General features: G+C 39.2%; 8 protein-coding genes and 1 long non-coding RNA gene across 23 annotated transcripts; 4 read left to right on the top strand and 5 right to left on the bottom strand.

Annotated features, from left to right (window-relative positions):
* Window positions 1-96,451: 96,451 nt before the first annotated feature.
* Window positions 96,452-113,482, top strand: aco1 (aconitase 1, soluble). The gene is made up of 21 exons (XM_067580750.1): window positions 96,452-96,568; window positions 98,127-98,259; window positions 98,375-98,543; window positions 100,669-100,806; window positions 100,935-101,004; window positions 101,103-101,286; window positions 101,733-101,872; window positions 101,968-102,139; window positions 102,481-102,581; window positions 102,666-102,782; window positions 104,060-104,219; window positions 104,318-104,453; window positions 105,090-105,174; window positions 105,462-105,618; window positions 106,151-106,275; window positions 106,417-106,521; window positions 107,292-107,434; window positions 107,917-108,064; window positions 108,951-109,073; window positions 110,732-110,917; window positions 111,023-113,482. The coding sequence occupies exons 2-21, from the start codon at window positions 98,151-98,153 to the stop codon at window positions 111,137-111,139; spliced, it is 2,685 nt and encodes an 894-aa protein (XP_067436851.1). The 5' UTR covers window positions 96,452-96,568; window positions 98,127-98,150; the 3' UTR covers window positions 111,140-113,482.
* On the bottom strand, window positions 102,062-141,072 carry LOC137175087 (zinc finger MYND domain-containing protein 15-like). Of its 9 annotated transcripts, XM_067580761.1 has the most exons (13): window positions 140,956-141,072; window positions 139,452-139,701; window positions 138,212-138,397; window positions 133,714-133,837; window positions 132,448-132,924; window positions 132,185-132,301; window positions 130,893-131,839; window positions 128,000-128,110; window positions 127,752-127,810; window positions 126,675-126,833; window positions 125,486-125,546; window positions 106,113-106,216; window positions 104,436-104,521 (listed from the first exon to the last, which is right to left on the bottom strand). In XM_067580761.1, the coding sequence occupies exons 8-11, from the start codon at window positions 128,031-128,033 to the stop codon at window positions 125,493-125,495; spliced, it is 306 nt and encodes a 101-aa protein (XP_067436862.1). In that variant the 5' UTR covers window positions 128,034-128,110; window positions 130,893-131,839; window positions 132,185-132,301; window positions 132,448-132,924; window positions 133,714-133,837; window positions 138,212-138,397; window positions 139,452-139,701; window positions 140,956-141,072; the 3' UTR covers window positions 104,436-104,521; window positions 106,113-106,216; window positions 125,486-125,492. The 9 variants fall into 9 exon arrangements, with proteins under 9 accessions (XP_067436861.1, XP_067436862.1, XP_067436855.1 ...); XM_067580760.1 differs by lacking the exons at window positions 104,436-104,521; window positions 106,113-106,216; window positions 132,185-132,301 and adding exons at window positions 102,062-102,151; window positions 134,162-134,224 and having other exon boundaries at window positions 126,675-128,110; window positions 130,893-130,994; window positions 132,781-132,924; window positions 140,956-141,062; XM_067580754.1 differs by lacking the exons at window positions 104,436-104,521; window positions 106,113-106,216; window positions 125,486-125,546; ... (1 more) ...; window positions 127,752-127,810; window positions 128,000-128,110 and adding an exon at window positions 134,162-134,224 and having other exon boundaries at window positions 131,603-131,839; window positions 132,448-132,548; window positions 132,781-132,924; window positions 140,956-141,063.
* On the bottom strand, window positions 116,351-122,082 carry paqr9 (progestin and adipoQ receptor family member 9). Of its 2 annotated transcripts, none has more exons than XM_067580751.1 (2): window positions 121,989-122,082; window positions 116,351-121,871 (listed from the first exon to the last, which is right to left on the bottom strand). In XM_067580751.1, exon 2 carries the CDS (start codon window positions 121,093-121,095, stop codon window positions 119,935-119,937), a length of 1,161 nt encoding a protein of 386 aa, XP_067436852.1. In that variant the 5' UTR covers window positions 121,096-121,871; window positions 121,989-122,082; the 3' UTR covers window positions 116,351-119,934. The 2 variants fall into 2 exon arrangements, with proteins under 2 accessions (XP_067436852.1, XP_067436853.1); XM_067580752.1 differs by having other exon boundaries at window positions 121,993-122,082.
* Window positions 122,155-126,012, top strand: LOC137175089 (uncharacterized). Its single transcript, XR_010925564.1, has 3 exons — window positions 122,155-122,587; window positions 125,116-125,269; window positions 125,489-126,012. It is a non-coding gene; the product is annotated as an uncharacterized lncRNA (long non-coding RNA).
* A 1,692-nt stretch (window positions 141,073-142,764) lies between the features above and the next one.
* Window positions 142,765-150,003, bottom strand: LOC137174432 (leucine-rich melanocyte differentiation-associated protein). 2 transcript variants are annotated; one of them, XM_067579693.1, is made up of 5 exons: window positions 149,258-150,003; window positions 147,153-147,401; window positions 145,557-145,748; window positions 145,369-145,446; window positions 142,765-143,143 (listed from the first exon to the last, which is right to left on the bottom strand). In XM_067579693.1, the coding sequence occupies exons 2-5, from the start codon at window positions 147,305-147,307 to the stop codon at window positions 142,951-142,953; spliced, it is 618 nt and encodes a 205-aa protein (XP_067435794.1). In that variant the 5' UTR covers window positions 147,308-147,401; window positions 149,258-150,003; the 3' UTR covers window positions 142,765-142,950. The 2 variants fall into 2 exon arrangements, with proteins under 2 accessions (XP_067435794.1, XP_067435793.1); XM_067579692.1 differs by lacking the exons at window positions 147,153-147,401; window positions 149,258-150,003 and adding an exon at window positions 144,943-144,972 and having other exon boundaries at window positions 145,557-146,823.
* Window positions 150,004-150,109: 106 nt separating this feature from the next.
* frem1a (Fras1 related extracellular matrix 1a) lies at window positions 150,110-183,342 on the bottom strand. Of its 2 annotated transcripts, none has more exons than XM_067579690.1 (37): window positions 183,223-183,342; window positions 176,745-177,196; window positions 174,118-174,212; window positions 173,706-174,016; window positions 172,976-173,172; window positions 172,466-172,789; window positions 172,264-172,372; window positions 171,428-171,559; window positions 170,216-170,560; window positions 166,963-167,105; window positions 165,967-166,163; window positions 165,781-165,871; window positions 163,685-163,852; window positions 163,376-163,584; window positions 162,370-162,463; window positions 161,955-162,207; window positions 161,637-161,840; window positions 160,249-160,434; window positions 159,966-160,162; window positions 159,664-159,874; window positions 159,378-159,522; window positions 159,145-159,286; window positions 158,174-158,369; window positions 157,734-157,998; window positions 156,876-157,293; window positions 156,293-156,494; window positions 156,068-156,212; window positions 155,853-155,982; window positions 155,569-155,641; window positions 154,430-154,579; window positions 153,826-154,034; window positions 153,638-153,685; window positions 153,372-153,557; window positions 153,074-153,205; window positions 152,584-152,699; window positions 152,264-152,349; window positions 150,110-151,226 (listed from the first exon to the last, which is right to left on the bottom strand). In XM_067579690.1, the coding sequence occupies exons 2-37, from the start codon at window positions 176,985-176,987 to the stop codon at window positions 151,024-151,026; spliced, it is 6,555 nt and encodes a 2,184-aa protein (XP_067435791.1). In that variant the 5' UTR covers window positions 176,988-177,196; window positions 183,223-183,342; the 3' UTR covers window positions 150,110-151,023. The 2 variants fall into 2 exon arrangements, with proteins under 2 accessions (XP_067435791.1, XP_067435792.1); XM_067579691.1 differs by having other exon boundaries at window positions 150,110-150,760.
* A 2,568-nt stretch (window positions 183,343-185,910) lies between these two features.
* Window positions 185,911-190,610, top strand: LOC137175138 (uncharacterized). Its single transcript, XM_067580850.1, has 2 exons — window positions 185,911-186,196; window positions 190,195-190,610. The coding sequence occupies exons 1-2, from the start codon at window positions 185,911-185,913 to the stop codon at window positions 190,608-190,610; spliced, it is 702 nt and encodes a 233-aa protein (XP_067436951.1).
* Window positions 190,611-193,328: 2,718 nt separating this feature from the next.
* tspan5a (tetraspanin 5a) lies at window positions 193,329-207,590 on the top strand. Of its 3 annotated transcripts, XM_067579275.1 has the most exons (11): window positions 193,329-193,697; window positions 195,458-195,508; window positions 196,274-196,420; window positions 196,550-196,720; window positions 198,771-198,896; window positions 200,421-200,468; window positions 200,960-201,076; window positions 201,206-201,267; window positions 202,271-202,378; window positions 204,847-204,887; window positions 204,997-207,590. In XM_067579275.1, exons 1-9 carry the CDS (start codon window positions 193,617-193,619, stop codon window positions 202,341-202,343), a joined length of 876 nt encoding a protein of 291 aa, XP_067435376.1. In that variant the 5' UTR covers window positions 193,329-193,616; the 3' UTR covers window positions 202,344-202,378; window positions 204,847-204,887; window positions 204,997-207,590. The 3 variants fall into 3 exon arrangements, with proteins under 3 accessions (XP_067435376.1, XP_067435377.1, XP_067435375.1); XM_067579276.1 differs by lacking the exon at window positions 202,271-202,378; XM_067579274.1 differs by lacking the exons at window positions 202,271-202,378; window positions 204,847-204,887; window positions 204,997-207,590 and having other exon boundaries at window positions 200,960-201,271.
* A 1,336-nt stretch (window positions 207,591-208,926) lies between these two features.
* On the bottom strand, window positions 208,927-233,919 carry rap1gds1 (RAP1, GTP-GDP dissociation stimulator 1). 2 transcript variants are annotated; one of them, XM_067578934.1, is made up of 15 exons: window positions 233,549-233,919; window positions 229,205-229,312; window positions 227,388-227,510; window positions 225,745-225,870; window positions 221,997-222,143; window positions 219,001-219,129; window positions 218,458-218,583; window positions 217,045-217,188; window positions 214,680-214,811; window positions 214,204-214,338; window positions 213,593-213,718; window positions 213,301-213,440; window positions 212,832-212,958; window positions 212,154-212,282; window positions 208,927-211,639 (listed from the first exon to the last, which is right to left on the bottom strand). In XM_067578934.1, exons 1-15 carry the CDS (start codon window positions 233,550-233,552, stop codon window positions 211,512-211,514), a joined length of 1,824 nt encoding a protein of 607 aa, XP_067435035.1. In that variant the 5' UTR covers window positions 233,553-233,919; the 3' UTR covers window positions 208,927-211,511. The 2 variants fall into 2 exon arrangements, with proteins under 2 accessions (XP_067435035.1, XP_067435036.1); XM_067578935.1 differs by lacking the exon at window positions 221,997-222,143.
* Between the last annotated feature and the right edge of the window lie 554 nt (window positions 233,920-234,473).

The following is a 234,473-nucleotide window of genomic DNA, read 5'->3' as shown; positions in this document are numbered from 1 at the left end:
GCTCCGTGAGCTCATACAACCTGACGAATTTTACAGTGAGACACAATTGCCAATCGCAGAACTGCAAAAGGTCATTTCTGATTGGCTGTTTTGTCTCCACTCTGATTGCTTGTAGGTTTATGTATCTTTTACAAGGAAACTACAAATGGGGAGTTCACCTCTGTAAAAGAAATCTGATTTAAAAACAGTCAATTGGAATGGAGGTTGTAAGTCCCACTAGTGTAATATACACTAATGAAACAGCCTTGAAGAGGCTAGTTTAGAATATAAATCAGGTAGTATATGTGGAAAATAAGCTGTGCCTCCAATTGACCGTCTCAGTCTGACCAATTAGACTGTCTGTGACCTCCGGCTGTGGACGAGACTCTACACCAGAGCTCTTACCCCTCTGACCCCACTATTGTATTTGATTAAATTCTAATCCTATTCCTTCAGTTGAACACTGACACTGACCAAAACATCAACAAAGATCTCCAAGATACCGATGACAGCATTGCCTTGTCTTTCTTTCCTGTGTCACTTCTGAGAAACAAGGGATGGAAGAACACGAGGTGCAGTAGAAGGTCTTGCATAACAAGGCGATCTTTCTGTGCCGATGAATAGGCTGAACTTTTTGCCTTTCGCTCTTGCTGCTCAGTGAGCTGTCATGTTTCCAGTGCTGCTTTCACATGTATGACTGCCCTTGTCATTTGGAAATGACATTTAATCCATCCTAGGCCAGGCACTTCCCATGAATTTAACCCTGTGACACGCACAAAGTCAGGAACATGAACCAAACGCTCAAAAATGTGTTTCTTGTACACACTACTGTTGCTAAGATGTTGACGTAGCAGAGGAGTATAATACTAAGTTGAAACTGAATGAACCAGGGTTAAGCTGCATGTTTAGGGCCAGATAACCATTTTATGTTTGATATTTTGCATTTTTACCTCAATAAAATGTCAATATGATGCACCTAAAAGATGTCAGAGGCACTATATATCACATAACTTCAGGAAAGTTGGCATTTCCCTGACTTTTTATTATTACTGTATCATTGGCAGTGAAAGAAAAATGTATTTCACAAGAAGTTCATCCCACTGTCTATAAATCTTGGTTGCTCTTGATGGGGCTCTACAGGAAACAAGTAATATATTACAGTACATGCTTAAAATTAAGGTGCTTTAAAATACCTCCTCTGGCGAGATTTCCCATCCCAGACATCTGACTTTCATCTGAGCAACTATGTTGAATGTACAGCATCTTGATTAAACAAACTGGACATTTGTTCTTCAACCATTGTCTGGTAGAATTTTCTACTAACACATGCTCAGAGGAAACCGTTTATTACAACTTGGGTTTTATTTTCGTATTGGTTCTATAGGTTTTAATAACATGATATGAACAGCAATTTAACTTAAAATAAGTCCAATGGGTCAAGAAACAGGAGTCTATGTCAGGAATTATGTTGGTGAGCACAGTTTTATCATAACCAACAGCACCAATGGCTGGAGCTACAAATGCTAAACCAAATTTGTGATAAACTGTAATTTTCCTTTAGGCATGTGCATGTTAATATTTACCAGCCATTCTTCTGCTGATCTTTTTTTAACCCTATGTGTCTATCTTTAGGCCAGTTCCTGTATACTGAGGTATAGACACACTGGGACATTACATTTAACTACATGCTGATCACAAGACAGGCAGTGTGGTGTTACCCAGGGCTCTAATCGAGGTCCCAGTCCCTTTCAGTAAGTGGAAAAGCATGTTCTGCCATAAAGCCCTCAGGGACACCTTAGCTCTTAGCTTCAACCGCCTGTATGGTTAACATGTTTAGAGCCAGGTAGGCCCAGAGGACCGAGAGGGATAGTTGATCACAAATGTGGAAAAAACACATTTTCAACCACATTTAAAAACAATTTCCATAAATGATTAAATTGGAAAAATGCTTGCAAATTTTACCTGTCTTAAGTTTTTTGGCAAAAAATATAATTCAATAAATAACACTGCAATGAGCCTTCAACAACCTAACCCTAACCCTTCATCATTTACCTCAAGAAACACAATTCCTTGAAAATACCTGACTAAAAAACTACTTCTGCGACAGATGTAACCATTTCAAGTCTCGGCAAACCATTTCTGACTTTTTATCTGAACTTAACCATTTGATTCCTCAGATACCTTGTGTCGGGATCACACTACACAATATTTTTACATTTCCAGACGGGTCACTGCGTCACATTAGTTGTTCTAAGAGTCAAATTCAGGGATGCTGAGGTTTATGGTTGGCGTCTTAACCCCTAAGCCATGGAGTCACCCTGTCGAGTCATACATTTATGCAGTGACTTGGCAGAGAGATAAGGCCAACTGCATGTTGGACCCAGACTAATCGTAGCTTGCCGCCTTTCATGACTTGCTTAATGTACATAAGTGATTAGAAAGATGGTACCAGGGACCACCAACAACCTCATTCCTCTTTTGCTTTGCTATGTTAGTAGTTGTATTTGTGCCCTGTGTTCCTAGGATGTTGCAGTTGTCTTCCACTATGACACGCTACATTGGATAAAACCAACAATTGTTATCCCAACCGCTCATTTTTCTTTCCAAACATCCATGTTTATTGGATCGAGGTCATGGTCAAGGTCTGGCTGATATCATGTGGGCTGTTCTTGGTTTTAAACTAACCATCCAACATACAGACACATGGCCTGGTCCAACATACAGTCACATGGCCTGGCAGTAAGCACTGATGACAAGCTTAATTCATAGCAAAAAATTGATCATATAGTCAGTTCTATGTGGGATTTGGTAATCATATTAACTGCAGAATCAGATTTGACAAAGTGCTAATGTTTATGATTGTTTTAAGTAGTGTGTCCATGTGTGTATGATGATTGCTTTGTGATTGTGATGTGAATGAACCGTCTTATTCTTGATTGATCCTGTCTATATGTAACCTGTTCTCAGGTCTCTTTTGTAAAGGGAGATTTCATGAATAAATAAAGTTTAACTAACTTAATCTCAACCCTAGAACCAAAGGCATCACATATAGTGCATGAAGTAAAATGTGCCACGGTGTAAAATCTCTGAGTGACCAAGGCATAGAAGTCAGCACAGATTTGCTCTTCACTTATTTTCGTGCAAACGTGTCACGGTTTCAGGCCTGATAATGGGAAGCCTTGACTCAACATCAGCGTGACGACTGACAAGACAAGAGTAAATCTGCCACAGAAAAATGCAAAGGACACCACCAGTCATCACTGATGGCTGACTGACAGAGTGTGTTGAAAAAAGATAAGCAAATCAGATAGGAGCTTTGTTTTTAGAAGTAACTCACCCCCTGTCCCACAACTCCTTTATCATGTTACGCAGCAATACGCGTCACTCAAGCATTCATAATCCACAGGGGGAAGAATTCAGGTTTTCCTAAAAAGCAGCAGATTTAGCATGTCTCTCTCTGTGTGTGACTGTTCATCTGTATGTGAAGGGTGAGAATAATATTGAGCTGCATCTGTAAAGACGCCTGTGTGTGTGTGTGTGTGTGTGTGTGTGTGTGTGTGTGTGTGTGTGCAGCGTGTGGCGAGGCTGTGCCAATGGGATTAGCAGAAACAAAAGGTGATATTGGTGGTGAGCACAGTGAATGGGCCCCCGCTACAGAGCTGAGCTAACTGGATTAGCCCAACCACTGTGGGCTAGACTGTCATTAAGGCTTCATGGCTTCATGCCTCCAAACACACAGATGGACTGTGGGGGGGGAGGAGGGAAGGGAAAAAGGGAAAGTGTAGAGAGGGATGTTGAAAAAGCAGTAAGATGGAGAGAAGGAGCTGGAGCTGCTGAGAGTGAGGCTGACGGATTAATCAAAAGATTAAGGGGAAACAAGACTAGGCCAAACAGAGATAGTAAACATGTTGCGCCCACAAATGCTGCAAAACATGTAGGCCAATCATTAACAAATACCTCACCTGGTGTTCTTTTTTTTTAGCCGTATTCATCAGGCTCATAAAAAATTTGCATATGAGTACTATCATAAATGCTCTTGGGGGCTTTTTTAGGGAGGAAAAAACACTAAAAATTGGACAGGTATAATATTTGTAAGAGAAGTGTATTTTCAAAGGCAATTGGGGAAAAAAAAAATCGAGAAACCAAAACCTGTACAGGTAAAGAGATCAATCGAGACTTTGGAATGAAAGACAGCTTCAATATCCTACTACAGTCAAAAGTCAAGGCATGGCAGGCAGACACTCTACCTTCCATTTATATCAAAACGCTGGCGGAAAACACACTTATATACCCCTCTGCTGTTTATCTCGATACCTGAGCTCTCAGCCCCAGGCAACCAAGATGAGGAACATAGCAGCTCAAGCTTTGGTGGGTAAAAAGACACACTTGGGCACACCCCTGCAAACACACACACCCAACAACCAACAAAAGCAGAAGAGCTTTCGACAGAAGCCTGGGGTTTCCGATTCAGCTCCCAACGCTGGAAATAACAGAAGGAAGTACAAAGGTACACCACTGGGACCAGAATACTATCGAACCCTGCTTTAAACAAAGCAGAATACCACAGAACGACCCTTTAAAGGCCTCCAACTGTATCCACCCAGTCCTCTAGTCCAATAAAAAAAACAAAAAAAACCAAATCTCACACCACAGCAAATCTCAACAAATCCCCAGTGAAACCCCTCAGCCTCCGCCGAAAGGTCAATCTTCAATCAGGAAGTTGGGGGGAGGGGGGGCAAGCTGCTGCGGAGGTCAGAGCCACAAAATGAAAGTCTTTTGATTCAGGGTGGGGTGGGGGGTGGTCTCCATGCCTGCAGTCTGTAGCAAGGCTGAGGTCAAACACCAACATCCACAAGCACAGTCAGAGGCTGATTTGGCTTGAGCGGTTACATCATGTAGCCCTACAGCACAAAGGGCTGCTGGGTAACAACCTCTTTACTCTTTTCTATTCTCTGCTCCTGAGTGTCTTTATTCATGGATTTGTATGGCTTGAAACATAGAGCTTGTATCCAAAGAGTCTAGAGCCACTGGACTTAAAAGACCATACCAATGTTTTTGCAGGTTTTAGCTCTGTAACTACAAATCATATAGACTTTACGGTTTTTGCTGAGCATTGTCAAATGGATTCTGTACAGTTTTATGTTCTCAGATGTATTTTTTCTACTGTTTGAGGCAGCCATTTTCAATTCATTTCCATATAACGGAATCAGAAGAAAGAAAACTCAAGTTGTCTAATCCATCAACTTTTTAAATCAATCAATCTTTGACAAAAATTAGTGCAGACTTATTGTTCATTGTGTTGGATTACCCTATTGCCAGACAGAATGCTGATACAGGATAATTCTGCAAAGCACACTTATGTGTGAATGAAAAAAAGCATGACTTTGATAGAGATGATGCTACCAATGTTACCTATATCTGAAGAGGGCTATTGACAAGGTTAAATCTCAATGTGCTACATCCACCACCTCAACCTCCACACACCTACTCTCATTTTGCTGCATAAAGCATCAGCACTATTGTGCACTGCAGAATCATCCAATATGACCGCAATTTCTAGGGTCCTCAGCTGTGGATTACACACCTCAAACATGTTTCAACACTGCTAATAGGTTTTCGTATCCAATTGTTGCCTGGGATGTACAAAATACATCCAAAAATCTTAAACACACCAGCATGGCAAAATAGGTCCCTGTGATGTTAAGTACACATGATTTGAAGTAAATATATGCAAAATCAACTGTGTGTTTCAATAGACTACTTCATGAAAATAATTGGAATTACTTGAAATAATACTTTTTCAGGGGAAGACAGTGGGGGGTATGTGCCTTAGACCATGGGACAACTGGGATGACCATACATTACATAATTATCAAATGTCTTGCCTTTCATTTGCCAATTAGAAGAGTTTAGAGTAATGTATGGAAGCCTGTAGAGTCAAAACTTTCAGTGAAGGAAAGAATAATGAGTATGTCCTTGATGTGACATGCAATCAAAAACTGCCTCCAAACCTCACTTGACTAATTTGAGAAGTAGTAGCATTTAGCCTTTTTAGCCTCTCTACCGAGAGGACAGATGGTAGGTTAGCAGCCTACCATATGTATAGACTGAGGCATTCTGGGAAATTATTCTGATTGGCTGCATTGAATCTGACAGCCTTTGTTAACGTCAAAGCTTTTGACCTCACTTGGTTAAGAAAGTAGAAGAAGCAGTCTGCACTTCACAACCTTTTCTCCTGTTGGTGGTCAGGTGTATTCACAGAGACGGAAGTGAAATGACTGCAGGGTTGTCTCCACAGCAGTGAGAGTTATGTGTCAGATGTGTTCCTTGAAACTGCACTAAACCGCTACGTCAACAGTCACAATCATCAAGATCATCTATGTGTCAAGGTAAACTGAGACAGTCTCTTTTGTTTCTATGGTGTGATGTCAGAAAAATAAAATGACCTCAGAAACGATGGACATTTAAGCCTGCACTGCTGTTTTTGAAAAAGAGCATCGGGTCTGAAACATCTCTGTGGAAAATGTATAGTTCCGTAGTTCAGTAGTTCTGTCCAGTTGAAGCCAGACAAAAACTAGCTTCCATTAAAAAGACAAAAAAACAACAACACAGATTTACACATATTGACAACCCATACTCAAGAACTGATCTGTGCCCAGATGCCCAAGACCAGCAGGAGCCCCACCCTAAGGTCAGACAATGCTGAGGCCCTGAGGTCAAAGGCCACTGGACACCAGCCCTGTGGCCTGGTCAGTATTCCATCTTTGCTCAGACAAGAATTGGCAGGAAGTACGAAAATATTGTCACTTCAAAGACTTAAATTTTCATCTATGACTTAAGTGATGGCAGTCTTGCCAGAGACAATGGGGTAAAACGGAGTAACTATGAGATTATTCTATTTAATCAATTCACTGCCCTCTAGCAGACCTGTTTTTAAGTTATTTAAAGCAAATGTCAAGTCAAGTCTCAAGTCTGTCAGCTGAAGTCTCAAGTCAATAGAGACAAGTCCAAGACAAGTCTTTCAAAGCAAGTCTCAAGTCATACAAGGTAAGTGTCAAGTGCTGATGGGAAGTCAAAAATCAAGTTATCAAGACAAATTCAAAAGTTCAAGTCAAAGGATTTCAGCACTAACATTTTTGATTTGTGTTTGATTTTGGAGTGATACACTGCTGGATGTCCAAAGCCACTTTTCATTTGTCAAGAAATGACATCAAGCTATTTATCTGACGAATATGACAAATGGCTGCGAAAGCACTACATATTTTAGGTGTAAAAACAATCTATGTTTAAGTCTAACACATGATAAATTCTCTCCACCTTTCAGTGTGTTGCTTTTTTTCCCTCATGTGCCACCCAGGCAGCATGTATGAACTCCTCAGGGGTGTGGTGTGTCTAATACCACCATCATCTATCTGTGTCCTCCTCCTCTTTCCTCTGCCTGTTCCTTCACACTAGGCTGATCTGGAAGCCTCCCCCAATCTCCAACCCCAGTCAATCCATACCCCTACCCCCATTTTTCTATTGTTCCAGATGCTGTATCACACCGAAATCACCTACAGTACTGTCAGCCAAGTTAACCAACCACACCCATATTCAGCTGATGTATGCTTCAAACCAGGTTATTCTATACACTGGCTTTTTTCCCCTGCTGTTATTTCATTTACAGTCAATTACCATCCAAACCTAATGGAAAACAGCTTCTATATTCAACACACATTCTCCAGAGCAGTCACCAAAAGTTGGCATTGTTTGAGCTTGGACACTTCCATCTGACACACAGACAGTCAGCAAAAACCCAATAAAGTATAATGCCAAAGTAGTGTAATGGAAAATTAAGTGAACGCTAACAATAGAATGCAAGTGTAAAGGAATGTCTATATAATTTAAGGCTAATTACATGCAGCAGTTCCAATGTCTTTCAGAGCGTTGCCTCTATAATTGATGGCTGTGAGATGTTCCTTGAAAACATGCACCTTTTCATACCTCATCTAATGTCTTGATCAGAGAAGTTTTGGCAAAAACGTTAACTGCTGCCTGGATTATGTTCACTGGCAACACTTTTCCTATTCCAGGAAACATTATGTTCTTCTAATGCACACAGGTCATATGGAGGAGGTCAGGGTGGACAATAGACTTCTGTATCAATGTAGAACAAAGTTCAGTGACTGTAAGCAACCCTAACCTGTGCTCAGCAAAACAACTGCACCTTCCAAATCCTCGTAGCGATTTCAATCTTTTAAAAGGAATGTTGGACGTTACCCAGTAATTGTTTCCATCATGTAGTAAATAACAGATTAGAGGGAAGGTTTAAAGAGAGAGAAAGGGATTTTGTGACTTTATTTTCTTCCTTTTAATGCTTTCAAGTCATCTTGTGTTGATTGTTTTGATCCTTATAATCTCTATGATGTTTTGTCCTGTTTCTTAATATCAAGCACATTAGAATGAATATGTTGGGTGAGAGCATTTAGAAACAGAGCGATAAATGTATTCCCTCCTAGGACTCACAGGGAATCATGGCCTTGAGATTTCATTGGATGGATACGAGTTAATGCAGTAAATCTAATAAGATCTGCTGTATTTCTGCAGTATGAACTGTATATTAAGATGGCATGTGGGCAGGCCTGGGAGATTAATAAACACCAAACCAACACACATGCACATACTTGTCTTTGAAAGGCAAAGGTTACACAGTATGTTCTTTAATCAAGCTGGATCAAGGCCATCTCTGGCATGGTGTTCTGTGAAATCTTTCCTCTGGGTGAAGACCCAGCCCATCGTGCACACACTTTGTTGTAACCTGGTAACCTTTCCTTTCCAATTACTTTAGGTGTCTCTCTTTATACCTCCCCACTGTGTTACCCACAGGGCCCAGTATGGTTCCTCAGGAGATACAGCCTGGAGATTAAAACATGGAACTACCAATACCAAAACAAAATTTAGCTTTTATAAAATCAACTTGTTAATGTTCTTTCTTCTTCTATTTAATTCTGCACAGAATTTCTACTGAGGGTGACGGATAGTGGAAAAACCAGGAGAACACACACCAATAACAGAGATTGGTCTTGGGTCAATAGTTCCCCAGCTCCATCTTATACTGGAGGCTGGATGGGAAGCTAAATCATCTTCCGCTCTGCATTAAAATCCCACATGCAGCATAAACTCTGTCCATAAATGTGTACAGTCAGAAAATCGAAAGTAGGGCAATTAGACGCCCACACAATTCATATGAGCCAGAGAAAACTGATTTTGAGCCATAATTCATATCCGATCCATGTTTTCTCTCGAGATTAAAGCTTGAACTTTATCTTTAAGTGAAACTATGTAATTTAAAATAATACATTCTTCCTCATAGAAATGCAAAATTGACACCTTTCCACAATTCTACACACGAGGTTTTGCAGCAACAACCTTTATTGGTCTGGAATGACCAGTAGCTTATGGACACTAATATTAGCTAATGTTATCAAATTTTAGATGGAATTGCTGTAGTTTTATGGGATTATGACTTTTATGACATGTAGAGAGCCAAAGTCCTGATGTCACCTCCTGTCAAGCCACTAGCCTCTGGAACTCAGTGCTACCCTATCTCTCACTGAGCTTTTCTTTAATGGGTCTTCTGAAAAAGTTAAATGAGTTCCTGGTGTTTACTATCCATATTCTAATGGGTATCTACTTCTAACACTTAATACTATAAGTTACTTAACAAAATTAAACACTTAGCTTGTTAGGATACAAAAACCAAATATACCAAATATCTACCATATATCTACTCGCCTAAATCTGGAAATGGTGTTCGTTGATGGCAGCTAGAAACAGAAACATGTAATAAACAATATTTCATCATTTGAAAGAAAATACCATCCATGTCTCGGCCAGTTGAATAAACTGCACAAAATACTGTGAGTAAGGTACCAAGAAAGGTTATGTTCCAAGACTGGATTTTAGTAATTAGCGTTTTTTCAAGTGCTAATTTGAATGAGGTTTTATTACTTCTGGAACAGAAGCTGGAAGTTCAGGTTTCATTTTGGCTTTCTATTTGTCACTTCTGGCTGATATTTAATAAAACATGTATATATAATCTTTAATATACAGAATACTGTGTAGACATACTGTGCACTCCATTCTCATTCTGTTCCAGCTTACTCTCCCCTCTCCTTCACTGTTTGGGGTTTGTGAAATAAAAGTGCTGTAATGACTTATGCACTTTCCCATCAGGCTGGAATTTCACCCACACACTCTTAGATCAACCCCCAACTTAAAAGAAGCTGATATTTGGCTTAATCTTGATTCCGTGACAGAAGAAAGGCAAAGAAAACGAACCTGCGTGCAGAGTTAGAATGTCATTTTATGTGCTTGAATGCACAGTGATCACAGCTAATCATTGTCTCCAACCTCACCAGGTTATATTTCACTCCAGTTTAAGGATGATGGAGAACAAAGCACAGGGGAGCAATATCACATTCCAGCAGGCATTTGTTTTCTGTGGCTGATTGCTGGGCTTCCTGAATGTGTCGCTCCCACCACCGCAGCTATGGCTAAAAGTTTTATTAAATGTCAGATTACATCCGGTCAATAATTACCCCCTTTCATGGGCTGCTATGGAAAGCTTTAGTGTGCAATTACTGCAAAAGAGTTCCCTTCCAAAACGTCAGTAAATAATATCAGTTACACACACACACTTTTAAAGATGGAGCTTTTGCTCTGCAAAGATACATGTACAGGTTTTATGGGTTACAGGAGGTTGCAGTGACTTGCAGAGGAACCGATAAACAGACCTCCCAAATCTCAACGTTCTGTGGCCCTGTGTATCAACCAAGCAGATTGGATGATGTGTCTTCAGAATAAAAAGTGAAAAAAACATGTTAACCATATACCCAAAGTCCATACAAGTACAAAAGAAAACAGCCACGCTAATCTCTGCTAACTAAGCACGTATTTAACAACTGACATACATATATAGATATACAGAGGACAACACACTGGACAGGTAGACTACGATTAGAGTCACTTGTGCAAAATTATGCAAGAACATCAGAATTTTTGCATGTTCCCGTACCAAAACTAAGACATCAAATCAAATCCTTGCTAATTTATGCTGCAATTTGCACAGAAAAAGCAACGAAAGCTCCAAATTTATATGAGATATTTATATAAGATGTGGATGGAGAGATGTGGGCAGCTAGGACAGCAGAGAGAGAAGATTTAGGTCATATTCAACTGAGCTGTGGCTCTGATCTGATCAGCTGGATTATTAAATAATTATCACTTATGGCAAACTGCAGAATGATACTGTTTACTTGCGATTGTTGTACAGGTTTAAAAAAAATTTCCCTCTATGTCATTGGTCCCCATTCCAGTCGTAGAAACCAAACATTTAAAAACCTTAATGAGAATCACTGGCAGCAACTTGTTTAGAAGGCAAATGATAATGTTTCAGCACCACACACTGTATAATACATCTCCAGACTGTCAACATTTACTGACTCAGACGCACTCTGTCCAACTTGCTATCAGCTGTGTGAAAACCAGAATCATTGGTGGCATCAATTGGCCCAATATTGCCTTAATTTGTCCCCTCACAATGCAAGCATTGGTAGTAGTAAGTAAATATATCCCACTGGCCAGTAAGGGAGTAGTGCCTTTTACATTTTCCTCTTTTGATACATTCAGGAAAGTGTGTGTATGTGTGTATCAGTGTGTGAAGACAGGATATAGGCCACAGGTGCCATGGAAACAAGCCAGAGGGAATAGAAATTGAAACAAGCTGGAGAAGACAAGGAAACCTGAAAGAGAGAAGAAGGGAAATGTGGATATGTGGCTGACAGCAGGAGTAATATGAAAGAAATTCAAACTGTCAGGGCAGAGACGAGCAAGGAAAATGTACGCCTATGTACACAAATATAAGTAGCAAACACCTACATGCTCTAAATTTAGCGGTATTCCACTTTGGGAAGGCCTGAAATGATTATTTCCAAATATTCATGACATTGGAGTGTTTTGGAGTGATTTTGCCAACTGGGATGCTCTATGTCTCTGAATTACACCCTAATAGACGATCAAGTTCATGATTAACTCAGGGATCAAAGAAGAATTTCTTCTCCTGGGAATTGTCTGGAAAATGAAACCACACAAAACGCCATCATGCTCCTCAGCTCTGTGACCTCTCGCTGAGGCCAAAACCTTTTGGCAAGCTCAAACACCTTGCACCTGAACCAGAGAAGTTCCATTGATCCACGCGCCATCTCCAAAGTCCCCAGGCATTACTAATGGATAGATCCTCTCATCAATAAATAATCCCTGGCCATCTATAAGTGAGATGGGAGACGCCTGCTTATTGTCAGACTGAGCACTCCCACTTCAGCCTAGAGCTGGCTTTCAAACCTGTCACTACACATCAATATAGTGCTAAAGCAGGCCTGACGCTCAGTGAATAACTGTGTTTGGCAGTTCATCAGAGAAATGGTCACTTTGGTTGAATCTATCAGAGAGGAGTTCCATTGTGCAATTGAGCTACATTACAATTATCACATCACACAGCATCACTTTAACTATGTTATTTTGTGGGGTAACTCTATAGTATCATCTGGGAAACTACTATATTAGAGTCTCTGAGCTGCGCTTTTCTGAATTTGGGAAACACTCCAGCAACCACAGCCAAACTCATTACCCTAGATAGTGTTACGTTATCATATGGCCAAAAAATGTATATTTGAGAACATTTTAAAACTAGTCAGCTATAGACTGATAGTTTTCAACCAACTCAAAAAGTTCACACTAATTAGCTTGCTAGCTAGAGCCTATGAAATCTGCCAGTGACAGTTGTCGTTTCAGCAGGCAAAGTCAATGTTTGCCAGTTAAGAATGAGAAACCTTCTTCTGTTTGAAATCAAGGACCCATTATTTCAAAAATTACTACCATTCTTGAGTAGTAAATCTGGCCCCAAGCTGCATACTTGACTTGATATACATTAAAATAAAATAATGTATTGTGATCATATGTTTTCTATATCACCCAACTCAAACACATAATGATTCCAGCATCTAACTGCCATCTATTTTCAGACAGAACCCGGTTCAGTGATCTCAGCTCATGCAGCTCTCATGACTGACTAACAGTGGGGCAGTGAGGCACTAAATGAGGTAGCCCTATAAAAACATAATGCCTCCACTCAGTTATCATCTTTTATGGCAGCGGGAGGGAGATTGATGGAAGTTATTTCTTGATACAAGCTCTCATGTACCACCTCAGCCACCACACAATATTGAGATTTAATGCTCATTAAACCCATTTTTTTCTTTTGATATGTAGTCCCACCCTTCTCATCCTGTATCTTTATCCGCATCTTAATTTTTTACTTTTACCCATTATGGTGTTTTCATCTTGGAGTGAGAAAGACGAATAACAAGAAAGTCCTTTAAACAGAACTATGGTTGTCCTAGGTATAGCCACACCCTCACCTTATAAAGCTGTGCCTCAGTCAGGGATTGGTTCAATAGAAACAGTTAATGTGATTGATATGACTGCAATTACATTTAGTGTTAGATAGTGTTCTATCTTTTAGAAATTAGAATATCTGTCCAAAATGTCCATCGATTATACCAATTTCCTGTGCAAAATCACTATATTCTAAAAACAAAAGCCACATGAAGTCATGGTCAAACTTTATAAACAATAAATTGAATTATCACACTGCAGCTAAACATTTTAAAAGGAAGTGGAAAATTTAGAATATGCTGCCAGAGCCTGAGATATCACCTCAGATGTTTTCAGCAAAAGGTTTTCTTTTTGGCGGCAAGGCTCTTGGTTGCCATGGTGATGTCTGGGTGTCATCCGCACAGACCATCTGTGTTGCTGTTTGCTGTCCAAAAAAAGAGGCAGCATGGTAGGGTCAAACACACACACACACACACACACACACACACACACACACACACACACACACACACACACACACACACACACACACACACACACACACACACACACACACACACACACTGAAGCATGCTTGTGAACACCAATAAAAAAATACTCTTAAGTATAAGAGCATGATAAAGAATATTCATACTGTGCATACACCCATTCATATCCATAATAATATGAATACACAGATGTTTGCTGGCACAAACACACACAAACATTTAAGCACATACACACACACACACACACACACACATACATTTCGTTCCTTTACCCACAGAAAAAAACAGCTGATGATCATAAATCTGAATAAATCAGCCTCCACTTGAATTGATGGCCTGCAGCCTTCTTACAGTGCACACACACACACACACACACACACACACACATTCCCTCACCCTAACACTTGATATACTGAGCGCTTAATGTCAGTGCTGACTATAACATAAACCTAATCTTCACACTCTCCGTAACCCTTGTCTCAGCATTAAAATTGCTCAAGATTTGGACGAATTCTACAAACGATTTTAAGCTTGATTCTTTTGCCTCCTGTTGAGCTGAGTCACAACATGAACAGTCACTGGAGCAGCTAGACACACTGAGTACTTCCTCTCTGTCTTTAGAGTTATTTCCAGACAAATCAAACCAGATAGCAGGGAAGTAACCCAGTAACACTGTCACCACGGTCGATAGCAGTTCTTCTGTTAGAATCGACTTTCTCCATCTCCGCCTCTACTAACTAAGATCTCCTCATTTATAAACATTTATCTCTGAAAGTAGCAACCATTGTCTGGCCCTGAGAAGTGTTGAATGGAAAAAGAAAAAAGAAAATAGAAATCCTGGGAAAAAATTCACCGATTCATGGAAACTATGCTATATATGCTCCTAGTTTGTTAAGAATAAAAGAGGGATCCAAGGTTCAAGGTTCAACTTTGGGATTTTTGCATCAAAATAAGAGATTATTTCAGGGACATTTGTGATAACAGCCTGTTAAAATCTGAGCCATCTCTCAAAATGTGTGCTGTGAAAGGGTTGGGGGTCTGAAAATTTGCCAATTCTGGTGGGTGGATGGTCTGCTGTGTAGACAGCAGAATAAATTGGCTTTAATCAGCTAACTGATCTGCTATGAGTCATGGATGCCATTTATATCCCTGCATCTGAGAACAGATCCAATCTGAAGGGATTCCAAGAGAAAAATTGAGTATATTAGATTAGATTAGAGATTAGAATATCATTAGATTTTTATCAGAGTATTTTAGATGAAAGCGTTTTGCCATCATATTTGACAAATCAAGATGAATGAATAAATGTAGATCAAGGTTCTCTAAAGACTAATAGTTCTGACTATATCTGTTATCAGAAAATGATCCCACCAGAATGTTACTCCTGGCAGGGGGATAAAGCCTTCAGATTAGGGCTGGGTATCAAACCACACTACTTTTTTGGTAATCGAAATTTGTCCATAGCTATTCTTTGACCAAATTGTTCCTGCTTTAAATCGAAATTTGGCCTATTTGTTCTTGTATGGATATTTGCGGATAGACAACTTTTAATATTAAGTTTGGGGAAAGAAGAGGGTTTTATTGAAAAACTTGTGTTTATTTCTATAATGTAAACACATGTAAACACTACCGTAAAGTAGTGGAAACAACTCTGGTCTCTTGCCTTACATGCTCATCCATCCACCACCCTGACTTTGACACTCTACTTTCCACCTCACACCACAAAGGGCACTCTAGTTCTTGCATTGGCACTGAATTGTAGGATTGGACATCAATCATGTGGTGCAAAACCGTCCAATATGAAGGTAATGTCCAGGAATACTGGGCTGTGAAAAAAGTACCTTTTTTGGATCATCACAGAACCTCAGGTATCTGATTGGCATTAGTGTTCATTATAGAATAATTTCAGGTTAAATGCTTCTCATAAAAACATCATACATAAGTAATACATACTATGTAAGTGCTTTATGATATTAATTAGACTAGATCAGGCAAAGCAAATCTAATGTAGATTTTTCATTCTCAGATAGCTGCCAATAGCCAATAAAAGACACAAGTGTGAGTCAACAAATCCAGATGATTTGCTGTTATTTGGCTGAATCTGACTGTGCGTTTTTTTCCAGTAGAGAAACAGCTGAGTCACAAAACCACTGTCGGTCCACTGAAACAAAACACCAATGTGACTTTTCCAAACTGTCCTCACTCTGTAGGACAGTAAGCCACAAACCTGAAACCGTCCTGCGCTCATCAGAAAATGAAACCTGCATCTTCGTCATCACCATACTCTTCCTCACCTTGAAAGAATCTATACAATGATAATTGGGCACAGGCTGTATGGGGTACAGTAGGGCTGTGTTTCAAACCCCCTTTGGATCAGTGCGGAGGGGAGGGGTAGTTAATTGAGGCAGTGGAAGATTAAAGTGCTTAGGACTTTAATGAAAGAGCCAAGAACACACTGTACTAAACTGAGGCTTTTTACCAGCTGAAAACATCAACTCAACTGTTTTTTGTCTAAAAAATGAATAATTGCAACAGCAGACATAAGCAGAACACCTTACTTTGAGTCAATTGCCCTGCACACAGCAAAGATCAACTCCCATAGGTCACCATGGGGGTGTGTGTATGTGTGTAGTCCAATGTGCCTATCTAAGCATGGGGGAGGGAGCATATCAATAATTCATCCTTAGATTCTGATGGCCCCCCTGCTGCCAAATGCTTTGCCTCTGCTTCCAACAATAATTCACTTTAGTAGATTCAGCATTGCTGTCTTTCTTCTTCTTAGCCTTTTGTTTCTCTCTAGCACTGTTGCTCCGATAAAGTGTAGAAGCATAGGTACAGCACAACAGCAATGACATCTCTCTTGTCTTGCAGTACTCTTGCTTTCAATACAGTTTGGTTTGTCACAATGGGTACAACCACTACAACTACTTTGTAAAGGTTAGAGACCATTCTTGGTCATGGTTAAGAGAAAGAAATGGGAAACAAATAGCAATGAAATATGGAGGCTTTGTTGGGTCGGGTTAAGGGTAGGGTTAAGGGTAGGGTTAGGGGTAGGGTTAGGGGGTTAGGGGGTTAGGGTCATGCTACTTCTGCCTCTGTTCCTGACATATAAGAGTCAAATCATAAAGGCAATGGAAGTCCTTGTCAGTTAAATGTGAAGATCATATTCAAGCATTTGAACAGTCTCGCATTACCCCATGGCTGAAAATTTGATCCAGAAAACAAGACAAATTGAATCCAAAGTCGAATCATAGAATATACTGAACACGTTCTACAATTCTAAGCCTTCAATTTCACACATTTATTGGTATGCCTAGAGACTTGGTTCAAACCCACAATCTTGTACCATCTTGTATGTTGACTCCCTTCAACACTATTCACTTACAGTTTTTTGTATGGGTTTATCCTGGTTCCATGCCCATCCAAGAACTGGAAATGCTTGAACTACCAGTAACATAAAACTGTCTAGAGAAAGAAATACCATTTTGAGCATGGTTTAGATACTACGTACTAGTTGGATTAATAATAATCTAATAAAATAAATCTAATAAAATTATATAATACTTAAAAATTGGATAATTTTGTTACACAAGACATAAGTCCTTTATTGCACCTGATCTATCCTTTCTGCCCCAAAAAAGAAATGTGCCAATGTATATTTTCTGTTTTTTATATCGGTAGAAGCTGAGTAAAAATTCAAAGATAGTTTAAAGGGACATTGACTGGACACTGAATCTACCCAGTAATCTTTTTGGTTTATGGTTTTCCTATGTGCATATTTCCCTGTGTTGGTGCTGTACTGGCTGATAAAGCAGCAAGCTAACATTAGTATATTTTACCAAGCGTCTTTGAGTTCCTCAATGTTTTCATAGGTGCTTGTTCCCAGCCCATTAAAGAAGCCTAGCTGACACACCTCTAGGCAGCAGGCTTTCTTGAATGGAGGCGTGGCTGAGCTCTAATTTTGGTGGGGACTAAGTGGTCATTACTTCTGCTTTTGTACATGAAAAAGCCTAACACACTTCCCGTGTTTATCGGAGTGAACTAATTACAGTTTGTAGTGGTGAAATGGTACAAATAATCATGGAAGATCCCCTGCTGTCATTCAAAGAAAAACTCTCTACAGTCCCTGGTCAGTGTGGGCGAAGTTCAGGAAAAAAAAGTGTAATTTGGCTGAGTCCGACGCAGCTTCAAGACAGGCATAGCATTGAATTTGAAATGTCAACCATGAAAAAACAGATTGATGCACATCCCTACATTCCTATGTTTGCTTAAAAAGAAGATTGCAAAGGAATCAGTCGACCCCAGAATCCTTTTGTAAGCCTCAATTCCCTTGAACCACCACACACAAAGTACACTGAAATGTAATAAGACTGGATTCTGTCTTTCTGTGTAGTTCTCGCATCAAGAAAAAAGACTGGACCGTGATATATAGAGAAAGAAAAGATGGAGAGAAATGGAGGGAGAAATTTAGAATCAGACAGCAGCACAGACAGAACGTTTGACACAGACTGAGGTCATGTCTACCCTAATGTGGATATATTCGAAAACAGAGCTTTTCAACAATGTTGACCTATACAGACTTGACACAAGCACTTCTATGTAGCAGCAATGTTAACTTTCTGTCACCACTAGATCTGCTGTTTCTTGCAATTTAGGTTTTCATTTTTTTCAGTTATGATAACATTGTAAAACAATGGCTATAAATCTAGGAACGCAGCGATATCACTAAAAGCAGGGGGGAAAAACACAAGCAGTCAGATGATCATACAGGTTGTAAGCAAACCAATGATTTTTCCAGATTATCACTTTTGGATAAAGTAAATCCAAAAGTGAACATATGTGTAATTTATTGGTCAGGCTGTATAATGTATTATATTATAATGTATAACATTAAATATAATAAAATATATAATACTAATATCAATAACAATGAATTAATTCTTATAGTAAATCTGCATTGAAAATGAAAGCTCATAATATTTCTGTGCCCTGGTTAAAAGCTGACACCGTGGCTGATTGATAGATGTGTGTGTGTGTGTGTGTGTGTGTGTGTGCATGCTCATGGTGGTGGTTGAACATATGAGTCTGATAGGATAAGAAAAATCTCCTGATATCTGATATGAGTGTGTAGCGCCGTCCACAACAACAGGCACACAAAGAGCGAGCAGAGCAGGGACCCACCCTGTGAGAGGAGCCTCCTCCTACTACTCACTACCAGAGGTGTTCACAATAACAACAACACACTGACATACAGAGAATGAGAAGAGGGGAAGAAACAGAGAGCAGAATGGAAATGAGGAACCAGTGGAGGAGTAACTAAAAGGTGGAATCAGCAGAGATGGAGAGCTCCCACTGGAAAATGGTTTTACTCTGGGGGTGAAGATGGAGATGGAGATGGAGGTTGGAGGTGGAGGTGGGGAGCAAAACCAAGGCAAGCTGAACACCACTCCCTGACACAAGAAAAACATCACTGATCAAAAGAGGTGAAAAATATATACTACTCCACTGTTCTCCACCTGCTCCACCTCTACTACCCCCAGCTCCATCTCTCTTGCTGGGGGGTAATCAGGTGGCGTCCCCCCCCCCCCCCCCCCCCCCCCCCCCCCCCACAGCTCCAGCTCCCTCACACTCTCTATACCATGTGGCTCTTCATCTATTCATTTACCTTCTTGGGTCTCTTTCTCCTCTGTCCCAGCCCATTGAGGCGATCGCTGGGGTCCAGCCTGTAGTGGGAGTGGTTGTCCTCACTCATTCTTTCCTAAAACAACCACTTTTTCCCTTCCCGTTTATTCCTCTTTTCTTTTTCTTCTCTTCTCTCTATCCACTCGTCTTGTCTCGTTCCACCTCCTCAGTGAACTGAAGCGAGTCGACCTCTCTCCTCTCTGGTCCTCACTCTCTGTGAGGCTGTGTGAAGCGCTGAGCCAGGCGGAGGGGGGAGTGTTCGAGGAGGGGGAGGAGAGAAGAGGAGGGGAGAAGAGGGAGGAGGGAAGAAGGGGGGGGAGTACAATGGTGTTGCTATGGCAGCAGCTGCCACCAGTGTTTATCTGGAAACCTCGCTGGAGAACCAAAATAGTCGCTGCACGCGCATATAAACACACACACACACACACACACACACACACACACACACAACACATATGAGCAGCTTCTAATTTTCTTGCACGTTTTTTTATTGTTATTCCTGTCATAACAACAATTAGAACCCTGATCAGTGAGGTGAAACACTAATTTTCGATTGCAGAATACTGTAAAATAACACACCTGCCTGCTCCAACGAGTCAATAACATATTGAGAGATGAGATATTAATTGAAAAAAGCCACAAAAAACATAACAAATTATTTGCAAATGAAAATATGAAGGAAAACTGTAGGTAAGTGGATAATAAAAAAAGCTACACTCAGTCTATATATGATATTTAGATATAGACACAATATGAACTAAATCTGAGTAGATCTGACATGTGTAGTTGATTGAATTGTTGACTGACAGATTTAATTGAAAACAATTTTGAAATACATCATTTGGTATCAAGCATCAATACTAAGAGTCTACAGCCATAACGCTCATTGTAAGGAAACCAACTGTTGGACAATTTTACATTTTGACCTGTCAGACCAAAGTCATCAGGATTTATTCTCTGGGCATCATGGATATGTGCACCAAATTTCATGGCACTACATCCAATAGATGTTGAGATATTTCAGCGTGGGCCATAGTGGTGGACCAACCAACAGAGCTACGCTGCTAGCCAGCACGGCTACAAATACCTGCTTCATACATGTGAGGATTTGCTGCTCCAAAAAATAATGTACAATCAGGGCTGTAGCAAAGATTTCAGATATAATGAGGTTATGCCTCAAATCCATTTCCCATTTCCTGATGATTAGTACAAGACAGAGCTACAGGGTTCTTTCTAGCAAACAATGAGGAAATGATACTCTTTGTATGTATCATTTATAAACACCCTCCTAGTTGCCAGAACCCTGTTTCCCACAAAAAATACAAAAAACACGGCAGTATTGTCCTCAGTGATATATTCAGACCTGTGTACACTGATATAAAACAGAAATAATATAAATTAACATATTTTTGATCAATCAATTAATTCTTTAGTCAATGAAATGTCAGAACATAATAAAAATGCACTGCAATTATGTTATCATCTCCCAGTCTTTAAATTGCTTGGTTTTTATGACCATCTTGGTTTGTCTGCTGATCAACTGGTTGATTGATTAACTGATGAATTGTTTCAGCACTAAAGATGACATAAACCTAATTCTAATATCACATAAAATGAGACCAATGGTCAATCTAAAATCATTAAAAGAGATGAGAATGTGAATGGAAAGAGAGAGGTTAATGCTTTCACAGGAAATAAGTTGGGCGTTTACCCTGCGTATCTGGTAACATGCTGACTGGATTTAGAAAACTGTAGAGACGTGAGGTGACAAAGTAGAGCATCATAATAATTAATGTTTCTGTTCTCAAATGTGAAATAGAAGCCAGCGTGTTCATATTCATCATCCTCTGTAGATTCAGTCAATAAACTTCCACCCAGCGAGGATTACACACCCAGACACACACAGCAAATCCACAGCGCCTTGTCAGTCTTTGTTGTCTGAAGGCAGCCAGGTCTTAAATCCATGTGTACCCACACACCCCTCCCTCACACACATACACACAGGGGCAGCTTTATGAGTTCCTTTGAAAAAGCATTGATTGCCAGTATCTTAATGATGGCCTCTGGCTATGGGCTCTCAGTCACAGCAGGTTGAAGCGGCATCACATTAATGCTGATGAAAAATTAGTGTTTTCATATTTTCATCATCGCCATCTCATTCTTTGCTCATATCTACATCAAAATAAGAAGTATTAAAAAAACCCTTTGCATTTAAATATTATGGTTAATATACTTATGTCTCTCATTTATGGAGCCTACATTCCATCTCTCCGTCTCTTAAGATGGTGCTTTACTCATCAGTTACACACACACACACACGTTAACACCTGCTCTGTCAGCTGCTCTGACAGCTCCTGGTGTGTGTGAGTGTGTGAGGTGAGTTAAGGTGGCTTTAAGGGACATACAGACACACTGTCCTCTTGGATAACAGTTAGTCTATCAGCTGTGTATGGAGCAGGGTTGTAGGCAGGATTTTAGATGTACTGAGTTCATGAGCCCAAGCCCCTCCCCAATGCACCCCCCACCAAAAATACCAGACACCAAAAATAGCCTTTAGTCTTTAATAACCAAAAAAATGCCTTCCCCACACGACCAGGAATAAAGTTCCAGTTGGAATTTTTTAGTGGCCTTAAATGTAGTCCCATTTAAAAAATATTGAGTTTTAAAATATCAGTATCCACACATAAAATTGCTAAAAATTGCTACAATTACCAAATTCCAGAAAAAAGGGGGTAAAGGGGGTAAAACAGCAAATTGCTGATGGCATCAGATAAAATGAAAAGAAATTTACTGAGCGCATTCATGCTCCCCAGAGGATGGACACTTGATGAGATTTACACTGGCCACTTAGGACAAAATGTCACCTCTATACACCAGTTATAGCTCTACATCCATGATATTTGTTGTGTATATTTATGATCTCCAGAGGATCATCCTGAATGTTTTGGTGACCTTTAATGCTGGGATTCAAACTGGCCACATGGCTTTGACGTTGTTAAGGTATAGATAAATGGAAAAAAAAAATCGGTATGTTTTGGTTTTTTGTATTCTGTCATGAATTTTACTGATTCATGCTCCCCAGAAGATGACCCCTTCTATTTTAGAAACTCAAAGTTTTTCTCTAACGTCACCTTCATGCCAATATGTCATCTCTGCACACTCATCAATGAAAGTTATTGTGGATATTCATGATCCCCAGAGAATGAATACTTTTGGTGATCACCTCAGTTATTGCTGATTTGATTGCTGATTGAAGTAGCTGATCAGCAGAACCAATTATTATGAAAGCATTGAATCGCACAGAATTGTTTTATTGTAATTTATGAAGGAAAAATGTCAAACATTTGCTGATTACAGCTTCTCAAATGTGAAGATTTGCCACTTTTCTCTGTTTTATATAATTGGCCACCGAATATCTTTGAGGTTAGGATTGATGATGAACTAAACAAGCTCTTTGATCACCACTTTAGAGATCTGATGCACATTTTCATTATTTTCTGATATTTTAAAGACTAGACAATTAATCAATTCATTAAAAAAATACATTGACATAAAATAATCATTAGTTGCAGCTCTGTCCCCTACCTTTCATCTAGCAACTTAAACTGGCAACCTTTCAGGTGCAAATGATGACTACTGCTGTGCCCTTTAATATTTGAGTCTTTGTGTATATTTCAACCTGTTACTGGAATCAGTCTTGCCAAATGCCAGAGGGCACACCTGTGTGTTGGCACCTGCCGGTGGTGAGGAGAGAGGGATGATGACAGGAGCAGATGGAAGAGAAGAGGAGGAAAAAGAGGACCAGGAGGACGGTGTGTGTGTCTTGGAGCTTTTCCCCTGTATTTCTGTATCGACGTGCGTCCAATCAACTCTCCTGACTAGACCAGACCAAACCAGACCATACCTGACCTAACACTGATACTGTCATCTTCATCATCATCAAACACAGGCAAATATGTTAATTGTACACCTTATTAGCCTAACACCATCTGTTGCTTATCTGTGCACCAGACTTTACATTTACATCTTCCTGGGGTCTTACAGAGAGAGACTTCCAGTCAGCATGGGACACTTCACTACACTGTGGCGGCGCACTGAAACACTACATCACACTGTAGGAAAGATCATTTTCTATCAAGTTCTTTTTGGAGCAGTCAATTAATGAAAAAGTTACTTTGAAGACCCCATGGCATGGGCACTCGTCCTGGAAAACTGGTACTTTCTGAAAAACAGTGCATCATCAGTCATGACCTCATGCTGTACTCATCTATAAGCAAAAAGCCCAAGCAATAAAGTCATCACAAATCTTTCAACAGCATCACTTTTCCGCCCAATTCACACTGCCTATCAGTTTGCAGGAAGGATTGAACCCTTATTGGAACAATCATGTTGTTTCTACGAGGACATAACAAGAGAGTAAAGATATCATCTCATGGGACATCTAACTAAACATTCACATTAAAGCTACAATTTTTCATGCAGAGCCTATAATGCATTTCTCATATGAAATGTTTAAACCGCAATGCTGGAATGTATCACATACGTTACATAACAAAATCTTTTCTTGCACATTATAATAAAGTGTATGAGCAGAGTTTCTATCTGTGTTTGTGTCTGTTGTTTGTTTACTGCTGTAAATGCAGCCCCATCTGTCTTTATGTCAGATGTATGCCTCTGCTGCAAATCAATCACGCAAATAATTAACTTAATTTGATTACTGTATTTTCCATAGAGAGATGAATAGAGCTGACCAACTAGGAAGCCAGGGAGCTTACATCACATGAATCATAATTAAACAAGAGGAAAAATGTCTTTTAAACAAGTGACAGCTGCTATTCTTAGAGCCTTAGTTTGACCTCTGCGTGGTGCTAGAGGGAAGGTTAAGTTCAGCAAGATTAAAAGGGTTTATCCCCTTTGGAGCATGAACATGCTAGAGAAACGTTCATGGAGTGTCCAAAATTGTGCAGTAAATTTCATGGCAATCTGCCCCTTAGATTCTGAGATTTATTGAGTACTAGTGGAAATTTTGGCCATATTTATGGTGATGACAGAACGGTCAGCAGGGTCAACAAAAAACATTAACATTTATCCCCTGGGGACGAGATCTGTGGAGACTTGCAGCAGCAGTCTCATTTCTTGGTTTGTATTTATGATGATTGACTGCAGTCTGTATACCCAGTTGCCCCTCAGGGACATGTGCTTTACTCTACTCTATCCTATTCCGAGTCAGAGGCCATGGTAGCGTGACCAAATTCGATGGACTAGCTCCTAAGGTTGGAAACAAATTGCAGCCCCAAGTGAAGGAGTTTGGGTTCACAAGTGAGAGTAAGAAGGACCAGGAGATCAACAAATAGATTGGAGCAGAATTTGCAGTGATGCAAGTGTTGTGCCAGACCATCATGGTGAAGAGGGAGCCAAGCCTGAAGGCAGACCTCTAGATTTACCAGTCGATGTACGTTCCAACCCTCATCTATGGTAATGAGCTTTGGGTAATGATTGAAAGAATGAGATCCTGATACAAGTCAGTTGATGTGGTTCGGGCATCTGATTAGGATGCATTCCTCTGGAGGCTTTCTTGGCATGACCAACTGGACCCTGGGGTAGACTCAGAAGACAAGATATTCCATCCTGTCTGAGAATGCCTCAGGATTCTCCAGAAAGGGCTGGATGATGTGGCTGCAGAAGGGGACAGCTGGGCTACCTTGGATGGAAGGATGGATGGATGGATGGATGGAAGGATGGATGCCCACAGTAAATTTTATCTAAGTCTGGCCTCCAGGTTTTAAAATACTTAGCCATGGACCCATGGGTCATAGGTTAAAGGGAAATTTTGAACAGATGGTGATACTAGACTTTAGATGAACTTTGGAAACCATTAGTTAAAGCAATTAGAAACTATCTTCTGGGGACCTTGAATATCCAGATCAAATGTCTGGCCAGAAGATGTTGAGATAATTTGTTAACTTAATTTGTAAAACCAACCAACATCGCTAACCTTTATGTTCGACAAACACAAACTGGCGATTGATCAGTGTATGATACAGCATGTGCTCATAATGTACAGTAAGTTGAAACAACCACAGGACTTAGTTCCTACACAACCTCGTGCAGTTTACTGTATATTTTTATTCATTGGAATTCAGGCATTTTGTTACATCAATTAAGTGCTCTATCTATGAGCTCACTTGATCAGATGATGATGATGATGTAACTAGGAAAATATTGCAACTGCAAGAAGGCATGTGGTTGGTGTAAATGAAGAGCTTCTTCAGAGCTGAACACCCATGAAATCAGAGACTTTTTCAGTCCTTCATGTAGCAGAGGACAGTCTTAGATCATTCCTCATGCCAGTAGAGAAGATACAGTATGTCTTTCATAATACTGCATACTGCATACTGCAAAGCAGAAATCAAGCACTGAAACACAAAATAACAAAACAAAATCCTCATCTTTCCTTGGCCTTGAAGAACTCTTGACACCATGACATATAAAGGAATACAAACAGTATGTATTCACTTCATGGATGTTTATATGCAGTTCCTCTAACATTGCAGAAAAACTTAATAGGTTTTTATTGCAAACACAGCTCAGGAATGGTCATTAAAATTTAACAACAGCAATATGTTTGTGCAAGCAACACAATTATTTTCTAATGAGACACTGTCAGCAATAATACTCCCCTCTGGCTGATGTTTGCCAACAGAAAAAGACATTCCAAGTATCATACCAACAACACACTTATATACACAGTGAAATGACATTTTCAATCAGTTAAAAGAACACTGTCAGCCTCAAAACTTAAGAGTAATCAATTTTTTGCATATTGCCATAAAGGTGTTGTATTGTTTTCCCTTGTGATTGTCCATTCATTGCATCTATAAATGGCTTCCCCACCTTTCACTTTGACAGAGACGAGATCTGATACAGTAAAATAACAATGAGAAGCTGACTGACACTGTCTACCAGCGTTGGCAGAATTGGTGTTTTGCCCTTCACTGTGTCAGTCACAAAAGTAGCTCAAAAACACACGATTAAAAAGAGTATAGTTTAATTTATAACTTAAACTGTAATACAGAATTATCAATTATTCTAGACTGACCCCAACAGAATTGTTTAAATGCTAAAAACCACTTAAGGTTGTTTCAATAACTGTATATTAAGAGTAAGATTTAGCTGAAATCTTCATAAACACCAAGTTAGTGGACCCTGTGTTCAGAAGTGAGTTTGACAATGTCAATGTTAATGTTTTCCTGACAAGCTTGTGATCATGCGAATAATGACTGTCCTCTCTCAGAATGAAAAAGGTCAAAGTAGTGTGAAGTTGTTAAGGTCTCAGTATGCTTCAAATGAACTAGTTGATGACCATGACCAAAGGCCAAATTGTTTATAACTGTTCTCAATGGCCAGACTCAAAGGTGGGACAAAAAGCTCCTTGTTAGTGTCCTCCAAGCTGCATCACACTGTCTCCAAGATTTCTTTCCAAGAATTCTGTCTTTTGTAAGTCTTTGTAGCAACGGTGAGTCATACAAATGGGGATAACAGCGCACACTTTCCGACATTCTCTCCACAAAGGCATTCATGGTTTTGAACGTCTAGTACATGCGAGAAGTGACGGAAGTAGTTGTGTGAAAAATTAAAAACTTTAACCCATCCTCACAGATCTGAACCAGCAACCCTGACCCTACTCCTTTACCTGAGGCTAACTAAAGTTGGGTGTTTCTTCCATGTGAAAAGATCAGCCATATTTGTTGGAGCAGCTCTCCAACAAGTGTTCTCTGCTACCAATAATAATCACAATGGAGTTACATATGTAACACTACGGCCTGAATGCTTAATGAAATAACTGCATGGAGTTTGTGAGGTGTGTGTGTGTGCGTGTGTGTGCTAAAAGAAAAGCCAAAACAAGGGAATTCTTTGTTCCACTCTTATTTAATTAAAACACAAAGAGGAAACCAAGATTCTTCACTTTATGACCCAAAGAATAAAAAGTCTTTTCAGACAGTTTCCCAGACTAACTCTGAGAACACACACACACACGCACACACACACACACACAGGCCTCAGTGACATTGACCTGGACTGACACCACTTCCATTAGGATGCCCGGCTGTGATGGGTTGGGAGTAAAAACCCACGTTACACTCACATACACACCAAGACAAAAGGAACTCCCACATTCCACTGAACGCACCCTCCCACCTCGCACACACACACACACACACACGGAACACACACATAAAGGCTTCCCAGCACAATCAAAGTGATTTAGCAGCAAACGGCTCAGAGTCCTAAGGAGTGACTTTGAGGGATGCTATTGTGGACGCGTCTGTCACACTTTAACAAGAGCTGGAGACAAATCTGCACCGACATGCTGGGAAGAAAGGAGCAGAGAGATAGAGATACAGACGAATAGAAGTATACAAAGCATAAAAAACAGAAAGAGAAAGTTAAAAACCAGAATAACCTTTCACCCTGAATATCCATGTTGCTTGTTTGGAGTTTTCACAGAATAAACACACCAGAAATCATGATCTAGAATATATGTATAGGACATACTAGCTTTTGAAATCTCAAAATTGCAAACGCTAGAAAAATTCAACAAACATGTATTTGGGGGTAATTTCAGTGAATTAGGATTTAGAGATATTTTTAGGCTCTATGCTTTAGGTGTGATCAAATCTATTCTCACAGTATCTCAGCTTCTGTTCGTCTCTTTCAGTAATACTTGGAGTATTCTTAGAGAACAGGGGGATTAGCTTTTCAGGAAAGACCATGATTATGCACAAATGTGGATTACTCAAAGGGCAAGTGGGGCAAATGCCCCAGGGCCTCAAACCATAAAGGGCTCTGGTAATCCAGTGTTTCTCATGGCCCAGTATCGCTAGGAATTACAAGGTAAGATTCTGCAGGATATACAGTAGTTTCAGTCCAATTTTAACATTCTGTTAAACAATTATGTTTACCATGGACACCAACTTAATAACGGTACTATGTCAGAAGGTATACAGCAACGCTAGCAGTTCTGTGAGGCTGTGTGTAGGTGCATCAGTGCTATGAGCTAAATGCTACAGCTGGGGCATGTTAGCCATAACCACTCTACAATGCAATAATATCAGGGCTGTGTGGTTGTTCAGCCCCTAAGTATCAAAAAATTCTTAATGGAGCTTAAACTGATGAATGTTTTACTTATGTCACATTAACTATACTGTGGTTGCCTTGAGGAGACACTGAAACAATAACTACTTTAAAAAACACTAGCACTAAACGTTAAAAATAATTTGCAATTATTTGGTTTGGCAAGACATACGTTGAATCTGAATATTTATACAACAGATTGGGCCTAGGTCAATATGCTGGTGGTGGCATGCAGGATGAAGTAGGAGCACATAGTTGACCCAAAGGATCAATTCAGCATGTAATCAAAAGTATTCAGAAAAAAATAACTTATAACTATATGGAGTTATTCATTTTTGGTTTTCTGATGTAAAGAAGCGGCACTTGAAAAAGGTTCCATGGCTCAATTTTATAATCCACAACCATTAAGTTTAAAGTTAGTGAAGGCTAGGAGGAAACCTCCTTGTTAGATTTTGGGCACTGTGTAGGCCTATTGGTAACCACACTGTAACTGGGTTCATCTTAAGCAGACAAACATCATAAAATTTCCCTGTTCTGCATTTTAAAGCCCAACCTGCTCTTTGTATCCCCACCCTTTGTACCCCTCAGTGGGCCACGTGCCCTGTCAGCTGGCTGCCTGCCTGGTAGAGAGGGTGGGGGGGTGGTGGGGGGGCACCTGGCCAAGCGCCAGGCTCTCTGAATTTTTTATGAGAGGGTAGAGAAGTGGGGAGCTGGATGCGGGTATCAAAGGAGGGGTGAATGAGGGGGGAGGAAATGGAGGGAGAACAGAGAGGCAGAGAGAAAGATATGGGAGATTACTGGACAGTATTGGGGCGGTAAACAGGATAATCTTGAGTCAGATCATGGTGAGAGAATACTATCAGATTCAGATTCCCCGTATATTGTTTGCACTACTCTAATGTGATATATATTAAAAATTTGCTTCATGAAGATTTCTGTACGTACAAAAGTGAGTGAACTGTCTCTGGTGCATTTCCCTCCCACCATATCCTGGATTATGAGACTGTCTAATCCTCCACAGGTTGTAGAGCCCTTTGAGACACTCTACTCAAGACTGAATGGAGCCATTTGAGAACAACAGATCCTCACAGGTCCTGAAGTGAGTGAGCCTGCTTCAGTGCTACAAAAACCATGTCCTCGAATAAAAATCCTCTTCATGCCTCTTGGAACTCCTTCCCCATACGCAAATTATTGTTTCCACTTTAGTCTCGGTTTTTCTCTGTTTATCCATTACAGATGATCTTCAGATATAATGGAGCCTATGAATGCATTAGAATTAGCTGTTCAAGGATCTCCAAGTTATATTTCAATGACAAAACAAGTCTATATGAAGTAAGCAGCAGTAACTTTCAACAAAAATAATGTGTAGGACCAATGGTTCCTTAGTTTTGTTACATACCATAGCACAACCCATTTTGGTGATAAGGAACCCTTTTAGAAAAGTTAACTTTGATTAGCAGCCTTGTGCCAGGGATGGCAATGTTAACTGGTTGCTTGGTCGGTTGATCCACTATTTTGGTCCAGACTGAAATATACTGACAAATATTGGAAGGGTTGGCATTTGGTACAGACATTTATGGCCCCCAAAGGTTGAATACAAATGTCTTTGGACTGCCCCAAATGACTGGTTTAATGGTTTATAACCAAATACCTGCAAAACTAATCACATTCCCATCAGCCTTAGCTGTACTTTGTGTTTACTTTGTGTCATGCTAGCCTGCTAAAATGGTAAGCAGATCTGCTAAACATGAGCATGGTTAACGTTGTCTTGTTCAGAGCTTTGCATGCCTGAGTACAGCCTCGAAGAGCTGCTAATGAGGCTGTAGATACTAATGCTGAAGAACCAAACTTTTGACAATAGCTAATGTTGTCTGTCTGCCATTGGTGCTGAGTAGGTAGTGGACACTAGGTTTGGATAGCATTTTTATATAGCTGTTTTATACAAAGAGCTTTACATTTTGCCTCTTATTCACCCATTCACAAACTTACATACCGATGGCAGTAAGCTACCATGTAAGGCACTGGCGTAACCATTGGGAGGAAGAATTTAGCATCTTGCTCAAGGGTACTTTAACATGAGGAGTTGGGGACTGAACCACCAACCTTGCTTAGTGGACGAACCACTCTACCTGCTAAGCCACAGCCGACCCTTATAAAACAGGTTTGAAAGCTACATAGAAGTTGGTGGTAATTCTCAGTGGACTCGTCACTGCCAGTAACACCTTTAACATCACACATTGGCATTTGATCCGCTGTTAATATAACAATATTGTTGGTGTAGCTTTAAATTTAATTTATAGACCTACAAAGAACAATGATGACAAATGTAATTTACATAATTTCAAATAATTCTACTGGATTTTCCCTTGGATTTGCCAATTTTTACTTTGATTTTACTAAATTATACAATTATTTGGACAGTCTACATACAACCACAACTCAACAAGGTAATCATTTTAACTGTGTGTAGTTGTATACTGTACACTGTACATTTCCAACACACAATCACACTCTAAGTGAATGAGACAGAGAATTACAGCTGCAGGGCCTAATGATGCTATTGGCAGCTGCTGATGACCTGGACAGGACGCTGGCTAAAAAAAGCAATGATGAGGGATTGATTGAGCTAAGAGGCTGATCCATAGCATGACGATGTTACATCTGATCCAGCCTCTGATTCTGCCGACAAGGCAGCTCTGACTGATGATGCAGGGTCAGATCAGCCATCTACTGATCCATGTCAGAGAATATGAAGGAGATGGTGGTAATGATATCTTTCTGTAATTCAGAAAGGTTTTGACTGAGAAGGTTGCAGATAAGGACACTGCACAGACAGCAACTTCAGCAAAGTCATTCTGAGCTGATACAGTATGTGCTTCAAAGTTTGCTCCTATTACTGTTCTTTAAAGACATAGCTGACATAATTAGTCACAAATGTATTCAATTCTTCATATATTTTGGTTTGTTTTTGTAAAACTGTGACATCTTTGTTGGTATCTGAACTAAAGCTATGTCATTGGATATCTTTACTTTAGGAAACTCAAGTTGTTTGGTTCTGCTGACCCAGTGTAGCCTAATTTCTTTGCTAGCATTATCATTTTACAAATTCAACCATCTTCCAGCCCATCTTTTCAGAAAAAGTACAATACTTTGGAAAAATACACATATTCCCTTTCTTTCCAAAGTGAGATGAGAAAATCGATACCAATCTTTCAATTTGAAAATATGCACATCTAGATGAGAGAACTATCATAAGATCTATTTTTTTCACTCGCCATCCATGCCACCAGTTTTCCCCATCTCCAAAATATATGCTCTTCTTGGCCAGAGTATTCATAAAGGTGCGCACATTCTCTCGTCAGGTTTGTTTTATCATTCTCAATTTTTCAGTGAAAAGGTTCTCAACTATTGTTTTGTGTGTATGTAGAGAGAATAAAACTCAAACTAAAATCCTCAAACCTATAGGGCTGTCTCATAGTTTCTCCAAACTCCAATTCTAGAGAAAGCAGTAGTATGAAAGTAGAATATTCCCCAGTAAATTCCACTGTTTCTACTCTCAACAGAGACAGCCTTTTTTATGCTACAAACATTGGATTTGGCTGGCAATATACATTTGGAATATACACTGAATACACATGTCCTCACTGGTACACAAACACCAATTTTCTACTGTATGTGTGTCTCCACCTGAACTCCTGCTGAGCCACTTCCTCCCATGCCCTCGGAAACAGCGTTGCTATAGTAATTGTATCTAAGTGAATAACCATAGCAACCATGAAGAAGCTTTTGATGACACAATGGTAGCTGCTGGTTTTCACTGCTGGTGATCAAACAGGCCTGATGTTGTCAGAGGAGGATGAGGAGAGAACGAAAGAAGAAAATGGAGAGGGAGAACTGGAAGACAAAGGGACAAGAATGAGGAAGAGAGAGAGAAAGAGGAGAACAAAGGAAAGCAGGAAATGGGAAATAATAAGTGAGGAAGGCAGAAGAGGGGGTGGGGGTGGGGGGCAAACGGAAATGAATGAAAAATAAGGTATTCCCTACAGGCACCGCCACCCTTTCCAAATCCCTCTCCTCTAATAATTACCTGTCAGGGGTATACTGTGGAAGTAGAGCAGCATCTGTTTTCTGGCTCAGAAAATGAGGAGGTGGTGATAAGTAGCTGTTTCACCCATGCTGTGTTACATTTAATATGAAGACTAATTAATGCCAATGGCTTCCAAAGGAGGTACTTCTATTTTAAGTAACTGTCAGTATGAGTCCGATGATCACTGGTTTTACTTAAAACCCCAAATAATCCTCATGAATGTCTTCATGTGGTGTTCTGATAAATCACTTCTGCTTTGGATTAATCAGTTTAAAGTGGTAAATCCTTCAATTTTTCATTAGTTTTGGTCTTGATGTTTTATCTTTAAATGGCTGTTGAATTTTTATGTGCTTGTAGCATCTTCATATTTTGCAGGCCATTCAAAGACTGTTTTGTGGATTTCAGGCAACACGATAATATTTCTGCAGAGTGATGTGGCAGAACAGCTCCATGTCGATCTCCAGTCCATGGAAATGGTGGTTGGCTTTGCTAACCTGCAGATTCCACGAAGCTAGCCATGGTTCAACTAGCTTCTGTAACTCAATGCTGAGGATTTCTTTCATAAGTCTTTCTGTAAAATTGAAATGTGTTCCTTGGTTTTACTATCCATTTTCTAAGATTAATGCTAGGGATGCACGATATTGGATTTTTTGCTGATATCCGACATGTCAATATTTTCCATTTTGACCGACTGCTGATGCCAATATTGATATGCGCACATATTTTTTTTCAACTTGGCTAAGGAGACTATTATGCATGCAAACATAGATTGTACTAAGTATGATCAAGAAAGGCAATATATGAAGGAAGAACTTGAGATTGGAGTTCAGGAGCTCAGCATTAAAACTTTAATGAACCTGCCAAGTGGGTGGAGCAGTCGAGTTTTCTTTGAGTTTATTAGACAGACAGGATTAATGTGTATGATTTAATCTCTGGTCCATATTCTGGAGCAGAATGTGGTGGTAATGCACCTTATACGCTGGTTGCCAACCACCGTTATAAACCAAAAAGAAAAAGAAGTTATTTTTTCAATCAGAGTAGTACATCCTCTCAGCCGAGGTGTTTCCTATCTCTGCAGACGAACCCAGCCGCTCCTCCGCAGACTGTTTCACCCTGACGGTCTGGGAGGCTAGCCCCGGTTTGTTATTCAGGTTAAAGTGGGAAGAAGCAGCAGATCTGTCAGGCAGTTGAGTGAAGTGGAGCCTACAGAGGAAGTATCACGACGATCAGGGTGAAACAGTCCACTGAGGGAAGCACAGCCAGGCGGCAGAGGTGAAGGCGACAGCGACTAAATGGCCTGTCTTATCAGCAGAAATCTTCATTTCAGACTAATGCCAATATTTAATTTTAAAGCCTTTATCAGCCGATACCGATAATGTGCCGGTATTATTGTGCATCCCTAATTAATGTATATCACTACAGCATTAGCTTGTAGAATTTAAAGCCCTTGTAATTTCAAAAAAGCGAATAACTTGTTTTTTAAATTTGTGAGCGATCAACAACTAAATAATACATTTTTCCAAAATCATATTTCATCATGACGCCATTAGACCCTCTATGTCCATTCTCATAGCTCATCACTCAACTGGCCTCAGTCTGTCAAGTTGGTGATGTTTAAATATTACATTGTTTTTGAAAAATGTATAAATGTTTTGATACTACCACTGGATGGTGCTAGAGTAAGAAGTTTGGTAGCTTTATGTGTTAATATAATGGTCCTTTTGTAAAGTCAAATGATATGATCACAGATAATTTGTTAGCCACAGGAAATAATGGAGTTATACTGGAAGGCTACTGATGTAGCACTTTTCTCCTTATGAAAGTAACATGGTGATTATTCGACCAATGAGAACTTGGTCGGATGAGAGCATATTGACCAACTAATTGACCAGTCAACCAGGAGACTACAGCCCTAATGATTTATAGTTCAAAAAACGCCTTATTTATCTTAGACTGGACCTTCATGCAGCACCTCAGTTCAGCCTCTGTCTAAAAAAGGCCGTTTTATCTCCTGTCTCTTTAAGCCCACTCTTTTCTGATTGGTTAGCTTCCTGAAGCTGCGTCACTGCTGACTTTGAGCAACTCGGGAGGCTACATCAACAAACCATGAAATATGCTTAAGTTACCTTAGCAACAAAGGCTACAGAATGGATGGCCGTTTATGGGCATGTGTAATGAGCCAATGTCAGCTCTTCAGCAAGGTAGAAAAAACTGTCGCAATTTAAGCATTCAAAACAGGTTAAAGCCCTGGCTTTTGACATGCAGGGAGCATTTCTACATACATTAACCTCAAGTTTTGGAACTTTGATCATGCTTAACATACAGTAGATATTAGACATCATGACAGTATATAAATAACAGAAAACCACAAAAAGCATAATATGGCCCCTTTAAGATTATAAGAGAGAGAACGGAGCAGGACATGATTTTCTTAATCCTCACTGCCCCTTCACCCGCCATGTCCTTAAATCCAAATCAACAATCTGCCATTCAGGCATGTGTTACTGCATTCATGAACATGAGTCATACTGAGAAAACCAAAACATAATACATGAGCATTGCAATTTTCCAGAGCTCTCAGCGTGGACAAAGCGAAAATAGGCTCAGTTTGTCTCAGTGTTGAGGAGAAAATAAAAAAGAAATTATTGTATCTATAATCCTATATCAGATTTTAAATTCTCAGGTAGTACAGCCGTGCTGTCAGACCAGCAAGGCGGGGAACCCTCATTTGTCCCGTCTCCAAGGAAACCCTCACCTAGCTGTCTGTCTGTTGTCAGGGCAACAGGGCAAAGGGGAACGCTGGAGAGGAAAATACCGATGGAGATGAGAGGGCTGGAGGAAGGGCTGGGGGAGACGACAAAGACAGGTGGGGTCACAGACGTTCATGATTCATGATTTCATGTACACACATGGTCAGATTAAATATGAATATGCATAAAGCTGCTTAGCAGTCATATGAATATGATATTGGTTCCAAAATGTATTACATTCTTGATTCAGATTCACAAACGTGAACAGAAATTGCATTATCCACTGGAGATCCAGTTCTTATAAATATTTAATTACTATTTTAATAGAATTCTTGTACTGTACTTGTTTATCTTGTCCCTCACTACCCGCTCCCCTACCCCACCCACTTTTATCCCCAGACATGTGTAGAACAAGTTTAGGAGCAGCAGTTGTAAAAGACTGAGCCTTCATTGGCCTAGTTTTACAGAGCTGTAGGGGAAAAGAGTGAAGACACAAGAAGGAGATTATCGGTGTGTGTATTTTTTCTGTTCTTATAGTGAAATATACCAGGTGAGTATCTGGCAAATACAAAACCATGTATTATGTAACAGCTACTTCATATATAAGCCTATACAGAAGCAAGCATTCTGCCAGTGTGACATTGTTCATATAACCACTGGATGGCGCCAAACTACGACATTTTCAAATTCTACACATATCAGCTTTAAAGCTGTCCTCCATAGATTTTCATCATATAAAACCACATGTTCGATACTAAAATGTTGACTGATATTAAACAAGGGGACCAGAGGGTGTGCGCCAACTATCGAGGGATCACACTATTCAGTTTCCCCGGGAAAGCTTATGCCAGGGCGCTGGAGAGGAGGCTCCGGTTGATTGTTGAATCTCAGATACAGGAGGAAGAATGCAGAATCTGTCCTGGCCGTGGAACAGTGGACCATCTCTTCACCCTAGTAGGGGTACTTGAGGGGTCATGGGATTTTGCACATCTGGTCTATATGTGCTTTGTAGACTTGGAGATGGCTTACAACCGTGTCCCTCAGGGCACCTTGTGGGGGGTGCTGCAGGAATATGGCGTACCAGGGCCGTTGCTACAAGTGGTCTTCATATATCGGCAGTGAGAACTGTGTCTGCATTCTCGGCAGAAAGTCAGACTTGTTCTCAGAGGGTTTTGGGCTCCGCCAGGGATGTCCCTTGTCACCCATTCTGTTTGTGATTTTCATGGACAGAATCTCAAGATGCAACCAGGGAGAGGAGATTGTAGAGTTTGGGGACCTCAGGATTACTTCTGTGCTTTTTGCAGATCATGTGGTCCTGCTGGCTTCATCACACAGTGACTCCCCGCAGGCACTGGGATGGTTTGAAGCCGAATGTGAAGCGGTCAGAATGAGAGTCAGCACCTCCAAGTCTGAGGCCATGGTGCTCTGCCTGAAAAATGGTGGACTGCTCCCTCTGGGTTGGGTGTGAGTTACTGCCCCAAGTGAAGGAGTTCCGGTATCTTGGGACATTGTTCAAGAGTGAAGGTAAGATGGAACGTTAGGTTGACATGTGGATCAGTGCAGCATCAGCAGTAATGTGGGCGTTGTACCGGACCATTGTGATGAAGAAGGAGCTGAGCCAGAGGGCAAAGCTCTCAATTTACCAGTCACTCTACATTCCAGTCCTTACCTATAGTCATGAGCTTTGGGTAATGACTGAAAGAATGAGTTTGCGGATGAAAGTGGCTGAAATGAGCAAAGGGTATCTGGGCTCAGCCTTAAAGAAAGGGTGAGGAGCTGGGAGATCCAGGGGGAGCTCAGAGTAGAGCTGCTGCTCCTTCCCATCGAAAAGAGCCAGCTGAGGTGGTTCGGGCACCTGGTTAGGATGCCTCCTGGACTCTGAGGTGTTTCAGGCACATCCAACTGGTAGGAGTCCTGCTCTATGGGCAGAGCATGCACACCAGACACTTCTGCCCGCCAAGCTGGCCAACTTCCAGTTAGTTCTCTGGTTACTTGAATGGGGATAAAATAATTTAATTGTGCAGCTCTTCTAGACTTTCCAAGTGTTATTGGATCAAATGGATCAAATTCTGATAGTGAAATGAGTCATTTCACAGGGTTTGTGTGACGCTCACAGCCACACCAGTGGCCGTTTCACAGCCACAACAGTAGCGAAGGAGTAGGCTTACTACGACATAAGCACGTGTCAACAATGTTCTTGTAATTACTCTCACTGCCAGAAAGAGGAGACAAAACTCCTGTATTCTATTGTTACAACCAAAGTCTGCCTTTCTTGTGCAAAATTCAACTTGTGTACCCATTCACAACAGGTTCACAGGAAACAATGCATGCACAGTGAAAGTGATGTGGAAATACAGAAGTCTGTTCAACTTTTATCAATCACACCAAATGCGCCTTCTGTCTTCACTGTCACAACCAGTAAATGACCTGAGAACTGCAGGAATGAAACAATGCAATGCATTGAAGATTTCTTGTTCATCTTTGATAAAAAAAAAAAAATTAGAGTGAGTACCGGCACACTGGAACCTCTTTTGTAGTCTTCATAAACAGTAACAATTCAATAAACATAGAACCTCCTCAGGGCAATGTGATACACTGTGTAAAACAAGCAGACTAATAGTACTGGTGTCACGAATGAGAACAGGGCAGACAGGTGGAAGACCCAAATGCAGACTCCACAGACAGACAGGTTGAATGAGGGGGCTTTAGCTCTCAAAAATGAGAAAAACAGGCTTACAGGTCAAAACAAGAATCAGTCCAGGCAGGTCAGACAGGTCAAAATCAGTCCAAATGTCAAAACCGCATGAACAGGTACAGGAGCAGGATCAGAGTCAGGTTGGCTAGGATGTGAGAATCCATGTAAGCAACTATGACAAACTGGCAGAGAACAAAGGAAATGGACCAGTAGTGTGTCTGATGAGTAGGAATGAGGATGGAGGATGGAATGAGTTGCAGGTGAGGAGTGGGCCAGGAAGCTACAGGACTGATGGGAAGTGGGAGAAGGTGTGTAGATGGGGAAAGAAGGTTAAATCCAAGGGCATTTGGTGAACAGCTTGAGGACGGCAGGTCTGGGAAGTAGGAGGAAGGTACATGGCCTGGGAAAAGCGAGCAGGGACTGGAAACAGAGAGTAACGTAGAGGGCTGGGGATGAGAGTGTGGCCGCAGAGAGCGACTGCGGAGCAGATTGTGACAAGGGGGAGACCAATATTGGCAATTTTGGCTGTAGTACACTTCAAGAAAGTAGTTCTCCAATATTTTAACCAAAAATGGACCAAACCCAAATGTCATCTTTGAATGTTACTATGTTAATGCATACAAAAATGTAGAATAAATAGTAAAAACAGTAAATGATGGATGTATGAATGGATAAATGTAAATGGTGTCATGGAACACTGTGGAATTTGGAAAAAATCTTTTTCGCCAAACTCAGAATGGTGGCTGAATAATTTGTGAGGTCTGAAAGTACAGGTATATTTGTTACATTTATTTCAGGTTTGCATGTAGACTCATTTAAATTTAAACTTAAAATATTAGTGTTGCATGGTATTTCTAACATGTCTCTGGTTCAAATGTTTTATTCCCTTTGGAGATACATAACTGTGTGGACACATAGCCTACACACTGGAAATAAAATAAACAGTCTGCAAACACGTGCAAAAAATGATTTTGTTTATTTCTACTTTACATCTTAGTTTTGGCTTTTAATGAGAAGCACGAAAACCTTCAACCTGCACCACAGAGTGAATTGATAAAATTCTGATCAGATTTCAGTTGGTAAAGGACGCCCTCTTGAGGATCATTACTAACACTGCATGAACACAATTACTTTGCATGTAGGCCATTGGAAGATTAAATGGACATTAAGTAGGATCATATTATAAATTAAGCTTCTGTTAAATAAAGTATGGATGATCGATGACCACATGAATCCCAGTTTGAGGTTGATCCACTATGGGGCAGTGTTCTTACTGTGTTCAGTGACGTGACATGTTCCTGTGTGTTGTGTCCTCTTCCTCCCCTGACCTTCTCCACAGCATTGACACCTATTGTCAGTGTATTATTCTTGGCAGCAGCTCACATGACTTACTAATGTGTCAAAGCGTTCTATCAAAGACTCTCTCACACACACACAACAGACAGAGCAGGAGAGACATTTACCGTCCCGGTCAAAAATAAAACAGTTGACAGTTTGCCATAAATAAAAGTGTGCAGCAAGAATCAGATCTGTGTGACTGGCATTAACTGGCACTGAGCTGCTGAACTGGTGTCAGGTTACTGCAGCACGTCTGAAGGTTCAGACAGATAGAGTCAATGTGAAATCACCATTGACTTAGTTGTACAGGAACATTACAGCTACTATAAGCTGTAGTTTCAATTAAAGGGCAATTACTGAATTCACTTATCAAAGTCAGTTTAGCACTACTGGTTGATAAGTATTATACAACTAAAAAAAAAGTTGTATAATGTCTCTTGTGACTCTGGAGCTTTGTCAAGTCTGACAAAAAAAAAAACCCTGATGATATCATCGGGGTACATGTACTTAGTTACATCTCAGGCGGTGCAAATGAGTTGTATATGAATGTCATTCATAGGAGAAAAGCTTTTAAATGACTAAATCTACTCCAAACTTAGTAAATCCTTTTCCACTGCATATCTGCTCTTTGCTGTCTTTGATCCCAATCTGAATAAGTAGTACATGTGAAACAATGTAAAAACACTCAGTTTTAGTATTTTCTTTTGGAAACACTACCATCTAGTCTTGCAGTGGTGTTGCCATGGTGACTTCACAACACAGACTTACAGTATAATGTGTTGTGTTGTACAATGTGTGAAGGAACAAAGCCTGAACCTGAACTGAGTGTACTGAATCATCATTGACTGAATTGTCTCACTAGCTTTTAGCACTGAAGCTTCCTCACTGGTGACTGAATGTGTTATTGTCAGCTCAGCTGTCATATACAATATATTATATATATGTACTTCCTGGTTGAAAGCTCACTGGAAGACAGCAAAAGCTACAAAACAATGCAGTTAATATGTTGCAGATAGGTGGTCAGTTAGCTTTTACTAACATTGATTGGTCAATAATAACTTATGGCAGATATATCAGTAATGGCATACAGACAAATGCGGTGGCACTTGTAAACGAGTACGTAACACTATGGTGTTTGTAATGGATTTCTCTGTTTGGGTGCTTTCGCCAAGAAATCTGTCCAAGAGATCCTGTAGAATTATTTTTATAATTATATACGGTGGCCCTGAGGGTCAAAACACAACAACATTTCACAAAACGGAAAAGGTGAGGACAACAAGTCTTGTTGTGATTGGACAGAACCCAAGTCAATCAAGATTGGTCAGTGGTAGCCTACTATAGGAAGTAAACTCCCATGGATGCACTGACTAGCCACAAACGTATAGTGGGGTGCTGCTGGGCCTTTGTCTTCATTGAAGAAGCAAGAGAACCTGGCTGCAGACAAGTTGATGTAAACCAGGAGTTGCCAGACCAGAACATTTAATACCAGATCACAAGGGAACCATGTGATTCAGTGAAAAAGCTGGATAATAATTATATCAGTTTGCAGGCTGTTACAGTTTATTTTGGGGGTAAATACCTTGAACTTAGTGCAGTCTGTGCTGTATTTGCCTCATCACTCCCTGCCATGCCATTGCCAACCTCTCTCTCCATCTCTCTCTATCTGCATCAAGGCGTATTGGCCCCGGCTGGCAGGATAAATAGAGAGATCCTGCAGGCCTGGGCCAATACGCCTTAATGCAGAGAGATAGCGAGACAACGCACAGAGAGGTTGGCAATGGCATGACAGGGAGTGATGAGGAAAATTCAGCACAGACTGCCTCCTCTGTGCTGTTATCAGCTACTCCAGGTATAAACTTTAACTTAGGAAAGTCTCTACTCCAAGAAATACACAGTATGTTACTTTGGTAAATCTCCATTAAATCCTCATATTTTGATCACATTCTGAGCAGCATGCTGACCAGGGACCACTAAAGACGACCATCACCCCACTAATATCAGTTAGCACAGCACAAGTGTTATGTTTCTTGACCAAAATGCCACTTTTACAGAATCAAGAGTTTCCAGTTTTTACTTAATTATGCATTTCCACTACTCCAGATCATGGAGAAGTAATTCCTGCTGGGTTTACTGAGCGCTTCCACGCAGCACTTTCACGTCCAGTCTGTTGAGGTCAGACAGAAGCTACATTCATGTTATTTCTTCACAAAGCTTGAGTCACAACCAATTTCATATTCGTGTTTTAAAAGTGAAGAACTTCCACATTCACACAGAACACCTTCATCTGCCAACTATGATTAACACAAACATCTCTGCTTTCACTGGCAGTGGGAATGTGCAGTTTGGTTCTGGCGCTGCAGTAATGGTGATAGTGTTTGAACTGATAACAGTTTACAGTGATTTAAAAGAAAATCTTTTATAAATAGATACTATGATTTATTGCTGTTGAAATGGATTGCATCAGATTATACAGGCGTTTCTATATTTGTGCATGCTACCCTGTTGTACATCATCCTCCATTATACCACTCTATTGGATTCTACTGTTCTGCTTTTGTTTAATCTCCCGTTGATTCCGGTGTGCTCTGTGATCCTTTATGTGGTAGAAAGCCTCAGTCCAGACTCTTCAGCATCAGTTGTATGGCTGAATCAGGTTGCTAGTGGCAACATTAAGATGTACGTGAAGCAGCAGACTCTTAAGCATCTGTTTCTTACCAGACTGCCGCCACTGGAGCCTCTGCAGACACACTAACTCAATACAGCAGACAGACAAATAATGTTTCTGACCATGAAAAAAGAAGCTACATCAAGAGAGTGATCACAGCTAAGGACAAACAGCCCCTAAATTCAGACTGCAGCCTGTAAGGACTGATGAGCAAAGGAAGACTCTGACTTGGTTGTAAAGCATTTAAATGTAAACAGAAAAAAGATATTTTTCATTTGGAAGAAAAATGAATGTGTAACATGAAAATATACCCAAATGTTTCAAAAAGTGCCATAAATGAAACATTGTAGTTGAAAATACTGCTGCACCAACTTAAAATAACAAACATCTGATGTTGGACAAACATCATTTTAAGACTGACAAGCCTACTTCCAGAACACCACACATCACTGCTGCAGTATTCAATCATGGTCCACTAAACTGAGGCAGAAACCAACAATGAACTGATCCTACTAACAGGAATTGTCTGTGTATCCACAGACTGATATTTCTTATTCCTCTGTCATCCACTGATAATCAGCACTGCATCCAACAAAAAGAAACAAAACAGTGAGACTAAAGCTAAGACAGAAGGGTCAAGTTACCTACAATGAGGCCTCTGGTCTGTTAGCTCCATGTCAACTTACCTGCAAGAGAAGAGAGAGAAATCAGATGGTTAGCTTAAAAAACAACTAAGGAATAAGCACCACTAGCAAGTGGACAGATGCAAGATGATGCTCTTAATATCTAAGTGTATTTCATGGTTTACTGTCAGATATTTCAGCTTTCAATCTGGACAACAGTAGTTCAGACTGACTTAACAACTCACATGCCACACACATGCCTGAATTACTGACACACTGACCTTAATGTCCATCTTGCAGGTACTAGTAATGTCATGGTGCATTTATACATAGCTGTTCTGAATTTAACTCTTCAGTTAGTCAGATAATTGAAAATTGAGGCACATGTGACACTTTCTGAGTATAATTTCACAACATTACATGAGTTTGCCACTTTTTTTATAGTGTTGCCTTTATTAGATCATGAGTGGATACGTTTTAGAAATTAATAAAATTGTCTGCCTTCATACCTCAGTTTATAGATGCTTTTTTGACAGCTTAAAACCTGTCTCAAACCTTAAGGCTAATGACAGAACAACAGCCTTAATAAGGTCTTATTATGTCAGATGGTGGTTTCTTTTAGCTTGTTTTGCTGCCAGTGACTTAAAAACCTATTAATGCAGCTTTAACAAGCTGGTGTGAAAGTACATGTCTCTGTAATGTGGGCAGGTCACTGCAGCCACAGACAATGTCACCAAGTCCGCAGTGCAGCGTGTCTTTATAGTGACTACCTGCCTCCTAATTATTATCCAACTGTACAAACACACACACAGTTCTGTTTCCATCCCTTCAGAGGACATTACATTGACTTACATTCATTTCCTGGAGATTTATCCTAACCCTAACCATAACCCTAACCTTAACATAACCCTAAACTAACCTTAACTTTATACCAAGTCTTCAACCTAAAATTAATGATTTACATTAAGGGGACTTGCTTTTTGTAGGCGAGTCCCCACAACAAGACTATGTAAACAGATTTACGTCCCCACAATGTGAGGAATACCTGGACCACACACACACACACACACACACACACACACACACACACACACACACACACACACACGTTTGTTGGCTACTAAGGTTTGTGTGTGACTGTATGATTAAACTTTAAGACCCTGTGACACTTTGTCCCTTGTGGCTTTTTCTTCTTTCTCTGTCCTTTTGCTCTTTCTCCTCCAGTTACGAAGTGTGAAGGGCATGCTTGCGTGTGTGTGTGTGTGTGTGTGTGCTGCCCGACAGATCTAGATATAAGACTCTACCATGAGAGTGTAAACAACAGAAGCTTATTTCACTACTGTCACTCTCCTCTTATTGCTGAGTCATGCCATAGTCTGCCAAGAAAGCACATTTTGTGCCAAACAGACATCAAATGTAACTTATTACACTTCAAATCCTTAGATACTCAAAATATATTCTATATTATTTTGAAAAGAAAAAGCTATTTTATATTCAGAAAGTATTCTCACATCCACCTCACTGTGTATGATGCGACTGGATGACTGGATAAAACCTAATTTTGGCCCATTGTATGTAACTGAAGTGCTGTTAATTAATAAATAGAGCAGGGTAAAAAAAAATCTGAAATGTAGTGAAGTAGAATTGTACAGTACACAAAAAGGAAATACTCAAGTAAATTACATCATTATTATTACACTATTTGACCTATCAACTATTTAACTCTGAATTTATCATGACACATATCTAGGAAACACATCTTACACAGTATAAACTAAAGGCGTGACTTGTCACTGGTGTTCCCTGAGGCAGAGAACCTCAAGATGGCAGCCTAGTGCTAAATGTGTATTGCAATAATGCCGTAAGTAGTGTATTTCACTGGAGAGTGTTCTTTAATAGTGTTTGTGATGCAATAATCTGCTTTCAGATAATTCAACTAGTGTAGAGCTGGAGAGACACTGGTACCCAGCTGGTTTATGGACTAAGTGCCTGGAGCTCCACTGCTTTAAAGGAAGTAATGACACTGGAAGATCGAATTATACAGTCAGACATGGAGGTAACATGATAACTGCACAGTAAGAAAAAAAATGCACCTTTGAAGTCATTTACTTGACTATAGAATCTTTAAAATGTGTGCAGGAAGTTATCTATCACATACAACTGAACTGCAACTACTACCAGTCTTTTTAAACTTATTTTAAGCAAACATACAAGACTGAAAATCTTTTTGAGGATGGGGGTAAAGGCAAAATGAGGAATCCTTGCTCTACTTTGTTATCTTTTACCATTAAGCTTCATATCTCAAACTCATCTCTCCTTATTGACCTCTCTAACCAGTGCCATCATGCAATGTGTCAAAAGAATTTAACCGACTGCTTCCACAGAGTATTATTGCAGTTACATAAATACAGCAGCTTCAAATATCAGTGATACAACAGAGGCTGGATGGAAATGTCATAAAATACCAGCTGGCTTTTATCAGTCTATATCACATTTTCAGGTGAAAACGTTCATCACTCATCTGTCCCCCGGCTTCCACTGCCTTTCATGTGAGAATATTTTCTTTTTTTTCTCCAAATGTTTTTCTCTCAGTAAGCTGTTTCCACATCAAGTATTTTGGTTTTGCCAACAATAAAAGATTGCAGTACACAGGGCCATGCATGGACCAATAAGAATAAAAAATCTCCATGTAGCTACATCAAAGACAATATAAGAGGATGCTCAAAGGGAAAAGGCCAGTATCAAAGAGGTGATATAAACCTCTGAGAATTCATCCTACAGGAAATAAGAACCTGATAGTGATGGAAATGTTTAATTAGACTGCTTTCTTCAGAGGTTTGATATGATAGCATTCCATCTTTTTTACATTTCCCCTTTCCTCACACAACCAGCTTCAGTGAAAGCCAGAACCACTGCAGCTCCAAAAGACAATCATACATTTTTAATGGAAACATTTAAAGGTTTATAGCTGCACTAATCAATATTTTTATATAAACAATGGATCAAATGAATATATGTAATGTGAGGTGTTGTCGGATGGGAGAAAAGGAGGAAGCAGAGTGACATTATTATACAAAGTCTGCAGAAGGATGGATGGGTCAATAAAACATAAGAGTTTGACACAGAGGACCGTTGTTCACCACAGTCCACGTCGGTTTCTTTTAACCATGAAATTCCCTAACTTCAAAAGGGACATATCATATATATATTATAGCTTTTTGTGATTTCCTGTTATTTATTTATTATGATGTCAGATGTTAAGCATGGCCAAAGTTCTAAAACTTTAGGTTAACATATGTAGAAATGCTCCCTGCAAGTCAAAAGTCAGGGCTTCAACCTGCTCTCAACACTTTGTTTGCAATGTTACCCCTACTTCTTCCTCATAATGTAGCCTTTGTTGCTAACACAGGTTGTTCATGTTATCCACTTGCATAGTTCCGATCAGAGTCGGGTTCAAACATAAACAGAATAAGTTAGTTTACTGTTTTGGGTAAAGAAGAAGAAGAAGAAGTGAAATCCTACAACTACTGTTTGTTTACGTAGCCTCCAGAGCCACTGGAGGTCAGCCAAGGTGTAGCTTCTGGGAGCTACCCAATCAGGACAGAGTGGACTCATCAGGAGGTGGTCTTAAAGAGACAGGAGCTAAAACAGCCTGTTTCAGCCTGTAAAAGCCTGTAAATCATGCAAAGATATTCCAGGAAAAGCCCCAGAATATAAATATAGACCCGGAAATGTGCATGATACGTCCTCTTTAACCAAATGGTTATTACTGTAAACATGATAATGAAGGTTGTCTTAATGCAGTTAGGGTTAGGGTTCAAACCAAGATGTTCTTCTAAACTTAATTAAATACTTGCTTGAGCCCAAACCCTGATCTTTCCCTTTGCCTAACCAAACCTTAACCGTAGCAAATATGCAGACAAAATCTGTTTCCAGTTGTATCCATTTTATCTCATACCCTTCTCTGTGTCACTTGAATATTTCCAAAGCGCTCAGATATACAGATTACAACACTGAAAGAAGACAGCAGACACATCAACACATAGGTCAAAGGTCACAGGGCTTCTTTGCTGACTGTGTGCCTTTGTCTCTCAAAGCTTTTGCTTCCCTGATGTGATAGATGGACTCCTGCTACAGAGAGCCCACACACTATTGAGAGAGACTGTTTGGGAAGGAGATGCCAAACAAAAAGTTATTTAGTCAAGCTGGGGGGAATCTAGTCCCTTTGAGAGACTTAAATGAAAGAAACAGAAAACATCAATTGATGGAGTTCCCTCACATCCTTTCTGAAGCTTTAACTTTTACATTGGCCACACTGGATTTGGCAGATCATATATTTCCTCTACTGGAAGAAGAAGAGGAGGATCAGACTAACTTTTTAGATTTGGGGCTTTTTATGTCCAGTGTTGGTGACTTGTTTACAACTTGTCTAATCGCCTGACTGCTTGTGTTACCCCATCTGACTTTGTTGCAACAATGTTGATGTGTGCCAGAGAGTATAATGTTATAATAAGCAACAGAAATGATGCCCCAAAACTACAAAACTAAGTCATAAACCAGAATGATCCTTTAAATTCAAGCAGCATTGTCCGCAAATCAACTTTATGGACAATAAGTTTCACATGTTTTACCCCACTGACTAAAAACCACATAAACTTTACTGCTGACCCTGTCATCAATGTTTGGATTGATTTCCTGTCCTCCAGTAAGCCATTAATTCTATTCTCTCTATGATTTGCAGAGACAATTTACAGATGTTAAACTGCCTGAAGTGTGATAAGAAGAGGTTATAAAAATGTGACAAAACATGTGAAAGAAAAGTGGGAAGCCAAGAACTGAGAAGGAAGCAGGGCTAGAGAAACCAAAGAGAATATAAAATACCCTGAAAGGAAAGACAACTCAGGGTAAAAAGAGGACAGCTAAAACAAAAAAGACAAGGACAGTTTCTGTTTTCCCTCCTGGAGGTTCCTGCTCTGAATAGTTGGTGCTATAGCTGCCACCTGCTGAGAGCAGAGAAACACACCAAGGACAGTTTGACATCAGGACAGAAACTTCTCCAGACTTCTTTGCCTAAAACAATGATGTCAGCTGGAAAAAGGAGAGTAATGAAGCAAGAGAAATGGATGTGAAAGTAAAAGTGAGTATCTTAGATTCTCAATTAGTGACTGGGACCTTTATGTATCATAGAGAGAACCAGGTCTTTATTTGGGACAGACATATTATAGACAGGCCTTTAATGCTGGTTAATGCCAGTTAATGCACTAAAATACTTCCTCCATGTTGATCTGTTGTCTTGATAAATTCATTACAGTGTCCACCTCCATAACACTGACTCCATCAGTGCAGAAGGAGTCATGTCAGGCATTGCACTTTCCCTTTTTCCCTGAAAGACCCAAAATTTTCTCATTAAAAAAAAGTGTCAAAAGTGTTGAGTTTTGTTGATGGTAGCACAGCAAAGAAGAAACGACTGGAATTAATTAGAGTATAAAAACATGTTGTAGCGATGGAATCAGTGCCGGGGAAATGTACATTTTACTAAATTTATTGTATCATGTGAACTAGGCTATAGGCTATAGAAAATTCCAAACCTTTCAATGTTTGTTTACCCCTCCTGTATTAGCTACCAGCCTTTATTTGTTTGTGCTGGCCACGCCCTCTGCAATGTAAATAAAAATACAAAAAAACCCAAAAACATTTTTGATAAGGATCCCCTAGATTAGGTAATTAAAGTATAGTGACCAAGATATACACTGAGCAGAACATTAACAGTTGATAAATACACTTGTCAGTGCTCTCTGCTGGTCAAACTGTAGTCTTAAAAAATAAACATATTTTTAATTTCTCTTCTTGTTACTTATCAGCTATCATCATAAATATGCAGATACAGTATATCTGTGATACGTTGATTGTTCTATTATAATCCCTAGTGATCCCCATTGGGGTCATGGAGCATTTGTTCCAAATACGCCCCTCGGCAAAGCATGGCTAACAGTGTCCTGTGTTTGTAAAGCAGAAAGCTATCTATGCAAGATTATTTCAAGGACAAAGGTTGCATAATTACATGATAGACGAGCTGTGGTCAGGAATGAGTCTTCATCTTATCAGAGGAGGATACTGAGATACTAACTGGCTGGTATTTCAGCCTTTTTCACCGAATGTACTATCTGACCACTAATGGCACTAAAAGACTCTCATATCAAAGATGTTGCTGAAAGCTGGAAAAGAGATCAGTTCTTAACCCAGGAGAAAGGCTGGGGTTGATACATACAAGACACAACACGACAGCAGTGGCTGTTCCGAATTGTGTTTTCAGAACCTGCGCTTGATCAGGGTCAATATGGAGTCTTGCTGTGGGAGGGGAGGCATGACACTAAATTAAATTTCCCTTTAGTGCTTCTGTTGTGTCTGGCATCTCCTCCTCTCCTTCCCTTTGTTGACTGTCTGCTAATGTGAGCAGTCAAACAAGCTGCATTGCCACCGTGCACAACATCAAGACATGATCAAAATTACACCATGTCACATATGTTTTCCAATGAAAGAGCATGTAATGCATGTCGGGCCTATGCCTACAAAGATTGGTTAACTGGGTACCCATCATTGATTGATTTGATTGAAAATCAAATTCCTTTTTTGTATTGTTTTTCTCTTTAAAATCTTGAGAAAAGCCAATGAACTGAGATGGTGTTGGGTCTTGGGAAGGCATTTACAGTTTCTTGCATATAATTTTACCCTTAAATGACTGAGATCCTTTAAACCAGAGGTTTTCAAACTGTGAGGTGCAATCTGAAAGCCCTTATTCTAAGCTAAACAGTGTAAATGGTAAATGGTAAATGGACTGTACTTGTATAGTGCCTTTCTAGTCTTCTGACCACTCAAAGTGCTTTTACACAACAAATCACATTCACCCATTCACACACATTCATACGCTGAATGGGTACAGAGGTTACCATGCAAGGTCCCAACCTGCCCAGCAGAGGAAATCTAATCACTCATACACATTCATACACTGATGGCACAGCCATCAGGAGCAATTTGGGGTTCAGTATCTTGCCCAAGGACATATCGACATGCAGACTGGAGGAGCCGGGAATCAAACCGCCAATCTTCTGATTAGTGGACGGCCCGCTCTACCTCCTCTACCTCCTGAGCCGCAGCTCAAAAAAAGTAGCTACATTTCCCAGTGGACAAATGTGAGTGTTACAGGTTTGCCGTTAATAAGCAGATGCAGGCTCTTCCCTCATCAAAATACTCCTATATTTTAAATGATACACATTATAAAGGTCAATCTCCTTAAATCTTTTTAAAAAATGTGATGCAATTACAAGGCAGACTTAGCAGCAGGTTTTATACTTTGGGAATTACAAAAGCTTTGAAGTATTGACTGATACACATAATGTTAGAGTTTATCCTAAATTAGACAGTTATGAGTTGCGTTTATTCCTCAGATCCTCATGATCCCCAAACCCACAGAAGATCCAACAAGATCTACCCGAATTGTTATCAGGAGTTTCCAATTACTGAACTATCTGAAAGCTCACCTGTCAGTGATGCAGAGCCACATCTCAGCTGCTATAAACCACAAAGTGAGGAGAAACAAGGACCTGCTGTCACACACTCTGTATTTTTAGATTTTAGGTTTTTTCACCTTCCTCTAGGGAGAAGATGTCCCCTGCAGATATAAAAAGCAAAAGCTTCTGGAAATCTTACTCTATACAAGAAATGTAGACGTGGATGCAGCAAGAGGGAAAGCAATCTGTGACCCAACTACAGCCACACACGCAAGCCAATCAGCCATATCACTGCAACCATTTCATGACTTAGAAATCATGGTAGATACTGATATATACTGATATTATACTGATATATAATGGCTGGGAATAACAATGAGAAGGTCTGACAGGGCTGATGGATGGCGTTGTGTTCAGAAGGCATTAGGTTAACATCAAACTGATCATTCATATTTTTCTAAGTGGCCAACAGATAATAACCATAAGTGGTGGTTACTGTAAACCACAATGCAGACTGATGGAATTCATAAAAGCTTTTAAAGTGGCAATCTCGAAGATCTCCGTTTCGTTCTCTTTGGCGGCACCATATGGCGTTAGTCAGTAAATGCAGATGTGTTTGTGTCGCTGCTGTGTGACGTCATGCTAGCACAAGCGAATTGAAGAATGAGTCTGTTGTATTAGGTCTGCCTACCCTCTCTGGCGGATCAACCACTGGGTGATGGAAATCGCGTCACTAATTGCGCCGCTTGTGATTTGAATGGATGGCGGGAAAGTCACCACAAACATCTGGTTCGTAATGCTGCAAATGCAAGAGCTTTCATTGGCAGGCCATAGGCTCAATCACCATTGTGTTATCTCATTTGACGAGAAATAGTGACTTAACAGACATTTATTTAAATAAAAATCTTCAATATTATAACTTTAAGGCTCAACAGAAATACCAATATTCTTATTGCATAATAAGATAAATGGTCTTAAAAATTGTCAAAAATGAAGGTGCAGAGGTCATTATGTCCTGACTTTTAGTCCCTAATACAGGTCAAAGTCCAACACTGGTTCCTACTCTTCCTATGATGGAACTTGATATCTCTTCAATAGATCACCCTGCCTGGTAAATAGCCATATCTAACAAACTCCACATCCCCAGTTTGTAACACAAGCTTTATGTAACAAAATTTGAAGTCTCCAAGCACAGTACGAAATTACTTTGTTGAGTTGTTTTTCAGCTTTTTTTAGCGCTACAAAATAAATTATACATACAGTTTTTGAGACCCAATTTAACCAATGGAATTGTATTTCTCAAAAACCTCTTCACAAAAAGGCACAACAGGGGTGTCCACTATCTCTGTTACTTCACAGATTTAGTAAGAGTGTTTAGTAGGTACGCTGTTATTGTAACTGACCTTAGTGTGTAAAAATGGTGGAGAGACCATTTATTGTATATGTACATACAGCATACTGATAGCAGAAAAACATTTAAAAAGTAATACATATTAGCATAAACATTTGTCACTCACTACATAGTTTCAATAAAAACAGTTTTTTGAGTAAAATTATAAAATGTGCTTATTAACTGACTGTTAATGTTTTTAATGATCAAAAATGTTTTAATTAATTAAGCATAACTAAGAATTCAGTAAGACACACATCAAGGAACTGACCATGTGTATTAAATGTTCTCTCAAACAATCTCAGCAGCAACAACGACTCTGCTGAGAGAGTTAAACAAAATGATTGCTCCTTGCTTAATAAGTATTAGCAGGGAGCACATTAAAACCTCCAACACAACAGAGCCACTTCTATTCACCATGCTGAATCTATGAATCAAGCATGTTGCAATTTCTCTTGAATATTAGCAAATATTATTAGCAGCAGGATACTGACAGCTTCTTGATTGAAAGAAAATATTCTAAACTAAACCACAACAACAAGCACATTGCAATTTCCCTCAAATGAAAGAAAAGCCTTTCTGACCTGAGATGAAAGTGAATAATATTGATTACTTTCAGTTGAACATATAGAAAAATACTAGTAGTATCTTGATACAATGGGAATACTAAAATGTACCAAGACTATGTAGATAGACACATGTTGCTCAAGCCCGGCCTCTCATCCTCCCTTGACGCTAACCAAATTAGCAAAACCATAAATCAAAGTTAAGTATTCTCTAGTGATCAGCTAAATAGCATACATGAGCAAACAGAAAAACCACAAAACATCTTCACAACAAACTACCCAAAACAAATCAGCCCATAAAGAAGTATTCAAATGTATCAGTAGGACAGCATGGCAACAAGGCATACACATGCCAGAAAACACCACAAGAAATCAGATAAACATGAACTTTTCATCAAACAATTTGATTAGTACCGATGCAAATGAATAAACATAAACTGCAAATGAATACATAAAGATTTAGCAGCTTAATAGCAAACTGAGCAGCCAGCAGCACATCACTTGCAAGACAGCAAACAGGAAAACTCTTCTTCTGTCCCGGCATCTTAACCAAACAAGTGTAGGTTTTAAAGTGTTTGAGCACCACAAACAAAATTCCCCTCTCCACTGCTGTATTGAGTTGAAGGAAAAAATCTCAGAAACAGATATCTCAAAATAAGTAGATATATTTTTTCTTTGAAAAAATGAATGCGCATTGGAATCTAAGCAAAACATCACATCTTGAGCTTATCATTCTCCAAGATTTATGTCCTGTACAAACAGTGTACAGGTATGACATTTTATATCTTACGCTAAAATCTAGCTCTCACTAGCTTAGACTGTATGTGTATCACAGATTATCAAAACAAGAGAAAAGGGAAAAAGAGGAAGATAGTAGCCTCTCTGTCATCCCACATCTAATCAGATGCAGCTTTGGTCTACACAAATAGACAGACCAGGGCATTATCATTCCTTTAGTCATCACAGAAGTGATGAGAGCATTGCAAACTAAAAATAAAGCTGTGGAGGAGAAAAACAGAATGCACAATTTCTTTGACAGTAGAGAACCAGAGAAAAGGCAGGGAAGAGGTTGCAATAAAGATGAGGAGGATTCATACAGTACAAGCCTTTCTAGAAATGATTCTATTATTTGGCTCCATTCCTGTGGTCACCTTACAATATGTCCAGTGCAACACCATCACAAGTTAGGCCTCAACAGGGAAACTTGAGTAGAACAGATGACATTTGTTAACACATTTAATTAATGTAAACAAGTTTCAAAGATGGACACAGGTCACACTGAGTACCATTTGAAGCTCAGTATGATGTGGTATGATGGGTTGTGTGTCACTAAGCATTCCTTGTTTTTTTAAGCTTGCTGCTGGATGACTTATTCCAATCATTTCAAAAACAGACATTGAAGGGACTTAACACCTACTTTTAATACACACACTTGTAATTCTGGAGTACACGGAAGTTGTCCATATCCACAGGAAAAATGATTAGGGGAAAAAAAGGAAGTGGAATGTGTTTCCCATTGACTGACCTTTCCTCTGTCTGTCTGTCCTCAACAAATCAATGGTATACGTGGTAACATTCTCCTAACTGCCTTCAACATTCCTTGACTGGTTGCGTTGTCTGCCATGTCTGGTGCTTTAATGACCTTACTTCTAACTGTACCACAGTGGCAGCACTTCACCAGCAACTCCATCATCATTATTTCCATCTTAACAGCCCTGGAAAACTTGGATAGCATCCTCCTCCACATGGAAAATACCTTAACAGAAGAGCTCTAAACATTAGCTCTGCATGCTAAACATGACTAGTCACTCATTTATTACAGAATATTCCTGGAGCCTAGAAGGGTCAGTTGATACAACAACAACAGCAACTACGACATGAATCTCATGACCTTCAAGCTGAACTAATCAAAATTGTATATTGGAAAGTTAGCAACTAGCTGAAGTATCTAGCATCTAAAGAGGCAGATATTTTTCTTAGGGAGTTGGTGAGATCTACAAGGAGAGTGCATATTGGACTTACATTCATCAGATGGACACAAACACGACTCCAAATGAATGCTAACGTTGCTCTGTGTCGGCTAGATGTGTGAATAGCAATTGTTTGTTAGCTATTAAAACTTTTTAGCAACATCGCAACAACAAAGTCTCAGAGACACTATCAGTCTGACTGTCGCGGTACTAGCCTGTGCCCTCTGTAGGTTGGAATCTGGCCAAAGATACAGTACATTGTTAAATTCTTTAGTTTATTCCATCAAGCCAGCACTATAGAATTTGCTCTAACTTTGCGCTAACTTACGATTACATCACTCTTATTTGCATTGTAGTCAGGTCTCTATGCTACATTCATTTATGTTTCAGTACACAAATGCTTGTTGTGCTCCATGTGCTCCACTTCATTTCAAAACTGCTGAAGTGGGAGTAGAGGGAACCCAGACTGTACCAGGTGGGTTGGAGTACACAGGGGGATTAGTCTTTTAAAGTACCCCAAACAATGAGTTTGTCAATGTTTCCTACATTAGGACACAGGTAGACATTGTTCATGTTGTTTTTAATTAGAAAGGTTATTTACAATACTTCATTGATCGTAATCTAACTTTGGTTTGTCTGGAGAGGAGGGGCTCACTGTATAAAAGGCAGGGATAGAAGAAGTAGCATAGGCAGAAATTGAATTTTGGGTGGCCCAATACAAAAGTAGTTGAGCCATATTTTTGCAGAAAAACAGACTTATGAAAAGTTAGAAGAGGAAAAAAAAAACAAAAAGAAAAACAACCGACCAGTTTACTTTGCAACGTTCTGCAACACAAAGGCGATAACAGCAAAACACTGCGGATCCAACATGCTCAACCAACAGAGCATCAGTCTGAAAAGACTATACAAAACACTATAGACAATATCCAGCCTAAACACAGAGCATGCAACACTGTTCATTAATTTTATTGCACAAAGTGTTAACTAAACATAAACCCAGACTGCAGAGAAGGTGTTAAATTAGACAGAAATCGCACATGCAACATATCCCTCGTGCACTCATTATAACCTACAGCCATTGTTGCTTCAGTACCACGGTCAGCTCACAAATAACTACGTCTGCACATTTTACAGAAAACCGCGTCCTAACACACTATTCCAACCAAGAATACTATCCATACCACTTTGGTAAGAAGCACCTTGATTTTCCACTCTTGACTGCGCAGGGAAATGCATACAAATTTGGCTGTGAAATTGGTTCATAAATTGCACATAAATTGGCGAGTGAGTCTGAGTCAGACTGAAAGCGCTATCCCACCAGAGAGCGAGCGGCCAGGCGAACGTCGTTGTTGGCTGATGAGTCTGGTGGACCTATTGATGGAGGCAGCGGCTTTTCTTCTTCCTCAACTTTTCAAAAATAACACATTAAAAACTTTGTTCAGCCATTGCTGTAGCATTAATGTTACATCACCTGAAAAGCCAGCTAGCCAGTTGGCTGAAGGCAGCTCAGGAAGGTCTGCGTGTCAGAACCAGAGCAACCAATTACATTCCAGAGACTTCTTACGACTTGTTTCAACAGTTCCATTTTAATCAGAAGATAAATTCAACACACACAAGTCAACAATAAATCAAGTTAACGTTTATTTATTTCCTTACATGTTTTTTCTATATTTATTGTTACAAAATGTATTTTGATCAAACTTGGCTGGGTGGGTCAGTGCCACTCAGGCCTATTACTAGCTTTGTGCCTGGATAAAAGCTCCTAGGGGTGTTTTTTGATGTTTGCTCAGTTCAGGTGCAGACCTGCTGCAAGCAGCATGTGCTAGCTGCCTCTAATCAGTATTATTTATAATGCTAAATAGTTTTTTTCAGCACATAATTTGGAGGTGAAACTGAAAGTAAGCGCACCTGAAATGTTGCTAATAATCCCTCATTGCACAGAAAAACTGTGTGTATACACAGCTACAATGAGTACAGTAGGTCAAAGTTGTATTGAGATGAAAAGGGATAATCTGGGTGATCATTTTAACGTTCTCCTTCGTTTTCTCTTTGAAATGTTTGGCTAATCCGGAGGTTAGTTTAAAAGCAGTCTCATTGTCTGACTCCTCATCTTTCTTGAGGCGTCTGACTTCTTTTTAGCATTGTCAACATGTTCCCAGATCTCAGCAATTCACTTGGTGAGTACAAGGTTATAATTACTGATGGGTAAGGTAATAAGTCTGTCAGTCTAAACAACTAAATCACAAAAATTATTAGTATGACCGCTTCCTCAACTGCCAAAATAATCTACTTCATTTTAGTTTGGGAACCTTCATTGTCAAGGTTAAAAGACACCATTGTTGACAATGTTGGTAACAAAGCTGAAATGAATGCCAGCCTTGCCTTGTTAGTCACTAACTTTGTTGACCCATCCATCGAGAACAACCACCTCCTTATGATATGACCCTTAAAACTGGGGTTTTAAGGGTCATATCAATGTAACGCCACTTCTGCCTTTGATCCCAACAGATAACAATCAAAATGTATAAGTTGTAATAAACCAGAATTATCCTTTAAGGACATCACAAATTCAAGTCCTAGTTGTTTCTTTTGATCAGATCTTTCTAGACTCTAGGAATATATTGTAATAAAGAATGGATGACTAGTGGTCATGTGCTGCTTGCAAAGCCAATTTTCTCCCTTTTGAGTAGATCCAAAGAGCACAAAAGAAAGAATTGATTATAAATCAATCACCTGATTGTGTGATTTCCACTTGGTTTTAATTTAATGGCTTTGGGCGTGGTGGTGGTGGTGGGTTGTGTCCAGATGAAAGCAGACTGGCTCAATCAGGGCAACACCCGATCAGCATCACACCCAAACAGAGCTAATAGCTTGTTTATCCTGAACTCACTAAGGTCACAAAAGGTCAGCCAGACACTCACCTGCAGTCTGCACACTGCCAAGGGTAAAGACACTTTGTTCTTACATCTACATGCACGGCATATAAATTAATACACTCTCATATAAACAAATAGCCACTGTCCACCTGCATTAGAGAGTAACCGTACCCAGGCTAATAATCTCTACAGCCTCTTTTAACTCATTGTTTTTGTTTTAACTGTTATTTTTCTCAGGAGTTGGCAGAGAACCAAGCAGATCTATAGGAGAGTGGTGGTAGTACATTAAGAGATCTGTATTAAAAGGGTTGACAGTAGAGTACACCCACACATTACATCTCTGTCAGAGATATTACAGCTCTAACTTGACACAGATTATTTCACACACACACATCTTGGCACAGTTTCAGTGCTCTGCTGAGTGTAGATGTGATCTTGAACACATTTGCACACACACACACACGCTGGCAGAAATGACGACTGTTAGCAGGGACTGTGTGATGTAAAAGAAGGGAAAAGAGAGAGACGAACCAAGAGCTGATGTAAGAAGCCAGGAATCTTTATGCATGTATGTGTGTGTTTATAAGTATGTGTTCCTAATCATGATTGTGTGGGACATCTTGTGCCCCATTGGCATCCAGGATTGTGAACCCCGGCTCACCAAGGCACAAATAAACACACACATTTTTGTCATTATCTGACTTTTTCCATCCAAGCCATGACCTTTACTTCTTCATGCAAATACCACATCTAACAGAAGGAATCCATTCTGGATCCACATGCTCCGTTGCCGTTGTATACGACAGGCTACTACAACCCATGTCAGGCCGGAACAGAGACACATTCCTGGCAGACGAAGCTCTGCTGCTTCAAATGCTTCAGGATTACTGCAGCTGTATTCATTTAAAGCCGTACAGGATGAAGGTATAAGGTGTTACTACAGCAGGCTAATGCAGGGTATTGCTCTGAGGGAGGATCACATCTCTTTCTGCCTCTCTACCTCGATTACTCTCATCCTCTCTTAGTCCTTTATTCACTTTGCTACATGGGCGTGGCCATGGTAAAACAAGTCACAACCATGCTTGTGCCTCTGTGAGGCTAATTGTAAAAGAAAACCAAATTAGAAATTGTAAAAGCTGAAATGCAACGTTTTTGATCCTAAACAGCCAATGTTTAAATTGACCAGAGAGTGGTGAATAAAAACATTAATATCTGTACAAATTCTAAGCAATTTATCCAATAATTGTGGAGATATTTCAGTCTGGACCAAGTTGGTGGAAGAGACGACTGCTAGCATGGCTCAAAGAACACCATATCATGCTAATTAAGCTAAGATAAAAAAAAAAAATCTTAATGATCTTTTGTGGAAATTTGTTACAGCTCAACAATCATACACAAACACCCCTACCAGTTTTGTTGTGAGTGATGTGGCCAAAAGTTATTTTTAAAAAAAATGCAAACTATTTTGTTCAATAAAAAGCATTATAATGTAAAAAAAAAAAGCTGGTGAGCCGGTGTTCCTTTGACTGACAGCCAAGCCAGCAGTACCAACACACAAACAGCTTACAGTCTAAGAACAGACTGCCCTTTGTCAGCAGTGGTGTTGAAGAATAAGAGGGACATAATTTAGCCTCTAAATTGACCAATGCTGACATTTGCAGTTAAGTTTTTTCGTGTGCTACAACTGACTAAATAGATGTTAGCAGTGTATTTTTCACTCAATGGATGTTCAGCAAGACGGTGCTACACCAGACGTGTTCAAGCTTGCAGACTTTAATTACAAAGTTAATGTCTAATGCTAATGTAAACTAATGTAATGACGTTATTGCTTTACAGTCAATTATTTGATTTGCTACAGCATTCCCAGCAGTGTATAAGCTAAGCTATGGGTGCATTTCATTTGTCTGCCCCTCCCTCTGTCGATGCCAGACCTTAATTCATCTTTGTTGAGACCTCAGATGTGTCGGCCATACTAAAATGTGGAGTTAATGTTCCTGTCAGTGCTAAGCGGAGATGTTGAGATATTACAGAGCTGTGGGTTAACACTAGAGATCAGAGAGCAGCTGACTGGGGCTGAGGATTTCTACTCCAACATCACCTTGACCTTGTAGATAGACCATGACTGGTATTGTCTTTTCAAGGTTAATTCTGTAATTTGTGGATTGAAAATTCACTGTGGGCAAGGTGGAAATGCCACAGAGCAGGCTTATAAACCATATTGTAACACCAAAACAGATTAGCAAACTATATCTATATATAATATATAATAATATATAATATATACTAACACTTCCAAAGGAATTAGGACAGAGTGTTACACTTCAGTGTCCCAAATGAGTAAACTTACATTCTAAACAGGCAAGCTTGATTTAATTACCTAAAATCAACTCGTCCGAGTGCCTCTCAGTAACTGATATCCCCTTTGGCTGATGATATGAATTCAAGAGCTTTAGCTTCAATAGAACCATGAAGGTTTTTATATCTGATCTCTATCCAGAGGAGGATTTTATTCAAGTCTGTAAAGCCTGCAATGAATGCTACCCTGCTCTGCCTTAACCCTTTGAACCCTCTGCTTTTGCAGAGACACTACATGTTAGCCAAGCTGCCATACTATATTGTTATTTTCAGAATAAGTTGGGCTACTCAGAAATGTCATCAACTGGAGGGCACAGAGCTATTGCAGGAGGGAAAGTGAAACTTAAGTGAAACAGACCTTTTTCATATCAAACATATCTACTTGTCCAACACAGGTCTAACTACTGACAGGTTTAATTGCAACATTGCATTGCAATATTTGCCCTAACAGAGCCATCAGTGCTGTGTCAAAAAGAACATTTCAAAAAATCATCAAACATCATTGTGAACAATCTTTTTGTCTTCAAAAGTGGAGAAAAGGTCCCGAGCCAAGTAAAGTCAAGTCCTAAACTTTGTGTTTCAAGTCTTAAACAAGTCATTATTTGTCTGTCTGCTAGTTTGCACCATCAAAGGCACCTTTTCTTCCTTCTTGCAACAAGATTGGTTGCTGTTGGATTGATTCAAAGTATATCCATAATAAGGAAAATGACTATTTGATTTGCTGCATCCTTTCATGTAACATAGGAGTATACAGTATCTATAGTAACCTAGCGTACTACATTATGTCACTCTTTGGACTGGAGCAATCTCTCAGATGGGAGGCAGCATATTTGAAACACAGTGAAAATGTTTTCTCTCAGCATACTGAGGCTCTGCCCCTTCCAACAGTCTGACAGTGAATGGCAACAAAGAGTAAGACCAAAGAAATGTCAGGCATGAGAGAGAGAAAGTAAGAAAAAAAAGGCATATGGTTCTAATTTCCGACTTTATGAGAAGTGAAAACCTGAGACAAAATAAAAACATTTTTGCCCAACAAATGTATTTATTTGTACTGTCAACATTTTCAAACAAATCAAGAGACAAAGTCTCTGCAACCCATTGTCAAAATACCAGAAATGTGGGAAAAGAGGCAAGAAGAGAAATAGAAAGCAAAAGAGAGACAGACAGAGAGGACCAGCAAGGATCAACATTTGGCCAATTTATCTAACAATCTGTCTCTATGGGCAAAGATCCAAACTCAAGACCACGTCCAAAGATCAGCTCTGGAATTATCAGTTATTTGGAAAGCTGTTAATACTTCCATGAGGTCAGTCATAATGACAAATCCTCCACACAACCCTTAAGAGTTCACAAACACACTAATGACATCATATACATAAGAGAATAGACAGCAGGGTGGAGTCAGCAGTGCTCTCACACTGCAAAGCATATAACAGATGAAGCAACCAGCAGTCACACAGGTAAGGTGCCCAGACATGCATACATGTGCACATGTAGTACATGTGAAACACACACACACATACAATCTGTGCTAACTGAGAGAGATGAATGGATTAGAGCCCCCTGCCATAGAAATACAGAGAAAGCCAGCACACCTACGCTTTACTGCTGCCAGGCTATGGAAGTCAAAATGTGTCAAAAATAACTGAAATAATAAGATTCTAAAGGTGTGTCTTAGAGATCATGGAAAGGCATAAAGAGTCAATGGAAAGACATGACGTGCAAACATACTACGTGAAATCACTCTCAAGTTGATGCCAGACATGTCAGCACAAGTAAATGTTTAAACATAAGCGACATACTTAATGAAACTTTGTAAATGTATGGAGGAAAAATAACAGAAGGCACTGGAGTTCCTGGTGAATTATGAGATAAGTAACAGTCGGTGTGTACATTGCTAGCTAGCTATATACAGCGTTAGCTATATTTGTTTTTGTTTTGATCAGAACAAAAAATAATCACATGAATAAATACAGAAAAATACAAACCCATGAATGCAATGAAATACATTTCATTTGTAAAATTGAACATATGGTTATTTCAGTAATATCATTTTCCCTTTTTCAAAAGCTTATTTTATTACATAGCAGCAGTGACAATTTTATTTCAAAACCACACTTTTAATTGACAGCGCTTTTGTCACCAGCCTCCACCCCCTCACACTCCAAACAATCACACCTCCTCAGCCTCTAAGCTGAGGGCATGAGATTAGTTTCAAGATGTTTCTGTATTTTTTCCACATGGAATTCCATACATGATAAGACATTCCCAGAATAACCACACACACACACACAGGTTTACAAATGTAAATAGACATGCATGATTTAACAGGCAAAGAAATCTTTTGTGTTTAACAGGAATAAAGGGAATTGGCAACCTCTCTCTCGCTCTCTTTCTCACACACACACACACAACCACTCATAGTCAAGTGTATTGAGAGCTAATTAGCTTTTAGACAGACGTCCAAACCATTACATCAGTTTGACCAAACTCACACAACAGCTGCAACCACAGAGACTCGACAGCAACATGGAGAAGCAGAGCTGCACAAAGACGAGGGGGATGCCTGAGCTGATTTAACAGGATATGAAGACTGGTAACAAATACAAACATAACAAGGCCTCCAGGAACACCAACAGCTTTACATCAGCATGTGAGCCTGTGAAGAGGGGATGGCAAGAGAGTGAGGGATAGAAACAAAGGTCAGAGACTAATGGGATACAGTAAGACAGGAATTGACATTTTGAAGGAATGTTGTAATAGAGAAAATCACCAATATGATCTTCAAAATGTTATTACTGCATGGTGCTTTCACTGAAAATTGTAACCTCATTGTAATAAATGTTACTGAACCTTTGCTACATTAGGTCAAGACAGATTGAAACAAACATACTGTATGTTTGATTATGAGAGTATGTATAGAACCAGCACTGAGTCAGCATGTCGCCACAGAGGAACATGCTTAATGTTACAGAAATAGAGCATTAATCTATGAAGAGTAAAATGACTTGAGGACATCATGTGATTTGAATCCTGTGAGAAAGAACTGTATATTCTATGTCTGTAATTTGTAAGGCAAATTCTTATTTGCCATATGTATTAAATTATACTAAGTATGTCAAATTTGTATTTGATTAATAGCCATCCAAAGACAGATGTTCCTAATGAGGCATTCCAAATCTGACAAATTTTGAAAATGGTTTAGATCATTTATTTTTTTCTTGCAAATGAATCCTGAGCACATGTGAAAAATGAATTTCATTATCCTGCAAAATGTGTAACCCAAAACAAAAGTTGCAGAATAAAGAGGAGGGACAGCAACATAGCAGACGACAATGGTTTACTGTAAAAATTATTAAATATTATTTTCTTTTAATTTAGAAAAATGATTTACATAACATTCTATTTTGTCAAATTTGCAATATTTCCAATGATCATACAAGAACATTTAGGCCCTAACCCTAAACCTAACCCTAACCCTAAAAACTGGGCCTTAACTCATTATGAGATGTGCTACAACCTTGCAACATTTAACAATTACTACTCTTAATTAATGCTGTAACTAAAATCCTTTTACAACCACTAAGTACTGTAAAAGCACCAACAACTCTTCTGTAATTCAACAAGTAGTATAAACAGATTGGTACAGGGTAGACACATTAAAAACCATGAAGGCAAACAACCAACCCCAGCCTGATAAATTCTCCCAAAATCAATCTGACTCATTTTGTTAGTATTTCAAGTATTTGACCTCCACCCAAGTGTTACTGATTGAGTAACTGAGTGTGAGTCATCTGTATCAGAGCTATACCATACATCCAGCAGTGCAGCAGCACCCTAACTAAGCCTTGAGCTAAAACCCAGATTGGCTTAATGCTACTAAAATGCTAATCTAATTTAGAATATTCCATCATGGGATTAGAGCACCCAGCTGATTTTTTTCTTTTTGGTTAATGCAACCAAGGATAATTGATTTCACTCCGGGCGCAAGCAAAATTTGACACACAACATGTAATGCAGTATAACTGAAAATGATAGTGGACTAAATTAAAGATTCTCAAGGGGAGATTTTAGAAGGTTCGCCCAGTAACACCCAGAAACAGACACTCTCTCCGGGCTAAGATGTGTCACATTTCACCCCTTAGTTGAGATCATGGATACAAATTACAACATATCGTTTCCAAAAACTTGTTGCAAACATTCCAAGTGACCTCTTACTTTAAAAAATGTCTAATCCGGAGAAGAGGAATGAATGAGAATGAGGAATTTGGACTTGGGAACTGTACAACTGAAAGTCATTACATTTAGTTAAGGCTCCAATTCCACCACGGGGAAACATTTTTTCACAAAGCCTTTCAATTTTAAAAAGCATGGAATAAAATTCAACTTAGATGCAAACAGTGTTGTGCCTACCTAACTGTGTTAATGAAGAATAGCATTAAAGGTACACTTAAATTAATTTTACAACCTCAATTGAGTTATTTAGGGACTGTACAAAAATTATTAGGAACAAAGGGAGGTTGAACCTAATATTTCACTTTTTTAAAAACAAAGTAAAGCCCTCCCCAGCCTCCCCCAGTTTGTCTAATTTATTTCTTTATTATTCTATTTATTTAATAATTTCTTTCTTTTCTTGCTCTTTTTTCCTTTCCTTCTTCCTTTATTTTTTGTATCTCCGGGTTCTGTTGATACTGAATTATTGTATATTGATCCTATTGGCTAGAAGTTGACTGTGACAGGAAAAATAAATCTCTAATACAGAGACAGAGCTGTTTTCCTCATGGTATGACACATATCTTTTCCATCAGCCATTTCAGTGTTTTTAATAAACCTCACAAGGAAAGCTTGAATAAAATATAGATCTGGGGTGTGAAAAGTTAAAAAGCCTTCTACTGCTCTCCCCAAAAAAGACACTACCCTCCCTTAAGCAAAAAGAAATATTAAAAAACCTCTTTTCTGACCCCCTAGTAACTTTGATACAGTCCCTTACATTACCAGAATGATACACTACATTTAGCCATTCACATTCTTCAAATACCTTTTACAAGTGAAACAATATTGAGGAGAAATGCATGAAATCCTCAAAGAAATTCCTTTATGGATTCACTGTGTGGAAATTTCCTGCCAAGTAATCTTGCTTGTATACACACAAACACTCACACACACACACACACACACACACACACCTCATCATGCACATTCTATTCCCTTGGCTCATGTCCACGTGCAACTACAAAGCAAAGCAAACAAGCATGTGTGTGATGAACAGTGTGAACCAGTTCATGAGACTACGGAGAAGAGCCTGTGTCTTCAGTGTGCTTATGCAGCATCCTGCAGACAGGCCCCTCATCAGCCATATTGATCCACTGTGTGTTTGAGGGCGTACAGAGTCTCCTTATGTCGTAAATGGAGGTTCAAACCCACTGGCTGCTGGGCCCAAATAACCTTCACCTCAAGGTCTGCTGAACGTCAATTGCCACTGACTGACAGCGCAGAGTGGGAGGGGAGGGAACCTCTCTGATGGATGGGACAGGGATGAATGGGAGGGGACAGTGGGTAGGGGTGATGTGGGTGTGTGCACACAGATTTGATTGTCTTCCCTTTTGCTAGCAACACCAAGAGGCACCAACTGGCCAAAAAACTGCTAACTCAGCTGCCGAAATGCAGTGTGTATACACAAATCAAAATCAGGTTTATTAGAAGTAGCTTTACAGTACTAGTAATTTGAGACATCATTTTAATTATGGTAAAGAAACAACACAATAACAGAGAAGACTAATCTACAGTGCATTTTGCATTGGTGAGATTTGGCAGGAAACTTGCAGGATTGCAGTTGGCAGACAGTAAAATTAAAGAGGGCTCTATTTGTCCAGCACAGAGTTAAACATTTTTTTACAGAAGCAGAGAGTGAAAGAAGTAATAGGAAAAATATTTACAACATTTCTTCCACACAGTAAAGTTAAAGACAGAAGGTAGGGGAGGGAAAGTAGAGCAACTGGGTTTATTGGAAATGATTTGAAAAACATTACCGGATCAGGTCCTGTCAGCCTGTAATATATTTGTCATGGAACCAATTGCATTACGAACTGGGCAAAGCAGGCAACTGCCCTGGGGTGTAGAAGGCCCCCAGGTTCTTTATGTGGCAATTTATTTTAATTTGACTGGTTCTGAATTAGTTTGTGTGTATTCACAACTAAAGCAAAACATCAGCTAAAGTGATCAGGAAATCAAAGCAGTTACTGTATAGTGAAGAGGCCCTAGTCAGCCTTAACAACTGAAAAAAGGCCTCAGTATGCTTTAAAATGTCAACAGAATAACATGACACCACGTACGACAATCTTTGTAACTTTCCAAAATAGACAATCTGATAATCATGCCCACTTCATGCAATGTCACTGTAAGATTTTGTGGTTTCACTATCAGTTAAATTCATCTGTTCACACTTAGTTTCTAGTGCCACAGACATCCCTAGCCTTGTTTAACTTTACAATAAACATGATTCCAATAAATATCATGCAGTGAGGTATACCGACTTTAAATTTGTGAAAAAGAAAGCACTAGTATCAGATTGGTACTAGGTTTCAACAGATACCCTGGTTGAGGCATCTTGGGGTATGGGGAGTAAATGGGGGCAAAAAGATGGATCAGTACATTTCTTAATGTAAGATGTTGAGACATTGGCTGCTACAATGAAATCATAGTTATCAGTGGCTTCAATCCAAAATCTAACAATTTGTCTTGAAAAGTCTACAAACACTACTTCATATTCTCTGTGTGTTCAGACAGAGTGATTTCATACAAACCGCAAACTTAGGCAAGTCCATACGAGTTGAAAATCTTTCAACTTGAGCGAAAAGTTTGCGCTTATCCTGAATCTTTATAAAGTTTCTTCATGAACACTAGTTCCTGGTGAGTTCTGAGAGGCTGTGCTGCCACACAAAAGAACACACACAGGTACACTCCCACACACACAGCCCGTTTCTCGCTAGCTAACGGCTAACATCTGTGCAGTTTGTCCATTGGCTATTTGGGAACCGCAGTCAAATTCCTGCGAATGACCCACAGTGAAAATTCACTTCACTTTCTGTCTGAACACACCTCACAGAACATATTAGAGACTCAACTCTCTCACATGAACTGGAGTGTGGGACTTTGGGTGCCACAGTGACAGTGAAATCTCCAGCGGGGCCTTGAAGGTATTTAAGATGAATCAAATTCCTCCACTCTGAGCCAGCGGCTGCACTATCAGCCAAAACTCAACAGGCTCTTCAAAGTGTGAGATTACAGTTTATGACCTATGGGCTTAAAATTGTCACACTAACATGCACTAACTGTTCATCTAACTCTCTGTAGCTAAATAGTTTTTAAACCTAAACCCAGAAAAAAAGATTTAAAATATGTACTTGGTGTCTACATACATGATAAAATGTCACATGGAAATACAGTAGCAGCATTGTTCTTGTACTGAAGGGTTGAGCTAATCAGTCAGAGAATTACAGTGAAATACAGTGTTATTAAGAAAACTGTAAGATTGGTCTGTTTTTTGTTTTTTTTCACATAATCCATAACAGAACCACAACACAACCCTGTTGAGATGCTTACTAAAAAACATACTTTCAAGCAACACAAAGGTTAGATTTATGCTTCCATATATATATTATTGCTTAGATATTTCAACAGCATATTATGCTTTTACAAGACAAATATCCTGAGATCTGGAACTCCCAAACATAACGTTGTCTCAGGTTACAAGTTTGGATGTTTTTTTTTTCTTTTTCAGACTTATTTTACACATTAAGACATTTCAAACAGCCTTCAGCAAGAATTAAAGAACTGATGGACTTGGAAAAACATTAACTGCTTAATAGGCTACTGCTGTACAAGTACTGTAATGGCGTCTTTATGGGTCTCATAAAAGTCGATCCTCGCTTAAACTGTCCCTAGAGTCAAAACTAAATATAGACAAGATGTGTTCACTTTCTATTCACCATCCTATCAGAGGTAGAGAAAAATGACTGAACCATACTTATAAAACACATACTAGTCTAACTCCTTCTTAAATATAATTGTGTTATTCAAGTCCATGCAAAGTAAACTCTTTCCTGCACTCATATCTCTAGTAAAGGAAGCAGAGATGAATGGCCTGCTTCCTCTGACCTCTCAGATTGCTGCAGGTCATATGATAAACCAGCCTTAATTTAGATACTGTTTTAAATAGCCTTGTTTATCAAGGGAGAGGGTATGTTGAATATGCTTGATGATTGAATCATTCGTCTCTAATCCAACCTAATTAGAATCCTTAATCAGAAGCAAAACCTGAAGGCGTTAATCTACACACACACAAAAAAAAAGGATGTTTCAAAATCATTTGTCTTTGAGTGGTGCTGTTTAAAACTGTTCATTCAGTGTTACCATGAAGAGCTTGTAGCATGCATCTGAGGAATCATGTGCTGCAACTATAACGTGCAGGCTTAATATCTGTTCATAGCAAGAGATAAGAGAAATACTACAGATAAATGAAAACTCAAGAGGCTTACACATTCAGATTAAGCTTCAAGCACATGTCGGAGCATCATGAGATGATCTTTTGAACAAAGGGGCTAAAAGTCACTGAAAATGAGTTTTGATGGCATTTTTTTAAACAAGGGAATTTTGTCTTTAAGTGACTATTTCCTGAAACAAGTGGTATTCTTGATACCCCTTGTGTTATAATTTGTTTCTAGAAAATTCCTGAAACAAGTAAAACAACACTGGATACCAAAAGAATGATCTAAGACAGTAAACACAATCACTGTGGAGAGATTAGCAGAGCTGGAGGAGAATTTATATTTAAAGTAATATCTTGAAGCAGTAGTTATTTTTTGGCCATTTGCAGGCAGCAGAACAAGCTGTAAACATAACATCTGACATATTATCAACTTATAAAGTTATTATTTAGCAGATCCAGCAGATACAGAGCAACATTATCATCCAGTTGGAGTCATGTTTGTTTCCATCTGATGAGTTTAAGTACAATATTCAGAAGTGGAAGTGAGGTTGATGAGAGCTGTGAGAATGAACCAAAATCAGTTCATCCTCACAAGAAAAACAACAGTACAGGTCTAAAATTCAGGCTGGCACAATCTATAGTTATGTTTACGCCATCTAGCAGCCATAGTAACTATGACCTGGGGAAGTGACATCAATATAAAGTGATTTGATAAGATGATTTTGCCTCCTTAGGTGGAGGCGGGTTGGGTGGATGGCTAGATAGCTGGGTGGCAAAAAGTGGACTTTGCTGCAGGAGACCACTGTTCGCTTCCTATTTGCAACTGCGAGTGTCATGTTTCGGGACATTTTTTTGAAAACCGTACCATCATGGTGTTTACTGTTGCCATGACAACAAAGGTTGCGTAACTATTATGAAGTACTAACCACATTTCAAGTGTTCATTTTAACCCAAACCATCTTTCCCTAAACCTAACCAGACCTTAACCACAGAGGTGTCACATCATAAAACATTATTTTTCAACAGTGATTTGTTACAGTTTTGGAAAGTGACATACTTCTGTCCTATGGGTGGTTCTGCAGTGCATTACTATGGCGGCTAGATGGCGTAAATGTAACTATAGGTTGTTTTTGCTGGCTGAATTTTACTGTTGTTTAATTATGAGAATGTGTTGACCTAAACAGTATAAGTTGCAGCCCAAAAAAACAAAACATTGAGCTGAAAAAGGCTAAAACGCTCTATAGGGCTGATGGGAACTGCAAAGATGGTGATAATTCTCTGTGGTTTTGTCACTACAAGCGACACCTTTCATATTATTTTTATTTGTTAATATAAAAATATTGATTGGTGCCGCTTTAACGGTGCATGTTAGTAACTGTATTTTTTACTTCTTATTAAGTTAATCAATTTAACACTCATTCTTACGCAGATTGATATTTTTGCTTTCAACCTGCAGCAAACAAGCATTCTCTAAAGGACATTGGTGGCCAAAGCATGCTGTCAGCCTTCTAGAGGGTCTGATGGATTTCTTTCCAAGGCCAGAGACACAAAAGACCATGAAAGAAGTAGAAAAGAGCTGTCTGATCAAATGGCCAATTGTGTTTTTTTGGGAAACAGACATCTCCCTGAAATCCGCCTCCTTCTGTGACGAACACAAGTGTTGGCTTTGTCCCCTGGAGGCTGCTGACCGCACACAGAACGCTATTCAGACTGACTTCCACGCACACACACACCAGCACATCCACAACAAGGAGAGCCTCCAGTTCGCACTTGATTCTATAGATCACTGTATGCAAGCTGTTGCACCGCTGTGCACTTCATATGTCCTGCTTGTCCTCTTGCAAACAAACAGACACTCAAACACACACATAGAGTGACTTTATATACCATCCCTGAGGGCCCAGCGAAGGCATGCCACCAATGTGACACATGCCCACAGCCCAGTGCCCGGAGGGCTATCTAAATAGTCTCTACGAACCCACACCAGTACAAATATGCTGTCAGCGCCTTCAGATTCACATCAGAGAGCGTACCATTGAGAGGCTGAGGAGAACAGGAGGTAGTCAATGTGCCACAGGGGAAAAAACCAATCCACAACATCAAACTAAACCCCCAAACCCATCACTGTTGCCCAGAAATCTCTGTGAGGTTAGATGAGATGTATGGACAGGATTTAATATAATGTGCTGAACTGTGTGGGGTCCAAGGACAAAGGCGTACATTTTAGGTTCAAGTCCAATTTAAACCTATGGGTGACACTCCCTCTGTTTCGTCACTCTCCACTGTGTACCGTCTATTTGAAGACATTGTCTGTATAAGTCCAAGGCACATGTCTAGAAAAGGAAGCTAAGGATGAAAGTGGAAGCGCGTGTTACAACTCAGGAAAATTGGGGACATGTTACAATTCTTTGTTCTGTCTTCTGATCTACAATTTGCTGTAATTTGACACTGAAAATCAGAAAAACAGCATTGTTGTTACAAGTTTACCTTTTCATGACAAGCAACCTCTTGTGGTCATGTGAAAAATGACTTTTCTGCCTCAGAAGCAAAAGTGGAAGTACTGTGGCATTGTTGACCTCTCATGGAGGTTGGAGTGGGTGGTTTGGTGCATTTACTGGAGACCATGGTTTGCATCTCATCTTCTTCCAGCAGTCAATGTTGGCTGTGTTTGCAATATTTCTTGAACTAAGCAGCTTTATGTCCCATTTAGCTACTTCATTCATCTTCAATGGATCAGACAAGTGTCCAGCATAAAAAAGCCTGCAAACACGAATCATTAGAGATAGATTGAAATCCAGTTGCTAAAACTACCTCTGGAGGTTGTTGAGACACATTATAGCCAGATGTTTAAGTGTAAATGTGTGAATGCATCCGTCTCTCCAAGGCACAAACATATTCTTTAGTCTTTCCAATGTGGTCCGTGGCCTCTACAGAGCTGCTAAGTGACACTGAAATAAAACAGATATTTTCTGTCGTTCTTCCTGTCTAATTAAAGCAACAGGAAGCAGCTCCAGCAATAGTCACACAGAGTACATTACATGTTGTTGTAACATTTATCTGAACCTTGATCATTTCAACCACTGAATGATCTGTGTGAATATCCATGACAAGCAACACCTTTGTCTCATTCATAGTCCATCTAGCAAGTCATCTATGATTATGGTAGTTAAATAACTGTTAGCTACCTAGCAAAACTCTTACTGTTGTTACTGAACTGCTAAAAGTTATATTAATTTTGACAGTTACCAGCAACCTTCAATGTTAAACATTGAAGGTTTTCATTATTAATGCTACACATTTTTCAGAGAACAAGCACAGAGTCTGTTATTATGTAAAAGAATCACAGCTAAGGATGTAGCAACTTTTTCTCTCATATTATACCCAAACTCAGGGTATCTGATGATAAATAAAGCAATATTATACAGCAAGGATTGCTGTTGCAGAGCCTAGTCGGCTGTCTGCCATGACTGAATGAATGTAACTGATAGCATGAAAAACTGTAATGTAGATTAATCACATCTGGCAAATACCCAGTCACCTTTATAAGGTCAGTATTGGCGCTGTTACTGTTGCAGTGAATCAGTCCATCTCTAAATTATGCTTCTAATGTCAACACTAAAATTTGTTTAAATGTTGGCAAACTGCTCAATAGATTATAAGATATTTTGTGAATAACAAAATTGAGATTTTAGCCCAAGTTTGGTGCCAAAGAAAAGCTCAATAACTGCTTAAAATCAAATGGTTTCACCCTCACTGAATTACTATTTTATTTGTACATTACATTTTGATATTTCTCATGTCCAATTGGAAATTCTGGTGGCAATACTTGAAAGATCAGGTAGTCCACCCAACACTTTAGAATACATCCTCTGGGGACCATTTTCAAGTCCTTAGTTATTCATTTTTTTCTGAGAACTTGTCACTAAAAAAATATTAGTCAAATATAAATATTGCATTGATAGTTACGCTAGTGGAAATTTGGGATTAATCCTCTGGGGACCATATATTTATAAAACAAACCGGTCAACCTCACCTTCCTGAGGCCTCACCTAATGGGGCAAAAAATAGCAGTCACTGAAATGTTCCAGAAATCAAATGATCTGTGTTTCCTCTAGTCATGACTCTGAGGTCGTCTGCATCTTTGAATACTGCTCATGTTGTACATAAGTCATAGTTGCAGGTCTATTATTGGTGGTCATTGTACAGAACGGTGTACTATAGAAGGGTATTGTCACACATGGAAACTTGATCTCATCTCCATGTTGAAAAGACAGATGAAACACCAATTTAATGCAATATTGAGATGCTATTTGTCTTTCTGCCTAATTGAGCTGTCCCCAGACATCCATCACAGTTCATGGTTGGCTTGTCATCAGCTGATGTGCCGCAGGACAAGCATGTAAAAGGATTGTGGAGATAAAATGACAAGCAGAAGAGAAAGAGACAGGGCCATAATGTGGGCTAATGAAAGGATTCAGTGAAACAACATATGGTGAGAGATCAAAGGAGAACAACAACAAAGGGAATGTATGAAATGAGGAAGAGGGGAGGAAAGACAGTATGAAACAACAATATAAAGAGATAACCCAGAGGAGAATGAGCTCTGTGTCCTCATTGGACAGATCCATAACTTCGGATTTACCAAACACCGGCATGACACAGCAAACTGAGCTTGGTACATCTGTCTACTGCCAGCTGAGCTACACATCTGGGCAGTATGATACCTGCCAGACTGTCCACCAACCGCCTCTGTCCTATGATTCCTGATTAATTACAGATAGGGCCAGCAGCCAAATGGACAGACAGGAATTTTGTCTCAGATGCAAGTGATGAAATGATTTTCCACAGTGTAAAGTCAAAGGGAACTTATAGCAACTTATAGGCTCAACAAGCTGCAAGTGCAAACAGGCAATACAACAAGTTCATGCAAAATGACAGAATCTCTTTCTACAGTATCATTAAGGTTAAGGAAATGTCATGGTTATGGCAAATAAACTATGGTTGAAGTCCAACTGAAATTAAATTGCATGTGTTTTTCTACTACGGCATACATGTGTAAAACCCTTGTCCTGTTTTCTCCTTGAAAAAAAATTCAGAAACCAAAGGTCAGAAATTCATATTTTAAATTCTTTCTTCCTCTTTGGCTTCATGACGGTGCCCCTTAGTTTTGCATTAATTCATCAGAATACCATTAGTTCTCCGTCATAGAGAACTTGTTTCCTTACAGCTAATCCAAATGCTTCATTTTAAACCATATTTGCATAAAGCAGTAACGTGGCATTCTATCATAGGCAGAGTGGATGGTCACACTGAGCCTGATAGCAGCAGGCTACAGAGCAACAACCCATATTAGTTTTCCCGCTAAAGTCTTTTTCTTATCTAACTTACAAACATGAACACACTTCTTGTCCTGCACCTTGGCTTGTTGAATGAGCCACCAAACAAACATTCACTGAGAAAATGTGCACCGCTAACATCAGATAGCATCTAGGTTGCTAATTAGCTGCTCAGCTGCATGTAAACGTTCTTGAAAATGCCACTTCCATCTATTTAAATGCTAGTGTGATCTTACTCTTCAGTCTGCCCATTACATGTAGCTACACCGGCACTCTGACAGCCTGTCAGCTGCTGTCAATCAAACACAGACACCGACACACCCTCTAGCAAAACAAAAAGGAATATTTCTGATATTTACCCTTTTTTCCTATTAATAACTTAAATAAAACAATTGACAATAAATTCAAAATAACACTGACGTTATCAACTGTAGAAAGGGATGACAGAAAGTCAGCATCTGACTGATGCCTGACTGTAAAGAATCAGCACAGCATAGCTCAAGTCATTGCCAGTGTAAATTCATGGATGTAAACCTAAACATGGATGAAAAGTTAATTTTCACCATCTTGGCATCTTCATAAGAAACTAGTGGACCTTAAAATTGCAGCAGCCCTGTAGATGCCACACATTTGCATGTCTGTATCTGCAGTACTGAACTGCTGCTGCTTTTGCTTTTCTTGTCTCTGCAGGTCTGTAACTACCGCTACTGTGGTTCTGCTATTGGATGAAACAAATGTCCTTGTAACACAATCAATCTTTTTAATGTGAACACTAAACATTAACAACATTCAAAGTGCCTTGAATGGAACAGGCGTTAATAAGAGGAAGGAAGGAAGGAATAAACATTGCAATCATCTGCTAGTGGTTTATTGGAGGTTCCCAGCAACAACTGAAAGAAAATTGGGAATGCAGCCTTTGTCAATTACGCCCCAAAACTATGGAACACACTGCCCATGGATATCAGAGAAGCCAGCTCCCTAGATATTTTTAAAAGAAAGCTAAAAACTTATTTCTTCACCATAGCCTTTACCTAGCTTTTGTCTCAGTCTGCTTCACACTTATGCACTACTGCACTTCTTTTAAAATGTTGACTTTTACTTGATTTTATACATTCTATGTGTTAACTTTGTTTTTATTTTATTTTATCATGTATTTTATTTTCACTTTATTTAATCTTATATCAAAATGTTTTATTTTCCCTCTTATGTGCACTTACATGTTTTTATGTTCATTTTATGTCTTCTTTTGCTGTAAAGCACTTTAAGCTGTATTTTTTGTATATAGGATGCTATACAAAAAAAGTACTAAAAAAGTCCTTACAAGTCCTATCATGTTTACATCAAAATGTTGTCATAATCAAGAAGGTTTTATACTGTGTAGACTAGACATTTTTTAAAACTTTTTATTTTCTCTATAAGATTCCTAAAAACGTTCACGTCTATGTAGCCAACCGTGAGTTTCTCAGCCCTCTTTTCCCTTTCCTCCCCACCCTGTTGCAGCGTATGAGTGGGATATTGACTGAGGTGGGTGGAGGGAGGATGGCTGAATGGCTGGGTTTGTTGGAGCCTGTGGGCAGACTTATGGATGGGATTTTACAGACATCTGCTGATTTTTTCATCAAACGTTCATAGGTGGATGTGCTGGTTGACAAAAATGAATGGGAAATTAGTTATAAATCATAATTTAACGGCACAACTCCTTAGTTTTTGTCCACATGAATTTAAGGTTTATTTAAATACATAACTGTACTTTGTAATTGTACTTTGTAGAGTGTAAGTGGGGTTGGGTTTAAGGTTCAGCTGCATCAGTAAAACATGTAAAAACATAACTGAGTAACAGCGACACAGCAGCTTGAGACACAACATAACAAGATCCACGGACACTGTACAACAAACCAGATTAGTTTTGTAGTTTATGTCTCCTTTTTCTCTACAAACATGGACACATGGTTTATGTTCCTCCTTGGCTTGATGTAGTAGTTTCCAGGCTAGATAGCTAATTAGTTGGATACCTGCAGCTCACTTAACAGCTTAAAAACATACCTGCGAATGTCAACTTGTCAGTTTAGATGCTAGTGTAAGTTTGCTTACAGTCTCAGTCCCCTGCTAGCTAAACTGTCAACCACAACACACCCTCCACTCAGAGGTTTGGAAGTTAAAGGAGCATTAAATTACTTTTAAAATAACTTTGACAGGATTTTTTTTTTACTGCAAAACGGATGACAGTGATTTCTGGGGGACTTTTAGAAACTAGGTGATGTTTTCAGTTTTTACCGTGAATAACATAATATGCATTGTTTTATTGCTTTTATTCTGAGATACTTCATCAAATTTAGAACCCCAGCTTTTAATCAGGGTATCACAATTAATTTGTTTAATAATCAAAAATTACCTTTAAAGATTTGTTACATGCTATAGCTACATGTTCATATATTTTGGGCCATTACCCAGAGTAGAACTCCTCATATATTCTTAAGTATCTGCTCTGCTGTGAAAATGCTAAGTCATGTCCTGCAAGGTGGAGGCAGAGACAGAGACGGATGCTAGGCAGTGTGACTGCAGAGGAGGAAACTATGTTTCCTCGAGCACTTTAACACATCACTGACCAAGCTACTACTCCACAGCCCAACAACACCACCTACCCTTAGTTTGCACTTATGTATCATATTGTTAAAATACACACCAGAGGTACATACACATGCACTAATTGATCCTGTCTGTGTCGGTTCTGCTGGAGATGAGGTTAAACAAAGAACGTAGAGAGGTTTAGTTTGGTCTCTGTTTCATTGTAGCAGTGTGAGATTTCAGTGACATCACTTAGGTGATGAATTAAAGTGTCAGACAGCAGCAGGAAGCACACACACCAGCCTCCGCTACCTCCCTACAATAACACAATCACTCTGATCTACCTCTCGCTTTCTATTTCCTCTCCCTCTCCTTCTCTTTTCAGAAGAAAATTAATTCATATAACATATTCTTGGTGTTTGTGTCAATTTGCGTACATATTTTCTAAAAAAAAGTTTTTTAAAATGTGTTAATTTTTCTGCAATGATAACACCCTCTATTTTTGATGTTTTCCAGAGGGTGTAAATTATTGTTACTATTAGTTGTCGTATAATATCAATTCCAACAGCATGATTTTACAGGACAACCTGTGGCCGTGAGTTAAACAGGTAATTTGCTATCTTCCCATCTTACCCTGAATAAACAGCTAACAGCTAACAGACAGCTAACGCTAGCTAGACTCCCTCCCTTCTATAATGCAGAGAGAACACAGCACTGACTGCACCAGAGCTGTTGATGACTCAGCAGGAGTTGAACCAACATGAACGAAAAGTAACGTCAATTTGAATCAGTCCTTATGCTAGCCTGATAGACTAACTAGCTTCCTCTCTCTCGTCTCTTTTATAATGTTGAGAAAAACACTTTTTGACCCGCGTGGGATTTTTCAGTTGTAGTACTGCTGTTGGCCACTGGGACCAACTGGCAGTAAGGCTCCCAATACGTCCATGAACGTTCTCCAGTCAGTAGTGTACCACAGAGTGACATCATTATAGTATCATTACAGTATCACTATAGTTTATATTTCCTTGCACAGAAAGTGAAATTAATTCGCATTTCAACTTTACTTACTTACTTACTTTACTTTACTTTTTTTTAAAATAAATAAACAAAACATACTCTGGGTTAAAAGACATACATTTACAGTCAATAAAGTAAGTACACCCAAATGTTGGTTAAAAAAAACAAAACAAAAACCCAGAAAGTACAGTGGGTCAAAATTGAATCAGAGTCCATCTGCAAACTGAAGGATGTCTGGGTAATAATTTTACTGGTCGCCTTCTTTTTCGTCTCCAAACATGTCTGACTTACCTGAAAGGTTTTTTACAACCTGTCTGATTGTCTGACTGCTCATATCGGACTCTTTTTAGTGCTTTCTGTGTTCCCAGATCTCAGTAATTAACTTAGTGAGTACAATGTTATTATGCCAACAGCAGTGATGGCCAAAACTACAAAAGTTAGGACTCAGGCTATACATATCCCTCCAGATTTATCTCCCTGTTTCAAATTCAAAACCTTACTCTATCTTCTTCCTCATCGATCCTCGTTTCTCACTGAGCTGTAAAGACAGAAACCGAAGCCTAATGTGCTGCCTTGGTCACTATCACATTGACATCATTGCTCCTTTCCCTTCTGTCTCTCTGTATTTTCATCCATGTCTTTCTCTCACAATACTGGCGTTGCTACAGTCTGATTTTATCTGTCACAATCTGACCTTGCTAGAGACAGAAAAAAAAACAGAGTAGCAGATGTCCTCCTCTACAGGGGCAGACCTGGTGGCAAACTGCACATTCACCCCCCTCCAACTCTTCTGTCCGTCATCACCAGCCACACACTCCTGTTTGCAAGGTTAATCACTTCATTTTACACACCCGGAGATGAATATCCTGAAGGCTGCGATGGCTACCGACAGGAACTTTCTTTTGTTTGAGGACAGAGCTTCTGAGGTGAAACCAACGGAAGAATCTCATTTGTTCTTCATGGCAGTGTAGCCTAGAGGAAGTCATAGGCTTCCTCAGTGGCTGTGAACGAGTGACTCAGTTCATGTTCCCCGATGCAAAGAATTTCTAGGCATATGATTCAGTGACTTGGTACTGTACGTTTTGTTCTATGTGATTTAATTGTTTTCTTGTATGTTATTTGAAACACTGTATTGCTGCTATCTTGGCCAAAAAACATGTAATCTCAACAGAATTCACCTAGTTAAATTAAGGTTCAATAAAAAATAAATGAATAAATAAAATTTCATATGATTATAGCATGTCTCAAATTATTCTGAGGCATAAAAATGAGACCATGCCAGCACATTCCTCTCAGAATCTGGCGTGATCTGTGTCTTTTTTTTAAACTACCACAGAGAAGCACCTTAGTTGATAAATTCTTGAATTCATATACAAATGTGAGTCTGTAATACAAAACTAAAACTGTCAACTGAAGCCCAGAATAATAATAATGATTATACTGATTATAAGAAAAAAAATACAGGTACAGAACAGTCTACTTAGCTGACCAGTGAAGCTTCTACTCATGTTACAAACGTCATTATTCCCTTAAAGAAAGTGAGTCCAATTGAATCTATGAATACATATGTATATGTATGACGATCACACATTTATAGGTTGGGAACAAAACAAAAAAAAACCCCAATAAAACTAAATCCATGAGCTGTAAAATAGGGACTTTGATTTTCAGAGTCTTTTCAGATTTAAAGGTACCGTGTGGAAAAATTACGCCTACACTCAGTGCTTCTCACTAAAATGCCTTGTTTGTATCCTTGACGCATAAAAAAAGTGTTGAATCCATTTCCTTCCTCAAAAAACGTACAAATCAAATTCTTTGAATAATATGGGATCAGCGTTGTTTACATCCATGTTTGCTAGCTAACAGTTATATTCTTCCTCGCCTCTTGCTAGCACATTGCGATACGTTTCTTGACACATTACTGCCACTAACTGTCTGTAAGTGGAACTGCATGAATTGGCCAGCTCATCAAAAGACTGCTCCATTGCACCACTAGTGGTTCAAATCTCCACAGATGTCGCTAAATTAGGACTTGACTTGCAGTTGCTGCTCTGAGAATGGACTGCCTGAAAACTTGAATTGATTAGAGACCTGATGTCAAGTTTTCACGTTTTAGAGTCCCAGAACAACACCAAATAAAACAGCATCAGGCAGGCCTTAAACATTGAATATTTGCATTGACAGGACTTGGTTTCAGTTTTGTAAAAACACTAATAACACAAAACAGTGAATAAATTCTGAAAGTGAAAGGTTGAAACATCCATACTCACAAGATAACAGTTCAGTCCTTTGCAGTGGTAATTTGGAGTGCTTACAGGAAATACTGCAACTGTGGTCGAATGGAAAACACTGGCTAACAGACAACAGACACAACATGACTGACTGTTGTAGCTGTGGAGTTTGACAGTCTTCAGCTATGCCTCTTAGCCTTTTCCATCACAACTATCTGATGTTTTTCACACAAAAACCTGCAAGAAATCTCTGCTCTAGCAATACTTGGCATAAAAAAATGTATGTGTGCTCTTTAAACTTCAACCCGTCTGCCAGCTAGATTGAGACCTATCAATACACAACATTAACTATCAAATATGTGATGATGTGAGTAAGTACACAGCTTGCGCACAGCCAGGTCAAACAGTTTTTTATCATAGAGGCCTGGTTACATCAGAGAGTAGCACAGCACAGTTTATCCATGCACCCTTGCAAAATATGTGATGCTGGAAGCTTTCTGAAGAAATGACTATTCACAGGGCTAGTTGTGAGCACCAACAACTGAGTCTGCAACTCATGAATCTGTGCCACAGTTTCACAACATCAATAATTCATTCACAAGATCAATGAGTTCATTAAGTTAACTTCAATGGTCTCTGACGACAACCCAGTGGCCGAAGGATAGCATATATGGTTGCAAGTTTAGCATTTTTGTACCATAAGCCAAACAAATAATGAGGATAAGTAAACCAAATTAAACAATTTAACACTTAAAATAAACTGAAGTTGCAAAATCACAGTAACAAAGAGTTTATAAAAGGTTGTAAGTGGTGACAGTGGATGTCTCATAAGCCCTCAGCAGGGATGTGATTGGTTCTTTATGACAGATCTAGGGTCAATTTGCTGTCCTTTCAAGAAAAATGAGAGCATCAGTCATTTCAGCAATGCCCAAAAGCAACAGTACACTATATAAGTGACAAAACCCTCTAGTGTCGGTACTAATTATGACTGTTATCATTGTCATATTTACTATGTGAAACTATGGAAACACCAGAGACTGCAGTTTGTTTCCCATTTCCGACTGACAGTAAACATTGGATTCTTTTAACCCATGAATGTGGCCGTTCCCGTACCTTAACTGAGTGGTTATTAATGTAACCATGGTGACAAAGGGTCTCTTATGACAAAGAAGTTATTTCAACCCTCAACCTTAATCAAGTTGTTTTCGTGCTTACACTTAACTAAACCTTAACCATAGCGATGTAAGATCACAAAAACATTTGAATTTGGGGGATTTGTTGCGTAATACATTACTGACACAGTATAGAAGAGCACAACACAGAATATTCAGGCTTATCAGCTCAAATTCTTGATCATACACCACACAAAGGGCTAAATCCTCATACAAATTCAATATTTTTTATACACTGCATGGCAAACTACAGTACTGTAATGCACTATAGCATGATATACTACCGCTAGCCAGCCACAATAGCTCTTCAAGCTAGCTGTTTTTTGACTGCCAGTTAACAAGTGGGCTAGCTTGGTCGCTAACCAGATAATAAATATACATTTTTTTCCACTGCTGTCTAACAAGTGCCTGCAAACGTTGCCTTTTTTGTGAAGCTGTTTACCCCGACCGGCCAGGTTATATTAAAGTGGATGAGCTATGATAGCTCTGTTTTGGAATGTCTGGCTCACGGTCCTCCAAAGGTCAGCACTGTCAAGACAGCTCGCTGTTGGTCAAAGGTCAACTCAAATTCCCATATCAAAACTGACCAGCAATGATCAAGGCAATTCCATTGAAATGAATTGATTTTGCTCCAAATTTTTAGCCATTTAAATACTGGTATGACCATAATTCAATAAGACAGTAACCAAATTACCAAAAGTAGGTACAGTATACAGTGTAGCTTGGTAATCTGATGGATCACTACAACAAGCATGTGATCTGTATTTAAGTTACTGCCAGAACCTATAACCTTCACAAGACACTGGCCTTAACATGGCTGGCCCTAATTCCATATTTCCAAAACATACACCAGGTTTTTACACCCTTTACATTACACACTGTGTGCACTTTACTGTCATCACTGTGCAGGTTTTTGGGTATAGAAATCCTCATAAGTCAAACTGCACCTTCAGATCATTTCTCACAGACTCTATGCCCCCTGTACTCAGGTTTGAGAACAAGCTGTGTGAGCTGTACATTTGACATTCACTTTGCATTCCTGCCACCAGTCATGTGCACACATTAGGACATCAGAGCCACAAGACACTGATACCACCATACACCTGTTGTGAAGGCATCAGTTTGGAGCGGGCCGTAAGCAAATTCACCTCTGCAAAGACAACATGCCATATAGTGGCTATGGGATATGTGTTTATCCCTATCTGACAGAAACACATGTTGGCTCTCCTATGTATGCCTCATTCACAAGCACACCATAACCTGCAGTTTGACAGGTTGGTAAAAAGAAAAGAAATGTCATTAATATTTCAGTGCGCTCAGGACTATGTTTTTTTTTGATGCAAAAAATACACCAAAAGTGCATCTGAAAGCACTGAGTGTGCCACATTCTGTAAACAGGCTACTAGGTGGGTATTGACAGTGCACAGGGTGAAATTGTATAGTATTTACAACATCTCGAGAACAAATCACCATGGCAGTAATAGGATTAGCAGCCCGGAGAAGTTCATGACTTCATTCCTGTAGTGATTTGGACAGCCATGCGAGTGTCACATTCAGGGAAACGCCTGCTGTCTCTGTACCAGACAAACTACTCCACTCCACCACTCCACTGTCAGTGTCAGCGACGTACAAATAAGCGTGTCAGCGGCGACAACACGCCCCACCAAACTCCATTCAAAATCCCTCAATTTAACGTTTCCTTGGGCGTCAGCAAATATACGTCTGTGACAGAGGATGACTCAGGAGTTTGCAAAAGTCTATTAGTGTTTTGTTAAATTCGGCGTGCACTTGGTTCACCAAACGGAACTCGTTTCAGTAAAATGTGAACTTTTATAACGGATCACACAGTTTTGCCATAACTCATCACTGTTTTTGTTGAACGTGGTTACTTTAGAAACTGATTTTATGTTTCGATATCATCTCAAACTAAGCATGGATTAAGTATTGAATACGAGCCGAATTAAAGAGCAGTTTCTGCTGAGTCAGATAACATCTGAAATCGCGCTTGCACTCATGTGTCTTTGCAGATGCCCGAGTAAGTCTTAAACTGATGTATTTTCAAACAGAGTTTGGTATGTTGTTTTCTCCACATCGGCGTGGAAGGCGCGTTATCGGACATGCAAAAGGGGCACAGACGTGTACCTGTCGGGGGCTCGTGGGCTCCTCATTGTCGGTCGGTGAAGGCGTCCCTCCTTCCAGCGATGCTGGGGTGACCGGGGAAGTAGCCATGTTCCCCCGGTCAGTCAGTCACTCACAACTGCTCCTGGTGACACTTTCCGCGGTGTCCTCCAGCATTCAGCCCCGCTCCCCGCTGCTGCTGCGAGAGGACCGGTGACGGTAATGGTTCCCTTTCCAAGCACAGTGACTCTCTGTCCGGGTGCACAGTGGAGCCACTGTCCCTTATCCGGCCGGTGCTCGTATGCTTGTAGTCCGGTAGTCCAGTCCAGTCAGATGACGTTCTCATCGGGTCTCTCACTCACTCTTTTACACACATACACACACACACACACACACACACACACACACACACACACACACACACACACACACTTCCTTATGTCACACTCTCCTCTGTCTTTGACTTCATCTCATTTCACTGCGCTTTGGAACATAACCTAAGTAGCAAGAGGACTCTTATTTTGCATTTTACATCCTTTTCTTTGACTGCATCTGTGTGTTTGTCTGTTTATGTGTGTGTGTGTGTGTGTATCTGGGTTGTTGCACTTCCTCCAGCACCTAATAGCAAGTCCCTTTTATTTTAGCTCCGTGCAACATTTCATTAGCATGAAAGGAATGAATCCCATGTTATCAACAGTAAAGTTTATTGAGTATATAATATGATATGCATATATATATATATGATATATGTATGATATAATAAAACATGGTAAATAATTGCAGCACTTTCTTGCAAGCAGAATCTTTTAGGATGAACAGGAGGGGGTAAATACATTTGGATACTGTTTGATACCGCTGGATACTACAAATTCCTGCCACCCACACACACACTTTGTGTACTCACAATATCAGATTTCACATATTTCTTGTCTTGACATTGCACATCTGCTTTGAAATACATTCTAATATTTGAAAGTCCAGTTGTCATACTATGACATGATCTTCTACACTCAGCCTGCACACTGATGCATGTTAGGTTGTGACTTTTTTGTTGGAAGGCTACAGAGAATCTGAAAACATAGCTGAAAAATGTCCAAACTTGCATAGGAATTGCACTTGAAAGGCTGGTTTTCAGCACTATTTGCCTGCTAAAGTGCAACAACAAAAAAGCAAGGTGCCACTCATCTTATCACATACACCTGCTAATCACCGTGCAGCAGGCTGTGGGGGATGGTGGTCTGTTTTATGGGGGTTGGGGTATCAAGAGAGAGAAGGGACCCTCAGTCGTCCGATTTGTCACAGGAGATGCTGGGGAGGGGTGTGGGGGGGGGGGGGGGGGGGTATCTCAGCTGGTTCTAGCTGATTGGTTAAACTGGTTAAGGGCGTTGACTGCCCCTCTGGGTGACCCCATAACAGAGGCAGAGGAAGGGGAGAAAGGCTTCTTCGCCAAAATCAAGCAAAGGTCTTCCAGAGTGGACAGACATGCAATAGATGTTGTAGAACAGACCGAAACAATTACAATATGGAAAAAAATCAAGTAGATGGGTTGAAAATATATTGTAATATCATGCATATAGATTGATAAGTTTGTTAAAACACAAGGCATCAGATTGATTTTTGGCACTGAACATGTCACTGGTAGGTGACTGAATGGTAGGGCTGGGTATCAGAAATTTTCAATTTTATTGGCAATTTGATATGAGGTTTTGGTATCAATAATAATAAAAAAATTATACTTGTCCTTAATGTTGTCTAAACACAAGCAGTTGTGCTAGAATTATAAATATAAATTGGTAAAAATTTAGATTAAATCAGGAACTGATCAACTAATAAGTCAACAAGACTAAGGATCAGACATTCAAAGACAGCTTTCAGTACTTGACCTTTTTTGTATGTCTGGTGCTACAGACTCATTTTGGTCATTACCAAAAAAGACTTTAGGTTCGATATTGTACTCATTGATATGGAAACCTGAGTCCTCAGATTTTATGAACATAATTGGTGAGGATAATGTATTACAGCTGATTTCAATCTTTGGCATCTGATCTTTCTCCGGCCGCCCACTGACCCCCATTGACCCCCTCCCACTCGATGCTGTGAGCAATTTTGTTCGGGTAATGTCATCTTTTCACCAACCATTGTGCTGTATTACAGAAAAAACCTTACGTGTGTTGTATCATTGTTTCGTTTTTTTGTTTTTCTGAAATATAGTTTGACTTTAACTATCAGAGTATGAAGAGGACCGTCTGTTAGCTAGTCTCAGCATTTAAACACTTTCCAACAACAGTGACCAATTCTTCTTTTCTCATTGAGTTATTATAAGGTTCAGGAATAAGACCACGCAACTCTCTCTCACTAAATTGAGTCACCTGTGTCTCACTAATTCAATCATCCGTGCATACCTATATAAGCGCATCTAACCCCTTTCTCTCCCGTTCCTCTCAGTTCTCACGCGACCTAAGACACGTTTGCATAGCAAACTCTTACCTTCTGCCCGTGCTCCGCGATCCACGTTCCTTGGCAACATACCGCCCATGACTAGATCCAGCAGTACCAATGTGATATCTCCTTTACCACCACATCCACATGGAAGCCTTCTCCTGCAGACGCCGTGCCTCTGATCAGCTGGGATCCGGACGCTCCACACGCATCCACGCAATGGCCCACTCGGACGCGGCTCTTTTACAAGCGATTAACATCTTCAACCGGATGTTTGCTCATCTCAAGCGAGCTGTCGTGGGAGACGGTTGTCCCACTCTTACGAAACGATGATAAAGACAAACTTTCCAACTCTATGCAGATTCTACTTCCATCAACTCTCTCGCCGGCAGCTCAAATCCTCCCGCTCTTCCGGGTTTATTTTCCGCCGCCGGGCCGACGCACACCGATGTCGTCACAACGCACCTACTGTGAGAGCTGGATAGGGCGCCGCCCATGGATGTATAGAGAGAACTGGATACAGCATCGGAGGCGGGGCCCCGTTCATTCCTATGACAGTTGCTCAGTGACGCATGAAGCGAAAAATTTGACTTCCCAGTATGAAAGTACCCGGATCTTCCACATTGTGCGGCCCATAGAGCATGCGCACCAGTGACTTTCGCCAGCCAACTTGAATGGGGATAAAACAATTCAATCATGCGGTTCTTCTATTCTTTTGAAATGTGATCGGACCGAACGGATTTAATTCTGATAGGGAGACAAGCCATTTCGTGGGGGTTGTGACACTCAGAAAAATTTATCCGCTGATTTACAGACGTCTCTTTCACAGTGTAAGTCTATGGGAAAAAGTCTTTTTGGGCCAGTGTGCATCATGTGACATTGTAATTGCACGGTTTGGCCGCTTTGTCAAATTTTCTTCAAAGCCTGGCACTCTTCCTGTATCCAATTCTCTTAATACATCCATGGCACCACCACTCAGCCTTGCAGCCAATTTTTCCCAGGGGCCACTCGCAGTATTGCAGCGAAAAATCCCCCTGCGGCCCAAAAAGGGCCCCATGGACCACTATTGTAAAAGAGACGCCTGTAAAACTATTGACAGGGTGCCTCGAACTGCAAACGTCAATTATGACTCTTTCTATTATGAACTTTTGATTCATGGAGGTGTTATGTTTGTAAAACTTTCCTTGAGCCAAGCGATTTAAAAATCCGTGATGTTATCACAATGTTAAGTCTATGGACCAAGTGGGAGTTGGCAGGCAGGGCCAGAGGGGGAAACACTACTGCGCATATTCAGTGGGCCGCACAATGCGTAAGCAAACCCAGAAGCTAGAAACTTTTTTTGGCGTATGCGCCAGGCGAGCAATTCCTATGGGACTGAATGGGCGCCATTTTTAGTCCGGTATCCAGCTCTTATAATACATCCATGACTACAACAGAGCCCAGGCTTCTTCAGACCCTGCTGAAGGCCAGGCTGAACTCCAGATACAAATCCCGTTTCGCCGAACTGACAACAAAGCCAGGTTCTTCCTGCTCCTCTCTGCCTCCACCTCCACCACCACTCCAGACGGCCGTGGTCTTTGTTAGTGAACTAGCATACAACTTTACAACGGTAAAGCAAGAATATGTTACCTTTCAAAGAGGAAATAACACAATATTCCTCTTACAAATGAAAAGTTCAGATCAAAACATTAAAATACACCTTTCCCTTCTGCTGCTACAGCTTTACTTGGTCTGATACAGTAGCTTATGGTGGCTAATGTTAGCTCATGTTAATCAAAATATCACTGTACAGTGTAACTGACAGTTTTAGCATTTACCACTATCCCGTAATTCGAGCCACAGTGGCCGCTGTACAGTGAAAGCTACATAGTCTTTAAAACAGCTGACATACTGTATTAAATCTAGTATATAGATTTGAACCACTTCTAGCATAAAATGTCCTCAGTCTGCTGATTTTGAAAACAAGACTGGCTGTATCTTGCACTGAATCATTACCCGTGTTGTATTTGTTAAAATCTAAAATCTAAAACCTCATTCACCCTTTAACCCTTTAGATGGGATGACCTTAACTGAGATGAGGATCAGAGCTCAGAAACACATCTGACACTGTAGCAGGTTACAGCAGCCTTTGCTCCTGCACTCACACCCATGGGTGGCGGGTGGGGTTTATGATCCAATTAGTGACTCAGTGGGCTACAGCAGACAAAAGAGAGCTGCCAGTGGTAATTGAAAGAAAGATGGATGATGTAATATTTCTGCGTGGAGGAAGAACTGGGAGCAGAAGGTTGCAAATGTTGTTAACCAGAAAAAGATGGACAGGATCAAGACTTCTCCTGGACAGATCAGAGTATGTAGGTTAAGTTCATCTCAGGATTTCCATTTCTCTGAGCTGTGTGCAGGGTTATTAGTGAGTATGCACGAGGGCAGGGAGGTTATTTTAGCGTTGGGCTGAAATGACTCACTTCACCTATCAAAGAATATTACAGCTGGGTGAAAACACTCTACATTAGTGAACAAGGACTACAGTGGCCTCAAGAGAGAAAAAAGAGTTGGTGGTCTGAGGTCATGTGTATTAGTGCTTTATGGATAGACCGATATGTAGGCTTGGGTTGACACTAGCACAGTATGAAATATACTGGATACATAGACTGATCAAGAGTCTGATCAATAGTGAGACTTTTCTGGCTTGCAAGGTTAGAGTGATGCACATTATTTTTATGTTCTTGTTTTAAGTTGTGTTTAATGACTTAAACTTGAGTTTTTCATAGCTCAGACCATTGGTTGGACTGGTTATGATGACATTGTATTCACCAAAGTAATTTCCGAGATCTCAGAATGTGCTAAAAGTAGGTTTGATGGGGCACGAAACATAATGATGCACATTGGATATAAGCAAACAGATTCATGAGATTAGCTAGCTACTTTGTTTGAAGATAAAACTGAAAGTGAGTGCACCCGTAATGTTGTTTTATAAGTACAGTAAGTAGAGTAGATCAAAGTTGAACCAGGAAGTCTATCTGTGAACTGTGACAGATGTTTAAATGGACAGTTTTGCTGATAATTTTATCATTTGCCTTTGTTTTCTCCTCCAAATAAGTTTGGTTGAACTGGTTAACTTACCTTCAGTATTGTGTTCATTGATGGCTGTTTCAGCTGGTTGGAGAAACAATCGACCAATCAGAGCTTTGTAGGCAGGATTAAGAATAGTCCTCTTCCTACATAGCTGGCAAGCTATCTACATTCATGAAAAACAGTGATAGAAAAAGGCCACAAAAAATGTCAACAAGTGTAGAGGATATCACCATAGCTGCACAGGGAGTTGCAAGACGACTTATAGAAATATCAACTCTTAAATCGACATATTTCTGTGATGGTCATGACAGAACGTTAACTGCTCCTACAGCTGGGGGAATCTTGATGGACCGCTATGACCAGCACTGCTGGAGCCGGCCGAAGGTGTTACTAGGCTTTTTTTCCCATAGCCTGGCTCACTAGTTTTTCTACTTGTACTGTAAGAAGTTAACCAGCAAAGAAGCACATAACACAACTGTAGATGAAAAGTAGTAAGATGCCAAATGCAAAAACGTGACAAAGCTTGTTAATAAAACTGCTGCCTCCATTAAGTTTTCACAAATTGTGGTTCAAATGCAAAAACTGAGTTGTAGTAGCAGTCTATCAAGAGTCTCCCTGCCACAGCTCATGTTTTCACTGAGAATGCCATTGCCGGCACAGATATATCACTTGCTACTGGTTATTTCAAAACAAAACAAAATAACTTTAAAATACAATTGACTAACATGTATGGAAGGTTTTAAGGGCAGACACTAAATATATAATTACATAAATAATTATATAATTAAATGCTTAAAATCTGGGACAGAGTTGTATTCCAGCATAGAAAAACTGTACACGCTGCACAAAGAGTGGGCCCCTTAGCAGGTTTATCCACCCACAACCCACAACCTACAACCCAAGACACAATTTATCATCCAAATGTAAGCAAAAACCCACCACAAAAAATCATACCACAGCACTGGAATCTGCAGTCATCCTGAAATTGATTGAAATTATTTAACAGGACTTATAATACAGGGACTAAACAACAACTATTCTATATGTGAATGTAGCTAAAAATAAAATATATATGCATACATATGTCTAGATGCAGATAATGAGAACAGAAATGTTTGGAGACTCCAGCAGTGCCAGGGGTGGAACAGACATGAATCAGTGACATGTTTATCTCTGCATGGTCAAACATAATGTTCCCTGCTGCTCAACAGTCACCTGTAACCTCTGAGAATGTCAGGACATGTCTGCTGTAGATGAATTAAATGTTAATGTCATTATCAGGCTAATTTCACTGAGTCTAGTCTAGTCGTGTCTCTCAAAGCAAAGTACAAAAAAAACAAAACAATTAGTAGAATAATTTCACTGGGGAATCATGCTTCACGTGGATCTGCTGTGCATGTCTGTAGGGAAAAGGAATAATTGTGGTGCTGGTGTGACGTCATCCTCTATCTGAGTCAGTGTCTGATAAACTGAGGGCTGATTTGTCTAATCTGGCAATGTTTTAAAATGGTTTGAAGTAGGGATGCACAATATTATCGGCATGTGATCGGTATTGGCCGATAAAAACTCTAAAATGAAATATCGACATCGGCCATTTCTGCCGATTATGAGAAGCCGATTTGTTGCCTTCTCCTCCGCGTTAGTTGAGAGGCTAGCGGAGCGTTAGCCGCAGCATGACAGGAGGGAAGCACAGCCAGCTAGCCTCTGCTAGCCTCCCAGCTAACGTTAGCCCCGGCTCTCCATGTGGATCCAACCAGAGCACCAAACCCTGATTTGTTATTCAGGTTAAAGTGGGAAGAAGCAGCGCGTCTGACGGGCAGCTTGAGTGAAGTGGAGCCTGCGGAGGAAGCACCGGGGCTGTCAGGGAGAAACTGTCCGTTAAGGAGCTGCTAAATTCGGCTTCAGACAGGAAACACCTCGGCTGACAGGATGTACCGCTCTGTTTGGGGGGGGGGGGGGGGGGGGATCTTTTTGGTTCTTAGCGGCAGTTGGCAACCAGTGTATTAGGTGCATTACCGCCATCTTCTGCTCCGGAATGTGGACCAGAGATTAAATCCTACACATTAATCCTGTCTCTCTAATGAATTCAATGAAAACTCTACTGCTTCACCCACTTGGCAGGTTCATTAAAGTTTTAAGGCTTCCTAAATTCTTCCTTCATATATTGTCCTTCTTGACCATACTTAGTACAATCTATGCTTGCTTGCTTGCATAATAGTCTCCTCAGCCATCTGGAAAAAAATATGTGCATATATCAGTATCAGCATCGGCAATTGGCCACAATGAGTTGGAAATATTGGCATATATATCGGCAAACAATCCAATATCGTACATCCCTAGTTTGAAGGTAAGTTTTTGTTTCAGTCAGACAGAATGTTCACAATCTTTTTAGATTAGAGGTTATAGTGCATCAAACCCTGAAAAAGGCAGTATCATACATCAGCAACAAAGACATCAAAATCGAGCAGTGTTAGCTTTTACAGCCAATTTAAGCCATAATTACTATGACTTATGTGTTTGTGTGTGTGTGTGTAGTCTGAGTGGTGAGGCTGAACAGTGGATACAGGCTGGCAGTGAAGGCTGCCAGGCTGAATGGAAAAATGTATCTCTGTCACAGGAACAGACTGAGCTGTCAATCACTCTGTCACCTTCCTGTCTGGAGTGGCTCTGACATTGACAAAGGACACCTGGTTTAGTTTAAAACACACACACACATACACACATACATATCCATACATTGGATATTACAATCCAATGAATTCTGCATAAAAATGGACTTTCTCTGCATTCAGATGTACTGCAGGCTGGTTTGAAACACAGTTAATCCATTAGAAACTTTAATGAAGCTTTTTACAGCAACAAGACAATTTACAAGCAAATATGAAGAAGAAATTACATTCAGTTTAACAGTTTATAGCTTTATTAGCTATAAAGTTGATATACAATATGTGATGCCCTACACACTGACCAACATATTTTAAGTCCAGTTGTGTCTCCAAGGAAGGTTTGCATGTAGACTATTTAGAATATTCATTTGTGCGAGCCTGTCCATAAACAAATCAATGATCTACTACAGTGATTCTATAACTAGGGGTACTTCTGCAGCTACCACAAGGTAATGGAAAGATTGTGAAGTAGTTTAGCTAATTTGAAAAATAAATAGAGATTATGATTTAACAAAATATACATCCACATATCTGTTTTTAGGATGATAATAAACACAGATATAATAACACATTAACACCTTATATTGCCATTACATGAGATCTTAGCTTTGGGTCTGAGGAGTCATTTAGAGCTTGATGTTGATGTCATTTTTCTCTCTTTGAGTGAGTCTACGGGGAAAATGATCTTGGTGTTTTCCTAAAAACAGCAGAGACGCACAAACACTGTCAAACTATACAAACCAGTCCTTCACTAGCTCATGCACAGTATTTGGTGAGAAACATGTGTATCTGTCAAATCCACTGAATATCTCAACACAGCCAACACAATGTGTACTGTAGAAATAATGTGTGACATTTTTAAAGGAGTTGCCCCGTTGGAGGTGAAAATTGTTCTGCAAAACTTTCAGGAGAATTTCTGAACACATGCTTTTGAAAGCAAAAACATTTCCTTCAATTGTAAAGTTGAAGGGTAAATTGACATAAGTTCTGCAGCTAACTGATGGACACAATTTGTTTTGTCAGCCATTACATTCACTTAGACTCCAGGCAATTGTGATTTTCAGATGAGCCATCATACAACAGTTTCCTCGTTCTCTCTCGTTCCATATTGCTTTTTACTCAGGCGTGATGTCGGCGTTTTCTTTTTTTTATTTTACATGTGATGTTTTAATATTTGCCTGAAAGACTGTGGCAATAGGGTGCTGAAAATAAAGTTGTTTTTTTAACCTAATGACGCTGTACTTGAAAAAGCAACATTTAACATAAATCAATCAAGTTATCAAGGCAGAAGACACATATTAGAACTTATATGGCAACATAAACTTGCTTGTTAAGTCTACTAATGATGCATTTTGGTGCATACTCAGAAAAGCTGTGTTCATATTTTTGCAGGTGATTGAGAAAAATGTCTTGTGAAGATGAGAACATGTATTACATGTGTACCTCTTCTCCTGACATAGACAGCATGGTCTGGTCAGGGTATCTGCAGCTACTGCTGCTGCAGCACCACCTACTGGGCTTTTTGAGTGAACAGCAACAAAACTTTTCAATATCCAGTCCACAGTGTGTGTAATCTTTTCTATGAGCATTTTCAGGTAAACAAACAATTTACCTACAATGAAACATGGAATAAATATTATTTTGGACCTAAAAGGATGATGAAAGGATCATAATAGTTGGGAAATGTTTTGATCTCAAATTTTAAAAAAGGGGATGGTTGGTCCCTAAATATTTGTAATGACACACAGGGGTCATGCACAGGCTGATAGAGGTTGCAGTCCAGGAGCCCCACGTGTGCAGAGACCCAAGAGTGACCAGACTGTAACAAGTCACTAAGTAATGAATTACTGTTCAATACAGCTGGTAAATGGAAAGAAGGGAAGGCAGCGGGTAGAGAGAGAAGCAGGTAAGAAAGGGAAGAAGGAAAAACAGTTATGCCACTTATAAAATACTGGATGGATGATTTTTTTTTTATTAAATAAAACTTAATCAAACTGTATGAATCAGTCATTGTCAGTTTTTGCAGCCACTGTAGGCAACAATTTCCTGACTGTGGTCTTTTTCTCCTTTTAACAAAATCATTGGGTTAAAAATTGACCCAGTATGGGCTGATGCAATTCTGGGCTAACTTACCCAGCACCAATGGGTTGTTTTGACCCAGTGTTGTTTTTTTATGTTACTGTTAGGTTACTATGGATCATAACATCCCTTGTCTTGGGGTTTTCTACCAATATCCACAGGAAGGAAATGAAGCACATAAATGACCGGAAACATCACAATCATCTAATCACATTAACATGTGTCAATCTGGGAGGGGACAGAGTGTTGAGAGAGTAAATCCAATCATTTTCTCACTTCAAAACCTTCTTATTGTGATCACCCCTCTAGGCGGTTTTTCAACTTTTTCAATGCACAGATATCTAAATTATGACCAGCCAATTTATAGTGAGCTGCTAGAGGACTACGCATATCACCTGTTCTGATATTACTCCTGTGTTCACAGATGTGAGTGTGCAGGGTTTGTGAGGGTCTGTATGTGGATGATGGAAGGAGCGGCTCCTGTTGGTGAACACACACTGCAGCGACCTCATTTGTAGTTCCCTTCTGTTACTGTTAGCAAAGAGGATGGACATACATACAGGATGCACATCAGATTTCATCACCATATCTTGTATATTGTTACAATGTTTGAAAATCTATTTTGGAGGATCTTTAAAAATTAGTTTGAGAGTGTGATCTGTTCCAACGATGTGCCAGTGTTTTTGTATCACTGATCTCTACTCTGAAGCTAAGGGGGAATATTTGGTCAGGTTTATCCACTCACTTTTGTAATCCCAGCTCAGAAACATACTAATTAGGTCCATGGTTTGTTTAAGATATGTTGTGTCATCACTGCCTGCTCTGAAATTGGTTGGTCAGTAAACTCTTGATGAGAGATCACAGGTGGAAACTGTTGACTCTTAAAATAGTATTGCGGTCTGTCGGCTTATGAAAGAGAACAGTGTGTAATTTGCCTTCTTGTTTAATCACAATGACATCAAGGAAAGTGATGGGCTCAATGTCATACTTCATAGTAAAATGTACACTTTCATTACATGAATGGAGATAGTCTAAAAAGGCCAAAAGGTTGCAAATAAAGTAAAGGGATTCAGTTTGAGCATATCTAGATTTTGTGAAATGACAAGAATGTTGTGGTATAGCAAGAAATATTTCTTGTAAAAATAAATATAATATATAAGTTCTAGTTCATGAGCTGAGATTGGTTATTCATACCTCACACTGCAGTTACAACTGTAGTTTGTAACGACTCTATTTGACTTCCATAGCTGCAGTTGAGTGGCTCTAGCTCCACTGATACTATGTGTGTGTGTGTGTGTGTGTGTTTTGTGTGTAGCAGGAAGAGTTATCAAATGAAAACATACAGAAAAGCAGCTTTGATTTATATACTATATCATTAAGGCTAATTTAAACAATCTCAAACATTGGGTATGACACCTATAGTGGCAGCAATATACTTAAGTAGAAAAACAAGAAAACAAGACTAAAATTAGTTCTATAATGAACAAATTATTTTTATTTGACTAATGGTGTTTTGTTGTCAAGTGGCCAGGGTATAAATGGGATAATACCTTTCAAGTTTGTACATCTCATGATTTCTTGGCTTCTTAATCCATCCAATAGTTGTTAAAGGATAGGTTCACACATTTTTAAGTCTGTCTTAAAACAGTCAGGTGTCCATATGAACATTCAAACATGTTTTTCTTGCTGCAATCATTCCTCCTGTTCATACTGGTGTTAAACCCTTTCCTCTTCATAGTGCACGTTAAATCTTAAATGAATCTTGAATGTTAGGTTGTGTTAACCAATAACCAATCAACCAATCTCTTATTTTATGCTTAAGGCTTCTCTGTATTTAGCTTATCCCTTAACAGAAATCACAATCCAACTGTCCCCATAAAGTAACTCAAATTGATAATCAAAAAAAGGGAAATTATATTAAGGCAAATAAAGCTTACAAAAACTAAATAGCAATAACCCAACAAAATAGCAGTCTACTGACAATTCACATAAAATAAACAAGTTATTTTCACACAAGTAAATATTGTTTGTACCTCTTTACCCTTCTTATGTTACTATAGATTTTACCTTTGAGTGTACCCTTTTTTCTTAGCAGTAAACAAAATTAAAACAACCTAAAAAATAAATAAATAAATTTAAAAAAAAAAAGCCAAATCACTACCTTGAACAATTAAAGTCACACATAGTAACTTTGTGGGCCCAAACACTGTTACACAAGATTTTAAATACATTTTTGCACAGAAGGACTGTGGATTTGGCCCCAATCACCTACATTGTAAGTGCATTATGAAGGGATCTTCTAATGGTCAGTATGAACAGGAGGAATGATTACAGTGAGGAAAACATGTTTCAATGTTCATATTTGCACCTGACTGCTCTTTTAAGACAGACTTGAAAAATTGTGAACCCGTCCTTGAAGACTCTTTCATTCTGGACCAAAGTGGTGGACCGACTGAACTTCCAAGCCACTCCTGTCCATATGTCCTCCCATTCGAAAACTGAAGTCTGAATGCTGTATGTCTGTGTATCTATCTGTCTATATGTCCAACTCACTTCTGTTTGTCAGATCTGAAACAGATATTTGAATTGTTTTTCAAACTGTTGAAATGCATTTGCATGTACAAAAACATAGCCTTTGGGCTATAGGCCTATAGCACACACTAAAAATCACTATAACTTTATCCATTAGAATACCACCCAAGACAAGGGGTTGTTTTTACCCAGTGATAATGTTATTTTTTGATGTTACTGCTGGCTTATTTACACAGACATGTTGCCATTGGGCCTATGGTTGCAAACTGTTTAAATGTCACAATTTTTCACTGATGGTTATTTGTATTCTTTTTACTGTGCAGCAGTGTTAAAGTCAAACTAGAGGTTGTTGTGTGTAACCCTGGATCAAATAACATTATTGTAGTCTGGGTAAAAAAACCTAACAGTAACATACGGAAAACAATAAACACTGGTTCAAAACAACCCTATATTGCATCAGTGCTATATTGACCCCAAATGGCTCAATGTTCAACCCAGTGATTTTTATATAGGCTATAATATAACCTAATACAATGTTTCATCATATTCTAGGCTATATTAGCCTATATAAAAAGTATATAGACTATAATATAGCCAAATACAATGTTTCATTATTAATAAAATGAGTTCAGTCTGTCTGTATGTATGCTATAACCACCTTACAGCAACAGCCTTTATAGATAACAAGAGAAAAACAAATTCTCACCCCTTAATGAGAAATTTGGCCTGTTTTCCTCATAACATGCATCCAGCAGTTCCAGTAGTCCTAATAGTTTAAATATTGTACAATATACTAATACCAACTACACCCGTGTCCCAGTTATAATCTCGCATATGACGTCACCGTGAAGCGAAACAGCAAGATCCAGGACTACAATGTGGCGTCGCAGTCATGAGTGTTATGTCAGCTTTTTGGAGCATAGTAAAGTATCAAATTCATATCCCAATCAAATTCTGATGATATCAGTTACATTGTCTACTGGATTCTACCAGTTGTTGCAAATAATAGATGGAATATTCTGCCAATAAAAATAAAATATTGATCAATTCTTTCGCTGGTAGCTTCCAGTGAGGTATTTTATGTGGCAAGATTGTTTTTATTTTTATGTGTTTTTAATTTGGGTGTACTGACCCTTTAAACGTTTTAAACATCAGCGTATGGAAGTGATGCTTTTATTCAGAAAGGATAAGTCGGAAGAGAAATTGTACTGCTACTGGAGGCGGATCAGTGTGGTTTGTATGAGATCAGGCTGCTGACAGTTGCAGGCAACACACGGCCGTGATCTGCGGTGTCTCCTCTGCTGCTCACACAAGTAAGTCACTAAAATCCGACGACATTTAACTAACCGTTTTATTAACTGTTTTCCAGTAGTTTAACGTATCTAACGTAAGTTACAAGGTTCGCCCTCGCGTTGTTATGCAGAATAGTTCAGCTGCAAGCTAGCTAACTTTGCCTGTCAAATTCAAAAGCTTCATGTCTTTATGTTAATACTGTATGTTAAATATCTACCAGTAATGTTCATAAGACTGTTCCTTTCATTTAATGTTTTCATACAACACGTATGCGTTTGTAAATGTTAAAGTTTAACCATGAAGCTAATGCTAACTAACGTCAGAGGGCCAAGTGAAGTTAAAAGGGTAGTGAATGGTGATAACAGTATGAATGCAGCACGAATGAGTGACTCGCTTCGTCTTTTTTCTGCACTGAAGGTAGATTAAACATCATATTGGAGTTTAGATTAGAATAAAAAATATTCACAGAAAATTAATTTTTGCCCAGATATGAGCAGAGTTGAAACGTCATTTGTTGGCTGACAGTTACTTTTTTCAACACTGGTGCCGATAATTTACCCGAGTTTATGTCCCGATACGAAAATTACACTTTTTTGACTCTTTGTTTACCAATGTAAACTTTTTCTTTTTAAAAACAAAAATGAATTTAACTAAATAATGAAAAGTTGTAATCATGTTAAAAGCTACCAGTACAAGAGATTGTCGTAAATAGGCAGAAACTTTCTAGAAATCAGGAACTATAAACGAAATATGACCGGACATCCGATGCTCGCTACCTAGTGATGATTTAGTTGGTACCAAAAAAGTACAATGGCTATATACCTAGTCCTGGTCATCATCAATACGTTTAATTTGATTAATTTCACATAGTTATATCAGATATGTGTCTGTAAAAAGCTCAATAGTGGTGGTGGTGGTGGTTGCTCTGGCCATATTACGTCACAAACTGACGTAAGGATCATCATTTTGACTTTGCACTCTGCAGTATAGTTGTAGCCTGTATTTCAGCGAGCCAGTCAAGTATGTGGCCATTCAGGATATGTAGGCTCAGTAAAGTGCTGTTTTCAATAGCTCACCTTTCACACAGATAAGGCCTCTCTCAAGGAAATCACATGTAGTTGAAGTTTAATTTTTCTTATTCAGTTTATGTGAATTTACCACAAGGTGCAGCTTGTTGAACCTGCACCAGCATTTCACAGTTTTAAGTTTCATCAGATTGCTAAAGAGGTTTAGTTATGTAAGGTGGTTTGTAAAACATGGGCCCAGAGTTCACTGACCCTCAGCCTCGCCGTCCTGCATGGACTGCAACCTAAGCTAAGCTAATACATTTCCAAACTGAACATGGAGGGACCTCAGATTGTAGACTAGGCCGCATAAATAACCCTGTTTCACTCTGTAATAAGACTCTTTACATAATTGTATTCATTTGATCTATATGTGCAGTTAGTATATATGAAAGGTAGAATAAAAAATCATGAAGTTTGTGTGAATAGAATATTTGTTTCCTTTCATCACTGCTTCAGTGTTATTGTACCTTGTTGAAAACAGGCTTACATTGCTTCTATTTCCTCTCTTTAGATTCGTACGGACCCATAGAGGAGGATGTCTGGGACTATGAATAATCCTTTCCAACATATTGTTGAGCCTCTGGACCCCAAGGTCCCAAACCAGCAGTTTTATAATCTTTCCAAACTTGGAGATCCCAGATATGGTAACAGCAAATCTTGATCAAATGTTAATATGAAAGTTCTTGGTCACTGGAATTGTGTAGTTTTAGTAGCATATATTCCAAAGAGGTTCACTGTCTGAACACACCTGTTCCTCAGACCGTCTGCCGTTCTCCATCCGTGTCCTGCTGGAGTCTGCTGTCAGGAACTGTGATGAGTTTCTGGTGAAGCAGTCAGATGTGGAAAGCATCCTCAACTGGAAGCAGACCCAGACACAAACCGTGGAGGTACCATTCAGGCCGGCTCGTGTCATCCTCCAGGACTTCACGTATGTCTGCACCATTCTTTTGTATCAGACTTTCAGTGAGTTGCTACTATAGGTTGATTGAAATGTGTTCAAACCTGTAGAACTTCTATTTGTCAGTCATGGGGAGCACAGTGAAAGCAGTTGTATAATGTCTTTTTCGGCTCTGGAGGAACTTGTCAAGTCTGACAAAATAACCCTTATGATGTCATAGTGATGTCATCAGGGTAATTTCTTGGGCTTGGGCTTGGAAAGTACAGATTTGCTATAGAAAACTTGCGTTACAAGCTGGAAACTTGGAATATGAAAGATGTGGGAAATGTAGGATGTATTGTTTTTGGAGCTTGACCCACAGTAGGGACATAAGTCAGCATATCTCTGCCTCTACTGCACACATTTCTACTATTCCTTCTGTAATCTGTCTCGCGTGAGTATCCAAGCTTTATGGACATGTAATACTACATTGTTAGAGTACTTTTAAACTTTTAGTGGCAGGGGCACCTCTGTGGCTTATGGGTTAAGACACTGGCCATGAACTGCAACATCCTCTGCTCAAATTTGGCTGCCTGGTTCGAGTCGGGTTTGTGATAAGATGATGATGAAGGATAAGATTAAGTATTGCAATATTCTTTATTTTTATTACAGTCAATAAATCTCATGTGCAGACCAAAACCAACAATGAATGTATTCTACTAACAAGTATTGTGTGTGTGTGTGTGTGTGTGTGTGTGTGTGTGTGTGTGTATCCAAAGCCTGAGACATATCTTATTCCTCTGTGCCACAGAGCTCCATTGTTGTCCAAAAAATATTAAAAACACATCATTGAGCCACACTGTTGCACTGGGTAACGTGTTCCTATATGACTATGAAATATTACTAGAGCACCAAATGTGGATTAATCCACAGCTGTTAAAAATATTCCCTGTCAAATGCACTATTTCCTCCTGTTTGTGTTTGTTAAAAATGAGTGCCCAGCTGTTTTAGAAAATTACACAAAATAATTTATCCCATGTGCAAGACCAAAACTAGACAAATATGTTTGTCATTGACAGTGTATTACATAGTGGTTGTCCATACAGGTATCATATATATATATATCTCACAACCGTCTGTGGGGCGTTTGTACATTTGACTGACAACCCCCTTTGCTGTGATATAATCACAATATACCACTGCTAGGAGTGAGATATTGCTTTATAAATTGGTTACCAAATGTTACAGTATAGACACAATTCCAATAAAAACTGTTTTTATGAAATTACAATTACATTTCAAGACTCATTTACAAGAAAGCAGATCCCTGCTGCCTGTGGTTGTTGTGCAATCTTAGTAAACTGCTAAACTGATGTTCAAGCTATTTGGCAATCTAACCGCAGTTTATTTATTCACATTGACTTGAAAGTTTAATTATATGTTGAAAAAATGTCACTGGGGTCACATTGCAAAGTGTTTTCAATAACTTTAGGCCCACTCATTTTGTTAGGAGATGCATTGCTTGATGTTGCAAGTATGCTGCCCCACCCTCTCTGGTCCCTGAGGTTCAGGTGCCAATAGTTCTGGAGAGAGCTCTCACATTAGTGCCCGCTCATAGACTTTATCTCTCCTGCTTCAAGACCCACATCTGAAAGCTTTTGCAGCATGGTGTTGATGAGACAGTGGTTGGTGTAGCTCTGTGTCGTCCCGGCTCGCTAACAGATTGTGGGGAACATTTTATCGGTAGCTGTGGAGTGATAGTTAAAAATAGAAGTGTAAAAGGTCTGTTAAATGTACTAGCTGTAGTATACGCTCATTATGTCACGGCTATCAACCAGTCAGATTGCAAGATTTTAACTACCTGTTTTATAATTTATAATTTAACTGTTTAAATTTATGTTCTTACCACTTTCCATATCAAACATACAGCCTTGTATGTGTTACTCAGAGTTATGATTCATGCTATCTGTGTATTCATTACAAAGAATTAGCGAGGTCCACTGTGAGGACACAGAATCTTGGCTCAGGTGTATGTATTGTTATTGACATAAAGGTGACTTTATTTCAGGTGACATCACCCAGCCTTGATTTCCTAGATAACTTTAGCCCGATTTAAGGGATGATTATCATCTAATGATGATGACATTGACTGGAGTAACTCAGACTTGCATTGCAGTGGTGTACCTGCTGTGGTGGACTTTGCTGCCATGCGTGATGCTGTGATGAAACTAGGCGGCGACCCAGAGAAGATTAATCCTGTTTGCCCAGCTGACCTTGTCATCGATCATTCCATCCAGGTGGACTTTAACAGGAAGTAAGACCAGGTTCATCAGTCTGGTACCATCATGGCACCATCAGCTGATGCATACTGTAGTAATCTGCAATAAAGTTATATGCACGTATTTTACTGCAATTTAATCACACTGGCTCTTTTTCCTCAAGGTCAGATAGCCTTCAGAAAAACCAGGACCTGGAGTTTGACCGCAACAGAGAAAGATTTCAGTTCTTAAAGGTATGAAATGTTAACAATTATTAATTATTCTTTGTCTAATAGATAGTGATTGTGAAGGGATTTCTTTAGCCCGTGAATATGTTTTCTCTCCTTCCCAGTGGGGCTCTAAAGCCTTCAGGAACATGCGCATCATTCCTCCCGGTTCAGGAATCGTTCACCAGGTTAACCTGGAGTATCTGGCCCGGGTGGTGTTTAACCACGATGGGTACTTCTATCCTGACAGCCTGGTGGGCACAGACTCCCACACCACCATGATTGATGGCCTGGGTGTTCTTGGCTGGGGTAAGCTAATCTTTCTTCACCAGACTAGTTTAAGCTCAACACTTACCAGGAGTTAATTTGTGATCAACTATGAGCTTTAGTGTGTGTACTTCTCCTCACCCTGCGCCATCTACCTAATCAGTAATTAATCTGTTCAAAAACAGTAATGTAACAATGACAATTTGTGATTTTAGAGATGTTCGTAGGAGTACTCTTGAATTTCATCCAGAGTGAGGCTAGCTGTTTACCCCATTATCTAACCACATAACCACATTATCTCATGTCTGAATACTTAACACACAGACATGAGATTGATATCTATCTTCTCATCTCACTCCCGGTGATTTTGGTTGTAATACCTATTGCATGCTGCAGTACAGTAAGCTTCTAGTTAATGGTAACATGAACATAATGTGAATTTTGGTGTGATCATGAAGTTCTAAATAAGTTTGTGGTACAACCTTCAGGTGTGGGTGGAATAGAAGCAGAGGCTGTGATGCTGGGTCAGCCAATCAGCATGGTTCTGCCTGAGGTAGTTGGATACAAGCTGTTTGGGAGTCCAGACAAGTTCATTACTTCCACAGACATTGTCCTCACTGTTACGAAGGTAATTAGACTCTGCTTGCTCGTGCAGCTTTTACCCACTTCTGTCATATCCAGCATCGTTGACATTACATTCTTCCTCTCCTCTTGTGCTCTCAGCACCTCCGTCAGGTGGGTGTAGTGGGGAAGTTCGTGGAGTTTTTCGGCCCGGGTGTGGCTCAACTGTCCATCGCTGACAGAGCCACCATCGCCAATATGTGTCCAGAGTACGGAGCCACAGCAGCTTTCTTCCCTGTGGACAACGTCAGCATTCAGTACCTCGAGCAGACTGGTGAGTGCCCAGCTGTGGAGTATGGAAAAAAAATCCTGTCATGTACTGAACTACAAGTTTGATTTGACATAAAATGTGGTCGACTTCAGGACTATCAATATACTACACATTTGGTTTTCCACCATATTTGCTTATTTGAAACCAGCATGCAGTAGTGATGTAGTGCTACATAGTTCATCTACACTGTTCCACAACTTCACGCAACATTTTGACCTTAAACATTTCTTCATGCATGGCACCCTCTTCAAGTTAACAAATGGATACTTCATTTCTTAAAACACCTCTGTGATTTATCTAAAACGGTTATTTTCTTCATTTTTGTCTCCTTTGTCTTGATTCAGGGCGAGAAGTGGAAAAGCTGTCTTACATTACAAAGTACCTGAAGGCAGTGTCCATGTTCAGAGACTACAATGATGTCTCTCAGGATCCAGATTTCACTCAGGTCAGCCTTGACATCATTATGAAGTTTTAGCAGTTTCAGCATTTGAATGCAGTGTAACTGAACTACCATCACTGTCTCTTTCAGGTTGTAGAGCTGGACCTGAGAAAAGTGGTTCCATGCTGCAGCGGCCCCAAACGACCTCAGGACAGAATTCCTGTTTCCACTATGAAAGAAGACTTTGAAACGTGCTTGGGAGCAAAGGTAAGTGTCACATTATGAAGCATCACATGAAACACAGGAAACAAAACTCACTTTCTCCACAACCACCAAATAACTTTTTGTTTTGTTAAACTTAGCCTAGTGGAAACATAAGTGTTCACTGGGTGGAGATGTACACATCACTAAATTAAGAAGTTGCACTACACAAACTAGTTCTTGCACAGAGATTAGTTGTTACTAAATATTTACACCCAGTGACAGCCAGATGTAACTGACTGACCCCAACTAACTACTGACTAAAATACTTTTTGTAGACGCAACACACTTTCTTTAGTAAAGATGTTGGAAGATGTTTGGGCCTTGTTTTCACTTGTCTTGAATTTATTTTCTCTGTCTTAGAAAAACATGTTGCAAGAGCCTTCAGAAACTCCTGAAGATTAAACTTAGAAAACTAAACACAGACTTACTATAAACAGACTTGAAGACACTCCCTAGCCTGACAACATTAATGCTACAAACAACTCATAATGCAAAAACAATCTCTGATATTGTGAACATGTAATAGTCTACTCTTCGAATATAAGACGACCCCCAGTTTTTCAAATGTAGTTCCAGAATAAAATACTGTCATATATTTGGGCCAATACGATAATTTTAATAAATTATTCGGCCTCCTTAAACTGTTATTTTGGGTAGTTATGTTTGTATAGCTTGTGACGTTAATGTGACTTCTTGTTTACATAGTTGTTTGCTTTTGATTGGACGGCGCTAATGATGTTTCGAAGCAGCCAATTACTTAACTAAGATGTTTCTTAAGCTTTAAAGGTGCAACCCAATTTAGTAAATCACTAGTTTAAAACTAGCTAGTAGAAGAACATACTTAGTGATTTTTATAGCTACTTCTCAGATGGGCTGAGTATTGAACTTCAGTACTTTTTGGTACCAAAAAAGCGAGCATCAAATGTCAGATACATAATCTTGTTCAGTGTAATCAGATAGCACTCGATTTAAATCATAATCTTGCCAGTTTTAGATTATTTTATTTAAGTTCTTTTATGGCTGTATGTGTTTAAAAACCTTTTAATATTCTTTCTTGCTTCCTCTGTAAAACAAAATAAGGGTTTATAGGTAAGGGATCAGATAAAGTATTGTTTTGGCGTCGGTGCTGAAACTTTGTATCAACAAGTGATACCCAGCCCCATTTGTCAATAATAGCTTTAATTTGATGTTCAGTGTCTATAACTTAATTGATGTTATTGTCAGTGCACTGGTTAACTCTACAACATAACTCACTTCACTTTATCTTGTGCTGTTTTCAGCAAGGCTTCAAGGGTTTCCAAGTGGCCCCTGAGCGTCACAGCATTGTGGCCCCCTTCCAGTTCAATGGAAAAGAGTATCAGTTGAGCCATGGCTCAGTGGTCATCGCTGCTATCACCAGCTGTACCAACACCAGCAACCCATCTGTCATGCTAGGAGCTGGTGGGTATTCTTCACTTAATAACATTTGTGGAATATCATGGAATCTGTGGGGAGGCAGAGATAGGATAAGATATTGAAGATTAATTGTTTTCTCTCAGGACTCCTTGCTAAAAAGGCAATAGAGTGTGGCTTGAGCGTGAAGCCTTACATAAAGACCAGCCTGTCACCCGGCAGTGGAGTCGTCACCTACTACCTGAAGGAGAGCGGTGTCATGGACTACCTCTCTCAGCTGGGGTAAGCTGCTGAACTTACTTCAATCAGTCACTCGTCTGTAGTAGAACAGATGATCCCAAACTTGTTCACTGATGTGTGGAAGACAGAGACGCGTTATGTGTTGTTTACGTGTGATGACTTAATTTAAAACATTTAATTTGCAGAAGTTCAGAGTTGGGGTGGGCAATATGGATAAAATCCCCTATCACTGTTTATGTAATTTTATTTTGAAATAGAGATTTACATCATGATATAGTATAGAGATATTAAACAAACATCCACCATGGTGGAAAAGCTGTCAGTGATTACACAGTTTGTCCACCAGAGGGCACTGACTGTTTACTTTTTTCAAAACTGCAAAATGTGAAACTCCGTACATATCACAGTTCATGAAAAATGTACATACAAACGTAAAGATTCTTATGAAAAATTGTGTCTATGCTAAATGAATATTGAATAGTGATTTTTTTTTTTTTTTTTTTTTTTTTTAATCTCATTGTTACCCAACATAAAGTGTGTGTCAGTATGTAAGGCCCATACAAAAAGAGCTTGTATCATGTTCTCTGTCCCACATGGCAAAGCCAACCTGAAGTTTATATGAGGCTCTTTAAAGATAATATTCAACCATTGAAACAATCATTTTGTCTCTCCTGTTAGCTTTGAGGTTGTTGGCTATGGTTGCATGACGTGTATAGGCAACAGTGGGCCGCTCCCAGAGCCGGTGGTGGAGGCCATAACTCAGGTACCAAAGGTTTATATTAAGAGGCTCCACTCCTCAGTCTGTATTAAGCTGTTTTTCTTCCTCATCTATCTTTTTCTTTTCCCAGCATTCCTCACGCTTACATGTCCTGCGGTAACAGGAATATTGTTTTGTCCATTGCTTTCTTTAGTTTTGTTTGCATGTGCTTTTACTTGATCTGAAGTATTTCTGCTCTCATTTCACAAGCTAAACAATAACACATTTCAAAACACAAATACATAGTCTTTTCTATGATCTGAGGTCTTCACAGTGATGTGTGTGTGTTTCAGGGAGATCTAGTTGCTGCTGGAGTTCTGTCAGGAAACAGAAACTTTGAAGGGCGTGTCCACCCCAACACCAGAGCCAACTACCTGGCTTCTCCTCCACTCGTCATTGCCTACGCAATAGCCGGCACTGTGAGGATCGACTTTGAGAACGAACCCATTGGTGAGTGGTTTGGAGAGTAACTAGACGCAAAAAATGTTTGGGTTTTTTTGTGCCATTAAGTAACAGTTGAGTACATAGTGTGCTGGTGGAAGCTTCAACCACAAAATCTGGCTAAGTGCTCAACCGACCAGGAAACAGATGTCATTATAAATGTGTGCTGGATGGAGCCAAATGTAGAATCTAAAGGTTACTTTCTTCTCTCAGCAGGATGCTGCTGGATTGGATACAGTTTTTTTTTTAGTCTTTGGATTTAAAAATTACAGTTACACAACCAACAGTTATAATGTGATTTGACAAGCTAGACATTCAACATAGCTTCCAGGGTGAGTCTATGAATGTAAGACTGACTCATGGATGCAGTACATGAAGATTCATTCTGTTTAAGACTAGTCATTTTTAGGCCGGAAAAGAGGCTTTTGTTTGTTGTAAGATTTCGTATTTGTCAGTTTCACAGCCAAGAATATACAAAGGTGGTTGACGTTTCTAATATTCACAATTTAGATATTTTTCTCCTTTTTGTGTCTTTTTGTAGCCATTAATTCTGAAGGCAAAGAGGTTTTCCTGAGGGATATCTGGCCCACACGGGAAGAGATCCAGGCTGTGGAGAGAAAGTTTGTCATTCCATCAATGTTCAAAGAAGTCTACGAGAAGATTGAGGTAGAGTCAACTTTTAATGCGATAGCTGTTAAAGATAAATGTTTGTCATAATGAGTTGTGTGTTAAGAAAAACATTTTTAGTAAGCGTCCTAACAGTCAGATGTAAATGTGTGATTGAATCTTTTGGTTGTGTTGTTGCAGAAAGTGAATGAACGCTGGAACTCTCTGGTCGCTCCATCTGACAAACTGTATACCTGGGACCCCAACTCAACTTACATCAAGTCACCACCGTTCTTTGATGGTTTGGTAAATAAACAAATCAATACATCTTCCCGAAGATGTACAGTGTATATTTGCAAGATGTTTAAAAGAATACAAATTTAAGATTTAAAATCCAATTTTATTTGATTGTTTTATTTTTTATTAAACTCTAAAAAACAATAAGTGTACTCCTGATAGCACTATAGACCACAATTTGAAACTGGATTTTTCAGTGGAATGTTAACAATGTCCAGATGTTTGCTCATTTCCAGAGAAAATAAAAAGGCTTGTTTCATATTCATGTTTACAAAAGCAGGATTCTTGATTTCTTGAGAAATCTGTTATAGTCAAAATCAAAACCACAGGGTGGGATCTCACTTTCAAATAGACTCTACACAGCAGTCAGAGGTCGCTGGTCAGCTGCTCTGGTTTCTGGCAAAGGTTGTGAAAAAATAAGCAAAATTAAAAAAAAAAAGATGCAGTAGTCTGGTTATAGTGTTTTGCTTCGGAGTAAACTGGAAATGATTTTTCAGGTTTTCATTTTCATTTTGGCAGTAAGTAAGTATTTGTCAAACATAAAATGAAAATTGGAATACAACATGTATATGGAAATAGAAAATGAAATTTCTGTTATTGATTAAATGATTTCATCTGGACTTCCATAGTACAGTACTACTGTTACTAATACTACTCATACCTCAACGATTAGTACAACCATTACTATTTAAGGTACAAATACTACTGTTACTTTTGTCAGAGGCTGATCATTATTTTTTGGCCACGACTATAACTTGTATCATCTTGCTTTCATTCAGACCATGCAGCTGCAGCTTCCCAGGTCCATAAATGACGCCTACGTGCTGCTGAACTTTGGTGACTCAGTCACCACAGACCACATTTCTCCTGCTGGGAACATCGCCCGAAACAGCCCTGCAGCACGCTACCTGACAAACAGAAGGTGAGTCCTGACTGCTCTGAACTGTGAGGAAGTATTGGCAGTAGTGTTTTATGTAGAAATAGATGTCCACATTTCAAGATAACCCCAGAAACCATTAAATGTGTTTCCACCAAGGAATAAATGATCCAGGCTCACTGAATGGTTTGATGAGTATGAAAATGATCATATGTTATGGCCTTCACAGTAACCAGATCTCAACCCAATTGAACACCTATGGGAGATTTTGCATTGACTTGTTAGACAGCGCTCTCCACCACCATCATTAAAACACCACATGAGGGAGTATCTTTTGGAAGAATGATGTTCATCCCTCCAGTAGAGTTCAGAGACTGTAGAATCAATTCCAAGGTGCACTGAAACTGTTTTGGCGGCACGTGGTTGTCCAGCACCTTAATAAGACACTTTATGTTGGTTTTTCCTTTAATTTGTCACCCATCTGTACATAAAAGCTTCCTGTTCCACACTGTTATGTGTTCTGACAGTTTGACCCCACGTGAGTTCAACTCTTATGGCTCCCGTCGAGGTAACGATGCTGTAATGGCCAGAGGGACGTTCGCCAACATCCGCCTATTTAATAAATTACTCAACAAGCAGGCACCACAAACCATTCACCTGCCAACTGGAGAAACGGTCAGCATGCTACACCTTTCTACCACTTTGTAACCAAATGTCATTCACATGTTGTGCCGCTCTTTGATCTCAACTGTGTCAACTGTCTTTGTCTCCTTTTCATAATAAGAAGTGACCACCATACAGTAAACGGTGTGACTTTGGGCTGTCCCAGATGAAACTTGACAATGATGAGAGAGTCTGAAAGTCTATAAAATGTCTAAAATTAGTGAAAAATCTCCATCATGTCCAAGCTGTCTCCAAATATCTTGTTTTATTTGACCGATTAGTCCAGTAAGTGATTTAAAATTGATGACAGCAAAAGAAATTTCTGACTGAAGGAGACGACAACACAGTCATGATGTTCTTTGTGTTAACTGATCACTCCTGAGCCATCAGACAGTTCTGCCTCACAGCAGGCCTTTGTTTTGGCCCCAGCAGCCATGAAGGAAGAGCTATATTTAGACCTGTTTCCTCTTTTAATTGAAACACAGGTAAGTTAAGTTCCTGAAATAGTCTCTGGGATCCTGGAAAAGATACTGCTGTGAAAACAGGCTAAATGTGACTGCTGTTATGAATCATGTCTACAAACCAACCAACTGGAACACAGCATTAAATGACACATAATACATAAACAGTGCCAGCGCTGTGGTCAAAACTTTTTGCTGCATTTTCAGGACATAACTGGTAGAGATGGATGATGTGAGTTAATAACATGTCTCTGCTTATGTAATTTTTTTTCCTATTTACGTGATAGTGCTATGATGAAACAAATATTTTTAGACTCATCTCACAAATTCCATCTAACCTGCACAGCGCTGTTTATTCCTCAAGCAAAGAGTTCATCTCGCCTACATGATGTGAAACACTACAACTAACTTTTCTGTATTGTGCCCTTTTTGTCCAGATGGATGTGTTTGATGCTGCGGAGAGATACCAGCAGTCTGGAGTGCCTCTGCTGGTTCTGGCAGGGAAGGAGTACGGCTCGGGCAGCTCCAGAGACTGGGCAGCGAAAGGTCCTTTCTTACTGGTAAGAGTCACATGTCCTCAGACCCTGTTGGATTTTATGAAATCTTGTCCTCGTCCTAAGCTCACAGATGAGCAGCAGGTATTGTGTGAAGGTCCTATTAATGAGAAAGAGTTATATAAAGCTATACAGTCTTTTCAGAATGGCAAGGCTCCCGGTCTAGATGGGATACATGTGGAGGTTTTTAGAGCCTTCTTTGTCAAAATTAAGGATGCTTTATCAGCCTACTATAAATTTTCTTTTGAAGTAATCTAATTGTCAAAAGAGGGGCTAATTTCCCTGTTGCTAAAACATGATGCAGATGGCAAAAGATCCTGTGAAATTAAATAACTTAGACCCCTAACACTCTTGTGTTGTGATGCCCGTATTTTAGCCAGATGTATTGCACTGAGATTAAAGCAAGTCATTCAACAATTAATACATTTTGACCAAACAGGTTTCTTACAAGGCCGATTTATAGGTGATAATATCAGGCGACTCCTTGAAATCATTGAGTGTTATGATGAGAATAATCTGCCTGGTTTGATATTTATAGCTGACTTTGAGAAAGCTTTTGACCCTGTTAGCTGGAAGTTAATATATCAACCTTTGCAGTACTATAACTTTGGTGATTGGAGGGGAAAACATCTGTCTATTTATGGCAAAGTTACAATAATTAATTCTTTGATAATTTCACAATTTACTTATTGTCTTTTGTCTTTGCCTGCCTGATGTTACCTTTTTTTAAAGCGTATGAAAAGAAAATCTTAAGTTTTATTTGGAATGATAAACCTTAAAAAATTAAGCGCAGTTATTTGTATAATACACGTGAAAGCTCTGATTAAAAACTCTCAGGATAATTTAGGTATTTGTCAACCTTGCATTAGAAATTACAAATGGTTGGGCAAGTGTAAAATCAACTCAGATATGTGTCGTTTCTTTATGTCCTTTGAGAATATAACTTCTCATCCATATTATTTTCAAACATATTAGAATGATGTGTTTGATACTACTCTTCCTTGGTTAAACATTTTTAGGGGTATTTACTTGTCATCTTGCTCTACTTATTTATGGACCTTTTCAGTTAAATTTTTTTTATAAGATATTACCAACAAGAAAAATGCTTAAGATATGGAGAATAACTGATTTTGTGGTGATGAGAAAGGGTGGATATTATGCATTTATTTTGGTATATATGTATGTGTGTATAAATGTGGTATGTCTGTTGTTTTTGTTTGTGATGTAAGTTATATTTTTTGTGTGCGAGTATTGAATATGTGTGTTTGTGTAAAATAAAACAAAAAAAAAAGAAAAAACATCTTAATGCATATTTTACTGGATTTTTTTGCTATATTTAGCTAGAATTATTGTTTTTTATTGTTTGATTTAAAAAAAAAAAAAAAAAAAAAAAAAAAAAATCAAGGTCCACTTACTAGCTTTTTCTAGCATTTTCAACTGCATCTCATGGTGTTCATCAGTCAATAATTTGCTCAGTCATCATGTGACTGAAATATGAAACCTGGACAACTGAGCAAACTCCACTGAAGACCATGAGATTTGACTGAAAGCTCTAGAAAAGGCAACGAAGTGGACCTTTATTCTTTTTCTGGTCAAATCTGTGTTTTGAATGTCAAGTATGAACGTCCACACTTAAGTTTTTGTGTGTGCCTTTTTTTAATAAGGGTATAAAGGCAGTTCTAGCTGAGAGCTATGAGCGGATCCACCGCAGTAATCTGGTCGGGATGGGAGTGATCCCTCTGGAGTATCTATCAGGAGACACTGCTGACAGCCTGGGACTGACCGGCAGGGAGCGCTTCACCATCATCATCCCCGAGCAGCTAACACCCCGCATGATAGTCGACGTGAAGGTACGTTAAGAGCATTCAGACTCATTATTTTTACCATTATTATTTACTGTTATTTTACTGATTCAGGTGAGTTTGAATGTGATTTTTCTCTTTGTGTTCTCACAGCTCGACACAGGAAAAACATTCCAAGTGCGGATGAGATTCGACACTGATGTGGAGCTGGCATATTTCCACCACGGAGGCATCCTCAACTACATGATCCGCAAGATGTCCGAAAACTAACATGCCAAGTACAACAAAGAAAGAGAACCATTCTTCTCAGCTACAGTCCAACATGGCAATACCATAGCGAGTTCAAGTAATGGTGTAATGACAAAAGAATGCCGTCCAAGAATTATCCAATTATTGTTCACGTTTGGTGCCATTAACAGAGAGCTGAAAATTACCCTTCCTCATTTTTGAGAATGCTGCTACTTCTTAGAATTACAAAGCAGACTAGCTGGAATACATGAGGTGTGAATATTTAGTTATGGTATTCAAGGTAGGATGATGCTTGATTTTAAAAACACGATAGGTAAAACAGTTTTTTTCGTCTCCACCAGATGTCCTCCAATATTTCATTTTCCTAATATGAACTCATTCCTACCTGCTCTCTGTGGGTGTGTGAGGGTTTCAGAGACACCAGTGCACTACAGCTAAACCAAGGTTTCTTTCAAGGTTTCTACTACCAGGTTTTGATACATGGACTATCATTCAGTACCACTCATTGATACTTGAGTAAATCAGCTTCAGACGGGAGCTTTGCTCTGAACAGAGAATGGCTCTAATTTAGAAAAAACTCAATGGTTGTTTTATCAGTCCTGACGGGGGTGAGATTAGCAGAGTGGAAAACATGGTTTTGGGGAAATTTGTGGTTGTACATGAAGTTTTGTCTCTCACATGCAACATAGCTCCCCGGCCAAAATCCAACCAGGGATGTTGCGGTTATACTGTCTTAACCATTCGGCTACCAAATGCCTCTCATTGATGTAATTTCTGTTCTAATTTTTTTTCTTTTTCTTGCACAGTAATCAAAAGAAACTGATAAGCATTAAAGAAGAAGAATAGTAGTATCAATGAAATCCTAACAATCCCTACAGTGATTGGAGAATAACTGATAGATGATTTAATAATAAGTAGTCCTAGTTTACATCATCCTGCTAAATCTGCTCGTTAGAACTGATGGCCAAAACTACATAAATAAGACCCAAGTTGTAATAAACAAAAATTGTTCTTTAAATATCAAGGATTATGTTGAGAGTAAACATTCATCAACTCCACTTACTTCCTTTGTTCCTGGTGCTTTCAACCACATCTCGTGATTTTTGTGCCTTCCCGCCAGAGACAGACGTGGCCGGAGGCATCATGTTTTTGGGTTGTACATCCGTACATATGTACCGTTCTCATGAACATGATATCTCAAGAATGCCTTGAGGGAATTTCTTCAAATTTGGCACACACATTAAGTGATTAGATTTTGGTCAAGGTCAAGGTTACTGTGACCTCACGTCTGTCCCATTTGCTCTTGAACGTGATACCTCAGGAAAGCCTGGAGGGAATTTCATTACATCTGGCAAAAAACATCCACTTGAACTCAAGGATGAACTGATTAGAATTTGGTGATCAAAGGTCAATATTCACTGCGACCTCACAAAACACATTTTTGGCCATAAATCAAGAACTCATATGCTAATTACGACAAAGTTTCACAAATGTCTAATAAGGATAAAATGATGAGGTGATGACATTTTATATCCAAAAAGTCCCTATGTGAAGACATCATGTTTCTCACTGGAAATTATTCACTGGAATCATATGTGTGAAGTGATAACTTCCATTTTGCCAGAAAATACACTTAATACACTGGATGTAAACTGCAACTTGACTGGTTGGCGGAGGCATACACCCAGAGGTGGTATTTCTACTTTATCTGTGGATGGAGTCTGCTCCAACTGAACTATCTCTGTGACAACTGAGCAAACTTCATTAGCCAATAAAGACCATGAGATCTGGTTGAAAGCTTCTGAAAAATCCAACAAGTTGACCTTGAGTCAGTTTTCTTTTTTAAGGAGCACTGTTTATTGGTGGTGATGGACTAAGAAATCATACGAAGTGTGACCTGACTGAGAGAAGAATATAATTCTGAAATACTGTATTACAATAATGGTTACCTTACATTGCACATGTGCTGCATGACACCATTGTTACCATTTCAACCCACTTCAGGTTGTCAGTTTTATTCACAACCAAACACGTTTTTAAAAATTCATGTTTCTTCTAAACCTCTTTTTGCTCTCTGTCTCTCATTTAATATATAAAAATACGCCTGTTTGTGTGTTTGTTCAGACATTCCATTGTAAAGCTGCTTTTGCCATTGTGTCAAGTTAATGTTATTGACTGCCTTAATAACATATCTGATCATCTTGATTCAAAGATGTTTGTGTCCTCTTGTATCTTAAAAGACTGATTATTTTGATTTTGAAGACAAAATCATGTTTTTGTTTAACAGTTCAATTAAAATCTGTCTGAATGCATTAAGCCATAGAATACTGATAAATAGAATAAAAAGTGATTTCTTTTTTGGAATGGTTTTCTTGTCATTTATAGTTTATGCCTTACTTTAGCATTTATTGATTTCTTTTTCCAAACAGATTTTTTCATTTTAATGTATTTGAATAAGAGAACATGCACAACCTTAAACATAAATGTTGCCAATCTGATGTACTGAGGCTGATCTTGGCAAAGCTCTAAACATCAAATACCAGCATGATTACAAGACTGCTGGAATGCTTTTTTTTATAATACCCTGGAGAATATGAACCTTTAAATAGTCCTCAGAAAAGCTCTATTCATCCCATAGAGAGGCTACGGGCTGGTTATAGAACCATGCTCTCGCTCATCCTAGAGTTCTTTCAACGGTTTGGACAAGAAAGTGTGTTTTTAAGCCACTCTTTACCTACTGTACAACTTTCCAAAAACTCAGGAGGCAAGTAGGGAAATGAGAGTTTTGTGGTTGGCTGAGTGATGTACTTCCTACTGTGTGAGTGGGAGCTTTTTCTATAAAGTCCAATTGCTCATTTTGCCCAGTAGAGGGTGCACTGAGCAGGTTTAGTGTGATAGAGAACAGACTATATAACCGGCATCGATGTGTCTCAGTTGTACTAACAACAAGCTTTTACTTGATTTGATAAACTGGGGCATAAAGTGCAAGAGCTTGGAAGGTCCTAAGGTGGTGAATTTCAAGTGTGGACTTAGTTAGAGCTGTGTATTCATAAATCAGACATGCCTTGAAGCCTGGTTTCTCCATGAAGTTATATGTATAAGTTAGAAAAATAATTTTCAATTCTTTGATAGTGGTACATATCACATACATATTATGTATCTAACACATTGTTAAAGCTACAGTATATGATGCACTCAGTAAAATATTCAAATCCAAGACGTGGTTTATGCAGGGCACTAACAACAATTTTAGGAATACTGAAGCCAGGTCCCTCCATCCCCCTGCCTCTGAGTGTTAAAAAATAAATACAGAGTCTAATGTACACATGGTTGAAGGATATGAACGAAAGTGAAATGATGCAACAAAAAGTATTGAAGTTGCAACATGTTTTATATTTTATGTATTCAGATGTTCAAATATCTATTCGATTATATTTTCTGTAAGTTGTAATTCCCAAAATTAAGGTCTAAATGGGGTTTCAGGAATAAACCTCTGGTTAGGAAATACTGCTATTCGTTGATTTTTGTTGGCCTAAAAGTAGTCCAATTTAAATATACTGAGTCTAAAAACAATGGAATCAAATGTTAAAATGTCACCATGTGTAACTTTGATTTACTGTAGAAAATAACTTGTCCTTGCAAAAATGCCCACATTCCTGCTTTCATGGCTGCACTGTTTGATCAAATGGAAACATTTTAAATGTCTTCTGCATCATTTATACACGTTCCCCCCGAAATTCAGCCTGACATTCTCCAGTATACCAGTCAGACTCTGATAAAAACAACATATTTCAAAATGAGTGCGCACAAGTTTGCTTTTACAATCAAAACTTCCTCTGAACTATTGTTATTCTAACTTCCACAACTGCATGATAAAGAAGAGAAAGTGATACTGCTGAACTGAGTGAGGGTGAACTCTGACTGGCAGCCTACCACCGTGAAAATAGACACCTTCATCACCCTGCTGTCCTCCTTATAAATTCTAAATCACTCTGAACATGTACTCTTGTTACTGGAGTTCATCATTACGTTTTATCAACTGCTTTCATTATGATCAGTATTTCCAAGGCTATTTATTATTCATCAGCCTCTACTCTTTGGTCAGTCTATTGATTTAACATTAACTCCACTCAAGGAGGATCTTCTCTCTGTGGTTCATGTTTCACCAGCCGTTTGTTTGTGGTTCAGGACGTCAGAGTAAAAAGAGACAGAGGGATGGAAAAAGCCGTGGGGGGAGGAGGAGTGTAGTTTGTGAGTGTGTGCTACACGTGCAGCTGGCTCTTTATGTCAAACATGACCCTGCCAAGGTCCAGCACACCTACAGCATGTGCATGTACTCACACAGAAATACATGTGCCAAAAGCTGAGGACTTGCAAATCAGAGCCTGGAGAGAACTCATTTGAAAACATTTGAATTATTCAGATGTTTGAAAACCACAGACTTGAATTCACTTAACCTAATGAGCCTAAGTCTGAAAGTCAATAACCATGCTAGCAGCCCGGTGCTGCTGCACATTAATCATTACTGCATATTACTCCCACTGGAGCACAAAACAATCTTTACTTTAGAACTTTAGTCAATGAAAACTGTACTTATAAGGAATAGTTCAGCATTTTGGGAATTAGTTCTTGCTTCCTCTCTCCAAGTAAGATGAGAAGTTTGATACCAATCTCATGTCTGCATTAAGTATGAGGCTGGAGTCAGGATGTTGTTAGTCTGTTACCATAAAGACAGGGAGCAGAGGGGAACAGCTAGCCTGCCAGCTACCACCTACAGCACCTCTTACAGTCTTTATGCTAAGTTAGGCTAACCACATTCTGACTCCAGCCAAGAGTATTTTTAACGTATTGTATTACATGTTATTGTCAGCCTCAGGTGTATTGACCTGAATGCTAATGTTACCATCAACATAACAGCTATTGGGTGTTATGCTGACACTGAGCTTGAAATGATATATTACCATGCTTATGACGTGCTAATGTTTCATTTGTAATATTTAGTTAGCATATAAATGTTAAACAACCATAAGCATGTAAACTATTAGCAAATATTTTTAGAGGTATTGTGTCAGCTGAAGTTCCGTTTGATTGATTTGATATATTATTCGATTGCTGTCAATGTTGCTATTTTGGCTAAAACATGCTAGAAGATCAAATCTGGACTAATTATGACTCAAATCTAGTGCTACAACCCATTATAGAATTCAATCAATAAATCAATTGGCATAATCATGACAGTTCTCTACATAATTTATTCAATAAAACTCAAATCATCCATATTAGTGCTCTTTGATACATCAGCTAACATAATGGAGGAGGGTTTTCACTTTTTCAGCAATAACAGATACTGTGAACTACAATTATCCTCCACGTCTAGAAAATCATAATTCAAAATGCATGTGTGAATACTGTAATTTATTAGTTTCGTTCTTCAGTCACCCCTGAGTACTTCACTAGATAAGATACAGTAGTCCGTCGGTCTAACATTCACATACTTAACACTGCTTAAACATTAATAGATTCAAGTCTGGCATCCACAGTCTAGACAGGTGGAGGGACAAAAAACTGTTTCAATGATGCTTCTTCTCACTGACAGAGCAACACAAAAGTTCTATTGAGGTAGAAACATCGCTTCTACAATGGATGTGTTGTTATCTGATAAATCTCTCTTTGTTAGTGTTAGAGAGCACTACCTAAACCTGAAATGTGATGAAATAATACAGTACTGTAGGGTTGACCCTTAAAGGAACATTGTGAGGAGCTCTGAAGAAGCTTTAAAGTGCACCATAACAGCATGATTATCACAACCAGTCAAATATGGTCCTTGTTTACTCATTCCAGTGTCGTCCTTCTCTAATTATTTTCTCTTGTGCAACACAATTAAACATTCAGATTCAATTTTCAGATATGAATAGAACTAATACAGTGGTAATCATACAATTTCCGTAATAAGACAGCGACCAACATGAGCTGACTGACTGCACAATAGCATGACAGGACAAAGTCAACAAGAACATGACAGTATAACATGAAAACACACCGAGAAAACACACATTATCTCAAATTAACCCTCTTTAGATGCTGATGGCCATGGTCCATTTTCATTGTGCAAATAAACTCAGAGCAAAGGATTATTTTTTTAGGTTGGTCCAAACACATTGTTTTTTTTGTCAAGGGCAGAAAACGTAGTTCAGATAAAACTGAACCTGCGGCTAAATGTGACAAAGCAGAAAGAAAAATGTCTGGTTGCTAGTAGAACTGTTTTGTCAAACTTAAGGTGTCTATGAATTTTGTAGACCACACAATGCTCATCATTCATGTGCTGATCAATGTAGTTTTTTTGATTTTCGTTTTGAGCTCTGCACAGGCCTATAACTGAGAGCTGACCTGGCTAAACCTAACTGGTACTGACCCAAAACTATATTTTTGATGTATTTTATCCATTACTGACCACTAGCTTGCCAGACTAACAAATGCCTTCTGGCATTGACGTGAAACACACATGGACACAGACCATTGGCACATTAAGAGAGAGAAAAAGAGAATTTCTAAGTAAATTGCATTTAAAGTAACCAAATCCAAACCCACCCCAAGTTTGAATATTGTCCTGTCTGGTTTGGGTTGGTTAGCAGGAATATTGAAAAAACAAGGGAACAACAGAGCAGCAGACGTCTGGACGGATATTTCGGCTAAGAGTTGTTAGCAAACACTCATTTGTGCAGGCAGGATCATAAAGCATGTAAAGTAATTGCTAACAATAAGGCTAAACCTTGCTTCATGCAATTCAAAATTGAATAAAGATATGGTAGTTTCTCCCGTGAGATTAGCATTTAATCTATCAGGTGAACCATAGCCACAGTTTGTGCTAATTATATATTACCATTACAATTGAGTCACAACGCTGAGAATCTGTGCACTCTGATACACCCAGATCATGTAACGACACTTCTGGACCACCACCATCCGAAAATACAGTATATCCACAATACCCCAATCAAAAGATTTTTAATCCTGTTTCCTAAATTGCAACCATATTTAATAATCCATGAAGCCAGAAATGACATACTGTATATCCTTGCCCCTTTTGTACAACACCAGATAAATATGAATGGTTTATTTAATATGAAAATATGAAATAAAAAATAATAGAAAGTAGCATCACTTCAGAAAAACTGAGCAAGGATATTTTGATTATCGTTGTTAGGAAATAAGGGTGCAACTTGGGAAACTGGTTGAGAACCTTTTAAAGGGGCAGCAGACTGAATATATGTATATTTTTTTTTATCTCTGTGGAAAGAAAAGTATAAATCCCCACTAGCACTGCAAGATGATTTTATAAAAAAAACTCTTGTACACAGGATTAAAAAATTATGTGATTACCACTTTTACAGAGGTCATCAAGAATTAACCATCCAGAAAAACAAATGATTAGACTTGAGTATAATGGTAATACATAAAAGGCACAAACTAAAGTTAGGTGAACTTTAGAGCATCTATCTCACAAGTGCAAATCTATCCAGGAAGTTCCTGATGATGTAGTACAACTACATTATTGCCATTATTTCAACTATCACTCTTCCAAGCTATGGCTTTTTTTTCTAAGGATTTACTATACATCACATGACATGAAAAGCCTCAGTGTATGGCAGACTCTGATTTCATCGTCCTCATTTCATCTATGTTCACAATGCGGGCCTTCACACAGGAACTGCTGCTCAGATCAGGTTTTGAAATGATTTCACTTACATGGGCTGTCAGGCAAAAGATGTGTGTACAAAGTGTGTCCCACATCCATGTGCTCAAGATAAATTCCACTATGCTGTCATGTTGATTAGAAAAAGTCAGGACTGCATCACATGTAATCTGAACTAGAGCACTTCAAGCAGTGTGAAAATAACCTAAGAGGAACTAGTCATCAGTGTAATGGAAACCATACATACAGCAGATGTATTCCATGCACCATGAATACATTTCAAATCTAAATAACCCAAGTGGACCTACAAAACATTTCAGCAGGACATCATTATATGCGTCACAAATTATAGCGTCCTTTAAGGTTGGAAAGCAAGCATGGCTTCTTAATGACAGGGTGAGTCAAACCGACCCCCTGAAAGTGCTTTACTGTAACACTGATATGAGCTCTCAGCTATTTCTGTTACGTCTGCAAGGCCACCACACTTCCTGTTACATGGGTCACTTGGAAAGAGAGAGGAAATGAGACTGTGTCCATGTAAGTCAGAGGAAGAGAAGGTAAAGACATGAAACAATGAACTGCACTGGGCGTTCAACTGAAAACACAGCAGAGAATTTTGTAAAGATACCATTTAAGGTCAGAAGGGGAAGTGCAAGAGGAGGACTTGACAGCACACATCAGCAGCTTCTATAAATGGTTATGCTGACATTTAAGCCACATAACCCAAATGTTATATGGAACATGTGTTGTCCTGGGTACAAAACCTTTCCTCTGTCCTCAAGTGTAGAGTCCCTAGAGGTAGTTATTATCCCCACTGCTCAGACATGCTGGAGCAGGTCAGGGGAAAAAACTGGCAAGGTCCTCCAATATCCACTCAACCAGACAGACACCCTGTGGTGAGCTGAGAATATAATCCTCTCATCTCTCGTTGTCCCCAATTTCCCCTCATGAGAGCTTGAAAACTGCTCTCAAACAGGGTAGGGACATGTGAGGAACATGAAATAAGAAGGGAAATATTGTTTCTTGTGCGCTTTTCTTTGTGGCATGGCTCTGTATGCATGTGCAAATCTTCCTTCACAGTAGAGATTGTTAAAAAAAAAAAAAAAATGCATCTTCTTTGCGATTAGTGACATTTCAAGTGTTTCTTGAGGTGTTCCTTTTCTAGTTGGTCTCTCTGGGGTCCGTAAATGCAGTTGGCATGCCAGGAGAACCATACAATGATGGAGATGATAGTGGTCTGGAGGAGGAACATAACCCCGTAGGTGGACGCTATGGTGGGTCCGGGTAGACGCGAGAGAGTGGCAGGGGGCAGCAGTAGATTCGGGCTGAGCAAGATGGCCCTCACTTCTGTCTTGATCATGTGGAGTTCATCGAGGATAGACAAAAACGTGCAGCAGTGGAACCACTGGTGGCTGTGCCCCCAGATGTCAAAGCGACCTGGGGCTAGGCGCTCAGGGAACTTGCTGATGTTGAAGACGGCTGACACCAGCAGCCAGAGACAGTGACGATAGAAGAAGCTGGGCATGGAGGTGGAAGCAGCGAAGGAGGAGGAGGTGGTGGAATAAGGCGATCTAGTGAGGAGGCGGTAGAAAACTGGTGTGGAGGAGACGAGGAATGGGAGGAGGAAAACAAGGGTCCGGATGACGTACCGATACTTTCTCCACCTCTGGCGAGTATTACAGCAAGATAAGACGCAGATGATCGCTACAACACATGCACTCGGAATGTAGAGGGTCTCAAAAAACACGTTGAACTCTGGTATTGCATAACGTGATGTGGGGGAATGGGCAGGTTCATGTTTCAAGTCTTTATGGGAGTCATTTTGGCCTCCTGTCTCCACTATTCCTGCACGAGGGTGGATGTAGTAGTAGTACGCCAATGATGAGCCAACCGTGTAGGAGCTGATAGTGCCATAATCCACAAAGAAGCAGACTTCTCTTACCACAAGAGACATTGAGTTGAGCAGGTGGGCCATGCTGCTAGCCATAAGCAGACAGAACACCCCGATAAAATAATTCCAAAGCGGATAGAAGAACGGGTCGTCACCATGTGGCGCACCTTCCCAACCAAACACCTCCACAAAATAGTATGAAAAAATGAAAACTGGGAGGAAGTGCGTCCAGAAGTTCCCAGTTTCGTTGGTAGGCCTGAATGCTGACAGTAAGCAATCCTTCAGGCTGTAGTTTGGGAAGCGGTAGCCGGTGAGGATGAAGTTTTCTATGACTCGAGGTGGTACGTCTGTATGCCTCAAAAGAGGCAATGGCTGATGACAGTTCAGAAGCATAATGGTGACAGTTTATAAAGATGACTGCAAAATAAACATGTATTTGGATTTATTTTGGAATGCACTTCAGTTTGTATTGCTTAACTGTTGACTTTATTGCTGATCACAGCATGATTAGTGATCACTACAGTACAATGTCTTACTCTTGAGTGCAAAAGGCATCTACAGGCTGCTCTGGCTTGAAAAGACCTTTCACCCCAGCTCTTCTTCAGACCTTTGATCCCAGGCCTTGTGAGCTGTAGGATAATCCAAAGAGCAGAGCTGGTGTATTATTCAACAGTATTGTACTGAGAGAAAATGTCAGGGATAGAGTAGTATCCAGAAGCCTCAGGCCACCTGCTTGGTTAATTTTTCCCTTTGATTTCCACTCTGACCCCAAAGCGTTACAGAAGGTCAGCAAAACATCTAGCACGCCGTACTTATCATGCAGTTGGTCTTGTTCCCTTATTTTGCATAGGACATGGACGGTTCTCTTTGTTCAGTCATATGCACATTCACGTGTCTTGTTATGCATAGTGCTGCAGTAGCAAATAAAAATGAAGGTCACTTATTACTGTGTTACAAGGTTGAACGCCGCGTCATTTACTGTCTAATGTATCCATACAGCAGAGATGTCCTGGAGATGTGTCCATTAAGCTCTGTAGTATGTAGGTCATGTTGGGCCATGAGCTCTATGCCAGGCTACTGCAGGCTTCTATACCTCCTGTTGTTGCCGGTCCTCCATCCTGGATCCACTCTCAGCTCATTCAGTTCTCATTCCGTTGCAATGCAGGGCGCTGCAGAGGAGAATAAATCCCCCCCGGTGAGGAGAAAGCGTTTATACCCGGTGTTCTATCCGTTAAAGCAAAGTCATGTTTAAATACGCCATTTTATAACCGGGAATTACAACATACATACGCTGCCGTGAGTGCAGAACCTCCTGAGTCTTGAAGCCAGCCGGCATTTCGGCGAAACAGAAGAACGGAGACTAGTTGACAGGTACCAGAGTAAAGTTACACACGACATAAAACCAGAATTCCGGCTATGTATTTCAAAATAAAACCAAAGACTTTACATTGATAAGAAGTGAAATCTGATTGGTCGTTCCATTACAACATCAGCGCGCGCAGCAGAGCGACGCTTCCGCCATTTTGGACTGCAGGCGACTACCGAATACCAAATTTTTTAACATAACAACATGACATACCATGACATGGCATGATATAGTGATTTCAATTCAATACGGCGGCAGTGCTATCTAGTGGCAGTTGTCAAAAAAGCATCACAGTTGCATCTCTTTTCTTTTGTACTCTCAAAACTCAAGTTGTAGAGGTTGTGATTTAACACTTTTTATCATATTGCTAGTTTCCAGCTACCTATCACCAGAACTAAATGGACATGATTGATATCTCCTGTCATTTTTCATGAGAACCATTACCATTAAAAGAAAGAGAAAATAAGAATCCAGAAGAGTCGTCAGATTTTGAAGAGGGTCAACACTGGTTTTCATCTGGTAAATATATGGTCCAAATCAGTTTTTCAGCAGTGCATTTGGCACCTTACATGAAGTCGCTTATGCAGACATTTTTGGATAGGTTTTTGATATACATTTGACTGATTTGTTGTTAACATACCATTAACCATCTGGTTTTCATACTTTCTGCGTCACTATCAACATTTTCTTTCATTATACGATATTCTTTAGTATAATACTGTAGTTGTGTGATGCTATAGAATGCATATTGCATAGTGTCAACACGTTTGTTGTCTTTTTTCTGACATTCGGAATTATTACACTTATAATGCTTTGGCAGTGCTGTGCTTAGCTGTTGTCAGGTCAATACAGCAAAAAGTTTTTTTTAAAGGCAATTGAGGGATTTTACTTTGAAATCGAATATAACCGGCGTCCGGTCTCACCGCGTGCTTTCTGGCAGTTAACGAGTTCAACCTAATCCAAAGCTTCAATCATTCAGCGTTTACTTCTTTTTCGTGTATTTCTGTTTGTCGTTGGCACGAGGGAGACAGACAGAACTAGTACAAATGAAAACCAAATAACAACGGGAGTAAAACCGTGCCGTGCCGTGCCAACGAGTCTGTCCGTGTTGAGTAATCCTGTTATAGCACCACTGTGCCCACACCCGTCTCTTCTTATTTAATTCTAGTTTGATTGTAACCAATACGATTTATGGCTTTCTGTTATATTTTGTTTCTCACCTACCACATCTGTTTTGTGATGTAACTGTAACTTTAACACTTCTCATCTATCTATAGCAGTGGTTCTCAAAGTGTGGTCCGGGGACCCCCAGTAGTCCTTGAGATTGTTTCAGGGGGTCTTTTTCAAATGGGGGTCCGTGGTCTAATTTGTGTTAGTTTAGTGGTCCTTAATGTGAAAATGTTTGAGAACCACTGATCTATAGGAACAGTTTCTACCCCCTCACTGTCACACTTATGATCAGTGAACTCACTGTGTCACTGTGCAATAACCCTGGACACTGTAATACTCACTACAAATTACACATACTCATTTTAGTTGAAAACACAAAATGTGCAATACATTTCATTCATTACTGTACATTTGAACAGGCTGTATATACTGTATGTATGTATGTATGTATGTATGTATGTGTGTGTGTATATATATATATATATATATATATATATATATATATATATATATATATATATATATATATATACGCTCTTCACACCTTTGCACTATTTGCATCCTGTTTTAACAGAACAGTTTCACTTATATATAGTCATTCTTTGTGTATATTTCTGAAGACTGTTGTGTTGTTACTCTGTCAGTACATTGAGAGCCACCAAACTGGAGTCAAATTCCTTGTATGCATAAATAAACTTGGCCAAACCTGATTCTATATAAGTATATCAAACTCAGACAGTGCAACTTAAATGGGTGGATCCTGTAGCCCTGATGGTCACAAGCATTGTGTCTTGTACAAATACCATGATTCAGACTGTGAGTCCTAGAGGCATATTCACATTACAACAAGAGTCTGTGCTGCACGTTCTGCATTGGCTGGTGCAGTAATTGACCGCTCTTGAACTCTCAGTCATGCTGTACTAAACGGTGCGACCTTTGTCTCTTCTGATTGCCTGGTGGACTGACTTGTAAAAAAAGTTTCAAGGCTAATGTTGCTAGCAGTAGATCTCAAACAGTGGTTTTGTAACAAATGTGGTAGCTACATTTGCATGCTGATATTTCACCAAACAAATATCTTTTTTTGTCTGCTTCTGGAAATTCAGGAACACAAGTAATTCATTTTTCATCCATCTCTCAGTTCAAGCAGTGGTCAACAGCGAATGGCTGCCCTTATGCCTTTATATGTATTTATACTATCTAAACTTAACTTGCCTTAATGTGCCTTTATATGTATTCATACTATCTATAGAGTAGTTTGTTGTTATGTACAGTATGTTTGCTCTAAAAACACATGCTTATTTTGAAGGCTCAGTATGGTTGCTTTTTCACTTACTGAGGAAACAAAATGTTGTTTTCTATCATGTTCTGCATATCAGTCAACCAGGCCCACAGGCAAGTAACCCTGCCCATCCATCTTCCCATTCACTCTCCAGCAATGACTGTTGTGGCCAGATGTCAGGAAGTCTTTGAACCAGCAATTTTAGCGGGGTGGGGTGAGGAGGGGGGTCAGGCCTCTTTCCAAATCCCCCCGAGGAATAAGAAGCAGGCCACACTTCAGTGCACAGCGCACTGGGAGAGCTACAACATGCCTTTTTAATAAGTGATTGACAAGCACTGTGGATTTAATGGATGTGGAGCCACGCCTGTAGTTAGTTTTTATGACATAATGGACATAAATGGCAGAGTAGATTTACATCATAACTCTCCAGAAAGACTCACATTTAGCATAGAACACACTTGGCAGAACACTGTTAGATGTCTAGAATTACAGTATAGTGTAATTCATGGTAACATGGTCTATTTCTATGTAATTAATTTATGAAGAAAACATATTTTATTCTGCTAGCCACCCATTGAATTCTTCCCAGCAGAAGCAGAGCTAAACATCTCTCAAATAGACTCCTTCAGCACCGTTGGGCTCCCTCTAAAGAACCCTGGGTGTCTCTCTCAGGCTGGATCTCTCCTCAGCACATTATCCTACTGACACAAATGTGAAAAGTCTGGTGTTTCTTCAGAGTGCAGGAGCCATGAGTTAGTGTGCATGTGTTCATGTGTAAACAAGACAAAGACTTATCTCAGCCGCAACAAATATGCAGCGAGTCAGTCACTTGACTGGTCATGTTTTTTAGATGGGGGAAAATACTGCCTTTAAATATTGATATGCCCCTTAGCTAATACTGAACCTCCTCTGATTTATCTACTGTTTTTTAATTTGATGTTAGTAAGACTGCAGTTACTGTCACCTACCAGGTGCTCAACGTTTACTGAAGGCTTGTACACAAGGTGGAAGATGAAGCCGTTGGAATACCTGAGAGAGACAGTAAACAATGGAAATAGAAAGGGTGTTACAGAATTTGATCATTAAATGTAACAGAGAAGAAGATAAAAAGAATGTCAACATCATCATAACAGATGATTCAAGGAATGATAACTCCTATGCTGCAGTGACATGCAGCAGCCAGAACATGCCCAAGCTAACAGGAACTTTTCCAGCTGATGAGTCAGATAGTTTATATCATGGTAGACAGTTCTTCAGTGCTGCAATCATCCAGATGCTAAAACATAGTGTAACAGTAGCACAAGTAGAAAAGTGTCATAAAGTCAGTGGACTGACTATAGTTATAGCAATATTTGTCTAAAGTTTGCTTTCTGCCAGAGACACCAGATGTTGTGTTTGTGGTAGTTATTACCAGAACTTGAACTGGAATAAAAAAAGGTGTGGATACGCTAAACCTGTAGCTGATTTAATGGGTAGATTAATAGCCAATTTCAACTGCAGGAACTTAATGAGAAGTAATGTGTAGTTATTGTCACAGGTTCTGCTTTTATTTTCAATCAGCATATAAACTTCTCATGTTCTCGTAAACGTGAAAGAATATCATGAACAATGTTAATAATGTTTTGGTCCTCAGACCTTTATCTTGATCCAATGCTCCTGACAATAAGACTTTGTAGTAACTGATACCCAATGATCTATGTATATATATATTGTATGTAAAAGGCCCTAGTGTGTAAAATACATTGAAAACACAAGGAAGACACTAATACCAATGCCTCAAAAGGTTCATAAAAGTTAAGCTTGTGAAAAGACACCGGGGTATGGGCTGTTAAGTTAGACACTGTAAGGGTGTTTGCTGGTGATTCACTAACTTTTGCCTTTGAATTTTTCAAAACAAAATGATTATTTATTATTGTGGGCAGCCAGCTGAAGAAAGACACTGATGCTCCTGCTCTATGGAGACCCAGAAAGGAAGTTAAAGAGAGCTTTTAGGGTGAGCAGCTTTCACTGAAATGATTTTTTATCTCTTGTTTAATACATCTATGGAGTTGTGCTTTCTCCACATTGATACTCTGGTGTGAAGACAGACTGTTTCTAACACAGGATTTGAGAGACAGTCTAGTTCCTGTGACTAAAGCTGCAGTTAGAGCTCCTCACCACGGCAGCCTGTTGTCTCCTCCGCTGATGCGCAGGGGGGCAGCGGAAGGGGTTGATGGTTGGTGGGGAGACAGCGCCCCTTGTGGCCATGTTCATCACCTGCCAACTGCTCTCACATCTCAACGCACTGATCTCACAGAAGAAGGGAACCCCCAGAGACTGACATGAACACAAAGGAAGACACTGTCAGCCAGTGTTATTGTGTGTTCAGACAGAATACAAAGTGAATTTTAGATGCTGCACAATTAGCATTATGAATGTGTTTCACACATACAGAGAGGAGAGGAAAAAGGAGAGAGACTGGAGGGAAATAACAGAAAGAATTAGACTTTCTGGCAAGTTCTGAGTTCAGTCTGAACTGAAGATAAACACAAAGACACACTCCACAATCAGTGTGTCCGCTGCTAGCTAACTTACAGCTAACATACAGATGGTATTTTGGCTGTTTGCGTCTAATCAATACAACTGGTACAGCAGTCAAATATATGCAAATGACGGGAGGCAAAAATTTGCTTAGCAGTTGGTCTGAACACATCTTGTGACCAATATATGGAATGAACTGAGAGGTAAACAACAGCCTGGGTGAGATGAGAAGATGGATATCAATCTCATGTCTTTGTGTTAAGTACAGATCTGGATGAGGAGGTGGTTAGCCTAGGTTAGGATAAAGACTGGAAGCAAGGGGAAACAGCTAGTCTGGCTCTGTTCAAAGTTGTTTTTTAAATACACCTACCACCATCTACAGCTCACTAATTATCACATTGTGTCTCATTTATGTAATCTTTTTCTCTAAAGAGAAATGTAAAAACAACACAAAACACACTGTTGTTTTAGGGGGGGTTGGAACTTCTTCACCCCAAAAACTGAATAGTTAAATGCTAAAATCAAAAAGACAGCTTGACATAAAAAAAAGATTTAGCAGAGGCATGCTAATTAGCAATATTTACACTTTGCATTGAGGTCATGACATGAGAGCAGTTTTGGTGTGTCAGCAGACTGTAACATGACTGGTAGTAATACAGTGTGGTCAGTGGAGAGGAAGTGAGTGTGCGGATGTGTGCTTATTGTATTTATTACCTGGAGTTTGGGAAGAGTGGCGAACCAAGAGTCATTACACACAAAAGCAGGCTTGAAACCTGTCAACACACACACACTCTATGGAGATCATAAAACACTCGCTCACAAACAAAGGCTGTTTGTTGAAGGAAAGGGAACTCTGGCTTCCTTCCCACCATTCAACAGCAGACAACATATTTCACATGCAAATTCACACATAGGAATCAAGCTTTGAGTCCTTTGAAAGTCGCCAGACAGACGACACTCACTGATGACCAGGTCAGGCTCAGGCTCCTGCAGCATGTGCTAGGTGCTGCGGTAAACTTTGACCGTGATGCTCCCACTGTCAGCTTTCTGATGTGGCAGCAGACACTGCCATTCTGACAAAGAGAAGAGCCTGGTCAGTTTATTGTACTGCAATATAACCACAACTGCTCACATTATTGGATGATATACAGTTATAACATACTCAGTCTGGTCCAGGAGGGTAGATATGATGCAGTTTGATTTATTACACATTTATTGTAGGTGTTTTCCCAGCAACAGTATTTTTTGTCTTTCTACTTCCTCTTAACAGCAGAGGTGAAAGGTGTTCATGCTGTGTGATTTCTGCTGCTTGTGACTACCTGGTGTAAATATCGGAGCAATTTTACAATACAGGATTGAGGACTGCCAGACAGTAGTGGGAAGAAAATGAAAGGTGGTCTTTAGTATTGACACTAATTAGTTACTAAGTTCTAAGAACAAAGTATTCCTACACAGCTCTGGGATCAGCTAGTCATGTTTTACTCGTGTCATGGTTACTGATCAACGTGCATTGGTATTTGTGTTTCTTCTGTGCATACATAACAATATCATATCAGTCCAGAAATTCATTTTGCTTTTAATGTGGTTAGAATATTACAGTACACAGGATTTGCATATGGACTTTATTAAGGATCAGAATATTTTTGTGATCCGAACAAACCTTTAGGGAAGGCTTGTTTTATACCATCAGATGCCCTTATGAGGTTCATTAAATCAGATATAAAGAAGATCAGTCCAATTTTCCATGACACTGGCTTACTCATGTGTAACAAGCTGATTATACAACATTACACTACACTATTAAATATATATTACATACTTGGGGAGAAAAAGTGATTTTTGTGAGGACAACTGATTTAAAAATCAATTAGCTGACCGTGGACGTGATACATTTTTAATAGACTTTTCATAGTCATGTGACCCATTGTTTTGTAAATAGCCAGATTAATGACACCATTCATACAATACAGGTTTATAAAACCCTAAGCCCTTACACAAGTGGCAGCGGAACACAGATTTAACGTCTCGCTACTTCCTTGTTTCATTAGTAGGTTAGAGGGACTGATAATTAATAATCCATAGTTCACATTTTAGAATTTTTCTCTAGATAATATTTTGTGCAAAATCTGTTTGTTTCCCTCTTGAACCACAGAGAGGCTGATGGTCAGCTGAACCTACGTTTGCTTTGGCTCTTTGTTAAAACAAAACATCCCTGATCTCACCTCTCAAATGATTCTTCTGTAGGAGTATAGCTTTAAAACAGTGCTGGAGGGTTATGCTAACAGAGCACAGCTCAGAATACAGAGAGCTGTGGTTTGAGGTCAGGACATCATAGCAGCACGTTGACACTGAGCTGACAGAGAGCAGGAAAGTCTGTTTACACTGTGATTACACCCACAGGTTTAAGACTATATACAAATATCATGCACCAAATGTTCACCCACTGCTTTTGTTTCTCATATAGAGTAAATCATAACAATCATAGAAGATACTTAATCCCTTACATAAATCCATCCTGTGAGTTTCAAAAGTTGGAAAGTAATACAGGGGTTTGAGAATGCTTTTAGGTGTTGTAACACAATCAAGGAATGGATCTGTAAAATAAAACATTAAATGTACCAGAGGGAGGCTCATTTTCATCTGTGGTTCATGGGCAGGTCAGGACATGAGGGAGCAGGGGCTGAATTCACATATAATATTCTGAGAATGCTGCTAGAGAGCTTTCAACTTGTAAAACCCCTAGAAAAGAGTTCCAGTTCAGGAGTGATTTAGTCCTTAAAATGAACACCTTTGTTGTACAGAGACCTTGAGATGACTCACAGAGACAAGCAGGAGAGTGGACATGAGGTTGTCCCCACTGCTACAAATGATGTCCTCAAGCTTATTGTTGGCATTTGGAAACATAGCCCACTTCACACTCTGTGTTTCCAAGCAACTGTAAGAGACAGCAATGGTATTTGTACAGTATATAGTCTTAAACTTGAGTCACAGAACTTGCTAATGGTAAAACAGCAGTTTTTCTGCCACACAGCATCATGCTTTCATTAATTGCTGCCATTTTGCAACACAGTAATCCAGTAGAGACCTTATTTATTGATATGATATTTCAACCCAGTGCAGTTTATTGGATCAACTGACATGACCAGCTGATGTCTCTCCAGCCAGTTCCTGCAGCAGCAGCAGCAGCCAGCTGCTCCGACAACGGCGGTGCAACTTTCCAAATAGGCATTATTTGGATAAAATGACCATATATTGGGAATCTACATGGTTACTTTATCGCCTGAAAAAATATTAAAACTTAATAAAGTGACATATTAACAGCCCCACAGCAAAAATTACAGCAGCTTTCAGCCTGGTTCTGCTATTACTGCCAATGGCTCGGGGCAGCACTACGTCTTCTTCCTCTCATGTTGGACTGAGGGCAGACTGGATGCTACAGTGACTCACTATCACCCCTGAAGTACAAAGTAGTATTATGAGACAGTACGGGCCGGATGGGGCAAAAGCTAGCTGGTTAGCATGCTTACTTCAGTAGATATCTTTAAAACATAATACATATAGGTCTTTGACATACCATCAAAACTGTTATTCCTTTACATTCTGTTAATAATTTTAGTCAATTTTGAAATGTTTTAAACTAAAATTCTGGCCAATTCCTACACATTGATCCTTTAAAGATGCAGTCCACGCCTTTACTTGAAGAGTTTACCAACTTTTATGTAAACAGTGTCACAGCTCTTGTCAATCTGATGTATTTGTCTTTTTAACTTATATGCATATGATATTCTATACATGATTTTGTGCTCGGCCAGTGAGACCCATTATCCTGCTCACATTTTAGGGCAAAATACCCACCATTCTCTAGATGAAGAGCTGCACTTAATCACTCCAGGAGAGCAGATGCCTACCCACAAACACCAGTTCAAGCGTCACATGTGGCAGAAGCACCGACAGTTCCTATTGGACAAGACATATACGAGGTTCAGACTGATGGTTATTTAAACAGGATGCCGGGGTTTTTGTATTTCCTTACAATCACCACTGGCATCAGAGCTTCAGTGGAAGTAGGAGAAGATTTAAAATGCTTCAATGAAAACAAATCAAACAGAGAGAGAGTGTGTGAGAGAGAGAGAGAGAGAGAGAGAGAGAGAGAGAGAGAGAGAGAGAGAGAGAGAGAGAGAGAGAGAGAGCATGTGTGTGTGATGGTGGAGTAAGAAGTTAGCAGTATAGCTGTGAATAGTGCAGTGTGTGTGCAGTTTTGGCTATTTGTTGGTGAATACATGCTACAACTCCTCAAGACCCAAGCCAAGTTCCTGTGTCTTGTTTGCCACTCAGTGGGGATTCCACAGTGAGGAAATTTTCCCACTAGTTAATAAACTTGTGACAACACCAAAGTTAACGGTTACGCTTTGGGCCCAATCACTGTTTATCACGGGTAAAACCTTTAACTTTACCGGCAGAAACCCTGTATATGTATTTCATTTTCATGTATACATTTACAGTGTCATAATTAAATGAAAAACGTGTTATAAGGACATTTATTTAGCTTTTTTGTCCTTAAAAACTGAAAGAAAACGTACCTGAAATTACAGGCAGTATTTTAGGGGTACATTTCACAACATTTTAAAAAACAGAAAAACAATCAAAAGGTGGTAAAATGTTCACATTCACTACATGAATAAAAAAAGAAACTGGCAAAACAACAGAGCAGTATAGCAGTCATCAGGGTGTTGCGCTCCCTGTATGATTCATGGATGTGGATCCTCAGTGACTTTTTTTTATCAGGCTGTTCAGCTCTGGAACTGAGGAACAGGAGACACACACACATACATGTCTATACACACACACATATTAGCCATAATATAGCAGAGATGTTACATTGTTAGTGTTAAATTCCTCATAAAAACTTTGAAACTGATAATAGTGCAATGGCAGTAGCATCCCTTGATGCTAAATGTTGACAAGTGTGAACATGTTAACATGGTGGTGGTTGTATATTAGCGACCCCTTTCACATTATAGTCATTTGATCAACTGTCCCTGCTACAAAAAATATTGATTTAAAATACACTTTCCTCCTTTTTTTTAATCTCTGTCCAGAAATTAAACGTAAATGAGCAAGAAATGCAAGAAGATAAAAACACTCACAATGCTTTGGCACCAGCGAAGTGATGATGTAGTAGATGGAGAGAGCAGAGCTGAGTTGAGGAGCTACTGAAGAGGACAGACTGAGGCCTCTCCATTCAAAGTCCTGTTGCCGTGACACTGAGGGGAGGACATTAGCATATACATCAATAATAGAAATTCACTCTGACTTCTTAAGAGAGTGAATAAGTCAATAATTGAGTGGAAGCCCATTTTCCCAACATAACATCGAGCACATGCTAGTATTTAGTTCAGATTTACTGTACCTTCTGAGTGGTTTCTTGAAGTGGGGAGGGTTGTGGGGGGTCTGGACCATACATCAACACAGCTGCTTCCTGTTTCAGAGGCTCACAGGCATTGCTGTACCCTCAACACACAATGTTTATAGAACTCTATATTCTTATCTCATTGAATCTAGTATGCTAAGTGCTTTACAGGTTAATTTTTCTTTTCTAACTATTCTGGGATTTTATGTTGACTAGTATGCTAATGAGTGAGCAGCTGTATAGGTTAGGGTAAAAAAAGAAAGGTAAGAAATTGTTTTTTGGGGGGTTTTCTTGCACTTTTTCAGTAACTGAGTCACTCTGGACTGTATTAACCTTTCAACCAGTTTCAGTAGGTATCTATGGGGATGATCTGAGGCTGGGGAGAGCACACCAGTAGGCTCCAGCGCACCCAGTAGCTGCTAACCAGTTTGTTTTTTTTGAACAGGAGGTCTTCCAAAAAGTTCTCTGATGTGACTTCTACAAAGACAGAGGGAGAGAAATAAAGAAAAGTAGGAGTAAAATAAAGAATGGGACGAATGCTTTTGACTGACTCTGCATATGAAAAACCATTAAAATTTTTTAATGACAATGTGAAAGAAGAGGGATTTAAAATAACTGTTTCAGTTTAATCCTAAACCATAGAAAACACTGGTTCTCACCTTATCAGACATTTCACAGAGTAGAAGTCAACAAGAATCTACAGCCACACACACCATGACTATGCTAACATGATGAAGTTTAGCAGGTATTATATATAGTGTATAATGTACCATTTTCAACATCTTAGTATGTTAAGAAAGGACTCGCTCCCATCCCATAAAAAAAAGAGATTATGAACTTTGCTTTGTGTTGCACCGCATTCAGATGCTGCTGCTGCTGCTAGCCCAAACAAAGCTAAAATTAGCTCACTTCTATGTTCAGTTGGTTTGGAAAAGGCGATGTTACTGAAGCTTAGATAGCAACAGGTAGCAGCAACAATAAACAAAAAGGCTTTGCTGGTCAGAATATTTGCAACAAGTTCACAGTTGACAAGTTATAACAGATTTATTTAATCATTTGCTTCATGCATGTTATGTCTTGTCTTATGGACTGAAATGTTAATTCATGGGCAGTTTACTCCCCTCTGTATCCATTCCTTACCATGCATTGTTGGCTTGTGTTTATACACTTGCAGAGTATTGAATTCTTTAAGAATTTTCCAGAATGTAATGTTAAAAAACCCACATCATAGAGAGAAGATTTCTTTGTACAGGTCTGTGCTTCTACCTGCTGCTTAGCTGAACAGCAGGTCTGCCAGCTGGGCCACATGGTCCATATAACTAGCCAGTTTGGCTCAGCATGTGCTGGGAAACACTTGTCTTCACAGTAAAAGACTGCCTTGCACCAGGAGCTGTGGAGAGGCACAGGCACAGACGTTTAAAGACAGAGAGAGGGGGGCACAGAAAGAACATGCAGTACTGAAGCAGGGAGTAAAGCATAAGGAGAGGAAGGAACTGAGATAAGATAGCTGAGACGAGAGGGGCAGAGTTGATATGAAGACATTGTAGCACTGCAAAGCACAGAAAAGAGATAAAGGGTTACTAACAGAACAAAACATGTGGTAAGAAGTTGGCGTGTTTCAACAGAAGGGAAACAATGTGTGGAAATAGCTGACATTTCACAAGAAAGAGAGAGCTTTTGTCTCTCTCTCTCTCTTTCACTTGCCCTGTTTTACCTAACTGCTGCAGTGCATGTAGTTCCCCAAAGTTTCCTCAAGCAGTTTCTTAGGTTGTAGTTCCTGAAACACACCACCACAATGGTAGAATCACTTCTTACAAAGTTTAGCTTATATTTAGCATCACATATTGAGTTTATCTTTACACAGGAAGTGACAAACCCAAACTACAGGCTGAAAGAAATCTCACAGTGTCTTAAACCTTAGTACTAGTGTTAAGACTCTTCTCCACTTCTACTGTACCAAAACCAAGAAAACATGTTTTTGCCCGATTTGTGGGTAATGAAGTCCTTCAAAATTTTTAAAAATCAGCCAGTTAACTGACAACCTCCGTCGGAGCCACCAAAGTGCCAAGTTGCCAAGTAACACTTGAATGCCATTTAGCTACTCCACAGGAAAGTAACCAACTTAGGCATAGTGACAGCTGATGACAGTTTGGAAAGGCCTGCAAGAGGTTTAAGAAATGGTCCTGAATCACAGTAAACAGAAGCTAAAAGCAGTGTTGACTGTTTGCACAGGCAGCCTAGCACAGCTTAGCCATATGAGAGCAGCTGAGAACCACGACAGGTTTCTCCTGGGAAAATGAATAATATGCTTGACTTGCAGTCACTGGTAGTGGTAAACACCTCAGCCTTAACCTTAGTTCAGATGATCTACAGCCTTTAAAATTGTATAAGCCCTGGCTTGTGGCAAACAAGGCTAAAGGCCTTTATGTTGCATATAAAATACTGATCTACATTTGTGCACAACAAAACGCCTCTAAAAATGTCCACTTTATCCAAAAACATGTTTAAACTAGACGTGCACTGACTGCAGATTTCTTGGCCGATTCAGATTTTCTTTCTTTATGAGAATTTAATGAGATAGAAGGATTTTCTTTCTTTCTTTTTATATTTTCTTTCTTTTTAAGAACTATAATTGACAGAATACACAAACATTTTTGTAACTTTTCTTAAATGGAAAATTGAAATTTAATTGTACTGTATGTTCATATAAAACATTAACTATTTAAATAAGTTACATTTTTCTCCAAAACAAAATAAAACAAAATAAAAAGTGCACCGGGTGATGTTTTTTTGTCTGATAAAGTTAGTTGTTCCAAATGTTTTCAGGGTTGTTCCTCTACAGCTTAATTTGGACTTACGGGTATTACAAATTGCAAGCTTTGTGTCTTGTTCACTCACGCTGAAGAACTTCCACACCAACGACATGTTGTGTGTGTATGTGGTTGTACTGTCTGTACTGCAGCCACCGCTGTGTGCATGACATGCATGTTGTGTGTGGCTGTATTGTCTGTGCCGCTGTGTGTGTGACGTGAACCATCATGCAGCACATGTGTGTGGCTGAAATCTCTACTGGCCATGTCTGGATTAGGGAGATAAGGAGTCCCTCCCACAACTGCTCAACTGGTTTCAGTCTGTCAAGCTGGGGTCATTTAACTTGTTGTGTTAGTCTTCGGTTTGTGGAAAATGATCACTAAAGGCTGCTGGAAACAGAAATAATAAATAATTATATTAGCTTGTTTTCAAAAAATGTACCGTCCATGTCTAGAAGGGAGTGAACCGCATGATATACTGTTGAATAAGGATATATTGTAGTGTTGGATTTTTAGTAACTTGTTCGATAACAAATGTCCGTGTGATTTTGAATGAGGTTTTCTTATTTCTTACTTCTTGAACATAATCTCTCTTTGACTATTTTTATTTATAAATTAGTCTCTCAAAAGTCTATGGAGGTAGAGTCTATGCTTCTTTAATGATAAAATTCTAACTATGAGAGACAAAATTCACCACCTCCTGCCCGATTTCTCCCCAAACACAGGCACTTTAGAAACAGCTGTAAATCCTGACATATATTTGGACTGTTTTTCTCCAGTCGACTTTTCTGAACTTCAATGATGTGTTCAGCTAAACCATCAACCTGTCTCTTAGACCCCATCCCAACTAGGTTGCTTAAGGAAGCCTTACCCTTGGTTAGCGCTTCTTTACTAGATATGATCAATATGTCTTTAGTAACAGGCTATGTACCACGGTCCTTTAAAGTAGCTGTAATTAAAGCTCTTCTTAAGAAGCCTACTCTTGATTCAGGCATTTTAGCCAATTATAGACCTATATCTAACCTTCAATTTCTCTCTAAGGTCCTTGAGAAAGCAGTCTCTAATCAGTTATGTGACTTTCTACATAACAATAGTTTATTTGAGGATTTTCAGTCAGGATTTAGAGCGCATCATAGCACAGAGACAGCACTGGTGAAAGTCACAAATGACCTCCTTACTGCATCGGACAAAGGATTTGTCTCCATACTTGTCCTGTTAGATCTTAGTGCTGCATTCGACACAATTGTCCATCAAATCCTTTTCCAGAGACTGGAACATTTAATTGGCATTAAAGGAACTGCATTAAGCTGGTTTAAGTCCTATTTATCAGACCGATTTCAGTTTGTACATGTTAATGATGAATCCTCCGTGAAGGCAAAAGTTAGACACGGAGTTCCACAAGGTTCTGTACTTGGACCAATTCTATTCACCTTATATGGGAAGCACTCCATAAATTTTCATTGTTATGCAGATGATACGCAATTATATTTACCAATGAAGCCTGATGAAACCAATCAGTTAAACAAACTCCAAGCATCCAAGCAAGTTATTGTGCTTGGCCCTAAACACCTTAGAAACACATTATCTAATGATATAGCTACTCTGGATGGCATTAACCTGGCCTCCAGCTCCACCGTAAGGAATCTAGGAGTTATCTTTGATAAGGATATGTCCTTTAACTCCCACATAAATCAAATTTCAAAGACTGCCTTTTTTCACTTACATAACATTGCAAAAATCAGGCACATCCTGTCCCAAAAAGATGCAGAGAAACTAGTCCACACATTTGTTACTTCTAGGCTGGATTATTGCAATTCCTTATTATCAGGCTGCTTCAACAAGTCTCTAAAGACTTTCCAGCTGGTCCAGAATGCAGCTGCATGTGTACTGACTAAAACTAGAAAAAGAGATCACATTTCTCCCATTTTAGCTTCGCTACATTGGCTTCCTGTTAAATTTAGAATAGAATTTAAAATCCTTCTCCTAACTTACAAAGCCCTTAATGGTCAGGCACCATCATATCTTGAAGAGCTCATAGTACCGTATTATCCCACTAGAACACTGCGCTCCCAGAATGCAGGCTTACTGGTGGTTCCTACAACTCTTTAAAAGTAGAATGGGAGGCAGAGCCTTCAGCTATCAGGCTCCTCTCTTGTGGAACCATCTTCCAGATTTGATCCGGGGTGCAGACACCCTCTCTATGTTTAAGAGTAGGCTTAAAACTTTCTTTTTTGATAAAGCTTATAGTTAGAGCTGATCCAGGCTCACCTTGGATCAGCCCTTAGTTATGCAGCTATAGGCCTAGACTGCTGGGGGACTTCCCATGATGCACTGAGCTCGTCTCTCCTCCTCCTCCTCTCCATCTGTATGCATTCATGTAACATCAATGCATGTCACTGACTTTGTTTCTTCCCCAGAGTTTTTTGTGCTTTCTTATCTCGCAGGAAACCCTGGGATGCAGGCCGAGCCTTCGCGGTCCTTTGCAGTCCTGTTGGCATCCTCTCCTGGAAATTGCTACTTATTGTTATTGTTATGATTGTTATTATTCTGTTCCCCCCCCCCCCACTTTTCCCTCTTTCTTTCTCTCTCTCAACCCAACCGGTCAAAGCAGATGGCCGCCCACCAAGAGCTGGGTTCTGCTTGAGGTTTCTACCCGTTGAAGGGGAGTTTTTCCTTACCACTGTCGCCAAGTACTTGCTCATGGGGGAATTGTTGGGTCTCTGTAAATTAAAGAGTACAGTCTTGATCTACTCTATGTGAAAAGTGCCCTGAGATGTTGTGATTTGGCGCTATATAAATAAAAATTGATTGATTGATTGATTGAGGTACTATACTAAACTGTAGGAGTACCCCTGCAGATACTGATGAACAATAACATATGAAGTATTTATTAGCTACAGATACTTCTTTCCCTTATCTGAATTGAAACATATATCCAGCATAGTCTTACTTACCATTTCTGAAGCTGCCTGGGGAAGGAGCGTCTCATACAGACGTTACAGTAGTGTATTGGAGGCCAGCGCAGGCTGAAGGTTGGAGGTCCTTTCTGATTTAGGGGCTTCCAGACTCTGAGGGCCTGGGGCCACAACTCCATGTTGAGGATCTTGTTTCCCTGTTTGAGCATGTGCTGGTGCAACAGCCTGCAAATAAACAAGAAACAAGTCAGTCAAAAATGGGGTGTTGGTATTCTATACTTACTTAAATATACTTATACTGATTTAGTTATAATGAGGCATATTTAGACTTATTTTGTTTATGAGATAAACCAAGTTATAACTCTTTTCTCTCATCCTTTTTGTATTGTAAAACTATGTGATTTTAGTCACTTTTAGCATGTTTTGTAGTTTTAGTTTATATGTTCTCTTCTTCAGGTCAGATTCCAATCATAGCTACAATAGAATAGGTCATGTCCTATATTCTTTCTGGTAATTTGGGTGTTTTTGCAACTTAGATGGAGTTTACCTTTTACAATTAAAAATCTACACATGTGTGTTTTATTTAGGCTGATTCCAGTATTTTTAGACTCAAAATATTAAAAATAGACTACTGTCAGATCATCAAATATAAATAAATGTATTAGTATTTCTCCACCAGAATCAGAATTTTACTTCTTGCAGTGTGGAGAAGGCTGTGAAACTGCATTTAGACCTTAATGGAGAATAAAATCTACAGAAAATGTAATTAAACAGTTAACTGACCAGCGTAGTTAAGCAATGTCAGAGACTTTCTTTTTGGTGTCTCACAGGGTAGGGATAAGGGGGGTGTTCGGGGGAACATTTTGTTCTCCTTTAGCCCAGTTAAGCACAGCACCAACAAAGCCTCAAAGTGAGACAAAAGAAGGTCAAAGAATGCCAAACCGAAAGAGAGACAGAGAGAGAAAACACAGTACTAGTGGGAAAGGAGGAGGAAAACCACCTTACAGATGCACTCACTGACTTTTTACAGCATTACATCACCCAATATCACCCGCAGACCCCAGATTTTCTCCTTGCTCACTAGTGATGCCTTTAAACTCAACACAGTTCACATTCAAGTTTTAGAACATCAGCAGTGATAGCTGGGAGGAAATTTGGGGATTTGGGAGCATTTTTGTGCTTTAAAACAAAATGAAATTGCCTCATATATGACTGACTGCCAGTCAAAATACCCCCCATCCCCCTTTTTATGAGTCTACTGCTAATGTTTCTGCCCCACCTGTGCAGGATCTTGTCACTGGCCCTCAGTCTTTGGGGTTAGCAGGGCATCCCACCATACACTGGAGCGTCCATGCATCTCTGCAGCAGCTTCACTATTGTGTGCAAAGTCCTCATGGCTCCTGAGCCCCCTCCTCCTGCGGGGTCTGTACTGCCCAGGCAAAAAGACCAGCCTTGGTCCAGTACATCAAAACCAAGAGGGAGCCCCAATGCATCCATAACCATCAGGATACTTTTTCCATCATATCTCTCTGAAGATGGATAATGAGGAACATAAGATAAGTCATTTAAAATTATGCAATCATTACATTACATTCATTACAATATGTGTCTTTTTATACATGTCATAGGTCTCTTTTCTGTATAACTATTATAAAGAGGGAATAAATGCAACTCAACTGTTTCCAGACTACTGTTTAATGGGTGTGTTGTCAAACTTTTTATCATCACTAGTTTAGCTGCACTTTGCTAATCATTTGAAGTTTTAACCCATTTTCTGACATTCTGCTAACTCATTGAGTTTAAATGAATACTTCCAGCATTTTGGGAAATATGATTAGCTTTTTGCCCCCAAAAGTGAGATAAAAAGATGGGTAAGTTATCAATCTTATGTCTGTGCTCAACCATGGAGCTGTGGTCAGGATGTAGTTAGCTGCTTGGCCTAACATAATGACTGGAGGCAGGGGGAAACAGCTAGCCTGGCTATTTCCAAAGCTGGAAATAATGTTAACAGAATATTGTTTTTATATTTCAGTAACATACATAAAACATGCTCATTTGTAAGCTTTAGAGGTATTGGTAGGCATATTTTTAAACTTTAGACTACTTTTTTCCTGCTCCAAGCCTATATGCTAATCTATTAGCAGCTATTAGCTATGATAAAAATGTCTTCAGCTTCATAACACACAGACATGAGATTTAGGCTATTTCGATTGTCTCACTCCAGGAAAAAGAGTGAATAAGCATTAATTTACATATTTTCCAAAATGTTGAACTATTTTTAAATTGACAAGGTGGTTTGATACATAAAATAAAAGACTTGGAATGAAGAAAGAGCCATGCAGATATTGACACAAGCACTTAATGATCTGAACCAACTTCAGTTTAGCTAAATTAGCTGAGTGCTGCTTGTGAGATAACTTTATTTACATTTGACAGACTGAAAGGAGTCATTCTTTGTATTAAATAGGCTACTGTTCTTTTGATACTTAAATACATGTAACATATCTATTGAACAAAATTACAAACTATTTACAGCTCAGTTAACCTACCTTTTAATATTATGTTGTATTAGCACAGCATTAGCTAATCATAGTTAGCTATATTTTGTTTGTTTTCCTGCTTTGTAGCTAAGTTGGCTAACTAGCAGCACAATTACTGTCAATTTGTTGAATTTGTTTTAAAACATTAAAACATTCATAACTAACTCATTCATAATAGGTTTACCTATAGCTTGAGCTAGAAAAAGGCATTTATATATTTCACCAGGCAATATCCACACTCACCCAGTTCAGACCAGCCTACACTGGCCCTTTATGTTGAGGAATGACACTGTTTCTTGATGTGGGAAACAAATATGAATTGATGCTAGAAAATGGTTCTTTTACAAGATGTCCTTGACAACAGTTCTATCTAAGTAGAACATTATATTAGCAGGGAGGTATTTTCTTAAATAGAAAAAAATATCAGGAGCAAATTGTTAATTTGATAGATTTATTATTGTTTATCAGCATTTCCATGTGTTCCACAGCTGTTATTCCATGTCTATTTGTAATGTAATATTTTGGACAACATTTCTACTTTTGAGTGTGATAGTTCACACTTGTCCTTGGAAATCGTATTTTGAGTAAAAAATCTTAACTCAAGATCCTCTTACTAACTTTTTACTGGAGTTTTCAACTGTATCTCACAGTCTTGATCAGCAAATGAAGTTTTTTCAGCTGTCAGAGATGTCTCAAATTTTGTATGATTTATTTTGGTGCTACCTCAAACACATCAAGTTACCTTGAATACATCACACAATGTCAACTGAACTTTTTGTACAGTTGCATGCTTTTATCAGTTCATGTTTAAAAAATGCAGCATAATTATGGTGAAATTAAGTCTTTTAATAAAACTCTGTATTGATTCCGTTCCCAGATTGTTCCCAGATTTGCAATTGCTTTTCATTGTTCATTTATAGGCACATGTGAGTGTTAACTATACCAGAGTCACATGAGACAAAGTAAATAGAGTCTGTTCACAATATGTTTGGAAATCAATTGCCTGGAAAATAACTTAACACAAATGTGAAAGCTCTATTCTTCTGACCTTAAAATGCCATTTTCAAATGCTGGAAGTGATTTCATGTAACAGTGTGTGTTATGTTGACAGGCAACAGACATACTGAAATTTATTCAGCAAAATAATCTCGAGATGGGACATCATCTTAACAAACACAGGGAGCAACAGCAGTAATACACAACAAAGGTGACACATCTTTAATAGTTAGAAACAAGAACTTTGAGGAATTTATTGGTATGGACGTAAAAAGGAGTTGATAAGATATTGAGCTGTTCAAAAAACTCTGTGTTTGTACATCTATATTTTAGTCTCTCTCTCTCTTTAGTCTATATTTAGTCTTTAAAACATTAGAAAACATCAAAAAAAAAAAAAAAAAAAATGCCCATCACAATATCCTAGAGGCTGAGCTTACTTCACTAAATGTCTTGTTTTATCCAACAAAAGTCCAAAGCAAAAAAGTGATATTCCAGTTATTACAATGTAAGACTAGAAAAGCTACAAACTCTCAAATTTGAGAAACTGGAACTATCAAATTATTTGGGGTATTTTCTTGAAAAATTACCTAAACAATTAAATAGTTATCAAATTAGTTGCAGATTTAATTTCTGACGTTTGACTAATATATTAATGGACTGTCACTGCTGCTCTAAAATGATCATTTCACATACTGACCTTAATTTGAGACCATACATTAGCTTGAAAACCGGTGGGCTGACACCAGCAAACTTGAAGTTATTGCACTGAGAGCAGATAGAGAGGAAACTGTGTCATCTTCTGTTTGACTTTAATGCCCCTTAGTGGTAGTATCCAAAAAGACACTTATAATTCAGGCAGCTACAGCCCCATTCCCCCTTTGGATCTGGAAAACCTTTTGAAAATCCTATAAGTAGAGGCATCTGGACCATGATTCACCACTTTTTGTGCCTCCTTGGATACTTTTTCACTCTAAATAAATAAATCTTGTCTCTGACACAACATCACTTTCCAAATATGTCAAGGAAAGGTGAAGAAAATGATGCACAAGACATCTAAATTATTTTCATTTAATATGATGTGCAGCCATACAAAACATAGAGTTTGGATTTAAATATTACATGTCAGTTAAGTGTTGGAACAAGAAGATACAGAACATACAATTATATATTTTATATATTATATCATTAAATATATTATTAAAAAGGTGATCATAAAGGAAGGGTTTAAAAACTTTGTGCATGCTATTGCCTTATGACAGTACTTGACTTTTTCTGCATGTGTGTGTGTTTCTTGGATGAATCCTCCTTCCTCTTTCTGCTGCCATGAGTACTCTGCTGCAGCCTGTAGGTTTTTCTAGCTTGGACTCTCTCCTTCTCCAGGACCTCAGTGTCATCCAGAATCTCCAGCCCCGGGAGCTGACTGATGACATACTGTCTATAGGGCAAATGGGAAACAATGTTAGGAAGACATGTAGTATATAGATTGATTTAGGGCAACATTACAGTAACAAGTATTACAAGTGCTATTCAAAACAGCAGCTCTGCCACAAATTCAACCTTTATGCAGCTGAATGAAGAGTTTTTTTCTAGGAGTCCTTTCTCAAGTATGTAGATGGGGTGGACAAAACATTAAAAACACTTCTCAATATAATGCAGTCCAGTACAACACTATCACTGACTATGACCTCAGTAATATACACGTAGTTGAATTAATTAGCTTTAACAAGAACCTGAACATTATAAGCTTCATAAAGGCAAAACTTATGGCAGAGCTGTTGTATTAGATTGTTTGGGTGTTCCTAATAAAGTGGCTAAATATAGTACATAGATTTGTACAAGCCATTTAGATAAAATCACATTTTCAGCAGTGAACGGATCCCACTATCTTTCCAAAATCAGACTTTGAAAGAGGTTGCTGTGCCTTGCCCCTGTTCACTGCAACTCCGGTACATAAACGAGTCAACATGACATGGGTGGACATTTGCACAACACAATGGGATACAGCAGTTAATACCACAGACCTATCAAATTGCATTGCAAAGATAATACTCGGGGCTTATATTGATGTGAATCATGATGTGGAGGGCACAGTGATGCACCTGCTGTAGCATTGTCCACTGGTGAAGAGACTGAAACCCTTTCATCCATTTCATCTGTTGGTGTTGTATGTTGGTTTTTGTATTGGTGGTACTGTATAATGTTATGTTTAAGTTATTATATCAGTGCTGTGTTCTCCTTTGATATGATTGCTATTCTTCTTTTTGCCTCCTTAAATTATACATTTAAAAACCTAAAACAGATTTTGGCACCACATTCTTAGACCAATGAGCCAGATGTGGGGGGCCCTGTGGTCTGATTTTGACAGTGTGTGAGATTTAGGGGGATCTATTGGCAGAAATGGAATATAATATTCATAAGTATGTTTTAATTAGTGTATAATCACCTGAAAATAAGAATTGTTGTGTCTTTGTTACGTTAGAGTGAGTCCTTTATATCTACATGATAGTGAGTGGGTTCTCTTCCACGGAAGTGTTTCTACAGTAGCCCAGAACAGACAAACCAAACACTGGCTCTAGAGAGGGTCTTTGGCGTTTTTCTGTAAATTCTCCTACATGCTTGAAAGGGAGGGGTGGAGGGGAGGGGTATTCAATTGGTCGCATTCTGCAACCTCACTGCTAGATGCCACTAAATCCAACACACTGGTCCTTTAAGTAAAAGTAGCAATTCTACTAAAATAGAAGTAGCTAAGTATCAAAAACATAAAAATACTTATTATGCAGCAGAATGACTCTTGTTAGTGTTGCATTGTCATATATTATATTACTGATGCTGTAAGCAGCATATTAAATGTTTTGGTTTGGTCTGGGGGGAGCTGACTTAACTAATCTATATACTGTTGATAAGGACTGACAACCAGGCAAATCAGGCAACTGCCTCCAAAAGGCCCTAAATTAGCTCTTTAGCAATTAGTTTGTGGTAATTTCATTGATTGCACATTCATTTGGGGATATACACCACTAAGGCACAAACAAAAATTATTAGGACCTTAAAGCTATTAACTGATCCTTATTAGCTTTAATATTTCAGCTGACATTATGCTTACATTGCATAAAATGTTGTTTTAGTGTGAAAATGACTTGTATCCACAGTAGCATTTCCATATTGTTTTTATAGAGACCAAACCTTTGTTTTTGCATGTAAATTCTTACTTTGCAAAGTAAGTAGTTAATTTACCTTTCAAAAATGTAGTGCAGTAGAGGTAGCCTATAAAGTTCCAGAAAATGAAAGTACACAAATAAAGTACAAGTAAAAATTTGTACCTTACAGTACAGTAATAGAATACAGCACTCTACTTAGTTACATTCAAACCACTGCGGATGGTACATTTTGTTTTTGCATTGCTCAACTTTTGAACTTAAATGCAAAATATATACTTTTCATACCTTAGAAATCTAATGATCAGGTTGTGTGTATGTCTAGTTATAAGAATAAAAAGTTATAATTCTGCTAAAAGGCATGTGACACAGCATTTTGAGAGAATATTCCGTGGAGTTAGTGAAATGTAGTGGCAAAAGTACACATTGATTTTTGATTTTGGTTCATGAGACTTCATTTTTACAGAAATGCGCAGGTAGTGATAAATAGGACCTTGTTGCTCACCTGTAGTCTTTGTACTGAGTCAGACTTCCTCCATTGAAATAGCTTGGTGCTGCCTCATTGTTCATCATACTGAGGATCCTAAATTTGAAATGTATATAGAACCGTGAGGAAGAATGAATAAAAACTAGATATATGCATTCTACAAACAGCAACACTAACTACTCAGTGAAAAACACTCCCAGGCTCACTTTATGCTGGGGAACTTTCGTCGGATTTCTTCCACAAAGACAGGCAGATTGTTGATCTTGTTCTTGTTGATGCATACTGTGGTGACGCTGGGCATGTAGGGGAACTTGACGTGAGACGTGTAGTTGTTGCAGTCCAGGATCAGAGTGCTGAGCCTCTCCAGCTGACCCAGCAGAGCCGGGTTCCAATAAAGACTGAATGAAGGAGAACACACTGAGCTACAACTGCTGAGATTTGTCAGTTACAGCAACTCTGGTGACTCTGCAGTTCTCCTCAGTTCTACTGAACTTTCAGTGTCTTTTAGCTCATTGTTTTGGTTCTCACTGCTCTCATCAGCGTCATTTACAGCAGCTGCATGCAGCTGTTTTCAATAAATAAAGCTCTGATGAACCCACTTTACACTACCTGCCCAGCACAAAACAGCTGACGGACAAAAGAGACAAATATTTTTCTCAGGAGTTGGTGGAGACAAAAACAGAGCTAGAAGGAGAGTGAATATTGAACTTAAATCATATAGAAAGCTCTCATAGTGATAATGAAGACATATTCTGTCTCTCATGCCACTGCATTTCTATGGAACTTTACAGACCTACATGCACACCTGTCCTTTATTTCCACTAATCAACCATCCAGTATTTATACCTGCCTACTTTCACCAGTACTCTGCCAGATTGTCAGTGTTGCCAATGCCTTCCAGTTATTCAAGCCTCCCTGTTCCACATTATTCTAGCCAGCTTGTCTCCTCCTGCCTGTGACCTGATTCCTGCCTTTATCCTATTGGACTTGTTTGTCTCCTTCTTTGGACTGCCTTGTGTGTCTGAGCCTGTTTATTTGACCAACGATTTAGTGAAGTCCATTTTATTGTACCTGCTCACAACAAGCTGAAAACAAATCTGACATTATGGCCTTAGTAAGCTTAAAGATTAAGATTTTTGTTTAATGAATCTTACACAGCGCAGCAACTTTTTTGTCCACTTGAGTGCAGTGAAACATACTGTAAATACAATAATAACATATTATCACCTCATAAAGTTGTTGTGGCTGACGTTAGCAAACCATCACCTATTTACACTCTGTTTTAGCTCTGTTTTGGTCTCCAACAACTCCTGGGAAAAATATGTCTCTTTAGCTGCTAAATGCTCCACTATGTTCTGCAGCTAGTTGCTAACCTTGTCTGTCTGCTGTTTGGTGTTGTGTAGGTCCTGTACTGTGGGTTTAATCAGAGCTTTTTCACTGAAAATGGTTGCCTGCTGCTGTTGCTGTTGCTGGAAACTAGGTTGATGAGAGTGGTAGTTTGTAGGTTGGACAAACCAAAACAATGAACTAAAAGAGGCTAAAAAGCTCCATATAGCTGAGGTCAAGTGCAGAGTCGGTGATAATTCTCTGTGGGTTTGTCACCACAAGCAATATCTTTCACATTACACTCAATTATTTCATCCATTGTTTATATAAACTATTGAATAATGCAGCTTAACTTTTTACTTCTCTTTTATGTAACCCAAGCTTTAGGAGAAGGCACAGGCTATATGTGGCATACAGCTGTTGTAGTTGCTTCTTCTGGTAGCTTCTGGTTATTTAGAAAAGGATACTCATTCAGCACATTGTAACTCAGGTCCAGCACCTCCAGGGTATCTGTCTGTGTTAGAATGGTTTCATAGGGGATTTCTGTCAGGCCCTGGTAGGCAAACGAAAGCCACTGAAAGCTTGAGGCGTGGCTGGGCTGACTGTGCTGGCCAGAGGTATGATGATCCATGACAAAAACTCCAGCACTAAAACTTCTTGAGTTTCTCCCCACTCCTAACCGTGAAGATTTGGAGGGAAGTCAGATGATTATGTCATGACCAAACCTTGAATAAACAAAAAAGCAGAAAAAGAGTAAGAGATAGTATGATGCAGAAAAGCTGATTTGAAAATGAACAAACAAGACATATTATTTTAGTTAAAGTACATACTACCTTGCTTATCTGTTTACAAGGGACACAGCAACATGGAATCTCATGTAATACTTCTGCAATACAGCACATAGTTATTTTGTCAAACTATTAAGTGCAACATCAGGAGAGATTGGTGCAGAAATGGTGGATTGCCTTTCAGTTAATCTACACTTTGCTGTGAGTAATATTAGATGTGTGCCATCAAAGATTGGAGGATTGGATTTTTTTGCAAATAATGTCCATATGTAACCACATGGAGAAAAAACTCTTTGAAATACAGTTTTATTGATGTAGATTGGTTCAGTGATTTAAGTGTAAATGTTCCAATTGGGTAAATTTCTAAATTGTTTCCCCTTTAAGGTTGTTAAAATCATCTCACTCCATACTCTCTACATCATACATATTTGTGTATCAGTTTATTCCAACTTATTGAAGCTATTTTAGATGTACACTGAAAAAATATTGAAAGCCAAGACTCTATTGTTGTTAAGGCTGCACAATGACATCAAGTGGAAATATTCTAGATGTCTTGGGGATCATTTTATACACATCTCTCCACAATTCAGACACGCCTGATATATTTGGTGTCTTTGAATAATTATAGGATCTTCACCAGACTTTAAAATACACTGCCATGGGTTTGAATGATGTTTGGCTGATCCACTGTTGGTCAGTGAGGTTTAAGGGGAACTGTACATGAAACAGAAGTTAAATGAAATGATTCAGAAATAAAGTGACAGTTTTGAGGTGCTTATACTTTACTAAAGTATTTCCATTTTATGCTACTTTATACTCCCACTCCACAACATTACAGAGAGAAATATTTTACTTTTTACTCCTCTAAATTTATTTCACAGCTATAGTTACTAGTTAATTTTGGATTTTAGGAGTAAAACATATGATATTTTTTAAAATATTTGTAATTAATTGAGATCACTTTGTAGATATTTGTTTTCACTTTCACATATAAGGGTCTTTTCCTGTTGACCATCATCCAAAATAAGCCACATTAAATCTCCTTTGACTTCATGTTGTAAAAAAATAAAACTTGAAAAATTCCAAGAGGGTGAATCCTTTAAACAAGCACTGTATATCTGTATACAGTACATGTAATAAATATAACACTGACTGGGGAAATTTTGCACAAGTACTTTTTACACTTTTTTGCAAATAATACTCATTAATTTACTTGAGGAAGACTTTGAATACAAGACTTTTACTTGTAAAAGTATATTTTAATACTGTTGTGATGCAACTTTTACTTAAGTAAAAGGTCTCAATACTTCCTCCATCACTGATAATACTCAAAATACAGTTGACCTTTGTATTACAAATACAGTAAATATGTTAAATGGAAATTTAGGGTGAATTTTAGTCAGTCCGTTTCACTGTCCACGCCTGCAGATGATGCACCATTACAAGAGAGCAGCTGTTAGGTCAGTTATATTACCTACTGCTAAAGAGTACATTCCATTCAACACTGGTGGTGAATTATTAGTGAAAATCTAACCTCTTCATTTAAATAACTTGAAGGAATTTCAACCTTACTGACTGATGATGATACATTCATTCTGCTATTCTGTTAAACAGCTAAGGCATCTGCATCAATTTTTCATTTTCATTCATCCACTTTTACTGAATATATCAACTATAACAGCATGTTGGCACTGATCTTAAATGCAACAAATATTTCAAGATGTTCTGCTACACCAATATAAATCTAGATTCACCATAAACATGTGTAAGTATTGAGTTTTAGCTGAACTCACCAAGCTGACAAGGATCTGCTGTAGCTTCTCAGTGCATGAAAACCTCTGACGATTGCTTCCAGCTCAAATAAAAGGCCCTCTTTCATACCCCGGCTGTAGATCACATGATGGGGATAATCACATTGCAGCTGAACCTTGTGGTTCGCAGGACCTACTGGACCAGATCTGAATAACAGCAATAGTGTTGCATTCTCTAAAAAGAGACAACAACAACTTGACAGGGGCTTATAAGCAATAAAGAAATGTCAACATTATGTCAAGTTTTCCTATACTCAAGGACAATACTACCAAATTCAGACAAAGGACATTAATTCATTGAGAACATTACTTCTATAATATGAGCTAATTTTATTGTAAATGTTTACACAGACACACAATTGGTTACAGGGCAGCTGCATCTTGATGACCACAGATTAGAGTCTTGCATGTCTGATATCAAGCTCTAAGGAATAGTTTGACATTTTGGGAATTTGATACCTCTCATGTGGTTTTACAGTGAGTTATATGCTGGACTTTTTCTTGGCAGTGAATTCCTTGAGTCTTGTTGTCACTGTGGGGTTGCCGGGTGACCAGAGGAGACTCCCTGAGGTCACTGCCCCTGGCAAGGAAGTAGTGACTTTGAATGGACAAATAAGAAAGTGGTATTGATCCTCTCATCTAACTATCAGTAAGAAGATGAATGCGCATATTTTCCAATGTCAAACCATTCCTTTTAGAATATTCACAAATACTGCTTTGAGTCTTCTTGCAAATGCTATACAGATATATAAAAATGATTCCATTAGAACCTGTTGTAACTAACCCTGAATATAACTTCAGTAGCTGCACAAATAAATAACTGATCATGCAAAATATTCCATTAGAGTTTAATTTACAAATAATATAAGAGTTCATCAAATGTTCTTAAATGGCATTAATACAGTTTGAAGATGTGTTTGAAGCAATGAAGAGCTCAGACTTTGGTGAATAATTTGATAAATTGGAAATACAGTACGTAGTCCATAAGTGGATTAACCTTTTATGTGGCCTGGGCAAAGATTTGCTGTTGGGCCCCCATTGGCCCCCCTCCACACTAACACCATCTCTGTCTGTGCTTTGTATATATACCCTTTCACCTCTTAATTCCCTTAAGTTCAGTGCACACAGGCATAGCATTTTCATTATATTTCAGCCTGTAGACACGGAAACCAAACAGTATGCTGCTCCTCTGCTGGAAGTATTGCTGGACCCAGGTTTGCTTTGTGTCACTAGTTTGTGGGAATTCAATTAAACAACAAATTTGTTTAAGAGTATGTACAATTTTAAGCACAGTATAAATTAAAACAAAAAGGGCTTAAAACTAGATTAGACCTCAAGATATTTGCAACACTAAGGTACAATATCAGATACCATATTTGCAATTAAATTACAATTACAACCAAATGACACAGGGCTTCTGGGGGCCTTGATGGTCTGGGGCCCCAGGTCAGTTTTGCCCAGTTGGTATTGCAGTCTTGGTTCTGTCTGAAATAAGGAAGATACTAAATACTTTACATGTGTAACAATACTTTCAGTGGTTAAGCAGAATAAATGATGTGTAAACAATGTAACATTTCACGTTACTTTTTTGACACAATAATGGTCACAAAGTTCATTAAAAATGAAATGACCGATTTAACACAGTTCCCACTTATCCTTATTGGAAAGTTACTTGTTATTGTAGTTTAAATGTCCTGAGTATCAGTTCTTCCTCCCGACTCTTCTGAAACAACACAATGGTACAAAATTCAAGTTTTGACAGAACACATGTAGCGATGGCTTCTGCCGGTCTTGCAGTCCCTGATCTGCCACTTTGCCCTCTTCCACACCAGAACGCACTTTTTGCTTCCTTTCATTTTGGACCGAGGGGGTGTCTTCCTCCAGTTAGTGTAGCTCACCGGCTCACCTCCCGCCCACTCCCAACTTCCTCTGCCCTCTCTGTCATTCAGGCCTTACACAATAAGAAAAAAACAGCTTGTTTGACTGGAGTAGAGAAATTTCACTCTGCAATAGAGAAAATATATTTTCAGGCCAATAAGTGCAAAAAGTGTTCTTAATTATCAATGATGAGCCAATTGTTAATTTAAGTTGCACAGAAATGAATTTAAAAAATGAGCTTCTTTCACCCATGACAGGATGATGCAATGCATTAACTGATTATTACTATGTGAATATAGAATATGCACAGAGTTGATATTTTGCATCTAGGCTCTGACCTTGTCAATCCTACAAGAAATATACCAAACTTTGCACAGCAGGGATTGGAGAGTGATGATAATAACTTCTTCCTTAAGGGAAGGTACACCAGTCTACAGGTGGATGGTGAGCTTATGAAATACTATATCAACAGCAGCAGATATGGCAACAGCAGTAACAGCAAGTGACAGCATAGCTTTCAGGTGAATGGTGTGATAGCAGGCACGGATCCAATCCATCAGATTGATGACTCAGATACTGACCTAATTAAGCAAAGCAGGTATTGGCCAGGCATGACCAATTCACATTGAATCCTTACATATTACCGGCTCTGCTCCATTGATTTGCTGTAGTGAACTCCTGTAATTTTGATGTGTTAAGCTTCTAACTGTTCTAACTCACCTCTTCCTGCATGTGCTTCACAATAAATGCATTTCATTGTAGTCCTTTACTGTGAAAACTTCAATTGTTGACAATATCTTGGGAGTCAGCTAATGTTACCAAACATTTACTCACTGCATTTAGTAAATCTTGCAATGCAATGGACATTTGCGTGGAAGAAGTAACATTCAATTTAATTACATGTTTAACAAAGCGTGATAAAGGAAAGTGGCTAAGAAAACAAAGACTGATATTACATCTTTTTAGGCATGAACTATGAGCTGACATAAAATTGGTGGAGTGCATCTTTAATACAACCTCTGACACTGTAACATTACACACAACAATTACTTAGAGGTGTTTTAAATCATCTTTAAACCAGAATGTAACAAGTAATTTAAAGATACACACCTATCCAAAATGGTTTCCTTCCGCTGAAGTCCCACAGCCAGTCCATATCAACTTTAGAGAGAACGCTTGCTAGACTGCCTTTATATCTGAAATGAAATCAAAAAGAAGGAAAGTAGTGTATTCATGTTAGAGGGATAATTTATGGACCATATAATTCAGATTACATAGTTTTTGTGTGTGACAGACAACTACTCAGAAACATGTATTGTTTGCCCATGTCTGCTCCCTTACAATTTCTCTCCAAGTCTGTTTATCCTTTAAATGAGAATGAGTGAAATGTAAGAGAAATTAGTGTCTAGGAGATTACTCTTAAAGTGTACCTCTCTCTGCATGCCCTGTTAGCTGTGCTCCATGTGGCTTTGTGCTCTGTGCTGAGGATGTAGCAGTGGCCACTGTGAAAGGTCCAGCCTTGAGGACATAGCTGAGTGCTCACCATCTGTGTTTTAAGAGGAAAAGGGCAGAGATGTTGACATAGGTGAACATGAATGATTTCAGATGAATACTTAGAGGTAGGATGTTTATCAACATTTTGTCAAGGGAAGAGAAAGATTACCTCCAAAGCTATTATCTACAAACATTCCATATGGGGTACCACAGGGGTCTATCCTGGGTCAACTTTTAAGTCTTAATATGTTACCAGTAAGGATCATAATGGCAGTGCTGACTTTCATTACTATGCAGATGACACCCAACTCTATATAGCAGTTTATTCCTGATGACCTGACTCCCTTAACTCAGGATAAATTAGAAGTATTTTTTATTTATTTTATGTAGTGAAAGTGAAGCTATGTTGCAAAGCTGGACGAGGACCTGGTCAGTTGGTGCCCAGGGTTTCCAGGAGACACCATTGCAGTGAAAGAGCTGATTGGTCGTCTGGTTGAAATGCAAGAGACCCATCAGTTCTGGCACACACGGCTTGGGGATGGAGTTATCAGCTGCAACCTATGGGCAATACATATTCACAGAGAAATGAACTTAGTTCTGCTTCAAATGGAATGTTATATGTTCCCTAGCATTGTATAAAGCACCTCACATCGGTATAGATGCATTTAGAGAGAGAAATTCTATGGTCCTGTTTTTGGTCCTAAAATTCTCAGAATGCACTCACATGTCCTTTGACCAGTCCACTTTTTCCAGGGTTTGGGAGCTTTCTCTGGGGGCCAGGCTTTGACTTAGTTAGCACTGCTGATGCCTGCAGCTGTGCCCCCCTGCTAACCACACGGATGTTTGCCTTTCTTCCCTTCCTTGACGGGGAGGTGTCATCTTCTACTTGCATTTGCATGATGCCGTGATACTGTAATTAAACAAACAACAAAAATTAAGACTTTTCTGACGTTTAGGAACACCATATAGTTAGTATTAGCTGCTGCTTACCGTGTAAACTATGTCTGTCCCATTGTGAAAAACTGATGAAGGTGCAATCTGAAAGATCAAATACAGTTTCTAAACTAACTGTTCATAGAATTGTTAAGCTGATGAAATAAAGCCACAACAAAAAGGAGAATGGCAGTTATTTAGGATGAAGTCAAATCTGTTGGTGATCTTAAAGAGCAGGTACTTACAGACTTTGGATTGCCTATAGCTCTGAGTTTCTTTTTTCGGAGGCCTACTCCAGGCCTGGAGATGCTGTCTCCACGAGTCCAAATAACTGATTCTGTGCCAAGGGGCAGTTTCTCTAGTTTAATGGATCCATGCTGGGGGTACGTCTCTGATCGAATCTCTTTTCCTCCGAGAACTGGAGCCTCCTGATCCTGGTTTAGCCTGCATTGTCCTGTGGTTTTTAAGTTTTAACTGTTAAATTGGTGGTTTGAATCAATCACGTGGAAGCAGACATCCACCATCATCCATAGATAATGGTTATTAAAATGATAATGAATGACGTGTACAGTAGGGATTAAATGTGTATATATTTATAACAAAGTTTGTAGAATATTGAGTTCTGATTTGCGCATGAAGCCTTAGGTATCAACATCAACTTGGGTATAAACATTTTCGAGTTCTTGATCCGAATGCCATCTTGTGGCAAAAGACATTACTGCAACAGAAATACATTACAGTGATGGAAAACTTCGTTTTTTGTAAGTAAACGTGTAAAAAAGGGATAATGTACATTATTGCAAAAAAGTCTCTGGGATCCAAAAATACACAGCTGGGGCTTAATTTTACCTCTTCCCGAGTCTCTGATGGTGATTTGAGCTTTGTTGATGCTCCCAATTACTGTGCCTTCCGGAGAGACCAGCAGAACCTCAAATAGCTCCTCAGCCTCCTCAAGGTGATCCTGAATTATCTCAGTTTGCCAGCTCCTCTTTGATACTCCTACATGGACAGAAATATCAAAACATTTTACACAAGCTGATGCAGGTCTGATATAATTCTTTGTGACTCTGTCTGTCTTTATTTAGCAGCACACTGTAAATTACGAAAATTAATTTTGGTTGTTTTAGCTGTAAGGCCACTCACAATAGCATTTTTACAATGTTACAGTAAATGCCAGAGTAAGCTTGAAATGAACTAGTTCGTACAACATGTTGCCTGACCACATCTCAAAACAAAAGTGTTTATTGTTGTTCTAAATGGTCACACTCAAAGGTGTAATGAGGCCTGCTGTAATAGAGAGAAGGAAGACACAAATATTGTCCAAATTTGGACAGTGTCGTGGTGTCACTCTCATTTGTTCATAAAAAACAGAGGTAGTGGAATGAAGACTAAAAAAGAGGCTTGTGGGAGACAAATCTTGCCTACTTTCTCACCTTCACACACCTGGCTAATCACTGCACAAAGTGGGTGTGATGGTTTCAAAAAATTTGAAAAATAATTGGATGCAAACACCTAATTCCAACATAGGAAAGATGAGGGAGGGTTTCAGATGCAGAAATTTGGCAAGAAATTTTATTTGAAGCATACTGACAACTTTAAAGATGATGTTAACTTTCTCAGAACATCAATGAAGCATCATGGGTGTAATAGACAATTTTTCTTGTGGTTTACTCAGTGGGGTACTCCAGTATTTTACTATTGCACATCAAAGAATGAACTAAATCAGTGATATCAGAGATATCCAGATTTTTAGACAATAGTATGGGTCAAACTCCAAAACTCCAAAAGCAATGGATCCTACACTTCCCATAACTTTCCCATAACTTTCCTGTAACTTTCTGTTACAAATTTGTCTGTCTCCAGAGCCCCAGAAAACATCCAACTGTTTTTTCAGGGTGAGAATAAAGCGATCTTCATGCGCAAAATTGGTTGAGTGTCCCTTTAATTTAAAAAGCATACGCAGAGTGTCTATACTAATGAGCATATACCTGGATCAAATTGGATAAGGGAAGAAGGGCTTATGAGGAAATCTTTTCCAGCAGTTGCAGTCAGCTCCTTTACCTATGACAAAGACACATCATGGAGAGACAGGTCTTGAAATAAAAAATAAACTATAAAAAGACAGCTGAGCTATTATGACTCTGTCAAAAGTGCAGTTCAGGGCCTGTATAAATCTTACTTGAAGTATTTTATTGCACTTCTCCAGACAGATTTACATATAAACTGAATTCGTAATGACTCTTCAGTTTAAACAACAACATGGTTTGCAGACCTTGACAGTGATATATGAAGACTCTGCCATGTTTCCCTTCCGAATGATGTCCATTGAGACAGTTCTCTGCTCCTCACACACAGAGTACTCAGGCTGAGACAGCTCTACACTGGACCAGCTCAGTTCAAGTCTGCAACAACAAGGTCAACAGCGGTGAAATCCTAACTGTTAAATCAAGATGCCAAAACAATCAGTGTATCGTTGTTTTTTCTTACATGTGAGAGGGCCCAGTGTTCCCTAGAGGATCAGACACTCTGAACTCCAGGCTATCTGACAGAGACTCCCTGTCTGGATTTATGATATAGACAATAGTTCTCTTGTTCAGCTCCATCTGAGAGAAGCGCTGTGGTACAAAACCACCTGCAAGAGCAAAAATAAAGACTTATTTTTTCATTCTAAGTTAAGCTGTTATCAACAAAAAACAACATTCAATTCCTGACCTGTCGTGATGTTTTCTAGGTAACCAAAGTAGGGCTGGCGAATGATGCAGAATATCAGCTCTTCTTCTCTGCTATCGCTGTCTTGGGCTCTCAGCTCCCGAGATGACAGAAAAATTCCGTATCGTCCATCAGCTAAAAGCTCTGCCTTCCAAAGAGGGAGCAGCTTCACAACCTCAGGAGATGACTTATCCAAAGGCTTGATCTGAAAATACACACAGCTTGTAAAGGTTAACATGAATATCATAGAAAAGAGGTATTTTAGACTTGTGAAATGATGTGACATAGCCCATATGACAAATACAAATGTAACTATCTAGATTTTAAATATTCTGCATCTATTTTCTATAGAACAGTGATGCAACAGAGCACCAAGATGCTTTTTTGTGTCTGCCCAACACTTAGCGGTAGCATAGAGAGAGTCACTTCTTTTGCCACCATTTGCTGTTTTATTTAAGAAGATGTAATTGGTTGGAACTTTCAGGGGACATAACACATCCTATATTAGCAATAAATGATGGCTGTGAACAGCAAATGTTGCTAAGGAGTTGTGAAACAAAGCCAAAGTACACCGTTTATCACTTACCTGAATAGTGAAGAACACAGGTTCAGTATGTAACCGCCCATCAAGCAGGAAGCCTCGATTGGTGCTGTCAGAGGCAGTAAAAGCAAATCGGTCGATCTGCGACGGTCCCCCATCATGTTTATATGTTACCTCTAGTTCCTGTATGTCTCTCTGGGTGAAGTTTGAGCCAGTAGTCAGTGTGGTTCCACTTAAAACCAGCCTGCCATACTGTGGAGGCTGCAGAAGGACAAAGGTCAGACCGTTGGCTGGAGTGTCTGGATCAGACATGGCCAGGCAGTCAGGACCCAGCATCATGGAGGATCCTTGGGGAACTGTAAGGCCTTTGTTGGAGGACAAAGATGGCAGGATGCGATCCACCATTTCCACTGCAACCTCAAAGCTTCCATTTCGGCTAGTCTTACCATTACTAACAACAAACCTGCCAAAACATACAAAGATTAGATTGGATAATGGAAAACCATGGCACCAATTCATCTAAAAATGTGTGGAAGCATTTTGGATTCAAGACCATAAATGGAAAAATCATGGATAAAGTTGAGGCTGTTTGTCCCTTTTAAAAATGCAACTGCAAGAGTCTGTTGCAGCTGCTGCTTTTTCTGCCCAGATTTCAGCGCTAACAATTCAGTGACCTCCTTGAGTGTCATCATGTTTGCGTCGTGCAAAATCAGATCTTCTCAAGGAAGATATTCAGCCCTGTTCTGGTGGCAGTACTTTTTAGTCCTTACAGGTACATACAAACTACGCAGGCCATGCAACTAGCATGGTAGCTGCTGTCTATGCATACTCACTGGGAAAAAGTAAGTATATCAAAAGCCTTGGACAAGCTCTTGAGCAAGCAAGAAAGGCCTCCAGACTCACTGAAAGGTTTCTGTGGGTGTGCTGGCTCGGTTGTCGTGCACATAAGCCACGATGTTTGCTGCTATGTCCATTTGGCTGAAGGTGGAGATGGTCAGTCCAGGATGTTTGATGTATTCTATGTGTCCGTGAGCAGGCGGGTTGGTGATGACATACAGAAGCTCCTCAGGTTTGTCTGTGCCGTCTGTGGCTAACAGCACATCTGTGGTGAGAACCACACGATCGCCACGGTTGACGTTCACTGGCTTTACAAAGATGGCGATATTTCCTGAAAAAGGTGGTGGAGACATTAAAAATTGAACCATAATACTTGGCAGAGTGAGGAGAAACACATTGGACACATGAGCTTGTGACTGACATGGAGGCAGTCACAAGGACATCACAAGAAGCCAATTTTATTCAAACCTATGTCTAATGAAGAATTTAGGACTGAATTCCAGTACCTTTTTCTAGATCTTTAACAGAGATGTAGAAGTGCTGTGGGGGTGATTGATTCTTTCCATCCAGCAAGTAGAAGACAAAGAAGTCCTGTGTTTTAGCACCGTGCTGGCCTTTGTGCATGTAGCGCAGAAGGTTCATATCAACCATTTCCTGGGTGCAGTTTGTCCCAGCTGTCAGTGTCACCCAGTCCTGACCTTCCTAAGATGGGATCAGTCACAGTTAGCAGCATTTATAACCCTTTTGGATGGAGTACAGATGTGCTGGTATACTGGTTTTACTACATACCTCAGTGAAATATTCCAATGGTAACAATTAGACAACAATTTCTATTACCGTCATTACCGTAATTATCACAGTTTTCAGAGAGCACCAAGAACACAGAGTAGTGCTCCTGCCTTCACCAGTGTTTACAGTGACACCTTACTATAAAGTAGCATATCTCAAATGATGGGAATTAGGACTATTTCTATAAACAATGGATGTTGGTTTTGTATGTTAGGATGCTAACATTTGCTAAGTAGCACTAAACATAAGATACAGCTGATGGGGATCTACTGTGTGGTTTGGCAGGTATTTGGTCATTAAGAATTGGCCAAAGGAAAATTTTGACCAGATGATAACTCTAGATGAAAAGTTTTTAAAATTCATCCTCTGGGGACCATAAATATCCGTACCAAATTTCATGGCAATCCATCTAATAGCTGTCAAGATATTTCTATAAAAACAAAAACAGCAACCTCATGGTGGCACCAAAGGAAAAGTCAGGAATCACCAAAATCATCAGAATACATGATTTGTACAGAATTTGGTGCTGATCCATCAAGTAGATTTCACTGAAAGACTAAAAAATCTGATCTACTGGTGGCGCCAAAGGAAAAGTCAGAGGATCATCCTCTGGGGACCAGACAGACAGACCAACATTGCCATCCCTACAGCTGCCAGCATGGTTAAAAATGTACAGCACTACACCAACCTTCAGCTGCAGTAGCCCTTGGGTAGGAACACTCTCAAATATGTACACGACCTCTGCAGAAGGAGAATCACTGTCCTGTGCAAAGAGTGTAACACTGGATATAAGCCTGGCCTCTCCTGGCTCCACCTCAAGTCCATTGTTCCTGAAGGACAGAACAATGAGACAAGTCTCACTTACTTTGCCACGATCATGTGTTGACTCAACAGGAAGTGTAATGAAAATTTTAGTCTCACCTTATGACATAAGGCTCCTCGTCATTGACTGGCAGGACTTTAACCATCACTTGTCTGTGGAGTTGGTGCCTGCCATCGGTTAACTGGATAGTAAAACTGTCGTCCATATTCTCTGAGTCATCATGCATATACATCAAAGTGTTACCTGCAAGCCAATGAAGATACAGAAAGGAATTTGTAATCTTTCTCACAGGGCACGAATGCAGCATTAGCCCTAAGAAGTCCTACTCTGACCATAAACCAGTCATTTTCAGTGCTATGTGAAGTTTTAACATGCATAAAGTACCGCTTATAAGATCTGTCATTGTAAAATCGACCACTGTGGATTGAGGACTGGCCTCCCGTTGCTTGTAGGCTGGCTGTCCACTGCTGTGGTGGATGATACTCCCATGCTGAGGGGGTTTAACCACACTGAAGAGCAGGACGTTCTTGGGTACATCCAGATCCATTGCATGTAACACCGACGAGTCCAGCTCCTTCATTTCTCCTTCTTGTACCTCATCACACAGGAAACTTAGTCAATAAATTTTGTGGACAAAATCTCTTGGGAATGTTTGGTCTTTAGTTGTGAGACTGAACATAACTTACTGTGATATTTCGAGCCATGAACTCTGGGATCTCGTCGTTTGTTGGGTTGATTATAATGTAGAAGGGCACATTGGCTGAGCTGTGTTTGCCGTCTGATATGCAGAGCATTAACTGGTCAGTTGTTGGCTCCATCCTCTGGTGTCTGGACTGTACGTAGTTCACATGACCATCAATGATGTCTTTGTATGAAAATGAAGCTGGAAAAAAAGAAGGTGAGAAAGAAAAACATTTAACTTTTTTTTGGTTTCATCTGTCTGATGATAAAATATATCATAATGCTTACCTATGCTTATGCCCATGTTGCTTTTCTCAAAGCCAGGACTGGGCAGGATATTTTCAATGTAGCCAAACTGGGGCGGAGAAATCAGACTGACCACCAGCTTGTCCAGGATGGTGTCCACATCAGAGGCCTTCAAGTGAGACACTGTTATCGGGGCAGTCCCCCCTTCATCTACCACAAAGATGTCTCCTACCAACAAGAAAGGTACAATCATTGTAAAATATGCTAAAATTCCTGTAATCAATCAAATAATTAAACATATAGCAGGTAAACTTACAGTATACTCTGTCCAAATAAAATAATTTTTCAGCTGTGTATGTATCCAGACAGGAGCAGTGAGGTTTCATATGAACTATACCATATAAAATATCTCTATATCACAGGTGTATATGAAAAAAGACTTTGCTTTTTTACTATAGGCAACACTAAAGACTGACACAACATTTAGAGCAATACATTTTGATGGAATATCTTTTTTGGCCACTCTGGGGAAGTATAACTCTATTTAGTTTTTGTGGATAAGAAAAGCTAGTTATTTCCAGTGATTTTTTTGTCCTTGTAGAGCTAAATGTAAGATAATTATACTTTGGAACAAAACAAAATGAATAACTTGAACCAAATTGTGTACTTAATTCTATTCATACAATTTTATATTAATACCAATATTTATTTTCAACAGCAACATGACCTAGTTCAAATATGTCAGTGAAACTACTGACTACTCTTTCAATTTTGATGCAAGTTCATATACTGTATGTTACACGAATGTAATTTGTTTCATTCATTAAAAAGAACCATGATGTGTATTGTAATTGAAACGTGGGTGGTGGACACGGAGGGTGTCCATGCTAATCACTTTGAAGGGCTGGTGTGGTTTTAAAAGTTTGGCAACCACTGCAAAAATATCGCTTCCATGGCAGAAAGATAAACTTGTTGTAACAGGAAAAGCACAGGTATAGCTAATAGCATTAACAATGGCTCCCCTGTGAGTTCCCTGCTAATCAATGCCAGAGAGTAAACCGGGGGCCTGGAACAGACACACTTAAAGCTGCTACAATTAATTTATTAATTACACCTTTGTTTTACCTACTGTGATGTACTATGACATGTCAATATTCCTGCAGGCCTTCAACAATCATAAACATGTAAGGTGTAAAGTAACAGCAATGCTAACAATAGAGAGTGCAAAATATCAATCAAGACGAGGTCTAATCAAGCAAAATAAGTGAAAACACCTGTGTAGGTGGAGCCTGGGGGTGTAATGGGTTTTACTATTTCATTTATTTTCTTTGATACAGCATGGTGTTATTTACTTTTTTGCATTTGTGAGTCAAGTTAGAGCTCAAAGTAGGCTCTCTGGACACCATACAAGTGACATAGAAATGGCCCACCTGTTGTAAGTGAGGGTGGCTGACTGTCTACTGGAAACACTGTGATGTGGAGGTCGTACACAGGAAGACTGTGATGTAGCTGCGTCATGCCTCTGGTCCTGACAGGATTTCCTCCACCACAGCATAGAGCAGAGTTTTCTGTTTCTCCATCAGAAATAACGAAGGTGATGGTGTCATGTCGAGGAGTGAGTCCGATCTCCAGTCCTAAAACAACAATCATAAACATAGTATATATACACTTTCACACACAGTGTCTAATTATTCATCTCCTACTAGATGGTCCTATGTAGGGGTCTAACCCAACCCTCCACTGCCTACCTGTATGTTTGTAGCTGATAATCCCTGCAGTGATGTCTGCCTGGATGAAGCGATCGATGACAACACCGTTTCGGAGCACCACACCGTGATACGGCTGCCGGGCAATCAGGAAAGCCAGGCTGCTGTTGTCACTGTCTGCATCAGTAGCATAGATATACTCAGCTGTGATGACTATTTCCTCTCCCTCTGAGCAGCTGAGGACTGGTTTCAAACCAGTGACCAGCACTGGGACCTCGTCATTGATAGGGGTCACCTGGAGATAACATGCAAGGCATTGCGTTTCATACAAGTGTACGGCTTTAGTAAAACAATCCATGGTTCACTTTTCACTTTAATCTTACTGCAAACAAGTGTGTAAAGCCAAGCGTGTCAATTTCTAAAGAAATGTGTTGTTTTCTCAAATGAGAGAAATTACCTTCACTTTTAGAACAAAACTGACTGAATTGGTGCCATCTGTTGCTGTGAATTCAATGTTGTCCTCCACAGTTTCTGAATTGTCATGATTGTACCTGTAAAGAACAGACAAAATAAAGAGTCATGAATTAAAGTCTCAAAACAACGAACATGTGAATTTAAGCCTTAATAGAAATTATTTTTTGCAAACTTTGGCATATGATTACTCAGCTATCTTTAAACATTTATCCTTAAAATAATTTCAAACAGCTACCAGTGACACCTCACAAATATCAGGATTTGGCAAGAACTTTGTTAAATCATGCTCAATTAGATCATTAAATTTCACAGTATTCTTGAGAACACACAACGAGAGAGTGATGCCATGTTTTTCCACCTGGTTTATGATTATGAAAGTTCATCAGAGTTTGTTTGCCAAAAATGAGGTTGACAAGAGCTGTGAGAGTGAACCAAAACTGTAACGTTGTGGGCTGTCATCAAAAATCAAAACAATCAGCTAAAAGACATGTAAAAGTAAAACTACAGTAGCTCTCAGCTCAGAGAACCTAACTAGAGCTAAAAAGCCAGTCAATGTTGGACTTTGACATCAGTTAGGTAGAGAGACACATGACTCCAGAAGGATGCTCATGCTGTCTGCTGGATGTCTAAGTAGGCTGTTTATTGCTAGCACATTAGCCATAAAAACCTGATAACTTGATGGTATATTAGAATTTTGTTTTTTCTGCCCCGTAGAGGTCAAGAATCACTTGATGCCACTTGAGCCACCATGAGTGTCCCAAGATGTGTGCTAAGTTAATTAGATAGTTTATTAGATACAGTACATCTGTACAATATAAACTAGTCAAACTGTGCAGCCATGGCAGTTGTGACAGACCAAACAGAAGCACAATTCAAACATTACCCTTTGTTTTGACACTTGACATTACAGCTCAACCTTGCATCATACTAAGAGTTTCAGGCTTAGATCGTACATGACATAACGAAATGAATTAACCAGGATGTCTGACCTAACTTTAAGACTCTTCAGGTCATGCACAGTGAAGGCCTGGCCTGGTTTTAGCAGGGAGCTGCCAAGCTGCAGAGCCCCATGCTGTGGTTCCCTCTGAAGCTCCACCTGCAGGGCTTGTTCCATGGAGTCCACATCTGAAAGCAGCAAGTATTCAGGGCTCAGCCAGCACTCCCCTCCTTCATCTACTGTCAGAGGGTTGGTGATGACCTGAAACATAGACCCACATGCAATAAATGTAATTCTTTTACATAAGGTCAAATTTATAACGTTGACATTGGAGGCATGGTTGCGCGTCTATGTACTGTACCTGTGGCGGCTGGTTGTCCACTGGCACCACAGTGATGTTAAAGCAGATCCCTGTGACTGTTTTACCAAGGTGGTTGGTTACAGAGAGAACAAACTGGATATACTGGGGATAAGGGCCGATGTCCATGATTGGAGGCATGTAGGCCACTTTCATGAAGTTCACGGCATGCTAGAAACAAGAAAAGAAAAAATGTAATGAGTTTTGAACAAGCCATACTCGCCTCATGTACCTACATTCTTTCTTACAGGCTCTTTTATTATTTAGGTTTATAGTGTTGATGGTGGAGACTTAGCAGTGGCTGGCATGTCAGCTGCTGTACCAGCTATGCAAGCATCCAGTTCTGTGGCTGAAAAGATTCAGATCTTCATTGCAGCAGCCAGCTCAATCTTCAGAGGCATGGAAGACAGAGTCTGATAGAGTTACTGCTCCACTGTCCTTATGTTTAATGCCTTGTTGGACCCCTGGAGTTCAACTGGATGGATATTAACTCCAGTCAACATATTTCAGCTGATTATTTTCCAAGGACAATGGCAATGGTATAACAGGATGGTATAAATAGACTTCCGATAAAGAAAGAAGAGTTGGGATAAAAACACTTCACATGCAAATAGATTATACTATAGTTTTATTTCCTGCATATATTTTTGTTTTCATGTCTTTATATGCAACGAAATAAATTTTAAAATTGAATTGTTTTGATCCTAATATTTCCACTGAGTCACATAAGCATAGATAGACTTTCAATGCAAAAGGCACAGAAACACTTCAGGCACTTCAGGATAAAATCATTTTACATATAAATACTGTATTATAAACTTAGCACAAAAAGTAAGGAAATATGTGTTTGGTAGATTATTTCTTTGTTGTAACAATGCTTCTTGGAAATAAATTTTATACTGTTGGAAAGCCTGTTTATTTACCTTTAACATGGTGCCACATTTGTAAGGAACATGCATTTGTGGGATGAGCAGCAGAGCTGAGTATGAAGGTTGCACCCATGAGCAGGCAGCACCTGTGAGCATGGGCCCTGCTACAGTGGTCAGTAGGTGTCTGCTCCAAGAATCAGCATGCCACATTTGACTGATCTGGATAGGGCCCGTGCGATAGGACAACTTCAAGCTGGTGTTACGCAAAACCAAGATGTGGCATTATTTGGAATGACCCCTAGTACCATCTCCAAAGTGAAGGCCAAGTTCCATATAACGGGGGATGTCAGAGACAGGCCGTGAAGTGGGCTTCCCAAGAAGACGACACCCCAAGAAGACTGTTTGGAGGCAATCTCAATGCAGAGAGATATTGAGATGAGATTCTGCAACCAGTGGCAATCCCATATCTCCACAGTCTGGGACCGAACTCTATTCTCCAAGATGACAATGCTCGCCCCATCAGAGCAGGGTTTATCAGACACTACCTCCAGAATTTGGGAGTGGAGAGGATGGAATGGCCTGCCCGCAGTCCTGACATCAACCCCATTGAACACTTGTGGGATCAGCTTGGGCGTGCTGTTCGTGCCAGAGTGACCAACACAACCTGACTGAATGGGATGCCATCCCACAGCAGTGTGTGATCAGGTTGGTGACCAGCATTAGGAGGAGGTGCCAGGCTGTTGTGGCTGTGTATGGTTCTTCCACACGCTAGTAAGGCTCCTGTTTGTTAAATGAATAAATTGTTAAATTGCCAATATGTCTTGTTTCTAATTTACCAAACACAAATTTCCTTACTTTTTGTGCTTTAGTTTAGTTTTATTTCTCTCTCTGCTGTATTTGTGTGTACAGTATAAATAGTTAAATTATACTTTCTTCAACCTTGAACTGGTCAATGGTAATAAAATATTGAGTGATTATCACTAAGATTTGTAAATATTTGTGTATTTTTTTCCTGTACTTTGGGTTTCTTGCAGCTTCATAGTTTGTGAAATTGACAAAACGAAAAGTCAGACTTATAGCTGAGTTTCTTCTGAAAAAAGGATACCATGCATGTGGAGTAAGGACAGTTGATTAAATGCTAAACAAAGATAAAATGAATGGATAGAAAATCAGCTGAACATAACCAAATCAACCTTGACTCCAAAGAGTTTTAAAAATTGAAAGAATTACCTGTGTAAAGAGCCTCAACACTGGTGCGTTGGAGTCTTTGGTAAATTTGGGTATGCTATCCACCAGGAACAACCTGCCTGCATCTGGACTGCTGCTCATCAAGACAACAACACATAGTTCAGACAGAATGCTTTTCCATTGGTCGGTGTCCAGTGTGTTTGTGACTGAAGGCGAGGACATACTAACCTGTGAGGACCGGTGAAGAAAGGTGGAGTGGTAACTGTGAATGTAAGCTCACTGTCTGGTGACTCCTGGTCTACAAAGTGAAGCTGCTGCCGTGTTATATGGACGACTTCTGTTTCTTTGATCACAAGACACCGGCTGGCTCCAAGAACCTCTTTAGGTGGTTGGTCTGGTACAGGCTCTATGTGAACAATCACCACCTGCACAACAAATAAATCATCACTGATCATTAAATCAAATATCAAGTAATGTTTGTGATGGAATTTCATTGCAAAAATAAGTTTCTGGGCTTCTTATATCAGAAGGATGGTTTCTTAGACAATGGATTAAGACGATTTTGGATTTCCCTGCAATTTGGTGCAGGCATTCATAGTCCCTGGAAGATGAATCCTAATGACACTGGTGATCCCGTGAGGTTGACAGTTTTTGTTTTAGTGGACTATCTCAACAACTATTGAACTACAGAATTTGGCACAGACATTGAGAGTTCCTACAGGATGAAACCTAAAGATGTTGTTGATCCTGACTTTTCATTACCACCAGCAGGTCAAAATTTTCAATTATCCAGTGAAAAAGTCAACATCTACTGGATGGATTGGCACAGAATTTGGTTCAGACATTCATGGCTCCCAGATAATGAATCCTTATGACTTTGGTGATCATCTGACTTTTCCTCTAGCCCCACCATGAGGCTGACATTTGTGGTTTTAAGTGTAATGTCTTGACATGTACAGACATTAATGTTCCCCACGGGATGAAGTGCAATAACTTTGATGATCCCTTAACTTTTCATCTAGTGTCATCATCAGGTACTTTATGACCAAATACCTGCAAAGCTAATGACATTCTATTAGCCTCAGCTGTACTCTGTATTTAGTGCTAATTAGCAAATATTAGCATTTCAAGGTGCTAAACTAAGCTGTTGTACATGGTAAACATTATATCCCTCATTTTGTCCTGTATTAACTTACTAAATAACACTGTGTTACTGTTACCCACCTGAGGCTCTGACAGGTTGGGGGGGTCATGGAAATCAGACAGCACCACCTCAAAGGAGTCATCAAACACCTCATTTCCTAGGTGTCGATAGTAAACCATGGACTGGGACAGGTCCTTCTGCAGAAAGTGGCTGACAGGGTAACCTAGATTAAAAACCAACAGGGACAGGGACATGAAATATGTTCACAGTTAAAAACTTGCAATGCAATGAGACAATAAAGTACATGAAGTACAGTCATATGGATGTGTTGCTGATATAGGCCTTTCCGTATAAATCAGGTCTGTTGGTGTTCCTTGAGGATTTAGCATGGATTTTCTGATCTTCCAAAAATATGGCTGTTTAAAAATCAGCAAAGTCTTTTAGTGTTTGAAAGAGGCAACTTTAATTAATTGAATACAGCAATTTACAGCTCTACTAATCTATATTTTTATATTAACAGTGAATAAAATAACTAAATTTTAGTTATTTAGTTTTTTAGTTATTTAGGATTATTATCAACTCTGCAGTTCCCCTTAGCTCAGTGGAGCTTTTTATCCTCTTTCAGCTCATTATGTTGGTTTTACGAACCACAGCTTTACTGTTTTGGTTCAAACTCACCATTCTAATCAACCTGGTTTCCAGTAGCAGGAAGCCGTTTTCAGTGGAAAAGCTGATAGACCCATTGTACACTATCGACCTAGCTAGTTAGTTAGCAACAAACTGGTGAAAGTTTGAAAGTGGAGCATCTAAAACATTAAGGACTCTTTTTGTATATGTGGTACGTGGAGACCAAATCAAAGCTAAAATGAGACTGAATATTGGACTTACAATGATCAGGTGGCCATAAAGACAACTATAAATGAATGCTAATGAATGCTAATGTTGCTAACTGTTTACAATTGTTCACTATATCATCTTTGTCAGGTAATATGTCAATATCACCTGATAAATGTCTTCTGTTTGTTCTGCTGCCCAAAGTGACCAAAAATATTTTATTGCAGCTTTAACTTTCACAATAAAGAGCAAATATAAAGGATAAATATACAGTGCTGCTTGAAAGTTTGTGAACCCTTTAGAATTTGCTCTATTTCTGCATAGATATGACCTAAAACATGATCAGATTTCCATGCAAGTCCTAAAACTAGCTAAAAAGACATCAATTAAACAAATGAGACAAAAACCTTACACTTGTTAATTTATTTATTGAGAAAAATGATCCAATGTTACATATTTGTGTGTGGCAAAAGTATGTGAACCCCTGGGATTATCAATTCATTTGAAGGGGAAATTAGAGTCAGTTGTTTCAATCAATTGGATAACAATCAAGTGTGAGTCTTGGAGGCCCTGCTTCATTTAAACAAGAGAAATCTGGGTCTTTACTATCGAAGTCTGAGCTTCACAACACAGGTTTGTGGACATATGTCATGGCTCAAACAAAGGAGATTTCTGAGGACCTTAGAAGAAGAGTTGTTGATGCTCACCAAGCTAGAAAGGGTTACGAAACCATTTCTAAAGAGTTTGGACTCCACCAGTCAACTGTCAGACAGATTGTGTACAAATGGAAGACATCAAACACTATTGTTACCCTCCCGAGGAGTGGTTGAACATTGAGGATCACACCAAGAGCAGGCGTGTAATAGTCCAAGAGGACAAAAGGGACCCCAGGGTAACGTCTAGGAAACTAAAGGCCTCTCTTGCAGTGGCTACAGTCAATGTTCATGAGTCCACCATCAGGAGAACATTGAACATCAATGGTGTTCATGGCAGAGTTGCAAGGAGAAAGCCACTTCTCTCCCAAAAGAACATTGCTGCTGTCTGTGGTTTGCTCAAGACCATGTGGATAAGCCAGAGGGTGATTGGAAAAATATTCTGTGGATGGATGAGACCAAAATCGAACTTTTTGTCTTGAATAAGAAGCGTTATGTTTGGTGATGAGCAAACACTGCATTCCAGCATAAGAACCCATAACCCATCTGTGAAACATGGTGGTGGTAGTATCATGGTTTGGGCCTGCTTTGCTGCCTCTGGACCAGAACAGCTTGCAATCATTGAAGGAGCGATGAGTTATGAGTTGTACCGGCAAATTCTATAGGAAAATGTCAAGGTATCGGTCTGTGAACTGAAACTCAACAGAAAGTGGATCATGTAGGGTCATGTCAGGTCAGTTACACAAAGAGCCTAAAAACACAAGTCGATATACCAAAGAATGGTTAGAACAGAAGAAAGTTAATGTTTTGGAATGGCCAAGTCAAAGTCCTGACCTTAATCCTATAGAAATGCTGTGGAAGGACCTGAAGCAGGCAGTTCATGCAAAGAAGCCCACCAACATCCCTGATTTGAGACTGTTCTGTAAGGAGGAATGGGCTAAAATTCCTCCAAGGTGATGTGCAGGGCTGATAAACGTTAACAGAAATGTTTGGTTGAAGTTATTGCTGCAATAGGGGGTCACACCAGTTACTGAAAGCAAGGGTTCTCATACTTTTGCCTCACACAAATATGTAAGATTTGATAATTTTCCTCAATAAATAAATGGATAAGTTTTATTTTGTCTTGTTTGTTTATTTTGGTTCCCTTTATCTAGTTTTAGGACTTGTGTAGATATCTGATCACGTTTTAGGTCATATTTATGCAGAAATAGGGGAAATTCTAAAAGGTTCACAAACTTTCAAGCAGCACTGTATAATACAATAAAATAAAATCACTACAATAAAAAATAACCTGTCCACATACAGTTTGGGTTACTATGAGCAAAAAAACAATTCAGCTAAACTGTCTTGACTGGTAGTGAGCCTTTTTAGAAGTGCTTTTAATGCTGATTTAACTTCCTGTGCTACTGTGTGCCTTTATTGTTTTAAGTTGTGTAAAATATAATTTTATAGTAACATTTAATACATTTAATACAATATTTTGCCACCACCAAAATGTGCTTGCATTATTATGAAAATTATAAATTGCATACACTTTATTCAAACAATCTATTTCAATTAAAATAATTTATTCAATAATTGCCATACAGGTACTTTATATGTAAATGTAAAAGGCAGCTAAGTTATGAAGCTATGAAGTTGGTCAATCTTTTTGTTTTAGAGAGCCTCATTGGAGACTTTGCTAGGGTTTCTTTTCTATTAAGGATATGTATTATTTTAAGTGCAGTATTTCCTATGCTTGAAAAACTGCTTTTAAAAACATGCTTCAGTGTTGTATAGGCCATTTATGAGTTCATCGTATGCAGGATAGTAAACTAAATGAAGTATAGTATATGTTTCTCCTGACCTGTGAGTCCTGCTCCTGGCATCTTCATCACCTCTCCTGCCTGCGGAGGGCGGGTGATGTTAAAGAGGATGTAGTCATCACTGGAGTCCATGTCTGAAGCCTGGAGGGTGGAGCCTCTCAGCAGAGCTGTCTGTCCCTCGGACACCTCCAGCAGCATGTTGGTGATGAGGAAAGGAGGGCTATCGTCCTTTGGGAGGATCTTGATGGGGAACTTGTGACGGGTCTGATGGGGGCCGTCAGTGATGCGAAAGATGATGAAGTCTGTGGTCGAGTCACTGTCATCATGATGGTAGTGAACCACGCTGGCTTTGATGTCACTAACAGTGAACATAAAGCCCTTTCCACCTGGAGTTTGCATCACACAACATCAAATAAACATCAGCTGGTACATACAGTATATCATGTTTTACACCATTACTAACAAATTACTATGATACTTTTATGGGTTTACTGAAATAAATAAGACCATGGTGGAGATGATTGATAACCCCTACCTCACATCAGTGGTACAGCAGTGGTCTCAAAATTAAGACTGCATTTCCCATAAACCCAGTTTCATATAGTTAAGAATTTCACACTATGCTGGACTTGCTTAGAACAGTGGTTCCCAACCTGGGGGTACTAACCCTCAAAGAGGTCACTAGATAAGTGTCATGGGCAGACAGTGTGTTGTTAGCAGTGGTATTGATGAGCAATGACCACACCAGCATCTAACTGGGCCAAAGTGGCATTTGCAGATACAATTACATGCTGTTTGTGTGTGTGAAACTGTCTGCTCTGCCTACAATAGAATGACATTCTATTGTTTCTGTTATGCAAAGATTTGAGGTCTCCATCTATGTAGACAGATAACTAACAGTATTCCGTTGTTGTCTTAAATGCATGTGTGACTGGACCTTCAGTGTGAACAATGGCTTTAATTTTGCTGACTTCCAAAATATAGCATTAATTGGCAGGTTTCTCATTAACAATTGAATCAAAACATTAAGCCTTAGTCACTGTTGTTTTACAGTTGGATTTTAGAACCGCACTAGGTGCCCTATAACACACCAGCACATAATGGAATAACATATCTGCAATATAGACAGATAGATGTTACCATGGCATTAAAGAGTTATAGTAAATCTTAAAATGATTTCTAAAGCTGTATCCAGATAGAAGTGGATAGATGTGATTTTGTCTGTGCCCACTGGCAGCTGTTGTGTCCAGTACCTCTGACAGTCAGCCGTCCATGCTGCAGGCCATCCACAGTGATGATACGAACAGCATTCAGGTTGTCATTGTCCACAATCTGGAGCTGCTCCCACGTTATTGGACGAGACTGACCTTCTAACAGGCTGAGACCTATAAGACAAATTATTCATAGAAAAACTACACTTAGCTAGGTAGACTGAACATAGCAAGCCTCTTTCTGAAGGATATGAAAAAGACCAGAGTCAGAAGCTCTAAAGCTGGAGAGTCAGGCTTTCTTGCTAACTGCTGCTACAGAGGCACTTTGAAATTCACACTCTTGTGCATGGATGATTCTGTCAAAATGAGCCTACTTGGTGTAACCCGGATTTTGGATTTAAGCCTATAAAATGGCTAAAATGGCCTTTTTGGGTGCAGAGGAACTAATACATAGCCTGTCACATTAGCTCTGTTTTGGTATCAGTCACCTCCTGAGAAAAAAATCATGCTAGATGTTAAAACGTTAAAAATGTTAAAAGTCCTTTACCAGGTTTTTGGAACAAAGCAGTGTACAGGGGGCTTATCAAAGCTTTTTTGCTGAAAACAGCTGACTGCTGCTGGAAACAAGATTGCTGAGACTGAATCCTACAGTTAATATGTCATAAAACAAAAACGAGCTAAAGGAGGTTTTAAAGCTGCAGAGTTAGGTGATATTTCTTAGTGGCTTTGTTATTTCAAGCAACCCTTTTCACATTACATGTAATCATTTGATCAAATGTTAAAATAAAAATATCAATTAGTTTCTTAGTTTTATACTACATTTACAACAAAATTATTTTAAAACAATGTGCATTTGCAGTGTGATAATGCTGACATACCCATGTTCCAGGACACTCTGGGTGCATTGGTGTCTGCATTCCTTACAGACATGTGAACAGTTATTGATGGGCTCTTCTCAAAGAAAAAGTCATGAACCTCAAGTTCCACCTGCATGAAAAGATTATAATGATTTTCAGGGTCCACTGATTGGACCAAAATGAGTGTCTTATACTAGATAATGTTCAAGAAAGTGAACACTACCTCGTAATTCCTGCGTTGGGTATGTGAGGAGTTTGGCGGTTGATACCCAATGAGCATGTCATTGAGATCTAGCCATGTGAAGGAGGAGATTGGGCGAGTGTGATCAGTTAGATGAGTAATGAAGCCCTCCGCAGGAGGTTTGGTGATGTTAAAAACCAAATGTTGTTTGGGAGTTTCCTCGTCTTCAGCATCTAGTGTAGCAGTGGAGAGTGGAGTGAGGATGAACTGGTCAACCTCCAGGATAAACATTGACATGAAGGATGGTTTGGGAGGCTGGTTGGGCATTGCACCGATGATCTGCACCGGAATCCAGGCCTGTTCAGACTACACAGCAGTATAGAAAAACAGTGTTGTTAGCAAGTTGACCATCAGCCATTTCTGAAGGATATTATTGATCTTGAAACATATACTAACACCACAGAGCTGGCACAGGCTGTGAGAAATGAAGAAATACAAAATTGTTACCATGATCAATAGTGTAAAAGTACCTTGGTTAAATGACCTGTGTACCTGATATATGCTGCCACTCCTGGTGTCCTTGAGGTCCAGTCGGATTGCAATGTAGTCTATGTCTGGAGATGGAGGGTCTATGTGTTGATATTTCAGCCCCATCACCAGGAAGTCATCACAGGGAATTTTGGTGAATTTCACGAGCTTCAGACCCTTCAGGCAGTCCTCAGATTTACACATCGCCCTGGCTTTATTGTCTAAATAATGACACAACCAGACAGATGTTACATTTTACCTCACTTTTTGGATTTTCGTTTTACCTGTTGATTCCATGCTTTCCTTACAGGGAGATGACAGACTGTTATGGCTGATGGTGCTGAAACAATCTCTCTTGCCGTCAGTAAGAGCATGCCACAGGCATCAATTCTCAGTTCACTACTATTAACATCATACATAAACCATATTATTCTTCCTATTCAGCTATTACTCATAGAATTTTGAAAAGTGATGACTTGGCACCCCCAATGGTGGTATGCAAAAAAGACACTGTCAAAAAGTTCTACCCCTATGAATCTAACCTGAGAATTAAGGGGTGAAAGCAACACATAGACTCCAACAATTTTCACCGTATGTCAATCAGAATTGACTGAAAAATATAGTAGTCACTTAAAAATTCTACACATAGAAGCTTTAATGCTTGATTTTGTCCGTCTTTACCGGTGACCACTGAAAAAAATGTGTAGTAGGATTTGCCATCCTCAGCTGTCAGCCATGCAATTTCATAGGTTACCGAGTTGCTGACGTAAGTGGATGAAGCTCTCCGGCTCATCCCCTCTCTTGGTGGCTTTCTCTGGCTCTCCGGTGACCAGTTGGCCGTGAGCCGGCAGGTGGGTGTCATGGTTACTCAAATGGATGGTACACTCCAGGCTAGACCTCTTCTCATAGTGGAAGGACACCACATTGCCATCCACAGCATCGGAGAAGCCGTAGAATTCAGGAACCTCCAGGGATTTGGGCCCCAGCTTTATGATACTGCATTCAGGTTCCATAATGTCCACATGGAGAGAAAACACCTCCATATATGTCTCAGTCTCAGTAAACCTGGACAAAAAACATAAGATCATTCGGCCACACGAGCAGGAACAGGAAAGAAAGAAAATAAATGTATTTCCCATTTTCCTATTCATATCCAGGTGTTGTACCTGTATAGTCGAAGCTCGACTGTGTCCTCCTTTAACAATGGACAGCCGTTATGGACATACTTTACTTCATCAGCCAGATAGTGGCAGTCAAATACCTGAAAAAAGAAAGAAAGAAAATTCTTATCAACTATAATTAGTGAGTTAGGACTGCAATTTGTATGAACACTTGTACATTGCTTACACCAGTTTCCTTGATTAAAAAATTAGACTATGTCACATTTACTGAAGAGCAGCCACTGTGGCATCCAGTGACAATTTCAGGATAATGGTGACTGCTTGTGTAACAGTGGCACAAGTAAAGTAAAGTCATAAAATCAGTTATGTGATTGAGCAATATCTATCAAAGGTTTGCTAACAGTAGCTAAAATTAGTCAGGATAAGCTACTGGTCATACCAGACCAATTACAGCTGTAGCAGCAAAACCCCTGAGTGTATTGACTTGAGGAAAAGTGTGTTTATTGCTTATAAATGTAGTCACATTTATAAGCTATTTATTTATTTATTTATAGCATTTATTAACTTATTCGTTAAGTTATTACTTCTTTCTTACATAGTTTAAAACAAAACCAAAGGGAAACAGATTATGCACATCAGACATAAACCACACTTTAAAATAAATAAATAAATAAATCATGCATTAAAAATAACTCATAAACACCATGTTGGCAAACTTGTAGCAAAGTGAATGTTTCAGTTTTAATTCTTAACGTCTGAATGCAACTCTAAACACAATAATTTGGGGCAGTCAACAGTTGACTGTATCTGTCATCACCGAGTCATTAGAGAGGAGACGAGTGGTCTACCTGGCAAACAAAGGAAGAAGTACAGAGAGGTCCCTCTGCATTCTCCTTGGCAAAATACCTCTTTACTGAACATGAAAACAAGGCTGCTCAAGACAAGGAAATGTGTAGGTGTGTTTAGGATGAAGGGCAGACAGTAAAGGCTTTTCACACTCGGCCTATGCTGTAGAGACCTAAGCCCAGTCTAATACAGTACCATGTGGTTTTTTAATTTATTAACCTCAGCTTACAGTAAAGCCCAGGTTAATGATTTATACTTGAAAATCAGAACTCAGGATTAACTTTTTCAACATTTTATGTTCACTGTATTTCGTATGTTTTTCCACTCCTGGCAACAAAAGCCTGATTAACATTTTTAGATTATTTTATCTTACCTCAAAGCACTTGGTTATAAAATGTATTTTGTAGAAGACAATGTTGTCCATTCACTACTAACTTACACCTTTGAAATCATAGACTCACTGCCAATTGAATTTAATCTGACATATTTTAAATGCTGTCAATAATCAACTGAAATTTCAATCTTTCCCTAACCTTAAGTTAGCCTACCCCAAGTAGCCTAAACCTTACAACATGTAGGACAAAATATGGTACAAATAATAGAATGAAATTCAGGCATGTATCACAATAAGGCCATATGGTTACATTTAAATAATTTATTTAAAATGTAACAACAATAACTTATTTCCCCAGTCAATTGGGAACAAACTGTTAAACACAAAAACAAAAAGAAGAGACACTAGATAGCAGAAAGTACTTTACAATAGCAGCTTGAATTTCCTTTTGCAGGTTTTAGGTGAGGATGCCAAAGTGTTGCACTTTGTGGATGGTCCCTACACACTTGTCTCACAGCTGGCTGTACATAGAGACCAATGATATTTGTCCAGCTCAGAGGACAGCTCGTCTTGGTGAAAATTATAGTTAGTTGTCTACCTCACTAGGGTAGGAAAGAGGCGTCATTTGTGTTTTAACAAAGTTTCGCTTATGAGTTATTGATCCCGTAAATTCCAACTATACTGAACTGTAGTTTTTCAATTAACGACGCGTTTGTTGTTTACACAACTCACGGGGAAGACAAAATGTCATACTGGAGACTTCAGGGAAGCTGGAGGATTTTCCAGTTTTGTTTCTCCATCATCTCTGACTCTGGCAGTGGCCACGGTGTCTTGAAAAGTAATGCAGTTACTGGCTACCGTTAAGCTACGCTGTGTCATCTTTGAAATGTTGTGTGCCGGACATGCACAAGTAGGTGGGAGTGGAGAGAAAAAAAAATAGGGAGAATCGCTGATCCTGCCTTTGATTTCAAAGGTCAAAATCTTTTTCGAATCAATTTTCGATTTAGAATTTAAATTGTAACACCCCTAGTACATACACGTATTTAGTAGGAGACAGGGTTCTCCATTCACCCCAACATTTTTCTGTTTTTCTAGCTATTGTTTTTTCATTACACCTTTTAAATTATATACTCACTGTTTCAGTGTTATCTATTTTTGACAGATTTTATATGCTTTTATAAAACAACAATTACATACATCATGCACTCTGGCATTACAACTGTAAGGATTGAGGCCTAGAGGGAAATTGGCATTCAAGAGGGAACTAGCAGGGTGCTAGAATGGTAAAAAATGAATTGTAAGACATACTCTTTACACTGAGCACATCAATACTGCAATACTAAAGATATATTACATGGTTTCCTACATGTTAGCTGTCAACCAGTGTTATGGAAGCGTAATGCATTCCTTCAAACTATACTACTTGGTTTACAGATGGTAAACTGCCTGGAACACACAGGGGTTTTTCATTTGAGGAGGATTTTTCCATTACCTGAGGCATAAGTTTTCCCACTCGTTGAGTTATGGGCTCATTTAACACCACCTCCACCTTGCATGCATCCTTCTGACGGGGAATATGAAACTGAAGGTCACCATCCTGGAGGTAAGCTGCCTGACCCCGTTTCACCTTTAAACCCTTATTGACTTTCACAAGGGAACCATGCGATGAGCAGGTCACTGCCAACAGAAGCACCGGAAGCAACATCCAGGCCAGCGTTTGAGCCAGTGAACCCATCACTGTCAATCACAAGCCGACGTCCTGTAGGGTCTTTAAAGACTTCTAAGGATTTTTGGATTGCTTTCAGACACAAGCTTCAATGGGAGAGTTTATGAAACTGGAGATTGCCTTTCCTCTTGAGAACAAGCTACATTTTCCTGTGATGATATGATGACTCTGCTGCATGTGGCTGTGAGCTTTAACCAGTTCACATGATCGGTCCAGAGCTGTGAAAGAAATGAGAAGGGTTTCAGACTGGCATTTCATATATAATAAAATGTCTATTTTCTATTAATGATGTGTTTAACATATAGGGTGGCCCTGAAGTGCAAAACACATTTCACAATACAAATGAGAAAATCCAAAACACCATAACAGTATTATCAGTGACAAACAGTTACCAATTCATGAGCCAACTTCATCACCTTTAAGAGTGTGAGACAGGAAAATGTGAAAATCACAACCAAACATCAGCAGTCTACCAATAGTTATTCACATGTCTATATTGGTTTAAATCAAATTAGTGATCATTTCACAAACAAACCAAAGACATTGCCATTTCACGTACATCGATTGGTCATGGTTCAAACCTTTTGCCATAGTGTACTGCACATGATGTTTGCACTTAGCAACACATCCAGGACATAGAAGTGTTAAAATGAGGGACATGCTTCACAATGACAAGCTTGTTTTCCCCACCACATCCTTCAGTGGTGCTGGATATCCTATAGGGACAACACTGCTAGAAGCTACTCTGCAAAAATATAGGACAACTGGAGTATATTGTATTTACTGCTTATGTTAATCTGTAAGAAACTATGTCAGTTCAATATTCCTTATAACGTACTAATGGTTTAGGATTAAACCATCAGTGATACCACAAGCAATATTTTCAACTGCTTTGCCAGCAGTGTCCCATCCACCGCTGGTATGTTTTACACAACCACAGTGCACTAGTTAGGCTAATAACATGAAAGCTGTCTGTATGTAATTTGGCAAATTCTTGTAAAATTGGCTGCTGGCTGAGACAAACCAGCCCCTCCTCTCTACCAGCAGTACCTGCAGCAGTGAATCACATCAGCAGCAGAGGGAGGAGGACAGAGGACAGGAGGAAAGACTACCTGTACAGAGAGCAGCTGTGCACACGCCCCTTGAATCGGGTTGTGGTGACAGATGGGTTGAAACTGTATGTAGTGTGTGGATTGTGTGTGTACATTGTGTTTCATAGATCTGGCAACTGATCTGGTAACATTAGACAAACATACAAAACTTATGGATCCGTGTGTATGTACGATTATTCATAATAAAGGTTGAGGGCCATGCAAATTACGGGAGTTTCCCAAGAGAAACAACATAACAGGAGCACAGCAAGAGGGGGTGAAAATATGGAAGAAACCCGGTAAATATGGGGATGGTGTGGTGGCAGGTCTGGTTCATAACTTTATATCTAATTAAGTTTCATATCTGTGAAGAAGCAGCCAAAACCACAAGAAACAATATGATTAGTCAAGACTACAAGATCTACAAGCATAAGCATGAATGAGCACCAATATAAGCACACCTTCATAAACAGTAATAGCCTGATGCTGTTGGTTTATGACAACAACCGCAAGTAAAGTTGTTGTTCATTCTTTTTGCAATTATAAGTCAGAGAACAGTTATTATAAGAGTTTTCAACCAGCTTCAGGCAGATCTCTATTTGTAGACTCTGTGACTTGTTCTATGCTCAGCTTGTCTGGAAATAGGTTCATTACAACCAAATGTTGGCCTTTCCCTGAGGCGAAACACTCTCACTCTGGTAATGACATGATGTTTTTCAGTGACCTTTGACATGTATAAAGTGTCAACCCCAACATGGACCTCTCTGCTATAGGAGACTTTTATTTTCTGTTACCCTAATTAGTATAAGCAGAGGATGATAAATATCCTATAAAACCATATTTAGCACATTCTTTAATAGAACATAAGGGTGTTTTAAATCACTGTATATGCTTCAGTCTTCCCTTGTTTTGCAATCATAGCCTGTTTCCATTCTATTTTCTGTTTCATTGTTGGCTCCTAGTACCTAACCCCTCCTTTCTCTGCAGGGATCAATAAAGCTTCATTTTATCTCAGTGGTGGAGATGTTTTGTGTTTGAAAAGAGGCTTCAGATGTCATCCTACCACATTCCTTCCGCACTTGTCGAGGACCCCGGACCTCACACAGAAAGCACCTTGAACAGAGAAACACCTTATAATCAGCCTCTGCATTGGGGAACATGTTATAGCTTGTCCCCATGAACAATGTGTGTGTTTAGCAAGCTGTTAAGATGATGTTCAAGGAGCTCAGTGTGCAAAAACAGGATTTCAGATGGTTATAACCTCCCTGCCAACACCCTCTCAGAAACCATCCTAAGTGCTGGCGACATATTCTGTTATGTTGGGGCTGTTGGAAATCACAGACTTTAATGTTTAACTTCAATAGTAGGATTAAATATTTAACTGAAAAAAGCTGTAATGTCTGTGGCAGTCATGCTGAAAACAAGACTGTTAACATAGTTCCTGGAAAGTTGACATTTAGGATGCACAGTAGAGGTAATTACTTGTACTTCAAATGACCTTTTGTGACCTCGTCATGTGGCTGTTTTCCAAATTGTAATTTATGTTGTGTAGTTAAGATTGGCAAGAATAAAACTCTAGTGTGCAGCATAACCTTGTGATCAGCCATTAAGCTATCCTTAGGATTTAAAATATCTTTACAAAAAGGATACAACATGTTTGGAAGGCCACAATGAATGTGTTTTGGTGATAAACACTGAATGTACTTCCAAATGCATTCCAGACATGTTGTATATGTGACTTTGTTAAGAAGGAACTTTCATAGCACCTTTTCAGTACAGGTATTTATTATTTGCCTTTTGACGTTGTCAGAGGACACTTTGTACAAACTACTTCATTTTAAGCATCAGCTTTTAAACTGACTTGTGGTATTTTGACTCAATGGAAATGAGCATTTAAAAAAAAAACATCACTGACCTCTGTGGTGAGGATCATTGCAGTAAGCATTAAAATAGTTTTAAAAGTAGATGATTGATGATTAATTTACACTTGTTTTAAAACATAGGGAAGAGAAGGATTACTAGCAGATTCCACCACTGTCACTGCATTAACTTACAGGTGTTACTAGCAGTCGTATTTGCAACAATAGCACACACACGATACTTCCTTTGCAGCTTTGTGAGTAATGAGATGCAGAATGAGAGCAAACCAAAGTCCAACTGCATGCCAGAGCTGAGAGTAGATCACATTTTAGCAGATAACAGCCAGTCCAGCATTGTGTCAAGACTGCATGTTGCTGATATTCACTCTCTGTGAAAGACCTCGGTAATGTGTCCTGTTAAAGATTTGGACGGCCTTCTAACTGATGTGAGTCCCAGTGGGGAGGCAGCAGATGGGAGGTGGGAGTGGTGGGAAAGGTCCTAATGTTAAGCTGCCCGGAGCACTCTGAGGGTCCTTTCCCTGTTTGCAGTTGATCCTTTTCCTGTTTTGGCAAAGCTTCATGTTACAGTTGCCATACAATATCATCTCAACAAGATGCAAGCAGGGAAGGCGTCCTGTTTCCTGACATGCCTGGTTCTGTGGATTTAGATCCTGATCATATGAGCAAATACCACCACTCTCACCTTGAATTAACCTCATGTGTCAGGAGTGAACCTTTGCTGTTTTCTCTACTGACATGTCATTTAAGAAGAGGCTCAGCACCTGCTGAATGTCAAAGCCAGCAGGTCTAATGACAGGCTAGATGTGCATTCCTATAGTAAGCTCATGGGTCGGCAGTACAACATGCACTGCCTAATCCAAACAAAACCGCAGTGTTGGATGGTATATAGTACCACTCTCTCCAGTTGATTCATACCCTCTTAAAGGGGCACTCCACCTATTTTACACAGGATGTTTGCCTGTTGTGAGGAGTACTTCTCAGCCCATGAAAACAGCTATTTGGCTCTGGAGGGAGCCCACCAAAGTCCTACTAAACCAGCATTTAAAACTGTGACATTTTGGAGAGAAACCAATACATTTGAATGGAGCAAAGGAAATATGTACGAATCTTTTATGCTGAGTTTAACTTTGATAAACTTGCTGTAACAGTTCTCGCCGTAAACCATCCCAACAGTGCTGACCTTTGAGGTAAAACAGAGCCAGAAAGTCTAAAACAGCTGTGTTGCACCATCCTCTTTTATATAACCCTGCTCTGCTGGAGTAAAAACCATACCACAAAAGACACATGGTTTGCACACCGTAATGAGACAGGAGTCGCACAACTATATCTCTTTAAAATAAATTAAACTGTGGAAACTTGTCTGGTTAGCAACCAAGCTACCTGGCCAGGGACCTTTGGTGCATCTCCTTTTCCTTCATTTCATCTCTCTACTATCTGTTAATAAAGGCTTGAAAATACCCAAAGAAATAGTATGTGACAACCTAGCGCTAGTATGTTTTCTAGCTGGCTAGCATGTTCATATTAGCTCACCAGTACTAGTAGTATGTCAACTAGCTGTATGAGTAGTCACTATGTCACCAAGCTTCTAGTAGGCTACCACATATTTTGCGAGGACAGGGAAATGAGTATTGTGCCACTTTCCGGTGTGACCAGGCCTTAAAGCCAACTGTAACTTTTGATGAACAGTGGCAATTACAGAAAAATGGAAAATGCTCAACAGTAGCAGAAGAGTGCAGTCAGTAAACTGACTCAGTAATGTCAGCTACACAGCAATATCCATCTAAAGTTTGCTAACATTAGCCCACATAAGCTACTTGTCATACCAGACAAAACAAGGCTGGAGCTGAAAAACCTTGAGTGTGCTGAGCTGAGCAATGGTGCGTTTTATTGATTATGAATACAGCTTTTTATTTGTAAGAGAATTAACACGCAACACACTTTTTTTTCCAGAAAAGTGTGTGTTACAAACTGGGGACATAGAGTCTGAAAGAGGGGGTTATTTTCCAGGTGATAGCAAAAGATGCTATCGAGTTGACCCATACCAAGCCTTTTAAGTTGGGATTCATTCCATGATTCATTTCCAGAATCCATGGATAAAAGAGAATTCCTCCAAATATTTCTCCACTAATCTTCTGTTTCTTGAAATAAAAACTGTTCTGTGTATGTTATTAATTCTACAGAACAGAATGTGCTCAGTACTGTTTAGGTACAATACATGTCTGAGATATTACTGTAAGCATTAAACATTTTACATATACCAGCTGGTAAAAAGATAGCATGTGCTTTCTGTCTCTTTACAGCTTTACCCCCTCCTCTCCTTGGAAAGGTAACACCGCACAAGCATAAAATAATATTCAAAGGTCATACATGTCATTTAGCATCTCATAACTCTACACTCACAATAAGAAACCCTTCCATAACAGGAGAATTTTATCAATATTATCTTGCCTTTCCCAAACCACAACCTAGTGATGAACACAAAACACACGGCGGCAGGGTAATGTGATGTGTCATGTAACAAGTGGCTTCGCTCCACAGCTGGGAATGTCTGTTACATCCATTCACAGCAACGCTTCTTCTTCTAATCTTAATAATGACAGGGCCCCTAGCAGCCAGCAATTTTCAAAGAAAGACGAGCCATCGGGGAAGAAGAAGGCATTCTGCTGAAAACATGAGCGGCTAACATTTGGCTGCCATCCAGCATAGTCCAGAATGTGCAACAGAAAGCCTTAAAAAACTCCCAAGCTGCAAGAAAGAGGAGGTAAGTGTGTGATGAAAAATGTGCCGGTGCATGTTACAGTGCTGTTGAATAACAAAAATGAGTGAGTTTGTGCAGTTTAGAAATTATTTTGCCTTTACATACAGCATCACTGATGATGGTGGGTACTTGAGACTATGATTATATTAAACGTTAATAGCCATGTTAGTGAAATATCAGTATCTATGAATCCATACCTTGTACTGACAAAAGATTTCAGACATTTAAAATACAGGAGTTCAGTGAGACATCAATTAATGGGATCTTGATAAGACAAATATTTTGACCTAAAAAGAGGCAGATTTGAGGCAAATTATAGTTTATGTTGAGAGAGAGGGAAGAGAAACAGATGCTACAGAGACAGAGACAGACTTCTGGTGCAAATCAAAATAATTGAAAAGAAAAAATAACTGAAAACTGAATGAGAAGAAGAAGACTAACATCGTATTTTGTTCCCTGAACAAGAAAGGTCCCCAGAGATTTCCACACATACACACATTTAAACATGTCCTTACCTGATCTGCTAACATCTGGCGCCTCCTCTCCTTCTTCTCGTCCTTCCGTACCTGGCTGCCTTCCTCTGCTTTCAACAGCAACTACCTCATTGACAGAATCGTACTCTGTCCTCAGAGGCAAACTCCACCCCTGAGAGAGAGAGAGAGAGAGATGAGTAGAGAAGGAGAGAGAGGGAGGGACAGAGGCTGAGGGCAGGAAGAGCTGACTGTGGACGCCTTCCTCCTCTTGTTGCTGTTGCTTGGATCAGTAATCGGAGCGGAAAAACCTAAAGACAAAGAGTGGCCTCTGAGATCAAAGTCTTGTTCAAAGTGCCTGGTGGTTTCAGCAACAGCTTTGTCATTATTGAACAGAAGTGGGAAAAAATAAAAGGTTTAACTGTGTGGTAATGTAAGGAAAAGACCTAAGGCTTCATGTAAGGATACATTCCCTGTAAAGCAAGAGAGCAGTGGTGTGAATAGTAACTCTGAAAAAAGCGACTTGGACTGTCTGATACAGACTTCTTAATATCATATCTATATTTTGGTCTTCAACTTTTAAAAAAGTTATAGTTAGTATAGTGAGTGTATTTGTCCTGGACCTTGGGGGCTTCCTTTAAGCTGCACTCATCAATATTTTTATATTAACAATGGATCAATTGAGTATTAAATGACAATTTTCTTCAGGTGATAGTCTATTATTTTTTTTGCATCTGTGCCTGTTCAATAATTTCCTGTCTAAATGAATGTATCTCCGAGGAGGAGAAGCATGTTCATGCTGATTAGAAGGCGTAGTGCAACTTTGGTGCTCATTTTCACACAAAATTGCAATTGTACTAAAACCTGCTCATTGCAAATGCTCTTATCACATCCAAATGTTTGCCTCTTACTACGAAATGCAGACGCACAGCAATTTTTGTGGCTTTACACACAAATCTCTCCAAAAACACAAAATATCATTCATTAATGTTCAGTTTTTCTTCTTTCAGTTTACTACACATTTGTTTTTGTCGTCTCCAGATTGATATGTGCACTGGACCACACATTGTAATGTGACTGAGGAAGATTTTTACCAAGAATATGATCCACAGGAGAGTAATCTGGTGACCTGCACTTCTAAAGAAATGTCATTACTGATGTTCTGTTTGATTGGTGATGAGTTCACCACAACAACTTGTAGAATGTCTGATCTTGTCCGTGCAGTTGATTAGACACTTGTAGTCATAACACAGCAGCAGTAATGAAACCTGTGTTTCATCTACAGTCATTTGAGGGAGGGGCTATGTGTAATGTTACTCACTGAATGCACAGCAGCGGATACTTCATTGATTATTTCAATCTCTTGACATGGTGACAGGAACAGTCAGGATCTGGAACATCAGGTGCTTCATAGTGGTGAACTTTTTTTTTTCCCCAGAGAGACCCCAGCTTCACTTGATGCTGTTTTTAAAGGGGATGACAAGAGCTCATTTTATTGCTTGTTACTGAAGGTCAGCCTGACGACTCTGCCTGCTGATTCTGCATTCGTCTTACTAACAATGCATTCGGCCTCTATTACACGCTGTTCCCAGCTGCACCTGGTTTGTGACAACGCCTGTGGTCACCAAAATCGAAAAAATGTGCTGGTCATGCCCATCTGTGTTTGCACCTGGAGAGTTTGCTTGCATATGTGTCTGTGTCTTGTATCAGAAAAACAGAGCCCACTGTAAGCAAGGCATTGCATTGCTACAAGACTTACTTAGCAGGGAACAATGGAGTACAAAGGTAACTCTAAGGGAAAAAATTGGGATTTTAAAGAATGAAATCCAAATATTTGAGAGAAAGTCACAATGTTACAAGAAAAAATGTAATAAAAAGGTAATATTACAAGAATATAGTTCTTGAAATAAAGAAACCCTATTCTGGTAATACATTGACTGAATTCATATAATAAGATGACTTTTTTCGTATTACTACAACTTTTTCTCATAGAATTACAAATTTTTTGTGTAATATTACAACTTTCCAGTAAAATTACTTTATCTTGAGATCATATGACTTTTTCTTTTATCATTTTTTCATAAAATGATCACATATTCTTGTAACATTACATCTTTTTTATTGTAAAATTATGAATTTATCTGAACATGTTTTGACACTTTCTCTAAAATGATGACTTTACTCTCATAATATTAAAACTTTTTTCTCAAAATATTTTGAGTTTATTCTCAAAATCTCAAATTTCTGTCTCAACACAGAATTGTGTGGTTAATGAAAAGAATCATGTCCACCTCTTTGTCTTCAATGTTCAAAGATGAAGAAAACATTACTGTATTTGTGAGTTAAACATGCATCTCACAATATATTGAGACTGCAGTCATTACCCTGTGGTACCTTGTTGTTCATGTCTAATCTTCTGTTCAAGTCAAAGTAGAGTTTTTCCAGTCAGTGCATCAACCCAGTGCTTGCTTGTTGAGAGCGATGCAGGACTGTGGCTCATTACAGTCCATGGTAGAGTGTTTGTCAAAAGGAAGTAACATTCCTCAGCTTCAGTGGGACTGCTTCACTAAGTCCTGACAGCCCCTGCGGTTCCTACATACCTACTGTATTAGTGCACAGACTGTTACACGACTCTGGGTTAGGTGGAAGTTTCAGTAGCACTTTCACAGAAAAAGAAGTGCAGATACAGTGCAGGATCATATCAGACGGGCTGAAAAATAATCGAAACTCAGAATGGTCCGAGGAGTGTGTTTGGGATTTCTGGATGTAACGCTGGCCTTCGTCCTGCTGTGTTCAGTCACAGGCTTGCTGCTGATGGAGCACCGCAGAGATGCAGAGGATGACCAGGAGCTCGACAAAGCTATTTTGGAAATGCTACATATCAATAAAGTGTCTGCGAGCCATCAGGCCAAACCACATCCCTACATGAGGAGGATCTATCAGCGTCTGGACTCACTGGAGGCTCAAGACTTTGGGAGATCAGATGGAACGCTGGTGCAGAGTTTTCGGAGTGTTGATGGTACAAATTTGATATCAATGACCCTGTTATTTTAAAGTAATAATCAGAAATGTTAAATTTCCTACTTTCTTTCAAAAACTGGCTTTACACAGTGGTCAACCTCATCTAGATCAGCGTTTACACTTGTTCTTCTATAGCTGGTGCTCAGTGTCTCTATCTTAGAATAAAATCCTCAATTGTAGAAGTAATGATACATTTTACAGTACATTTTCCATGTAGCCAGATGTGCAACATGCTTAAAACTTACCAAATATGAAGACAAACAGTGTCCTAATTCAGTACTAGATGGTGTACTTAAAGTATACTTATGCAGTATGCAAAGAATTAATGTACTTTAAAGCTGTATTATTAATTTTTTTTGGCCTTATAGTTAATATGGTGAACATGTTAGGAAACAGTTGCCTGTTCACACAGTCAGCATTCATTTGGAGTCAGGTTTCTGTCCTCCTGATGAATACAAGTCCAACACCCACTCTCCTTTTAGCTCTGTTTTGGTCTCCGCCAACCCCTGAGAAAAATATCTGACTCTTAAGCTGCTAAGTGCTCCAGTATGTTCACTATTCACTAACTTTCTCTGTCTACTGTTTGGTGCTGGGCAAGTAGTGTTCAAATTCAAATGCAGTATTGAATCCACTTATCAAATCCTTTATCAAATTTAATTAGATTTACCTTATAATATTTGCAACTCTATATTATATATATATATTATATATATGCAATATTTAATATTAATAAAATGTATCTGACACATTTAATTAACAGCTGTAGTCTACTGTATATCACCAGCTATTTACTCCAGGTACTAAAAGCCTGATTCACAACTATGAAGCTGATCAGATTCAATTGTTGACAAGTCAAAGTTTAACTGGGAGATTCTTCAATTGACATGAGGTGATCAGCTGATCTAATCTGCTGCTGGCGATGGCCATCATTTTAACCAGAGACAACAATGGTCAGCTAAAAATGAGAAGCTGCTATATGTCTCCTATTGCTCTTTGCTAATAAAATCAGAGAGAGGAGAGATAAAAGTTTTGATAAGATATTCATTAGCATCTGAGCGTAAAGAATCCAGGTATTTTGCTGATCAGGACCCAGATCCTGAATGCAATACAAATGCTCTGAAGAGATGAAGGAAACTGAGTTGGTGATAATTCTGTCTGTCAGTTTGGTGCAACCCCTTTCACATTACATGTAGACATTTGAGCAATTGTTAGTATAAAACTAATAGTGCAGTTTTAATATTTTCTACTACCAGGAAATATACAAGACAAATATCAACTGCAAATTTGGAGGATTATTGCTAATTTAAAATGTATAAAATTCACAAATAGCAAAAATGTTTTTTGCTTTAACTCAAGCTGAGTTAAAGTCTCCATCAGCCTCCACAGTGTTTGAAACTTTATGAACTCTCTCTTTTCCATTTTTGTCGTGTGTTACACTGTAGGACACCATAGTCAATCAAAACTCCAATAATTTATTATTACGCTTCCATAAATTTGGTGGAATTGTGTGACACAGATAACAAAGTATGGTCAAAATTTAGGCAGCAGAGGCAGAGCTATCCTGACTTTTAGTCCCTATTATGCTAAGCACGTCAGGTCGGGGAAGCAGGAGTGGACCCAAACGCAGAGGCCGGAATGCAGATTTGACGAAAATCTCCTTTAATCTTGCAATGGTCAAGAACAGAACAAGGCAAACAGAGCTGAACAGAACTAGCAGACAAAACAAATGATCCAACCAGGCCTGAACAAAAAACCAGGGCTTAAAAAGAAACTGAACTAAGGAGAAGATGAGGTGTAAGTGGGGAGATGGGTGGAGAACTCAGTAGAGGAGAGTGAACATACAGGGAGCTGATTGGCTGAGAAAACACAGGGAGCAGGGCAGAGCTGATGAGGCTAACACAGGGCAGGTGTGGTGAAAACTGAGCAGGGCAGGGCTAATGAGTCCAAATGCAGAGCAGGTGTTGAGGAGGACATGAACACACAGGGGAAACACAGAACAATAGAAAACCAAAACCCAGAAAACACAATACTCTACAACCCATACCAACCCATCCAAGAACCACCATGAACCTAAACCCAAGAATACAACACGCCAGGCTAAACAACAAAAGGCAATCCAAACCCACCACCCAAATATAACAAGAAAACCCATATGACCAGAGAGACTAAACACAAATCAAACCAGGAAACTCCAAAGAACATAAAAACACAAAGAGACCAAAAAACACACAAAGTCCAGGCAGGGCGTGACAAAGCATAATAGTCCCTTGACACTGCATCCCACACCTCCCATAATGCATCTCAATAATGTCTTTTCTTAGACCCTCCCTGCCTGATAAATGCCCATGTCTCTTAAACTCCACACCTCCAGTTTGTAATGCGGGTTTTCTGTTTGCTACAAGCCCAAACTGAAATAACCCTGATGGCATCATTATGACATCATCAGAGTTGTTCTCTCAGACTACTGAGAAACTTTCACAGGCTTTTTAATTAGTGGGTATGTTATACAGATAAAACTAAAGATAAAGGACCATACCAGTTTTTTTGTTTGTTTGTTTGTTTGGTTTTTTTTGCATGTTCTAGCCTGAACTGTGTATATTTGTTCTGAAATGCAAATCACCTGCACTTTATATCGCAACAAAACATTTTGCATACTATGTTGCTTTATTTTAAATTCCATACAATCTGAAAATCAATTAGCAAACACTTGAAACTTGCTTAAGTTGCCTAATTGAGTTTTTGCAAATGAATGCAGATGAAATGTTTATTGTGATGGATTACAGAGCCCACCAAGTTTTGAGAGTCTGCTAATTGATTTTCATTCTATACAGACAATAATAGAAACAAACTGATGTCTGGAATGGTAGTAAAACTACATTGGACACACCTTCCCATTTACTTGAATGACAAAGTGTGTCCAAACTTTTGACTGGTACTGTATATCATTTGTAATTAAAGAGCAAAAGCTTGCCAACACACTGATCCTTAAAGGGGACCTATTATGCTTTTCCTTATTTTTAGTCATATATATAATGTTACAATGTCAAATGTTCATATTAAACTTGGCCAAAGTGTCAAATAATGAGGTAAACGTATGTAGAAGTTATCCCTGTTAGCAAAAAGCACCGGCTTCAGACTGCTCGGAATGCTTGGTTTCCAGCATTTTTTTCTACTTTCAGCCCGAGCTGACGTCAGCTCATGACAGATTTCTTTATATCTTCATCTGCTCCATGCACAGCATGAGTTCACTGCTCCGCTCTGCTAATGTTATGGTATTTTTCCATTGTTTTGGGGGCAGTCACGCCAAGCCATGACTGGAGTCGAGCTGGCACGCTGTGAGTTTTTTTCCATTACACAGCACGGCAAAGTAAAATTAGTAGTTTACCTGTTGGTAAACATCATCATCACTGTGGCTGTTTCTGCTTTGTACTATTCCTCTCAGCGTTATTTCTAACTGATCTGCTCAACAAAGAGCTCCAAATATCTCCAGATGTTGTTGTGTTGACTGGTTTTTAGCACCAATAATGAAGCTCTGTTAATTCATGAGGAACACATTTAATTTTCTATATATTCTTAACAATAAAAGTCTCCTGTTATTTAGTCATTTAAGCTTTTAATATGAAGCATTTCAGCAGCAAATGTTGGGTTTTCATCAGCAGTAACTTAACACGACTCTGATACATGCTGCCCCCTCTGTAGGCTTCCAGAAAGGTGGCCAATCAGAACAGAGTGGGCTCATCAGGAGGGGTGCCTTAAAGAGACAGGAGTTAAGACTGCCTGTTAGAGACAAAGGCTGAACTGAGGGACTGAATAAAGGGCCAGTATAAGATAAATAAGGAGGGACTGTGAAACATGCAAAGCTACTCTAGTGGATGCCCAGAATAAAAATATAAGCTGGAAATGAGCATAATAGGTCCATTTTAAAGGTGTTTGTGGAGTAACTTTGACATTCTTAACTAATTATTTCCTTTTCTTTTTATTCTGTGTCTCACCCAGGTCCACATCACGCTTCACCAGGATGGATCTGGTTCAATGTCAGCAGCCTGAACCCCTCAATGCTGGGTGCAGAGCTGGTTCTGTTCAGGAAAACCCTACACCCCCGCCCCCTCAGCGTGACTGTCACCCTGCACAGTGTCACCGCTTCACAAAGAGCTCTGAAGGAGAGTCCAGCCCTTGAGGAGAGACTACTGAGCCTGGACCAGAGACCCTCAACTGGATATGATGTGTTTGACGTGTCAGCTGTTCTGGCTGTGAAGCCTCTGGAGATGGTGGGCTTTCAGCTGCGCTATACAGACGAGAGTGGAAGTCTGGTCCTCCATGAAGCCCTAACACAGAGCCTATACTGTCTGAACAGAGGCTCTCTGAGTGAACCCTTACTGGTGCTTTACCAAGCACACCCTCTGCAGGTCTGACTCTGCCACTGGGACCACTGTACAGTGTTCATATTCTTTTTTAAAAAAAGTAAAACTATCTAATCTATTCAGCATTATCCATCTCTGATATTATGGTTATTATGTTATAGCACAAAATAGTTCACGAAGTGAGGATAGACTATAATAATGGTGAGGTTGAAGTGTTGTGACTTTGAGACAGACAAAACCCTCTTGGGTTCCTTTTTAAAAACTGTATATGTTTATTTTAAAAGTTATCCTTCTAAATATCACTAAAGCGAACCAGCCTTTATTTTGACAGTTGTGTTGTTGTATCTGACCTGACACTGGTGGAGTTGGTGATTGTTATGACTGCTGCCCTCTAGTGGACACAATGTGTAACTACAATAAAACATTAAACTGACGTGTCAGCTAATACAGACAGTTATTGTTGATATCAACGTGTAGCATTAATGTCATTATAACAACAGTTACATCAGTATTGGTAATAGCTTTATAAATATGGAGTTGCTTTAATTAGAGTCTCCATCTGGACATGTAGCCTGTTAAGAAATAATCATCAAGCCACACAGAGTAGCAGTCTGATGCTTCCTGTGAAAACATTCAAATTAAATGTTGGCAATCAATATGAAATGACCAGGTGAACAAACAAGCAGAAATGATGAGCATTCTTGATGTTAATCATCTGAAAAAACTCACAGTGAAACATTAGGAATTAGTTTCTCCAGTAGAAAGTAGTTCCAAAGGCCAACATCTGCATGGCGACAGTAGATAGCAATAGAGGTGAGGAAAATATATTTTTTAATTTAGGTGAGCCAAAAATAGTCATGACTATAACTAATATTATTTCATTAACTACAAAACAATATGAAGGTCAGTATTCAGTGTTTTGCTCAAGGAGAGTAGAATTTATTTCTGGTTTTCATATACAAATTTGTTTTGTTTTTTACATACATAAACATATGAAAAAAAGAGACTGAAGGCAGCTCAAAACAGTGAAATAAACCAACTTAAAGTTCCCTTTTTTCTGCAGCCTGAAAAAAAAGGTGTTGGCTGGAGCAGCAGCTTGTGATGCCTTTTAACACACTGTCCTTCTATGCCAGTCTTTCATATTTGTTTAATGTTATTTTCAAATGTTCATTTAAACTTACTTAATGTTTTCAGTTCCTCACTACAGCTGTTCCATAAATGATCTCCTTCAACTACAATAAATGCTACCTTTGTGATCGTTTTGTTCACCTTCATGTACATTTGGGTGGTAATTGTAGTTGATAAATTCACTTGAAAACTGCCGAGGTGATGAGATATATTGTACCTAACGACAGGTTTATGATTCCATTCATCCGAGGCTGTATTACCAGCCAGGAAAATTGGGCAACTGTTAATGGTTTGTCTCCAAAAGCCCCAGTGTATCAATAGTTTGTGATAATGTGATTGTGGAAATTTGTTTACACTGTACTTTAGAGGTTGCAAATTTCCTTAATTTTACTTATTATTACTTATCATTATTACTTAATATTGGTTCCTGGTTTCAAGCAGCCATGTGTCAAAATTGATTTCATTATTTTAATTTATAGTGGGCTGCAATTGTATACATCCCTGCTGTCCAACTCTGATACCATTTTGATCTGCCATCGTTGGACCACTCTCTATTATCTGTAATAAAGAGTTCTGCCCTGCATATCTATATACATGTAATCACACAGAAATGTCCTGACAGATTCAAATCCACAACAGTGCCAACCACTGAGCTATATGCTGGCCTATAATTATTATTATTATTATCACCATTGAGGACACAAGTCATTTTGGATGTTTTAGACTAAATTTGACTGTTATTAGGCAAATAAATAAATAAATTACGATAATAATTTAAAGTAATTTTCCACCAGAATTGCATGGGCGGACTAATTCTAAAACCCTGACTGTGGCCTTGGTGATGGCAACAATTATTATCATTATTATTATTATCATTCATTACTTTTTTTAATATCAAGGCCCATAACCACCATTGAGGACAATGAGGTCATGTCCTCAGTCATATTATTTAGACCAACTTTGACTGTTTTAGGAAAAAAACTAAATATATTAAAACTGAAAGAAATTTTCTACAAGAATTTCTTCAGAGCATCAGAGAATAATGTAGGAATATAACATTTTCTGAAAATACAATTTAACAGTTAAATGACAGAGGGCAACTATTTTGATAGCAGACCATCAGCCATTACCATAGCTTTTTCACTTTTAATAATTTTAAATAAATGTTAATATTTTTTAAACATGGACTAAATGATAAATCAAGAAAATTATCACCAGATCAATCAATAATGAAAATAATCTTTCAGTTGCAGTCTTAAACTCCTGTATACATATTTTTGAACTATATATATTTTAAATATACATACTTCTTAAATATTCTTACCTTAAATATTTTAAAATGGTTGGCAGCTTTTCATAAGGATATTCTATTATCATTGTTGTTGTTATTATTATTATTATTGTTGTTGTAGTTTTTAAAAAAAATCAGTGTTTCAATGAATACAAGAATACATAGAGGAATACAAAAAAGAAATTTTAAAAAAAGGAAAATTATAGTAGTATCAGATTATTAGTATCAACAGTATCAATGTCATCCAAGACACAGGAAGTGCTTCAGTCCTTCCTCTGATCTGATTGGCTCTAGCCGCTATCTTTCAACCTGTTTTCCAGCTTATCATTGACGACCACTCTCAGCAGCGGTACCGCCTCCTGTCGGCGCAATATCTCCAGAAAATAGCGGACCATCCTAATTCGGCGCTTAGATTCATCGTCCTTGTCCTGTGTGTGTGTTTAGGAGCAGCGTGTGTGAGCGTCCTGGTCGCCTCCATCATGCTCTGGATGTGGATTTAAGCGGCAGGCTGCATATTTGAAGCGGACAAAGTGAAATGCATCCCCGGAGCGCTGAACCTGCTCCATCGCGCACACAAAGCCTGTGAAGCAGGCCGTGTTTTTCCTCCCGCTGAGCCGCCGCGCTGATGATGCTCAAACATGTCGGGGAATCATTTCAAAGGCCACGAAGTCAGCTGCTGCATCAAGTACTTTATTTTTGGATTCAACATCCTGTTTTGGGTAAGAATGTTTTTTTTTTATTTTTGGTAGTACGCAGCTGCGCCTCTCTCCAGCACAGCTCGGTTATTATCATGTCCACTGGCCAATAGGGAGGAAGGCCCGAGTCATCATCATATCTGATCATGGATCCGTTATCCTGCAAGTTCATATTCTAACTCAGATCAGTGCATTTATGTCTTGTTGTGATTATATATGTCCATTAATATGTGGATAAAAGCAGCTGCGGCTCAGTTCACAACTGAGAGCTAATCGGCTTTTTGTAGTAAAGTAATAACAGCTGAGCCTGAGCGTCCTGCAGGCTGATCACTCATATCACACACAGTCTAAACACTGCAAGGACGAGACGAGACAAGCAGACAGTTCATACTGTCAGTATTGAGACACATTTTTCACTCACACTAAAGAACTGAAGGCATGACGTAAATGCTTTAAAAGTGATGTCATTCATGTCTAATAATTAGTAGACACTGCTGCTGACGACAGTAGTCTGTATGTTCAAGACAATATCAGCTACATAAGTCAATTAGGGCTACAACTAACTATTATTTTATCATCGATTAATCCGTTGAATCTCCTTTAATCTATTAATTATCATAAAATAGTTACAAAAAAAAATCAAAAGAGCCCAAGGTCATATCTTAAAATCACTTAATTTGTCGGACAAACAGTCCAAAACTGAAAGATATTTAGTTTATTGTATTTTTTTTTCATATTGATTATTCATGTTGTATTTAACTCAATAGCTTATGAGACAAAGAAAATCTTCAAATCTTCACAGTTTGTGTGTGTGTGTGTGTGTGTGTGTGTGTGTGTGTGTGTGTGATTGGTTAAACTTGAGCAATTACTTTAGTGAATAATAGATCAGAATTCTTGCCAATAACCTTTCTGTCGAATTAAAGAGCTACTGACTGATTTAGTCTTTAATTAAATGGTCAGAATCTGAGCAGCAGAACCTGAGATATTCTCAGTTTTACTTACTGTTTGAGTGACATCTCCAAAACCTTGCTCTACATTTCCCATAATGCAACTTTATAGCATCTTTCATCAGACTGTCCCTTTCTTTTATACATTTTAAATCAAGCAGAAACTGAGATAACCCTGATGACATCACTATGACATCATCAGTTATTTTCTCAAACTTGACAAAGTTTCCTTCAGGGACACAGAAGACATTATACGACTGAGTAGTAATTCTCATGACTAGTAAACGGAAATCATGTAAAATTAGTGAAATTATTATCGTCAATTTTTGTCAGCTGTATTGTAAATACATTTTTGCCCATTTTTATGCATTATTTTGAAAGATATTTATTATGAATTATTAATTAAGTGATAACTTAATACATTTTCAAAATTCTTTTTTTTTTTTTTTTTTAAAAAGTCAATGGAACATTAATATTTCTTTCTTTTTTTTTGCAAGGTTACTCTATTTTCCAACACATGATTTAATCTCATTTGAAAACTTGATGAAAGAAAGAATGAAATATTACTGTCACATGTTAAGTGTGTGATGTAATGACACAATGTGCAAAGGATGTTCACAGTAATACAAAAAAAGTCTAGTAAGAATATTAAATTTTGTCCCATATAAGATATTTTTTCTAAGGTCAGAGAAAGACTGATCCAACATCACAGGGTCACAGTGGTCTCAGAGACAATTATTTTTAAATTTACATGTAATAACAATGTGACAGACAGCCGTCATGTCATTATGCATCAGCACATCATCCCAGTAATATGACATGACTGGTGTTTTGCAGCTGCTGGGCATGGCCTTAGTTGGAATTGGACTGTGGGCATGGAGTGAGAAGGTGAGTACAGACATTCTGAGTCACTATTATCAGTGATATTGGAAAAATGTTGTAATGTTTTTATTCCTGTATTTAATTAACACTGTTTAATTTGTTCTGTTTAAGCTTTTGGACGATTTTTATCAAAGGCTAATATGATTTTTTTTCTGATTTAAGCAGCTAATTGCTGATTTAATGCTGAATATATTTTATTTTATTGATTATTTGAATGCTACAACATATTCCAACCAAAGCTGCACAAATCAATAGTTTTCTACTATCAATGGATAAGCATGTGTAATTTGAAAGTTTGTGCTCATAGTGTATCACTGTACGCTATCTGCACAGCACCAAACTGCAGTTAGCAACTAACTGGTGAACAGAGTGGAGCATTTAGCAGTCAGATATTTTTCTCAGGAGTTGGTGGAGACCAAAACAGAGCTAAAAGAGTGAATATTGGACTTACATTCATCAGGTGGACACAAACATGACTCTAGAGAATGCTAAGGTTACCCCGTGTCTGCTCTAAATAGGCAACTGTTGGCTAACATGCTGTCCTCAGTGGCCGAAAACAATCAATGCAGCTTTAAATTCCAAGAATCCAGTGTTTATTCTTGTGAAAGTGGTTAACAAAAAGCTTAGCAGCGTCCTCACTGAGTTCATTATAGTTTTATCTTATTTTATGTCACTGCGGCCCCTTTTGGCAAATGTGTGTGTTGTCCTCAAAGAGATGCATCTGCTTGTCTCAGACTGAGTGAGTTGTTGTCCTCTGTCTCTCCCCTCCAGGGCGTTCTGTCCAACATCTCGTCCATCACAGACCTGGGGGGTCTAGACCCGGTCTGGCTCTTCATGGTGGTCGGGGGGGTCATGTTCATTCTGGGCTTCGCCGGATGCATCGGAGCGTTGCGGGAAAACACCTTTTTGCTTAAGTTTGTATGTTCCACACTAGAAATAAGTTCCTATCTCCTCTCAGTGATGAGTGATTGGATAATCAACATACTGCAGGTTACCTAAGTGTGTGTTTATCATTTTCTGTCCTGCTATTTCTTCTTCTTGCTGTAGTTCTCTGTGTTCCTGGGAATCATCTTTTTCTTGGAGTTGACGACAGGAGTCCTGGCGTTTGTCTTTAAAGACTGGATTAAAGACCAGTTGAACCTGTTCATCAACAATAACATCCGGGCGTACCGGGACGACATCGATCTACAGAACCTCATCGATTTCACTCAGGAATATGTAAGTTGAGAGAGGCAACAAATATCCCCAGGCAGATTTGAACTGGGGATGTTGCTTAGCCACAGGAGCACCCCAATGATCTCAACTCAAGGTCCACTTATAAGCCTTTTCTGGGTCTTTCAACTACATTTCATGGTCTTCTTCAGTGGATGAGTTTGTAATCCACTGAATAAGACCATGAGATGTAGTTGACACCTACAGAAAAAAAGATGGATTTTTATGTCAAATGTTCATTTACACTTAATAGTTTTCATAGATATATTAGCAACTACAGTTTTTAATTACAATCACAGCATGATATACTAAACACACTGTGATGAATTTTGGTGGTTGATCAATTAATGGGAAAAAAATTATAATTTTAATTATAATTATTATAATTTTAGAATTTAGTTTAAATATAATGTTTTGCCAGTAGATGCAGTTTGAGGAATTGTCATTGAATGAATTTGTAGTGTAATCATGTGTTCATTTGCTTGTGAGAAGGTCAAACATCTTGGACTAAAAGGTTAGCTGTTGTGTCAGAAGTCCAACAGCAGGACAAATAATTAATGTAACATATTCTGAACATTTCCAGGTCTATATTTATATTCCGGAATATCTTTGCATGATTTACAGTAAGAAAAGACTCCTTATTTATCTTATGCCAGCTCTTTATGTAGCCACTCAGTTCAGCCTCTGTCTGAAACAGGCTGTTTTAGCTCCTGTCTCTTTAAGGCCCCCCTCCCGATGAGCCCACTCTGTTCTGATTGGTTAGCTTCAGGAAGTTACATCACAGCCGACTTCCAGCCGTTCTGGAGGCTACGTAAACAAACCATGAAACAAACTACAGTAGTAGGATTTCACTACTTTTCCCGTTCTTTACTTGAAATGTCAACTTCTCAAATCCATCCATACATGTGTTAGATGAAATTTGATCCAAAATATGAGAGTGGACAGCGCAAAAACCCATGGAAAAACCTTAGCAACAACCTTAGCAACCAAAGCTACAAAACAGACTGCTGTTTAGGGGTACATGCGTTGAAGGTAGAAAAAAATGCCACAAACGAAGTGTTCAGAGATGGTTGAAGCCCTGACTTTTGACTTGCAGGGAGAATTTCCACATATGTACGTTAACCTCAAGTTTTGGAATTTTGACCATGTTTAATATCTGACATCATTACAGTATTTAAATAACAGAAAGCCAGAAAAAGCACAATATGTCCCCTTTAACATGCAAATTTAAATTGACCACAAACTTAAGTTTTCTCAGCACAGCAGCCTTCATATTGTACAACATTGTAACTGTTTCTCTTCTCCTGCCTTATCTTTATCCTTGCTTCCTTCTATGCTCTTGGGATTGTCCCTAAAGGAAAACCATAGTTTGCTGGGGATTTATTTATGTTGCCTCGGATGTTGGTTATATCAGTTATGATAACACTGTACAAAGTAATTGCTCATATTTTATGGGGCGGCGACATCGCTAAAAATAGGTCCAACAGTGTAGGAAACATGTGCAGTCAGACCATCAGATAGCTTGTTTGTTTAAAACCTCAATAAACAATGGCATTACATTATTTTTTCAAGATCGTATTTTTAGTCATTTGTATAATTATGAATGTCTGTGTGATTTTAAATGAGATTACTTACTTCTGGAACTGAAACTGGTAGTTCACATTTCACTTTAGCTACATCAGATAATTGTGAATGATTCTCATGTAGAATCTTCCTGAAGACATTTTTGCAAAACATGTTTTTAGGTTCTTACAGGCGAGAGATCAAAGCCAACAACCACAGCTAATTCATATGCTGTGTGGAGGCTTTGGACTTACAATGCTGCAAGCTGCTCTGATTGGACTTGAGTGATCCCTTAATGAATGGAGCCAATCAGGTCACCAGACCAATCATGTCCACTTGTGATTCATTTAATTCCATTAATGTCTTAAACTGCCCTTTGAAAACGCTCTTTTATCATCTCTGTCTACAAACGGAGGGTGTTTTGAATTCCAAAAAGTGGAGTTTTTAATAATTTAACAGACACGTTTTCCTCTCTGCGTCTGTCTGACTTCAGTGGGAGTGCTGTGGTGCTTTCGGAGCAGATGATTGGAACCTCAACATCTACTTTAACTGTACTGATGGGAATCCTAGTCGAGAAAAGTGTGGAGTCCCTTTCTCCTGCTGCACCAAGGACCCAGCGGTAAGAGCCCCTCACATTGCATGCCTGGACACATTTATACACACTAAAAATCACTGGGTTAAATATTACCCAGTTTGGGTCAATACAGCACCAACACAATACTGATTTAATGTTACTCAGAAAACCACTCAAGACAAGTGGTTGCTTTGACCCAGTTTTATGTCATTTTTTTATTTTACTGTTGGGTTATTTACCTGAACCAAAGCTTGTTATAATTTTTTAAACTTACATGTCACAGTTTGTTATTGATTGTCAATCATTTGTGCATCTTTTGAATGTCATATGCACAAGAAACAATACATTTATGACAGTTTTTAACTAAAGCTGGGCTGAAATAACAGATTTATATGGGGTAAAGGTAACCCAGTGTTATATTGTTGTTGTTATATTGACTCAAACTGGGAAAAATTTTAACCCAGTGGTTTTTAGTATGCAGAGGTGTACTTGAAAAAGATCTTTCAGGGCCAGAAATAAACAGGCCCTCAGAACAAATACAGGAAACCTGACTGAGCAATTAACGCCCTTCATAGTTATTTTTTTGTTTCCTTTGTGTATTTTTGGCAATAAACATTTGTTTGCTTGGTCATGAGCAGTGTACTATGACTGAGGGAAAAGACACAGTGCATTTGGATTGACTACAGTTCAAGTTAACTGGTCTGTTTTATGTTTTCCCTTGAGGGATTGGGAAGGCTTCCTACCTTAAAGCTGACAGGGAGCTTTAGTCCTGCTGCCAGTTGTCGCTGGTGTCAGGTGGGCCAGTTGAAAAGTGTGGGTTCTCTGGTGTGTAGTCTCTTGTTAAAACAGAGCAGAGTTCTCCCTCGTAGGCTGTGGCAGTGTTCTCCTTTGGGTTCGTCAATGATGATCTTTGGAGTATTGTGGCCATCTTGGGTGAAGGTTTGCTTGGAAGCACATCTGTGGCTTTGGATGGGTGCTCGTTCCCATTGTTGTCCCCTTGACCCATCAGGTTTCTGTAACTTTATGAGTAATTGCACAGCTCTACTGTGTGCAGATTAGCACATGTGGTGTGAAACCCAATGGGCAAAGTAAAAACTGCCATCTTGTGCAAAAAAAACTTAAATGAATCCCTCTGAACTAGAGAGAAATTAAGTTAAAAAAATGATTGATCATCAAATTTTACTAAAATATTTCTTAATATAGATCAAATATAATAAATGTGGTATATGGAAGCTTTAAACATTGAAATACATAAAAAACTTATTATTACTACCCTTAATTATGAAAACATTTTTACAAATCATTCACTTGCTGGTGTGTAAAATGTATAAAAAATATGTAAAACAAGTGTTAAAATAGGATAAAGTAATTTAAATTTAAATATTTAAAATAAAGTGTGTTTATCTGTGTGGTTTACATATATGGTACATTATCATGGGGCCTGTGATAGATTACACAGCATTTAGGAACATTTAGCAGCACCAGTGAGAAGTTGCACATAAAGACACACATTAATTATATGTTGCTTTTAAATAAGTGAGACACTTTAAATGTTCTTTTTGCCTGTAGGAGGATGTAATAAACACTCAGTGTGGATACGACATTCGAGCTAAACCAGTAAGTAACGTTTCTACTTTACTCACTCTTTCATTTCCTCTAAATTTTTGTTTTGTTTTATTATGAATCCATGATATTTGTATTTAACTTATATAAAATGTAATATTTCATCCCATAGCTTCTTATTGGATTGTAATAATACAGGTTTTAGTGTAATCCAATGAGCACATTGATTTTTCTCCCAGTAGGACATTTTGGAAAATTTCCTTTTTTGCCATCTTGTTCAAAATTAGAATATCAAAATAATTTCTTGGAGTTGCTGAAAAGACTTTTATTTTAGCCAAGCTAGGCTAGCAGTTTCCCCCCTGTTTCCAGTCAGACATTTCGGACCTATGTCTGTACTGGAGGAACGAAATGATATCTTGTCATATGACTCTTGGTAAGACTGAAAATGAGTTTTCATAAAAGACCAGACAGTTTTTTAAATCAGTGTTACACATTACAGTCAGTGAAAATATAAAGATGACTACAGGTGGTTGTTTTCTTGACAGGACTCAGAGCAGAAGGACTACATCAATGTAAAAGGCTGCGTGCCGCAGTTTGAGAAGTGGTTACAGGACAACCTCACCTTGGTGGCGGGGATATTCATAGGAGTTGCACTACTGCAGGTCAGTTCCATTCATGTGTTTAACCTTCAGAATGTCCTAGAAAAAAAAACAAAAACAAAAGCATCATTTTGTCCTTATCTTTCAAAATGTCTAGTGTTGCCATTTCATGTCGTTTTCTTCCATCCGCAGATTTTTGGGATTTGTTTGGCCCAAAACTTAGTGAGTGACATCGAAGCTGTGCGGGCGAGCTGGTGAGAAAATGATCTGATCAGTGTCTCATGTATCCTCATACAGACAGCGCAGTTTTCCTCCTCTCCATGCACGCTTCCTTTGGTTTCCACTCATCTGTTTTCATTTCACAACATGAGACATTCCAGCTCTTTTTCATAGTATATATGCTGATGAGTCTGGAAGAGTCTCCCAGGCCTCTCTTTTGTAGATACATGTGAAGATTTGTTAGATATTAGATTTTAGCATTTAGTAAAGCAATTATCAATTATTATCAAACTGTGGGTTAAACACAGGAAGGATATATTAGAAACACATTCACTAACAAGAAGATCCATTTCTATATCTTGTGAGAGTAAGATCCATTTTTTTATCTTGTCACAGCAAAAGATTCATATCTTTGCAAAAAACCCATATTGTCTTGTTCTCACAAGATCCATATCTTGAGTGCACTAGTTACTATGTTCACAAAATATCCATATGTCTTGTTCACATATCATGTGTGAACTTGTCATCTTGATAACACAAGATACATACAGTATATCTTGTTCTCACAAGATCAGTTTCTTATCTTGTTAACACAGGATCTTTGAATTTTCTTCACACTGGTCATTATCATGTTTTTATAAGATATGGATCTTATGTGCGCTCTAGTTACTATCTTGAAGATCCCTATCATGTGCACACAAGATAAAATTCTGTTATTAAGTCCCTGTTAATAATCTTAATAGATGCAAGATGCAATTTTGATACTAAGGTTGTAGGTACACTTGAAACATGTCTTCTTTTCCTAGAGAAGCAGAGAGAAATACCTAAAACTATCAAAAAAAGACAAAGAACAAAGCATTATCATCTTTTTGTCAAACATCTTTTTCTTCATAAAAAAAAAAAAGATGTTTGAATTCTGTCAGCACTCATTCCCTAACAGGCTGAGGGGGGTTAGAGGAGAGGAGGGTTACTGAGCTTTACCATCACGATGCCAAAACTCACCTCACACCTCATTCTTCCTCCTCCATGCTTCGTCAGGGTGCCCCCCCCTCTCTCCATGCGTCGACTCCCACCACACTCCAGCAAGAAAGCATCGGCTTACTACTCATGAGACACACACACATGCTGTATGTGTGTTTGTAGCCGGTGGGTGTGATGGATCCATTTGGTCGTTGTTTTGTCTTCAGCTCTGATTGGATGGATGATCTGTGTTTGGTGTTGTGTTTTGTTCCATTTAAAGTTGAAAGCTGGAAATTTGCAGCTGTTTGGTATTAATTCTGCCCTTAATGTATTTTCATGGAGGCTGGAGTGTGCAAGTAGAGTAATAATTGATTTTTTCAGTTATATTAATAAATCAATATTTTTTAAAAATGTATCAGAAAATTGTTAAACAGCATTCAATTATTTCCCCATAAATAATGATACTTCCTTATTCTGGCTTTAAATAATGTAATTGCATAATGAATGTCAAGAAGACCTGAATTTCACTTTTTGGACTTCATTACTTACTATGTCTCTACCTGTATTATATCACACAATTAATTTGTTTCCTGTTTAACATTTCCATGGCTTTCATTTAAAGACATGTGCCACCTAAAAGTAACATAGGCAGCAGCAGGAGCTCTGATTGGCCAGCTGTTGAGCTCTATATCATTGAACAGTAGGCCAATCATTGTTTTGTTAACTGATTATGATTAAGCACTGAAAAAGTCTATAATTACTGTGCTGAGACGCTCCAGACTCCGTACTATTGACTCTCCATGCAGCAGTTCCTGTTATGTTAGTATTTGTCAGTGTTAGCTAGCTAGTTAGTGGTAGGTTAGCAACTGTATGGTTTTTATATCAAATTTATATACAAAACCATTTGTCACAGGCATTGTAATGACCACAAGTGCAACACACAGGCCACATCTGTAGCACTGAGTCAAGTGACACCTGTAGCACACACCAGTAGCCTGGATGTGCCGATTTAGCTAGCGGCACATCCTAAGTTGCTACTTTTCTGGACGAAATAGGACAGATATATATCCTGACATGTCAAGATGCTGCCGTGGGTGTTGCCCTTTGAGGTCATGTAATGTTCATGTAATGTCTTTTGAGCATTAAAAGCAACGCTGTCTAGCACAGTGTATGTTGCGATGATGGCATGATGCGATATAAGAAATTCGGAAATTATTAGCTAACAAATTTTGACGTGAAACTACTGTAGCCAGAATTTCCACCACTCTGAAATGTCTGGAACACAGTGTTAGTTATCACTAGTCTCTGCAGGAGACCATTCACTTCATTACAGACATTGGTTTTCTTTCCAAATAAAGTAATCAACATCTGCTGCTGGAACCAAATACTCAGTTACAGTAGCTTGAATGTTATTTCTATGACTATGTGGCTAAACAGCAGCATCAAGAGTGAGGTCACTGTAGTGTAGAGGATGATTCACTGTTCACTCCACCATCACCTTCCACTCATCCTTTTAATTTTTCATTTAAAAAGGAAATTATTTTTGTTTAATTTATTATTCATCAGCTAATTCTTGCAAATGAACCACACGTTAGCACAGTGGTAAAAAGCCTACATAATACTTCTGTAGCAAGCGATTACCAGCATCTTAACAGGCTGACAGGCACAAAAATCTTGAGTGGCAGACTAAATGGACCAAATATGAACAGAGAAACCTCAAATATGTAGCAGAATGTAAACAGTATCGTAAGTTAGGAAGTTTTAATAAAGCTGTGTACCATATCTACTTAAAACTGTGCATCTTGAGAGACTATTATGTTAATGACAATTACGTGGTCCATCTAGAAATGCTGGATTCACTTTGCACATCAGAGTATTTATGAGTATTGTCCTGTGTGATCACTTAGAAAGATAATTACAGTTATTTTTCTTTGCTTAAAATGTACCATCACTGTCAGAGTTTTGCCACAAATTTGATTCCGTAGTTCATTTAATAGCTCAAGAAGAGACACAGCAGGACTCTATTGCTTTGGTGCACTGAATGTCTAATTCTAATGCATTCCCAGCTGTTCTCAGATTAATAATGATTGGTTGGATACAGAGGAAGTCAGTCAGTTTGCTAGTATGTTTAATGTGCTGCATTTATTGAAAGCATCAGGACCTTGGAAAAACTTTGGATAGTGTTGAAGGAGTGAATCTACTAAAATAAATCAGACTCTTCATAGGTCAGAAAGTACATGAAGAGACAAATAAATCAGAAAATAAGTTGTAATATGACTGCATGTCAATGAGCCTTCTACATGTTGGGGTGGTTTGTGTTAATGTCTTGGAGTGTGACTTAGACAACAATCCTTTCTTTGTTTGTGGTCTTTTCTTCCACTCTGTTCACTATAACTTTGTCCAAGTGAAGACATTTTTCCATCTGTTGTCCGTCTCATCTTCTACTCCTCTTTTCTCTCCCTTTAGTCTAGACTGCTAATCCTTTGCACATAACTCTTTTCTACTCGTTTCCATCCTGACCTCCCTGCTTTCCTTTGTCCTCAACTTTTATGTCACAGTTGTTGAACCTGAACCAAGGGTGTTGGAGTCTTGTTAATAAGTAGATGATTTAGAGGCTTTCTATTGAATTTAGCTTTCTGTCTCCTCTTTTCCAGTTTCTTTACCTAATGCTGAAGCAGCATTTGGATTCTAACAGGTAACCTTTTATTTTGATTAAATTGAATTTTATGAGCTAAATTAAGTATCATAAAATGGAAAGTAACATTACTCATTAGATTTTTGTCTTGTGATTTTCTTTTGGTCAGCTCCAGGACTTTGAACACGCCTCCACGAACATGTCAAGGAGCACCTGCACCATTTTGTTCACTGAACCAGCACCTTTTTTCAAGGCACTAATATGTGAAAAGCTCTGTATATAACACTGTGTGTGACTACTGTAAAAATCGTTGGAGAAGATGTTTAAACATGCACTACATGCAGATCGTCACGAGCTCCAGTTTTGATAGCTACACGTAGAGGAGTAGGAGTTTTGATACATCTTTTTGATATTAGATCAGTATTTTTCACTGTGGAATTAAGGCTCCATTGCTAAACCCATCATATTATGTAGGACTGTGAAATAGTTGTATACAAGAAACTGAGGATGTGCTTGTTTTAAAGTTCAGCGCTTGCTTTTCCACCACTCAGTCACAAAACTTGCACTGGTTTTGTACTAAAGCAGGATGTCTTTTTTTCTCAAAATAATATTTTAGGATGTTTGTGTATTTCAGCAGATTGCAGGACTTTTTCATTTATTTAACCACAAGAATTGTTTCTGCTCACTGAACATTCTGCTTTATCAGCCAACTTAAAAAGAGAAGTCTCATTGTTCCACTAACAATGAATTTTAATTACCGTTGGGTGGAACATATACTCTTGACTGTCAAACAGCAGTGTGGATAAGTGTGTGTACTGTTGTGATGGAAGAGATGAGCTAAATATTCTAACTCATGCAGAGTAAAAGAGGAAATGACTACAAAGGACTTTAACTATTTAGCATAATGAGTTATTACTCAGATAATGGACTAAAAGGGATCACAGTTAATTAAGTGATGGAATATATTATTTCCCATTATTGACTGAGGAAAAATTTCACTACTTCTATGTAGCTCAACTGTGCTACAAATTCTGAGCAACACAGTTGTATGTTTACTGATTTAAATCAAACTTTTTAAAACATAGGTTTGAATGTTTTTAAGTATATCTTGAATCTGCAAAACTCATGAAATATACGTTGAAAGAGTTATTGGTAGTTGTAATTGTTTCTCCTGTCCATACTGGCCGTAAAGTGATACCTGTATAGAGCAACTACACTGTAAAAAAAAAACAAAAAAACAGGGACAAGATCTACAAACCCTCGAGCCATTATGAGGACATATCCGTAAAACTGTCTGAGAAAACCCAAAGAGGGAATTTCATACGAAAAAGACAGTAACATTGTAAAAATACTCCCTTGATTTAACTTCGACAGAACTGAAGAGTGTATTTTTGACCAGAATAAGGAATTGATTTTGTTCCCCCTTTTTTTTTTTTTTACACTGGGGTTGTGCTACAAAGGCATCGCAAGGCCAGTATGAACATCAGGGACATTTGTACAGAATGTGAGTATTGTATTAAGATAGACTTGGAAGAAATCCAAACCAATTGTTTAAATATAAAATGGATTGAAGGGATGAAGAGAAACATGAATTATTTGATTTCTCAAAGTTAAAAAAGATAGATTAGTTTATTAGTAATGAAACTCTGACTTCAAATTGGCATTATTATTGAGCAATCGCAAGTGATACACAGTTCTAATCACATTGTCTGCCTCATAAAGAGGTCATTGTAATTCTTAGTTACCATGACAGTCCTGAAGGCTTGTAAAATGATTCCCTGAATTCCCATCTTTTTAAACATTTTTAGAGAAAAAGTCTGGATAAGTGTTAAAAAAAACAAACAAAAAAAAAACTGTTCAAGTCCTGATAAACAACTACAAAATTTATCTAGCTGTACACCCAGTGTCATTTCATTTCATGTTGTGGTTATTGCCTTCACCAAGGAGGTTATATTTTAGCAGGATAACTCAAAAACTTACCAGGTTTCAGTGACGTCTGGTGGAAAGTTAGAATATAGGCCAAGGAACAAGTCATTTCGTTGGTGGGGATCCAGTAATTTTTAAGGATTTCCTCATATTGTGAAATCAGCATTTTCATACATTTTTGCTGTTGTCTCTTATTTGAATGAAAACAACCCTGGCACATATATCCTGTGACTGTCTTTCACCATGTGTATTATGATGCAGATCTGATAGGTATACACTGGATTTCAAAACGGAAAGTGTTGGTTTTTCTGTTTATTTTGAAGGTTAAAGTGATACCTGCTTAAAGCATGAATCACTCAATTTGTCTGTAGCAAAGTATTTGCAGTATAAGTATTGTAGTCAGTCTGCTCAGATTGATACTGCGGAGCTCAGGTGGGACATGTTTTGAAAAAAATCTATGTGTTTAGCGATTTAAAAATGGATCAACACTTTTTTTGATCATTTATACTTATGATTTGGTTCCCTGGTGCATTGCAAAAACATTCAGCACTGAAACTGCTGAAGCTGACTTGTCACTTTACACTCTACACTGTACAGTGAATGTGCCAGGTTTTGGAGGTTGTGAAGTGCTCTGGTGAAGTATTCTGCAGTCCTGCTGTATAGGCCTCTCACTCATCACTACCTGCATCACTTCCATGGATTGTTTAAATCACAGTATGTCCCACAAACATTGTAATGTAACTACCTCCTCTCATTTTCTTGTCTCCTGTCCTGTTAAAAATTGACTGGTTTTAATATCAAGTAAAATTAACTAATAAAGGTGACAAAAACATTGAATCTTTGCATTCTTGAGTCTTAAAAGTGTTATTTTTTGTTGGCACCAAGAGCTCATGGCTGTGTTTATGCATTGCACTTCCCACACATCATCTGTCAAGTGTTTCTGGACATCTTTTGGTGTCTGTCACCACTGATACAAACTAGTCTGATTCTGTTTATTGTAGATAACCAGAAAAGATCTATGTGTCGGACAGGACATGTGTCATGATGTGGCACACCAGATGCCTGATGAACACCAGCTGGTTAAGCTAATTGCTAATAAGGCTGTCATTTTTTGTTCAAAAACTACATTTCAAATGGGGTAAAAAATTTAAGATTTCAATCTGTAATCTGTCTGAATTCAAAATTTGCAGTGTATAAGCAGTAAGCAAGGCAACTGTTCCCTTTGCTAACGCAAATGCTAAACAGATATGACACCAAACCATCTGAGAAGTAAGGAAGTATTTTGGATTCGACATTTAGGGAAAACTGTGGATAGTATTTGCTTTTTTAATATTCTACTGCCTTCAGGCATGTTACTAAGTGAATTTTGGTTGCATTCCAGTCACATTCAAAGCAATTATGCGACTATGCATGTATAAAACATGAAAATTGGAAATTGATTATCTTGCCAGGCAGCAGGATTCACAAAATGGCGCAAGAATCCATCTTGTCAGGCTTCAAGTTATGCGCTTATGCTCGTGTCCAACCACTAGTGGTTCTGACCGATCAGCGTCCTAAAAGGATTCTTGCATGATCTTGTGAAGCTGCCTCGCAAGGTAAGATGGTGATAGATGGTTCATCCAATGACCAGGCCAAATTTTTTGAAAGTGCCTGCCCTTTTCCAAAGTTTCCAAGGACGACTTCTCAGATAGTTCTGTGTAACAAACCATCTGGTGCATCAGGTTAGCAAATAGAAGCTAAGATGTCCGTGTGAGTTGAAAAGGTTTCAACTACTATAGGGTAAAATCCAAGCTTATCCGGCGGCTTCACAAAATACTTTTGTTAACATAGTGGAACTGGATGAAAATAACAGAAAAAACTGCTGATGGTGAGTATATTCAGACATATATTGTCTGTTTCTGGCAAATAAACACTGCGTAACTATCCGGTCGTCAAATTCACGCAAATTAGGCGAAAATTCTGCAACGTTACCACAACAAATATTTCACTTAAGTGAAGCAGTGGCGGAACTGTGAATTAACGGAATCATGCCATTTCTGCAACGTAGTTTAAGATTAGCCTACATGGGTTATGTTCACAGATATTTTACAATTTGATATTGATATTTATTTTGTAATAAGATGGTGATGAATTCTACAACACTGACATACTGAAGAAATAAAGACATCAGCCATCACCAGCTATCATCTTTTATTATCTGCTGTGTTACAATCCTCCAAATGTACAACTCATGACATTTACAACAAACATTTAAGTTTATAGTATTTTACGCAGTTACTATGGATACATCTCCACTGGCATGTGTCTTTAGAAGAGCACAAATCTGATAAATAACCATTCATACCTTTAAAAAAAAAGCGTGGGCCCAGACCAGGAAACACACCGTGGCATGTTAACAGGGTGTTGGTACAGTGTCGGACATGCTGAGATATGCATGTTAGCAGAAATCCCTTCGACTAGAAGAACCAACCGTCATATATAAAGAGAATCCTGTGTGGTGGTGCTGTGGTGGTGGTCAGGCAGTTCAACGACTGACTGTTCTGTTTGCCTTCAATTACTTATTCTCATAAGAATCCAGACTTTGCTCCACGCTGCCTACCCCAAGCAGTACATTCACAACACACATACATACTGTAAACACACATGTAGGAATGGTGGCTGCTTTATTTTGTACTGTTTAAATTACACTCCCTGCTCTTCTTACAGCACACATCAGTGTCCCTGGTTTTGGGATTTTTGGGGGCGTTATTGTGTGTTCTAACAGGATCAGGGAGTGAATCATGAACCTGGGTGGTGGTCTCATGCCTATATTGACTTTGTCTCTTGTTCTTGGCTGCTTTTCATTGCTTACTTCATAATTTCCTGCTGACCAGGATGTTTTTATTGGTATTTCCTTGAGTTTTGTCCACAACACTGCAAACAGAGGATTTTAAACTGTAGAAATCTGGATATGCAAAGGTTGTCAAGCATTGATTAGAACTATGGTGCATTTATTGGATCGATGTTGAGCTTTTCATACAGAGTTCTAGCCCTCATCCTAGACTGTCATATTTCACAGTTCTGCACCACTACTTCCAGGAACTTGGACATTTCAGTCATTGAGCAGCTCATACATAAGGAATGGGAGTAATGTTGAAAATTTGATCTCACTGGAAGGTAGGAAATCTTGTTGGTGAACTATAAGGCGAAAAATCTGTCAGGTGGGTGCAAAGTAAGATGTAAAAGACAAGTATGTAAAATACATCATGGACCATGTGGATTTTATTGTACAGTTTGTATTTACTTTAATGAAAGAGACCTCTCTTGGCCTGACTGAAACATGTTTTAGTTATGTTTTTTGTTACTTTTAACCTACCTGACATTGTCTTTACCCATCTTATAGGCAACTTAGAAGATTGTCTACCATCTGTTGATGTCCAAGTTTTGATGATAGTGATTCAGGACAGTTTGAGTATGGCGGTCCTAACTCAGGGCCAACACAGCTCCTGCAAGGAGTTGAACATCTCTACTGTTCTTTTAATGTCTTATATTTCCAGTTGGAAACACTATCAATTCCAATTTGGACCTTTTCTTTATGTAAACTTGACTGCACTCAGTCTTGGAGTTAGACTTGACTACAGCTCTGTGCTTCACCAGGTTCTTATGTGATTCTCTTTCAGCGACACGGGGTGGAGACTTGTGGGGCCTTTAACTTCACTGTACAGCTGTTGGAACAGGGAGAATGTGTCTGGACAACTGTGGAATTAAAAATCTGAATAAAACCTCGAGATCCATGTCTTAAAGAACAAGTGCAAAAAAAAAGGAGTGTACAAGACTGGAGGTGTCAGTAGAGGAGGGCAGGCTGTACTTTGGAGTTATGCGAGCAGTAGAGAGGTAAAATGAACACTGGCACACCTTCAACAGGACTAAAACATGCACAGTTTCTAGTCAATTTATACTTGAGCTACATGGGACACGACTGGGCACATCATAGATGGCGGCTTTTTCTTAAAAATGAAAGAAAAATCACGACAGGAAAGGGTTTTTTTTGTTCTTTTGTGCACATTTTTTTTACTGGTGGGTTACCGGCGGATGGTATCACAGCTATGGTCGTAAAAGAGTGTTGTCTCTTTATCTATTGCGTTAGGCTGTCTATGGCGCCTCAGCTCCAGTGGAGCTACTTGTAGCAGAAGATGCATGCACAAGTAGAGGTGGGGACCAGGGATAGACTGATGTGTCAGCTGATTTAAAAAAAGAAAAAGAAATGGCTTCTACCTCTTGAGCATTTGACTCAAAAGCATAATGGGTGTCAGTCTGTAAAGCCTGGAATGAAACCTGCCTCACCGTTCCTTAAGGACCTGCTAACCCACCTAAATAAATCTCATTATTATGGCTTTCAGAGGAGAGTTTTGGTGTCCCATGGTGGTCTAAAAACAGTTTCAGAGGCTCTTCCACCCGAACAAGTGATTAATTCTGGGTGAATTCTTATCATTCAAAATAAAAATTCAATTAGAAAATACTCAGATTTTCTGATTTGTATATCAGCACAAAATATTGCCGGTCTAAAACGCACATCAGTCTAACCCCAGTGGAGGTGGGCTGGGCGGAGGGTTGGGGATAGAGACGTCACTGTATGTCTGGCTGGCAGTTAACGCGACATGGTACCTTGGCACATGACGATGGGGCACAGGGGAGAGCAGTCATGAGGTGTCGTCGGGTGATTATGTGGTCAGGCAGGCATTTGGGTGGGTGGGTGTGGGGTGGGGTGAACACAGTCATTTAGCTCTGGGCAGTTAGTCGCTGCTCCGTGAGCGACGCCTGGTGTGATACGGTCTTGTTTTCGTGAGCCCTCAGCTTGGACACCACGTCGATGAACGCCAGGCTCTGGACTTCTTTGTGGAGCGGCTCTGAGAAGAGAAGAGAGTCTTTGCAGTGACAGCCCTCAAGAGTAAACCACTGTTAATGCTCAAAAAAAAAAAAAAAAAATTCTGATTCATGAATTAGTTTCAATCGCTTCAACTTTGCTGTTTTTTCGTACTGTTTTAAGTTTCTATCATTTAGACTCAACACTTCCTGCATAGATGTTCTACATTAAAGTGGCTCAAATGGGAGAACCTCCAACCTCAAGTCCATCAGGTGTGGAGGAGTTCGCAAAAGAGCTGGTCTTTAGCTTTTTCTTAAAGATAGAGAGGGACTCTGCCGATCAAATGGAGTTTGGTAACTCTTTCCTCCACCAGGGAACTACAGAAAAGAAGAGTCTGACTACCTTTCTGTTAAAAAGACAGCGGTAAGTATGACATAACTCTGATGTTGTACTGATACTGATCTTCCTATTAGTGGACGACCCGCTCTACCTCCTGAGCCACAGCCGCCCCATATGTAACATTTATGAGACAAGTCAGTTGTGACTTGTGGACTCACCTGAGCCCATGACTGCACAGATGAGGATCATAGAGTTGTACTTGATCTCTGGTGCACTCCTCTCGTCTGACAGCAGCTTGTGAAGCACCGACACCAGACTGGCTCCAACAAAGTCCTTCTCAGCTGCAACTGAAATCCAGAAAGAGAGTCTTGGTGTGTCAATTTTCTGGTCTCTGTGTTTATGAATGAACTGTAGGATGTATGAATAGCTGTAGGAAATGTCAGCATTTTTTAAATAGAAGATGTTTCCCTGAGGCTGTGTGCAGAGTAGTTATGTGTATCCATAGTGCCGGCTGCTGTTCATGAGCAGCTGGATCATGTAATTGGTCCGGTTCTTTTTGATGCATGCTTCTAGCATTTTTAGTCATGAATCAAGCTGGATTCCTGTCAAAGTAAAGCAATTCTAAAGATCTTGTATCAGCCAGGAGAACTCTCCCTGCTCCTAACGACTCATCACTGTTTGAAGGCCCTTCATTGTTTCATAATGAAAAGTGCTGCAAGCAATTAAAAAAATGCATTGGAGATTTCTTTGCAAAGCAGTTATTTGTATTTTTATAAAGCATATAAAAATGTTGGCTTGGTGTGCAAAGTTGCCCAAGTGTAACTTTAAAAACTGCTGTACAAAATACAAATCTGTTGTAAATGAATGAATTAGTATTCATCCATTCTTGCTCTTACCCAAATCCAGAGCTGCTATGAGACCAAGAGCCACCAGTGCTTCATTCTGCATAATCATATGCTCACTGGTTGCCATGGTAACTAAGTGCTTGACTCCTCCTCCCTGGATGACAGTTCTGACCACTTCCTGAAATCCACAAAAAAAGACTGCTGTTAACAGGCTGCTCCTAAGAATGTACCTCCATATATATTTAAAAGAACAACAAATTATGGAAAATAATGAATATGTATGTTTTCCTGTATTTGTTCTGATGCAGTTTGATCCAATACAATAGCAAAAAAACAGGAATTAATCAATCACTTCATTATCTAACAACTAAAACCACTTGGGAGCTGTCAGGTCAGGAAAGGATTTTCTTTTAAGCTAAACTCTGCACTATTTTGTGTTTTATATATAACCATTTAGACTCTTGTTGGCATATTAATATAAATATTTTATAGACTTCAAGAGAGCAGCGTGGTGTCTGACCTTAGACTTGCTGTGTCGAATGAGAGCAGACAGCAGCCTGTTGGACTCGCCCATCACTCCTGCGTGATCTTTGGCTTCACACCACTCCACTAGCCTCTCCACCAGTTTCCCATTGGTCCCCAGCTGGTCCGCCGCTTCAGCTGGACCAACACAACACAACAACAACAACATTTTTTTCCAAATAATTTGCACTCAAATGCATTTGACTTGATTCAGCAGAAACTGCTTCTCAGTGTGTGAGGTGAGAGTCAACATATTGGTGCGAATAGAGAGACGATTGTAAAATCTCTACCTTGTGTATCGATGAGCATACGTAACGTCCCTAGGAGTTTAAACTGGACCGGAGGCATCTCTGATTGCAAAAACTTCAACACCACATCCGCTACTCCAGCTGACAGCATCTTGGATTTGTTGACCACTGGAGAAAGAGAAACAGTGCACTTTAAAACACCATTCTTTGCAATTTTCTACAATTTGGTGACTGTTCTGCTACAAAATGTTTTTATGCTTAGTTAACACTTAATAAAATATCAAGGACACATTCCTAGCTTTTACCTTTTGTGAGAACAAAATACATTTTTACACTTTTACAACAATATTTCCAAATGCCAACTCTCAAACTACAAGGCTGATGCCACTTGTATTATTGTAGGAAAATCTATTTCTTGTACTGTACAAAAGACTATTGGGTGCTTTTAACTTAATGTGCCTTATTTAAATTGTAAATAAAAGAGATGTGACTCTGCAGTGATGATGATCCACCACCTGATCACAGCTGATAGCGAGTCCGCTTGGATCCATTCAGGTATCAGTGATATTGACACACAGACCTGAGATCAGTACAGTGGTACTCTGACCGACCGGACCGGGGTGGTCTGAATTTGACTGATGTTAGCAGCTCACCAGGTATGGCCAGGTTCCGCAGGGCGCTGAGAGCTGCGTGCTGAACGGTGACGTTGCCTTCCTCAACGTGCCGATCCAACAGCTCCAGAAGCTTCTGCACAATCCCAGTGTCTACCATGTGGATGCAATTCCCATCTACACACAGGAATAAACAAACCAGACACTGCATTTTACCAGGAAGCCTGACCAGTGCTGGCTACTGCCAACATGTTACTTTACCAAGTAATTAATAGTGTTAGAAATGATTTCCAGTGAATCATCACTTTCAAAACTGTTTTGAAAATGTCCAGCCACGATCTTTAAGTTTATTTCTGTTGTTACACATCACGCTCTCAGCTGGCGTGAGAACAGTTAAGAAGAAATTGAGATTAAACAGCAGTTGCAGTATTTGTCTTTGTTGTACTCTCCCAACAGGAAAGATAAACATTTAAGCCATTATTTAACTTCATCCCACAACAAAGTGAAGTACAGCTTACCGTTACGAGCAAAGTTAGCGATGGCCAAAGCTCCAGCCAGCTGCAGCTGATGGTTATGAGATGGTACCCAGGACAGGACCCTCTGAAAGACGCTGCCTTTTCCTCCCTCAAACAGCTTCTGCATGGACTCGTCTACACAGCAGCATGAAGACAATGTCATTCTGTGTTATGAGGCAGCAAATCTGTTTAAAAATGCAGCTAGCCCAAAAAGCCAGAGTCCAGCTTCACTACCTAGAGACCTTGAACGGTTCCAGCTTCACTTTCAAACATGGGTGGAGCAGTGAAGTCAGTCCCTGCCAACTTACCAGTCACCTACAGTATGTATGTAATGTAAGTTGTGGCAAGCTGTGATTGGTTGGGGTCCAACATGTAGTCAAGTATTTATGACTCTGATTTCAGATGATCGTCTAATCTGACAGTGACCAGATTTATCACGCAGCAGCGCAATATGTCGACCAATCATTGCTAAGACTAGATGTATTAACTGTGACATAACGCTGCTGCTGCTACAGAAATGAATAGAGGACATCATCATGTAGTATCCATATCACTCTTGCTGAGTCATACAAGATTCATACTTAACATTTGACTCAGGGATTGAAGATGAAACTAGGCTTCTTGCATAGAATTAAAGGCTGTCTGTCATTTTTAAAGCATAAAATTATTGTTCAGTCAACTTGAAGGTCTGTACTGTCATTACTTCAGCAGCATTATGAACATCACTGCTCTCTGTATCACAAGGTTTACAGACCAGACGAAATGATCATCTCATGATATTCATCTATTAAGATCTACTTTTGAAGCTTCCAAACTAACATCTCTTCTCTCATTTAAATCTTGTGACTACAGCACACGCTCCAATAACTACTTAACCTTAAATATCCCTTATGTAACCACTAATTTTGGCAGAAATGGTTTCAGGTATTTTTTTAATGCAATGAGCTGCAAAATGTTCTGGAGCTGGATTCTTCCCTTCTCCTAGGAGAATTTAAAGCTTTAATTATCTGATGTTTTTCATGACTCTTGGAACTATTTTGACTAATTTGGTTATCTGATTACAAAAGGTCTCTTGTTCTCAGGTCTCTCTTGAAAAATATATCTTCATCTCAGTGAGACTACTTGATGAAATAAAGTTTAAATGAATGTGATCTGATGGGGCTGGTAAGACTAATAGCAGGGACCGGTATGCATATTTTATGACACCATGTTCAAATCTATTCAGCTGCATTAAAATATTTACATTAAGGCTGAATTATTCATTCTTAACATCGCTGCCAGATGGAGGACTCCGCAGACTGTTCATTATTATTTATGGTCATATATTGTATGCGTAAAGATTAGAAGATGTGGTCCTTTCTGCTCAAGACTCCTCTCTGTTCTCCTTCAATTTTCAACTCAGACTGACCGGACCAGACAGGTGATGCCTTTATATACAATCTATGGATATGACTCCATAAGTTTTGTCTCAATCTTTGCAGACAAAGCAACAGAATTGGCCAACAAATCTGATTCTGATAGAACACAAAGTTGTAGCCATGACAGTAAACAATTCTTCAGATATGGTTGTTGCTGCAAAAAGCCACAAATTCTAAAACGTGGATGCTTCACAGATCTAAACAATCAGCACAGTTTCAAGGTGGGCACTGAGATCAGTGTCACCAATTCACTATCTGACCAAAAGTGAAATATGGTCACAATCTCCTCTTCTGTTCCTGAGTTATGGTGTTGAATAATGGCCAGAAAAGTGTATTTGCAGAACATTATGATGTCACAGTGAAGCTGACTTTTGACATTTTGGATATAAAATGTCTTTATTTTTATCCTATTAGACATTTGTGTGAAACTTTGTCATAATTAGCACATGAATTCTTGAGTTATGGCCAAAAATGTCTTTTGTGAGGTCACAGTAACCTTGAGTGCAAGTGGACATTTGTGCCAAATCTGAAGAAATTCCCTCCAGGTGTTCCTGAGATATAACCTTCACAAGAGAAGGGGACGGACAGACGGACAACCTGAAAACATCTGTCACCAGCACAGAGGCATAAAAGAGACATCCTGCAAATAGACACTCAAGTTGGAATTGAGTTGTAAAATAATAAACATATTTATTATTTCACTGGATACTGATTTATTTGGATATATATGTCATTGCTTATTTATTTATTTATTCAATTGCCAACTTATGAGTTTATTTTAGGGAGAGATACTTATATTTTACATTTGATATTTAATTTCTTTGTAATATTTCTGATCACTTATTTATTGATTGTCAATAACTTCATTAAATAACATCTATAGTTGTGTATTTGATTCATATAATTATGACCCATCTAGTGTTAGATCATTATTGGTCCCTGGTGTTTACCTCCCAGCAGCAGGAGAACCATGAGGTCGGAGGCAGTCTTGAGCTGGGCGATGTCTTCCTCTCTCTCTCCGTCCACAGTCTGAGCCACCACATCCAGGAGACACTCCACCAAACCCGCCTCCACCAGCTGCAGCTTGATCACATCTGGCAGGGAGAGAGAGGACGAGACAGTCAGAGAGGAAGACTGAAACACACTGCTGCTGCTGCTGCTGCTGCAGTGCATCATGTGATATGCATCATATGATATACATCATGTGACGCCATTAACACATGCAGGATAACAGCATATTATACTGAATGTTAGTTAAGTCTCATTGAGACACTGAGGAGACAAAAGGAAGAATAAATTACATATATAAACATTCACAACAAAACAAAATCATCACACACAGACACGTTAATTAAAACTGACAAATGTTAAAAATATCAGTTTGAAGTCTCCCAGAGGAGTGACTGTGATTTCAGTTTGGTTTATTCCAGCAGTAAGGTGCACAGTGACACAAACCTGTCCTCACTTTGAACTCAAGATGTGAAATAACATGGCAACGCACAGATAACACCACCTTATAAATAAAATCACAGGTATGCTGATGCCTTCTGGATGTCAGTGAAAACCTTAAACCTGTAATGCTTCAGAATCCAGTGTAGATATTATAGGAGAGTCAATATTGTTTCCTCTCTTCTGTTCAGGTGTCATATCTGTGTCAGCCACAACAAACCCACAGTTATCATCATCATCATCAGCCCTGAAAAGCCATATCACTTCATCTCTAATTTGAAGATGTCAACATGAGCTTTTTGACTATTTCCTAATATTTTATAAACCAAACAACTGATTGAAAAAATTATTATAGATTATTCATCACAGCTGTTCCTATATGAGTGTTTGCCTGCATTTTAAAGGTTTTTTTTGCAACTTTCCTTTGAAATCATTTGAATGTTAGGACAATATATGACTGTTTAGCCTCTCTAGAGATGTACTAAACAACATGCAGCGTGACAAATGAAGAGATGTTGAAAGAGAGATGGAGAGGCAGAGAGAGAGGTTTCTCTAGAGTAGAGTTAAGTAGGACGTTGTCCTGGAGACTGACAATGTGGGAGCACCCAGTGTGCCTGGAACGGTGATAACAACAGTCTGTAAGATGCTCTCTCTGTTGTTGAAACACACACACACACGCATTTGAAAAAGAGCAGCTGAGCGAATGCAGGAGCTGTCTGCCATGAATGTGCAGTTAGCAACTAGCCTGGAAAGCATGACTCACACTAAGAGGATCATTTACTGTACAGTAGGTGGACATGAGTTTATCTACAGGCATGACAGGATACTGCAGTCTGCCTGTTTTGTCTTTGAATGTCCAGATTTCCCTCACAGTTCATACAGAACTAGAAAAAGATTAAAGAAAAAAAAATTACCATTTTCTGCAAGAGGAGCCAAAACCTCAAAAATCATTTCCTTCTTCTCGTGCTCTGTTTGCTTCTGGAAAAGACGCACCAGCTCCTCGGCGATATTGGTGGAGGCAAACTGCTCTTTGCTGGACTCTGAAAACACAAGAGGAGTATCACAGGCATGTCATGAAAGAGATCCTCTCCTCTATAATCTGAACCAATCAAAATACAGTTAGAAAATACTGTCTTGACCATTCCAAGACATCTTATGATCACTCCATTTAGATTCATGTAATTTTCAGTTTGGACAATGATTACACTTTCTGTGATCTAGTATGGCAACTGATTATCTTCTAAAACAGTGCTGATGTCATTCCCTTACAAGTAAAAGAGATGGTGACATGACCTAGCAGCAGTTCAGTATGGGTTTGGGGTTTGGTTATTTCTAAATAAAACCTGACAATATCTGACAAACCCAAGTAACTAAATATCAGTAAATGAAGCTCAGGTCATCTAGGTGAAATGTGGATGTTAGAATGGTTGACTAAACAAGTGTTAAGATATACTCACCAAGCTCAGCCAAATTCCCAAAAGCAATTAGACACATTTCTGTCAGGGCTGTGTTGTGGGAATGGATGCCTAGCAGCTTCACCAGAGTGGGGATCACACCCATATTGATCAGCTGGGCTTGTAAGGAATCTGGAAAAACAGAGACAGACAGAGAGATGGGCAGTCGATCTGTTTTTTTTTTAAATCTTTGTGTAGGTTTGTAGGAGACAAAGAAAAAAAATGTTCTTTTTGCTTGAAAGCTTATATCATACACTTAAACAGTGTACTTAAACAGTGAGCATTTCTTTAACTGATATTAAAGCGTTTTTTCTTCTATAACACTATGTACTGCTTCCATTGAACGTAGATGACACCATAAACAGAGCGCATTAACACTGTAATGAAATAACAAAGGAATTCCTGCCTGATGTATGTTTAGGAAATCACAATAAAATCTTACAAAAATACTCATCACACACTGACACAGGATTACGTATATAAACAGATTCAATATGCACCACGGTTCTCTTTGGGTGAGTTAGAAAAAAGGCAAGTACATTTTAGATCCCCAAAACCTAAAAGGAAATGTGTAGAAGCATTTGCGATTTGATGGTAAGACATGGTAGAGCTATTAGAAGCACCTGGAGAGCAAAAAGAAAAGCATTTAGATGTAGTTTTTATTTAAAAACCCAGAGCTGATGAATCAGTGGTGGAGGGACACAAGAGAGGGTAAGAGGAGCACGACAGAAGAGAGAAGGAGAATCTTCAGATCCGTATGGAAGGTCAACCAGGACAATCTCATCACTAAGCAAATTTGGATTTAGAACCAACAGATCGTCTGTGTTTAACCGTCTGTAGAATCTATTGAGACACTGTGTGTGATATTGCTCTACAGTATACAAATAAACTTGACTTGAGGAGAATCCAAAAACAGAAAGGGCATGAAGCATTAGCATTGCTGGAAGAATTGTCCCAAAAATACCACCAGTAAAAAACACCACTTCATCAACTCACCCATGGTCTCATCGACAGCGTTTACAATATTTGCACCAACGTGTCGCGATTAATTTGCCAGTTTTACATTAATGTTTACAAAGTATAAAACGAAGCACCTTCAAATATTACACTGTAACTATCTTATTCATTACAGCACATGGTGTGTGCACTCATCTGGAATTATAATGCATTCACTTGCATTAAATGCGATGATTCAGTGTTAGTAAATGCGCATTAGCTAGACATGAGAAGTCAGCTAGATGCTGAAAGCTGCTGAAAGCCACAAAAACTCATCTCTTCTTTTAATGTAACCCCAAACCTCACACCACCCACTCCGAGAGATCCAACCGTCATTGCCAAAAGGCACCTTGGCAGGAGCTGCAAGTCTGTCAGATCACATACTTGCTGCTCTCAACAAGCCTTGTTATCACAAAGATGCAAATTGTCGGATAGTCCAGAAATACATGTATGCAGGGATACAGTGGATGACAATTAATCGTTTTTTCCACCTTTTCTAAGCTGGTCTAATCTGTTAATTTAACCTAGGAGTAAATATAATGATAAAGGGGATTGAGAGGCGCCTTAGTACGTAGTAGTTATGGTGGCAAGTGTGCACCTGAACGTCTTCCATTTGTGTCCAGCTGGGGACCTTTGCTGCCTGTCATTCCCCATCTCTCCTTCCCCCAATTTCCTGCCATCTGTCTACTGTCGGCTATCTAATAAAGGAATAAAATGCCAAAAAAATGTATTAAAAGATAAAATTGGAGTAAAAATGTTGACTGAAAGTAATTTTGTAAGGATAGAAACTTAAAAATAAAAATGGATCGCTTAAAAAAAACTATATATTAGGCCTTATGTTGTTAACATCCCTTTAAAAAAAAAAAAAAAAAAAGGTATCTGGAATCTTTAATTTGATTTTCAGAAAACTTCTACATAATAAATCAATACAGATCTATAAATAATAGAATATTCTTTTCCTGGTTGCCTCAAGAGATTCTGCAGGTTATTCAGCAGCTCTTTTGCATTTTTCTCATCACCTTCCATTGTTAAAGAATACTGCAAGCTGTCATTACGTCCTCATTTACCATAAATTGTGGATTTTTTTTTTTTTTTTAATTTGGCTAAATCTTTTAATGAAAATCTGTAAAAAGCAAAAAAAAAAAGGATGGCACTTTTTACTTAAACTAAATCACTGGATAAATGCATTTGTAAAACATTTTACACACATGATCATTTCCCTACAGCTTAAAAGAATAGTTCAGGATTGTAGGAAATGTGTTTATTTGCTTTCTCTTCACCTTTCCAGTCTTCATGCTAAGCTAGGCTAACCACACCCTGATTCCAGCTCTGTAGTGAACACACAGACATGAGATTTATCTTCTCATCTTATTCTCAGAAAGAAAGTTTACTAAGCACACGTCCCAGAATGTTGAACTACACCTTTAACTACTCTATCTACAGTATGCTACTAGTCAATATAATGGATCTACACAGTATACAGGCCTAACAGCAGCACCATAACAGAGTGTAGACAAATCCTCCATAACTGTTGACGTGTTATTCTGGAATTTTTTAAATTTTATTTCCATCGTTCCAAGATAATAATATTATGAGCTGTTTGGTGCTGCATTTATGCCAAACAGAAAGGAGGATTCAGCAGTTTGATACAGGCTAGTGCGAGGCCTTTCATCTGTTAAGAAGCAAGGAGAGGAACTAGCTGATGAATGTATTCTACCTGCTGACTCTATTAACAACGCACACTTACAGGGGCGAGGTAGAGGAGGGAGAGGTACCGCTACTATGCCTCTCAGCAAATATTAATAACTGCAGATTACCTCAGAAGTGAAGTTGGAAAAAGCAACAGAGAGCATGGTAGAAAGATCAAGAGAATGGTCAGTCCAAAACAATTCAACCCTCCTGTCTGTAAAATAACGTGACATCGTCTGTGTATAAGAAAGAGAAGATTCCGCTGATTAGTTCAGATTATTTAACAGTTGTTCTTGGGGGAAGATGGTCATTACCATTATCATTGCTATAGTTCATCAGCATGCCACAAAAGACAGTCAAGAGCTTCTCATTTTCCGGCTCAGTATTTTGGAAGAGGGATTTAATGTGTTCAGCTACTATCTGAGCCCCTCCTGCCAGGTCAACTGCACTCCTGCCCTCATCTGCAAAACAAAGAGGCCAGGACACAAATCAACCACAAAGGAAAGAAAAAAAGAAAAAAGAAAAAAAAAATAATAATAACCACAACCTGAAAAAATACACATGAAAGCAACGTTAAATAAGCAGGACAGAACATACAAATCAATGCTAACTAAGGCTATAAAAACTGTCACAAAGCTGCATAAAATAAGTAAAGAATTATGACCACGACTGTTTTGACATAAAGCAAATCCAAGTCTAGCTCCTGTGTGGTGATTCAGGATTAATGTGATGCTGGTTCCTAGATCCCTCTAACAAAAGCTTTTTATTATTCAAATCCATACAAGAGTTGGATTTTTAATGCCACATGTGACATTGGTGGCCATAATTCTTTTTTGTTTTTAATACAATTTCTTTCTGTGTGTGGCAACAGAATGAAAAATTCTCATTCTGCTGCAGCCAAGAAGTCAACACAATCAACAACAGCAAAATCAAAGGCTTGAAATCTTAGAAAACAACAAGAAGAAAAAAAAAAGCTTGAATAAACTGACCATTGACAGTGGATATATTTGGCATAATGGAGCCTTTGTGTGCTGTCCATTTCCAGATCCTGCTCCTTTGATGACCAGCGGTTTATCTTTGATACTGTTATTTATTAGAGACTTCATCTGTGTTGTTCAGAGAAACAATAAATGCACAGTAGTCTCTCTGGGAGGGCTTTGTCTGGTGGGACAGCTGCCAAAGGAAGCGTTACATGAGTCAGCCCTCTCGGTGCGACTGTGTCGGCTACTTCCAGTTGCACCTGGCGGCCCGTGTCGCCTCACCTCTCGGCGCCACTGCAATACCAGGTGCTTAATATCACCCGTTTCTCTTCTCTTCACGTGATGCTTTAATGTGAAGGGCGTCTGGGTACTTGAAGTTACCCAAAAGCATCAAATCACACATAGAAGCTGTCTGGGCTCACACTACAGGTCTCAGTATGCTTCAATCTAAATGCTAAATGCATCTGTAACCCCCTTTCTGATGATGGGAAGGGGGACGCTGTGTTTGACAATTTTAGTAATTTTCCAAAACACACAAACGGACAATCACAATTGGTCAAGAGTGCAGAGATGTGAAGGTAGCAAGCTTTGAACTAGTCTCAAGCTCTTTTCCTGTATACGACTATAATACCAGTCAGAAGCTGGGACAAACCCACTCATTTAGGGGTTTCTCTTTATTTTTACTATTTTCTACATTGTAGAACAATACTGAAGAGAGCAAAACTATAAAATAACGTGGAATTATGCAGTAAACAAAAAAGTCACATTCATATTTTAGATTCCTCAAAGTAGCAACTGTTTGCCTTGATGAAAGTTTTGCACACTATCGGCAATACATCTGTAAGCCTCTGTAAGGACTATCTGACATAGAAGCAGAGTGATGACCTGACCTCCACAATCACCAGACCTAAAGCCAACTGAAAAGGTTTGGGATGAGTTGGAGCGCAGAGTGAAGGAAAATCAGCGCTCAAGTGTTCAGCATGTGGGGAACAAGACTGTTGGAAAACTATTTCCTCATGAAGCTGCTTGAGAGAAAGCCAATAGTGTGCAAAGCTGTCATCAAGGCAAACAGTGGCTATTTGGAGGAAATCTAAAAATGTGCAACGTTTGTACTGTTCCTCGCACACAAAGACGCTGGATTGTTGGAGAGAGATCGGGAGGTGGTGTGGGCTATTAGGAACAGGTGGGAACACTTTTGCCTTCAGACGTCTGTTTGAAGCATACTGAAACCTTTTGGGGACGGGGTGTTGAGCTCGCACATCTGGAACGAGCTTGGAGTGAAACCCCTGGGAAGAAGTCACCTGGAGAGGTTCAGACATCTGATCATACCCTCGTTACCTTTACCATCACTAACATAGATGTAAAACTGCTAAATATTTCACAATTCTTCACTTTGAAAGCACATTGCTAAAAATGAACATTAATATACTTTGATTCACTTGTTTCAATATTTTCAAATGTATAATTAAAGAGTCTTATTACTTTCTATTTATATTGTGACTGTATGAAATGTAACAGCTCTTTTAACTTCATAATGATTATGCCCCACTTGTGTACACCACATTTTTAGTGAGCGTGCACACTGGTTATTCACTAAAGCGACCGAGGCGACGTCTTCCATATCACAGCGTGTTTCTTTAAGGTAGCGAGCAGCTGCTTCTCCACACTCTCCCAGTGTGTCTGTCATAAAGCAGCGCCAGCTCACTGAGACCCCCCTCCACTCAAACAAATGTCACATCCCACCAGATTCCACGGATACCCAGCTTTTCAACAAGAGGAGGAACTATACGCCAGAACTGACAGCTGTGATTAAAGCTTCTAAAGCTGTCTGCAAAATCAGGCTTAAAATCTGCTGCTCCTCCCTGAGGTCAAATACTCTGCTGGAACATTCACTAATCAAAAGGTCTGAAAGCGAGACGGTTCAAAAAGGTGCCACGTGTTAGCGTCGTTGTCAAATGAACTGTGATACCTTTGTTTTATTTCCTATCACGTAACGTGGTTTTGTCGTCACGTGTGGTTCTATCATGCGTGTCCAATTACATCATAACTTCAGGATATGTACAATCTGAAGCCTTTCAGCTGTTGATGAGCATGTGCTTGATGGTTTAGAATGAATAATGCTGAAAGCACGAGTTCACGCTGTCAGATTAACAAACACTTGAAGTTGGTTGTTTTTTCAACTATGAAAAGTTTTTTACTTGTGCTGTTAGTGATGATTATAATATAAACCTGCCATGTTTTTTCAGCTGTATCATTATCAGAGGGCTTTGCTGCTCATAATCACATAAATATGTGACTTTTGCCACTGTAGGACAGTTTTACTCATGACAAGCTAGACAAACAAGCTTTGCATTTTGGTCACAGTGAGTGTCAGCTGTTGGGTCAGCGAGGAGGGAATACCCAGATTCAGCGAGGATTAAACTTTTTTTTCTGCGGCTTTGTGGCGGGTGCTCTGCTGCCGTCTTCCAGTAGCCGGGATTTCATCGACAAAAACCATCTGACAAAACAGCAGAGCGGTGTAATACGTTTAGAAATATCTGATCTGTAATGAAGTCGTCTACGGTGTTAGCAGTCACAGGGTTTAAGAAGCTACAGCCTAGCGGGTGTGTGAAGCACCTGGAGTCTAAGTGTGAGTCATGTTTAAACTGTCATGTTAACATCACTTTATGCTGCTAGAAGTGTAACATCAATCACCACAAAACATCCTTTCTCTTCTGGAACGAACCTGCAGCTCCTTCAAGGTGAATCCTCCCAAAATGAGAATGTTATCAAACTACCTTCAATGTCAGAGAAAATTCAATTTAAGTGTTCACGACTAACAAACAGCGAGGCAGCAAATAGAGGACACGCTCTGCGACAGCAGTGAGCTGGGTTATTTGGAGCTCAACAAAAGAAATAAATGGCAATCACATGTCCCTGTGTGTAATCCTGTAAACCTGTTAAAGGCTGTGTAGCTGCTTAAACATCAGTTTTGTCTCCTGTAGTCCAAAAGCAGAATCATTTTTATTACTTATGTGCTGTTGGCTCTGTGATGGTGATGACCGGGCTCAATGTTCCTTAAGCAAAGCAAACTCCTACTTACGGCTGTCATAACAGATGTTGCCAAGAGCTCGGCCGGTCTGCAGTAAAACCTCCTGGTCGGTGGAGCTTAACAGCTGAATTAGAGGAGGGATGAGGCCGGCTTCGACGCAGGGACTTCGCATGAACTCTAGAGAGAGGCAAGCAGAACAGGTCAGCGTAAATTGGAGTATAATTGCATTAAAACAGTCCTGCTTGAACTGCAACGCTGCCCACAAAAAAACCCCCAATAAACCTGGAGAAATAAAAGAGATAGAGAGAGAACAGTAGAAACCAGCGGTCACCAACCCATCAGTCGCCATCGACCAGTTGATCCTGCCTCTTACAGCCATATTTATTGCTAATTCTAAGCCATCGCTTCCTGCTGCTCATGTTTCACATTAACAGCTTTTCATTAGTGAAGCACCCACAGGCTTTTATTTGGAAGCAGTAACAGGAAATGCAACGTATTCATTACCGAGGTTAGTACCAGCTGCTACCATTTGCTATAACCTCGCGTACACGTGGAGATACGGACGTTGTCAGTGTTTTTTCTTCAGCTGTTTTGTTTGAAATATTGCAGAGAAGAATGTTCAAAGAAGCAGCAGCCACAGTGAGCAAACTGGGTGAGCAGTTGCTTAACGGCAGACTCTTTACTACATCCTGGTGTATAGAAACGGTACAAAAGGACAGATGTCCTGATAGGCTGAATCTATGGCCGATGCAAATAATGCACAGACAAATAAACATATTTTCATCTATCACTGGCCAATAGAAAAGCTTTGCCTTGATGCCTAAAACTGAAGAAATGAAAAAGAAGCTATCTGTGGATGGAGTGATCACTCACTGCTATCTAAGACACAGTTTCCATTTCTCACTTCCAGTAATCTCTGAGTCACTATGTTCTGTATGTGGAGAGGACGTCTCACTGACGACCCTGCTCTAATCAGATTTTCATCTGGACAAACGAGGCGAGGGGATGATACACTCTCTCCTCTGTTGTGGTGGTGTTTTAGACTAACAAGTCAAATATGGTAACATTAAATCTTACCCGGTGCAAGCTTTAAACAATCAAATTGTCAGATAGAAAGGGAGTTGTCTTTAGCCCAGCAGTCACTTGGCTGCTTGCAGACATTTCCTGAAGCGGAGACAGATAAATGCCAGCGGGTTGTTGCCAAGCTTGGCAAACTGCTGTGGAGTGATCATTAGCTGCAGTCTTGCAAGCTGCTAAAAACCCATTCATTATCCTAACCTTTTCTTGCCCCAAATTCTTTTCACTTCTGCTTTTTTTCTACTTTAAAAGCTTTTTTCCTGTGCTCACACAGAGGCATTATGGAAAGTGGAATCTCTCTGACAATGCGGTTATGCAAGGTTTGAGTCCTTACACAATAACCTCAGAGTCAGTGACAGCTTAGCTCTGAAATGCCAAAAGTGCAGCTAAAACTGACCTGTCCATCAAACTGACTCTTGATATCTTTATCGATAGAGAAAGATCGATGGTTGCTCCGTTTCACACAAAATCATGTATTCACGAGGAAAACATGGAGAAACAAATGAAAAAAAAAAGGATGAGAGCAAGAGAAAGTGTAAAAAAATGAATACTGACAAATGGAGGAACAGAAAGTCAGGATGTTCCTGGGTTGGATGGGCTTGGAAACCGAACCTCACCGTTTTTGGCCACCTCAGCTATGATGTTGGCTACTTTAGGGGTGCAGGAAGACTGGGGGTTTAGCAGGGTGGGGAGCAGCGGAAGAACACCCATCTCCTGGATCTTCATACTGGCCTCTGTGTCTGCGGGAGAAAGAGACACAATTAATTAATGGATGCTTTCAGAAGTACAAGGTACCTACTAATGCAAGTATCATCACTATCTGACTTTCACTTATGGGATGTCCACTATGTTTTGTGAGCCAATATTTATTTTAATTTGATTTTTTCACCCTTCATTTTACTAATTACTGTGCTCACTTAGCTTACAGTAGGCCTGAAGTTATTAAAGCAATCTGAATATGATTTAAAGCTGAATTGCTCTGCGTCAAAAATATAATCTGCTGGTTTCCTGTAATATTTCCTTTAATATTTTGTCTCTGTTCAACCTCAACATTCACAAAATACTTTTCAACCAAAAGCAGCACTTAAAAGGTGTGAGTCACCTGCAAAATGTCACTGAAATAGAGATGAAATGACCATTTTTGGAACCCAGTGCGGCTCTGCTTGCATGGCTTACTGCTGCTGGCTTTCTTATGAGTCACTGAAACAGCTGGCTGTAGCTACAGTAGCTGTGTGGCTTTGTTGTTAACTTGCTGTGCAGTGGTTGTTTTAACAAGGCTGTTTTGATAATGCTTATTCACAGAGCAAACATCTGGCTTTACAGCTGATACCCTAAAGATTAATAAAACTGTTATCTGTCAACTAAGTGCGATGACGAGGAGCTGAGATGAGGACATGAGGGTCTGTCTGATTCGGCCCAGCAGGTACCTGATCGATCACATCGTACGTCGCTTTGTATCAGAGCAGCACAACGTTTCTTACAGGCTGGGAAAAGTAGCTGATAGAATCCTAAGCAACTGCCTCGCTTGATTAGGCCTAAAAAATCCCCGTTCACAGCAGAATGTCATCACATTTTCAGATAACAGATATTTGCATATATGCAACGCTGTAATAAATGGTAGATGTAGAACAGGCAGAGGCTGCTTTTCAAAGAGCCAATGTTCTGCTTTGATTGACTCTTGGTGAGAGAGATTGATAAGAAGGGACGATATTAGAGAAGAAGCAACAATCAGAACTCTATTTGCAACCACAGCATTCAAATTTTCTGAGGAGCTAGAGGTTCATGTGAAGAGGTATTATCACTTATGGATCCCTCGATTAAAGATTTCACCATGACTAATGATTATATTCATTATTTTCTTGATTAATTGATTGTCTAATTCAGAAAGATGTCAAACATCTTGTTTTGTCCAATCAACAGTCACCTAAAGATATTCAACTTACTGTCATGTATGACAAATAAAAATCCTCACAGACGCCGAGTCCAACAAATGTTTGGCATGTTTGCTTAAAAAAAAATGACAAAACAATTATTGGATTACTGATGAACTGACTAATAGTGGCGGCTCTACACCATGACATACAACAATAAATGAAGGAACCAAAGCAGAGCCACTGTTCTCTGTGAAATGATCCAGATTATCACACTGGTTTGGCTCCACAGGTTTAGAAATTGCAATGATGATCTGCTAAACAGCCAGGGGAAGAATTGCTCATTCAAACAGCAAGATGTCATTACTCAACCCGTCTGACAAACACTGTCAAACTGCCCAAAAATGTGGTTGAACACACTGCGACTGCTTTTATTTAGATTTGAGTCATGTGCGCCAAATGTTACAGGGTACAAAGCAGGCGGATTGCCAGAGTGACATTTAAGGAGAAAACTAGAGCAAGAGACTTTAAATCCTACTAGCTGTGAATCAGGTTATACTCACTGTTGTTAGCGAGCGCTTTCAGCAGGCAGTCCAGACAGCTCTCCACGCTGTCCGTGGCGCTGTCTGTAGACGCTAGCTTCAGCTTCTCCAGGGCTTCACTCAGGTTGTCTGAAAACAGAAACACACATCATTTAGCAGAAAGATAGGGATGAGCTGAGTGGAACGCAGGAAGACAGAGGGAGTGAGTCAGAGTATTTAGACTTGAACCTGGATACATGCTAATTTATTCAGCTGTTTGGGAATAGGAAACATTACAGGTTTGTTTTCCCAACAGAAGAATCCTTCCAAAATGTGGAGCTCGCTGAAAGCCGACGGCAGCACAAATGTTTAAAAAAAGGACCACACTTCAGCAAATATACCAAAAGCTCTCCAACTGACCCAGATGACAGAACTTTTCTATCTACGTCAACACACGCTTGGCTATAAAGTCACATTTTCTCTCTCTTCTAAATCTCTTTAACATCGCCAGGCTCACTACTGGAGTTGGGTCTTGTAAATTACCATTTTCTCTGGCAGTGAGAAGATGAATGCATACGGTTTTATATTGCTGTCACACAGGCAACAAGCTTTTAAAACCACCATGCACTGCATCTACATAAAAATACAGCCAAGTCCAACTCAAAGTGTTATTTAAGCATTGGAGTAATTACTGCAGGTGCTGAATGTATTTCACCGCAAGACAGCTGCAAGCACACACTGCACTCAGGGATTTCCAGCATCTGACTAACGGCTAATTTATAGCATTAAAAGAATTTTATATAAATCTTAACTTGTACAATTCCATCTTTGAATCCTCTAGAAACTCCTCAGCTCAGACAAAATGGAGCGTATCAGAAAACAGAAGTGTTAGATTCATCGTTTGTTTTCTGATATGCTTCATTTAGTAATAACAGGACCACAGACACACAAAAAACAGAATAAAACATAGAAATATGGACACTGTATCATCTTAGAAGCATGGTATTTGTATTTTCTCCCACCAAAAAATCAGTTTCTACATGACAAACCTGCAGAAAAATCCAAATATGTTTAGCTTTCAGCATTTGAGAGCAACTCAACTCATAAATAATGAAATAACGGTCTACTGTAAAGCTTGTTGTAGTAATATACTATGTAAATGTTTACAAGCTGTAACTGCCATCTAAAGCAGATATGAAATATATATCTGACACACTATAATAACAGGTGTAGCTGGTTTTACACACGTTTTCATTCCATAATATGCGTACCAGTTGAACTGGGAGGTTCAGCTAGTGTTTCATTAGAGGAGACACACCACTCTGTTGGTCTCGCTGAACTGCTGAAACGCAATCATGTGTCGAGCCACAATAAGCCTTTTTTTCACAGCAGACATTTCGACTTGTCATTAGTGAGACCACATAATGATGACAGTGTGACAGTGAGCCAGCATGTGCAGTACCAGGACCCTGAGACTGAAGCGGCTGAATGGATTTTTAGCCATCGTTCATTTTATTATTTAAACCTGAGCTTTTCCTGCTGTGACATGTCGAAATGTCCTCTGTGCAGTTACCGAGTGGCACGATACAGACAGCTTGATATTTTGACGTGCCATCTAGTTACTTAAGACGATAACACATCATCTGTCTGTGAAAACTCAAACATTAGAAGCCTGCATGTTTTCTACATGAGTGAATACAAAAGACTGAGGAGTGATAAAAGATTTGACATGAGATTTGTTTAGCATAGCAGAGATTAGCAAATCTGATTATTTTGCTGACCTGGAAACAGATCCAAAATGGAAGCTGCTACTGGAACTCAACCCTACTGGAGGAAAGCATCTGTTTTCTTCTGTTGTCCAGAGTTTCATTTATTTCAATTATCTGCTACAAGATTAAACATTTCGCCTGCTCTACAAGCTAACAGTGTGACGGCTACCTACCAGAGCCCGGCTGATATCAGCTGATATTAACTCATTGCAGATGATGCAAGATGATGATGTTGGTATCAGTGTGTATATCAGCTGATAAATGACAAAAAATTAAAAGTATAGAAGTGAGATAGACTGTCGTGCTCACATGAGCCCACTTGTGATAATGTGCGAGAGGAACAGAAGTGACTCTACAGCTGACGCATTGCTCTGGATTCCGCCATATTTCTCTTTTGGTCGTTGCCTTGGCAATATACGAATTTGGGGGGCGGAGCTTCTGACGCAGCAGGTGTATTTAATTGGGTGTTTAGTTCAAATGTCAACAATCTTTCTCCAGAATGACTGACTCTACCTTTAATAGTCGATTCATTGATTAGATGATCAACAGAAAATTAATCTAGTCATTAGTCATTTATTAAAATATCAAAATAGCAAAACATTTGCTTGTTGCAGCTTCTTAAATGTGCTCATTTGAGGATTTTCTGCATCATACATGACTGTTTTTGACTGTTCAGACAAAACAAGGCATCTGAAGACATCACAATGGGCTCTAAGAAATGATAACAGGCATTTTTCATTTTTTTATAACAAATGAATAATCAAGGAAATAATCGACAGATTCATTGTTAATGAAAATAATTGTTAGCTGCAGCCACTGGAGAGCAGTATGTTTAATTTTCAACCGTTAAACGCCCTGCCCAGTACATTTGTTGCTGGTAATTGCTAAAAACGAGAAAATGTAAGAGAACTCATATGATGGAGCTACTAAGCCGACCTCCTGTCAGCCAACAATGTGAAGCCAATTGTAGTTGCGACGCCTATCTCACTGACTTTGTGAACGGCTCTTCTATATTTCAGGACAAACCAACAGACAGCTTCAATGCTCTTCTTTCTACTTCTCTTTAGTCCATAACACAGACTAGAGTCATCAATCTGCTACACTGCCAGCTATGTTAACCAGAGAAACTGAATCATTGATTCAGCCGCACAGCTGCGCATCCATCACATGCTACGACAAAAATCAGGTTATCATTCCTATTCGTCTTACTAATCGGTGAAAGAACCGGATTACAGACAGGATATCTATTCATAACATAAGTACATACAGTACATAATTGAGCATTTTGTGATATTTGACAGCTCCACAATTCCAGTGAAGAGTGGTACCTCACTGGATTTATAATCTATAAAGAGCTTTTTACAGTCTGATGCAAAAGACTGATATTCATGTACAACTAGGCTACATAAAGGCTGCTGAATGCCTATTACGCAAGTAGCTTTCATACAGTATATGTGTTGTATGAGGCAAAGTGATGCTTTTTCATTGGCTCTATACAGCTGTTTTTGACTGCATTTTGACTCACAGCACAGCCTTCAGTTCAGTCTGTACTGTCTACACTCTCAGCAAAATCTGATTAGGACTGACCTGTCAGGTTCAGTCCAGAAAGCACTCTAATTACCTCTGAGGCTGACACTCTACTTCCCCATAGATTAAAAAAAAAAGAAAGAAAGAAATTAATTCGAAAACGCTATGAATTGCTTGAACTGAAAATGTTCTCAAATGTTAGTCCAGCATTTTGCCCACAAACCAGGTGATGGTAGGTTGCGTAAGGATTTCAGACACCGTTGCAGTGACCTGGTTGTTGCTGTCAGTTGCTAATGCACTGCACAACCCACACATCCATCCATTCCTCCGTCCCTGAGTGCCTTATATCAATGGAGAGGAGTGATCCTGCCTGGGATTGTGAAATACCTCATAAACTGATGCCATTCAGGGATGCAACTATCGCACTGGTTTTAGATGAAGGAGCAATAATTAGGGAATCTACGGCAAGTTTTAAATGGCATTTAGCAGTAAATTCAATGCTGATATAATACTAGGCCTGAGCTCATTTTAGTAAGCAATGTGTGAACACCACTAACCTGCAGAAACAGTAACAGTGTAGAGAGCAGTGCAGTATAAACAGCAACACACAGTAGGCTGCTGGATCCCATTGCATAACAGCTGTGGAGATGGAGGAGTGCCATCTACACCATCAACAGCACTGCCATTTCAGGGGATGTACATTCATTTAGCAACTCAGACCTTCAAGCCATTTCAAATCCCGGCTGAGTTACATCGGGTAATGCAATCGGAATAAACAATATTTACACAGGAAAAACATGACGAGCAGTAACAGCAGACAGTGGATGGAGAGAGAGAGAGGGAAGCTACCCCACCCGAGTACTGAGGCACTACACACGATTTAGCTAAAGTCAGCTTTTCATATGACTGACATTCATGCCTAATAAAATAGAAAACAGTGAAGATAAACGTAAATGTCATGCAGCCATTAATGTATGATAAATAATGTCGACCATACGGCGCTGCTTGCAGGCGTTTTCTTAACGACCATTTTATGGTTTAACTAACCGAAATGGTGAAAACAGTTCGTGTTAGCTAGCTGTCTACTCACCCATCTCAGCAGGATGTTGCTCCGGGAAATAAACCGAGGTGTTCAGTTCTCCAGAGCAGCCGTAGACCAAGTCGTAGTAGCCGGAGGCCCCGCTTTCCCCGCACTGCTCGTTCCTTACGCCGCTTTAAACTGGTGAAGTTAGCGGGATGAGGTTAGCCAGCTAGCTAGACAGTTAGGTAACTTAGCGACGGCAGCCTCCGGGCCGGTCGGGCGGTCCTGCTGTACAGCGGCCTGTACACCGGGGAGACGACCAGGTTAACACATCTGACTTCCTCTCATAGCCACACACACACAGTCCTTCTGGCTGCCGCTCCCCTGGACGACTGGCTCACTGCTGACATGCCACCGTCAAGTCAGCCGGAAGAGATGAAAAGCAGGACTTCCGGTGACAACCTTCAAAATAAAGGCCAGATGCCAAACCTACTTGATTTTTCCACCTGCTGTTCATGTTTACAGGCTGTTTGCAGGCAGGTTTATAGGCCCTGCATCCCCTAGAGCCCCCAAAAGTCTAACAATATTACCTCTAGCCCAAGAACTTCAAATATGGAAACTGACCAACCAGTAAGGATTAATACACTAGATGAAACCCTGGCAAATCAATGAGGGACAGAGAGAAAAAATGTTAAGAAGGGTCCAGGTTGAAAAATAAGTTTCCCTTTAAGTAAGAGCATCAATACAGCAATGTAAAAATACTCAATTACAAGAAAAAGTCCTGCATGAAAAATCCTACTACAGTTAAACGCACAATATGTAATTTCAGCCACTAGGGGTCTCTCAATCAAAACAGTAACAAAAGACGGTATGTGATGACGTTGTGAAGTAGCGTGGGATCATGGGAGTTGTCGTCTTTATTGTCAAACAACCAGCTTCTTCGGGATAGGATTAGTTCAGTGTTCATCGTTCAGGATGTTTTTACAAGGAGACG

This window comes from Thunnus thynnus, chromosome 22 (genome assembly GCF_963924715.1).
Source record: "Thunnus thynnus chromosome 22, fThuThy2.1, whole genome shotgun sequence".
NCBI classification, from domain to species: domain Eukaryota; kingdom Metazoa; phylum Chordata; class Actinopteri; order Scombriformes; family Scombridae; genus Thunnus; species Thunnus thynnus.
The sequence above is the reverse complement of the archived record's forward strand: the minus strand, read 5'-3'. Positions and strand labels throughout refer to the sequence as shown.

Bases quoted from the DNA above. Each gene is read 5' to 3' on its own strand.
- aco1 (XM_067580750.1), top strand. From the start codon at position 98,151: ATGTCTGGGACTATGAATAATCCTTTCCAACATATTGTTGAGCCTCTG. The intron at 102,582-102,665 runs GTCAGCCTTGAC...TGTCTCTTTCAG, and splicing joins AGGATCCAGATTTCACTCAG to GTTGTAGAGCTGGACCTGAG. The intron at 104,220-104,317 runs GTGGGTATTCTT...GTTTTCTCTCAG, and splicing joins ATCTGTCATGCTAGGAGCTG to GACTCCTTGCTAAAAAGGCA.
- paqr9 (XM_067580751.1), bottom strand. From the start codon at position 121,095: ATGCTTCTGAACTGTCATCAGCCATTGCCTCTTTTGAGGCATACAGAC.
- LOC137175087 (XM_067580755.1), bottom strand. From the start codon at position 138,381: ATGCTCAAACAGGGAAACAAGATCCTCAACATGGAGTTGTGGCCCCAG. The intron at 133,838-134,161 runs GTAAAACAGGGC...GCCTCTCCACAG, and splicing joins ACATGCACTGCAGCAGTTAG to CTCCTGGTGCAAGGCAGTCT. The intron at 132,925-133,713 runs GTAGAAGCACAG...CTGTCTTTGTAG, and splicing joins GCTGTTCAGCTAAGCAGCAG to AAGTCACATCAGAGAACTTT.
- LOC137174432 (XM_067579693.1), bottom strand. From the start codon at position 147,307: ATGGATCATCATACCTCTGGCCAGCACAGTCAGCCCAGCCACGCCTCA. The intron at 145,447-145,556 runs GTGAGCCTGGGA...TTTCAAATTTAG, and splicing joins CGAAAGTTCCCCAGCATAAA to GATCCTCAGTATGATGAACA. The intron at 143,144-145,368 runs GTGAGCAACAAG...TTTGCCCTATAG, and splicing joins ACTCAGTACAAAGACTACAG to ACAGTATGTCATCAGTCAGC.
- frem1a (XM_067579690.1), bottom strand. From the start codon at position 176,987: ATGGGTTCACTGGCTCAAACGCTGGCCTGGATGTTGCTTCCGGTGCTT. The intron at 155,642-155,852 runs GTCTGCAAACCA...TCTTTGTCATAG, and splicing joins CTTCATATATCACTGTCAAG to GTAAAGGAGCTGACTGCAAC. The intron at 153,558-153,637 runs GTAAGCAGCAGC...GTTTAATTACAG, and splicing joins GGACAGACATAGTTTACACG to TATCACGGCATCATGCAAAT.
- LOC137175138 (XM_067580850.1), top strand. From the start codon at position 185,911: ATGGTCCGAGGAGTGTGTTTGGGATTTCTGGATGTAACGCTGGCCTTC. The intron at 186,197-190,194 runs GTACAAATTTGA...TGTCTCACCCAG, and splicing joins GAGTTTTCGGAGTGTTGATG to GTCCACATCACGCTTCACCA.
- tspan5a (XM_067579274.1), top strand. From the start codon at position 193,617: ATGTCGGGGAATCATTTCAAAGGCCACGAAGTCAGCTGCTGCATCAAG. The intron at 195,509-196,273 runs GTGAGTACAGAC...TCTCCCCTCCAG, and splicing joins TGTGGGCATGGAGTGAGAAG to GGCGTTCTGTCCAACATCTC. The intron at 196,421-196,549 runs GTATGTTCCACA...TTCTTGCTGTAG, and splicing joins ACACCTTTTTGCTTAAGTTT to TTCTCTGTGTTCCTGGGAAT.
- rap1gds1 (XM_067578934.1), bottom strand. The intron at 225,871-227,387 runs GTGAGGTTCGGT...GCCTCTCTCTAG, and splicing joins AGCTGAGGTGGCCAAAAACG to AGTTCATGCGAAGTCCCTGC. The intron at 214,812-217,044 runs GTAAACACCAGG...GCTGCTGTGTAG, and splicing joins GGTTCTCCTGCTGCTGGGAG to ACGAGTCCATGCAGAAGCTG.